At 38.5% G+C, this 288,358-nt stretch overlaps 1 protein-coding gene and 1 long non-coding RNA gene across 21 annotated transcripts; one reads left to right on the top strand and one right to left on the bottom strand.

The window, feature by feature from the left end:
• The first annotated feature begins 54,372 nt into the window (after window positions 1-54,372).
• Tusc3 (tumor suppressor candidate 3) lies at window positions 54,373-229,368 on the top strand. Of its 3 annotated transcripts, none has more exons than XM_006973967.4 (10): window positions 54,374-54,729; window positions 121,378-121,547; window positions 136,759-136,876; window positions 141,098-141,238; window positions 145,489-145,629; window positions 172,733-172,822; window positions 207,406-207,469; window positions 214,554-214,628; window positions 218,002-218,092; window positions 228,901-229,368. In XM_006973967.4, the coding sequence occupies exons 1-10, from the start codon at window positions 54,592-54,594 to the stop codon at window positions 228,914-228,916; spliced, it is 1,044 nt and encodes a 347-aa protein (XP_006974029.1). In that variant the 5' UTR covers window positions 54,374-54,591; the 3' UTR covers window positions 228,917-229,368. The 3 variants fall into 3 exon arrangements, with proteins under 3 accessions (XP_076409627.1, XP_006974029.1, XP_076409628.1); XM_076553513.1 differs by lacking the exon at window positions 54,374-54,729 and adding an exon at window positions 54,865-55,070; XM_076553512.1 differs by lacking the exon at window positions 172,733-172,822 and having other exon boundaries at window positions 54,373-54,729.
• On the bottom strand, window positions 210,114-267,475 carry LOC121823360 (uncharacterized). Of its 18 annotated transcripts, none has more exons than XR_013045329.1 (8): window positions 267,402-267,471; window positions 238,679-238,739; window positions 229,757-229,863; window positions 225,320-225,558; window positions 221,148-221,235; window positions 216,244-216,437; window positions 214,523-215,353; window positions 211,778-211,870 (listed from the first exon to the last, which is right to left on the bottom strand). It is a non-coding gene; the product is annotated as an uncharacterized LOC121823360 (long non-coding RNA). The 18 variants fall into 18 exon arrangements; XR_013045338.1 differs by having other exon boundaries at window positions 225,320-225,549; XR_006064763.2 differs by lacking the exons at window positions 238,679-238,739; window positions 267,402-267,471 and adding exons at window positions 218,943-219,028; window positions 259,410-259,535 and having other exon boundaries at window positions 216,145-216,437.
• Window positions 267,476-288,358: the final 20,883 nt, after the last annotated feature.

Genomic DNA, 288,358 nt, shown 5'->3' with positions numbered 1-288,358 from the left:
TGGTTTGGACTTACATGGGTTTTGTGCCTGCCATCCCCACCAAGCTTATATGTGCAGCTACCCTGCTGTGTCCATAAGACACTGTTTCCTTTAGTCGCCCACCACCTCTGGATCTTATGCTCTTTCTGACCCTTTTCTGCAATGATCCCTGAGCCAGGATAAGAGAGGGTGTGTGTGTGTGTGTGTGTGTGTGTGTGTGTGTGTGTGTGTGTGTGTGTCTGTGACTGTGTGTCTGTGTGTTTGTGTCTGTGCCTGTGTATGTCTGTGTATGCGTATATGTATATGTATGTATGTATGTATGTATGTATGTGTATGTCTGTGTGCATTTGTGTGTGTATGGGTGTGTATGTTTGTGTGTGTGTGTGTGTCTCGGTGTGTCTGTGCCTGTGTATGTCTGTGTGTGTGTGTGTGTGTGTGTGTGTGTCTGTGCCTCTCTCTCTCTCTCTCCGTGTGTGTGTGTGTGTGTGTGTGTGTGTGTGTGTGTTCCATTTAGAGTTAAACATTCTGCCAGTCTCTTATCCCCTATACCTTGACCAAATGTGGGTTCTCTCTACTGAAAACAGAAGTTTCTCAGATGAGGGTTGAGAGTGGTGTTGGTTTATAGATATAAAGATGTTATTAGGAGTTAATTTAACACTGAGTCCATCTAGCAGAAGTTTAGTAGAAATTTATCCTGTGGTGCCTATGACCTATCTGTCCATAGATTCTTGGCCCAATAATGTTCCCAGGTATGGGTTCCACCTTTGGTGTCGGACTTAATCTAATCAGTAAGTAGTGGATTATTACCATGATGTTCATGCCATTATTGTTTCATTGCTCTCATGTATTGCCAGGACAGTCCTCATAGCTTCCAGCACTATGAAACCTAGTCATACTACCCTGAGACTCGGGCGTTTGAATGTCGGGTCCCCAGTTGATGACACTGTTTTGTGAGGAGTAGATGGTACAGCCTACTTAGAGGAAACATATCATTGGGATTGGACTTTGTGATATAGAAGCTTCACCTACTTCTAGTTTACCCACCCCGTACACACACACACACACACACACACACACACACACACACACACACACACACACTCCATGCTTTCAGCAGAGGAGGTGAGCACTCTGCTTCCCAACATTCAGCCTTCCATGCCTGTCTGCTGTCCCACCTTCCTGACCTGATGGACTCACCTGCTGTGGGATGGTCTGTATGTCATACTGCTCTAATTGGTCAATAAATAAAACACTGATTGGACAGTGGCCAGGCAGGAAGTATAGGCGGGACTAACAGAGAGGAGAATTGATAGAACAGGAAGGTTAGAGAGAGTCACTGCCAGCAATGGGAAAGTAACCAATACAGAAGAGAAAGGAACACATAGCCTTAGAAATAAGCAAAAATAGGGATAATTAGACATTAAGCAGAACACACCGGAAAACATGTCATAACTCCTGTGAAGATACTGAAGTCACCAGCAAGAAACCCCAAGTTTATATAATGGTTCCAGTCCATTCTAAACACCATTGATATTATACTGGTAATGATCAAATCATGGACTGTCTGTTCTTGTAATTTGACATTATGGCCAGCTGTGCCCCTACAAACTCTCTAATGGATCTTCTGTTTATTCTGAATTTGTGCATACAAAGTCTAACATGAGTACCCTTGAAAAACATAACTTAGATCATATAGCAATTCCAACTTCCAAAGAGACTAAAAGGTGAGAGAAACTTTTAGGTTTTAGTGAGGAGAAGTCATCCATTTATTAAGAAATAAGGCTCATAGGTTGGAAATTTTCTCAAACATGAGAAGTGTATTTACCAAGGGCCCAACATCCATTACAAATGTGCACTCAATTATTCAACTTGTGTAGACAAAAGTTAAAATCAAAATGTTATCCTCAGTAGCCAGATTTAAGGCTAAAAATATTTGCTTTGACAGATTCAAGTACAGAGAGATAAAACATTTATAGGCACAGCCAAATCAAATTAGAAGCTAAGAAGCAGGATAGGAGTTACAATTTGCCTGTCTCTCCTTTGTCTTTCATATTTTCATGTACTGATTACTAATTACTGAAAGAAAAATTAGTTAAGTACTTTTATCAACATCACTCTTCAGAGAGTTCAGTTATACTTATAGGTTTTGATGCCTTAGGACAAAATAAGAAAAAATAAAGTTAAAAATATAATATTCTTTTTGATATTTTGTTTAATTTTGCATCATTTAAGATATCCAGAGAAAGTAAGCATATATAATACATATATTCATATACACATGACTGTTTTTATTTATCTGTATCTATACATGTCTTCAAACATACATGTCTCCATCTATATGTAAACACATTCAAATCAAATTACATTTGTTCTTTTGTATGACAATGAGATCCTTTTTAAAAAGACAACATCAATGTTAAAATTCTTCTTGGGTTGCAGGACAGGAACAAAAAAGCCTTCTCTTTCCGACTTATCAAAATGTTTTCCATTCCCTGGGTAACATTTGTCAAGTTTTTATTTAAGTCTTTAATTAATTCTCTATATGTTTTCAGAGTTGGGGGGAGATAGACAGGAGAGTGCACTGGTCAGATGTGAAAAATGAGGACAGCAATTGTCTGTCTAAACATAGACAGGGTAAAGGTAACATGATATAGTCCTTGCCTGATTGAACTAAGTTCTGCAGTGACTTTATATCTCATACACCTAAAAATTCCACATTTTATGTTTTTAAGCTATCTACATCATATATGTATTTTTCAAAATTCTTACATGATGTTGTAACATTTGAAACTTAGAATTTTTATTCTTTGATTGCTTAATATTTAAACTATTCTTGAAGAAAACAAATAGTGAGAGTTGGGTGGTATTTTGAGAAAAATGGGGGAGCAAGAATAAAAGCCTCATACCTCCTCTCAGAGAGTCAAAAGAAGGAAAACAACTTCTAGCATCGTCGGGAGGGATAAACTGCATTGTACAGATCAGAGATCCTGATGGAAATGATAATGGAAACCGTGGTCCTCTAGAATGCAGTCAGAAGAAAGCCCTCCTATGAAGGGACAAGGACTAGAGTGACCTTCATAGATGAGTGACTTTTGTGTACAGGGCATCCTATATGGGACCCCTTATAAAATCATCTCAGCAGAGCTACATAAGTAAAGGATAAGTTTTGTCATTTTACGAGTTATTAAATAGTATTTCTGGGAGGTTAGGTGTCCTGTTTGGTGCTATCTGACCAGCAGACAACCACAATCAGATTTACGTCCATGATTACTTACCCCAAGTCCTTAGATTTAAACCCATGGCCAAACCTGGGAGTTTTTGAGTACATATGTCCCATAATGTTGGAAGGGACAACTCTGACAGTGGACTGCTCTTCCTCCTTCTTTTTACTTTACCTCAAATAAAGTTTAGTTCAATAGGATTTCAGAATTTGGAGATTGACTCTTCTCTGAGCTATATCATTCATTTTCAGCATAGTTTAGAGTCACTAATGTTAAATTTAGAAGACTCAGTAATTGTGTGATTTCTTGCTTAGTTATAGATGTTTGATTTAAACATTTGATAATGACCATACATTCTTGATTGTTTATGACATAGTTTAAAAAGCAATTTCATTTTGTATGTCTATGTGTGGTATGTTCCTGTATATGTGTTTGTGTTTATGTATACATATGTCCCGAGGCCCGAGGGCAACAGTAAATGACTCACTTATTCACTCTCCACTTTATTTTTTGAAACAGTCCTTCATTGAACCTGGTGTTCATTGATTAGGGTAGATTGTCTTGTTAGAAGAGCACCCAGGGATCTGCCTGTCTCTGCCTCCCCTTTGCTGCTATTACAGATGCATGGCGCTGCACCCAGCTTTGTATGAGGGTGCTAGGAGTCTGAACCCAGGTCCTCATGCCTGTATTGCATGTCTCCACCAAAGTGATTTCTGCTCAGTTGAACTGAAAGCAGATGTTTGGTCCCATTCTCCATCTTTCCTATGAGTAAATGTCATTTTCATATAAAAATACCAGAGAGGAAAGATGGCTTTGCCTGATCTTGTTTGTCCAGTTAAAGTATTGTTGGACTGGCTCAGCCCTGATTTGGAATTGAAGGTTCATAAGACAAATTTAAAATTCCAATGGTACTCAGCAAAGAGACCTGGTTTTATTGACACATTAACTGCTTCTCACCAGGAGTGGCAAAGAGAGCAGGTGTAGGAAGAGCTGGATGCTTCATTTTAGAGAAAATCCACAGAATATATTGTTTCCTTTTATAGCTTGGAGCTTGGGATGATAGTTTTTAACAGGTAAATCTGTATATCTTTGTCAAAGGAGAAATACTTCACATTGTCTAATAACCTTTATTTTGGCATTAAAATCATTTTGCTAACAAAAAAAATTAACTCTGTCTCTCAGACATGCTTGCTGTGGGATGTTAATATATGTCCTGTGGGAGCTCTTCTTGGGTTCCTTGTGGCATTACCCAGCAGGTTTGCATAGAGGATGATTAGGACCATGGGCCTGAGTGCAGGTGTCTGAGATGGTCTGCACTTGGCTGTACTGGGGGATGGTCTGTATGTCAAGTTGCTCTGATTGGTCAATAAATAAAACCTGATTGGTCGTGGCTAGGCAGGAAGTATAGGCGGGATTAACAGAGGAGAAATAAAAGAACAGGAAGGCAGAAGGAGACACTGCCAGCCACTGCCAGGACAAGCAGCATGTGAAGATGCTGGTAAGCCACGAGCCGCGTGGCAAGGTATAGATTTGTAGAAATGCGTTACTTTAAGATATAGGAACAGTTAACAGGAGGCCTGCCACGGCCATACAGTTTTTAAGCAATATAAGTCTCTGTGTTTGCTTGGTTGGGTCTGAGTGGCTGTGGGACTGGCGGGTGACAGAGATTTGTCCTGACTGTGGGCAAGGCAGGAAAACTCTAGCTACAAATGGCGCCCAACGTGGGGCAAGAGTTTCCACCTAAAACCTGAGAAAAAAGATTCTAAAACAGAGCTAAAAACAGTTCCTAATTGTCTCTCTCAAATGAGCGGCAGCTGCCGGTTTGAGTTACTGGTGGGTTCCTGGCGTGTGTGCTTAACCTGCAGTAAGGTGGAAATGAGGCCTCTGCAAGTGGCACATTAAGCTGCATGGTGGATTTAGCCTTTGCTAGTTACAAAACAAAAAAGGTTTCTGGGCTACACGCTGCTTGGATAAAAGCATAGACTCATGATAGCTCCCAGAGCTGGCGGTAAACGTACCACCGCCATGTTGGGAAGCTGAGGTGGGCGGAGCCAGCAGCCATAGCGCTGTTTCAGTCTTACAAATGCTGCAGTTTAAAGCAGTAGATTCACAATAAGACAGATTCAGATGGAACAAGACTTTAAATGCTTTACAATGTGTGTAAAAATGTACATAGGCTTGGAAGAGAGAGGAAAAGGAACATAGACAGTTATATAAAGAAATAGAAAGTTTTAAAATAGTAAAGTCTTTAAAGAGAAAGTAAAAGTAATATAAAAAATAAGCCATGTAAGGATGGATATCACACAGAGAGTCTGGATTATATTGTCTTTGGGATTTTTAACTGCAGAAAGACATTTGATTGTAAAGACTGCTCAGTTGAATCAATGTGTATATTTTAAAGGTATTTCAATTTTGAAATTTATGTCTAAGGATGTTTTGCTTTGGAAAGGAGACTCTGCTTTTGTTTCTACAGAAAGCCAGAGGCTATGGATTTGTTCCAGATTAAGATACATCAGGTTTGACCAGCCAAGACCACCTGAAAGGTCTCTGATGACACCATGGCCCAGATGATTCAATATCCAGAATTGTTTCAAGGCAACTGGCTCAGACGATACAGCCTCACAGACTACTCCATGATCCTTAAATATTCTTTGTGTCCCCATAAGATACAGCGCCCCCCTCCAGCAGGAAGTAGTAAGAGAAGCTACGCCCAAATTCCCAAATATACCAAGCTGGCTTTGGAGATGTGTAAAAGTTAAAACCTTCCTTTTAAAAAAAAAAGAAAAGGGGAAGTGCTGTGGGATGTTAATGTATGTCCTGTGGGAGCCCTTCTTGGGTTCCTTGTGGCATTACCCAGCAGGTTTGCATAGAGGATGATTAGGACCATGGGCCTGAGTGCAGGTGTCTGAGATGGTCTGCACTTGGCTGTACTGGGGGATGGTCTGTATGTCAAGTTGCTCTGATTGATCAATAAATAAAACCTGATTGGTCGTGGCTAGGCAGGAAGTATAGGCGGGACTAACAGAGGAGAAATAAAAGAACAGGAAGGCAGAAGGAGACACTGCCAGCCACTGCCAGGACAAGCAGCATGTGAAGATGCTGGTAAGCCACGAGCCGCGTGGCAAGGTATAGATTTGTAGAAATGCGTTACTTTAAGATATAGGAACAGTTAACAGGAGGCCTGCCACGGCCATACAGCTTTTAAGCAATATAAATCTCTGTGTTTGCTTGGTTGGGTCTGAGCGGCTGTGGGACTGGCGGGTGACAGAGATTTGTCCTGACTGTGGGCAAGGCAGGAAAACTCTAGCTACACATGCTCCTCTGTGGCACAGGCTCAGCTTTATTGACTGACATTGCTTTTATTTATTAACATGGATTGATAATCATCAATTGCTACAATCTAGCTCCTACTATATGACAATGATAGCTAATTTGATTGAGTAGTGTGACTACTTTTTCTGTTGCTATTATATAATCCTCAAGAGTTGGAAATTTTTGTGGATTTCTGTGGGCCTCTCTAGCACTTTGCTTTTTCCTATTCTCATGGGGTTTTTATTTACCATGGTCTCCTATTCCTTGTTCTCCCTCTCTGTTCTTGATCCAGCTGGGATCTCCTGCTCCCCCAAGCTCTCTTTCCCTTGCCCCTCGCCCTTCATTACCCCCACTCATGTCCAGGCGGTTCATGTAGATCTTATCCATTTCTGTGTCATTGGGTGATCCCCGTGTCTTTCTTGGGGTCCTGTTTTCCAGGTAGCCTCACTGGTGATGTGAGTAGCAGTCCAGTCATCCTTGTTCCACATCTAGTCTCCTCCTATGAGTGAGTACATACCATGCTTGTCTTTCTGAGTCTGGGTTACCTCACTCAGGATGATTTTTTTCTAGATCCATCCATTTGCCTGCAAACCTCATGATGTCATTGTTTTTCTCTGCTGAGTAGTATTCCATTGTGTATATGTGCCACAATATATTTATCCATTCTTCAGTTGAAGGGCATCTAGGTTGTTTCCAGGTTTTGGCTATTACGAACAATGCTATTATGAACATAGCTGAGCAAGTGCTCTTGTGGTATATTTGAGCATTTCTTGGGTATATGCCCAAGAGTGGTATAGCTAGATCTTGGGGGAGAATGATTCCCAATTTTCTAAGAAAGCGCCATATTGATTTCCAAAGTGGTTGTACAAGCTTGCATTCCCACCAGCAGTGGAGGTTTATATTTTTGCAAAGAGTTTTTTTTTCCTGGCTTATATTCCCAGATGCTGTAAGATGCAAGAACAAGGTGCTAGCCAAACTTTGTTTTGCACAGTCTCTAATTTTATGGCACTCTGTGCATATGAAACTCATATAATCCAACAAGAGGGAGATCTCACTACCAAAACTAGAGCATCCTTCCATTCCTGAGGGCATTGTCTGCATGATCTAAATGATTCCCCCGAAGCTCCAAACTACCAGCATAGCCAGTTTGAGGACTGAACCTCAGCATTGGTGTGGGTGGAGAAAACTCATTCAAACTATAGATACAACAATCGCTAATTTTATTGAGTAGTTATTTTATTATGTACTGTGCTAAGCCTGAACATTTAAATTACCTCATGCTGTCCTGATAGGGGTCTTAGCAGGTATAACTGACTATTAAACACTTCATAGATGAGCCTAGAGTTGAACAAGTTGCCTGAAGTTACTGAACTGGCAAATGACTGAACTAACATGAGAATCAGCCTGCCCTAAAGAGAGTTGACATTTTACTATTTGTCTGCACCCTGTGTGTGTGGCTTACACGGTGAAAGCAGCATTTGAGAAAGTTTTTAAAGTAGTGTCATCCCTTGTTTCATTTAATTAGTACCAATATTATTCTTTCCATCTGTCAGGTTTTCTGTTTATCTCTCAGCCTCTGAGCCAAATTCCTAACAGAGATTTTTAAAATTTCCCTAGATAAATGTTAAGATTTGAAGCTGTTTAACCCGGCACAGATGAATTCATTTTTATAGAGTTGAAAGAAAAAATAAATAAACAAACTGGAAAATTAGAGCTTGAGAGTATTTGGGGCCCAATACCATTACTATAGCAATTAGCAAAAACTAATCATTTTCATTTTATATGTAGATTATTGGCTTGTGTTTTTATTTTAGTTTAAATTGTTCACATTAACATAAATACACAGACGAAAGGGAAGTAACTAATTTGCATTTTATAAATGCAATTAGCATTAATAGAATGTATGAACTCTGATAGTCTAGATGACACAGTTGCATTAATCCTCATCCTGGGGTAGAGTTAAGTGATTCAGAATATACTCCTTTCTAATTGGATTGTTCTAACAAGGATAGCTCAGGATGATGTGCATTTAGAGATGAACAGAATATGACTTCCAGAATTTTAATGACATAAAGAGGTTTTTTTTAGCTTTCTGTATATCATGCTTTCAAAGATACCTATAAAATGATTTCTACAATACTTGTTTTCTCCTGCTTAGAAATTTCATTTTGAATAAAGTATTTCTCTTTTTAAAAAAGTACTGGCTGGCTGTACCCAAGAGATGGCTTATATAATTGTGTTATTATTCAAGTAGGCTTTAAGATCTTAAGAAAAAATTCCATTTAAAGATTCTTTAGAAATAGTAATGTCTAATTCAGTGTAAATATGACACTAGTTCCCACAAAATAAGTTTAATCACCCACTGTGCACACCATCTCTCACTGTTTTGTGTTCTAATAAGCCTTAAATTTTTGTATAGTTCAGTGGTTTTGTGTGCTGACTATAGCATGTTATTGTTTTTTAATTCATGAGAATAACCTTTTCTGAGGAACATGGTATCTATATTACTACGGCCAGTAACGTCTAAAATATAGAGGGTACAGCAAGTGCTCTCATACTTTAGAAATGTTAAATATAAAGATTTTATTCCATATTGCTACAAACTTAGAATTTTCAGGTCCATTGATCAGAAAAAAAATCTCCATCCTGTTGCTCATGAGGTTATTGCCACACTTTCCCCCTTTTAAATAATTTTTGATGACAAAGCAATGCCACTTGCAGCTTAATATCAAAGTCTCCCTATAAGGAGATTTTAGTGCTGTAAGTACTCGTTGCAATCAATTCACTTACTTGAAAAATAGACCATACTTTTCACATTGACAGAGTATAAGCCTAAATACAGTGAGAAATCTATTTGTGCACACAGATGTCACAATTTTATACAAACTATCAAGAAATTCTAGATAGATGATGCTAAATTACTTCCTTTTGTTAATGTAGTTTTTCTTTCTTTATTGTCCTCTTTTCCAATTCCAATTCATAATGCTGAAGAAATCAGTAAACTATCCATACATAGCTTCAGTAATAGATACTGTACTTGACTTTTTGTAGTCTTTTAGGGTGGTCATAGCATAATTCCACAGACAAGATGATTCAAATGATACAGCCATTTCCCCCTTGCTTGCTGATGACCACCACCTTCTTAGAGTTACAAGCCTTGTGTCTCTGTGTAGACATTTCTCCTCTCCTCCTAAGAATTTTGGTGAATTTTCAATATATGACCTTGTGTGACCTTATTACTGCTCCGCAGGCCCTTTGTTCAAACACAGTCCAATCCTAATGTATTTAGAGTTGTGACTTCAGCAGCTTTGGAGGTGACACAATTCAGCCCAAAAATGGGTTAATTGTGTGACAATCTAGGTTTGCTCATTCTAGTTCCATTTCTATGGGAAAATATAATTATACATCCATGCTTCTCAGTTTTTAGTATAACAGTGAGATAGAAACAGAAATTTTAAAAGCAGCCTGTGGTTCTCATGATTGCCCTCCTTACATCAATATTATGCATGAAAGCTTCAATAGTCTGCATTCTAGAAAAAAAATACAACATGGAGAAATAAGCCACTTGGATTTGGAATATTGTTTGTTTGTCTGTTTTTAACTTGTGGCATATAACTTATTTTGATCAACATGTGGCTATAATCCTTGCTAATCTACTAAATCAAGTTAAGGGTCTTTAAACCCTAAGAGTAAAAGTTTGATACCTAGTTCTTTATCTTCTTTTTCAACTGGCCCTGAAACCAAAAAATAAATTCTCTTATTGATCAATTAAATGGACATATGAAATTATCTGAATTACACATGTTATTCTGAATATAAAAATAGTATACATTCAAACTGATGCTTCAAAAATAGAAAGAAGACAAGTTATAGCAACATACCACTGTTACACTGATCATATGCTTCAATTATCATTACATATTTGAGACTGTATCATTATACTTTCAAGGGTATGATGCATACCAACAAACTGAATTATGGTAAATATACTGAATCAAGACATTTGCAATTATAAAGAACATTTACAATGATATGGAAATTTATGTCAAGGCTTGTCTAGAATGTATGTGACTGAACATCATCCCAGTACCACATACACACACACACACACACACACACACACACACACACACACAGAAATACAACCCATGAATGGTATGGTAGAACAATGGTATGGTAGAACAAAGCATAATAAAAATGTATGTATGGAATACCATTCAAATTATATGCATAGATCTTCCCAGAAATAGGAAAATTTGTGAACTTTCATCGTTACCTGCTATGATTTTATATCCTTGAATAAATGACTTCTTACATTTTTTTCCTTTTATTGAAAACAGATTTTTTTCTCATATAATATATCCTGATTATGGTTTTACTACTTCTAATCCTCCTATTTCCTCCCCATCACCCCTCCCATCCAGATCCACCCCCTTTCTGTCTTTCATTAGGAAACAAACAGGCTTCTAAGGGATAATAAGAAAGAAGATAAACTATAATAAGATGAAATAAAAAAACAAACGCACTGGACAAAGCAAACAAACATAAGGAAAAGTGTGGTGGTATTGTGTTCCCCAAAATATTGTGTACCTTCATAAATTTATCTGGGGTCAGAGAACAGACAGCCACTAGATACAAAGGCTAGAAAATGGTGGCACTCACACCTTTAATCCTAGCATTCCAGAGATAGAAATCCCTCTGGATCTCTGTGAGTTCAAGGCCACATTGGAAACAGCCAAGCATGGTGACACGCCTTTAATCCCAGAAAGCCAGCCTTTAAACCCAGGGAGTGGTGGTAGAAAGTAGAAAGATATATAAGGCGTGAGGACCAGAAACTAGAGGCATTTGGCTGGTTAGGCATTTGGCTGGTTAGGCTTTTGGCTGGTTAAGCATTTGGCCTGGTTAAGCTTTCAGGCTATGGAGCAACACAGTTCAGCTGAGATTCATTCTGGATGAGGACTCAGAGGCTTCCAGTCTGAGGAAACAGGACCAGCTGAGGAACTGGCGAGGTGAGATAGCTGTGGTTTGTTCTGTCTGTCTGATCTACCAGCATTGACCCCAATAACTCGGCTCGGGTTTGATTTTATTAATAAGAACTTTTAAGATTCCTGCTACAGAAAAGAGCTCAGGGGGAGGCACAAGGAGCAGAGACCTGCTCATTCACACACTCAGAAATCCCATAAACACAATTAACTAGAATCCATAATACATACACAAAGGATCTGTAGGGTAAAAAGAGAGGAGAAAAATATAAATAGAATAAAATAATGATAGAGTTATACTGCCACCATTTTGGAAATCATTGCACTACTTCATAGCTATCTTATAGCTAACGTACTCCATTTTATTACTGATCAGATGAAGCATTGATTCAGTCACTCACACCATTTAGATAATAGAGTCCACATGGCATCTGTATATGGTGAAAGAATTTGGATCTAAACTTCAATATTTATACACACAACCGAGTGGCCACTTGAAATAGCACAGCCTGGGAGCAACTATAAGAACAATCGTAGCAGCAGACCGGAGAGCAGCTGGGAGAACAGCAGGCTGGTATGGCGGGGTTATTCTTGAACAAAGAATTCAAGCAGGTTAGCAGTCTCTGGGAAGGCCCTGCAATTGATATCAAGTTGTGTAAATAGTAGCTGGACTCGTAAAACGAAGGGCAAATTTTGTATTCATTGGCTCCTGAGTTTGTAGCATATTTATTGATCTTCTCAGTAAAAGCTATCAATACTGTGCTGTAGCCATAAGGTGATACTGACATAGCCTTGTGAATTAGCTTACAGACACCCTTGAAAATAAAAGTTCTAATTGATTAACAGACTATAAAGTAAAATACTGTACTCTTATTTGTGAGCCAAAATAAGTTTTATCTGATGTGTTCATTATTCATACTTGATTAGGAAGTTAGCATTTCAGTGTGTGTGTGTGTGTGTGTGTGTGTGTGTGTGTGTGTGTGTGTGTGTGTGTTTTGTTTCCTAGCCGGATGCTTTGATCTTTGAAGACAGGAGCTACATTTTTATTAATAGATAGCTTTAAACTTATTATTGCACCTTCTTACTATTGTTCTAGTAGAAAACATTGAATAAATGATGATTCATTTACTTAAGCTGATGTCCAAAAGTGAGACTTGTATGGTATAGACAAATGATTGACAGTGTGTAGTCAGACCAGGGTAGAAGTTTTACCCCTTTCGTTTACAATGTGATATTGGCTAAGTCACTAAAACACTTTAATTGTTATACTTTCGGTAGTCCCTACCTTGCAGGAGGTTAAAGAGTAGCACTTAGTATTGTGCCTGGAACATGGCAGAGATGTGGCAATGGTAGGTATTACCATCAGTCCTGTAATTTTCACAATGCACTGTATAAGATTTGGCAAAGAGATCAACACATCACCATTAAACAACCAATACCCTATTTTTTTTGTCTTTATATATTTTGGATATACAAGGATAAAATCTCATTTGTATAATGCTGAGTTATATTTTTAAGACTCTTCATACTTTGTGTCTAAAATTATCAGAGGGATTGCTAAGTCAAACCTCCCATTCATTATCTATACTGCATTATCTATAATGCATTATAATCATTCAATGCATTATCTATAATGTTCTTGATATGGGTCATCTCTAAATTTCTATTGGAAGCAGGGATTTCACCATTTCATCTTCATTCAGGGGACTCCTTTAAACTTAAGGTATTTGATCTGTAGATTTAAGACAAATAGTGTGTTTTTAGATTTTTGTACAATGACCTTAATTCTTCCTTATAGAATTGTATACAAAAGCCCTACAAGTGTACAAGCTCTGTAAACAATGTAGAAGAAGAAATATTAATGGCAAGAAACTCAAGTTAAATGAGACATTAATTAATATTACCAATAGGAGGGGTAGTCACTGTAGAAATAAAGAGCAGGTGCTTCTTGAGTTGGTACCAACTCCTTTTGCCCATCATATCAACATTGCCCCCAAAGAAGAGTGGAATAATGCTTCTCTGTGTTTCCCAGCCCCTTCCATGTATGTCTAATCTGATAGGCTCCAAGACAGTGTGCAGAAAGCTGCCAGGTGAAAAAGCACTCAGCAAATTCTTTTACAAATAAATGAATGAATGAGACAGAGCAGGAGACAAGGACTACAGGCATTTCAGGAGAAATAGCATTCTCGATCTGAAGCTGAGACTGTGTGGCTGCTCAGTGAATCAAGGTAACACTTTGCAGTTAGATGGAATGGTATACATCAAAGAACACTAAAAGTAATATTTAAGGTAAATAGATGTAAATCATTGGAAGTAGATGATACATGAATGTACTTAAAATAGAAGCTGCAGCCTTAATTTAGTCAAATGCTTGATTTTGGTTACTGACCTTGTTGAGGAATTCAGGCCCTCTTGGGCCTGTTCTCTTTCACTTATGCCTCTGGGTTTATAGACAGAAGCTCTTGATTGTCAGAGTTCCCCATCTGGTGCTTTAGGCTACTCTCCCTCCACTGTGTGTGAGCATCAGCTGGAGAGAACACAGCATGAAAGGCTGTAGGATCGCCTACTCAGGAAACCTCTTCTGTGCACGGGGAGCTGCTTAGTCTTACCACAACTTGATAAGCCTTGTTTTGTTGATACTCACAGGAGAGCTGCCCTTTACTAAACAGAAACAGAGGAGGAGTGGACTGGGGGATGGGAACAGAAGAGGGATGGGGGAGGGACTGGGAGGAGAAAGGGGATACTGCAGCCAGGATGTGAAATAAATAAATAAATAAATAAATAAATAAATAAATAAATAAATAAATAAATAAATAAATAAATAAATAAATTTAATAAAATAAATAAATGAATTAAAAAATATAACAAAAAAGTATCACCTCCTATGAGAATTAGCTACATTTGCCATAGAATATAAGCAGAGAAATGAAAATCCAGTCCATGGCTAAGAAAGGAGCTTATAACTGTAAGTTCTCACCATACTTTCAATCACGGCTTACTAGAGATGTCTTCTGATAGATCTGGAAGACTCATTCTGGTTTATAATACAAATCTGGTTAATGAAATAACTAGAATGCTGTGCTATTGGGCTGTATATCAGGCTTCGAACTTTACTATGTATCACTATCTAGTTATATGGGTACTGATATTTATTAATTTATAGATTTGATTTGTCTAGGAATAAAATAGATTGTGATAGACTAGAATTAGACAGTAGTCTTTAGAAAATAATAGTTTAAATTGTGATGGCAAGTCTCAGAAGTCATCATATTTACTCATATTTATCATTGAAAGAAATTGTGTTATTTTCAGCAAATGCTCATATACAGCGTGGCTGGAACAAAGTACTATGTCCTGTGGATCAAACAACAAACATTTGTCTGTCACAGCTGTGAAACTGCAAGGAGAGAGGAAGGGCATTGACCTTTTCCTCTTATACGGACATCTATTGACACCACTGTAGGAACTGTTGCTTGTCAATACCATGGTGGTGGGGATTAGAATAGCAACATACTGGTTTTGGGGCAACAAAAACACTCAGTCTGTGTCATAATCATAGGGAAAAAGCACTTTAGAGATAAATGTACGTGTTCAAAGTTGATGGTCAGGAAAGTTTTAGGTGACTTGAGAAAAAGAAGCTTCAGTAAGGAAAAGACACAGAGTCAAAACAAAACAGAAATCTTTGAAATCTTCCCTTTCTTCCCAAATGTGTATATCCTTTCTGATGCTCAGAAAAACTTACCTTTTTAGAGGCTACATTGCACTGCTTAGATGAGAGTTAGGACTCAGAGCTCCTGAGTTCCAGAGTGTATTTTCTTTCTTTTAATTTTTTTAAGACTTTCATACTTGAATACTCTATTTTCATAATTTCTCCCCTTTCTGCCATCCAACTTCTTTTGTGTTTTCCCAACTCCCTTTCATAGTCATGATTTCCTATTTTTCTATTATTGTTACACAATGGCATGTTTTATTAAAACTTTATAGTCTATTTATACATTGAATTCAGTTACTACATTTTGGTTTCTTAAAAAGGCAAATAATACAGTTCAAGCTATGGTTACCGGGATATATTGGTTGTGAATTATTGAATGAAGTGCAAACTTCATGGTTAGGTCTACAGTCTACAAATTATTGTGTAAATAACATGGTCCTCATGATGGATGACCAATCACAGAGTTGTTGTTTTTTTCAAGCCTACAGGTGAGGCTGTACCTGTTATTCAGTTAATGCGCAGACAACAATGCCCTTAGCTATGGTGCATCCCTGTCTTCTAGTGATGGATTCGTGTAACAATTTGCAAAAATGCAGAATCAACAGAGGGGATTTGCTGGCAAGGGTGAAAGAAAGGAGGGAGGGAGGGAGGGAGGGAGGGAGGGAGGGAGGGAGGGAGGGAGGGAGGGGGAAGGGAGGGAGGAGAGAAGAGTGACAGTATGGGGAGTGAGATTCTGATGGAACACACTGTTGTAAAAGAGTTATAAAAGGAACGGTAATGGGACTGCTGCTGCTGCTGCTGCTGTACCTGCTGCTGCTCCTGCTGCTGCTGCTGCTGTACCTGCTGCTGCTGCTGCTGCACCTGCTGCTCCTGCTGCTGCTGCACCTGCTGCTCCTGCTGCTGCTGCTGCTGTACCTGCTGCTGTGGGACGGTCTGTATGTCAAATTGCTCTGATTGGTCAATAAATAAAACACTGATTGGCCAGTGGCCAGGCAGGAAGTAGGTGGGACAAGGAGAGAGGAGAATTCTGGGAAGCGGAAGGCTGAGGCGGAGAGACACCGCCAGCCGCCGCCATGACCAGCAGCATGTGAAGACGCCGGTAAGCCACCAGCCACGTGGCAAGGTATAGATTTGTAGAAATGGATTAATTTAAGCTATAAGAACAATTAGCAAGAAGCCTGCCACGGCCATACAGTTTGTAAGCAATATAAGTCTCTGTGTTTACTTGGTTGGGTCTGAGCGGCTGTGGGACTGGCAGGTGACAAAGATTTGTCCTGACTGTGGGCAAGGCAGGAAAACTCAAGCTACAACCTGCTGCTGCTGCACCTGCTGCACCTGCTGCTGCTCTTGCTGCTGCTGCTGTTCAGGTTAAGTCTAGGTCGGTGATCTTGATGAAGTTGGACTTGCAGAGGTAAACCGGAAATTGTGTTATGAAATGGACAAAGGGTATTTTGCATTAGACATCTAAAGTGATACCATCAAGACTTTCAAGTTTCAAGTTTACTTTCAAGTTTCACTTTAAACTGCTGCTTAAGATGTTTCCAGACACTGGCTGGGCAAACAAAACAAATGAGCCGCTATCATCTTAGAGTGGATGACAGGAAGGTAGCCAAGATGTTAGGGCAGCAGGCAACCACCGTCCAAGGAACTTATGGTCATTTTTGCAATAAAATGGAATACTTTTTAAAATTTTTGTTTTACTTGAGATTATAATTACATCATTTCCCCTTCCCTTTTCCTCCTTCAAACTTTCCCATATATCGCCCCCCCTCACTCTCTTTCATATTCATGGCCTCTTCTTTTCCGTTAATTGTTTCTACATACTTAAGTGTATATATAAATACATATTTATTGCTTACTACATAAATACAGCATGTTCAGTCATATGTATGTTAATATTCCTCATTTTCAATTTCCAAAGTTTTGTTTATAGTGTAGAAAGTACGTATTTTTCATTTCTCTAAATATCTATATCCAAAAGTAAAAGTTTTTAATATTTTGACAAAATGCCCTGACATTTTTGCACTTTTCCCCAACAATTATTTAGATTATGCTGCATAGTTTCAGCCTTTAGTCATGGCTATGGCTACACTGTTGTGCAAAACAAACATTTCTTACTCTAAGCAACTGGCTTGTGTGCACATACAATAACATAGCACATTGCTAAATTACTTTTGTGGAAGGCAAGGAGTTCATGGTTCATTTTACTTTTAATCTTGTCCTACACAGCAATGAGAAAGGGAGAAGTAGATTAGATCTCATTTTTATTGGACACTTGGAAGCATTTTGCAAAAACAATACATCTGGGGCTATGAAGTACTTACCACATGTCCACTACAGTTCTCGAAAACATGGGGGTGGTGGTGGAAAGCATTGGCTTCAGCAGCTTTCTAAGATAATCATAAATCTAAATAACACAGATGAAGTAGTCAGAGTACAATGAAGCACTAAATTATATCAACTCCTGACTACAGATTAGTATAACATAAGTTTCCTGAGTAATCTGGATTAGGGCAGAGTAGGGATTTAAGATTTCAAGTCTTATTCCTGTGGTTCTGTCTCTCTAAGAACTCACATGAATAAATTTGGCAATTTTAGTATCCACATAGATGATATTTTAGTACCCTGTAATTTGTACTCCTTTCCTTTGGTGATATTTTCCTTTTTCAAGATTTAAAATAAATTTTAAGTATGTGTATGTATGTGTCTATGTGTGGGTGTGTGCATGTGAATGCAGTGGCTAGAGAGCCTGGAAGAGCTCTGAAAAATTCTGGTGAACATATGCTTGCCTGGTGTGAATACATAAGCCTACAGAAAAAAATGATGAGGAGACTAAAGCCCATTTAGAGAAATCTCTACTGCCATATCTTGCTTCCTGTCTGCAGCTATCTGATACATTAATTTTTAATATGTCTTCTACAGGAAAGACCCTGTATGAATGACCAGAGACTATATGTAAAAGGATGAAGGGTCTGGCAAAATAATTCAGCCAACAATGTGCTTGCCTTGAAAGCATAAGGACCCGAGTCCCATACCCAGAGATCACGCAAACACAACGTGGGCATGGTGGCATGCATCTAAAATTCCAGCCCTTGGGAAACAGAGAGAGATGGACTCTGGGAGCTTAGGCTAATCAGTGAACCAAGAAAGTCTGTCTCAATAAACAAGGTGTCCATCAACTGGAGAATGATACCTGAGGTATTTCTCTGACCTCCACACACATTTGAGTGTGCATGTGTACATACATATAGACATCGGCATGCACATGAGCACACACACACACACACACACACACACACACACACACACACACACACACACATTAGAGAGAATATGAGAAGATGAGAAAGTCCCTTCTGCTTTACACTGGAACGTATCTCCTATGATTCAAATTATAGAGAAACCTGGGCTTCATAGTCATTAAATCAAGTGGAAGGATATTTTCACTGCATGTTATCATTTTAAAATGTGCCTGAATATTTTAATGTTCTGGTTTTAGAGTCATTATTTATTTAGGACTCAAAGACACTTTGATCCCTCTTTAATTTGTGGCTTACTATAGATTATACAGTTGAATATTTGCTGAAAATGAGGCAAATGATTACCTGTGGATGGGAAAAATCAGAAACCATTTTTTATTAAGTTTTCTAGATCCTGGATACTTTTTATAGCTAAAGAAAAGCAGAAGTTTGTGTCCTTTCTGAGTTTTATCAATATTTTAAAATATTAAATAAAGATCTTATAAAATCTAGCTGTCTATAAAGACAAAGAGGAAAGACTGAAATTATGATGAGGTGATTTCTATAACCTCCCATATTCTAATTCGATCAATGTTCTTTGAGCACTGAGGGCTTTAAATATGCTGGAGAGTTAAGAATAAAACATATGGGCATTCTTTGAGTTAATAACCAGCTGGGGAAGAGTGAGAGAGGGTGGTGGGGGCAGAGGGAATGAAGGAATGAGGAAAAAGGAGAGGGACAGAGAAAGAGTGAGAACAAGATAAGAGAGAAGAAGGAGAAGGTTGGGGGAGAAAGTGAGGGGATGACAAAAAGAAATATGGCTAATCAAGAAACAGACAAAAAGAGGGGAGGTACCTCAACCAAGCAATAAGGATATATGGAAATGAAGAAGCAAAGACCACATCTTAGTAAACGAGGTAATACTTCAGCCAGAACAGAGAAATGTGAGTCATATGTAAAAGTTAGGGAAGGGTCACACTAGAGGATGTGTTTTCTAACTAAGCTGAAGGCCCTTGTAGAGAAAGTGAGAAAAGGATCATTGACAAGATCTCAGTGAGGGAAAGAAGGGGACTTAAGATCTTAGGAAATGAAAGCTTCCTTGTCTAAGGAAAGATATAAAGCTTAGCACTGTCAAGACAAATGCAAACTTCTTTGGTTTTACTCTGCCACTCATTGTTTACTATTGATATGTGGGAAAAGTTAATTTTGTTTCCTGACACTTTGCTGAAACTGTGAATTATTTCTAGAAGTTTCCCCCTTTAACCCTGTTTTATTTTACTCTCCTTGAATGCCCCGGCCCATGATAGCCCTTTAATATATTCCTGATGTCTGTGGGTATTCCAAACAGAATGCATGTCTGAAGGCTGAAAACTAACATTCAGAAATGAAAGAAAATATATGATGTTTATCTTTCTTTATTTGGGTTACCTCACTCAGGATGGATGTTTTCTGATCTATCCACTTGCCTGCAAATTTCATAATTTCATTTTTCACGGCTGAATGATATTCTATTGCTTTAATAAATGTACCACATTTTTATTACCTATTCATCCGTTGATAGATATCTATACTTTTTTTCCAATTTATGGCTATTATGAGTAATAATAGCCAAGGATATAGATATGCAAGCATCTCTACAGTAAGATGTAGAGTCCTTTGGGTATATGCCCAAGAGTAATATAGTTGGATCTTGTAGGTAGATTTTCAGCTTTTTGAGGGGTCTTCACACTAATTTCCATAGTGGTTGTCCCAGTGTGCCATCCTGTCAGCACTGAATGTTCCCCTTTCCTGACATCCAGGTCAGGTAACTATTGTCATTTATTTCTATGAAATGGGTCATTCTGACTTGGTGAAGATGAAACCTCAAAATAGTTCATGCATTTCCCTGATGTCTAAAGATTTTAAATATTTAAAAAATCTTTCTCAGACATTTTATTTTGCCTTTTGAGAAATATCTGTTTAGAGCCATACTCTATTTGTTACCTGGTTTGTTTATTTTCTTTCATTTGTTTGTTTATTTGGGGGAGATTGTTTTGTTTTTAAGACAAGATTTCTCTGTGTAGACCTGGCTGTCCTGAAACTCAGTCTGTAAGCCAGACTGGCTTTGAACTCATAGAGACCCACCTGCCTCTTCCTCCTGCTGGGAGTAAAGGCAGGCACCACCACCACAAGTCAGGTTGGTTGGTTTTTTTTTTTTTTTTTTTTTTTTTTTTTTTTTTTTTTTGATGCTTAGGTTTTGGCGTGTGTGTGTGTGTATTTATGTATGTGTGTTTTAAATTTGTTGTGTAATCTAGATACTATCAAATTTATAGCTGGCACATCACGCCATTCTGTGGTCTGCCTCTTTACTTGAAAGATAGTGTCTTTTGCTGTACAGAAACTTTTTAGTTTCATGAGGTCTCATTTACTGTTAGTTTTAATGCCTACACTACCAGGGTCCTCTTCATAAAGTCTTTTCCTGTAAAAATTCTTGAGTTGTATCATTAAGTAATTTATTTGTGCTATGTCTCCATTGCTTCTTTAACTCACCCATCATTCCATCATTCAATAATGTCGTTTAATCTCCACAAGTTTGTAGAATTACTGAAGATTAATTTGCTATTGACTGTAAACTTTATAGAATTGTGGTAAGATGTGGCACATAGATTTATTTTAACCTTAGTGAATTTGTTAAGTGGCGATGCTAAACGTCTTGAAGGCATCGCTTGACAAAACTCACAGAGCTCGGTTGAGATGGACTGACCCTTCATTGCCCTTGGTGGAATTTGCTGCAAAACTGCTGCCTATGATTTTGACGTGTTCAATGTTTGAATTCCTTGCTGTTAAGGGCCCCCCACTGAAGGCTAGCACTGGGGCAATGCAACAATTCTTATGAAAGCTGATGTTAAGAATAAAACTTGTGCCGGGCAGTGGTGGCGCACGACTTTAATCACAGCACTCGGGAGGCAGAGCCAGGCGGATCTCTGTGAGTTCGAGGCCAGCCTGGTCTCCAAAGCGAGTTCCAGGAAAGGCGCAAAGCTACACAGAGAAACCCTGTCTCAAAAAAACAAAAAAAAAAAAAACAAAAAAAAAAAAAAAAGAATAAAACTTGTGGTGATTCCCTGGGAGAATTAGCTATGCAAGAAATTGAGTCTTCTGTAGAATGTATTACTTAAGTAGTAGTAATAAGCATGAGGCATAAGATCTGGAACAAATCATTTAAGAAGAAAAACTTAGGGAAATTTTAGAAGCTGACAAACTATAACTGAACCATTAGGTTTTTATGTTTTGCCTCAGAAACACAGAATTAATATGGACACGGAAAATATTTTTTATTATAAAATTAATGACAAGCCTTGGTACCCTCCTGAAGGCAAAGTAAGCAGTTTTAGGAATCTTGATGTTCTTTTACTCTTTGTTGGATTGTAATAAAGATACAGACCATATTGAAACAAGAGTTTATGACAGAGACACAAAAGAGAAACGTTTTGGCTCAGTGAACTGACTGACTTCCTGAGCAGACTTGTCAGACCAGGACTTCTCTGATTGTAGAGAGAATAAAGAGCGGAACACAGTATTACAGAAGTCAAGGGAAAGGATGGTGGTCTTACATCAGATATAAAAGAAATCATTTTTAAAAAGGACTGGGAAATAGAAAGATTAAGTATTCAATATAGTCGATCAATAGAATGATGCAGGAGAAGCTTGATATAACAGGGAATACGAAATAACTTCTGATCTACTAACTTAGTCAAACTTAAATAGAGACATCCTGTCTAGTTTTTCTGTAACCACAAGGCTTTACAACACCAATTTTAAGGAAAAACATTTTGAGTTAAAGGAATTGGTTTTATCATAATATTAGATTTTAGTTCTCATGAAGTTTGCTGCTTGCTTGTTTTGTTTCTTTTATTTTGATACATGCTTACGTAATCATAGAAGACTTTAGAAAATGTATGTACCACGGAAAGACTTTGTAACCAATGATTAAAGTCTATGAGGAAATGATTTTGTGTCCAAATAAAGTCTGTGAGAGATAAAGGTTGTCAGACTAGGTTAAGCCACACTGAGATGTGCTTCCTCTCTCTATATCTATAGTAAAACCAAACAAAGAAGTGTCTCCTGTCTGATTTCCCTGTCGGTGCTCTTGTGTCCACCCATCTTCAGAGCCTGCCCTCATCTGGAGATGGACTCTGGCAGTTAGAATTTTTTGTGCCCCAGGGGGTGGTCTGTTTTATAGAAGCTTCCATGGGCTGTTGAGTAGAATGTATATTCTTTGGAGGTTGGGTGAAACATTCTGTAGATATAAGTAACGGTCATTTGCTTTATGATGTCACTTAATTTTGATGTTTTACTGTTCATCTTGTTTTTGTCCAGATGACCCACTATGGCTGAACTGAAGTAAATCCGTGATTTTAAATCCAATAGCACACTTTTCATGAAATTAGATGCACCAAAGTTGGCTGCATATGTTTAGCCGTTCTGACAGGTGTAAGATGGAATCTCAGGGTCATTTGATTTGCATTTCCCTGGTGGCTAAGGATGATGAATATTTCTTTTAAGTGCTTCTCAGCCATTTAAGATTCCTCTTTTTAGAACTCTGTTTAAATCTGTACCTCATTTTTAAATTGGATTACTTAGTTTATTGATGTCCAGTGTCTTGAGTTCTTTATATATTTTTGGATATTAGCCCTTTGTCAGATATGGAGTTGAAGAAAATCTTTTTTCCATTCCACAGGCTGCTATTTTATCCTGTTGATGATGTCCTTTGCCTTACAGAAGCTTCTCAGTTTCATGGGGTCCCATTTATTGATTACTGTTTACTGTGTCTGTGCTATCAGCATTCTATTCCGGAAGCAGTCCAGCAACTGATGAGAGCAGGTGCAGAGACCCACAGCTAAACACTAGGTGGGAATAGGGAAACCGCAAAGAAGAGGCAGAGGAAGGATTGTAGGAGCCAGAGGGAAGAAGGACACCAAGAGAACACAGTTCACAGAATCAACTAAGCAAGGCTCATAGGGGCTCACAGAGAATGAAGCCACAGACATGGACCCTATGTGGGTCTGAGCTAGGGTATCTGCACATACCTTATGCTGTGTTGCCTGTTGTTCTTATGAGACTACTAACAATGTGAGTAGAAGATGTCTCTGGCTCTTTTACCTGCTCTTAGGATCCTTTTCCTTCTACTGGGTTGCCTCATTCAGCTTTGAGGGTTTGTGGACAGACTTAGTGTATCTTGTTAGGCCATATTCTGTGGCTATCCCTGGGAGGCCTGCTCTTTTTTGGTGGGGGGGGAGTTCATCTGGGGAAGAGGAGAGCTGGGGGAGGACTGGGAAGAGTGGAAGGAAGGAAAACTGGAAATTGAGTTGAAGATGTAATGTATGAGAGAAGAATAAAAGCTAAAAATAAAAACATACTTGGATTTCTTTTCTAACTTGCATCATTGAGGAATGAAAACAGCACTTCTGGGCAACAGACTAAAGGTTGATTTCCTGACCATCTAACTGTGCATTTACCCCAATTCTTTTTCATTTTATGGCATTAACAGTTTCTCAGCATGATCTTGACTCTAACAAATCAGTAAATGTTACATTTTCCTTGGTCCATTATTAGATGTAAATTTGAAGACTCTTTTATTAACAATAACCTAGAGCAAAATAATGAGTTTAGTTATTCAAATATATTTGACATAAGAACATTTATATCTTATATGACATAAGTTATTTCCTCATTAAAAATTCTTTTCAATAGCTTTCATGCTTTTTGTGTGAAATGATCCTAAACACATTATTGAAGACTTCGGAGAAGTCTTGTGTGAAGAGGGCAGATTAGTATCAATTTTCACAGTTACTCTTGGTTTAGTCATGACTATCATGGTTTAGTCAACTGAATTTGAGTAACCTTCATGTGTGGTAACAGAGATGCTTCACCAACCTTAGAAGTGACATATATTTCCTATATTTGTTCCTTGATAAATTCACTTTATAATGGGTATGAAAACAACCACAGAAGGAAACAACAGTAATCAACATACAGAATTTATAGTCTATTTCAACTTTTAAAAGGCAAGTTAGTTATTAAAACGTTTCTAAGAGTCTCACCTAACCATAATTACTGACAATTTAATTTTGTTTACAGGCTTCCCTTGCTGCAGGTAGCTTCTCGCTTTGATTACTTCAGGGCATTATTCACTTACAATACATTACACTTGGGCTCTATGTATTTCTCTTGATACATACACAGCTTCTTGATGCTATGGCAGGTGATGTTTCCCCCTTGCAAATGATTGGCTTTCTATTACCATACACATTACTTTTCTTAATTAAAGTGGGTAAGTTTATAAATTGGAACTGAAAGCATTTGGATCCTCCTTGCAAATCTGTGTTGTCATCCATTACTGGGAGTGTTCTCTCTCACATTCATACTACCATTAACCAAAAGGGCAAAAAGCCTTCTGCATTAAACAGGCCATGTTTAGACAAATTAATCTTATGAAATATAAAAGGTCAGTCAACATTCCCTCAATGTTTGTTGAACAGGGAAAATGATGAGTAATATATCATTAGTCAAAACACAAAAATGAAGGCTACTCATTATAATAATTATACTTCTAAATGAGACTATAGCTTTAAACAATACTAGATAATTTTAGAATGCTCAAAGTATCTAATTTTTAAGGGTGAAATTATTAATTTTATGTGTGTTAAAAATTAAGAACTCAGCACCTGTTGAAGTGAATCCTGTGATCTTTTGATACATACATATATATATATATATATATGTATTATAAAATACTTGGATCAGAGTAAGCTTTTTCTCCTTTTCTCTTTCTTCCTCTTTATTATCCTGTCTTGTTCCCTTCCTCACATTGAACTCCTCCTTGTCTCTCATCATCCCCTTTCTACACTTCTGTCCAACACATGTATGCATATAAATAAAATATGTATAACTATAAAATATGTGTAACTATAAAATATGTATAAATTTAAGTCTAGTTTCTACATCTGAGACAGTATAGGTGGTATTTTTTTTCTGCTTGCCTTCTTTTACATACCACAATGATTGCCAGTTCTATCCATTTTTTTCCCTGCAGATGTCACAATGTCATTGCAGCTGAAATTAACTTTTTACATGCATGTATGCATCACATTGTCTTCATCTAGTCATCTGTTGGTGAATGTCTAGGCAGCTTCCATATCTTAGCTATTATGACAGCAGCAATGAAAATGGATATTCAAGTACCTCTGTGGTAAGCTGACTTAGAAGCCTTTGAGTGTATGCCCAGGGATGGTATAGATGGATCATATGGTAGCTCTGTTTTTAGCATTTTGAGGAACTCTTTATTGATTTCTGCTGTAGCTGCATTTGTTCATATTATTACCTACAGTGTAAAAGGCCTCTTCTCTCCCCACCTCCTAACCAATATTGGTTGTCATTTGTTTTTTTTGTTGATAGCTATACTGACCAAAGTGGTGTGGAACCTAAAGCAGTTCTAATTTGAATTTCCTCAATGGTTAAGGATGCTGCACACTTTTTCAAATATTTATTGGCCATCTGCATTCCTTCTTTTGAAAACTGCCTATTCAATTCTATTTGCTGAATGGATGATATAGTTTTAGTGGTGCTTAATTTTTGCAGTTCTTTATATATTCAAGGTATTATCATTTGTTAGGCAGATGGCTTGCAACGGTTTACTGCTATTCTGTAGGCTGTCCTCTTTGTTTGCACAAAAGTTCTTATAATATCATGTAACCCCCTTTGTTAAACCTTGATTCTGTTTCCTGAACCACAGGAGTCCTGTTGAGAAATTTCTTGCTGGTTTCAATATCCTGATTTTTTTCCCCCAAAAGTTTCAAGGTTTCAGGTCTTAATTTGGTTCTTTGATCCACTTTGAATTAATTTTTATATGGGGTGAGAAATATTAGTCTTGTTTCATTCTTCCACATATGGATAGTCATTTTTCCAAGCACCATTTAGAGCCCATGCTTTGTTATAAAGTATGTTTTGGGCACTATTGTCATAGGCAGCTGTAGCTGGATGGGTTTATTTGTGAGTCCTCTATTCTATTCCATTGGTCCTCATGTCCATTTCTGCACCAGTGTTATGCTAGCTTTTGTTGTTGTTTGTTTGTTTTCTTTTGCTAAAGTTCTGCAATGTAACATTGTGATGCCTCCAGCATTACTGATTCATGGCTTTAAAGAACCTGCTTCCAGGTTTAGTACTTAGTATAACCTTTGCTATAGGTTGTCATATACAGTCCTTATGATATAAAGATATGTTCTTTGTATTTCAACACAATGCATGTGTTGGGCAATCCTTCCCTCTTGGAAGGAAATCAATCTGCTTTTTGTGTATAATATTCTTAATACAGTGGTTCTCAACCTTCCTAATGCCATGAGCCCTTAATACAGCTCCCCATGGTGTGGTGAACCCAAACCATAAAATTATTTTCATCACTACTTCACAAACTGTAACTTCGCTACCGTTTTGAATCATAATCTAAACATCTGATATGCATATTGGTCTTGTGACCTCTTGTGAAAGGGTCATTCCATCACCAAAGGGGTCATGACTCAGAGGTTGAGAACATAATATGTTCCAGAATTTAATTTGTAAACATTTGGTTGAGAATTTTTATATGTATATTCCTTAGGGGAAGTGATCTAGAATTTTCTTTCTTCTCTGTTGCGCTCTCTCCCCGCCCCCCTCTCTCCAAGGTACATGCCCATGTATATGCTTTATTCCATCCCTCACGACAGGGTTTCCCGTGGAGCCTAAAACTCACTGTTTCAGTTAGGCTGGCTAGCCAGTGAACTCTCAGAATCCAACTGTCTCTGTCCTTCTCCAGCACTGGGGTTACATGTGTCTACTGCCATGTCTGGCATGTTTGTCCATGGGTCCCAGGGACTCAAACTCACATTCTCATGCTTTAATAGAAAGCACTGTACTGAGTTAGCTCTCCAGTTCTCAGAAATGTATTTTAACTGAATGAATTCACAAGAATGCCAGTTTCTCCTTATGAAATAAGTCTATTACTGAAATGGCTCTGTCCTTTCCTTCCTTTTCTAGAGCTATAATCAGACATTAAATAGGCTATATATTCATAGGCATGGTTAGTTATCTTAGTAATAAATAGAACTTTGGGATAACTATAAGATTTAAAGCTGTGCTGGACCACGAAAGATTTATGTAGGAGTATATTTTGCCTATGCCTAAAAGAATGTTGAAAGTTGGCAATGCTAACAATTCCTCACTTTTTTCCATAAAATTAAACATACATTTTATGCTAAATTTTCATATAAATGTGGACATAATTTCACTAAAATGTAATCAATCTAAATCATATTATTCCCTCATCTCTATATGCCAATGACACAAGTCTATCCTAAAGTTGAATAAACAAATGAAATCTTTGTATGCAACTATGGCACAAAGTAATATTTAATTATACAATAATACATTATTACAACAATATTGTGTGGTCCTGTATTTGGCTCATTGATTTGGGCCCCTGCTTACTCTGACATGCACATCTTCTGACATAAGATTTATCACCCAATTTTTAATTAAATTGTTGAAGCATGATAGAGGAGTTGTGAGAATGATGATTGCATTTTATTCTCTTATTTGGCTAATTTTATGTTAATTTTTAATATAAAATTTTAATGATAACATTAAAACTGAAAAGGCATCATTAATATCCATTTATTACAGAAATATGTGTCATATAAGAAGCATTTTTCATAATTATTTCTTTGTGATAACCATGTAAGTTTTCAACTTTTTTTTATAAAATGTATTTATTTATTATGTATACAGTGCTCTGTCTGCATGTGTGCTTGCAGGCCAGAAGAGGGCGGCAGAGCTCATTACAGATGGTTTTAAGCCACCATGTGGTTGTTGGGAATTGAACTTGGGACCTCTGGAAAAGCAGCTAGTGTTCTTAACCTCTGAGCCATCTCTCCAACCCTTGTTTATGTTTTATATAGAATTTGCAACTATGATAAACAAGTTTGTTGTTTAGTTATAGAAAGATCCATATGTACCATCTGGGCCAAACTGATTCCTGTTTTGTTTTTGCTTTTTTTTTTTTAAATACATATATTTTAGGCATAAAATTATCTAATACTTTGAATGGTCTATTAATATCAAGTGATATTTTAGTTATGTAAAGTATATCTGACATAAATTGCAGATGCTTCTATTTCATCTCTGAACTCTTCTGTGGTTACATGTTCTCTTTCTTACCTTTCAAATAAATTCAAATTCAATAACTGTAAGGAAGTGTGGAAACACTAAAGGGAGAAATAAAGAATAAGGCACCTTTTAGTGGATAGGGATTATTGACTTTGTAAGCAGATTGATGTAAATATTTTTAAAATCATAGAGACAGCCTCTAATTACAGTATAATTGGATTTTCCTCCTAATTATAGCACAAAGGTATTCTGACATTGAGTATACTGTGATTCCCAAAGCCTTCTCTTCATTTATAAATGAGATAATTTATATGAAACATTTAATTTAATGCTTGAACATTTCTAACAAAATGTTGGCCACTGGTGATTAGTTTACTTTCTGTTGCTGTGATACCTTACCATAACCAAAGTGACTTATGGATTTTGGCATAAGATTCCAGAGGGATGAGTCAATCAAGGAAGGAAAGCATGGCAGGAAGGATCAGGCATTAGTGCAGGAGCAGGACGCTGGGAGCTAAGAGCTCAACAACAAGCATGAATCAGGAAGAACAAACTGGAAGTAGGCTGAAGTTATACACACTCAAAGACTGTCCCCAGGGACAAATTTCCTCCAGGAAGGCTCAACTTTTAAACCTCCTCAAATGGCACTACCAACTGAGGACCAAATATTCAATGATCTGTATTGGAGAAATTATTTTGGCCACTCCACGTAGTTAAAAGGATATTTATTAAATGGCGTAACTCACAAATTAAGTAATGGGTAGGTTGCAGGGTCTGGGGAAGGTGTAATGCAGTCCAGCGGTGTTCTCCGGAGCTCTGCACAGTCAATCTGCACCGGTCAGCGTTCCGGCACCGAGAGCGCGCCCAGAGCGAACGCTGGCCCATCCAGCTCTCGGGTCCCCAGGCGCCTCCCCTCGCCCCACCTCGTAGGCGTGACAGTTGCCAGAGTCTCAATGGGGGTTGGAACTTCCAGAACCAAGCTGGAATGGCTACCCACTACATCTCCCCCTTTTTGTCTAAATAAGAAGGTTCTAAACTAATACAAGACTATATACAAAGGAATGGTTATCAAATATTGTCCAGAAATAATGAGAGATAATGACCTAGATAAGATGTAACTACAACCAATGCAAACAATATCAAGCAAGAAACACATACTAAAATCCAGAGAAGTATAGAGCATAGGTAAACAGCATGTTATAAAGATCATTCAAAGGTGTCCTATCCTAAAGAACCTGAACCTAATATTTAATATGTTCTATCTAAGATATTATATATACTAAGTTGTAACTATAACTGCTAGTCTTCAATCCCATCAAAGACCTGAGAAGGAACATAATGGTCCCTGAGAAATGGTAGATGGATGCAAGCAACTTTCGGGAATCTTGCAAGAGTAGACCAAGACAGCTGGCAGCCTGGACAGTCACCTAATGTTTCTCAGCATTGTTGGTGCATTCAAATTGGCTACAGGCCTAGAGTATCTGACAGACCATTTTCAGAAGCAGGATTTCTGAAAGACCATCTTACCCTGTCTTGGCAGAGTACAGTGGTCGCTTTCCTTGTGTCCCGCTTGTCCAGAAAGGAGAGCATTGCATTTGTACTGTCAGCCATCAAGGCAAGGGCAGTTCTTTGCCCAGTAGGCCATTTTGTGCCAAAAGACAAACTTCCAAATGGAAATGTCTTAGAAGCCCAACATTCTCTCGGGATCAATTGGTGCAGCCAGGAGCAATTGTGTCTCACGTCAACAGAATTCTAAGTTATTTAAATGCCATATTCTCCAGGTCTATGAAGTGTTTGAAGATTACCTGCCCATCTGACCTATGTATCTGTAAATCTGGATAACCTAACTAATGTAACTATAGAGATGACAGGCATAGGCGACTATAAATCTATAAATCTTATCTATCGAAATAACCTAAGGACTAAGGCTTCACATAAATAAGGTAAACAGTCTATAAGCAAATGTATGGTGAAGAACGATGACTTCAAAATTGTGACAATACACAAGATATTTATAACAGAGGTAGGAATATATAGTGCGATATGCAATATGACAATAATATTAAATATATATCAATATACCAAATATCCTAAACAGAAGTAGAGCATATATAAAGTATGACAGATATAAATTTACATTTGTATCAATATAAAAATGTTTCAAATAAGAGTAGAAATATATGTACATTATAACAAATATAGTTCTGTATTTGTATCAATATACAAATTATCTTAAACAGGAGTATAAAAATAGTTTACATTTGTATCAACATATAAGAATTTATAACAGTACAAATTACAGTGCAAATTATCTAAGGTTGCTATTTTACTAAGTTTGTTTACTAGTATATACAATGATTTACCATCATATCTTATACCTATCTGTTCCATTTCTTCTCCCCCCACCCCCTTTTTTTTTTTTTTTTTTTTTACAATCCTGAGTTAATATTTTCTTCCACCCCAACCCTATAACCATCATCCATAACCCTGAGAATTATGAAACCTAAGGGAGAAGGGGCGTCGTTTTCTTAGAATTGCTTCCTGCCGTTTAGGGGGTGATGTTATCTCTGTTGGGTACTGTGAGAAAGCTCAGATAGTTAAATCTCAGTTAGACTAACTGTAGGTTCTGCAGCAAGTTTTAGAGTAATAGGTAAGATTGCCTGAAATTCTGGCAAGAAGTGTAGTATGATGATGATTACCATGGCATCATTATGGATTGGGTAGAGTTGTTGTTGTTGGGGCCCCATCTTCCTTCTGGTGACTTCTGAGATTGCTATTGGAAAAACTTATTTGTTATCAAAAATGGGAGGTTTGGATTTAAAGAGGACATAGCATGTAAGAAAGGATTCTGAGAAATCAAGAGTAAGCATGGAGAGAATTAGAATTTAGAAGACAATGGTCCCTTTTTATTGGTTTCCTTCTGTCTCATACCAGAGGGCTCTTCTGATATGGGACTGAAGAATCGCTTAAACTTTTCTTTTAGCAATATGCTTGGGTTTAGAGAAGGAGTGAGCCAATTCCATCTCCAAAGCCAGCTTGGCTATAATTGAATTGGAACCACAACTTTTCTAGATTGATAGAGAGAAAGATGTTAGACAGTGAGATTTTACCATGTGTAGATTGGTACCAATAGATTCTTCCTTTCTGCTGTAAACATCCGGATATCCAAGGCCTTATGAGTTTTGGAAGATGGGTATTTCCATTATCCTGGAAAGACAAAAACAGAACCCTACCCCACCCTTTGTTAAATTTTTCTTACAACTTGTAGAGATGTCACATTGGTGGATGATCTTTTACTTCTCTTCATCAAGGGGTTTTTCCTGTTCGAATCGAATTTTTATTAATTTTGTTGGTATCCATAGCTTTTCTTATCCTGCAGAAACAAAGGCAAAACCCTTTCCCCAACGTAGAACATATCCAGGTATCCATTCTGAGGTCAGCACATCCTTAAAATAAACTGGTTGGTTTAGCTCAGGAGTTTTGTCTGTTGTCCAATGTCTCTCCGCAGCTGTTGTTCCTTTCTCATTAGCATTGAGAAAATTCAAGGTTAATAAAGCACTATGCAGTCTATTTCTAGGAGTCATTGTTACCTGTTGCTGTTTATTTAGCATATCCTTTAAAGTTCGATTGGATCTCTCTATGACTGCTTGGCCTGTGGGATTGTGTGGTATACCTGTAACATGCTTTATATTGTAATAAGCAAAGAACTGTCTCATTTTATTGGAGACATATGCTGGGGCATTGTCTGTCTTAATTTGTACAGGTATTCCCATGATGGCCATAACTTCTAATAGGTGTGTAATCACAGAATCAGCCTTTTCAGAACTCATAGGAGTTGCCCATTGAAATCCTGAATAGGTGTCAATGGTATGATGTACATACTTTAATCTTCCAAATTCTGCAAAATGAAACACATCCATCTGCCAAATTTCATTTCTTTGTATACCTTTTGGATTACTCCCTGCAGGTAATGGAGTTTGGTTATAGATGGAACAAGTAGGACATTTTTTCACAATATCCCTAGCCTGTTGCCAAGTGATGGAGAAATCCTTCTTCAAACCTTTGCTATTTATATGGTGTTTCTTATGATATTCTGAAGCTTCTAGCACATTACCTATTAGTAACTGATCAATCTCATCATTACCTTGTGCTAAAGGTCCTGGCAGACCTGTATGGGATCTGATATGTGTTATATATATAGGATGTTCCCTTTTTCTGATGATTTCCTGCAATTGTATGAATAATGAAGTTAATTCTGTATTATCAGGAATAAATTCAGCAGTTTCAATATGTAAAACAACTCTCTCTGCATATTGAGAGTCAGTGACTATATTGAGGGGTTCTGTGAAGTCCATCAGTACCATAAGAATGGCATACAGTTCTGCCTTTTGTACAGAGCTATATGGACTTTGCACCACTTTACTTAAGTCTCCTGATTTATATCCTGCTTTCCCTGATTTATTTGCATCAGTATAGAATGTGAGGACTCCAGAAATTGGCTTTTGTCGTACAATGTGAGGAAGGACCCATTCAGTCTTCTTTATGAATTCTATTCTCTTGCTTTTGGGATAGTGGTTGTTAATCTCTCCCAAAAAGTTACTGCAGGCTCTCTGCCAGTATTCATTATCTTTCCATAGTGATGAAATTTCCTCATTAGTTAATGGTACTACAATTTCTGCTGGGTCCATTCCTGTCAACTGGCGAAGTCTTAATTTACCCTTTTGAATCAAATCAGAGATCTTTTCTATATAAGTCTTTAATTTCTTATTTGGTTTACGTGGTAGGAATATCCATTCCAATATAATATCTTCCCTCTGCATCAAAATACCTGTTGGGGAATGTCTGGAGGGGAATATGACAAGAATGCATTTAAGTTCTGGATCCACACGATCCACATGTGCTTCTCGAATTGTCTTTTCTACTAGAGCCAATTCCTTCTCAGCTTCGGCTGATAATTCTCTTGGACTATTTAATTCTTTGTCCCCTTCTAGAATATTAGCCAAATTTTGTAGTCCATCTTTGGGTATTCCCATGATACCCAGTAAGTTGGAAATGCTTCCTAATAACTTTTGAAAATCATTAAGAGTCTTCAATCTGTCTCTTCTTAGTTGTACCTTTTGGGGTCTAATTTTTTGTAGCTTTATCTTATATCCTAAGTAATTAATAGAATCTCCTCTTTGTATTTTTTCAGGAGCAATTTGCAGTCCCCAGCGAGGCAAAACTTTTTTTACTTCTTCAAACATGCTTTCCAATGTATCTAACTTTGGATCAGCTAATAGGATATCATCCATATAGTGATAACTTATGGATTGTGGAAACTTTACACGAATTATCTCTAATGGTTTCTGCACAAAGTGTTGACACAAAGTAGGGCTGTTTAACATTCCCTGTGGGAGGACCTTCCATTGATATCTCTTGACTGGCTGATAATTATTATAATTAGGTACTGTGAAGGCAAATTTTTCTCTATCATTTTCCTGTAAGGGTATGGTAAAGAAACAGTCTTTTAAGTCAATAACTATTATAGGCCATTCTTTTGGTAGCATAGAGGGCAAGGGCATCCCAGTCTGTAGGGAGCCTATTGGCTGAATTACTTTATTAATAGCTCTCAGATCTGTCAGCATTCTCCAATTACCAGATTTTTTTTTTTAATAACAAATACAGGAGAATTCCACGGACTGGTAGATTCTTCAATGTGTTGAGCATTTAACTGCTCTTGAACCAGCTGTTCTAAAGCTTGTAGCTTCTCTTTTGTCAAAGGCCATTGTCCAACCCAGACAGGTTTATTAGTTAGCCATTTTAAAGGTAAGGCAGTTGGTACTTCTGAGAGTTCAACAACAGTCGTGCTCTGTTTGTGAACAGCCTGAATGGTTGGTGACTGATTTTTATAGCATGTTATGATATTATTCTTAGAAACATGCATTGGTCTGTATTCCTTTTCTGAAAGTGTAGGAATTTTAATCTGGGTATTCCACTGTTGTAACAGATCTCGGCCCCAAAGATTTACTGCTACATTTGGTACATAAGGCTTCAGCCTTCCTCTCTGTCCTTCTGGACCTATGCATTCAACCCATCTCGAACTCTGTTTTATCTGAGATAGGGTGCCAATCCCTAACAGTTGGACATCTACCTCTTGAAGAGTCCAATTCCGATGCCATGATTGTGGTGTAATTGTAGTCACATCTGCACCTGTGTCTACCAGGCCCTCCAGAACCAGGCCATTAATTCGAATTCTAAGCTTTGGTCTTTGTTCATTTATGGAAGTCTGCCAAAATATTTGTTTTATACTGTTCTTTGTAAACTGTGATCCAGCTATCAAAGCTGTTTTATCATCCATTGCAGTATCGGTTTTTACATTAGGCATTGGTTTATTCAGTTGTCCTGGAGAGGAATTTCTTCCACAGTGGCAGGGAATGTTCGTACTACGTTTGGTTTGGGGGCCTGCAAGAGGCCCCCTGAGGCGTTTCCCGCCAGTAAAGGGTTGCCTTGTATATCTATTTTTGATCTGCAATCACTGGTCCAATGTCGGCCTTTGCCACATCTTCTACATAATCCAGGAGGTGGTTGGGGTCTCCTGTTTAGGCTATTCCTAGAAGGAGTATTGCTTCTAGGAGTACCCCATGTACAGTTTTTACTTATATGACCTGGTGTACCACACTTAAAACATTTGGTAACACGGGGCCTTCTTTCACCTCTGGGATTTGTCTCTCCTATCCAAGCCTCATTACTGTAGTTAAGAGACTGAACACCATTAGTATATTGAATCCATTCTTCCAAAGGAGCTGATCTGATCTTTAATGGTGTAAGTATTCTTCTGCATTCTGCATTAGCATTGTCAAACGCCAAGGACTCAGTTAATACTTTTCTTAATTCTTTGTCTGACACAGCTCTTGTTATAGCTCTGTTCAGTCTTTGTAAAAAATCAGTGAAGGGTTCATGTGGTCCCTGAAATATCTTTGTGTATACCTCAGTTGGTTTTCCAGGTTCTGGAATTTTTTCCCAAGCATTTAGAGCTGCTGTACGGCATAGGGATATTGTATGCTCATCATAAGTGGCTTGTACATTCCTGTCAGCGAAACATCCCTCACCAAGTATTTGATCTTGGGAGATCACAAAACCTCTGATTTTACCTTGTTGTTCTAAATTTTTTGCCTCTTCTCTCAACCAGCTTTTCCACTGTAACTGCTGACTATATTCTAGAACAGCTGAAATTAACTGATGCCAGTCATCTGGAATGATTCTATGTGAGGTAGACCACGAATTTAACATCTGTTTTACATATGTGGATTGTATCCCATACGTAACTACTGCTTCCTTTATATTTTTAAAGTCCCTTGTTGAAATTGGTTGTAATGTATATGTCATATATGGCTCAGGGTGTGTGTCATCTGCTGGCTTCTCATGGAAAATAACAGGATAAGCCATTGTATGAGAGCCATTTGGAGATGTTACAACCTCTATGGTCTTGACCTTCTGCTTATTAGTTCCCTTGTCATGTTTACTGAGAGTTTCTTCTAGGGCTTGCAAACGAGCATCTAGGGTCTGTTCTAGGGAGTGAACCTCCTCTCTTGCAAGGGACTCCATATTTCTCATGGAATCATAGAAGTTTTTATGTTCCTCAGAAACACATGATTCCATGGACCTTATCCTATCAATTAACGATAATCTTTCTTCCTTATATACTGTCTGAGTAGCCACAACTTCACTCTGGAGAGTTAGTGTTCTATCCATTAAGTATTCATATTTATTATCAATAAAATCAATTTTGTGTACAAGCCTGTTTTGTAAATCCTGATTAGCAGATTCTAGAGAAAGAATCTTTTTCTCTAAGCCTTCATTGCTATCTTTGAAAGCAGATTCCAGAGAGAGAATCTTTTTCTCTAAGCCTTCATTGCTATCTTTGAAAGCAGATTCCAGAGAGAGAATCTTTTTCTCTAAGCCTTCATTGCTATCTTTGAAAGCAGATTCCAGAGAGAGAATCTTTTTCTCTAAGCCTTCATTGCTATCTTTTAAAGACTGTATCAGTCCCAATAATGACTCATCTTTGTTCTTAAACCAGTGTTTGAACACTGTGTGAATTATTATGATGAATGCCAAAATGGTATAGCCCAGATATGCCTTAGGAATGTCATATATTTCCAGGAAGATGTCATTCATCATACAGGCAAAAAGTTTTTAAACTCTTGTGAGGTAATGTTGTCGGCCATATTACACGAATTACTCAAAATTTGTTAGTCAATTTTAAGGTGTAAAATTATCAAGTACCTTTACTTGAAACAATATTGCTGTGGATATTACTCTATGTAAATAAAACACTGATGGCCAGTGACCAGACAGGAAGTATAGGCGGGACAAAGAGAGAGGAGAATTGGGGAAACAGGAAGAAGGAGGGAGAGACACTGCAGCCACCGCCAGGACAAGCAGCATGTAGACTCTGGTAAGCCACCAGCCACGTGGCAAGGTATAGATTTATAGAAATGGGTTAATTTAAGATAAAAGAACAGTTAGCAAGAAGCCTGCCACGGCCATACAGTTTATAAGTGATATAAGCGTCTGAGTGATTATTTTATAAGTGGATTGTGGGACTGCGGGGCTTGGGGAACCTGGAGAGAAGCCCTCCAGCTACACAATATGCTTACCTTTCGTGTAGTAGCACTTTTCAGCCAGCAGGTGGCGTTGGTACAGCTCCGAAGCAGGGCCTGCTGGCGATCTTGGCTGGAGTCGGAGGGAGATGGCAGAAATCGGAGCTAGCACTCTCCTGCCTCTTTCGCTGGTCTGGGGCTAGGCTAGGGAATTGAGATCGGACTAGCTGCTCCCTTTTTCGGGAATGAAACCTTGTAGGTGTTCCCTGGTTATATGGAACTTTGCAGGCGGGTTTAGGTACCCGCCAGCTAGGGAGGAGACGGCGGGAGCCGCCCAGGCCTTTGGAGTTTGCCCCATGTGAGCGCCAGATATTGGAGAAATTATTTTGGCCACTCCACGTAGTTAAAAGGATATTTATTAAATGGCGTAACTCACAAATTAAGTAATGGGTAGGTTGCAGGGTCTGGGGAAGGTGTAATGCAGTCCAGCGGTGTTCTCCGGAGCTCTGCATAGTCAATCTGCACCGGTCAGCGTTCCGGCACCGAGAGCGCGCCCAGAGCGAACGCTGGCCCATCCAGCTCTCGGGTCCCCAGGCGCCTCCCCTCGCCCCGCCTCGTAGGCGTGACAGTTGCCAGAGTCTCAATGGGGGTTGGAACTTCCAGAACCAAGCTGGAATGGCTACCCACTACAGATCTGAGCCTAGGGGAAACATCCTCAATCAAACCACTGCAAATGATAGCTAGTGAAATTTAAATCTTATCAACTTGTAGGTCTGTGAAGCTGAAAAGAGTCATCTAGATGTCATGAAACACACTTTTAGTTTTGCATTAAACTTCTGCTTTGTATGATAACAAACAAAATCTTCTTGGCATATGTCTGGGAATATGAGACAAATGATAGAAAAGATTCATGCTTTAACTCTTCCATAATTAATCAATGGATTCATACTTCTGAAGTTTCCAATTCCAGTATGAAGCTTGTATTGTTTCTACTCATATTTCTCACAAATGCTATCAATTATTCAACAAAACCAGAGTAAATTTATTCTCTGTGCTAGTTGCAAGAGATATAGAATTGAATATCCCGAAATTCTTGTCCTTACAGATTTGTTGAGAGAATGAAGAAAAAAAAAAAAAAGAAACCAAGATTTGCATTGAAAGGGTAAAGATAATGGCCAAAGCAGACTTTGAACAAGGCTCTAATGCACATTATTTTACTCAGGAACGATTGCAGGAAAGAACTGAGGAGCAGTTGAAATGAAACATATCACACCTCACTTTTTAGGCATTTTAAGAAATGTTTCTGAGAACTAGCATGTACTATTGACCACTGACTCCTCCATATAAATAGACTCAAGTTCAGGAACCACCTGATGATCTCATTAGATTCAGAAAAGGCCTTTGACAAAGTCCAACATTCCTTCATGATAAAACTAGGGAGGAATCTAGGAATACAGGGGCCATATTTCAACGTAACAAAGGTCAACAGGAAGCCCAAAAGCCAATATGTGGCTAAGTAAAAAAACAAAAACAAAACCAAAAACCTCAAAGCATTTGCACTAATCAGGATAAAAGACTGGCCTTTCCTGTTGAGGATAGTACTTGAAGTGTTAGTTGAGCAATAAGAAAAATGGAGAAGATAAAGGGAGTATAAGTGGGAAAGAAAGAAAGCAAAGTATCTTTATTTTCAAGTGAAATGATTCTGTACATAAAAGATCCTACACAGTCCACCAGGACATTCCTACAGGTGATAAACACATTCCATAGAGTGACAGGCAATAAAAATAACACATGAAAAACCATTAGCCTTTCTATATATAAATGGCAAACATATTGAGAAAGAAATTAGAGTAACAATACCATTTACAAGAGCCTAAAATTCTTGGAGTAAATCTAACCAAATAAGTGAAATATCTGTACAATGATAACTTTCTGACACTGAAAAAAGAAATTAAAGGCACCAGAATATAGAAAGATCTCCCATGCTCATGGACTGGTAAGATTAATATTTTTTAAATGACCATCCTATATAAAGATTCAAGGTAATCCCCATCACATTTTCAACTCAAGTGCTCACAGAAATTGGAAAAATCTTAAATTACAGATAGCACATAAGAGACCTAGGATAGTCAAAACAATTCTGGAAAATAGAAAACCTGCTGGAGGGTGCACCATGCCCAATTTCAATCATACTGCGGAACAATAACAATTAAAACAGCCTGGCAACATAAAATCAGACACATTGATCAATGAGATAAAATTGAGAACCCACATACAAGCCCACACTCATACAGCCACCTCAAAGAGGACAAAAATATGCATTGGATAAAATAAAACGATATTGGTCAAACTGGATAGCTACATGTAGAGAAATGAAGTTAGAGTCTTATTGCTCACCCTGTACAAATCTCATCTCCAAATGTATCAAGAGTCTCAATATAAGACCTGAAACTCAATTTGATAGAAGAGGAAGTATGGAACACTCCTGAAATCACTGGCAAACACCAAGACTTTTGGATGAGGATCCCAACAGGACAAAAATTAAAGACCAACAATTAATAAGTGGGATATCATAAACCTAAAAGCTTCCATAGAGAAAAGAACCACAAGGCTCCTTTGAGTGAAGAATCAGCCCATAGAACTGGAAAAAAAAATCTTTACCAGCTATATATCTACCAAAGGGCTACTGTCTAGAATACACAAAGACCTGAAAAAAGCTAACCATCAAGAAAACAAACAAGCCATTTAAAATCTGGTGCGTGGACCTAAATAGAGAGCTCTCCAAAGAGGAAATGAAAACACCTAGGATGTGCATTAGCTTTGCTCTGTGTTTTTGTGACTCCGTCATTGAAAGGGAAACATTTTTCCCTTAGCAAAGGGATTACCTCTGTAACTTTCAAGAACTCTGATAGCTTAAGATATTCAAGTTTGCCCACAGAAATCCCTGAGTTCAGGAATCAAATACAGGTAGCTTATTTGAGAGGCAATTTGAATTCCGGCTTAGGAAAAGAAAAAAAAAAAAAAGAGTGTTAAAGAGCTGAAAATTCACGCAAATATTTTCCATCAAGTAAGCTGTCGCCGAGGAAAGCCAGTGTGCATCCTTTCTGTTGCCTCCTGTGCAAAGCCTTATAACCAACCAGAAACATCTGTCGTGGTGATAACCCAGAGAAACCCCTACTGGCTCTCATTCCCTGATGTTCCGAAAAGCTACACTTTGCAGTCCTTGAGGTAGGAAGTAAGAAGCACACGAGACACTCTGAACTGAAGTATTATTTAATTCATCAAAAAACAGGAGAAGTAGTGACCCACAACCAGGATGAAGAAGGATCTTGAGGGAGAGGAAAAAGGTTTGAAGAAGGGTGAGAGATGCTTGTGAGTGCTACAGTAGTTATGTACTTGCATCGGCATGCCTACGATGTGTTGTCCTTTTTGCTACAACTTTTTGTATTATTTCTTATTCTATAGACTTTCTTTTCCTTTTTTTAAAAAATTATTTATTTATTTTTGTGTGTATGCATGTGTATGTATGTGTGTGAACACATGTGCCGTGGTATGTGTGTGAAGATCAAAGGACAACTTGCTGGAGTGGTTTCTGTCTTTCTGCCATATGAAATCTGGGAACCAAACTTAGGACCTCTGGATTGGCAACAAGTAGTTCATTCCCTAAATATTAATATGAAGAATACTTTAAAAAACATTAAAGACTCAAAGAGAGTAGTCTGTGCCTGAATAATTATAACCATATATGAATGCTTGTTCTTTTATATTTCGTAAGAAGATAGGCAGAAAAATCGGTTCAATGATGCACTCCTCCTGAGATATTCAAACCTGTCATTCTCTCATAAGTGAACGTAATGGGTTTTCAAAGTGTCTGCCTAAATATAAGCATAGATAGAAATATATAGCTCTTATTAAGTCACACATTAAGATTTGTGAAAAATAAATGAATTGCTGCTAATTTTTTGGTAAACATATTACTTATTTTTGCAAGCATTAAGCTTACTGTTACTTTAAAATAAATAACTTTTTCCTGTTCTATCTTATAACATGAAGGTATTGATGGCTATGGCCCACCTAAATTAAAGTTCCTTGGATCTCCAATAATTTTCAAGAGTACAAAAAGATCTTTATACCAAAAATGTTGAGGATTTCTACACTACATCATTAATTGTGCAATAGCAAGATGTGGCAAACAATTCCAAAAGGGAGTATGTGGTTGCAGATTCTGTTCCTATTTCTTGGAGAAATTGAAACTTACATTGGTACTTAAATGATAAAGTGGGTTTAAGCATTGTAGCATGAAAAGGACATCCCACTAAGGATGGCAGTAATAGCAAACGTAGGTACCAACGAACAAAGAGCGGGAGGAAGGAGACTGGATGAGTTCTGGTGAAATGGAGGTGGGGTGGGGGCTGGGCCGTAGAAAAGCACTAAAAGGCAAGTTGAAAAGACAGACGCTAAAAGACAGCATTATAAATGTAATCATATTGGCTACTGGGAGCCAGTAAATGTTTTCAAGCATGGATAATAGAGTAACATGAATGCAATTATGCTTCAAGGGGATCATCTGCTTGGTGGATTTGATTCTACACAGAGGTAAAATAGTAGAAATATTATCACTAGAGTCCATATATAAAACGATAAAGATCAGTCCTAAAATTCCAGGGCTTGAAGCTTGAATGAGGAGGATAATAACTGTGGTATTAAGGCAAAGAGAGCACTCAGTAGGGATTAGAAGAAAGGGCAAAACATTGCTCTGATGATGAATTACTACTTGATGCCAAAGCTCTCGAATTGTAAATACTAAATGATGCATGTATAAAATGTATTTCTTTGTATTTGTACTTTGATTTATATAGATCTATTATTAAAATATATGAAAATATAAAAATTAATTTGAGTAACTGACTAATGATAATTCTTTCAACAATTTCAGTTAGTTGAAAGTTTATTATACTATATACATTGACATATGCTATAGAATGGTTCCCCTTATGAAGAAAAAAATTTTCTTGTAGATTTAAAATATTTATTTCCTACATCACTAACTCTATGTAAAGCTTGGATGCTTCTAAAACTAATTTTGTTTTCATTTGGGAAGGCATTTCCTGCAAAACAACAACAACAACAACAAATCCGAAAAAAACACTACTGAGAAACAACTAAATCCCTGAACAAAATAAATCCTCAGGTAAAAATATTTGGTTCCAATATGGTGGTCTTTAACCCCAGCACTTGGAAGGCAGAAGCAGTTATATCTCTGACTATGAGGTCCGAAGGCTGCTATGGGCAGGGAAACTTTTTTTTGCAGTGGTATCAATGACTGCAGACTCATAAGTGAGAATGAGAGACACTGAAGGCTTCTATGACCACCGCCTCCACAAAAGAAAGAAGAAAGAGAGGGGGGGGGAGGGAGGGAAGTAGGGAGGAAGGGAGGAAGGAAGGAAGGGAGAAAAAAGGAAGGAAGGAAGGAAGGAAAGAAGGAAGGAAGGAAGGAAGGAAGGAAGGAAGGAAGGAAGGAAGGAAGGAAGGAAGGAAGGAAGGAAAGAAAGAATCCAGACAGAAAGCTATTGAGGAGAGTCTTTAACAGTTGCAATAAAGACACTGAAGTACAGCTCGTTACAATAGATGGCTTCTGGCATGGGTGTGGGGTGGGAAGGACTCAGTTCTCTATAAGGGGCTGACCACTGAGAGATTGACTATGCGCCAATGAGTATATAAGCAACACAAATTAAACTTAATGTATTTGGGGGAGGGTGTAAGGGTGGACCTGGAGGAATGGGAAGAGAGTGTGATCTGGTACACTGTATGACATTCCCAAATAACTAGTAAAAATATTATGTTGGGGAAATTTTTTTTTTGGCTATTCTCTTATTCTTTACATTTTGTTCCGCACAAATTTACCTTTTCCTATTAATACACACACACACACACACACACACACACAATTTTTATATAAATGAAATGATGTTTTTGGAATAATATTAATATATACTTTAAAAGTTAGAACTTCCTGGGAAGTTTTCATTTCAGGAACTAAAAATGTCCTTAGACATATTTCTTAACAATGAGTTAGCCTGTGAAACAGATGAAGAACTTTGCAGGAAATCAAATGGCTGTGTCCCAATATTCTACCAATAAAACTTAATGACTGATTATAATTCCAATTAAACACTTGATTTTGTTAATATAGAAGCAGCATATACCCAACTCAGCATTTCTGATGTTTGAAAGCCCAACTATCCATCACTTCTTTCCTTGAAAATGACAAGGTTAAAATGAACATTTATTCAGTGAAATAAAATTATTGGCATGTAAGTTATTACCTCACTTAGTGAGCACAGGAAATAAATTGAGAAGAAAGTTATTGAATCCAGGATTCCATGCATAGTTTACTCATTAATTTCAAGAGTTCTATTTGAACATTTGCATGTAATTCCAAAGAAAGACTATTTGAAAGGAAGTTGAACTGATGGCCATTTATATACTTACAAATCATGGCATTTCTTAAACCCAGAGATGCACAAAACAGAATACACTGTTCAGTATTCTGCAGCAAGCTCACATCCATCGAAGCCAAGACAATTTGTTTGACATAATAGGAATGGCAGCATTATCTCTGTGGCTCACCTGGCTTCAGAGTTTCCTTTCCAATGTTTCCTTGGCTCTGTGGAATCCTTCTTCAATTATTTCTGGAATCTCCAAGATGGCCTCTATACATTCCTGTGACCTGCTTGGACTTTTTTCTCTTCAAAAAATTGCTACAGATTGTTTGAATTAAATAGCTTCAATCATTTGTTCATGTCCCTGCCTCCCCTTTGTATCATTTCATTAAGATAAAATGAATTTTCCTATTGGGCATAGGAAATTTCTAGTTGCATTCTGCCAGAAAGTAACCATATAATGAACATTGACTCTGGAGTATGTAATAGAGCAGAATTAAAAAAAACAATTTGCTCCCCATTTCTCTGCTTAGTACTCTTCCTTCCCCAAAGCTACTAAACAATGCAGTTCTTTGACATTATATTTATTGGACTTCATGTGTACACCACTGTGCTCTCTGGATATGTGGGCATGCTGAAAAGAAAGTGAAATATTGCTTCTTTGAGATAACAAAATGTCCAACATAACCAATTCATATGATGAGAGTTTCTGAAAACATCCCAAACACAAACACAGAATAAAATCTAATTGCACAGGTGCATCCTCTTTCTATTATAATTTCACTTGGTAAATTCTTTACTAAAATGTTTAATTATATGTTTCAACATAAATATATAATAACCTCCATAGAAATCCTAGAGCACAAATCAAGCAATACTTAGCTCATATACAAAGGTTCTTGGGAAATGCCTTAAATTATATGAAAGAGAATATTTATTATAATATCTAGTATGTCATTAGGTTGTGTTTAATAATATTAAAAATAACTTAATTGCTCTTGATTTTAGGCATAGCGCTTTGAAATTTCATTTATTAATAAGATACAGTTTAGAAATAACTGAATGGAATTTATCATAATATACAAAATGACTTTTATTTTTGAATACTTTCAAGAAACACTTATAGAAAAATTATTTCTTTGAAACAAATTTTGTTTAAAAAATACTAGCATTATTTGGATAACTGAACATATCATTATGTTTAAGAAAATGAAAAAAGGGTGGTTGGATTAAATACTAATGCTTACTACTTCCAACCATTGTTTTTCAAATACGAAGAAACTAAGAGTTTTTTCTCCATATAATTCTTTTGTATGGTATATATTGACACCTATGTACTATTTCTTGCTTGAAGCCTTGCTCTAGATGGGTTTGTGAACCTAGGATGGATGTTTGGAGTTGACACCATGAAAGAAATTGTGATCATCTGTTGTTCAAACAAGAGGCCCAAGATAGCCTGGGCTGTCTTTATTTACACAGTTTCAGTGGTTTGCACGAACAGTTTTACAATCAGTTTTCACTTCCTAAGTTTTTTTAAAAATGGTTTTAATATATAAAGAAAGAAGCTAGTTTGTTCCTTGCTTCTTTCCCCTTCCATTTCCCAACTCTCCCACAGGTAGCCATTATCTTTTGGATTTATATCTCTACCATCAGATGCATAATCAGTTTTGCAAACTACAAAGAAACTTTTCTAACTAGGCACACCTACAGGTAGAACAGTGTGCCCAGCTGTTATAGCATCATGCAGGCTGAGAGACAGTTTTGTCTCTTGTGGTTAATGTTTGCATCTGATATGGTCTGGGTTCTCATGATCCACTCACTAGCCAAAGCTGGATCAATCTATTCTACATTTTGTACTACTCTATCTCATCTGTGTATATACACGAGTAGTTTCAGTCTTGTATTTTCCCTATAGGCAACATAACCTGCAGACTTACTCCTAATAGCTGGCATTGTTTGTCCCTTGTCCTTATGTCTCTCTCTTTTTAGGGTATTGGCACAGCTATTAGAAATGAGTGAACTGTGGGTTTCTGTGATTCTATTTCATTCCCTAGTACATTAACTCTTGATACCATCTATTTAATAACATTTCTTTAAAATGATCATGCTTAAAATCATTCTTTCCAGAATAGTTATACTATGATATGTAATACTAAGCTTCATGGCCTACTGTGACTCATTCAGGCCAGCAGTATGGGTAGCACAGTGAAAGCAGGAGGAGTACTTAGCACACACACTCCCAGGGTCATGCCCAGAATCATGCAGTGAACTGTCCACAGGTCCTTATGAAGTGAGTCAGGGTCTCCAGGTTCTTGCCACAAGAGAGCAATTCATGCTATTCTCAGGTATTGGTCCCCAAAGACGTCACATGGCTTCTGCCAATTCCTGGAGACAAAAAGTAGTTTTGCTCCCATATGACATCACACAGGTCTCTTCTGGATCCCTGGCAGTGTATTGTTGACACAGCAGCTAAAGGACAGCTTGAAATACACTGATGTGCTTGTTCATCTAATATACATGCTTAATATGTGGGTCTTTTCTTACAGAAGACACTTCTTTCTTATCTCTTCATGTCTGCATTGCATGTAATGTCTATTGAATACTCACTAATATAATGGGAAGGCATGTCTAGCATTTTACAGTTTTGGTGCTTGCTGTATGACAGACTTTTCCTGAGGCGATGCAACACAAATCTCTACTCACTCTAGATAGGGAGCCTACAACAGATGGAAGTACAGACACCAACTTGGTGAACCAGTGATTTTATTGGAGTTAATTTCAGGAATATGAGTGTGGGTTACTTACAGTGGAAAAAAAATAATTCAAAGTCAGATGCATCACCAAATCCCACCTTAGCAAAGAGGACTGACTACTCATAAAAGCTGGAAATCTAAAGCACACTGCAAGCTTATGGGAAGCCCTACAGGTTGAGCAGTATCTTTTCCAGGTGGCTGAGTTGGCCTAAGCTCCTTCCAGGCAGCTTGTTGTCTTCTGACCCTTTCAGGCTGGCCTCAGATTTTTCTTTGCAGCTTGGCTTTTCTGGGAATGACTCTCACCAGTCTTTACTATTTTCTCTCGATAGGGAGCAGCCTAGTAAATCTGGTCGATTTCAGGGACTTCCTGAAGCTACTTGAGTTGTTTATTTCCTATCTTAAGAGATTTCCTGCTGAATGGGATGTTTCGATCTTGTAGGGAACTGCTATGCAACAGTGGTGTTCTAAATGTTTTGCATGTACTCATTTATTTCATGTCCACCATATAATATTACTCCCATTTTACAAAAATAAATTTATGGTCGGTAACAACAATGCAGAACTAGGGCCTGTAGAGTCTATGGTCCAGGCTTGAAAGGGTTAGGTAGCTTCTGCGAAGGATTCTGCAATAGTCTCCAGAGCCCCAGTTGTGGCCTGGTGGTGATGACTGCGGCTGAGATTGCAATTCCCACTGTGGCAAAGCTGAATACAAGAAGTAGATTGCTGTCACCAACGTGGGTCACCTACCTGGTCAAGGACATGAAGATCAAGTCTCTGGAGATACACCCCTTCTCCCTGCCCATAAGAAACCTGAGATTGGCATGTTCCTGGCAGTACCACTCTTAAAGATGTGGCACTATAGATCAGTCCAATGAGGAACCAGACTCAGCTGGCAACAGACCTGGTTCAAGCCTTTTGTTGCCATTGGGGATGACAATAATTAGGCAGTTTTGGGGTGTTCAGTGCTCCAAGGCATTAACCACTGCCAGCTGAGGAGTGATCATACTGGCTAAGCTTTATTGCTGCTGGGCAGAGAGCCTATTTGGGGAATGGGATTGGCAAGTGCCACATAGTCTCATGCAAGGTGGCAGCTGTGGGTGTGTGCTGATGAGTCTCCTCCCTGCCCCCATAGCCACTGACGTCATCCCTGCTGCTGCTGTCCCAAAGAGGCTGCTGCTCATAGCTGGTATTGATGGCTGCCACACATCAGCCAGGGGCAGCAAGGCCACTCCCAGTGGCTTTGCTAAGGCCACCGTTGATGCCCTCTTTAAGATTTACAGCGAACTGACCCCCTGACCCCTGGAGAGAAACTGCGTTCATCAAGGCTTCCTATCATGAATTTACTGCCTGTCTTGTAAAAACCCATACCAAAGGACCCAGACTCCAGCTATGGTTACAAAATAGGATTTTCATATAAGAAATACAAGGTGAACTGAATGTGTTAAACACAACACAACACACACACACACACACACACACACACACACACACACGAGAGAGAGAGAGAGAGAGAGAGAGAGAGAGAGAGAGAGAGAGAGAGAGAAGAGAGAGAAAGAGAGCGCAAAAGCACACAGCTATGAGGTGATCTGCCTGATATTGTAAGAGCTAGAAATAGAAGCAGGAATCCAGCTATATGGCTTATGTTCCCATATAGTCCACTGTGACTAGTGGAGGGAGTATATATACATGTAAATAAAACACTGTTTCTGCCCTTAAAGTGTTCACTCTCCAGAAAGAGGGAAATTGGCATACCTTTGATGTAATTGTGAGTGCCAGGAATGCTGTGACCATCCAGTATTTACAAAGTGTGTATCCCTTCTGTACTTTGCAACTATTCCTTTATATGTACGGCATAATTTTTACAAGAATCTCATGTTTTGAAATTAGAAAATAAAGAGTATTTTATCTATTGTGGGAAATAATAAAACCAGCCCTAATTTTGTCACTGATGGTCTCTGAAAAGAGGCCACTGGTAAAGTGAACACATTATATCCTGTTAATTATAAGAAGCCCATGGAGGGCCAACACTGGACAAAGCTACTTTGTGACCATGACTGAGAAAGACAAAAATAAGTACCCTCCTAGATCTTGTCAGATCATATATAAAGCATGAATACGGTCCATACTTCAAAACTGGCCCAGCATCCACCTCTCTCAGCTGATAAAATATATCTCACCCATTTTCTTCATTTTACCCTTAGCTCTGATCTTTCTTCCCACCTTCTAGACCAAAATCATTAAGATACACTCCCATGCAATCTCCCATTTCTAATGTCTTCTCATCTGGAGAAACACACTTTCTTGAACTCTTCTGAACACATCCAGATAAAGCCTAAACCATAGAATGAACTCTTCTGACATCATTTCTCTGAGACTTTACAGCTCTTATTGTGTTACCAGCTCATAGCATGGAACCAATAAGCTCCAATTGGCTACATTTCAGCTGTGCCCCTGGCAAGGTTCAGCTGACAGTAACAGTGTGGCTGTGTGTGTGTGTGTGTGTGTGTGTGTGTGTGTGTGTGTGTGGTGTGTGTGTGTGTGTGTGTCTACTGACACACTTGCTGTTTAAGCAAGAAACTAGGCTTAAGAGGGATGTGTGCATTGGAAAATTCTGGGAATTTCTACATGTTCAAGTGTGCAAACAAGCCAGGTGTCTTAGTTAGGGTTTCTTTTTTTTTAATTTTATTTTAAGAGAAGAAAGACATTTACTTTGAATTACTTTTAATTACAGTCCATCATTGTGGGACAATTAAGGCAAGAACTTCAGCTAGCTGCATCGTATTCATAATCAAGAGCAGAGAGAAATGTATGAACATATTCATGCTTGCTTGGTTGTTTGTGCTCAGCTCAATTTTTCTACCCTTAAACAGTTCAGGACCCTCAGCCTAGGGAATGGTGTTGCCCACAGTGGAATGTGTCTGCTCAATTTAAGAGTTATTTATGAATTTTATGTATATGGGTCTTTTGTCTACATATACCAGCTCATCAGAAGAGGGCATCAGAACCCATCAAACTAGAGTAATAGGCAGTTTTGAGTTGCCATATGGGTGCTGGTAATTGAACCCAGGACTTCTGGAAGAGCAGCCAGTGCTCTTATCCGCTGAGCCAACACTCCTTACTTAGGGTTTCTATTGCTCTGAAGAAACACCATGACCATGGCAACTCAAAAACATTTAATTGTGGTGGTGGCTTACAGTTTCAGAGGTTTAGTCCATTAAAAATCATAGCAGGGAACATGGTAGTGTTCAGGCAAACATGGTACTGGCTACATCTTGATCAGAATGCAACATGCAGTGGTCTGAGGCTTGAGCATATCTGAGACCTCAAAGCCCATTCCCACAGTGACATACTTCCTCTAACAAGGCCATATTTCCACCAACAAAGCTGCATCTCCTAATAGTGCCACTCCCTATAAGCTTATGGGGGCCAGTTACATTTAAACTACCAAACCTTGGGTAGGAACTGGATTTCACTTTCACTCTAGTAAAAGCTTTGATTAACATTTAATTGCGACATTCAAACACTTTTCTTTGGTTATTATTCATTTTCTTAGGTATGTATTCTGCTTGGGTTTACTGTCACCTGATCAGATCTATATTGCTTTTTTTGTGACCTTGCTATCTGGTCTTGAAGTACCTAGTTCGTTGGACTATCTATTGTCAAGTCTGTATCAAGGAACCATCTATAACTATAAGGAGAAAATACACAGACCTTCAAAATCCATCATTGAGTCAGTGTTAAGAAAGACTAGGTTCTGAAAATATCATCAGACATTCAAGTTCTTTCGATCAGAGGAAACTACTGTCAGTATTTCAAATCTGCACAAGGACTTTCCTCTTAGTCTAAGAGAAATGGCTTGTGCAGTTTCTTCTGCCCAGTGCCAGGGCATTTTCTCTGTCCTCTAATTAATATCAGTTACCATTTGCCCAAGTTTGACAGGCACAAAATTTCAAAAAACACACTAAACTCAGGAGACTCTGGATTTCTCATGGTGTCTTCTCAATCTAAACTGGCACCTCTTTCAGGTCAGTATTATATAATTTCAGGTCAGTAATATATAATTACTCTTTGATTCGTGAAATTTTCAAGAGACAATTCATCATTATAGTGGCTACTTAGGAGACCCTTGACAATGGCAAGAACAAAGTAAGGCATACATTAGACTGTGAGAACACAAAGCGGCATTACAGACTAATGAGCACATCAGTAGAAATAATGACATACAGTGATAGTAGTGTTAATGCAATACTGCAAGAAGTTTGGGTATATGAAAAGTTTAAATAGTTTGGTATTTTCATATAATTTAAAAAATGGAGGTAACATTTTAGGAGATCTGAGCCTTATTATAAATAAATGGATAGGTGAAGGAGTCTATTGATGTGATGAAATGTCATGACCATAAACAACATAAGGAAGAAGGATTTATTTCTGCTTCCAACTCTCAGGTCACCCTCCATTGCTGAGGGAAATCAGGGCTTGAATTCAACAGGAATCTGGGGTCATGAGCTGATGCCAAGACCATGGGGGAGTTTTGCTTACTGGATACTCAATTTGTTGCACTGACTCTTCTTGTATCAAACGTCAAAAAAATGCTCTATAGACTTAGCTACAAGCCACTCTTATGGAGGTACTTTCTTGATCAAGATTCCTTCTTCACAGATGACACTGCCTTGTGTTAAGCTGACATAAACTAGCCACCTTAAATGTGAAACTTTATCTAGGTGAAAAAGTTTACACCAATGAGATCATCAGTGCAGAGCCAAAAGATGGAGTGTAAATGATATATTTAAGGGAAACAAAACAACTAAGCAGAACACAGTGAGAAAATAGAAGAGAAAATAGAAAATGAGTTAGGAAAGGTCATCGTGGACAAGGCAATGAGTTTTCGAGGACATGGAATGTTATGCTTTCTCTAGGGAGGACAGAGAAAAATGCTTTACATAGGTTTCTTTCTGAAAGGGACTGCTGCCAAATGTAGGGAAGCAGAGTTAGGAGCCTGGGATTATGGTAATAGAGGCGGATGGTGAGAGTTTTAAAAGTGAAGCAGCAATGTTAATGATGATGTTTATGTTCTTCTTTTGAGTAGTGGAGTTACACGATTGGAAAGAAGAACAGGCTTGCAACACTGTAGATGTAGAGGAAACTGGAAACTGGAGCCTCAGGATGGATCAAGAGAACGAGGGAAATGGAATGGTGCTCTGAGGCATCAAACATTTGTCATTGGGATGGTGATGCTATTGCTGCAAGGAAACTGAGACCTATTTGGTAGATGAAGGGTCTATGGAATAATGGGTTTTGATCATATTGAGTATATCTAGACTGTGCATGAAGATTTGCTCTCAATTATACATTTCCTCTTGTCCCTAAATAGACAAAACTTAAGGCTCTTTTCTAATGCCTCAAGGTGAAAGTGAGGAGCTATTCTTTTAGGAGAGTAAAAGCCAAAAGAGGTGAGCACATTCTTACGACACAAACATTTCTTCTGTCTTAGTCACTGTTCTCTTGCAGTGAAGAGACACCATGGCCAAGGCAAATAAGTGAAAGCATTTATTTGGGGGCTTGCTTACAGTTTCAGAGGGTGAGTCCATTATCATGGCAGGCAACATGGCAGCATGGGGGTAGATGCTGGAGCAGTAGCTGAGAGCTACATCCTGATCCACATAAAGAGACAGGGTAGGGAGGGAGAGAGGAAGGGAGGGAGAGAGTTAGGGAGGGAGGAGAGGAGAGGAGAGGAGAGGAGAGGAGAGGAGAGGAGAGAGAGAGAGAGAGAGAGAGAGAGAGAGAGAGAGAGAGAGAGAGAGAGAGAGAGAGAGAGAGAGAGAGAACTGGTCCTAGAAAGGTCTTTGAAATCTTAAAGCCCACCCCCAGTAACAAATTTCTCCCAACCTCCTAAGCATTCATATATATATGAGCCTATTCAGGCCATTCTTATTCAAACCACCACATCTTGTGTATATATTCAAACCACTGGCATTAGCCACACAGTCAACCTGCAGATGGATTATGCAACAAGGATCTCATATCAGATCGCATACACAGTCAAATGCATAGCTATGGGCAATTAGGTAATAGCCTTACTCAGCTTTAACTTACATAGTTCTTTTTGGAGCTTAGCTTTCTGAAAATTTTCCGGTTCCAAGTACTGCTGGAATTATGAATTATTTATGCTCAACTGTTAAGTTTGTTTAAAAATTTTCTTTAACAGAGAGTGATCAATCCAGGCATGGTAAGTATATGTGTATATCCTGAGCACCTCCTATGTTGAGGCAAAAGGACCATGATTTAAGATTAGCCTTGGTTATAATCATGGCTATAGAGTGAGACCCTGTCCAAAACACAAAATAAAAGAACATGAACTAGTTAATATGAACAGAATGCTCACTCAATTTTGGAAAATCAAAAGGCTAGAAGACATAAAAAAGACATTTATGAACTCCTTTTAAAAAGGTGATGGGTTGAGAGATGGCTCAGTTAAGAGCACTGGCTGCTTTTCCAGTGGATCATCGCTCAATTTCTAGCACTTATATGACTTACGACCATCTGTAACTCCAGTTACAGGTGCTTTGATGCCCCCTGAAAGGTATTTGTACCCCAATATCAGGTTTCTCTGCCAATACAGTAAGCCATATTAAAGTGAATTAAAAAGACCAGGTTTATTGGGCAAGGCACTCACAGGTGACCTTTCCAGCCCCCAGAAGTGAGCAGGGGAAGGGACCAGGAGAAATCAAATGAGGGGGCTTGAATACCCTGCAGGCATGTGGGCAGCTAGCACCTTCTGGGGGAGGAGCCTGGACTTTTGGTGATCTTTCTGAGAAGGCAAGGTTTGGAATAAAATAAACATAAATAAAACAATTAAAAAGTTGATGTTACATATTCATGGTTACAGGGTTGAACTGACAGAATTCAGATTTCTGCTTCACCCTTTTGTAGCTGTACCACATAACTATTGAGTGTTAATTTATCTAAAAAAAAAAAAAAAAGTTTACTAGAATTTTCCTGATAGCCACACTACACAGTACCAGCAGTATTTATGACTTCCCATTGGGAATTGACCTTGCCATATCACAGCACAGTGACTGCAGGTAGCATGGGATGTTGGGATCACTATGTGAAAATCACTAAATTAAAACTGCTGTTAGATAGCACATGAGAACATTGTTTAAATCTCATGTGATTGACTTACTGGCTAAGTAACTGTAGTCCCATGACTTTTTGTTATGTCTGGTAATCGCCTGTTGTTTCTCATATCTACAATGTTGTCTGATATCTCCACAACACAAATATTTGTTGGCCAGAAAAAGTGATTTATTTTAACGTTAATAATGTTGCATTATAATTGGTTTCTTGATAATTCTTCATATATAATTATATTCATTTAAAAGTACTTTTAATGATGTCTCTAGGTTTCATCAGGTTATCAAAGGTGTTTCTTGTACAAGTGAAAAAACCTTGAGGTAGAGGAAAACACTGGATGCACATGCGCATTAATTATGCTCTATGCATTTTTGCTCAGAAAGCCTCTAGAACAATGTTGACACTCCATGAATAGTGAATGAATGGCTTTTAGCCATGTTGGTTGCTAAGGCCCTTGATGGAGGGTGGAAGAAACCAAGGCAAAGTTGTAGAGCACTTTCTATGCGTCCAGGAGACTAAGCTGTATGTTAAGTGTGGTAGGGGGCTGAAGAGGCACAGCGGGGTCCCCAACTTCTCAATGGGAATGGAGCCTTCTGGCAGCTAGAGAACCAAGAAGCCAGTGGGATGGCCTCATGATGCAGGTGGAAGTTTGGAGGAACAGGCTCACTGATCACTCCTGCGCCCCAGTGTGTGTGTGTGGAGGCCTCAGACTGGGCACAGAGGTGAATGCAAGGGGCTCTCCCAACCCGGCTGGCACTCAGGAAGACCCCGAGAGCGAGCGCAGCTCCGACGCGCGCGCACGGGAGCCGCCTTCTCGCCACGCCCACTTCCTGCTCCATCCCCGCGCCGTTCCCGGTCCCCTCTCCCGGTGAACCGGATGCGCTGTCAGTCTCCTCCTCCGCGTCCTTAGCCTCCACCCAGCTCCCTGGAGAAGCCGCTGCCACCCCGAGGCCTTGGCCAAGAGGCTGCTGGCGACTGGCCCGGCCCGGCGGGCGCGGGCACGGTAGGAGCTGGGCGCGCACGGCTACCGCGCGTGGAGGAGACACAGCCCTGCGGCCATGGGTGCCAGGGCCGCTCCTTCACGCAGGAGACAGGCGGGCCGCCGGTTGCGCTACCTGCCTACTGGCAGCTTTCCCTTCCTCCTCTTGCTGCTGCTGCTCTGCATCCAGCTCGGGGGCGGACAGAAGAAAAAGGAGGTAGATTGCATCCCGCGGGCGGTCGCCTGAGGGCCGGGGCGGGCTGGAGCTGGCCGCGTTGCTAGGAAGCCCCGTCGCGTTGCTAGGCAGCGGGGATGTGGGCGCTGGCGCCCGGGGGCGGGAGCCACGTGGGCGGGAGCGGGTTGGGCGTGTCCCTGGGGCGCCCCAGGCTGTGGATGCTGAGGTTGACCCTATTCCTCCATCCAGGAAGTGGGGGCTGAAGTCGGACTGAAAGCCCCTGCCTCCTAGGCCATGCATGGCTGCGCTGAGCCTCAGGTGTAGGCCAGGCTTTTGGCAGTTCCTTGACAAGCTGGGTGTGAAAATACCCAGTGGAAGTACTTGTAAGCACAGAGGAAGAATTTACCTCTTATTCAGCTCTCTTGTTTATGTTAAGACGTCATATTGGGTGTGTTATTCTGCATTCCTAATTATACCTTTGTAGAACTAAATGTTTATTTCTGTGTTCAACTCAGTGTGTAATCGAGAGAACAATCGATTGTTTTTTTTAAATTTTTTACTCTATACTTATTTGTGAAGTTTGGGTCTCCTGATTTCATTTTCAACCCACCATTATTTTGAGGGTGAGGTTTGATGTATCTAAATGAGTTGTAAGAGTTGTTTGTGAACTCAGTTTTGCAGGATTAATATGGAAATCTGGTCTAGTCGCTTCACAAAAACAATTGATTGTGGAATTGTGAGTAGAGTTTCTAATCGTAGGTCAGTTTGATGAGAGTACTTTTTTTATATGGAGGAAGGTGGTTTTTACTGTTGAAATCACACACGTAAACATGGGGCTCATAATATGACTCTGATTCAGTTTATTACCAGAATTCCCTTAGTAACGTAGAGAGTGAGTAAAACTATAATTTCACAGGTAAACAGTAAGTCCTTCTCATCATTAATTAAATTTTTTAAAAAAAATGTTATGTGTGTGTTTTGTCTGCATGCATGTCTGTGTACCACTTGGGTTCCTGGTGTCCCAGGAGGCTTCTGACATCTGATCCCCTAGAACTGGAGTCGCAGCTGGGTATGGTGGGTGTTGGGAATCGAACCCAGGCCTTCAGGAAGAACAACTGGTGCTCTTTAACAGTGGAGTCCTCTCCAGTCCCCGCTCTTTACCTTTGCTTGAAACAACCTCAGTACTAAGAACTGCCCTCTCCTTTGAAATTTTTTTTCTTTGCCTGAAAAGTTGGGCATACAAAGTTCTTGGTGTTTTGGTAAAGAGATTGGAGAAGCACCACAGCCAAATTCGCACTTCCAACACAAATGAGATCTTCTAGCACTTTCTCTCTTGTGGCATATATTCAAGATTTTTAAGTTTAGTCCATGAGTAAGGTCGGAGGTTTGCAGCAGGCATTTTTCTGGGATGGGTGGGTGGGTGGGATTGTATACAAAGCAGAGGGCAATAGAAATTGATGAGAAACTTTGTGGCATTTGTGATGTTTTTGCTCTTAAGAATGTGACCAGGACCACTGTAAGTTGTAGGGGGACATATTAGAAAGTTTACAGGCTCATGGGTCCTTAGCATCTCCAATCCTGAGGCCATTTCAATATGTAAAATGTTGGGAAACTTACTATAATTAAATAATTAAGCTTACAGTGCATATTTGCTTCCCTTAAAAATCCTTAAAATACTCGTTAGAAGAGCTCTTTTGGAAAAGGAAGAGATTAGGAGGCGCTGAGATGGCTCAGCAGGTGGAGGCCTTTGCCATCAAGCCTGATGACTGAATTCCATTCTGCAACCCTCATGGAGGAGAACACTGACGACGCCTGTAGACCGTCCTCTGACCTTCACACATGGTCTTTGGCACATGTACACCCACACATGTACATGCACAGACACACAAATGTAAAGATGGGTAGAAAACGTGTTTTGAGATCGAAAAGGGATGCCTTCCCAAATTACCCTCATCATAAGAAAGAGAACCCATACTCTATGGTGATATTACAGGGAATGTTAGTGTATGTAAAGAAAATGGAGAGGAAATTAAACTCTTGAAGTGTCTGGAATGATATTTAGTTCACAAACTTTGATCTCTTCTAATTCTGGAAGAAAAACATACTTTGTTGGAAATGATGAAAAATGGTAGTCCAACATTGTTTCCAGTAGATGTCTTTGTTTCTTTCCTCTTTCCTGGCCTAAGAACCCAGTTGCCACTATAAGATCTTGCAACATTGAATCAGAAAGCGTAGCTGTTGGAGCATAATTTAAAATAGACATTACTGACATATATGTCAGAGTAGCAGCTTGGTGTGAATGTGCTTTCTCTTTTAGGTGGGAAGTCATGTTATAGTCTGAAGTTAAACTGGGAAAATGGGTGGTGTTTGCTTTTAATATGGATTATGACAGCAACAAATGTCATGGCTTTTTGAGTCGTAGACAGATGGTCCAGTTGGAACTGCATCTCTGATTAGACAGCTGGCAAGCACTTAACCTTGAAGTTTAGAGTGCTTATTTTCAAATCCAGACACCAAGAACTTCCACCTTAGGAAAATGAGGCGAAGACTGTATAAAGTGCCCACTACAGTGCCTCACACATAATAGCAAGGGAAAATATTAGCTACTACCATGTAATGCTTATAATAAGGTTAAGTATTAATATGATGGGGTTCCAAAATGAGAGCTAAATTTTTTCTTTTTTTTTTTAACTTTTAAAATTTTTCTTAAATGCTACAAAAATAAATGGTAATAGGCTCTGTAATAAATTACTATATTACAAAACACTTGAAATCTAAAGTTCTTAGGTTGTCAAAGTGCCCCGCTTTTCCATCACGCACATTAGTATAGTCCAGAGATTGGTGTATGTTTGTGTACACCTGTGTGTATTATGCATGTTTGTACACATTTCCTCATAAAATGACATTTACATTCCTTAAAATGAGTTTTGTTATATTTTCTGTTGAAGATTATACCCAAGAGAAATCACTGAGTAGCTAGAGGGGATAGAAGATTATTATAGTTATTTCCCTTAATTACATTGAATATAGCCATTATCAACAAACTTTTGAACCCTTGTCATGCTAGGCGATAGAACTTTGCAGGAAAATTTGCAGTTTCTTGTTTTCTTACATCATTAACACTTACCAGTTAATCACCTTCATTTAGAATTGTTTTTAATTTTTGATGACTTCTTCTGATTATGTCAAAAGGTGCTTTAAAGTGCTTTCCAGTAGACTTAGTGTCTTGCCAAACATTGGAAGTGTCTGTTAGAATAATTTATCTCAGCTGCTCACAATGTGACTCATTAATAGGCTGCAATATGTAGGCGATTGCGAATATGCAGTGTGAAAGCCTGGATAGCTCACAGGGATTTTCTGAGAGCGGAACAATTTTTCACTTGTCCTAACTAAAACATTTCCATTGTCTTTTATGTATGTCTTTGCTATTAATTGTAAAGAGCATTTACATGGGAATATATAATAATCCCCAGTTGTTCTAATGGTTCATCTGTGAGAGACTTTAATGTTTTACTGAATGTTGGTAATTAGTATATTTGAAGCCTAGAACTGAAGTAGAGGAAACAGTTTGTGACTCTAGTACAGATTTTAAAACTGTGTAGTAAATAACAGGATGTTGCCCACACATGTGTCAAAATGTCTGATTTAATTTAGCTGTTATCTGATAGCATGTTGAAGGCTGATTAAAAAACAACAGGCCTTATCTTGAATAGCCCAAACCGATTATGCATCCTGCTACTGTTTCAGAGGTGATGGGGAAAGGCGTGTAGTTCTTGCATCATAGCACTGAATGACTTCTGTTCTCATCAGCTGCTGTGGTCCGTTTGCTCTATGGATATAGGAATACCGGGTCTGTGAGGGAAAGCTCTTCCAGTGCCTGTCTGGCAGTCTTGTGTTTTGGCATGGGTGGTATCAGATACCAGTGAGCAGCTATGGACCTCAGTAATAGTAACAGATCAAACCCATGGTGTTATACCTCTTGAGTAGGCCTACAAACGTTATAGGTCTTGTGGATGTCTGAGTAGTTGCTTCTTGACAGCTGCGAGTGTTGGCGTTTCTGGGCCTACTGTGTTAGGATTTCTCAGGTCCTTAACTGTAGCCAGTGTTACACATCCTTAGCCTATCATCCCTAAGACCTTTGACTCAAGCTTGTAAGCTGCCAGGAGCTTTTCTAGTTTCCAGTACTGTGGCTTTTCTTCCTTACCGTCTTCTCTCCTCCAGCCTCTGCCTTTTGGCCTCCTCTTGCCTTAATTTCCCTGTTCTTGTCATCGTTGTTTTCTGGAGCTGCTCAGCTGCCTCTTTCGCTGGTGACCTCCCTTGCTTTTTTGGCTGTCTCTGCCGCTGCTTCGCCAGCTACTGTTGCCGCCTTGACTCTACCCTGGGTCTCTAGGAAATATCCCTGTAGCTACAGGGAACTCTTCAACGGTGCTGCGTCTGCCACTCAGCCTAGTGTCTCTTTTCTGCTACCCGTGGACCCTGAGGGTTGAGGGTGGGGGTCACCCTTATCTGCCCTCCCTGTGGCACGTTATCCCAGGACTCTGTGAGTTTATGACTCACAGCAGTAGTATTTTCTAGTCGATTGCATGAACTTGCTTCCCTTTGCAGAAGGTTTGAGTCAGGGTGTCACCATTTGTGTTGGCTGCTTCACCTTCATTTGGCAGAGGATAACATGGAAAGGCTTGTCCAAAGAGGTTGCTCACTCCTGTCGTGAGGTGCATTGCAGGAAAGGAACCTTGAGGTTAAGGAACCCATATCTTTTGAAGAGAGCAGTGGGTCTTTTTGACCTTTGTTTTAGAGTGAAATATTATCTTCATTGAGCTTGAAAATAACTTCTCCTCCCCCTCTCCCCTTCTAGATTGCACGCTCCATCATGGCTATACTGTACAAGCATTCTTGAAAAGATAGTCCAAACCCAAGTCAATCTGCACCTCTACTCACAGGTTATGTAGAAAGCTGTGGGGGTCCTGGCCAGCACAACTTAGCAGGGGAGCTATCTGGGTGAGGTCAGAATGAAACTCAGTTCAGTATGACTTAGCCAGTGCTGGCTCAAACTTCTGGAGTCTGCTACCAAGAGGTTTATGTTTTACATATTTAAACACAGTAAAACTGTGGGAGAAAGTTTCCTGGTGACAGAGCTTAAGGCATCCAGGCATCGGAACTCCCTTGCAAAGTGCATCTCTTTAGCAAAGCACCCGTGACCTTTTCCACCAGAACGGGTTCTGTTGACTGAGAAATTGTGCCCAGCATAAGGGTTTAGGGAGGAAGGGTTTGTAATAAGCATAAGGATGGGTTCTATTGACTGAGAAGCAGTGCTCAGGATTTTGGAGATTCAGATGAGGGCTGGCTCCATAGGCTAGCAGAAGATCACCAGGTTATCAAACAACATCCACTCCAGCCTTCTGGGGAAGAGGTATCAGTTTCTTCTGTTGAAGGAAAAAGCTCCCGTGCTTATCAATTCTGGTTACTCTCAGTGCTTATCTGCGGGCACCCAGAATCCCGTGAAGAAAAGAATTAGAGGGAGGAGCTTTGTCAAGGGGATGGTTGGGAGGGCGTTTTCTTCCACAGCCACGTATCTACTCCATGTGCAGTCTCATAGGTTGCTTTTAACCTTCTTACTTCTTTGCTCTTTGTAGCCATGAATGTTCACTGGTCTTGGATTTGAGCTGTTATTCCTTGTAACTGATACTACATTATTTTTGCATGTTCTTATTTCCATAAAAATCCCTCGAAGCACCATGCCAATCCCACTGAGATAGAGGATTTTCCTTTGATTAAGTGTAGGAGTAATAATACAGTGCTTGTTAGAAAACAGGTTGATGATGAAAACCACATATTTATTGTTGTATGTGTGTATTACCAGTGGGTGAAATTTTTACTGGTATCCAGTTAGTTTTTATTTATATATTTTGGCCAAGATCTGGGGCATCTGGCATTGAGCAAATCTAAAAGTGAGCCTTCATTCTTTTCTCTGGTCTGGTCCTTCTGGTTTCTCCTTGTTGTTAATAGTTCTATTTTAATGGAAATAATTTTATCTACATTCAAGAACTTGATTTTTATCCAGTCACTTGTATAATGTATCATAGTAGTTCTCATCCTGAGCTTTGAGTGTAGTGCCCTGGGAAGCCAGCTGCACAAAATTTCCTGGGGATTTATACATGGATTTATGAATAGTTTCTTTAAAGTAGCATATTTATATAGATATATAAACACACAGATATTTAGATCAAATAATTAAAGTTTCAAAATGTGTTATTCAGAAGCCCAAGTTGTTTTTCCTGGTGATTGGTTTCTATCTGCCTGCCTCCCTCTCTCTCTCTTTTTTTTAGCTTTGGAAGAAAAGGTTAACAGTAAGCTTATAGAGTGATTTGAAAGCATTATGTTTTAATATAAACAGAATAGCATCTAAAGAAAATAATGAACTGAAAAAATAGTAAAAATAAAAGGAAGTTTTAATTGGAATGCTTGTTAGTAAACTTTTAGTTCATTACATAAAACTATATATTGTGTTTGACATTAGAAGATGAGAAGGACACTTGTATTTTCTTTTATGTTACCATGAGAAATCAAGTGTGTGTGCGTGTGTGTGTGTGTGTGTGTGTGTGTGTGTGTGTGTGTGTGTGTGTATGGAAAGAAGCACACTATTATAGGTTAAATAAGCTGTGCCCAGTTTATTGAATGGGAATGTTGCTGTTTCTTTTAGAAGCGTGTTTTTAAAGATGGCTCAACATTGTCAGTAGGATTCTGTTCAACTACTGGAAATAATTTGGTACAGAATCTTCTCTGGAGATGGAGCCAAGCATTGGCGAGTCACTTCTTTTCGTTCTTTTTTTTTTTTTTTTTTTTTGGTTTTTCGAGACAGGGTTTCTCTGTGTAGCTTTGCGCCTTTCCTGGAACATGCTTTGGAGACCAGGCCGGCCTCGAACTCACAGAGATACGCCTGCCTCTGCCTCCTGAGTGCTGGGATTAAAGGTGTGCACCACCACCACTGCCCGGCTACTTCTTTTATTTGTAGCAATTTTGTGACAAAATTTAAAGACTGTACACAATTGGTTATCAACTGAGGAATCTGTTAAAATAATGAACACATACCATAGTATACAGTGCTGAATGTAACAAATTGGGAGTTGAGAACAGCCTTAAATTATGCTAGGAAATGATAAATAGTAGCAGCAGAGCAGAGAAGCTCTGTTGTGCCCTCACTTAGAGTATGCAGTGAGTGAATGCTCCTGCCCTCTAGAACTCACGGCTGCAATCCTGACCCGAATGTGATAGCTACAGAGATGGAGTTGGTGGTAAGTGATTAGGTCCTGACTTTTCAGTCACTCTTCAGTGACTTTCCATGAAAGAGACTGCAAGAGCGCTCCTGCTCTCTTTGCCATGGAGAGTGTTAAGAAGGCAGACCGGTCGGCCAGCTGAAGAGAATCCACACCAGAACTTGACCATATTGGCACTTGGTGTTGGATTTCCAGATTTCTGTGTCTTGGTTGATGGGTTTGTTTTTGTTTTTATTTTGTTTTGTTTTGTTTTTCAACTTGACTAGAGCTATCTGAGAAGAGGAATGTCAATTGAGAAAATGCCTCCATCCGGATTGCCTGTAGGCAAGTGTGAGGACATTTCCGTGATTGATGATGGATGTTGGAGTGGAGTCCAGCCCCCACTGTGGGTGGTGCCACCTCTGGTCTGATTCCGTGGAGTGCATACAAAAAGTTGGCCTAGTAAGCCAGGAGGAGCAAGCCAGTAAGCTGCAGCTCCTGCCTCCAGGGGACAGTGAACTGTAAGATTAAAAATGCAATTTCTCCACAAGTTGCTTTTGGTCCTCATGTTTTACCTCAGCAATAGAAAGCAAACTAAGAACTTCATATATGATAGCTTAGTATAGCAATCCAACCTACCCAAGACACAGATATATGCATATTTTAACAAGATCCTATGTAAAAAAAGAATTGAGCCATCTCACTAGCTCAACAATGATCATATGTTCTTCTGGCTAACATTTGAAATAGACTTATGCAAAATATACGAATAAAACCTCTTAAAGAGGAAGCTAGGTCATAAGCAGCGCTTCTTTGTTTTCTCTGCTTCAGTTCCTGCCTCTAGGCTCCTTCCTTGACTTCCCTTCATAAGGGTACTGTAAACTCTAATTTCAAATGCCACCTTGCCTCCCCAAGTTGGTTTGGTCAGTGTTTTATCACAGCAACAGAACATCAAACTAAGAAATAGGGTAAGCGGAATACCCAAGAGCAGATACCCAAGAGATATAAATAAGCTAGTGAAGAGGGAGAGGGATCCAGGCAAAATGGAAGAAAAAAAGCATTGATAAAGGACTCAAAATGTGACAAAGAATGGCAGATTTGAAGAACTTGAAGTAGTTCATAAGACTAATAAGCACCATATGGAGGAATCATGGCTTGAGATTAGAGTGGAAGCTTGGGGTAAAGTCCCGGGGAACCCATGGGGCTATGTAAAATATACAGCTTCATTCTAAAAATCAGCAGAAGACTGGTAGGGTTTTGTATTTTGGAGATGAATTTTATGTTTAGAAGTGTTTCTCTGAGTATGATGTGGAAAATAACATTGATGGGGATGCGAGATTAGAAAAAGGAACAGTAGCCTCTCGAGGGGTATTGCAAAAGTATGAGGTAGTGTTGACTTGAACTTGGTTGTGGCAGTGAAGTAAGGAAATAAAGATGGATTGCAGAGCTGTTTAGGAACCAGACAAGACACGCTTGGTAATTAATTGTGAAGGAGGAGGGTAAGGGAGGAGTCAAGAATAGTGATTCTAGCTTTTGATCAAAGCACAATTACGTTTCCTGAACTAGTAAATGGAAAGGAAGATAATATGTCCAGTTTATAATTTGTGAGATGCTTCTGTGAAAGTCAAAGCTGCATGTTTGGTGACAGTAGAATATGTGTGGAACTTGAGTTGATAAAATGGATTTAGAAATCATTAGCATAATTGTTAGTGAATTCATGGTTGTTGATAATTGAAGACTTAATACCAAATCCTGAAACATGCTAGTATTTTGGTATTGTACCAGTATTATCCATGTGGAAGAACCAAAGACTGTATTGCTAGAGAGCTAGGAAGAACCCTGCCTGAGCTTAAATGTCACAAAAGAGAGTATTTCAAGGTCAAATTTCCAATGAGTGGTGGCTGCTGTGTAGTTAAAAAACGTCCTTTGGATTTAGCAAGATCAGGTTTATTGGAGGGATCAGTATGCATCCAGTTAGTGAATAAGTAGGCTGAGAGGAAAAGAGAGCAAGGCAGCAAGCAGTCTTGCTCTTAATGGGAGCAGAATTTAGCAGATGGTAGCTGGGAACGAAGCTGGAAAGAAGAGAAAATTGATAGAAGCAGATGACAAAGGGTGGGATGAAGGAATGCCAATTGAAGAGGTGTATTAGTCTTAAAAAGAAAGAGATGTGGTGGCTCGGGGCTGCTTTCAGTTACTCGGCTTTCTTATATATATGTGGTAGTGCCTTAGTCGACTGGGACCACTGGACAGTGGAACTAGCTTCAAAGCAGTACAAGTAGATTGGTCATGGTCTGGGGGCCTTGGGTGTCCACAGTCATGATGCCCTCAGATTTGTTGTTTGATTGGAGGAGGGGACTTTTTCACAGATGGTGATCTTGGACTGATCTTCATGGGGTAACATTGTTACAGGAGGCTAGGTGGAAGGAAGGGTCCCTGACTTTGTTCCTATGATTTTCCTTCTTTTCTCCTACTGCTCTCCAGAGAGAGATAGTGGAGGCAGATGTATGCCTTTCTTTTCTTTCTTTTTTAAAAATCTATCTATCTATCTATCTATCTATCTATCTATCTATCTATCTATCTAACTATCTAACTATCTATCATCTACCTACCTACCTACCTACCTACGTAGATATCTATCTATTTAATGTACACTGGTGTTTTTGCCTGTATATACTCTTTGAGGATGTTGGATCCCCTAGAACTGGAGTTATAGACAATTGTCAGCTTCCATGTGGGTGCTGGTAATTGAACCCGGTTCTTCTGAGAGAGCAGCCAGTGCTCTTAAGCACTGAGCCAATTCTCCAGCCCCCGAGCTTATGTCTTTTTAGTAACCATTGTTGTTTGTGCATGGACAATGACTATGGGAACATGTTATGAACAGTTGTAGAGAAAGACCTCTCATGTCATTTTCCTGTTGTGGCTTATCATTTCATTCAATATACTGCATTATGTATTTTTTTTTATCCTAAATTGTCTTAATCATGTGCCAAAGATAATTGTCATTATCTGTTTTCTCTTTATAGGCACAAGCTAGATGACATTTCCTTGTCTGCCTAGTGCATGAGACCTCCCCTTCACCATTCCCGTCCACTGCTGGTGCAAGGTCTCACCTGTATTGCATTAAAGGCTTCCTCCGAGTTTCAGTGTTAGTATGCCCATGAGACTAGGAATGTAGAAGGGACACACACAAGTCCGGTTGAGTTTTGTATTTGTTTCCTAATTCAAAGTGCCACATTTTTATGGTTCCGAACAATGACAAGTTACTGTTTCATAGTCCTAGAGGTGAGATGTAAAAAAACTCAGCCTCACTTACCAAATAGCTCTCTGTAGAGTTTGTTCTTTGAAGGCACTGAGGAGAATATTCAGTTTCTTACTTAGGTAGGTTATTAAAATAAAACACGATGACAAGTCCACCTCTTCTGTGTATATAAATATGCTCACTTTAGAGTAGTGCATTTTCCCTGCTTGTGCATCTCAGGAGATACTGTACATGGAGAACACTCACCTTTGTCTAGTATTTATTAAAAGCCACTGAGCCTCCAGACTGACTTATTGGCATGCATTCTCAGTGTCTTCTCTGGATGACACTGTCAGAACATGGTATGTTTGAACACTTAGAGGAGGATTTGCCTACAGTGTGCTCTTTAGCATGTCTAGACTAAAGCTTGGGACTCAATAACTATTTAATGGATGTCCCCTTCTTACATGAGATATAGAAATTGTGTTGCTAGAATATTTTTTATCACGGCATGTAAAAGAATGTTTTTGTGGGTTAGGAGCAAATTTCAGTGGCTAGCCCTACTGTGAAAATACTGAAAAATGCGATATGGCAGTCTAGGAAATATTATTTAAGTTTCATTCTACTTTCCAAACAGGACTGAAGATAACATCTTTTTCACTATACATATGGCTCAACTTTGTAATTATTAACTTAACCCTGCTGAGCACAGTCCAGTGAATGTTTCATAGAACTTTTTTTCTTTTAAATTCGGCTAAATTATAGCTTATGGTCCTTTATCTTCCAATCTTTCGTGGAACCTTGCTATTGTGTCCAAAGTTAGGTACTTATTCACTTAATATTAAAGGACTAGTTAACTATTCCTCAAATATACTAGGTTCCCTTTTCTTTAAATAGTACTTTGTAAGAGAACTGCTTAGAAATGTAATTTAAAGGACTAATAATTTTTCGTAGTGAAAAATAAAAAAGGCTTTGGGTTGTCTTTGTAAAAAGATGTCAAAATTACATTTCTAGCTGATCATATTCTTATAACTATTCCCATAGCTATTTAAACGATATTTGATATATGTATTTATGTATGGGTGTGTGTAGGGTGGTATGTGTGGATGCCACATGTTTATGGGTTCCTGCAGAGGCCGGAAGAGGGTGTCAGATCTCCTGGTGACAGAATTACTGTCTGACCTGGGTGCTTTGCTGAGAAGCAAATTTGATTCCTGTGGAAAAATAGCAAATACTCCTAACTGCTAAGCCTTCTCTCCAGCTCATAATTAGTCATGGTTTTGAAATTGTAATTATAAACTTTCATGATTTTTGGAAATCAACAAAGAATAAATAAAGCTGATAGGTTGGTTTTTTTTTTTTTTGGTGATTATTTTTCAGTGAAATTGTATGAGAATAGGGTAGGTAATTTTCAGTTATTGTGTGTATGTTAGATTTTGAACATGATTCTAGGTGCAGGTGGCATGTTTGGTTTTTATATGGGGATTGAATTGTGGTCGCATATTTACACTTGGCAAGTGTTGCACTATTGACTATGTTTGCAGTTGATGTGCATTCTAAAGTCATTTCTGGACAGATACTTGTGTTTTCACCAGGGTTTCATAATACCCATATTCTCTTCTGAAGCACACAGCATCTTCGTTCTTGCTATTTTTCCCTTTTCCTATGTTAATTATTATAACTCTGTCAGATGCTCTCTTATCATTTGCTTTGCATTTAATTTGAGCAATTTTCTGTCATTTTCTTAAATATGTTTTTAGTTAAGTATAGCAGTTACGAAAAAATTGTGTTACATGATTGATTGATTAGATAATAGGGGGAATAAAGATGAATGTTTGTTCATGCACAGAGTACATTTTATAAGAAGTCAGTCCTTTGTGCGTCTTACATGAACAGGTTTTGAGTGTCCATACACATTTTGTGTTTGTAAATATATATTACTTAAGTGTGTGTGTGTGTGTGTGTGTGTGTGTGTGTGTGTGTGAAGGGGAGGAGGAGGTGGAGGAGGAGAGATGGTCAAAATGGAACTAGCCAGCAGATGGCCTTGCTAATTGGCTTATGAAATAGGAAGGATGTACTCTTCCATTGTCTATCACTTCTGGCATAGAAAACTGCTATATAGAATCTGAGCAGAATCCAAAAAGAGTTTGTCATTCATCCAGTGAGTATTTTGGTATTAATCTCTGCCACTCTTTGTTTTAGGCATGGCTAGAACATACACACAATTGTGCTCCTTCAGTGTAGCTAGGGGATTAAGACAGCAGCAGTCAAGTCTAGACATCCCTGAACCCAGTTTTGGCTCTGCTTCCCTGTTTTGTGAACTACCCATACCCCTATCAAACTAGATTGAATTGGGTTTATATGCCTTATAATTCCAGGCCCATTGATAAATATGAACATATATATTTTTAGTTTCTTTTATTTTTTAATAAGAATATGATATTCAAAACACAAAACTTCTTGGATTCTGATGTGGAAGTTTAGATAAGCTTTTCTTAGATTTTGTCAGTGGAGATCCCCTTGTTCTTTATTTCCTCATGTCTTAGTTCAGGTTACTGCTGTTGTGATGAAACACTGTGATCGAAACAACCTAGGGAGGAAAGGGCTTATTTTCCTTACACTTCCTTATCACAGCCCATCACTGAAGAAAGTCAGGGCAGAAACTCAAATAGGCAGGAACTGGAGTTAGATGCTGATGGATACACCACTGAGGAGTGCTGCTTACTGCCTTGCTCTTCATGGCCTGCTCAGCCTGCTTTCTTATAGTACCCAGGACCACCAGCCCAGTGATGGCACTGCCCACAATGGGCTGGGCCCTTCCACATGCACCACTAATTAAGAAAATGCCCTAGAAGTTCCTTCCTCTCAGATGACTCTAGCTCATGTCAGGTTGTTGTATACAACTAGCCAGCACACCACATCTTCATGTTCCATTTCAGGCTTTAGCCTCTTGGCTTTCTGGTTAAACATTTTGGCTATTTTCTGTAGTTATGCAAGAAGATGTAACTATTAAGTAAATGCTGCTGGGCAGACCCATTTTAGATCCGATAATTCTGGCAAGTCTCTTATTGTGTGATTACTTGCATATTGAATGAGCAAAATTAGAGAAATAAAAGTTTCATGATAGTTGTTTGTTTTTGAGGTAGCAGCCCATTGTAGCCCAGGCTGGTGTGGAGCTCACAGTCAGAGCCTAAGCTGGCCTTGACTCTGAGCCAGGCCTCTCACTTCAGTCTCCTGAGTGCTGGATTACACTCATGAGCAACCTTGAGTGACTGGCATAGTTCTAAAACTAGTGCTAGTGGATTAAGACGGTGTGAGACAAAGTGTTTGCAATCTTGCTCCTGCGGAAATGTCTCGGAGATGCTTTTGTATTGTGTTAGCGAGTACTGTAAGACAGATAAGCAGCTTAATTCTTCAGTCACTCATCTGTTCTACTCTGCTGTTTCCATTTGTATCATTTTCCCCAGTCTCTGCTGGAAGATATACAGGCAATTTATCTTCATAGAAAACATATATATCCTGTTAGTGTAGACCAATTAAAGTGAGAATCAGAGGAAAATTCCTCATATGAATTTGAGATAACAAATTGTAGCGTAATGCTAATGAAGCCACATAATACATACACATAAAGTTTATTTAACTCATCTCAGAATATCTATATAATTATCCTGACATCTGGATGAGGGCAAAGTTAATAGCTTATAGCCAGAAGGAGCCAGCTATTTAGAAGGAAGATAACTGTGTGATTTATCATTCAAACCAGGACACTCGAGAGTAAAAGAGAGGATATGTTTAATAATTTTGCTGAGGTAACTGAAGTGTGGTGAGGCTGTCCCTGGGGTAGCTGTGAGATCTGGCGACTGACGTAAGCGGCAGGAATTGGGTTTTGCAGTGAATGTACATATCTGAGTAATTTCGCTGCAGAGTTAGTGTTAGTTTTATCAGCTGCTTCTCCATGCTCAGCACTGTGTCGCTGATGGGCATGGCTTGTTGCTCAGGTCGCACAGAGCAGGGGCGGTGTCTTACACTGATTGCTTTCCTGCTGCTGATTTCTACAGTTCTTGAACTTAGCTTTGACACCTTTATTATACCACTTCTGCCTTTTCATTACTGAAGAAGCAGTTTATTTCCATTCAAAATTAAATTAAACTTTACATCCAGTTATTTGTAAAGATGAGTTTTCGGATTGTGTGTACAACACAGTGGTTAAAAAGAACTCTCCAGAGCATCCCCAGTTTAAGAAAAGTTGCCTGGGTCAGCACTGCTCATCCCATCCCATGGGTTCCTCTTGCAGGATGGGGAAAGTCTGGTTCAGCACACCATGTTTCCTTTTCCCAAGGTAATTTATGTTCCAGAACACATTAGCATACATTTTACTGTTTTTCTAGTATTAAAACAATAGTCTTATAGTTCAGTGTATGTGTGTGCGTGTGTGTGTGTGTGTGTGTGTGTGTGTGTGTGTGTGTGGAAACTTATGCCATTGAATGATGACTGATCTTCCTGATGAGGCTTGATAAGAAGATGAAAAAATGTATTCTTTGGTTTGAATATGCCGTGACTATGTTTATAACATATAAAGCTATATAAATTTAAATGGGTTTATGCCCGCCTGCCTTCCTTAATTTGTAAATTATACTAGTTTCTTGTCTTGTTGCTGTGATAAAGTACAAGACTAAAGTAACTCTTACTTGAGCTTACAGTGTGGGGAATACAGTGCATCATGGCAGGGAATGTATGTAGGAGGAGCAGGAGGCAGCTGCTCCTTTGTGTATCTACCCAGGAGGCAGAGGGCAGTTACTGATTATGCTCACCTTTCTTCTTTTTATTCGATTGGAATCCTAGCCCGTGGAATAGTACCACTCAGAGTCACCAAGTGTCTTCCCACAGTTAACCTAATCTAGGCAATCACAGCATACCAGAAAGTGGTTTCCATGGTGATTGGGAATCTTGTCAAGTTGACAGTCAAGATGAACCATCACAGGGGTAATTTTAAAACATGTAATTATATAGATTTTATTAAAGCATGTAATAATTTACTTATTGTTGGTATGCTCAACATACTTCCCACAATATGCCATAATCTAATTATTTTGTATTATCTCACCACGCACCTCAGTGTGAGTTAGTTTTGTAGATGAGCTAAGTAAATTCAAGTGTTGTGTAGATTAGGGTGATTTCCTCTAAATCAGGACCCTAGCAACTGTGCCACTGAGTTCAGAATTGACACCAAAGCGGTTCCTAGTTAACCGTCCCTCTCTGTGCTTTTGAGACTTGAAGGAGAGAGTGACTGTATGTGTGAGTCTCTGGGGATCGGGAGGTACAGTGTGAAGCCAGCTGACTGCTCACACTAGCTTTGCGATCTTATGTTTTAATTCTATTGAACCTTTGGCAGACTTGGCTTTCTCTTCATTCTCTGTTATTTTAGCATGTGTTTCATTTATTTATTTCTGTTTCTTTATTGGTTATATTGCTTTAGGATTGTACGGTATATTTTTCTTGGCATGCTGTCTGTTTACCCCAGAGGGGTTTAGGATGGTTCTGTCAGCAGCACCGCCGTCTGTTAGAGTAATTGTCGGCTTTAGGATTGTGTGTTTGCGGCACTTGAGCAGCTATATTGAAGGAGTGTGGTAGAAGCCCTGGATCGGCTGCCTGCACTTGTGTGGGTTCTGCTGCCAGGGAGACAGTGAGCCGAAAGGGCTTGAGGGTCATAGTTTACTCAGGACACAACCCAGGTGAGCCTCAACACACCACCTACTCAGTAGTCTCTTGTCACGGCGGGAAACCCTGTGCTTAGGCTGACTGTCCAGTGAGCCCTTTAAACCTCTTCAGCTGGGCGCTGCAGGAGCCACAGCTCCGTCATTCTGGTAAGGAAAGAGTCTGTGCTCTTGACTCAGAGGGAAGCCCTGCTTTGGAAGCTTTTATGCAAATAATTATTTACAGATATTTCAAAATAAAGCTGTGAGAGCCGTGCAGACATGACTTGGAGCACCACTTCCCCACAGCATGCCATCTCCACACTGTTGATAGTCTCTTACAGGAGAGGGAAAGGCGGTTACCTTCACTGTGGAAGGCAGAGTTGAGAAGGGACTCTGTCATGTCTGTTTTTTTAAGCATGTCTGTTTCTTTCTTCTTTCTTTCTTTCTTTCTTTCTTTCTTTCTTTCTTTCTTTCTTTCTTTCTTTCTTTCTTTTTTTCATTTTCTGGTATTTTATTTCTCAAAGTCATTCTAGACTTTTTTTTTTTAAATATAATTTTGATAACTCTTTGGTAACGTGCCTTACAAAGGGTCACACTTAGGATCTTGGCCCATGGTCGTTTCAGTGAGTGGTTCTCATTTTACAGATTGTCCTGTTGGCCTAACATATCTGAATTTATACTGTTTCAGGGAAGTGAATTTGTTTTGATGAGTGTGTGTGCATGTGGTATGTATGTGTATAGTGTATATGTTCTTTTGAGGCAGGGTCTCTCCCTAAAGCTAAAGCTTGAAGTTCTTCTGCTTGTCTCGAATCTAGCACACACCAGCAGTCCTGTCTCTGCCCTCATCAGTGCTCGGGTGCAGCTATCTGTGAGACCCATGCCCTCTTGTTACTGGTGTGCTTCTGGGATCTGAACTCAGGGTCTCAGGGGTCAACACAGTGCTCCTAAGCACTGTGCAGTGTCTCAGCCCCCAAACTTTATTTTAAGGTAGCTGTTACACTCTGTTCACATGAAGTTTTATCTAGGTGTTAGTCATTGGGAAAACAGAAGGTGTAGCCAGTTTAAAACCTCAGAAACCTGTTCTACTCCAATCTCAGTTATGTGGGAAGACTCCTGAGAGATTAACTATTCTCTTGTTATTACATGATCAGGCTATTTTGAAAGAAAAGATAGTTTAATTTGGGTAAGGTTACTTACTGCCTGTGGAGTACTTTGTTTTTTATTGGAATGTTTCTTGAGTTCATTTTTTTAGGAAATTTTAGTTTGGGGATTACTTTTAAATAGCAGGCCCAGGCCTGCCAAGTAGATTAGTAATCCCAGTTACTGTGGAGAGTGAGGCAGGAGGATCAACTGTCTAAGGCCTGCCTGAGCTAGAGTTACTCCTGGGCCAATCTAGGCAACTTAGAGAGACCCTGCCCCCAAGTTTCAGTGTTTTTTAAGTAAAAAGAGGATGGGAGAATATCTTTGGGTCAGTTTGTAGTGTTGCAGAAAACCAAAATGAAACAAAGTACCCATGGCATTGAGGGTTTTTTTTTTTAAATACCACATTGCCATTTAAATTGTATAAATAATGGAACATATGTAAGTGGACAGTGCTGTTAAAGTATTTGTAAACTGAAAGTATTTGATTTTACTTTGTAATGATACTCAAAATTCCAAGTAGAATGGATTTTTTTTCATGGAACTAGTTTAAATATTAAATAATTTAGATATGTCATGTATTCATGTATATATATTTACTATATGTATTTATTATAAGAGAATGGTATATGTTTATTTCAAAAATACTTCCTGAGATATGCAGGGCTTTTCCTTTTCTTTCATTGTTGTCTTATATGGTTTCAGTTGCTCGTGCTCAACCGCAGTTCAAATATATATTAAGTGGAGAATTTAGCTGTAAGTAACTCATAGTTTTAAATTGTGTGTTGTCTGAGTAGCGTCTCTCGTGGTCCTACCTCTTTCTCATGATGTGAGTTTTCCCTTTGTCCTGTGTATCCACACTGTATATGTGTATCCACACTGTATATGTATATGTATATCCACACTGTATATGTATATCCACACTGTATATGTGTATCCACACTGTATATGTGTATCCACACTGTATATGTATATCCACACTGTATATGTATATCAACACTGTATATGTATATCCACACTGTATATGTGTATCCACACTGTATATGTATATCCACACTGTATATGTGTATCCACACTGTATATGTATATCCACACTGTATATGTGTATCCACACTGTATATGTATATCCACATTGTATATGTGTATCCACACTGTATATGTATATCCACACTGTATATGTATATCCACACTGTATATGTATATCCACACTATATATGTGTATCCACACTGTATATGTATATCCACACTGTATATGTATATCCACACTGTATATGTATATCCACACTGTATATGCCTCTCACTAGCCAGTCATTTACTAGCTGTTGAAGTTGTTAGGTTATAGGAAACAGATGTAGACAGATGGTTGGGGCAGGGAAGAGGGAGGGAGAAAGAGGAAGGGCGAGGAGCTAACATCCACAGAGCTTTTATTAATGTTTCGCTGTTCTAATTGTTCTGATTTTACCAGTTACGGCTGAGTTCTTACTGTACCTAATTTATAAACTAAACATTATCAGTATGGATGTACAGGACAGCAGGTAGTAATTTAGAGGTTAGTATTATTTAATGGTGTTAGACATCTAGCAAGCATCTTCAAACCTAGCAAGCATTATCAAACCACCTAATAGATAAGGAGTTATGTGTTAATATCATTACTGATAAAAATTTTATGTTTATATTTTCAAAAAATAACATTACTGGAGAAACCCTGCCTCGAAATCCAAAATAATAATAATAATAGTAATAATAACAACAACATTATTACTGTCCAAGATTGAAATGGATTTTTCAATTGAAGGCAGAATTGTAAAAGTGAATCAGAAGTGTATGTTTTCTTTGTTAGAATATGTGTTAAATGACACAGCCATTAAGATCACTGATTTCAGATTTTGAGAGTTCTCTCATTTTTAAAATTTAAACATTTCAAATTAGACAGTTATTTGAATTTATCATCAAAGCTTCCATCTGAGTTTCCTAAAGAAAGCTTTTGTATTAAAGCAGGATATCAAAGTTTGTGAAAGATGTGTGCAGAGCTCTGCCGTGAGTCCATTAGTTGGTGACAATCTGTTCCTTTTCTGCTAAAATGTGTTTTGTTGGACAAGGTGGCCTGATGAGCTCCTTTCTTTAGCAGCCTGGAAATCATGGCATTAGAAAGCCTCTTAGAGACACATTGTGCATCTGTCAGATGATGGAATTAATACTGGAGTGTCTTAAGTGTCTTAAAGATGACACATGCCAACTGGCAATGAATCTGACCTTGTTTTCTTTCTCTGCCTTTATTTCATTTCATTCCATAAATGTAGTATTTCTTAAGTCATTATTAACATCAAAATGCACTGCTAAGATGTTTTGACATGTCTTGAGGTGGAAATAGCTCAAGTGTGGTTGATGTAGCTGCACATCTGTTTGTTTCTTTGAAGCCAGCATTTATGGGTCCAGGTTGATGTATGCTGCACTTCTGTACCAGCACTGCTGTAAGCTCTGAACACTGCTTCAGTTCAGACACAAGGTCAGTGCTGGGATCCCTGGTGAAGTAGGGCATGGAGCATGTAATACTTACAGTGTTACGGAATTCATTGTCATTTTGGATTGCCGGTGTCCCTTTGGATCCGAAAGCTAGAGAAGGTTGATAGATGCTAACAATGAAAGCCATATTATATGGGGTGTACTGCAAGTTATGTAGTAAACTTCACTTAGAATAGGAAAGGTTGGCGTTCATGGTGGATTTCTGAATATTTAAAAATCTATCACGTGTAGCAAAGACTTTTACTGCATAGCACGCTAGGACACCAACAGGAAACAAGTACTAAAGCAGCCTAGACTTGGTGTATGGTTGTTACCTAGGTTGATGCATACATTTACTTTAAGGAAGCCTTTCTGAATGTTACTGTTTTGGAGTGGAATTGTCTTCCTAGTGTGAGAGCATGCTGTTTTTATTATTGTGTATGTGCATGATGTATATGTGGACATATGTGCCCTGGCATGTGTGTGGTGTTCAGAGGACTACTTCCTGGGGTGGGTTTTCTCATTCCACCCTTTATTTGCTAAAAGGATAAAACTTACTTTGCCGGGTTTCCGCCAGCCATCTTTCCAGCCTTCAGAGCAAATTATTTTTACTAGAAGTGTTCACCTTTGGTGATCCACTGTAAGTTTATTCCACATGCCACACTATCTGGAGATTTTAATTACATTGCTTTAATTACTATACCAATTATATTGTTTTGTGGAGGGGAACTATAATTAATTATTAAACCACTGTGGTCTTTTTTTTCTCTCTCCCTTGGACAGCTCTTGAAAGAACATATTACATATGTTAAATGCCTCTCCATGGAGGTACAGTTTTTGGGAGAAAATTGGGAAAGGGTCTTTCACCTCAGCAGGACATGTGGAATCAAGTCCCTTGACCAGTGGTGTAACTAGTCTGCCCGGTCCATCGCGGGGGACGTTTTTGAAGCAGATGTAAAACAGCAACTTACAATGCAAGTGGTGGCCTAACAGTTTTAATATTCTTATTTTTGTGTGGCAATTTAAATATGCTTAGATGCTTTACTGATATTCGAGGTTTTGATTTTTTTTTTTCTTTTTAGTATTCTCAGTTGTGAACTTTATAAAGTATTATTTTGTTTAAGTAAGCCGATAAAGAGTAAGTGTATAGGTTTGTAGTTATGGAATTGGCCAGTCAGTAGAACTTAAAAAAAGGAAACAAAACAAAAAGGCCACTTAGTAGACCTTAAAAGCCAACAAAGAACAGATCGATGAGGAGTCTGGGGACTCGATCTGGAGTATGTGTGCTTGTAGTGGTGCTGATAAATGAGAAAGGTCTGTGAGGAATCTCAGGTGGGAATGGCTTCCCAAGGAACAACCCTGTTAAATTAAGATGAGTTTAGAGGGTTTCAAAATAGTAAGACCATTTATGAAGGGGCCTGTCTACTGCAGGGTGCTCCTTTCTCGGCCCCAGATAAGGCACAGACCACACAGACCACACAGACACTAGACCCTGAACAGCCTTCCCCGATGACCTGGGACTGTTTAGGACAGCAAGGGTGGGAGTCTTCCCAGTCGGCTGCTGTTGGATGAGTAGATCAGGCATCAGTCGGACTAGAAAGTGTGAGAAAAGGGTTGGGAGAGGGTGTTACTAGCCAGTCCCAGTCATAGCATAAAAATAAAGGGACTAGGATAGAGCAGGGTGCTCCCCTCTGGACCCTGGATTAGGCACAGACCACACCCAAACACCAGTGTCCAGGCACAAACCAAACATAAAGTCATCCTTTATTAAGTAGGACAGAGACAATGTGGCTGACCGTGAATCAGGCAGAAACAGCAGCAAATAGCTTTGCAAGTGTTAATTTTAAGAGGGAAAAAAGATCTGTATTAGAATGAGCTAGGACATGTTGGTAAGTTCTGATTGGGTCTTTTAATTAGGTCAGTCAAAATAATGGGTTTTTTGTTTTGTTTTATTTTTTTTCAAGACAGGGTTTCTCTGTGTAGTTTTGGTGCCTCTCCTGGATCTCACTCTGTAGACCAGGCTGGCCTTGAACTCACAGCGATCCATCCTGCTCTGCCTCCCGAGTGCTGGGATTAAAGGTGTGCGCCACCACTGCCCAGCAAAATAATGAATTTTGATAGCTGGACCTTGATGTTTTGATAGCTGGACCTTGGAGATCAGCCTCAGGAATGTGTCAGGCCTAACAAAGTGGCCAAATAAGGGAGCAGACCTTGATGGTTAGCTGTAGGAATGTAGTCAATAGTTTAGCAAGGGAGAGGAAAGAGGACAGGACAAGACCTGCCAGTGCCATGTTAGCCCTGCTCGGGCCTGCTAGATTCCTTCAGTGTTTGTTCAGGCTTTTGTTGGGATCAGCATGGAGTGAGGCTGGAGAGGTGTAACTTAGAGGTATTTTAATAACTGTGGGACACGTTATAATATTTGGAGTATATATTGTAGGAGATGTAAAGATTTCAAAGGATAATATGCAGACACATGAGGTACTATGTATCTACTTACAAAGTGTAATTGTTGCAGTGATGTAGAAAGATATTCATATGCTCCAAAATAAGTCTCAGAATTAAGGGTATGAGAGTACTATTTTGGAAAAGACCATGAAAGTCTGCTGTTAAAACAGTGGAGAGAGGGGATGGACTAAAACAGAAATTGTAGATTAGACAACCCCTGAAGTCACTGCTGTTAAGATACAGTTACCCAGCTGTGTTAGGTGCCAGAAGTTGAAAGACACAGTTTTGAGATTGAAGTAGGTAGGTGTCATAGTTATGTAAGTCAGGAGCTAAATTCATGAAAGCATGAAAAAGTGCCCGAGGAATTCGTACAGAACAGAGAGCAGAGAAAACAGAATTCGCAAGAAAAGCCATCAAAAAGGCTGGGAAGTGGTGAGGGAATTAGGAAAACTTGGAGACTGGATCTCTAGAAACCAGTTAAATGGGTTGTTTCTCAGGTGGACTGGGGACACACACTTGTAGAGCAGAGGTGAGTACTGTTTTCCACTGCATTTGAGTGAAATGCTCAGGGATTTTAGGCAGTATATTTTACTTCAGTCTATGAGGTAGAAGTCAAGTAACTAGATGCAGCTTGAATCTTTGTCATTCAAAGATTGTGCATCTCATGTGCATCTCGGGCTTACATGAAGCAGCAGCCAGGCAATAGTGTATCATTTACTTAAATGATACTAGCATTAGTTTAATACAGGGGTTTTCATTGTGGTCCTCATTCAGCTGCTGGCTGGGGCGCTTTTGCTCTGCTTGTGTAAATATGGGGTAGGCAAGGAGGAGCTGTTGGGGGCCTCTGCAGCAGCTTGGCTTTCCTTCTGGCACCAGCAAATAGAGGCAGTAGGTAGACCCAAGCATCATCATCATCATCATCATCATCAGCAGCAGCAGCAGCAGCAAACAGAGGCAGTAGGCAGGCCCAAGCAGCAGCATAGAGCAGCCTGTAGTGCTAAGAGTCCTCAGGCTACCTTGGTATCCCCCTGTGTCTCTCGTCAAGGCCAGTGATGGAGTCTGACAACTTGACAGCGCTGTGAACCTCCCCTGGCACCAAGTTTCTCTGGCTCATATACCTTCTCTTCCAGTTAAGTTTGACTCAGTGCTTGCTTTTCCCTTCTTGATTTACATTCGCCTCTCTTCTTTCCTCCCTAGTTCTGGAACTGTTCAGTAGCTGCTCAGGTTGTCAGGGAGCAGGATGCCCCCCTCCTTCCATAGGTTGACCATGCCAGGACTCCCGGGGGTATCTGCCTTCTCAGACTGCTTCCTCCTCTGGGTGTGGAAACCGGAGTGCATGTTGGCATGCTAGGGAGTGAGTGCTGCCATCTCTGCAACCAGGACCACCCTAGGGACTGCTGCTGCTGCTGCTGCTGCTGCTGCTGCTACTGCTTCGGCTGACATGTACTCACCTGCCTTGCTGCCTTGATGGTTTGTCCTGTCATTTCAGTCATTGCCACCACCACGGCCGCAGCTCCGTCGTCGCCACTGTTCTCTTTTAGCCCTGATGCTCCCTTATGTTACTGGTTTTGCTGTGCCAGTCAGAAGGCCACTGGAGAGAGCTCTCTTTATTAGATCGGATGTCCCACCAAGGGAGGCGGCACAGGAATGTGTCTTCAAGTGAATTCACTGAGCGAGCCTGAGTAGCCTGCTTGTGTAGCACACTGTCACTGCCCTTGCAACCTCTGATTTGGACCAATCACAGTCTAGTCTCTAGAAAACACCAGCCACAGCAGAGTCTCTGTTACTATGCGGTCAGGGGAAATGCTCTTCCTTCTGCCAAGGTGGAAATGCTTGCAGGGTCATGGTCATCTAGAGTTCATTGAGGCTTGTTGTGGCCAGCTGTCTGGTGAACATTGTTTCAGACATCCCAGCTGTGACTGCACATTGAATAACCAGAGCAATAGGTTCTTAAGGTGTTCAGGTACTATTCCAAACAGCTGGTGCCGGCAGGATAGTGTGGCAGGCTGTTAGACTGATAGCCCTTTTATTCACAGTGGCCAGGGCCTCAAGGGAGAGCCCAGCAGCTGCTAACTAGGGAGTCAGTTTGCCCAATCCCCGTTCCTTTGCTTATTTACAGGACATGAATATCAGAAACAGTGCTTATACACAAGCTTCAAGCAGTTACCATTGGCCCTTTAAACCTAGCACTCAGGAGGCAGAGGCAGGCAGATTTCTGTGAGTTCAAGGCCAGCCTGGTGTACAGAGCGAGTTTCAGGAAAGACTCGAAAGCTACACAGAGAAACCTTGTCTCAGAAAGAAATTACCACTGGCACTAAGAACAGTACACACACACACACACACACACACACACACACACACACACACGCACACACACGCACAACTTTTGAGATTGTAATATATTTCATCCCTCCAGACCCTTCCATATACCCCATTCTTGCTCTCGTTCAGATTTCAGGGCTGACTATTTGGTATTTGATAACCAATCAGCACACTCTTCCTTGGGTAAGATTAGTTCTCCTGCTCTCAGCACTTATTAGTTGCCTGTAGTTCTTTTTGTGGGGTTGAGGTCTCCTGGGCTTTGCTTTCCTTGTCCGCTTTGGCCTGCCCGGTGGTGGTCTTATTTAGCTCGTGCTTAGGCAGTCATGTTGACATTGCTTCTGACCTTCCTTGGTACTGCTGCCGTGAGGACCAGCCTTTAGCAGCTCAAGGGCTGAAGGAGAACCACAGAGTAGACAGGACTAATCCTTCAACTTGACTTTTCTATCTGAGGGAGTCAAATGCTGTTGAGGGGGGCTGAACTTAACTCTCTGGGGCCAGCAAAAAAGGGAACCCCCCACACCTTTAGGGTCTTTCTATTATCTTCTCTCTCTGTTCTTTATTTCCTTTCTTACTTCCATCCAGATGTATCCTTTCTGTCTCTCTTGATATCTTCCTTCTAAGTAACTTTGTTTTTCCCCTCACAGCTTATATATTCCAGCATAGTCTTTCAAGTAGTATAAAAATAATGTGATTATATTCTATTTTTAAGTGAATGATTACAATGAATAAATGCAAGTAAAACATGTTTTTCATATTCCTTACATGATTAAACATTTTACATATTACAGGTGAAAAACAAATTATCCCAAGAACCCACATACATTCATACCCAAGCAACTTGTTTTATATCAAACAGAGTGTAAGCAAGCAAAGTATTTTTCTCAGCCAGTTCTTTTGCTGGCAGGCTGCATTTTGTGGTTACAAAGAAAGGACCAATCATTTTATTATTTATCTCAAAAGGTAATCTTATAAGAAATCTTAGAAGAATCACAAATCTAAACTCTAATATATGAAAAGCAATCAGTCATCTTTATTTAACTCCCCAGGGCGCAAACCCATTCATCAACAGTTTTTTATATCAGGAAGCTGAGGGCAGAAATGGGCACAAGGAATTAATCATCATCTTTGATCACCAACCCATCCTAACAAGGAAGGCCCATCAGCTGATAATAATGGGCTCCTTTGTTCTTGTTCCTTGACCTCAACAAGTCCCTCACTCAACTGTGTGCCTTTCCAAACCTTAGATTGTCTGCCAAGGTTTTGTACCTCAAAGCTATTAACAAAAGCATATTAATCTAACCTTAAGTCATTTTTGAAGCTTTGTCTTGGCTATGATGCACACAGAAACCTGTAAACACGTCTCTCAACATTAAAATTAAAAGAACTTGTGCTAGCTTCGCTTTGGGGACTGAGGTTTTTTGTTTTTTAAATTATTAACCTAAGCCACAGTCTATGTGGCTCCTCAAGAGAGACTTGCTGTGTGTCACTTACTTGTTCTTATTTTCTATCCTCTGCAGCCCCTGTCCTATCAGGGGTGGGGCAGTGGGGGAGGGCAACACTTTAAACAGTACAGCTTAAGAGGAAATCACCTTTGTTACAATTCACAGGTAACAATACCCAGTAGGACGGATAGTTCCAGGAGATACCCACACTACATTAAAGGTAGTGGGGATGTCCCCATTCCCATTCCCACCATGCCAATACTAGAGCAAAAACTGTCAGTGGCAAATTGGCCACCTGCACCGTGGGGGCACAGCTTCACAGCAAACTCCCAGATCCTCTGGCTCTTAAAATCCTCCTGCCCACTTTCTTCCTCATTTCTAGCCTTATGTAGGAATGTTTTGTAGTTGTATCCTTTGGGAATGGGCTGCACACTTTTCCATTTTGATTGGTTGTGGTTTTCTAGAACGGTGTTTGTTGCAGAGAGAAGTTTTCTTGATGGAGGGTGAGGACTACATGTATTTGTGGGAAGGAGAAATATTTAGTGTACTTAGGGATCATGCTGGTGTAGTTTAGCAGCAGGGAGAGATAGGTCTCTCTGACCCTTCTCAATTAGACCAGCAAAACCAGCTTTAGTGGAGCTTGTTAGAGTGAAAAAGTTTAGGTCCTACTGACCTGGTTTTGCAATGTTCAATTAAATAAAGAACAGCTCCTTGACAAATTCTGGTCCATGCTAAAGTTTGGGAATTGCTGGTTGGGCAGTTATACTTTGAAAACCACTGCTCTTCATGTATTAGTAGCTAGCTCCCTTCACTTCCTTATATAGGCCTGTCTGGATGTCATTTATGATTTGTTTGTGTGTTAGGTGCTTTTATATACATAATGTAAATATTATTTTACATTTTAAATTTTAGTATTTTTTTTTAAATTGTGTGTGGTATTGTGGAATGCTGTCCTTTGGTGTGACCTGATGATTGCTACCTTGAAACCTCAGTTGTTATGATTTTTTTTTTCCAGTAGGATGTCCTCACACTATTGGTGCTGTTAACATCCCTCCTAGAAGAGGGACTAGGGAGGATCATCAAATCCGTCATGTCTACTCAGCATCATGGAATCCTGCCACAGCATCTGTGGGGTTTGGGGAGGTGCTAGAAATAGAGTACACAAGAGGTGGAGGGTGACTACGAAGGGGATCCAGGTGATGTGCCTGTTGTGAGTCATAAACCTGTGCTGGATGAGGCAGCTGTCAGTCATCCATTCTCCTGTAAGTAGTCCCAATATATTGATTGGTTGACTGAATTAGACTTTCATGGAGTTGTTTCTTTGGTTTGTTAGTGTCCTGTCCGATGCCAGTAGGAGGTTCTATATGTTTCTCCAGGAAAACTCACACACCATCTGTCACATGTAAAGAGGTATGAAGGTTTTCCGTCTAGGAGATCCTGTTGACATGCAAAGGATTTTAGATTTTGGAGCACTCAGGATTTCAGAGTTTGGGATTGGAGATGCTGAGCTTGGGACATACGGTTTATTTCTAGCTGTGCAGAACTGAAGCTGATGAAGCTGATTTTTGTGTCTCTGTCTGGATCTTCTATGCTTTTGCTTCTGACCTTTATGCTTTAAAAGTCTCGTTACAGATCCATTGCATTCCAGAAACGCGTCTTGTCTATTTAATGAGTCTTTACTCCTTTGAGTTTTGTTCCTGTTTCTGTCTGGTAGATACTAAAGAAAATGACCTATAGTCTTTTCACACTCTCCCTACACCAATTGTACTTACATGGCTTTGGAACAACCTCCTTCTGTACCCTATAAACTTGCTGAAAGTACCTTTTCGGGGTCTACTGTTTGAAGTATTTGAGTGCAGTGACAATGACATTTGGGGGACTGCTTTGCTCAGTCTGTCAACGTTTTCAACCTGAACTGTGTTAGTAAACATGGCATAAGCTAATGATGCTGTGGTATAATTACATACTAATGTCTTTACATCATTATTTTAACATGTTTTGAATTCTTTAAATATTCTAATTTATTTCAAATATATGACCACTTGACTTTATTATTTTCAAATTCAAACTTCTCGTAATACTTTACCTCAGCCAATCCTTTTTCTTCACAGGTAACTGTTCTGAGATTGTTGGTACTCATACCCTTTGTTCATTGTGGTCCATTGTTGGCATCACCAGCCTCACCAGAGGAGCTTAGAGCTGCAGTGTTGCAGACTGCCCTCCAGGAGCTCTGCTTCAGAGCCTGTGGTCTATCGAGATGCCTAGATATCCATATGTATACTACAGCCTTCACAGATGGAATAAGATTAGGATGCGGATTGATTTTCATAATTGATCAGTTAGAAAACTGAGCACGAGGTTTCGGAGGGAAATGTAGAGTGCAAAGAAAGCCTTAATGTTAGATTAGTAGTGGGTAATTAAAAAATTAAAATGAAACCAATTAAATTTACCTTGAGATGGAAAATTAGTCGGCTTCTCCACATTGATATTCATAACGAGTGGGGCAAATGTGTAAGCTAGTGTTGCTATAGCCTGTACTAATTAATCCTTATTAAAACTCCACATAGAATTCTGTGCTCTATAGCTATGACCTTAGATTGGGGCAATCTGTGTAAACTTAAGTTGAAAGCTTCAAAACTGAAGATGGAATTCAAAAGGAATAGTAAATAGAGTTTTAAAATAATATTTATACAGTATTATTAAAATAAGAACAGTATTATTTCAGTATTTTTTTTCTTTTGGGCTGTTTGATAGGATACTTATCTTTATTATTATCCTAAAAGTGAGTAAACAAAATTTAATATAGTCATTGTGGCACTAAAAGTGACTGTGGTGATATTGTGTTCCCCAAAATATTGTGCACCCTAATAAACTTATCTGAGGTCAGAGAACAGAACAGCCACTAGATATAGAAGCCAGAAAATGGTGGCACACACGCCTTTAATCCAAGCATTCCAGAGGCAGACATCTATCTGGATGTCTGTGAGTTCAAAGCCACACTGGAAACAGCTAGGCATGGTAACAAGAGCCTTTAATCCCAGAAAGTGATGGCAGGAAGCAGAAAGGTATTTAAAGCGTGAGGACCAGGAACTAGGCCTGGTTAAGCTTTTAGGCATTTGAGCAGCACAGTTCAGCTGAGAGGCATTCAGTCTGAGGAAACAGGATCAGCTGAGGAATTGGTGAGGTGAGGTCGCTGTGGCTTGTTCTGCTTCTCTGATCATCCAGCTTTAACCCAATACCTGGCCTCAGGTTTGATTTTATTAATAAACCTTTTTAAGATTCCTGCTACAAGTGACTTAATGATTGAGCCAACACAGTATCCAAATTTTGATACTAGAACACTGATATTTGATGGCTTGTATACAATATGTAGTGGTCAATATGTGTATAATATGTAGTGTATAATATATAGTGGTCAAATCCAGGGCTATAGGGATATTAATCACTTTGAAAAATTATTGTTTCTTTATTGATAGTATAAAAAAATCTTCTCTATTACTTTGAAATATATTGTTAATTTCTGTTAACCATAATTATCCTACTAAAAATAGTAAAATTTATTTTTACTACCTAAATGCAATGGGATGATTTTTAAATTATCTTTTTCTAGCCCGGCGGTGGTGGCGCACGCCTTTAATCCCAGCACTCGGGAGGCAGAGCCAGGCGGATCTCTGTGAGTTCGAGGCCAGCCTGGGCTACCAAGTGAGTTCCAGGAAAGGCGCAAAGCTACACAGAGAAACCCTGTCTCGAAAAACCAAAAAAAAAAAAAATAAAATAAAAAAAAATTATCTTTTTCTCTTAATCTTGAAGTCTTTGTAAATTGAGGCACATACACAAATATTTGTGTCTAGTTATTTCTGTGTCTCTCTTAATATATATATATACATATGCATACATAATACATGTGTGTTATAGGTTGCTTCACTGTGTGTCTGTTAGTATGTGTGTATCCATCATGCCTATCCATCTATCTAGCCATATATTTAAACTAGTGGATCCAGTTTAGTTCCAGTGAAAGGCTAATGGACTCTATTTATACTTCTAGTAAATAAACTCTTTAGTTTGTTCTGTGGGTCATTAATTTCATATTACTAAATAATAAACACGTTGACTAAAAGTATATTAACATAAAATGGAAAACCATGAAGAAATTCGTGTTCAAAGTTCTATTCATTTTTCTTCCCCTGCTTCCCATCCACCTGTCCTTGTGTATTGCAGTAGTAATGATTATTCTGTGTACTGCCTGTCTGAAGTAGATTGGTAAGTTCAGTAGATCTTCAGACTTGGTGAGGATTTAAAAGAAGGCACTAGAGGGAAGGAGAGATGGACAGTAGTAACCAGTAATACACGGGCATAAAGAATAAAGAACTTAAAATGTTGGGTATGGAAAGGAAAGGACAGTGAAAATTAATGAAATGATTCTACTCTAGTGGTTGGAAGTGAGGAAAGATCAATGGCAGGGTGGCACTGGTAACTGGTATAGGGGAAATGTGGGCATTGAACTTGAACTATAAATTCTCATCTACCAAAATTGTGGTTTAGCCATTGTAATGCCAGACGTAGCATGCTATTTATGTATTTGTGATTGTAGTGGTTAAAAACCCTTCCATGTGCTATCAGACAATTATATAGAGGCATAATACTTCACATATCTGATTATCATCTCCAATATTGATGCTGTCATTATATCTGTTGCCAATTTTGGTGTTTACTGTTGATAGCATGGTGAGATTTTTTTTTTTTTTTCGAGACAGGGTTTCTTCCTGTCCTGGCTCTCTCTCTATAGACCAGGCTGGCCTAGAACTCACAGAGATCAGCCTGCCTCTGCCTCCCGAGTGCTGGGATTAAAGGTGTGTGCCACCACTGCCTGGCTGAGATGTGTCTTAGAATAGCCTTTTGTGTTGGCTAATTTTTATATGAATTTGACACAAGCTAGAGTCATCTGGAGGAAGGAATCTTAAGAGAATACCTCCATAGAATTTGCCTGTTGGCAAGTGTGTGGGGCATTTTCTTGATTGGTGATTGATGTGGGAGGACCTGTCTCACTGTGGTGGGACCATCCCTGGGCTGGCGATCCTGGGTGCTGTGAAAAATCAGGCTGAGCAAGCCTTAAGAGCAAGCTAGTAAGCAGCTGTCCTCCCTGGCCTCTGAATCATTCATGCTCCTGGGTTTTTGCCCTGCCTGCGTTCCTACCTTGACTTCCTGTGTAGACGGATTGTGATGTGTAAGTGAAATAAACCCTTTCTTTCCCAAATTGCTTATGGTCATGGTTATCATGTGTTATCAGAGCAATCAAAACCCTAACGAAGATACATTTCTCACCAGCTTGTATGTTACAGTTACTTATAAATGTAAGTATACATTCATTATGCCATCCAAAGTTGTCTCATTCTGCATAAATTCTTCCAGTTACATTTTCGCCTTAGATATTGTAGTCTGCCTCTAGAATTTAAATTGACTATTTTAATTTTTTTTTTTTTTTATATCTGATGTCTTGGGCATGTAGAATGCAGTTCATTGTCATTCCCTGCTAATTTCACCATCTGTGTTGTGGGTTTTATTGATTACTTTTCTCCTTATGTTGGAATGTGTCCTGTTTTACTTTATGCTTCGAAGTGCCTGAATGACTATCAGACACTGTAAGTTTTACAGATGGCTACAGGATATGTTTGTCTTCTTCGAAGTATCACTGAGGTTTATTCTGGTTGTGATGCAAGTATTTTGATGCTGTGAAGTCTTTGTATAAGATTTATTAGGCAGAACCAGAACAGCATTCCATATGAGAGATAATTATTCTTTTCTACTGAGGCAGGGCCTTCTGAGTACTTACTAATGTATTTTAAATTACAAGTTTTGTTCCACGTGGCTGGTGGAAACGGCTGCTATTCTTGGCTGTGAGTGTCAGGTAGCTGCTTTTCTTAAACACATGTGCTGTGTACTGATTATCCATGGTCTGAGTCTCCTGAGATGGAATATACTCATGTGACAAGTTATATGAAGCAGGTTGTTACAGGGAGCCAGGAAGGACAACAGATGCCTAGTTTGCCATTCACAGGGCTCAGCAAAGGTACCCATGTAGATCAACTCTTAATTATATGTACCCACTTGTACCACTAGAGTGAAGCCTAGGAAGCAATCTGTCCTCAGCTCAGGGAAAGATAGCAATCATAGACAGACCTCCATTCCTAGGGAGGAAATTACCAGTCATTGTAGTTTGGGTTAAATCTTTTCCTGGCCACAGGTGCATCTTCAAATGTAGGGTATGATCAGCATTTAGGTAAGTATTCAAGATCTAGAGTTTTTCAGATTTCTCTCTAACTCAAAAGTTCTTTACCTTGGTTCTGGTTTCTTTGAGTACCTGGCCTCTCTGTTGGTATGGCCTCCATGTCTCAGCCTTGTATCAGTCTCTCTGAAGGAAGTAAGGCTCAGTGTGTTTCCTGTCTCTTCAATATTAATGCCTTTTATTTCCTGATTATGCACTGTGCTATAGTTTCATTGTGATTTTTGTTTGTTTGCTTCTGTTGGGAAGATAAATCTGTATACTTTTCTCTGTGCTGGTTAGTATTTTTACTTGACACAAACTGTAGAGTCACCTGGGTAGACTGGATCTCCACGGAGGAGTGGTCTGTAGGCATTGCCACGGGGCAGTGTCTTCATTAATGATTGGTATGGGAGGGCTCTGCACAGTGTGTGTGATACCACCCTTGGGCATGGGGTCCTGGCTTGTACAGGAAAGCAAGCTGAGCATTCCTCTTGGTGTCTGCTTCAGTAGTCCTTTCAAGTTCCCTGCCTTGAGTTGAGTTCCTGCCTTATTTTCCCTCACTGAGGGACTGAAACTTAGATGTAATATAATAAACCCCTTCCATCCTAAGTTGTTTTTAGGCAGTGTTTTTTTTTTTTTTTTTTTTCAGCAACAGGGAAGGAAATGAACAGAAACTTTTATCAGGAATGTGGGGGTATTCTGTGATGAACCCAGATGTGTATTTTTTTTTTTTTTTTGTTAGAGGATTCTGGAAGGATTTTGGAGTTTTAGCTAGAAAATACTTTGAGCTTAATGATCTGTTATGGGAGCTTGGAAGATAGAACGTTGAGAGAGGTACAGAGGATGAATGCCTGACTTGTGAAGTTTCAGAGGGAAGCAAAGATGGTCACAGCTGTTCATGAGATGTTTTGAATTAAGAACCATGGAAGTAAAGCCTTTGCTTTACTGGGACAGTGGATGCTGGTTACCTGGGAATGAAGAATCAGCTGTGATTAGTAAGAGGTTGGCATCATTGAGATAAAAATTTGGGGGTCAGCATGTAGAGGCTATGATTCAGAGGGATCCAAGGCTTCCCATCACACTGACAGTACTCCTGGGCAAATGATGTGTAATACTCACACAATGGTACTGACTTGAAGGCCTGGAAGGCTCATGGAGAGCAGCTGAGGCTTGGTACTGTGTGGCAAGGTCAGTATCTGCCTGAAGAGAGAGAGTAGGACAGGCTGTTGATGAAGGTGCAGTCTCAGTTGTAGTGGAGGCTCCAGAATTAAAGGAGCTATGTAGAGAAAAGCTAAGGTTTCCACCATCAGGCAGGGTCAGAGGCTAAAGAGAATCGAGGGGAGGCACTGATGAAGGTGCAGCCTAAGTGACAGTGGAGACCCCAGCATATTGGAGGTGACCATCAAAGACAGTGTCGTGTGTGGAGTGGAGCTGGCCAGAACCTATGAGACAAGCTGTGTGTGCTAAGGATGGCAGAGGTACTAGAAGTGGAACTGTCCATGCCCTTTGGGTCGAGAAGATCAGATTGAATCCTAGCTGTTTAACACTCAGTAGTTTATACTGTTGGATTTTGCATGACCTGATTGTAGCTGTGCCCTGTTTCTTTCCTTTTGAAATAAGAAAGTATGTAACTCCTTTGGAATTTACAGGAACCCAGAGTTAAGAGGCTTTCTTGTGGTGATATTGTGTTCCCCAAAATATTGTGCTCCCTAATAAACTTATTTGGGGTCAGAGAACAGAACAGCCACTAGCTATAGAGGCCAGAAAATGGTGGCACACACACCTTTGATCCTAGCATTCCAGAGGCAAAGATCCATCCGGATCTCTGTGAGTTTAGAGCCACACTGGAAATCCCAGGCATGGTAATAAGAGCCTTTAATTCCAGGAAGTGATGGCAGGAAACAGAAAGGTATTTAAGGCATGTGGACCAGGAACTAGACTTGGTTAAACTTTTAGGCTTTTAGCAGCATTTTAGCTGAGATTCATTCTGGATGAGGACTGAGAGGCTTCCATTCTGAGGAAACAGGATCAGCTGGGGAATTGTCAAGGTGAGGTGGCTGTGGCTTGCTCTGCTTCTCTGATTTTCCAGCATTCACCCCAATACCTGGCTCCAGGTTTGTTTTTATTAATAAGACCTTTTAAGATTTGTGCTACACTTTCTTTTTAAGATTGTCAATGTAATTCTTTTATATGTATGGTATTTTGCCTGCCTGCATATATATGTACCACATGTGTACCTACCTGGTCCTCACAAAGGCTGGAAGAGGACATTGGATCTGCTAGAAGACCTGGAGTTCCAGATGCTTGTGAGCTGCCTTGTAGGTCATGGGAAGTGAACGCAGGTCCTCTGCAAGAGCAGCAAGGGCTCTTGACAGTTGATCCATCATCAACCTTGAGACTTGTGGCTTTGGAAGTGTGGAAGTATTTAAAGTGTGAAAATTATAAAATTTGTACTGTGCTTTATATTGTTATATTAATATTAACATGAAATCATTTGGGCAGAGAAATGAAAGATTATGAATTAATTTGATGTGCCTATTTCAAGTTGTCAAAGAGTTAGCTATGCTAGTTAGCTTCTGTCAACTTGGCACACCTGGCAAGATGGAACCTCAGCAGAATTGCCTTCATTAGTCTGACTTGTGGGCATGTCTGTGGAATACTTTCTTGTTTATGATTGATGTGGGAGGCCCCAGCCCACTGTGGGTGGAGACTCCCTGTGCAGGTGGTCCTGGGTTGTATGAGAAAACAATCTTCATAAGCCATGGAGAACAAGCCAGTAAGCAGTGTTTCTCCATGGTCTTTGCTTCAGCTGCTGCCTCCAGATTCTTGGTTGAGGGCTGTAGTCAGAAGTTTTCCTGTGTCCCGCCTGGCCCACAGTTGGGACAAATCTCTCCTACTTGTCCTGGGATTGCTTAGTCTCAAGTAAACACACAGAGGCTTATATTATTTACAAACTGGATGGCCTATGGCTCAAGCTTCTCACTAGCTAGCTCTTATAACTTAATCCATTTCTATTTATCTAAAAGTTGCCACTTGGCTTCGTGGCTTACTGGTACTTTCACATCTTGCTTTTCCAGGCTTCGGCTTGCAGTGAGAGTCTCTCTGCCTTCCCCTCCTCTTCCTCTCTCTCCAGTTGGAATGTACCACCTAACCTTATTCTGCCTCACCATTGGCCAAACAGCTTTATTTATCAACCAATCAAAGCAACACATATCACAGCATACAGAATGACATCCCACAGCAGAGCTCCTGCCCTGGCTTCCATTGATGATGAACTCTAACCTAGAAGATGTAATAAATAAATCCCCTTTCTTCCCAAATTGGTTTGGGTCATCTTTTATCACAGTGGAGAAACAAACTAATACACTATGTTATTCCAGATACAGAAGAGTTATATTTAGTGTTTTGTTTTCCAAAGTAATGTGAGAGTAAGAAATATTACCAGTGTCCTCGAACTCACTCTGTAGACCAGGCTAACCTGGAACTTGCAGAGATCCATCTACATCTGCCTCCTGAGTGCTGGGATTAAAAGTGTATGCCACCACCTGCCAGCTAAGAAAAATCCTTAAAAGGGAGAAGTCACTTGCATTGTAAAGCCAGTGCAGCATGACAGCACTCATTTTAGCTTTGCATTTTTATACATTTTTCTCAGTACTTAAGTATAACCTTCTCCTTTTTTAAGTGTATATATGTGTCAAACTAGATTTAAAGTAAGGTGTTGCCTGTGGAGCCTGAATGTGACTGGACTAGGCCCTCTGCATAATCAAGACAGTTAGTTTGTGTAGCTTGATCTGTTTAAGGGGCCCCCTGGCAGTAGAATCAGGATCCATCCCTGGTGCATGAGTGGGCTTTTTGGAGCCCAATACACCTCGCACAGCTTTGAGGCAGGGGAGTGTGGTGGTAATCTAATTGTATTGAAATATTATTTTGATTTGTACTAAAATATTAATTTGATTGTATGTTAATAAATAAAGTTGTCTGGGGGTCAGAGCTATTAGAGCCATAGCAAGAGTGTGGCGGTGGTGGCACACGCCTTTAATCCCATAGATATCTGTGTGTTCAGGGTCAGAGCTATTAGAGCCATAGCAAGAGTGTGGCGGTGGTGGCACACGCCTTTAATCCCATAAGATCTCTGTGTGTTCAGGGATACAGCCAGCATTGGAGACATATGCCTTTAAGACCTAGGGGGCTGTACATTCAGACAGTGACGAGGCAGTCATGTGTTTGGGTTTACAACCAATGAGAAGGCAGAACAACATACTTTAAAAATACGAACCGAGAGGAAGTAGGTTTTTTTTCGCGAAGCTGGGACAGCAGGAGGAAGGGTGAGATTTTAGCTCTGAGCTCTGACCTCTCGGCTTTCTCTTTTACATTGTTTCTGTGTTTCTTATTTAATAAGACGGTTGGTTACATCTACATCTGGCGCCCAACGTGACAAGAATCCATTAAAAACTGCTTGGCTTGGCGGCAGGTCCGCTTTCCCGCGGCGGCGGCGGCGGCGGCGGCGGCGGCGGCGGCGGCAGCGGCGGCACACGGCGGCCGGCGGCGATCGGCTTCTTAGTCCGAGCTGCTGGCGTCCTAGTCCGGGTAGCAACTTCTAGCCCGGGCCTAGGTCTGTGAGCAGCTTGCCTAAAGCCGGTGCTACAAACAACTCAGACCTGCCCTGCCGAACAGGGCCCTGCCTGTAAACGCACGTGGTCGGAGCTTAAGGAAGCCAGACCCAAGCCTTGACTCGGCACAAGAGGGAACACGTGGCTGCATTTAAGCTTTAGCCGGCTACGCTTTCTTGTGCGTTCTCTCTTTCCTCTCTCTCTCTCTCTCTCTCTCTCTCTCTCTCTGGATTTACACCTGGGACACTAGGTGGCTGCTTTGAAAATCCCCTCGGATTTCTACTGTTCTACGCAGATTTGGTAAGTCATAATATATCAGATATTTTAAAGGAAACTATCTAAAAGAGAATTTTTTTCCACATTAAAAAACAAATGGGTTTTATGTGTACATTGGAAGAAAATTGGTTTTTGTTCGAAATTTTAGGCAGTCTGGCAATGGAACAACTATATAATATTAGTATTGGTGGAATTATGCACCTCATCACTATAATAATCCACATTTTAATATTTAAAAAGATAGTCAATTTAAGTGCCAGGATAACAGCGTTAGAAGAACTTGTTAAACCTGTAAAAATTCAGACAGAAGAAATTAACAGTGAAGTTGTTTCAAGTCGGGATCATAAGGTTGCAGAAAGAAAGCCTGTTTTCACACAGTCACCCTTAATTTATCCTGTAACAGTACAGCAGATGCCTGATCAAATGGCTACACAAAATACTTGGGCTCCAATTGAAATGTTGGATTTAAAAAGGTTTAAGGAGGCAATAGTATCTTATGGCATGCATTCCCCATATGTAAAGCAAATGTTAAACACTTGGTCAACATATAATAGGATAGTACCACAGGACTGGCGGGACCTCGCACAAGGTGTTCTGGAACCCAGCCAGAGACTTCAATTTCTGACTTGGTTTAAGGAGGAGGCTAAAAACATAGAAAAACAATGGAGGGATAAAGGAGTACAAGTTTGCCAGGATCAGCTTATGGGCGAAGGCCAATATGCTTCAGCACAAGCACAATGTTTATATGATGTCCAAACCCTAATTTTATGTCGAACGGCAGCCTTGAATGCATGGGACAAAGTTGAGGAACCAAAAAAAAAATCTGAGTCATTTACAAAGGTGAAGCAAAGCCCAAAAGAGTCTTTTACAGATTTTTTACAAAGACTGGCTTCAGCAGTAAAGAGAACGGTCTCGGATTCAGAAGCTGGTAAGGCAATAATTGAATCTTTGGCCTTTGAGAATGCGAATGCAGCATGCAAAAGAATAATCAGGCCATTAAGGGCAAGATCTGCACCTATGGAAGATTGGATTAGAGAAACAATTAATGTTGAAGCTGATGAGCATGATGATACATGGGTAGGAGAAGTAATTTCAAAAGGTTTGAGGAGTGTTAGATGTTTTGGATGTGGAAAGCAAGGACATTTGAAAAGGGACTGTAGACAGGTCATTTCCAGAAACAATGTTTCTTCAAGGAACAATGGCAACAGAATGCCCCTTCCTTCTGGAGTATGCAGAAGGTGTGGTAAGGGAAAACACTGGACCAACGAATGTAGATCAACAAAGGACAGACAGGGTAATCCTTTGCCTCAGTCTTCGGGAAACTCCCAGAGGGGCCTCAGGCAGGCCCCCAGTGCAAATCCAGTTCAAACCTTTCCGGCAGCCATAGAGGAAATGCCTGCTCTGGAGAGCGATTAAATAACCAAATGCCTATTGGAATAAATCATGCTGGTCAGAATGATGAAACAGAGAGAATAGAAAATTCAGGAGAAAACATAAAGAAAATTTTTTGGCAAACTTCTATTAATGAACAAAGACCAAAATTAACGATAAAAATAAATGGTGTTTTGTTGTCTGGTCTGGTAGACACAGGTGCGGACGTTACCATCATTGCACCAGAATTTTGGCATCCAACTTGGCCTCTTCAGGAGGTAAACGTTCAACTGTTAGGAATTGGGACATTATCTCAGGTGAAACAGAGTGCAAGATGGCTTGAATGTATAGGTCCAGAAGGACAGAGAGGAAAATTAAAACCATATGTGGCTAACATAACTATGAACCTGTGGGGTCGAGACTTGTTGCAACAATGGAATACTCAGATTAACATCCCTCCAATCTCAGAAACAAATCATAAACTAGCACATGTTACTGAGAGAAATATTAGAAGATATTGTTCTAATGAGTGGTCACCAGCCATCCATATTATACAAGAACAGGGCACAATAACTGATGATCTTCCAAAGACACCAACAGCTCTACCTTTAAAATGGTTAACAGACAAGCCTGTATGGGTCCAGCAATGGCCTTTAACAACAGAGAAACTCCAGGCTTTAGAAGAGCTGGTAGAAGAACAGTTAAATGCTCAGCATATTGAAGAATCAACCAGCCCTTGGAATTCTCCTGTATTTGTTATTAAAAAGAAATCTGGTAAATGGAGAATGGTAACAGACCTTAGGGCAATTAACAAAGTAATTCAGCCAATGGGTTCTCTACAATCTGGGATGCCTTTGCCTACTCTGTTACCAAAAGGATGGCCTCTCATAGTTATTGATTTAAAAGACTGTTTCTTTTCAATACCCTTACAAGAAAAAGACAGAGAAAGATTTGCTTTTACAGTGCCTACTTATAATAATTCTCAACCGGTTAAAAGATTTCAATGGAGGGTCCTCCCACAGGGAATGTTGAATAGCCCAACTCTGTGCCAATATTTTGTACAACAGCCATTGGAAGTGATACGTAAAAAATTTCCTAAATCTATAATTTATCATTATATGGACGATATTTTACTAGCTGACTCAAATGCAGATACTTTAGAAATAATGTTTGAAGAAGTAAAGAAAATTTTGCCTCGTTGGGGATTACAAATTGCTCCTGAAAAGATACAAAGAGGAGATTCTATTAATTATTTAGGATATAAAATAGAGCTACAAAAAATTAGACCCCAAAAGGTGCAAATTCGGAGAGATAGACTACAGACTCTTAATGACTTTCAAAGATTATTTGGAGATATTTCTCATCTACGAACTATTGTTGGGGTAAAAAATGATGAACTGACTAATTTGTTCAAAACCTTAGAAGGTGACAAGGACTTAAATAGTCCAAGAGAATTATCACCTGAAGCTGAGAAAGAATTAGCCTTGGTAGAAAAGAAAGTGCATGAAGGACACGTGAATCGTATTGATCCAAAGCTGGATTGCATTTTGGTTATCTTACCTTCTAGGCGTTCTCCTACTGGAATATTAATGCAGAGGGAAGATATTATATTGGAATGGATATTTTTACCAAATAAACCAAATAAAAAATTAAAAACTTATGTGGAAAAAATCTCTGACTTGATTTACAAAGGAAAATTGAGACTTCGTCAATTAGCAGGCATAGACCCAGCAGAAATTGTCGTACCATTAACTAAGGAGGACATTGAAAAATTATGGACAGAAAGTGAACCTTGGCAAAGAGCTTGCAGTAATTTTTTGGGAGAAATTAACAGCAAATATCCCAAAAGCAATAGAATTGATCTTATAAAGAGAGCTGAATGGATCTTGCCTCGAATTGTACGGCAAAAACCCATATCTGGAGTTCGTACATTTTATACAGATGCCAACAAAGAAGGAAAGGCAGGTTACAAATCAGAAAATTTAAGTAAAGTGGTTCAAAGTCCGTATAATTCAGTGCAAAAATCAGAATTGTATGCTATTCTGTTGGTATTAATGGATTTTTCAGAACCTCTCAACATAGTAACTGACTCTCAGTATGCTGAAAGAGTGGTGTTACATATTGAGACTGCAGAATTTATCCCTGATGCTTCAGAATTAACTTCACTATTTATTCAATTACAAGATACAATCAGGAAAAGGAATCATCCTTTATATATAACTCACATTCGATCCCATACTGGTCTGCCAGGCCCTCTAGCACAAGGCAATGAAGAGATTGATAAATTATTGATAGGAAATGTGCTGGAGGCCTCAGAATTTCATAAAAAACATCACGTCAATAGTAAAGGTTTAAAAAAGGATTTTTCCATAACCTGGCAACAAGCCAAAGAAATAATAAAGAAATGTCCTACTTGTTCCTTCTACAATCAGACGCCATTACCAGCAGGATGTAACCCAAAGGGTACTCAGAGAAATGAAATCTGGCAGATGGACGTGTTTCACTTTGCAGAATTTGGAAAATTGAAATATGTACACCACACTATCGATACTTATTCAGGATTTCAATGGGCAACTGCTTTGAGTTCTGAAAAAGCTGATTCTGTAATCACTCATTTGCTAGAAGTTATGGCCATCATGGGTATACCTGCACAAATCAAAACTGACAATGCTCCATCATATGTCTCTGTTAAAATGAAACAGTTTTTTGCTTATTACAATATAAAGCATATTACAGGCATACCACATAATCCTACAGGTCAAGCAGTTATAGAAAGATCAAACAGAACTCTAAAGGATATGCTAAATAAACAGAAATGGGTAACAAAAACCCCCAGAAATAGACTGCATAATGCTCTTCTAACTTTGAATTTTCTGAATGCCAATGAGAAAGGAACAACAGCTGCAGAGAGACATTGGATAATAGAAAAAACTACAGAATTAAATCAGCCTATATACTTTAAGGATGTGCTGACCTCAGAATGGAAACCAGGGTATGTATTACATTGGGGACGTGGTTTTGCTTTTGTTTCTACAGGAGAAGATAAGCTGTGGGTACCATCAAAATTGATAAAGGTTCGATTTGAACAAGAGAGACCTCTTAATTAGAGGAGGTGATAGTTCATCAACCAGCATGAACATCCAATTTAAACTAACTTGTATCAATAACACATGCCTTTTCATTTAATCAGATAATAACTTGTCAAAAGGAAACATCCCCAAAATTAGTCTTGGGGAAAGGTTTTTGTTTTTGTCTTTTAGGAGAATGAAGGTTAAGGAATCTGAAGAACACTGGACAAATGAGACAACTGAAGAAAAGGGACAAATCATCTATCCCAAGAAACAGAGTGAAACGGTGTATGGGTATATATTATCTAAAAAAATTTTATGTCTTCCTAAATGTTTGTTTCTGCTTTTCTCTAAAGATTTAACACTCTTGGTTTTCTAATAGTCCCAGTTCAATTAAAATTTAAAGCTGACTTTGGAGTTGGAGAATGGCTCTCTCCTTCTTTAAAATCAAGCATGTTGTTAAAAGGAAAATGCAAACTCCCTGTATCATGCCAGAATAAGAGCCATCTTCTGCTATGGTACAGGACAAAAGCAAAATTAATTAAGGGACTATTCTATTACTAATCTCAACTCTGATTCTATTCTGATTCTTTAAACTTTTCTCAAAGTATAAATTTTATATCAAAATCTACAAGATTAATATATATATATACATTTTAAACTTTGTTAAGATATGAATGGTCACATAGAGTACTAACTAATTCTAGAAAAAAGGCTAGCTGCATATATATGTTTTTGTGTTCGAGTCTCTTATCAGTTTTCTGCAGGAAATCATGGCCAGGCCTAACATCAACTGAAGTCTCCAGAAAGAAGATGGGGCCCCACAACAACAACAATTCCACGTGGACAATAATAATATCATTAAGCTGACAAACATCATCCACAGATCAGCTTTGAACTACAAGGTGCTCAGAGCAAATTTGAGATGACTAGCTGAGATGATCCAGTCTCAAAGACTACTTGAATAAGGACTTGAGATAAACCCTCAACTTTGGCATTATACACAGACTGGATAATGAAGGATATAGTTGCCTCTCCTAGAATTTGACAATTAACCTAAAATTTTTCTTTCAGGATAAAGAAAACTTCGCCCATACCCAGCAGGAAGCAATTTTAAGAATACGACGCCCACATTCCCAAAGAGGTGGTGTGGGGCGGGTGGTTTTTTGGTCTTTTTAATGGGTTTTGGGTCTGGGATAATTTTCAGTATTTAGGGGGGTTGGTTACAAGTTATTGTCAAGGGTTAGGAAAAAGGCTAAGCAAAGGAGATTAGATTTAAAGTTCTTGTTTAAAAAAAAAAAAAAAAAAAAGAGAAAGAAAGAAAAGAAAAAGACAATTACTAGTTTTAAATACTTTACATTGGATTGAATTGTTTTATATTGTACACAAATTTGAAACTGATATTGTTAGAAAATGCTATATGTATATTTCTAATTGTATTTATTCCATCCATTTAACAATGTAATGCAAATTTCTGATCCTTGAATGTTATTATTATCAACTATTAGGATATAAAGAAATGAAAGCTAGTAGTTAGACATTATCATAGAACTTGAAGTCATATTAGATATGTTTTAAAAATTGAGCAGAGATGTTTTAGACAGGTCATCTTCAAACCCTTCAGAGATCTACAGAATATGGCATTTAAAATGTTTTAATAACTTAGGAAATTTTTCTTTTTTGAGACATGTCGGCTCCTGGCAGTACCAATCTACTTTAGAGAAAATATGGGCATTGAAGAAACTGCATATGGAGTCAACTTTCATTCTGGCAAAAGTTAGCCACTGGACAACAATTTATCCTCGAATCAACAGGACAAAATGGACAGACAGAACACAAAACAAGGGACTACTGATTCTTGCCAAAACAAGTGTGGTTATGGCTTTATCAAAAGGCATCTTCTGAGGCCAGGACAATATGGCCCCATCCCTGAAGTGGCCTTCGCATCCGGAAAAGGTACGGTGCCCTTTTCTTCGAAGGCAGCTTAACAGGCAGAGGGCCGATGGATTCTGTTGTACAATGGAACAGCAGCTGAAAGCTCATGCCTCTCAAAAGTAGACTGGCATTTAATAGAGGGATGTGGAGAAGAAGGGGATGCTGAGATGAAGCCATATATACACAGCCAAGAAGAATGGACAGCTGAATTAAAAAACTGTCAACAATTTCCAGAATTTAAAATCCTGAATCATGACAGGACACTAGTGGAATTCAGGTGTTTCTGGTACGTGGACTGCTCTCACCCAATGTGAGGTTGAACTGTTGACCTTGTGTACATCCTACTTCACAAATGAGTCTGTCAGATACACTAAGCCTATAGGCTGAAGATGATGCCCCAACACTGCGGAGAAACCTCAGGTGACTGCCCAGGCAGCTGGCTGTTTCTGTCAACTCACAAAATTTTTTTGGAAGTTGCTTGCATGCACTTCCTGTTTTTATTTTTGTTAGCTAATATTATTCCCTTCTTGGGTCTCTGAGGGAGTTGAAGATTAGTTAGTTATGGTTGAAGATTAGTTAGTTATAGTTGAAAATTAATTAGGATAGAAAGTACATTAGATACATCTTGGAATTATCAAAATAGGATAGATAATGGAATTATTTTCTCTGATTCGTCAAATACCTGTTTAGGTATTTATTACTTGTATATATTGTATATAGTTATTGTACTTTTGTATATAGTTTTTCTTTTGTTAGTCATAACTTTTTGCTTTTTTTCTTTTTATTAAAATAGAAAAGGGGAAATGTGGTGGTAATCTAATTGTATTGAAATATTATTTTGATTTGTACTAAAATATTAATTTGATTGTATGTTAATAAATAAAGTTGTCTGGGGGTCAGAGCTATTAGAGCCATAGCAAGAGTGTGGCGGTGGTGGCACACGCCTTTAATCCCATAGATATCTGTGTGTTCAGGGTCAGAGCTATTAGAGCCATAGCAAGAGTGTGGCGGTGGTGGCACACGCCTTTAATCCCATAAGATCTCTGTGTGTTCAGGGATACAGCCAGCATTGGAGACATATGCCTTTAAGACCTAGGGGGCTGTACATTCAGACAGTGACGAGGCAGTCATGTGTTTGGGTTTACAACCAATGAGAAGGCAGAACAACATACTTTAAAAATACGAACCGAGAGGAAGTAGGTTTTTTTTCGCGAAGCTGGGACAGCAGGAGGAAGGGTGAGATTTTAGCTCTGAGCTCTGACCTCTCGGCTTTCTCTTTTACATTGTTTCTGTGTTTCTTATTTAATAAGACGGTTGGTTACATCTACAGGGGAGGGTCTTGGACCTGCCTCAACTGAATGTACCAGGCTCTGCTTGGGAGGCCTTACCTTCTTGTAGGAGGGAATTGGGGGGTGAATTGGCGGGGAGAGGCTGGAGGGGTGGGGGGGGAAGAGGGAGATCTGTGATTGGTATGTAAAATGAATAAAAATATTTCTAAATAATAAAAATTAAGGTGCCGTGCATGTGTGTGTGCACACGCCTGTGTACATGCATGCATGTATGTTTGTGTTTCCCTGGTTGCATTGCTCTTTGCTTTGTTATATTAAATTAAATTCAGTATCATTTCATTTGCTGTATGCTATAGAGACTTTAGTGGTTAATAATTGCTAATATTAATTGAATAATAAATGTCTAAAGGTTGTATCCTTAATGTATTTAGTTAGACTAATCCTTAGAATTAAGATAGAGAAGCCAGCTTCATGGTGACAGCTAGTGTTTACTCCCTAGCTGTGGTTTCAGAGTTTTCCAGTCTTGTGTCTAAGTTGTCACAGGTTCATTTTGTCAGCGTGATTTTACAAGATGCATACTGAAGTCTGTTAGTCATTCCCTTTACAATTAGATGTTCTAGTTCAGTGTATTGTAAAAATGAGGCCGTTTCTAAAACAGAGAACAGTTTCTTTATAAAGTTGATATTATTTGCTTAGATACACACAGAAAAAGCAATATACTATTTCTTAGGGGGCTTTTACTAAAAATGATCTGATTGTTTCATTAACATGCTTGGTACGTTAGTAGTTCTGAGCTTATTACAGTGTACACTAAGTTGTAGCTTCATTCTTCACACTACTGTCCGACTTGAACCCTTATATATCTATTGTACTTCTGTTTTCCTTCTAAAATGACCAATTTTATTGACATAAAGATGTGAAAAGTGAGGTGTGTATATGGGTATCAGAAAAGTACAGTGCTCAAATAAGTGCACACAAAAATATTAGGTTGGGTTTGAATAAAATTGTATTGATAATTCAGTTTTATGAAACACAGACACTTTCTAATTGTACCCAAGAGCCTTTTCAAGTCACAGAAGAGCTTTTCTGTGCAGCACTGTAAACTGCCCATGTTCTGTAGAGAAGTTGTTCCCTAGGGAGTGACAGATGGTTCTAAGTGCTCCTTGGCCACTTCTAGCTTAGTGCCCGGGTTCCTACTTACAGTTTTCTAAGATAATTTTTTGAGTAAATTCTAACTTCCTTTTCCCCCTCAAATCATTACCTTTGGTATGATGAGCTCTGCCCCTTCCCTCCATTAATTATAAACAGTCAAGTATATAAAATAGTAAAACTGTGATTAGTCTAAGATATTACTTACATAAATCTAGAACATTGGTTGTGTGTAATAAGCTAAATATACAGGAGTTTCGATTGACAATTCTTAGTGGATTGTTCTGCATCCTGCCACCTGCACCTTTTCAAAATAATACAAAAACAATGCCAACAACAACAAAAACTGAATTCTGGGGGTTCTACTCAGGTTCTCCATTTCAACAGAAGCAATTAAGGGCATATACTAAAAGCACATGGCTGAACCTTATTAAGTTTTTGACATTTTATAGTCAGTCACTTGTCAAAAGTACGTATGGGCTAGATTGTAAGTCATTTGGAGTTCTAGCTTTAGAATTTAGTTTATGTTGTGAATTGTTTTCAGTTAATACTTTGAAGTAAATGTTTATTTTCCAGTATGTGTGTGTAAACGTATGCATTGTTTTTAAACACACACACACTCACTCACTTGTGGTTTTATGGGTCTTTTCTTTCTTAACCTATGGCCCAGCATTGGCATTTTTGGATGATGCTTTTCATGTAAAGTGGTTCTTTGTAGATTCAGTCTAAATAATTCCCCTGAGCATGAAATTACATCTTAATTGTGGGTTTTTAGTTAAATAAATGTTCTTGGGAGAAAGGTCTAGAAAACTTAATTTAAATTGTTATTTTGTGTGACATTTATATTTATCTAGAATTCAGTTTCTTCCTCACATCCATACATAAGTCAAATGCTTATTAATTTGTATATTAAATTGTTTAGCATTGTTTTGTTCTATAAACACTTTAATTTCATGGTGCTTTCTTATTAAAAAATACATTTTGGAGGGACTGGGAAGATAGTTCATTTAAATATTTGTTTTCAAAGCATGAGGACCTGATTTAAATCTCCAAATCTTAGGTTTTAAATGTATTTTTCGTTAAAAGCTATATGTGATAGCATGCCTTGTTATCCTGGTCCTTGGTGGTTGGGGGCAGGTGGCTCCCTGGGGTCTGCTAGCCAGCCAATCTAACCTCTCGGGTAAGATCCAGGCCAGTGAGAATCCCTTTCTCCAGAATCAGCAAGAAGAAAGACAGTGCCTGAAGACCACCAAAGGTCATTCTCTGGCCTAGAGATGCACAGGCACACAATGTGTGCCTCTTGCCCAGTGATACTTTTTAGGTGGGGAGATGAAATTCACAGGTAAATAAAGAGGTGGTGCACAGGTGGGCTATCCATCCCTCGTTGCCACACACTTCCCCAGTCTCTGCCAGAGTGGGACATTTGTTACCATTGATGAGTACCATAAAAAAGCGAAGTCCAAAGATTTCACTGGCTTACTCTTAGTGTTTTATGTTTTGTGGTTTAGTTAGACAGATGTGTGACTGTATCCTTTATTACAATATTAAGACAAAATAGTTTGGCAACTGTCAAAATCCTGTGTTCCACATATTCACTTTTCTCTCTTACCAAACTCCTGAAAATTATTGGTCTTTTCATTGTCTCTGTAGGGTTTTTTTTTCCTTTCTAGAAAGTTCTGTAGTCAACAATAAGTAGATTTACCAGATGGGTTTTTTTCCTTAGTGATAGGTGTATATAAGTTTCTTCTAGGCTGTTTGTTCTGTTTTATTTTACAGTCTATTTCCTCTTATCACCTAAAGTTCTTACTATCTGACGTGACTGTTCATCCAGTCACTGAGCTCAGGGCATTTGGTTGTTTTGGTGTTTTTGCAATATAAATAAAGTTTCTGTTAATGACTCTACTGGTTTTTCTGTAGACATAGTTTTAATTCCTTTGTGCGGGTGCAAAGAAATGTGATTTGCTGGATTATATGCTCAAAGGTAATGTTAATTCTTAGAGAAGTGTCCATTTGTCTCTGAAGAGGCTGTGATGTATGTACCTCCATCAGTGAATGAGAATTTTTGTTCTTTCACATCTTTGTCAGCAGTAGGTATTATCATTGATCTGGATTGTGGCTATTCTGATGGGTCTTTGTCTAATTTGCATTAACTGGAGATATATGATATGGAGCATCTTTTCATATACTTATTTATATATTCTCTAGTGATTGTCATTTAAAACAACCAGTTTGTGCTCTTATCCCTGTCCTTAGGGGTTTTTTTTTGGTATGTTTTAATTAATTAATTTATTAGCCACATTTTCAATAAATATTTTCTCACCAACCATTCCTTATCTCCTCATTCCTATGGCAATATTTTTTTGCAGAACAGACATTTTAATGAAATTTAGAGTATGACTTTTTCAGTTATTTTTCTTATAGATCATGCCTTTGGTGTTATATCTAAAAATTCTCACCACAGCCAAGGTCATGTAGATATCTCCCACTTCCCCATCTGTGAATTTTGTAGGACACTTTATATTTAGGTGTGTGTCACATTTTGTTAATTTTTGTGGTGGATGTGATATTTGTGTTTGGCTCACTCTTTTTTTAAATACAGGTTTTCATTTGTTCTAGCATCATTTGTCAAGAAACTTTGCTGTATTTTAATGTCTTTTCTCCTTTAACGTGTATTTAACCTCCTGTTTTGGGTTGCATGTGGCCTTCCTCAGGATTTTTGCAGTGATGCATCTTTATTTACGTTTTAATGCTATCTTCCTTTATTCTGTCTTTGGTCATCTTCCTTTCTTTGAGTAAATTGAGGGCAGAACCTATATTACTTGTCTTCTTTCTAAAGAACATTCTGTAGCATATCTTCGAAGGGGGCTATGCTCACCATTATACCACCAATGTAATATTTCTGTCCTGTGTCCTGCAAGGGTGGTCTGCTGGTAATACTTTCTCAATTTATATTCGTGGAGAAAGTCTTTATTCCCTTCAGTTTTGAAGGATGTCTCATCTTTGGGCATAGAATTCTCAATCCCCACCCCTCCCCCAGTGGTTGAAATATTTCAGTCCAGTTCTTGAATTTCTGAGAAGTCAGTTGTAATCCTTACCTTTAGACTTCTTTAGCTAATGTTTCATCCCCTCCCTATAGTATTTTATCTTCGATTTTTCTTTCTTTTTAAGTGTGTATGTGTGTTAAACTTAATTGGTAGTTTTCTGAGCTTTTTGGATTTGTAGGTTTTTGTTTTTTTTTGTTTGTTTGTTTATTTTGTTTTTTTGAGACAGGGTTTCTCTGTGTAGCTTTGTGCCTGTCCTGGAACTCACTTGGTAGCCCAGGTTGGCCTCGAACTCACAGAGATCCGCCTGGCTCTGCCTCCCGAGTGCTGGGATTAAAGGCGTGTGCCACCACTGCCTGGCTGGATTTGTAGTTTTATGTCTGAAGTGAATTTGGAGAAATTTCTCACCATTACTGTTTCACATGTTCTTCTGTTTGCTTTCTCTTCCTGTTGTATCCCAGTATTTGTTAACGATTCATACTTGTCTTACAGGACTTGGGGATTGTGCCGAATTGTGCTCAGTCTCATTTGCTCCTCAGTGTTTGAGGTTCCTGTTTATACAGCCTCATGATCAGAGACCTTCCTCAGCTGTGTCCAGTCTGCTAATAAGCTCATCACGAGCACATCATATCCCCCTCCTGCCGCCACCTCTCCGAAATACATAGTAATTATCGTCTTTATTTTTTCTTCTGGTCCTTTCTTAGGGTATCCACGTCTTGGCCTCCTTGTTTATCTTTCCATTCCTGCTCTTTGCTTTCTTCGTCAGGGCCTTAGCACATTGATCATAGTTGTTGTGAATTCTTTGTCTTAGTTCTTCTAGCATCCCTGCTGCTCTGGGCTGTTTTGTGGCTTATGCTTTTCTTTTTGTGGTGTTTAATTTTTTCATAGCCAGAAATGTGTCAGGGTAAAGGAACTGTTGGCTAGGCATATAGGAAACACTGTCTAATTGATTCCTTTTTCTGAATGGGTTGTCAGGTAAAATGAATGAGATGTGATTGGGGAAGAGGGGTGACAAGCATGAACATTCGAGGAGGGGCGCAGTGTGGTTCTTGGATGTGAGGCAGTGGATCTTTTGCTGTTCCAGTGTGGAATTCATTGAACCGTTCGTGTGCTGTGATCTGAATTTCTCTGTATTTGTTTAATTAGTGCTGTTGCTCACACTCATACAGAGTTTTGTTCCCAGTTGTTTGCTTAAAATGGACTGACATTTTAACATTGCTTAATGATAGAAACGACTAACCTGATTACTTAGTGCTAATGATTGTCTGAACTACTGTGTCCAGCTGTATGGTAGACCGTTACACATTTAGTGAAGCTATTAGGAAATACACACGTTCAGTGAAATCGAGACAAGCAATTAAAAGTGCAAATCTGTGACACCGTGGAATTCAGTGTATGAGTTCACTTTGTGAGTGGTACATGTATTTGTTCTCATGGATCTTTTATCCACTATTTTAATAGGCAGTATTTGCATTCATGTACATTTTTTTTTTCTTTTTTTGGTGTGGCTATCTTCCTTATATTTTTGTCTTGGCATTGTATAGTATTTTCTTTCTCAAACTATTATATAGTAAATTATTCCCCAAACTGTTTTGTTACCATTGTGCACTCTCCTAGAGAAGGGAAGGCTGAAATGTATAAAGTGCTTTAAGGTTTGAATGGGATTTATGAAGACATCCTGGCCCACTGAACACCACCTTCATGCGGCTCTTCACCTAGTGGCAGAGTCTGGTAGCTCAGAATATCAGCAAAGTGGAGGTCCTGACTTGATTTGCTTGCTGTTTAAAAGCTGGGTGGTTTTGGGACTGGGAAGTGGTGTGATTGGGGTACATGATGTGAAATTCTGAAATAATCAATAATCAATATAAATATTATGTGAGAAAAGCTAAATAATAAATAAAAATTCATAGGCCATAGCTGATCAGGGTAGAACCTGTATTCATTTCATAACGATATAGATTTAAGTTGCATACTTTGTTTTTTATTTTTTTTATCATCATCTATAACATCGGTGGTTCTGAGGCAGAAGGTGCAGCACTGCCACATGGGGTTCAAGCTAAGCCGTAGGTAGCTTCGAAGGGAAATAGAGTTTATACTTTAGCATTTTGAACACAGCAATGATGATTTTAACGTGGTGAATGTTCCTCATTAGTAAGAGACTGCCTGAGTGTCTAAATAGTGATGTGTTTCAGAGCTTGAGGAGGATGCTTTTTTTCCTGGGTACTTAAGAAGTCTTATATTTCTGCTTCTAGTTTGTAGTAATGCTAGTCACTAGAGCAGTGGTTCTCAACCTGTGAGTTGCAACCCCTTTGGGGTTGCATGTCAGATATCTTGCACATCAGATATTTACATTATAATTCATAACAGCAGCAAAATTACAGTCATGAAGTAGCAACGAAATAATCGTTTGGTTGGGGTTACCACAGCATGAGGAACTGTGTTAAGGGTGTCAGCATTAGGATGGTTGAGAACCACTGATCTAGGTGAATTTCAAGCAGAATGAGTTAGTTTCTCTTCTTCAGCTGCAACACGTGCTCAGTGAAGTGTTTGTTCTTGCTACATATGTGAGTAGGCTGGGGTTCTCAGGGGATGCAGTTCTTTATTCATTGAGCAGTATTTTTCCCTTCTAAATAAACATATGCACCAAGAAAACTTAAGAGTTTTAGGAACAATGCTTAGACCTTTACACCACTTACTGTATGTTGAGGCCCACTTTGTGTCAATTTTTACAGATAATACTTGGTCTACATAAAGCATGGAAGGATTTATTCATTCGCCTCCTATGATTCTCTCTTTAAAATTGTAGTCTGCCTTTCACGATCTTTGGACTTAACTGCAGTGCAGAGCCAGCATTTAACTTTGTTTTGATTTATATTATGTGGGACTTAATTTTCTATGAATTACTGGGCTTTATTTCCTGCTGTTCACTCAGAGCTGTTTATATCTTACTGATTCTACTACAATATACATTTTTGGATACAACCTACATTAAATGAATTTTAATACACACATAGTGAAAAAACTTCCTAGGTTTTATTTTTCGGTGAACCAAGTGAGTTGTGCCTTTAACATCTTACATTTTACATGTACTTGAGAAATGTCTTTTGTTGTTGTTTTAGCTTATTTATGGCAGGGTTTTCCCAGTGGTCCAGGAAGCAAAGCAGTGGTCTTACATAAGGAGTATGGAATTTCTAGGTAGATAGCATCTCAGGATCTTCTATCTTTGTGACCACCAGCAAATCATTATGTTGGAGTTGTAGTACTCAGTCTCTTTCTGGATTATTGGGAATATTCAATTTTTATATGTATATTCATGAGTGTGCACACATTGCACACAGATGAGTACATTGAACATGAGTTTATTTAATCTCTATTAGGTTTTATTATCACTTGATATATTTTGCTTTGTATAAAGAAAAAGGTAGGGTAGGCCACAGTGACATGGATCACCGGGTCACAGCATGTGCTGCCAGACCTGACTACCCGAGTTTGATTTCTTGAATTCCACATGGTGGAAAGAGAGGACTAATTCCACAGGTTGGTTTTCCTCTGCTCTCCACAGTCCTGATGTGGCACGCATGCTTGCACACCTATGCACACAAAATAAATGAGATGAGAGGTGATTAAGGAAGATGCTTAATATTGACTTCTGACTTCCACATGCATTGGCTTGTGCACCCTCACACACATGAATGCGTGCACGTGGGCGGGCACACACACACACACACACACACACACACACACACAGATATTAAGGGAGTCCTTGTTATTTATTTATTTTTTTCTGGAAAAGTCCTTTGGCAGCATCTTCTAATTGGTTGTTAACTTTAAAGAAAAAAATGTGATTGAGCATAATGGGCAATCTGGTGATAGGGCCTTTGCATACTAATTCCATTTTGTTTTGGTTTTTTGAGGCAGAATTTCTCTGTGTTGCCCTGAATATCCTAGAACTCTCTCTGTAGACCAGACCGACCTCAAACTCACAGAGATCTGCCCTGCCTTTGCTTCCTGAGTGCTGGGATTAAAGGCAGGTGCCACCACCACCAGGCTTTCATACTCATTTTTAAATGCATATATAAAATGCTATATATTATAGGAGATAACCACATTGAAATGTGTTTCTCAGAATATGTGATTTTTATGAGGTTTCCTAGCAAGAATCCAGTAATAAGTTTGATAAATATTATGATTTCAAAATAGTGCTGAGTGTGAACAATACCTTGAGCTCTCAGGAACATCAGGAACAGAATAGCAAGCAGTTGTAATTTCTGTTGGTTGTAAAGACACAGAAACTGCTATTCACACTCCATTTTGTGCCCCTACTTAAAATTGAGATGTCACATTGTAGAGAGCTGTAAAAATGAAGGGACCCTCCTTCCCCTTCAAAATTCACCACTCCTGTAATAAACACATCCATGGTAACTGTAGACCAAGTTTAAGGGCCTTCCTAGGATGTCTCACTTATGAACAGTACTAATGATTTTAGCACTCTTTATAAAAAGAAAAACAAACCCCAAGTGATCATTATTAAGAGAAATGAGGCCAACATGGTGACATACACTTGCAAGCTCAGTATGTGGGCAAAACAAGTCAGTTGATGCCAGTTTGAGACCAGCCTCGGCTACAGAGCGAGTTCAGGGCCAGCCTGGGCACTTCAGGCCTGCCTGAGCTGTACCATAAGACCACCTCAAAAACTTAAATGGAAAAATAAAAAAGGAGGGATTTAATGTTGTAGCTAGGGTTTTCCTGCCTTGCCCACAGTCAGGACAAATCTTTGTCACCTGCCAGTCCCACAGCCGCTCAGACCCAACCAAGTAAACACAGAGACTTATATTGCTTACAAACTGTATGGCCATGGCAGGCTTCTTGCTAACTGTTCTTATATCTTAAATTAATCCATTTCCATAAATCTATACCTTGCCACGTGGCTGGTGGCTTACTGGCGTCTTCACATGCTGCTGGTCATGGCGGCGGCTGCAGTGTCTCTCTCTGCGTCAGCCTTCCACTTCCCAGAATTCTCCTCTCTCCTTGTCCCACCTACTTCCTGCCACTGGCCAACCAGTGTTTTATTTATTGACCAATCAGAGCAATTTGACATATAGACCGTCCCACAGCACTTCCCCTTTCTTTTTTTTTTAAAAAGGAAGGTTTTAACTTTTACACATCTCCAAAGTCAGCTTGGTATTTTTGGGAATTTGGGCGTAGCTTCTCTTACTACTTCCTGCTGGAGGGGGGCGCTGTATCTTATGGGGACACAAAGAAAATTTTAGGATCATGGAGTAGTCCGTGAGACCGTATCGTCTGAGCCAGTTGCCTTGAAACGATTCTGGATGTTGGATCATCTGGGCCATGGTGTCATCGGAGACCTTTCAGGTGGTCTTGGCTGGTCAAACCTGATGTATCTTAATCTGGAACAAATCCATAGCCTCTGGCTTTCTGTGGAAACAAAAGCAGAGCCTCCTTTCCAAAGCAACATATCCTTACATCCAAATTTTGAAGTTAAGGTACCTTTAAAATACACATTTTGGCATAACTCAACAGCTTTTGCAATCAAATGTTTCTCTTCAGTTACGAATATCAAAGAGAACATAATCCAGATTCTCTGTGTGGTAGCCATCTTTATGTGGCTTATATTTTATATTACCTTGAGCCTATTGCTTTAAACTGCAGCCTTCTAAGCCTGAAAAGGCACTGTGGCTGCTGGCTCCTCCCACTTCAGCTTCCCAACATGGCGGTGGTACGTTTTCCGCCAGCTCTGGGAGCCATCGTGGGTCTGTGCTTTTATCCAAGCAGCGTGTAGCCCAGAAACCTCTTTTTGTTTTGTACTAGCAAAGGCTAAATCCACCATGCAGCTTAATGTGCCACTTGCAGAGGCCTCATTCCCGCCATACTGCAGGTCAAGCACACAAGCCAGGAACCCGCCAGTAGCTCAAACCGGCAGGCTGCCGCTCATTTGAGAGAGACAATTAGGAAGCTGTTTTTAGCTCCATTTTAGAATCTTTTTACTCAGGTTTTAAGTGGAAACTCTTGCCAACACGTTGGGCGTCATTTGTAGCTAGGGTTTTCCTGCCTTGCCCACAGTCAGGACAAATCTTTGTCACCTGCCAGTCCCACAGCCGCTCAGACCCAACCAAGTAAACACAGAGACTTATATTGCTTACAAACTGTATGGCCATGGCAGGCTTCTTGCTAACTGTTCTTATATCTTAAATTAATCCATTTCCATAAATCTATACCTTGCCACGTGGCTGGTGGCTTACTGGCGTCTTCACATGCTGCTGGTCATGGCGGCAGCTGCAGTGTCTCTCTCTGCGTCAGCCTTCCATTTCCCAGAATTCTCCTCTCTCCTTGTCCCACCTACTTCCTGCCACTGGCCAACCAGTGTTTTATTTATTGACCAATCAGAGCAATTTGACATATAGACCGTCCCACAGCATAATGTGGTGAATTAAATTAGTGCTCTATATCAGCGGAGAAAATGGAGTAACACACCCATGGGTGTCATCATGCTTACATTTCTCATCCAGAAAATGTATTTGAAATTTTCAGTATGATATCTTAAGAACATATTATACAAATTAAAGATACGTGAACAATCATTGCATATTTTAAATTATGTGCCTGATTGTCTTTAAAAGTAATACAGATAGCCGGGCGTGGTGGCGCACGCCTTTAATCCCAGCACTTGGGAGGCAGAGGCAGGTGGATCTCTGTGAGTTCGAGGCCAGCCTGGACTACCAAGTGAGCTCCAGGAAAGGCGCAAAGCTACGCAGAGAAACCCTGTCTCGAAAAACCAAAAAAAAAAAAAAAAAAAAAAAAAAAAGTAATACAGATAATGCAATACAGATTTAAAAACAAATGACATTTTATTGTTTTTAAATAAACATCACCCCAGTAAAAGAGGCTCAAAAAGATGGAAGAGATTAAAATGAATTCATGTAATTGCTTAGTTTAGTTGTTCGTGTTAAAGCAAACCAGCAGCTTAGGAACAAACCAGAAGATCCCAAGTCAGTGAGCATAATGAGCACTAATTCTGTTTGTAGAGGGTACATACTTGGTCATGCTTTTTATTTTTTATACTGTCTAAATTAAAACAATTCACGAGTTTTTCAAAATAATGATTATAGTACAAAGGTTATAGTTATTGTAAACTTTCTAATAATTGGGAGTGCTACCAAGTTGGCTTAGCAGGTAGTTAAAAAGGAGTTTAACTTCTGTGCTGTGCCCTGTGTTTCTGTGTGCTGCTCCTGGACTGAAGCACAGGATTTCTGCTTACCACCTGACTTGCTTTCCTGTTTGGAAGGTCAGACAGCCTTTGAGCAGGTGGTTATTTATGGAGGCAGAGGGCAAGCACTAACGTGGTTAGGTGCTCTGCAGTAACTTCACCCTTAATTTGTCCATTTTTAATGTTTTTTTTTTCCTGTTACTTAGTAATGCCAGGAAAGTGGTGTTGTTTGCTCTACTTATATTGGTTTCTTGTATCTTCTTTCTAATGCGTAACTGGATTAGATTTGAAATATCTGGGTTGCTTTCTTCACTTTCTTAGCAAAGACGTACGTATAACTTATGTTATTGAAGAACATCTGGCACATTCTCTAAACCATTTCTTACTGAAACAAGACAGTTTTAGTCAACAGAGATAAACATAGTAGAAATTGTTCAAGTTGTAATATTATGAAACCTCGTTGTTTTCTCAGACAACACTCCTGGCCCCAAAGTAAGAATTCAGTTGTGTTGAGATGAGTATAGCCCTCAAGAGAAGAGTCAGGCAGTGATGTGCAAGGAGCACAGGGCACCGAGATCCCGGGAGCGGATGCCTACACCTGCCTTTGTTCCTTACTAGAGGACGCAGTATTATCTCTTGGCTTTCATCTGTTCTTTGTTAGATATCTTTTACTGTCCCCTCTTAATCGGCCATTAACTGTTTTGCTCTCTGTGTGCGTGTGTGTTGATTTTTTTTATTTGTGTATGTAAACATGGCTGTGTATATGTGTGTTTAGAGACTAGTGGAAGATGCTGGTTGTCCTCTTCAGTCCCAACTCTACTTTGTTTTTGAGACAGGATCTCTCTCACTGACTAACCCACTGAAACTATAAGCAAGCCTCAATTAATATTTTCTCTGTAAGAGTTGTCTTTGTCTTGGTCCTGGTGTCTCTTCATAGCAATACAACACTAAGACACCCTCGGCCCAATTCTGTTATTTGTGAAGTGATAAAGGTAAAAAAATTCAACAATATTGATCTTTATGAAGTAGAAATACACATGCACATCCATATCAGTGTGGTAATACCTGGCAGAATGAATTTAAGGAAAGGACCATTTATTTTGGCCCATGGCTTTATGGGTATTGTTCAAGTCTAGAAGGCGTGGTGACTTCTCCATTCGCAGTGACTCAAGCCTGCAAATGTCTTGCTTTCATGATATGGACCAGAAAGCAGCGCACTCTGTAGTGTTTCCGACTTGAACCATCTAAGTTACAGACTTCTTAATTCTTTCTTGTGATAAACGTATGGCACCTGTGTTAGGTAGAATTAATTTGGGTGTAAAATAATCTGTTGCAAATTGAAAGTAGCCACTGTGAATAGTAGTCATAGAAATAAAATCATCTTTACTATCTTTTTTCTAATTATTGTCATACAGCCATTTTCTTAAGGGCCAAAGCCCCAACACATATCACTATATCACCACATATCACTGCTAAAATGTATTTGCTATAACGATCTATCTTACTCTCTTTAGAAAGTAATGCCAAAAAACATCATGATTTTTTTCTGTTTCATAAACAAAACACTAATTATGTAATAATTTCTCACTTTGTCTATGAATTTAGCATAATGTTTTTCATGTAGTGTAAGTACTCAAAACATTGGAAAAGTCTGAGATTTAAAGTAATAACTAGATTTTCTTAAGTATAAATATTCTCTTACGTGCTTTCTATCAATGTTGTTGAAAGAGTTTTTCCTGAAGAGATGGGAACAAAATTTGGCTCTCTTATCATTTGTAGTATAAATGTTTTCCAAGTGTTAGTTATTTTAATATTGCCAACATCTTTATAAGATTTTGTTTGAATTTTGTATGTGAAAAAAGATTGGAGAAACAATTTGTATAAATCATAGTACATATAACTTCAGTCATATTTTGAACTTGTCATCAACTACTTTGCCAATTTAAAAAATTAATATATGCATTCTCTTTTTAAGATATATTTATTTTATATGTATGAGCGTTTGCCTGCATGCATATATGTGTATCAGATATAAATCTGGTGCCTAGAGGTTAGATAGGACATTGGATCATCTGGAACTGAAGTCAAGGGTGATTGTGTGCCACCATGTGAGTGCGGGGATCCAAACCTGGATCCCCTGAAAGAGCAACAAGTGCTCTTAATCTCCAAACATCTCTCTAGCTCTTTAATTCCATTAGTTACAGGTTGCATTATATTTTATTTCACAGACATTTGTTTGCTTAATTACTACATTAAGTTCCATAGGCATAAAAGCATTTTCACTTATTTGATTCCTTGGTTGAAATAAGGGTGGAAATTCATGATCATCATCATTCTGTTAAAGAGACCATAAGGGACTCAGCAGCAGTTTTAGTCTTTGAAATATGCTTTAGAGATTGACTATTTCTCTATGTTGTCTCATATGTACCTAGCATGTGTGCATCTTGTTAAACTTCTGTTTATTTATTTTTTGCTTGTTTAGCTGTATTTTAAAGGTAGGCACAAGTAAAAACCATGAATAATGCAGAAAATTATGTTCTCTCCTCTGCAAGACTGAGATCCTCAGATTGCATAACATCAGTATAATTGTTCTTAGGGGAGCTAGCATTTTCTGTATATTACTTCCTAACACATTTTCATTACGATTTGTCATTTTTATCACCTCATGGAAGCACTGTGTAAGGACAGGTACAGAACCAGTAGTCTAGATTATGATCTGAGTGCTCAGCATTGCACCCTGCTCTCTCATGCTTGGTAGCCTTCCTGCTCCATGCTAGAGAGCTTTTTTATTTTTTAGATGTGTTTTACATTTCATAAACTTACTCATTCAAATGTGTAATTCAGTGATTTAGTAACTTTCAGGAATGGTATATTCATCCCAGAAATAAGTTTTATAGCATTTATGTATTTTCAGTAAGAGACTCATACACATTTATCATTCACTCTTATTCTGTTCCCCAGCCCCAGCCAATGGTTTCTTTACCATTGTATCTATAGAGATAGTTTTTGGACACATGTCCTGGAATCACGCACTATTGTATTCTCCGGTATCTGCTTTTAGTGAATAGTTTTGGCGACTATACATATTAAATGTTTATATGAATTTTGCCTCTGTTTCTTCCTCAACAGCATTCCATTATGTGGATATGCTACATTTTCTTTATTCATTAAGCAATTAGTAGATGTTTAGGGTTTTGTGACACATAAGCACAAAAATCATGGTTTTAAAAATGTGTAAATTGTTTTGAATGTCATAATTTGAATTACCATTCTCTTCTACTGACAATCTGTGATACCTCAGTTGATACATGAAACCAGGTCCCTTGAGTTAGAACTGATATCGAGTTTATTTTCCATTGTGTTAAAATGATTTTTAATGGAATTTCCTTTTGAACATTTCCATTTCCGCAATTGTGTTCTTGATTGATAGTTAATATTTCTGTAATTAGGAGCTTCTATTTCTGCAATCAGGAGCTTCAAGTTTATTGTTCGTATGTTGATGCTTTTAAAATAGACTCATTAAAAACTTGTTTTTCTGACCTAGTTTGCTTATACATGTTGTAAGTTGATAAATAATTTGTCTAAGATATGTCTTGGAGTAAATTATAGTAATTTCTTAATAGAATTTCTTACTATAAAAGTTTACTTTTGCTTAAATATTCTCCATTATAAAATTTGCTTGATAAGTGCAACACAAATACCCATGTTACATAAAGGCTAAGTAGTACATTTAACTGCTTCTTGATGAGTAATGATGCATTTGTCTCTGTAGAGTAAGCTATTGGTGTGCTATCCAACATGCTGAAAAATAGACTAGTCTAGTGTCTTGCCTTGGTGGGTTGGAATTGCTCAGAAAAAATTTACTTATTTCTCCTGGTTTTCAGCTTTGTGTTATCGGGCAAACAGTCGGACCACACAAAGTTTCTGGGTTGGGGATTTAGCTCAGTGGTAGAATGCTTGCCCAGCAAGCACAAGGCCCTGGGTTCCGTCCTCAGCTCCAAAAGAAAAAAAGAAAAAAGAAAAAGAAAAGTTTCAATTTCTGTTACCTGTGCAATAGAGTGTCATTGACACTCAGTAATGGCAATATAATACTTCCTATTCTAATAAGGTAAGACACATTTTATTTGACTTAGGTAGAGTAAGCAACATTTGCATACTTTCCATTGTTTCCACGTGTAGCAAGGGTTATTTAAGTGGGGGCTGAGAGAAGGACGCTGAGTTTTTTGGAAGATGCCACCAAAGAGAGAAGGTTAGCTACTTGCTATTCAGCTTCTCTGAGGGAGCAGAATTTCACCTCAAGGGTTGAATTGTGAGTTCTTTAGATGTAGATGAAAGAGTCAGTGCCTGGGAGAACAGAATCCCCTCAGGCTGTGGCCCTTGCAGCCAAAGTCCTTGCTTAAGGGATAGTCACTGTAGATAATAAAAAAGATAACAACAGTGCCATGTCATATAGTGCTTATCAACCTGGAGCGCACCGATTGTCTGCACAAGTTGCTCAATGATCTCTAGGAATCTGCTTGTCTTTGCCTTCCAACACTGGAGTTGGGACATGCAGTATACCATGCCTTACACAGTATGTGTGTGTTGCATTTCTGAATTCTCCTGCTTGTATCCTAGCATTGTATTTGCTGAGCTATCTCCCAGAACCTCCTTACATTTTTAGCTTTCCTCCATATTTATTGAGTACTACAAGTTATGGATTCACCCTGGGTTTCTATCAACGAATGAATGGTAAACACACACACATGTACACACACATATAGTATGGTGTTCTTCAGATACTAAGAACAGTATTATATCATCTGTGGGAGAATGGAACTGGGAATTAATACATTAGTCAAAATAAACCAGATTCACAAAGGTAAATCCCACCTCACCCCCCTCCCCACTCTCCTGTGTCTGGTTTCTTGTTTTATAAAACATGAATATAGAAGACGGAACTATTTGGAACAGGAAGCAAACTATCCAGAGATAGGGCAGGAATCAGCATAGCGAGATAGCTATGATCAAAGTACACGATATATTTAAATGAAAATATCACTTGAAAGCCATCACTTTGTATAATGAAAATATGCTAATGCAAAAATTTAAATTGTATTTGTGAGTAAATGAAAGATTTAAGGGCACAATATAATTAGTAAATTAGAACATAACTATGTGAAATACTTTGCCATAAAATACTAATGCAGATTAAAATGTTGAGATAATTTTTCTTTATTACAGAGGTGTACACACATGGACATGTATAAGAGAAAATGAGAATTAATGCCAGAATCTGGCCAGAGAATAGTGAGTCTCACATTTTAACACACCAATACAGTGTAGAGAGCTTTGAGGCAGTATTGTAATTGGAGCCCAAAGCATCAATAATTCATCTGCCAGATGACACAGACTGATGAGTGTTTCTTTAAAAAATACCATATTTTGTAATGAGAACTCTATATGATTGTAGTTCCACTTCTTTTCAAAGCATGGATAGGTAAAAGTTTTATTCATCTTTTTTTTTTTCTTCTTTTGCCCTAACATTTGCACCATAGAGTTTGCCAAGTTGTAGAATGTCAACAATAAGAAAAAGGCATTTCATTTGTAGGATTCTGAAAGATTATTTTAATTTCATAGCAATGAAATTTGTGAAAGTGTACTGTTGAAAGGCATTTGGTTAAGTCATAAACTTTGAACATTCTAGGAAAACATTCGACCACTATTGTGTGTTTTATTTGTTTTTTTAAAAGCCAATATAACTTATTTTGTCTCTTTGTCATTGAGTAGAAATTATTCTGTTGGTTGGTGATTAGGTCAGATAATGAGGGTGCTGTTCTCTATAAGGTGGACAGCACAGGGAAAGCTAGATTCCATCCTTGTTTCCTTCAGTGCAGGTCTGAGCGGAATGCTTATTAAGATGGGGGAATATTTTTGTGGTGAGTAGTTGATGGATCTTGCCTTTGAAATCTTGAAACCTTAAAACAACCTCAAAGCCATCCAGCGATGCCAAGGCTGTTTGAGGCTATGTAATATGAAAAGCCATATACAGTGCTGTCTTGGAACCCCGTTTTGAGAATGGGGGGGTTCAGATGCCCCCCTTCCACTCATGTTTTTAACCTTTCCATACTCCCTTCAAGAATACACAGCAGAACTAGAACTTTAATTTCTAAATTTGAGGTTTTAAAATTTTCAGTCATGTCTGTAAATTGCCTATTTTAAAGATTAAATGTCTCGATATTGTTAGGAGGCCTTTCTCCATGGACGGCTCTTGTTTCATGTTCCTCCCTTCTCCATGGACGGCTCTTGTTTCATGTTCCTCCCTTCTCCATGGACGGCTCTTGTTTCATGTTCCTCCATACCTGAGCACAATTGTGAACAGGTTTGGTGGTGTGCTGTTTCTGCAAGGACATCGTTATATAAAGTGCTGTGATGATTGGGGTAGCAGCTCCCTCCTGGCCAGAGGGTACTTCTCCATAAAAACAGAAACTTTTTTTTTTTTCTTTCCAGGGTAAATGTTGGAAAGATTGCTAGCAATTCCTTTCAAAGCTTGGTGTTTCCACAGCAGGGGGGAGCTGCTTCAGTTAGTAAAGCAGCTGGTGTGGGAGCATAAGGAGTTGAGTTCCACACTCCAGCACCTAGGCAAGTCTGAGTGTGGACCCGCACACCTGTGTCCCAGGTATTGGTGATCGCGAAATGGGACAGTGTATGGAGCGCCAGCCAACCGAGCTGACTTATGAGCTCCAGACTCCGTGAGAGAACCTGTCTCAAAAAATAGAGTACTCCATCCATGCTCTAGTCTCTACATACACCATAAGTACACACAGTCACACCCACCCCTGCACCTGGTGACATAAACATGTGTGCCCCACATATCTTGTATAATAGTAGAGGACCGGCCTTAATAGTAATACTTTCCAGGGGCTCAGGAGAGAAACTACGAATGGCAAGGACTGTTTTTGTGAAATAGATGCTCAGCACACCGAGCTCTATAGTCCACTTGCTTTAATTGCTCTGGGATAACATCCTTTATACACAGCTTCAGTTCTGTTCTCGTGCCTAGCTCCTTCCTTGCCTGATTTCTCTATTTATTTATCTACTGCTCCCTCTAAGTTCTATCTTAATTCTCTTGTCTTAATTCTGTCTCATCTAGGTCCTTTTCATCTTGTTCTTATCCAGCTAGTACTTCCCCATCTGACTCTTCCTCATCTTCCATCTTGTCCACACATTCTCTGTGGTCAAAATCCTCCTTAACCCTCGCGGTTCTCCATCTCTAAGTTCTACACATCCCTCCTAAGTCTCCCAGGAATCCAGCTTTAAACCAAGCAATAGCAATCCCCTAGTCAAGCAAGGTCACCAGGCTTGAATTCTATGGGGTCATAAAGGTAGGTAAGAATCTTCCTCAGGCAGTGACCACCAGGCTTTCTTTTACAATCCAAAATGGGAGTCGTAAAAGAGAAGGTCAACTAAGTGCTAATGACCGGTTAGAGTATGAAAAAGGGGGTCTGTGTGCTCAGTCTACATTCCGAGAAGTGGTTAAGAAAGGAGGGTTTCACCCTAAACTGCACAAGAAATAAAGCTATCCCCTGACCTAGGAGACAGGTATTGTTTCCTATAGCCTTGGATGCTTGATAGGCATTTTAGATAAATACACTGTTAGGAGTTCTTTAGAAGCTAAAATGTCACCAAGACTTCTTAAGCCGTGGCTTGACCTTTGGAGAAGTCCTTGACTTTTCCAAGTAGTAGCTTTTGTGATAGTAGCTGAATTCTATTACGTTTTTTTTCTGTGGCTTGTAGCACACATACACAAACACACACAGAAAAGACTGCAGCTTTCTAAGCTTGGATTCTTGAGCTGCCAAATAGACTGTCTGATTGTACATCATCCACTTGGGTCACGTGGTTCCTATTGGGATGCAAATGGCATCATTAAGGTCTCATCCAGAGAAATATCTCTGGGAATTTCTTCTTGTCTTGCAAATTATGATACTTTGTAAGTAGATTGAGACACTTAACTTGTGTTTTAACAGTTGTTTTAACTGATAGATAATGGTATAATTATGTGACTGAACCTTTCCACACCTGTAATTTGAAGAAATTCCAAGTGTGCTGTGAATATTTGTGTTTAATGAGGAAAGCATGTCTCATTAGAAACTCCCCTAGGAATCAGAAAGGTAGTAATTTCTAAGACCAGTTTGCTCTGTTCTATCAGTGACTTGGCTCTGCTTGATTTCTGGTTTGGAGACTGTTTATGGTTAAAGTTTACAATTCTTAAATATTTAAGCCACATTTTATCTATTAGTTAAACTGCAAAAACTTACAAGAACCTTTGGGTACCATTGATTTCATTGAGCACTAGAGTGAAGAGTTGAAGACTTTCACATGAATCCTATGAGTATCTAACAGTTTGCTGTAAGGCAAGCATTGAGCTGAATGTGGATTCCTATCTGTCTCCTCAGAATTAACCTAAGAATGACCCTGCCTGTGTAGTTCTTAACTGTTTGGGGCTGTTGATGGGCAGAACATTTTCTTCCCACTTAACTTTTGTTTTTTCATTTTAATAAGATTATTAGCCTCCTTATAAAAATGTACTCAGACTTTCAGGAGGAATTAACAGTTCAATTTATCTGCATCTAAATAGATTATTTTCAAGTTAGAGTTAATGTCAGTTCTTGCCTTTTTGTTCTAGCCAAATCACCTCATTGAACAAACAAACAAACAAACAATTAACCCAATAATTAGCCATAATGATTTTTCATACAGTCGTTCTATGCCAACTTTCTCCTTTCCGCTGACTCTCCAGCCAGGCTGTGCTCCGTCCTTCTGTCCCTTTCGTTTCTTTTGATTTATCGTTTCCCTTTGCTCTGGTAGGCACAGAGTACTTCACTGAGGTTTTTGCTTGTTTTTTCCTGAAAGGCAGGTAAGATGCCTGTCTTCCTGCTTCCGTTTATGTCCACCTGTGCAGAGTTCATAGGGAGCCACTGAGCTTTCTACTTGACAAGGAGCGGAGAGAGTGCCTGTCTCCCTAACGTGTACGCTGGCTTAGATACGGTACTTCAAGTCTGCTAGGACCACTGACACCTGTGTGCTTTGCAAGGGCAAGGACAGTCTTTGACTTCTAGAAGCACATCCCTATGGAGGTTTTTCTGTTCATGCTTTTTCAGGAACAGAGAATGGTCTGAGGATGAGGCTTCTGCTTAGAAGCTGGGTGCCCTCTCTGCAGGAGAAAGGCAGTAGACCTCTAGCTAGTCTCTGTTATCTTTCCATCTCTGCCTTTCCCATTCTCCCTCTGCCTGCCCCACATCCATCACCTTCCTTACTTCTGCCACTGCACTTTCATTTCTCCTGTTTCTGACCTTTATAAATAAAATTATACAACGCTCTTTTCGTGCAGTTTTATACTTGAAAGATTTCTCTGCCGCTGTATGTTAAAAGCTTAAAGAGAAATTTAGTCAAGGAGAGGCTCCCACTCCACTGTTTGCTAGAGAGCATGGTAATGAAAACACACACACACACACACACACACACACACACACACAGAGAAAATGTGCATGCATGTCTGTGGTTTGTGCGTGCGTGTGCGTGTGTGTGTGTATGTATGCACGTGTGCTAACTTGACCTGACTGGGTTGTCCTTGCCCTGCCCTTTGAGTAGTAGATCAAGTTTTCTTTTTTTTTTTTTTTTTTTTTTTTTTTTTTTTTTTTTTTTTGGTTTTTCGAGACAGGGTTTCTCTGTGTAGCTTTGCGCCTTTCCTGGGACTCACTTGGTAGCCCAGGCTGGCCTCGAACTCACAGAGATCCGCCTGGCTCTGCCTCCCGAGTGCTGGGATTAAAGGCGTGCGCCACCACCGCCCGGCTAGATCAAGTTTTCTTATGTCTGTTTTGTCTGCACCATTCACAGTCTGTGTTTCTGGGTTCTTGCACAGCAGCCTAGGACATCGCCAACCAAACCTGCAGGGAACTTGTTGCTGTGCCATTCTTCAGATCTTCAAGTCTCTAGCCTGTCTGTGTACCTTCCACTTGTTATAGGCTTCTTTGGCTGCCTGGCTTTTTATAGAATGAAGAGACATTTTGGCTGTATTTAGAGTGAAGATTAGGGAAATATATTCTATTTTTTTTTCTGAGAGCAGAAATTTGATTTTCTTTAATACCATTTTACAGACTTTAATGTCATTTGCAAAAATAAAATATTTTGTGCTAGTTAGGTCAATAAGGAATTTATTTGTTCAAATAAAGGCCATTAACAAAGATCAATTTTGGTTAATAATATAGCCTCAATATAATTCTATTTATATAAAATGTAATCTAAAAAATTTTAACTTCTCATGAATTATTTTTATAGCACAACAAATGTAGACTTATTAAGGGAAATTGAGGAGAACACCCAAGAATGGGAGAGACTCCAGGGGATGAACACCCTTGTAACTCTTGGTTCTATTTAATTACAGAACCTGTTGGCTGAAAAAGTAGAACAGCTGATGGAATGGAGTTCCCGGCGGTCCATCTTCCGAATGAATGGCGACAAGTTCCGGAAGTTCGTCAAGGCTCCACCTCGAAACTACTCTATGATTGTTATGTTCACTGCTCTCCAGCCTCAGCGGCAATGCTCTGTTTGCAGGTAATTTATGTATTGAAACACTTGCAGAAAGCACTACCCCAGCTTATATGCTTATGTTAAGATACACATGTATAAGGAAACTCAGTCAGATTTTAGTGTAAACTATAACTGAATTGAAAAATTAAGCTGTAAATCAGGATATTGACCAGTGTCACAAGTATTTGTTAAAGCTGACTTCTCATTGTGGTATGTTAACTTTTTGTTTATAGGTCAGTAGGTAATATCTGTGGTCTATGAAGAAGTTCCCTGATGTACTTCCTTTAAAATGTTTATAAAGGAGACTCTCATCTTCTAGAGAAGTCCATTTACTTTTGGTCCATCTAATCATTAAAAACTTCTTAGTAGATGACAGAGGTAAATAGTTTGAAAGGAATGAAGTGTTCGTCAGAAAGACATTTTGGGAAGGACAGATCTAGTGCATGTGCATGTAACACATACTGAGATAATGGAGGAGTCACATGTGAGGAATTGCTAGAAGTCATACAGAGACTCTTTGTGCTACTTTCCATCTCGGTGGCAGACTAGCTGAGAAAATTGACATGAATCAGGGAAGGATTCATGTTGGTCACGTTTTCAGAGATTGCACTTTATTTTCACCTGGTTTTGTTTTGGGGTCTGCAGTCATTGATGGAGGCGGCCCAAATGTAGATCAAGGATCCAGGGCGGAGACAACACTCTCAAAGGCATACCCCTGCAACCTTCTTTTTCACATAAGGAACCACCTCCAAATAGCCCTTTCTGCTCTGGATTTATCAGTGGATCAAACCACTAATGTGTGTGTATGTGTGTGCGTGTGTGCGCGTATCTATATATGCACACACACACAAACACATGTGAAGTTATGAACATTCATGATCTAGTAAATCCTCAATAGTGCCAGCAGCTGCATACGAGTCTGGAAGACATCTATAATCAAACCATAGTTTTCTATAGATGGTTTCTTCAGCACCTTTTACTAGTTACATCTTGCAAAGGTACAATACCACATTCTAAGCAAATAATTGGCATTGATCTGTCAAGATACAGAGAGGTTAGATCATCCTTTTTTTTTTTTTTTTGTAGCATTATCTACTCCATATTCCATTCTGTGCCTTGAATTTGGCAGCTAGCTGATTGATTTCCCATTTGTATAATTTTATTATTTCAGGAATGTTATGGAAATTTATTCATTGTAGAATCTTTTGTAGCCCTTCTTTTTTAGTTAGCATAATTCCTTCAAACGCCACCCAAGTTGTTAAATTTATCAACAGCTTGTTCTTTTTATTACTGAGTAATAATTTCATAGTGCAGATGTTCTGCAGTTTATCAGTGTGTTTGTGCTAGGCCACAATCAAAAGGCAGGCACACTGTTTTGCAAAATTACCTGAAGGTTATGTGTGTCAGATATATGCAAAATATTATGAAACAAATGAATCTCGTGTAGATTTGATTCACCTTTCCAAGTTTTTACAATATCTATGTATATATTTTAAAAATTTGAAATAATCCTAAACCCAAAGCACTTAATATAACAAGCATTGTAGATAAAGCATATTCAGCTTGTTCTGAACATTTTCCTGGTGGCTGGTGATGATGATTGCCTTCTTCTATGCATACTAATCTTGAACATCTTTTTGTGTTTGTTATGAGATACCTTTGATGAAATACCTATTCATGTTTTTTGTCCATTGCTGTTTGTTCTTGCCACTATTTATTTGTGCGTGTTGTGTGTGTATGTAGCTCACTGTGTATGCAGATAAGGCTAACCTAAAACTATCTGTGTGGTCTTGACTGACCTTCAATTTGCAGTCTGTAGTGTTAGGATTACAGTGTGTGTCTTCATGCCTGATTGTAAATACCTGTATTATAAAGAATCTCAAAGGGAGACCCTTTGAGAAAGTTACTCTTGAAGCAGTGACTTCTCTCCATACCTGCCTCCATGAATGAAGTTTTCTGTTTCTTTCTATGGCAGTATAATTTTGGATGGTTTCTACACTGCCATTGTAATATTTTACAATTCTATACAGGCCTCGAAAGGTTCTTAGTTATTTTTCCAAAATACATGCTTGTCATTTTTAGCCTTTGCTTCCTTTTTCTTTCATTTAAGGCAGAGAAGTTTCTAGTAGCTGTAAGTCCTGTTTAGATGTATGGTTGCTTGCAGAGAGGCTGGTGACTGAGCTTTTGGCTTCCTTTAAGCCCTTTATCAGTTATCCTGCTCTTCCTTCAGTCAGTTTATTCTCAAACTTCAAAATTCAATTCTCACCTCCCTCCTGGTTAACGTCAAAGACCTTAGCCAAATGAAATTGCTAATTATGACTATTCAGTACAATTCTCACCTCCTTTAAGTGTTAACTCCAAACTTCCTTTGCTAAATTATACTGTAGAGTATATTCCCATAATTGCTTAGATGTGTTCTTGCACAAATTTACTCATCTCCAGAATTGACTCTCTTCTAGGAACAAAGTAGCCTCTTTTAAGGTTGTTATGGATCAGTAGATTTTTTTTTTTTAAATCGAAGGAAAATAAAAACTTTCATTTTGGACTCAAGCAAAGTTTATATATAAACAAAATCTTGATGTTATGCTAGAGGTTAATGTAGCATTGAACTTCAACTAAAACATAGTAAATTACAAATATATTTTGATTAGATGTTAACTGACTTTATATATATGTGTATATTCAAATATGAACACACAAACATGAGCTTATGTGTTATTTTTTATACACACACATATGTACTTGTTCTCATTCTGAAAGTTATATCTGATAAAATCCATTTTATCAATGACATTAAAGCTGAGATGTTATCTAATTTGTCTGAAATCATATAGCTAATACCTGCCAGGGTAAGGATTTTTTACTTGAGAGCTATTGGAATGTAATGCTTTTCTTAAGTGCATATGTTCATCATTGTCCTTGCTCTGAGAATTGTGACTTGTGTCTTGTTGCCTTTGCATGTCCCACTAAGATATTAGTCTCTTTTGGGTCTAGATGCATCAGCCAGCACTTCCTAAACAAATGGTCCTGGAAGCTTTGTTTTAAGGTAGCAGCAGCTCCTAAAGGTCCAGTGTTTAGTGTACTAAGCCAAAGCCATGCAGGGCAGAACTCATCAGACTTCTGTTGACTCAAGTGAAGTCACTTGTAGGATTAGGTTCTCAAGTTGGCAGCTAAGATGAAAAGCATGTCTAAATGACTTTATGCCGGCATGTTATCTAGAAGCCATTGTAAGTACCTTACTTTACAAATGATTTGGAAGCTTCAACCCTTACTCATTTTTTTATTCCTTAAATAACATATCTCTGTGGGCTTTAGTTTTTAAGTTTCACTCATTTGTTTATCTCCTAGAACAAGATCTTTCTCTTTGTCAAAGACTAGAAAACTCCACTTCCATTCACTTATTTTCTGTCTCATATATTGATTGATAGATGAGAAATATTTTAGAATCGGGGCACAGTGTTAACTAATTCAATAGTAGAAATGATACTGGAGTTGTTGCTAGTTCAGCAATTTAATTTCACATTTAAGGCACATGTTGTAATTTCAGTCTATTGGTATTTTCCATGAGTTTCTTTGTCAGCTCCTGTACCGGTTACCATGCCTTTCACTGATAGAGGGGATACTATAGCATTTGCCTGAGCTCTTTTCTGTTTCCTTAATCCTGCATGTAAGGTCTTTCTTTAATCTTTCATCCCTACCCCTATTGTAATTTCAAACGTACAAGAAATTGGGACAGTAGAATATTTGGCACCAGTGTTACTCTTTACGGAGATTTTACAAATGGGTAACATTTACCACCTTTGATTTTTTTTTTTCTCTTTCATGTAAAGGTCAAATAACCTCAGTCAGACATCAGCAGAGGTGTCTGTGAACTGGAGCAGTCAGTCAGTGCCGTGACTAAATTCGGTAGAAAGCTTTGAAGGATGAAGCCGTCCTAACACAGTGCGAGGCCCTCTTTCTGGTCTGTTTTGACCTAGTCGGTGTTGATCTGCTGTATTTGATTGCCACACTTCTTAGTTTCTTTTCCTTTGTGTCATTCTCATGTGCTAAATGTTTGTTTTGTTTTAAAGATACTGATGCTTTTTTCTTTTTTCTTTTTTTTTTCTTTAAAGGAATCCAAGATCTTGTCGCATGTACTCCCAGTTTTCTTACAGCTAGATTTAGGTATTTATGTAGTGTAAGAGTGACACAGAGGTCATTTGTCCATTCTCATCATGTCAAGAGGCATATAATGGTAGGTTGTTTGGAGTCCAGTGTAGAGATTGACCATAGGAGATGCTCTTCTGGCCTGTGTATCATCCAGTAGGTTTCCTTTTCTCTGTTGTCATATATATCCCAGAGTGATAACTGGGTTTGGAAGGAAGATCCTTAATTACTGCCTGTGTTACTTCTCTGTTGCTGTGGTAGAACAGCATGACTAAGGCAGATTGAAGTGGAGCTCATCCAGGTTTGTGGTTCCAGAGTTAGAGAAAGTAAACTCAAGGAAATTGTTGGAACCCGGGGAGAATTAGAACTCAGCATGTTAAGTAAAATACACCAGGCTCACAAGGAGACATGTTACATGTTTTAGCCATGAGTGGGTGGCATTTAAGAAAATAAACAGAAATCAAAGTAAATTAGGGACTGTAGGAATGTGGGAGGTAAATGGGGTTAGTGAAGGGAGATGGATAAGAGGATCAAAGAGTAGGTGAATATGAATTGGAGTATATTATAAACATGTGAATATTATCTTAGTGAGGGATGTTACTTTGCACAATGCATGTATACTGAAATTAAGTGATACTGTGAGAAAAAAAAATATGTATTTTTTAATTACCATTTTCATTTGTTTGTACCATATCTAGTTTTTTAATCAAGTGCACTGTCCCCAGACTTGGTTTTCTCTCTGTTTTTGCTGTATGTGTTCAGGAATGAAGAATGGGTTTTCCAAACTGTCTAGCCATGCTTACTTGGATCATAGTATTGGCTATTTATTTGTCTTTTCACTTTTACTAATATCAATCTGTCATTCATTCTTTGAATTAAGCTTTGTGCTGAAGAGGTGAGCTCTGGGTAGAGCAAAGAGTAGTGGCTCTGGTGGGCTAGCATTGTAGAGCATCAGTGGAGTACCTGCACAGTGCACAGGGTGTTCCAGAGTTAGGTGTTCCAGCCTTGGAGGTTGGGAGAAAGGGGAGCAGGGGAGCAGTACAGGAACAGCAGCAAATTGAAGTGAACCAGAAATAGAGGAAACCTGCTGTGGATATTGCTCTATATATAAATAAAACACTGATGGCCAGTTGCCAGGCAGGAAGTAGGTGGGACAAGGAGAGAGGAGAATTCTGGGAAGCGGAAGGCTGAGGAGAGAGACACTGCAGCCACCGCCATGACCAGCAACATGTGAAGACGCTGGGAAGCCACCAGCCACGTGGCAAGGTATAGATTTATAAAAATGGGTTAATTTAAGATAAAAGAACAGTTAGCAGAAAGCCTGCCACGGCCATACAGTTTATAAGTGATATAAGCGTCTGAGTGATTATTTTATAAGTGGATTGTGGGACTGCGGGGCTTGGGGAACCTGGAGAGAAGCCCTCCAGCAACAGAAACCTAAGTTCCACGTCTCTCCATAGCTCTGAAAACAACCGATACAGTAAGGGCAGGAGTGTTATAAGCCAGAAAGGTTTAACGTGTGTGTGTGTGTGTGTGTGTGTGTGTGTGTAGGGTGCAAAAACACACACACCACAGCACACAATTTACATCACAGGACAGCTTATGGGAAATGGTTTCCCTGCTTCCACTGCGGTTAGCAACTGGATTCAGGTTGTCAGCATTGGTCACGAACACCTCACTGGTGGTGCCATCTGACAGGCTCTAAACCAAAAAGTTTTAAAAGTGGAATTTAAAAATTGGGATGAATTAAAGGAAGAATGGAAGAGGTAAAGCAAAAATTTACATAATATTAAAGAATTATAAAGAAAGGTGTGGAGAGAAAGAGAAGGATGGGAAGAGGAAGAGCAGATGGAGAAAGAAGAGTTTTGAAGCATAAGGAGGAGCCCATGTGATGGATGAGCCAGCACACTGCCGAGAGCAGGATGATCGACAGGACCAGGGCTTGTGTTCTGAACACCCAAGCCCCTTGCCTCTTCCACTCATTTCCTGATGCAATGGCATGTCCCTGCTCAGACTCTGGATCCTCTAAAGCTGGCCATCATCATCTGCGCCTTGGATCTTAGGAGGAAAGCAAGCTCCACCGTGTCTCATGTCCCAGAACCAGATCCCACTATTCCACCAGTGCCACGTGAGGTCACATGATAGATGGTGTCCAGGACAGCATGGCAATTCTTGGTGTGACAAACAAAAGATATGATCAGGGTTTCCCTGTGTAGTTCTGGCTGTCCTGGAAATTGCTTTGTAGAACAAGCTGGCCTCAAACACACAGAAATCCTCCTGTCTCTGCCTCCCTAGTGCTGGGATTAAAGGCATGTACCACCACACCCAGTTTGAAATGTATGATCTTTAATTTTCCAAAGCAACAACTGTGGGTCTGACCTTCTCAAGATTACAGGACTTAACCCTGGGAAGCACAGAGTAATTCTCAAGTGCTGCTAAAATACAGCTTCTAGATCGGCTGTGTTCAGACCACCTTTGTATTTATCGAGATCTCAGGTTGGCCTCTTGTGTCTCTACACTTCTGTCAGTTACACACACACTGCTGAGCAGCTGTGAGTGCAGTGCTGATGTGTTTTTTCACTGCATCCCAAAACTAGAGTTCTGGAGTCTCTCAGGTCACAGACTGTCCTATACTGAACTTTTCTGCATCCCATCAGTCACCCACATCACCAAGAAGTTCTTTTGAATTTGAACTGAAAAATGCTGCTTACATTTATTTCCCTATCTTTGTCCCCCTTTACCTTTGAGAGTGGTCATATACGATGTGTATAGCATTTTCTTTACCACCATAAATCATTTTATTTGCTGATTTTGTAGAATAGTCATTTTTAAGGAATTAATTGTTGACTTTCATTTTACAGTGATTTGTAATTTTCTACTTATAGCTTTTTTTCCTTTGGAAATACACTTAAAATATGAACAGAAATATGAAAGCACTTTGTATAAAGACATGGAAAGATGATGGTGTGATGATTAGGATGAGAACTATGGCTTGTAGTTCAAGGTTTTGTATGTACTTGTGTGCTTAGAATTTTATGAAATGAAATGAATGAGAGCTGATATTGGTGACATTCATAAACCACTGTGGAGTTTGGTATTACTACAAAATTCTTCTGCTGAGTTCATAATTTGTCTTTTAAGGACATTGACAGTTGTTATGTAAAGTATTTAGCTGGATACCAGGATGATAACCATGAACTGTAGCTCTCCATCTCAGAACAGACTTGAAATTCTGGACATTTGACAAGTACATATTTCTTAAACTGATACTTACCTAAGCTCATAAATACCAGGAAAGAAAAGTAGAGAGATCAACGACAAGACCTTTTATTACTTATTAATTGGGATATTGAGAAACCATATTTTGGAAGGGGATCCATGAGTTGATCGGATAGACAAACTGTCTGGAAGTGAACACGCCATGCTCATGTTCTCTTGCCTGTTGGATTGGGTTATTTGACATGTTCCTAGTGTGCTTGTTGTGTCACATGTGCTTCTAAGTTCAGGAGAAGCACAGAAGAACATGCTGAAATACTCCTGCCGTTAATCAGGCTAGTGTATGGAGGGAAATTAAAGGAGACTTCGGGATTTGGTGCAGAGAGTGAGAGGAGAAGTAACTGTTGAAGAGGTTGAATAATCAACTGTTTTGGTCGTTGATGGACACAAAGAGGTTTATATAACCATTTGTCACTTCGCTAGAAATTTGCCATGCTGCTTGCTTTCACCTTTTAGCAAACCTTGAGGGAGGAATTACTCATATTGTCATGCAAAAACATGGAAATAAAATGTCTACAACATTTCTAGGTTTGTACATCGTGAATTGTAAGGCTTGTACTCAAGTTCAGATCTTGAGAGTTCCAATGCTGCCTGCAGTATGTGACTACTCTCGCTACACTTGGTAGGTGTTAGTGTTATAGTTTAGTGTTTTTAGCAACTTGTACTTCTGCACAGTGATTTTGTTTTTAACACAGACCAAACTTTGATCTCTGAGACTACAATCTAGACTGGATCATGTAAAAGCCTCCCTCTCTCCAAGCATTCTTTTGTGCTACTCTCTTGATACTTGTATGTGCATAAATAATATTTGGAAAATTGGTATAAATATTCATATACATATGCACACATGCATTAAAAAACACATTATTAGAAAGGCTAACTTAACATAACACAGGTTTAATGGACTTGCAGTGAACATTTTTGACTTCTGATGAGGGCTAAGAGTGATTCTGAGAATTGAGAACATATTTGTATCCTCATAGCCAAAGATGTAGTTATAAACATCTCGCCGATTGAGTTTGAAATCTGGTTTGTTCCATTTATTCCTAACTGTGAGACACAGATAAGTTGTTTAGTTTCTGTGGTTCACATTTCTCCTGTGAACAGGAATAAACTCAGTATGTGTATCAACAACGCCTCCCCTAAAGCAAAACTAGACAGATTCATATCAATAATCAGACACAAGAAATCTTTTGAAGGTGTTTTTGACAATCCTCACCATAAACTTGGCTAAAAGAACTTAGCAATCAGCATGCCGCAGTTGGCTTTACTCTTCTAGTGCTAGCTAGCCTGTTTGTCTAAGTGACAAATACTGAGAAGAGTAACTTATGTGAGGAAAACTGTACTTTGACCAATGAGAGAAAGAGTGTGTGGCAAAGCAGAGCATCTCTTATCATGGTGGCAGGGAATGCAGAGGGCAGGGATGATCTGCTAGTGAGCTTTGTCCTTTTTCCCTTTCACTCTGTTCTAGTCCCCAATCTGCGGGATAGTAGAACTCATGTTCAGGGTGGGTTTTCCCTCCTTTTTGTTTGTTTCTTGTGGCAGGGTCTCACTATGTAGACTTAGCTGTCCTAGAACTCATTACGTAGACCAGGCTGCCCTGGAATTCCTGGTGCGCCACCGATTTCTGTTTCCAAAGTGCTGGGATTAAAGATGTGTGCTACCAAGCCTGGTTGGATCTTTCCTGTAAGCATGTGTATGGAAATACCATCATAGACTTATCTGGAAGTATGTTTACTGGCTACTTAAGCATCTTGCCATGTACTGAAGTGGATAAGATTAACAATCACAGTGGGTATGTTATCATAAAGAAAATTTGCGCTATTTTTAACTTGTTCACTGATTATTTTCTATCCTTAACTTAAATTTTGTGCTTATTAGAAGGTATTGGAGTATCTTGAGACAAGGAAGTATTTCTTACTTTTTCAGACTTATCTGTTGATTTAGTTATTTTTTATCTTTTATTACTCTTTTCACTTTATATATAATATAAACTTCCTCTGAATTATGCAGATGGCTTTTAAAAAGATTGCTCAGTGAACAAGTGGTATATCGTTTTGTTTCTTTGCTATCTGTTTGTTACTTATCTTGGCATCCATATTTAAGCATTCCTATGTTACTCAACTGTTTGTACTATATATATTTATGTGTACTTTGTATTCTTATACATTTCTGATTTAAGATGCGGTTGTATTGGAATCAAAATCACTGTTTTGCTAAAGGGAGACAATGTGGATATACAAGAACTGAGGAGTTGTCGTTGGCTATGTCAGTGACATGTAAACGTTTATGGTTTGACGTGTCTCAAAAAAGACCCATGTAGTCTCATGAAAGCAGTGCTTAGAGCTTGGCTCTGGGAAAGTGATTGGATTCTGAGCTGTGATTTCCTGAATGGATAAATCCATTGCTGCATTCAAACATTGTGTAAGTAGTTGGTGGGGTAATAATAGCAGGTGAACCTGATTGGAGAAAATATGCCACCTAGAGTTTGGCCTTGGAAGTATTTCTTGTCTGTCTCTTCTTTCTGTACATGGTGCTGGCCATCTTGAGGTGAATAACCTCTTCATCTGCTTCTGCCGTTGTCTTATTCTTCTTGCCCTTAGGCCCAAAGTAATGTGTAATCAACCTGTGATGGACTAAAACCTTGGAAACTGTGAGCCAGAGAGTAAATATTCCCTTAACGTGGTTGTATTAGGTTTAGTGAGAAAAAGCCTGACACACTAACCAGTTTAGCACGGCCAGCAAAACAGTTACAAGCTTTGAAAGATGCCATTTAGTTCTTTTTTTTTTTTTATTCTCCACAACCGTAATACAGAAGCTTTTTTAATAGGCAAGTTGGCTTATGTCAAATAGGTGCAAATCACTGTCTGTTGAAATCATTTGAGGTTCTAAGACATACTTTGAAATAACTATGTAATATATGTTTATGTATATGTAATTCGTCATAAGTGCATAACTATAATGACATATACTCTTAATATGAATCTATTATATGATAGGAAATTTGAATAATGTTATGAGGAGAAACTACTTAAACATTCCTTAAAATGCTTTAAAGATGAAAATTACATTCATCTTGGGAAATATAAAATATATAGAACTATAGATGATTTAATAATCCTTTTTAGTTTTACATAACCTTTTAAAAGAGAGTATAATGTAAAAAGTTATAGCATTTGAATTAAGTGATTTTTTTTTCCTGTTCTCTAATAAAAAAAAAAATGGAGGCGATTTAATACAAGAGATTTCACAGAACAGTGCCCTGCAGTTATGACTTAACCCTGCTAGATCCTTCTCACGCAGCTTGACTGCCCTCTTCAGGCTCCACATGAGTATATTAGAACCATTCATATTGTTCCCTCAGCTCTGAAGGCTGCAACGTTCATTTTCCTGTGAACCCCCTCCCTACCCGATGCTTCTATTACATTTATAGTTACTTATTTGTGTGCTCTTGGTGTTTGTGGTTTTCACTTTGAATTTTGAATAGCAATGAAGTCTGAGTGTGCTAATAAAACACTAATACTTTGTGTGTTCTTTAAACGTAAACTGATAAACGCGCGAGGTTCCACTAGATTTCTTTTTCTTTTTTGTTGTTAATGGATTTAATTCCCTGTTAAATAGTTAGAATATTAGTGGAAATAGAGGATAATTAGTTTTACATTATTGCACACATTTATTTCTGATAAATTATTTGAGTGTTGAATATACAGCATTAATAGTACATATTTATTAAGCATATTTTATTATTTTTCATTTTGTTTTAGAGATAAAATTGTTCATTGGTCCTGTTATTACACAGTACACCCAAACAGGAAAAAAAGCTCATTTACTTTGCCAATAATACCTTTGCTCAAAGTTTTGTATTTGAGTTCAGAGATTGTAATTTGCTTTGGCTTTTGTGGAATCTCTTACTCAAATTAGAAATATTTCTGAGGGATTATCTTAATATTTTCTCCTATTGCTGTGATAAAATGACCTGACAACAAAATAAGCCAGAACGGGTCAGTGTATAGTCTGAGGCTGTAGTCTGTCATTGTAAGGATTTCAAGGCAGCATGGTCTTGAAGCAGCTGGTCAGTTTGTGTCAAAGGCAAAAACAGAAAGTAGTTTAATGAATGAATACCTGCGTGCCATGCAGAACTCACTCCCTGTGGTGGTTTGAATGAGAATGGCCCCCATAGGCTCATGTCCTTGCATGCTTAGAACCTAGTTAGTGAACTCTATGGGAAGGATTAGGAGGTGTGGCCTTGTTAGAGGAGGTGTGTCACTGGGGGTTGGCATGAGTTTTCAAACCCCATGCTACTAAGCCCAGTTTCCCTCCCCTTGCCCTTGCTGTTGCTTGAGGACTGGATGTGAAGTTCTCAGTTACTGCTCCTGTGCCATGACCTGTCTCCTTCCTACCATGGCGATCATGGATTAACCCTTTGAAACTAAGCAGGCCCTCAAATGCTTTCATCTATAAGTTGCTTAGTTATGTAGTTTCCTCATAGCAATATAACAGTGAGTAAGATGTGGGGAACCTGCTCCCACCTTCTATAGGGTTCTATGAGGAGGAGAGAGGAATAAGGAATGATAGATAGAATGGTAGGCCTAGCTGAGAAGAAGAAAAAAAAGACAGAATAGCTTTTTTTCAGGATAGCTTCAGGAGGACCTGGGTCGGTACCCAATGGCCCAGAACTTTATGCAAAAGGGCTTATAGCGATGCCAAGGGATAAGGCAAAAGACCTCCCTCTTGCTAGATACAGCCAAGTGCAGACCCTTCCAAACACCTGGTACCCAGGCCAGTGGTCCAGTCATCCTCTTATGCAGCCCTGCTGATCCAGCAAGCTCAGATCTCACCAGGAAAGCTCTGTGGACTCCCATACTAAGACACTCCCCTTTGCATTCAGCTCAGTGTCCAGTCCAGGAAACAGAGCTGCTCACACTGAGGATGAGTCTTCCCATCTTCATTAGCTCAGTTATGAAAACCCCTCACAGGCATGTATCCAGGCCATACTTCCCCAGGTCATCACTCATTCAGATTCTCTCCCAGGTGATTCTACTGTGTATGAAGTCTTCAATCAGAACCAGCCATCTGAGGATGTACAGAACTTTTAGTTGGATGTTCTGGCCATCTAGATTTCCAAGAAGAGTATGTACAAAATAGGTCCCAAGATTATATAATATTTTAGTAACCTGTGTTTTCCCAACTCTACCATCATTAGCATTTCCAAGGGTCTCCAGACCTATATCATTATGTCACTTGCCCTCAGACATGGTTGTCAGACACAGCCCAGTTGCTGGTTTACAAACTGTGGTTCAAGTCTATTTTCCCCATCTAATGTATGCAGGTATAAGCCACATTGTTTCTTATTTATGTGTTATCATTGCATGTTATTTTAAGGAGTCCTCTTTAGGTAAATAGTGTCAACCATTTCTCTGTTACTGCAGCATCTACTTAAAATGCTGAATATAAATATATTTATGTTTTAAATTCTACATTTGCTTATAAAACTGACATTATTTACATATCTCGCAATGATTTATTCATTATAATGATGAGAGTCATAAAGAGTTAGCATTTGCCAAGTAGTATACATTGCTTTAGCCCTGTTAGTGTTACTTGTTGGTGGTTTGCTCTATTGAAGATGGTACAACCCAGAGTTGATTTGTAACAAGATGGTTTGAGCTGTGATATCTCTGCTGTTACCACGTTGTCCTTTCCTCCAATCCACTGTATAGTTACGTTTTATAATAATGAAATGAACCAAGTTATTCAGTGAAACCAATCTAAATGAGAATAATTATATTATTTATAGTGGGATAGATAGACAGTTCAATGTTCTTCCTCCAGAGCCCCTAAATAGTGAAATAAATCTAAATAAATCCCAGAGCTGAGAATCTCTAATGCAGAAAATTCATTTTAAAGTATTTATGATGTAGTGATCGGGGATGAAAGTGTATTATTATTATTCATCATTACTAACAGCAAAACTTGATAAAAGTACAGGTTCTAGCCATCGGACAGTCAGTACTGCCAAGTAGAACAGCTAATGTATATCCAGTAAATCCTCCTGTGCTTTCATCGAGGGTTTCTGTCGCAGACAGTGGCATTAGCATGCATTACAAGTGTAGACTTGGAAGTGCCTTTCAAAAGAAGTGGCAGGTTTTGTACTGACTTTTGAAGGAAGAGAGGGAATTCTAAACAAAATATTTAATGCATGTTTTAAGAGTGGCCATGATATTTTCGTGAAGTAGACCAAATGTGGTATGCTTCTAGAGACATGGTGTGGGTGTGGTTGTGGTGTGGAGGATCTTGTGTGGAGGATTTTGTAATGGAATTACAGCGTGCTTATTAGAAAACTACTCTAGAAAAGTGGAATGACAGTGGAGTGCAGAACTTAAAGGCAAAGACATTCACCTTTGATTAGTTTTTTTTTTTAACACATACTCATTAAAAACTTTTGAGAGAACTAGAAATTATCTGATAGTTTGTGTTTGTATAAGAGCTTCCTCCCTAGGAAGGAAGCTTCTTGAAGTCAGGGACTTTGCATTTGTCATCTGCACATTGTTTTGCAATTCATGTGGATTTGTGGATTGAATTATGAGTCCATACATGCATATTTAAAAGAATGGTATGCCTAGATCTACTTAAACATTATGAGAAAAAGAAATACCACATCCTTATTTTAGGATGTTTCGTCATAAGCTGTTATATACACAGATGCTGAAAAATCTAAAATATGATTTTATTCTTTATTTTATTTTATAATGGTGCATTTTCTCATTATCTATAATGTATCTCATTATCACAAGAATGCCAGTCAGTTCTTAATGACTTAACATTTCCTAGGTTTGATTTTTTTTTTTTTTTTTTTGGTTTTTTTCGAGACAGGGTTTCTCTGTGTAGCTTTGCACCTTTCCTGGAGCTCACTTGGTAGCCCAGGCTGGCCTCGAACTCACAGAGATCCGCCTGCCTCTGCCTCCCGAGTGCTGGAATTAAAGGTGTGCGCCACCAATGCCCGTCTAGGTTTGATTTTTATAGCAAAATATGTTTTAACAAAAACTTGAATCATGCAATTTGTTTATATACGATCACAGTGTCATCCCTTTAATGTTATGGGTCCCATATCAGTTATTTGCAGACATTCAGCCAGAGCCTATTACTGTTACTCCCTGTGTTTCTTAGGATTTGATGGCCCCATGTGTCTATTATATTATTCATACACTAAATTGATCTTTTAAGTTTCTTGCTGTGAAATGTAAAGATTCAGCTCATCTTATCATTAGAATAGTTATGGTCTTTAAGTTCTATTTGATGAACACTAACAATACAAATAACATCATTCTGTTTCTTGTCCCTTAAATATAGATGATGTTGCCAGAGTATCTGATTTCTGTATAACAGTTGAGTGAATACCCCAATTCCTTCCCTTCGTATCCTCTACTTTGACATGTCCAGCCCTCATTAGTGTTGCCATATGTAGAAGCATTTATAGCCTATACTATAAACAGTTTAGTCTATTATCTGTATATAGATTGGTTTAAAAAAATAAAAGAAATTCAGTTGCATGCACATGAGTAAGTGGGGCTGTATTGTAGTTACACTGTTTATGAACCGTAAACTTGTAGTTTGATGTACTTATTCCCTTTAAAAAGTATTTGTTGATCTTGTTATGTTGTACAACAGTTTAGTTTGCAGTTTGTACAAGGATTAATGAGATGATAGTCCATTCAGTAATTGGTTAACTCTGCCCCAGAATTACTCATTCTGTTGATGGCTCTGTTCACTGCATACTCAAAAATGTTTTTGTTTTGCCCATTATCTGTTCCAGGCAGGCTAATGAAGAGTATCAAATCCTGGCTAATTCCTGGCGTTACTCATCTGCTTTCTGCAACAAACTGTTTTTTGGAATGGTGGACTATGATGAAGGGACTGATGTTTTTCAACAGGTAAAAACTCTATATGTTATTTTGAAATGAATAACTGAGTTGGTTATTTTTGATACACTTTTGATGGCCAGGTAAAATGCAACCCACTGAGTCAGTGAGTATAGTAAGTAGTGACAGTAAATTTTGTGATGTGGTTGAAACAGAGTTCATATTTGGAGACTGCTGATCCGTCTTTATATAGTTTTGACTTTCTATTGTAGTAAAAGCACTTTGATTTCTACTAGAGGACATGTGCTTTTTAGCATACAGTGACCATACTTGTGCATTCATCTTACTATGATATATAGTGGTTAGGTTGTATTTTACACAGGCTTATGACATTTCATATTGTATATGTGCAAACTACTTATTTTTTGTTTATGTGTTTGTTGTGTATATGCGTGTGTGTGCATATGTGGATGAGGGTATACATGTATATGTGTATGTGAAAACAAGAAGTTGACTCTGAGTGCTTTCTTTTTGCTCTCCATCTTATTTATTGTTATTTTGTGTACATGTATGCATGGTATGTGTGTTGGTGTACATGCCATACATTGCATGTCAATTTCAGAGGACAACTTTGTGAAACTGGTTTTCCGTTTTCACTGTTACACTTTTTTGAGGGGAGGGAGATTGAACTCAGGTTGCCTGGTTTATGCAGTGAGACATCTTCCTGATCCTGTTTGTTTTTGAGAAAGGGGTTTTCACTGACCCTGAGTATTGCAAATTCAGCTTGGTTAGCTGGCCAGCTGGCTCATGGCATTGACCTGTCTCTATCCCAGCCTCAGTGCTGGGGCTACAGATATGCAGTCCTGTATCCAGGTGCAAATGATCTGAGCTGACGTCCTCATACTTCTGTAACGTGCGCTTTGCCACTTAGCTCTTTGCCTGGTTACTTATTTTCTACTTCAGCAGATAGAATTTTATGTGTAAAATATTCCATATTTATCAGAAGTGTTTTCTGTCTGTTATGGCCTAGATCTCGACCAGTGTTGAAGTTATAAACCACCTGTGACCATATTTGTAAGAGAGAACATTAAAGAACTCCAGAGGATGAGTCATCAATCCAGTAGGACTGACACCTTCTTAAGAGGAAGGACTACCAGGAGGGCATGTGCTCAGAGTTAGGCCATGAGAAACCCAAGAATGAGTCGGTCTCTTGTAAGCTAGGAAGAGAAGCTTCCTCAGAAACCCAACCTCACCATTCACCTCAGTTGTGCGCTTTAAACCCCAGAAATTTCAGAAAATGAACTTACTTTAAGTGACCTGTTGTGTTACAACAGCACATAGAGACTTGTAAAGTACTCAAATGGAGATCTTCTCAGAGGACAGGCCTTGTGTTTGGGCATGAGGATGCTGGTCACCACTGGAGGTGCCGTCACAGCTGTGTCCTCATGAGCGCCTCTTTTACCATCCCTGCACCCTGAGTGTTCATACATGCTCCCGGTGAGGCCTCTCAGTGAACCAGTCCGAAACAAAATCATTGTCTCCACGATTACCACTTGTCTAGAGTAATCATCTGTTGAGCTGTAGAATAAGATAGAGTCCTGGTACACAAACACAGTTTGCATCATCCTATGTGCGGGACTTTTGGGGGAGAAATGAAAATGAACATCTACTCCCCAGTTAGGGAACTGATAACAGACCAAGATAATGAGTCTACACAAAACTTGGGAACCAGGTGTTTGTTGGGGTTGCTTAGGAGCATGTTTAAGGGTTTCCTTGTAGGCACATGAATGCCTTGCAGGGACATCCCTGATCAATGATGATACATGAAAGCTGTAAACTTAAAGCTCTTTGCATGACTTGCATGCAGTTCAACCGGCTGGACATTCTCCTGCAGACAGCTCCAGAGCCTTTCTGCCAGCAGATGCTTTCTGCTTTTATAACCTTCTGAAGGGCTCTTGGGATTCCTTTGAGTTTCAGTTCCCAGGCTTTTAAGGTTGTTTACTGCTCAGGTCTCACAAGCCTCTCTCTATTCTCTGGGAGGTATTATTTTAATTCAGAGAAGATTCCTGTATGACATATGTATACCCATGAGGCATATGCAGTGTATGTCCATTTATACATATATGAGACTTATACAATGTATTAATGGTATGTGTGTTGTGTGATATATGTTGTGGTATGTTGGAATTGGTCAGGTTTTTACCATATTATAAGAACTGGTTTTATAATTTAGTTTTATAATGAACTTGTTCAAAATTTCTATTAAGATTATTTATTAAACAGTATGGAGTTGTTTTCAAAAGAGAAGAGTTCTGAGAAATCGTGCTAGAGTGGTAATGGTGGGACATGGGCTCAGAACATCTGAGCCCACGTTATAGCTTTACCTCTTCTTAGTTGAGTGACTCGAAGACTTCACCATCTTACTGTGCTCTGTCTCTGTAGGTAGACAGGAAAAAAAAAAAACATTTGGGATGACTAGAATGAGATATTAATGCGTGAGAATGCTTAGTTGTGTTCCTGAAATATGTGTTTATTAAATAATTGCTATTGTATTAGTAATTAATAATTGTATCGGCATACATTTGCCATCCTCCTCACACTACATTATTTTTTATCTAAATTGTGCAGAAAAATAGAAAGTTAGGCTAAACAAATGAATACCAAGAAAAAAAACAGAGCAAAAATGTAATCTCCGAGTATCTTTTAGGAAAATTCAATTACCTAAATGCTGTTTTAGAATGTGCAGTGTAAGAATAACTCAGACTGGGGAGTTTAAAGTGAACCCAATGTACAGAGACGAATATAACAGTGTCAGCATATGGAGAGCTCCCTCTGTAGCTGTGGGAGGAGAGAGAGCAGCAGGAATGAAGAGGGAAACTCAGCCTTTTCTGCAGGTGTCCATCCTCCCCGTGAGGGTAGAGCTCTCCTGGCCTCATTACCTCACAAAGGTCCCACTTCTACAGTGACAGTTGAAATTTAACATGAGTGGTGTGTGTGTGCGTGTGCGTGCGTGTGTGTGTGTGTGTGTGTGTGTGTGTCTGTGTGGTATGTCTGTGTGTGTGTGTGTGTGTGTGTGTGTGTGTCTGTGTGTGTCTGTGTGTGTGTGTGTGTTGAGGGAATAAACAGAAAACAGGGCAAATAGAGACCAAGCATTCCTTGTCTACCTGGAGCATTTCAGTAATGTGGAGGTGAATAATGATCGCTAGATGGCATTCTCAGTAGCACATATGAGAAGTATTTGATACAGATATATTGCTTTGGAGAGTTCAGATTTTCTTTGCTAAGCTCTTAATGTAGTTTTGGGGGGCTATCGTTGAATACAAAGCTACAGGTAGCATTTGTTTATGGGCCAGGAGCTGGTTTGCCTTGACTGTAAACATTGTCTATCATTCTTGGCAGCCAAACTTTCGGTGATATCTTCCCCTGTTGCCCTCTGCCATCCAACAAGTTCCTTGATTTTGATTTTGATTCTCATTGAGTGAATCTCTTCACCTTTTATCTTAAGGTCTTTTTAATATAACCCCCAGATAGCAGAAATTTAATACTTTGATATTAGAGTTAGCTCTTCTGTCAAATTATTCTATTATGTTTGAACACATTTTTAATAAACACAGACTATAGCAGTGTTCTCTTTTGTATATTTTATGAGGAGACATTTTCTTTAGAAAAGTTTTCCGTGCTTTAGTTATTTTAAGACAAATTATTAAGAAGTGAAACAGAACATGACTGTACTAGGTATTTTTCTCATCTCTGATATATTTAAGCTGTTTATAACAAAGTACTTGTTTCTGTTGTTTAATAGCCATCAACTGAAAAAGAATAATCTTTGAATTTTAACAAGAAATTCGATGTACTTGTAATGTCCTTGAAAGCAGTTCCTTAACGTGCCCCCCCCCTCCACACACGCACACTTTTGCACACACACACACTTTTGCTCTGTTGCAGGAACTGCTGGAGAAGTGGAGTGATCCACGTGTGTTTGCTCTTCCAGGCATTTTGCACCATTTTAATCATAAACGTCTAGAGACACAAAGAATGAAACTAGTCAAAATACCAAACTGGGGATATGAATAGTACATTAAATGTGACAGTTAGGCAGCAAATTCAGCCATCCTGCTTCACTTAATAGTGCATCAAGATGAAGAAAAGTAGAAATTAAGCTCCAGAGAGCTTTGCAGATTTTCCTAATAAATTGTTTCTTTTAGTGATTCAGATAAAAACATAAAATGTTGGGTGAATAGTATAGAATATTGGGGTGTTGTTATAATTGGCATTTTATCACTTGCTTTACAGCTCAACATGAACTCGGCTCCCACATTCATGCATTTTCCTTCAAAAGGCAGACCCAAGAGAGCTGATACTTTTGACCTTCAACGAATTGGATTTGCAGCTGAACAGCTAGCAAAATGGATTGCAGACAGAACAGATGTTCATGTATGTTTTTATTCACTATAGTAAATATGTCTGTGTGACAGTGTGTTATGCATACACTTATGTATGTTATGTTGATTAGCTTCGTTTGCTAGACTGTTGTAATGAAGCAGCAGGGTTTTTATAGTTTATCTGTGGCTCTTTTTTTTTTTTTTTTTACTTTTCCTTGCTTAAAGAAAACTGTTTTTTCCATGCTGGGTTGAACCTTGGACTTGTGTAGTCTGAATATCTGAGTATGTATTCTGCCATTCAGCTACATTCCCAGCCCGTGAGACCTGGACTTGGCAGCTGTAACTGGTAGTTGAACTAGTACTCGATTCAGATGCATTGCTGCATAATGATTAATTGATATTGTAAACAAACACTAAAAAGTATATTAGCTAGGTACAGTATGATTTCAGGGAACACAAAATACAATGAAAATAGTTTAATATTAGCAAACAAAGAAATTCTAATTAAGAAGCAAGAAGTAAAATGGAAATAATGAATCTTTTCTATAAATAGAGAAAGATTTAGAGGTGTAGAAAACCCCTGCTACCATGTATTGTTCTTGAGACTGGCAATTGGTTTAACCATTCAACCAGCATGTATCCTATGTCTATCTTGTGCAATTTAACTTAACAGTGCCACTTTTAGGAATTGGAACTTAAGGATGATTCAGACTCTTAGCCCTGGAAAAAATTTTAACACTCCTTTTAAGTGAAAAAATTGGAAACAAATCAAATTCCCAAAAAAAGGACTTTGACATTGAACAAAAAGCATTGTTTAATAAGTAAAAATGTCAGTTAGGAAAGTAATATGGACACCCTGATCTAGGGTTTTGTTCCAACCAATATTATATGCATAGATTGAGACAGATAATTTATGGGTACTAATTTCTTTGTGGAGGGCTTATGGCTGTTTTTTCTAGTTATTTAAGCAGATATTTTAAAAGTTATTCAAACACATTGAGTTTTTACTAATATATAAACACATTTTTATGAGACAAGATATTTCACCTATACAATGTTATCACCTGTGTCATTGGCTTTAATGATACCGTGGTGAATAAATTGTTTCCTAAATTTGTTCATTAAAAAAAATCTTTTGGTTTATAATGTTTATAATGTTCTAACAATGTGTGGTCTAGTTGATGCCAGATATCAAGGATTATACTAAAGTACTCTTATTAGTTCATTACAAGAAATAATAGAGGCTTAGTGTATAAGAGCCCTTCCTGTTCTTAGACAGGACTAGAATTCAGTTCTCAATACCCATGTCAGGCAGCTAACAGTCAACTGTAACTCTAGGTCCAGTGGCCTCCTTGGGCACTTGAAACCACATTCATGAATATGTGCACTCACACACAACACACACACTAAATATTTCAAATTTGTTTAAAGATATACTGCTAATTAGAAGTGATTCTGACTTGACTACCACACTGATGCATTTAGTTCTTTAGTTGGATTAATTATAAAATACAAATTGAAGATAATTACAAATTGAAAGTGTGCTAAAAATGGAAATAGTATGACTTTTAACAATGCATCCTTTACATAGATTGATCTGTTATCGTTGTAGCAGTTATACTTGGTGATTCTTATTCTTATTCCAGTCTTCAAGTCCAGTCCCTGTGCCTTGATTATATATACAAATTCACTTTCCCCTGAAAATTATAGAAGACAAATTATACTTCTTATAAGCACAGTAAGGATAGGAGTCTGATGAGTTCACAAAGATTCATTTTTATAAAAAGTGACACTGTACATATTAGAATCCTCTCAGTTGATGTTAGTGTTTCCCATTTGTGATTCCGTTCAGTCATTCATTTAGCTGTCGTCTGTTTTCAATCTCCTTTAATCTGGAGCAGTTTTATAGCCTGTCGATCCTGTTAGATCTGATAGCTTGGATACATTAAGACAGCGTCCATAAATACCCTCCTGTTCACCAGGATTTTCTCTTAGATAAGTATTTGTTCCCAATCCTTGCCAGATTGACTTGTTGCCGCAATGGCTCCAAAATAATGACTAGATTTCTGGCTCTTTCTCAGAATTCCTTGTTAGGTTTCACCACTCCGGTGGTTGTGGGGGACCTACTATCTTTGTGTTTTAATTATGTTTATTACTGACCTACTCAGAATTTCTTTTGTAGTGATTTTTTTAGAATATTGTCCAGTAGTGTGGTTTGGTATCTCAAATATAACTTTTTTTTTTTTAAACATAAGAAGAGACTGCTACTTCTGAGACTAGTCATTGGAGGTTCTTTGCCAGACAGGGTCCAACCAGTACCATATCTTGGATGCAAGATGGACAGCTGAGATCTCCCTGTATTTAGATTGTGCATATTGAGGGAGGAAATTGTGGCCACCTTCCCTGCCCTCCTGAGGGAAAATACACATCTGAGGTCCTGAACTTTCCCTGGCTCCATCCTTTTGCCACTGAATCTCTCTCTCTTTCTCTACTTGATATCTCTCATTCCCTCTTTTCTCCTTCCCTCCCTCCCTTCCTCCCTGTCTCTTCCTCCCCGTCTCCCTGTTCCTGTCCTTCCCTCCCCTCCCTGTACCTGTCCCTTCCTTGCTCTTCCTCTCTCTCTCTCAATGTTTTCTCTCTTTCTTTTTTTATTGCTATTGTTAATTAGCTGAGTGCTAAAATTGTCTGAGATTTGACTATCTGAGTTCCCTCCCACCCTCCCTCCCCCACACATACTTTTTTCCCCAGGCTCCTGATCCCTGAGACATGGCTCCATAATTGTTTTCAAAGTTTGCTCTAATTTTCTGGTACAATAATTTTCTCTAGGCTCTTGTTTTTGCTCTGTAATCTACCTAGCATTCAGTTAACCATGTCATAGAGTATTCTGGGTCCTTTCCATAGAAAGCATTACTAGAACCAAGATCTGAAATTTATAAATCATGAATTTGTTTTAATTGTATCACTTAGTAAATATAGCTTTTATATGTTAAAGTACAATAGCATAGATGTGAGTTGACAGCCTACAGAATGGAGTAACTATTCGCAAATCATATTTTCTGAAGACCTACCCTCATATCTAGGTATTTGTGTGGCTCTTAAACTCAAAAACAAAATACCAAATCTCAATTAAAAATTAATCTGGGTAAACAGTTTATTGAAGAAAATATCCATATGGCCCATAAGTACACAGAAAAATGTTCTTCATCATTACATCACAGGCAATATAAGCCCAAACCACAATGAGATAGCACTTTATACCCAGGAGGATGTCTAGAGCCAGTATGTTGATAATTGGTGTTGGCAGAGAAGTAGAATAATTGGAGCATTACTGTACTCCTGGAGGATGTATACTGGTACTGGCACTTCAAAAACAGCCTCATCATTCTTCAGTTAAACTTGGCGCTTCTGTGTTATCTGTGAAAGAGTAATGAAAGCATAGATACCTGCAAATACATGTGAGTGGGCCCATTTCCATATGTATGCTGCAGTTGCTTATGCAAGTAAAGGTCAACTCAGGAGAATACTGGATTTACCATACACATGCTTGAGTGGGTAACTTTGTTAAACATAGCATCTGAAGTCTCTAGTTGAGATAATTTACTTGTGCCCATGTTTTACCTTACAATGTACTAGCTAGTTGAATTGATTTGTTGTGTGATCCAGAACAGCTCTGGGCTTCATGTGTAGCATTTGCATAGACTCCAGCATATGAACAAAAGGAAGAGAGTATCTCTGTACACCCAAGATGTTGACAGCGTGTATTTGATTCATTTAGAGCTCAGTAAACGTAGTGTCAAAGTTAGATGTGAAAAATAAGATGTCAGTTCTCTGAATTCTTTTGTTAAAGGTAGGAACACTATAGGTCAATTATGCTTCAGTGGATGGCCCCAACCCAGTAGTATACAGACAGCACAAAAGAGATCGACAGCACCAAGAGAGTTAATAGGTTATTGTAAAAAATCAAACCAACACTGGGGAGGCAGAGGCAGGCGGATCTCTGTGAGTTCGAGGCCAGCCTGGGCTACCAAGTGAGTCCCAGGAAAGGCGCAAAGCTACACAGAGAAACCCTGTCTCGAAAAAAACCAAAAAAAAAAAAAAAAAAAAATCAAACCAACCAACCAACCATATGGGAGGAGTTTAAGGGAAGAGTTGGGCATAAATATGATCAAAATACATTCATTGTATGTAATTCTCAAAGAAAACTATACATTAGTTAATTAAGGGGAGTGCTGACTAGGATATGACCAAAAGAGAAGAATTAGTGTTTACTCTTCACTTTTCTAATTATCTTTATTTTTGCAGATTCGCGTTTTCAGGCCACCCAACTACTCTGGCACCATTGCTTTGGCCCTGTTAGTGTCGCTTGTTGGTGGCCTGCTCTATCTAAGGAGGAACAACTTGGAGTTCATCTATAATAAGACTGGTTGGGCCATGGTGTCTCTGGTATGTTATCACACATCCTGCTGCCTCTGCTCCTTGTGAAATTGTGTCTGATAATAACAGAATGGGCCAGATTATTTTACCATAAAATAACCCAAATGACATGTTATTTTTATAAGTAAAATAGATTAAATTTATCATTCAGCTTAAGCTATGTATATGGTTTCTTCTATTTTTTACTATTAAAATATAATGATTATAGTGTGAGTCACATTCCAAATGTAAAAAGAACTGTATTGTGAACATATCTATAAGTATGGTGATAAATTATTAAGAGTTAGCAGTTTGAACTAATTGGTTAGCTAAAGAGATTTGGGTATATACTCATCCAGTGTCGTGTCCCCGCCCCCCAGCCAGCAGTTGTTCTTCTATCTCCACTGTGTGTTTGTCATACCTGTTATACAGTAGTTATATAAAAATGAAATGCCGACCTATCTGCAAGAAACCGGTGGTGGCGGTACAAACTGGTCACCACACACATACAGTGCACAGTTGTACAGGCTACTATGGAGATCAGCAGGGAGAGCTGTAGGAATACACAGGGAAGGTGCCTAGCTTGAAGAGAAGGATTATTCATTTTTTATTTCTCAGTTAATTTGAAACATATGATTGGAAAGCAGAATTTGTAACACTGGATTAATGGATTGCCTGATTTTTTTGTATATGTGTGTTTCTGCGTTCAGTAAGAATAACATATAAAGGTTAACTTGGTACTGACTCATGCACTGTTACTATGTCTTTAAAGGTTCAGTATCATATTTAAATTGATGGGGATTAGTTTAAGATACATGTAATCTTCAGAGGAATAGGTGGAAAAAAATCAGAGATATAGGTAGAAATCCAAGGTAAGGGTTGAAGTGGAAACTAATGTAATTAGTACAGAAGCAGATATGAAAACGAGGGAGAAAACCACGTGACATGTAAATAATGAGACACATAAGTTCAGTCTCGTCAGTGTATTTATTGCATCACATGTAAATGAGTTTAGAATGTAATGAAGAAGCAGAGATTGCCAGACTGGATCTAATAATTCAGTATCAAACTGGCCTAGATACTGCCACAGGAAGAACAATTTGAAGGCACTTAGTATTAGCTATATAAGCACATAAAAAGCTATTTAATAAATGGAGAAGTATGTGTGTTCAAGAGCATAAGATTTAATATTATGTATCACATTTCTTTCATATCTAAATGACAGTTATATTCCTGTAAGGCCTTTTCAGAGGAAATCAAGAAGCTGGTTCTAAAGTCCATATAGAAAAGCAAAGCCTTTGGAATATTGAGGGTAATTTTTTTAAAAGAAGAAAATCAAAGGCCTTACATTAGCTGATTGTGTCTTACCTAAAGCTATTGCAATTGGAATAGTGTGGCATTGGCCTATGGCATCATTGGAACAGGATGCTGGGGATCGAAACAATCTACACACATACATGTTCAATTCACTTTTGAACACAGGTGCTGAGTAATAAAGAAGAGAAATACAGGCTGGCACAAGTAATGCTGGAAAACACATAAGTGCAAATAATGAGTCAGTTAAACTGACCTCATATCTGTGAAATGTACTACCTGGCTTATGGTTCTGTGTATAAGAGCTTAAATGACGCTTCCAGAGATCACAGAAAATTGTTGTAGCATAAGATGAATGACTAGTTAAGTGAAAAATGATGAGTTACTCCTAAGGTTAAAACTTCCTGCTCTTTAAAAGATGCCCTGAAAAATAATCCATATTGTATAGGCCAAATGACTATATTTGGAAAGCCTATGATAAGGACCCATACTTACATGTAAAGCTCCTTGGTGGTAAGAAAACCGTGCTCTCATGTTTAACCGTAGACCGTCAGCTTCTACTTAGGATGGAATAGATGCCTACTACCATTTGCTTCACCATGACGAAACTGTAAAAGCTGGAGACTTTGTGAGACTCCTGTGTTCGGTTTTTCTACAAAGTAAATGTCAATAGACCGACCATAAAGGAGTACCCACATTCAAAATGGTGTTTAATTAGCAGTGCATTGCTAACTTTTTATTTATGGGATTGAATTTAGTGCAGATCAGAAGGGAGCAGAGGGTAAGGAAATCTGAAAAGCTGAAAGAGGAGAGGGGAGTCTTCAGACAGCTCAGCTTGCTTCTGAAGCTTCCTTCCTGTGTTTCTCTTTCCTTATACCACACCCACCCCCCATTCCTGAATACAGAGTGGGAGGGTGTGTGTGTGAAAGGAGCTAAGTAGCTAGCTGGCTTTGTGTGACTAGACCTTTTAAAAGAAGGAATGTTCTAAACCAGTGAAGAGGAACACACAGCTTCCTGGTTGAGACGGAGACTGAGGACAAGGCCCAGAAGGGACCAGTTCCTCTTATAGCCTGTTTCTGTAGGGAAAGGATCTCGCATTTCTGAGGTAGCAGGTCATTCAGGTGTCTTCCCCACTCCCAGTTCTGGTTAGAACCAAACCAAGTTTGTGGATAGGATCTGGTTGCTTCCCATATGCCTCATTTTCTACAGGTCATATTTGAAGCGGGCATCCTTGAAATCTACCTGATGCACCACTAAATCCTGAAGCCAAACTTAAGTATCTTCCAGATGTTACAGAGGAAGAGCTGCCTCAGCCTTTGCTGCTGCTGACTGAGAACTGCCCACTTAGGATGCTCTGAGGAAGTCGGTAGACTTCTCACCCCATAGAGCATCTCTTGTTGAGTTTGTCAGGATTCGATCATTGATTTTGGAAGGGAGCTGATCACATTGTTAAGTTCTCTTGGGTTTTTTCATCATTAGTTTTACATTTTTCCTTCATTGAAAGTTTAGGTGCATGTCTGTATCACGGAGTGTCTAAGGGCCCGTGGTCCCTGGATATAAGGCTGGGAACTCCTGACAGGTTTGGGGCCTGTTGTCAGAGGATTATGAGAGTGGCTTGTGTTGTTTCCCACCATTTTTAGAGTTCATTTTTTTAGGTGTTTCGTATACCTAGTATGCAAACTTGACTAGGAATGTGGAGCTAAAGGGAAAGACAGACCTAAAATTTTGATACACAATCTAGAACTACCCGAAGCCTGCTGACACTGCTGGTGAGGTGTGTTTTGAGTCCTATGACCAGTGTATAGTGTCCATGAGCCCCTCAGAGTAATTCATAATTTCTGTAGCAACTCCCAAGAGGGTCTAAAAGATGCATTTTACTCTTCAGGAAATGTATCCTGCCCAGTTACTGACATCTTCCCTTGCTAATTTGTTGAGATCCCAGGTGTCACATCTATTAAGACAGGTAACAGAACTATAGCAGCCTTTACTCACTTACTGAACCTGTGTGAAGCAACAGACTGTAACAGCTTTACTCAGTGGACCTGTGTGAGGTAACAGAGCTGTGCCCAGTAGCCTTTACTCAGTGGACCTGTGTGAGGTAACAGAGCTGTGCCCAGCAGCCTTTACTCAGTGGACCTGTGTGAGGTAACAGAGCTGTGCCCAGTAGCCTTTACTCAGTGGACCTGTGTGAGGTAACAGAGCTGTGGCAGCCTTAACTCAATGAACCTGTGTGAGGTAGCAGTGCTGTGCCCAGCAGCCTTTACTCAGTGAACCTGTGTGTGTACCAGATAGTGGAGGCAGATCCAGCTCCAGGATGTTTCCCCTAACAGAACAGCACTGGGCAAAGGACATGTGACACATCTCAGCAAATGAATTGTCTTACTCTGGAGAAGCCTTACAAAAGGAAATGCATTTGGGGGGTGGGGTGGTTAGGCAGGGTTTAGGAGTGAAAATAGTCCTGAGTGAGAGTGGAGGAAGTTAGTTACTCAGCTAAGTTCTTCTCAGACAGGTCTCCTGATAATGTTCCCATGGTACTGATAAATGCCTTATCTGAGGACCCTGAAATGACCAGGAATTCTGATACTCATGTAACCATAGGTGGCTTAGTATTGACGTCCTTGATACAAATCCCTCTAGGACATTGGGATGGAGTAACTGTGTATACCAATGTTAGGAAGGGCACTCTACTATAGTCAGAAGTTTTCCTGTGTCCCACCTGGTCCACAGCCGCTCAGACCCAGGTAAACACACAGAGGCTTATATTACTTAAAACTTCTCAACCATTAGCTCAGGCTTAGTAATGACTAGCTCTTACACTTAAACAGCCCATTTCTGTTAATCTATATGTCACCATGTTTTCCATGGCTTTACCTGTGTGCCATTACATGCTGCTCCTTGGACGGTGGGCTGGTGTCTCCTGATTCAGCCTTCCTCTTCCCAGAATTCTCCTTATCTGCTTATCCCACCTATACTTGCTGCCTGGCTACTGGCTAATCAGCATTTTATTTATCAGCCAATCAGAATAACACATTCACAGCATACAGAGTGACATCACCCATCACTCTACCCTTCTCCACTGCTATGAGCCCTTTGAATACTGATCTCAACCTTAAAAGATGAGCACATAGGGTTGTATTTAAACCAGACTCTTCAAATATTAAACAGAGGAAGGGAAGATGGCTGGAAGGCAAATGGAATTTAAGTGTATAGAAAGTAATTGGACATATTATTATGCAATGATTAAATGCAGAGGAAGAGTCTAAGCCTTTGGCCCTAAGGTTGCATGTAGGTTGAAAGTAAAATACTTAAAAGGTTCTGTATGTAAATGATGATCAAATGAGAGCAAGAGTGGCTATACTAAAGTGTAAAATCCAAAAGAAAGATGGATATTATATAACAGAAAGGAGCCGGTTCATTAATGCTTGTGTAACATGTGGAGGAGCTACGTACACAAAGGAAAAAGTAGTAGAAGTAAAGGAAGAAATAGACAGCCATCCTTAGGGGATTTCAGCTCCCTGCTTCAGCAATGGAGACATCAACCAGACCGAAGACTATTAAGGAAACAGTTGATGTAGAGAACACTAGAGAACAAAAGAACTCAAAAGACATAAGCAGAAAATACTTCATAGCAGCTGCAGAATACAGATTATTCTCAAGTTCTCAGAAAACTTTCTCCTGGATAGATTGTATATTGGGACACAAAATTAACTCTTAATAAATCTAATAATACAGAAATCATATTAAGTATTTTTTCTGACCACATTGGTGTGAAACTAGCAATCAGCAATAGGAAAATCAGAAAATTTACAAATATATGGGAATTAACTTCTGTACAATTAATGATGAAAGAAGAAATCCAAAAGATTTAAAAATGAAAATGCCAACCCAAATGGCTAGAAGGAGGATAGAAGGGGAAGATAATGTAATTATATTTTAATTAAAAACAGTGAGTACAGCATAGCCAAACTTTTGCAGCACAGAAGAACCCTTTCAAGAGAGAACTTGAGCAAGTCCTGAAAAAGCCAGAGGACTCAAATGAACAGCCTGGCGCCTACTGTAAAGACAAGAAAAAGGATGAAGTAAAGGCAAAGCTAACAAAGGATGAAAACAGATTTTTGACAAGACATAAAATAGATGGCAGACTCAGTACAGGGATCAATAAAACAGTTTTTCTGATAAAATAACAATAACGAGCGAAAACTTACAATAAAGAGAGGTTGCATCATGGTTTATACTTTGCTAGTAGGAAGGATTATAAGCAACCACTATGAACTGCACACTGTCAAAGTAGATGGCCTAAAGGAGGTAGGAGTGGTTCTAGACACATAGAAACTACCAAGGCTATATAGGAAGAGATAGAATGTCTGAACACACCAGTAATCAGAAAGGAGACGGGTGTCATCAGCAGTCTAGAATATGAAAAAAAAAAAAAGACAATACTAATAACAAACAACTTTGATGAATTCTACCAAACATGAAGAAAATTAATGCTGCTGTTTTGTTTGTTTGTTTGTTTTAAAAATCAAAAAGAACAAATCTCAAAAAAAATTATAAGACCAACAGTACCCTCAAAGTCAGACCAAGTACTCTAAGAAACTTACAAGCCAATATTCCTGAATAACATAGATTCAGAAATCCTCAATAAATTATTGGTAGACCAAATACCAATACTACATTTAGCAGACTACACAATGTGATTAGGTAAGATTTATCCCCAGATGCAATAGGGTTCATTATATGAAAATCAATGATAAAAATAAGTAACATTAAAAGAATGAAGATTCACACCCTTGTAATTATTTCTGTGTTGAATGTCTTTTAATTATATAATCTCAAAAAATTACTATAGGAAGAGAGTCCCTCAGTATATCAATAAATTTATGTGACTAGAACTTATCTCCTACTCAGTGGCAAGAATGAAAACTTCTCTGAGAGCAGGACAGGCCATGGATGCTGACCCTGCCATCTGTTCTCAACATTGCATTGATAACCAGAGCACTTAGGCGAGCGATAAATAGACAATATTTATTCAAACAAACCAACACAAAGAAGTAAGCTTCCCTACAGAGAACTAAAGACACCAAAACCAAAATACCTTAGTCAGTATTTGCAACTATAGAACACAAAATGAACTTTCAAAAATTGGTGATTTAAAGGATTAATGAAGTATTTCCAAAAATTAATAGTGATTCTGCACACTTAATAAGAAATTATCTAGAAGAGAAAATAATTTCATAGTAGTATCAAAATGAATAAAATACTTAAAAATAAAGATAACTGAAGAAACAAAAAAACTTGTTTAAATCCCAAAGCATTATTTTTTTTTTTCACAGAAATGGAATAGTACATTTTAAGTTTTATGGAACCACAAGACTGGACAAAAGAGCAACCTATAGTTATCACACTTCCTGATTTAAAATTTTTCGAAGCTGTAACATTTAAAAGAGTAACATGATTAACATGATTAAGATTAACATGAAAACAGATGAATGGAATAGTGGAAATGGATAAAAACCTTGGAAGTAATTCTGCATCTGTATAGTAAGCTGATGTTCAGTAAGGTGCCAAAAATACACATTAGAGAAAGGATAGTCTTTTCAACAATGGTGCTGGGAAAACTCTTCATCAACATGTAAAGTAATGAAATGAGACCAGTTGCATACAATACAGTAAAACTCAAAAGGCATTAAATATTTTACAATAACCCCTGTAAATGTAAAACAAATGGAAGAAAGTATGGGCACAAAACTTGATAACATTAGTCTGGACAAGGAAATTTTGGATTTGTGTCCTGAAGCAGAGTAAGCAAAATAAAAAATAAACCATAGTGATTAGAGTACACTGAAAGACTTCTGCCCAACCAGTGAAACAATCCACATAGCCTATGGAAAAGTCGAATAAGAGGTTATTCAGCATCTAAAAATAGATAACCCTATTAATCAACCAGCAAGGGATTTTCCAAAGAAGGTATCTTATGATCGAGGAAATTTATTGAGGATACATTTAATGTTTGTGTGTCAAAGACATTTGCAATTCTATCTTCATTGCAATATTAGTCACATTAACTAAAATGTGGCATCAACTATCTGTGAATAGATGATGAGATAAATAAGGTTTAAAGTATACACAAAATTGAATATCCATACCTATGAAGGAAGAGAATCCATGTATAAAATTGTGAATGATCTGTAAGACATTTTGTTTAGTGTAATTAGCCAGGTACGGAAAAACCAATACTATATGATCTCCTTTGTGTGTAGAACATTTGAATTGTAACTTGTAGAGCCAAAGAGTAAAGGACAGTTGTAAGAGTCTGAAGCTGTGAGGAAATTTAGAGATATGTTGCCAGTGGGTACAGGTTCTGGTTATACACGATAAATAAGTTCTTAATACCTTGTTTGTATCCTGGTCTAGAATAAATAGTAATTTATTGCCTATTGAACTTTGCTGCAGAAGTCTATTATGATTCATCTCCCTGGACACACAAAAGAAAATTGTTTAGTATTCATCAAAAAGATACTATGCATCTATAAAAATTGTTTGAAGCATATTGAAAGATTGGATACGTTACTAACAAAAAATAGAAGTAGTCCATTGTAAAGGATTTTAATGTAATTCTGTTAAAAAGAGGTACCTGACAAAACAAAATTAAATGGAGCAGCAGCGTGTTACATGTTATAGTTAGATATGTTAATATCAGTTAACATATGACCTAAACGCTACACCCAATGAAAGTTGCACATTCTTTTAGGCTTACATGAGACATTTAGAAAATTTTATCTTAAAGTTCATCAAAAGCCAAACAGGGAAAAACACACCAATCTAATACCAAATGGTCAGCCCTGAAAACATTCATACAAGTAATATGTAAACGGAGCAGCTTTTATATATATGAATGTAACATAATGATAAAAGAGACCATGAATTTGAAAGAGAGCAAGGAGGGATACAAGGGAGGGTTTGGAGGGAGGAAAGGAAGGTAGAAGTGATATAATATAGTATTAAAAACAGAAGATAGCATTTCTTATGAGGACTACAAATGTTGAAATGATTGTAATATGGATTCTTTGATACATTTCTATTAGTGTAGACTTATTATGCTTGTTCCTAAAAGGTGCACATTCATTTATATAGTGATGGACTTCATAATGATATTTCTCATGCATGCATAGTACATACTTCGACAGCATTCACTCCTTTTTCCATCTATACCCTTTAATATCCACAACAACCTTATTTTTCATTAATGTCATATATATGGTTTATATTATAAGCAGGATACTCTTCTTCCTGATTCTGTCAATGCATCTAATATGATGCTCTCCAGTTAACACCCACTGACTTGCAAATGATAGAGTTCTGTGCTTTATTAAGGCTGAATAAGACTGCACTTTGTATCTACCCTACATCATTGTTTGCATCTCTTGATGGGCATCTAGGCTAATTCCATAAATTGGCTGTTGTGAACAGAGGTGCAAGGGACATGTCTGTATGTTGACTTCCAGACCTTTGTCTATGTACTCAGGAGTCCTTTTAAATTATTTCTATAGAGACTGTCCAGTTTACCCTTCCATCAGCACTGAAGAAATAGGGTTCCATTTCTTCTCACTCCCAGCCAGCATTTGCTGTGTGTTGTGTTCTTATCATAGCTGTTCTGACTGGGTTTTGGTCATTCAGTGTAGTTTCAATTTGCATTTCCCTTGATGGCCAAGGTCGGTAAACACTTTTTTATCTTATTGGGCATTTGTACTTTTTCTTTTGAGAACTGTTTTTCACTTGTCCATTTTTGATTAGATTGTTTATAATAATATAGAATATTATTTTACATGATATTAAATGTATATCTGGCAAGATGGTTTTCCCATAATCTGTATGCTGTCTATTTAATCATTTCTTTCTTTTAAATTTTATGGAGTCTCATTTGTAAATTGTTGATATTAATTTTTGAGGTACAGGAGTTTATTTCAGAAAGCTCTTGCACATATTCATGTCTTGATGTATGGTCTCCATGTTTTTTTCCCCTGACCTTTTCAGTTTCTTGCCATAACTAATATATCTGATCCAGTTTTAATTGTCTCATTTCTTTTCCATGTTGAACTTGTTTTCCCAGTACCAGTAGAAGAGACTGTCTTTTTTCCATTATATTTTGTTGACATCTTTATTAACAGTTGGGTGGCTGTAACTGTGTGGGTTTATTTCTTTATCCGCTTACCATATTGATCTGTGGATCTGTTTGTGTGTGAGTATGATGCTATTTTTGTTACTATGACTGTGTAGTATTATTTGAGGTCAGATATTGTGTATCTGGCATTGTTCTTTCTGCACAGAATTTATTGAGTGTCTAAAGTACTTTTTGTTGGCATATTGGTCTTAAAATTGTTGTCCTCGCTCTGTGAATTCTGTCATTGGAATTTTTATAGGAATTGTATTAGTGCATAGATTGCTTTCAGTAACATAGCCATTTTAATACTGTTAATTCTGCAAATAAAGGAGCATGCCTCGGATGTATGGAGGTAGAGGACTTTGCATCTTCTGTTACTGTCTTCAGTTTATTTCTGTAGTGTCTTAAAATTTCATTGTTGAGGTCTTTGGTGTCCTCATATCTAGGTGGTTGGTTGTTATCCCTCTCTTTCTTTGCCATCTCTCTCATTTTATATAATGAGATTTTATTGATTTTTATACTCTTCTACTCTATTGAAAATGCTCATTAGTTCTAAGACTCGTCTATGTAGTTTGTAAGCTCTCTTACATATAGAATGGTATTGTGGCAAATAAGGATAACTTGACTTTTTCCATTCCTGATTACCTTTTCTTTTGATTTTATTGCTCAAGCTAAGACTTTGACCATTGAAAAAGACCTTAGAAGGTTTGTATCTTTGTGTTATTTCTGATTTTAAAGGAAATACTTTTGGATTTTCTTCTAATAAGTGTAAAATTGAATGTATTTTGCCACGTATAGCAATTAACTTTTGAGCTGAGTTCTTTCTGTTCCTGGTTTTTCTGAGTTTTTATTTTGAAGGTACTTTGTAGAAGACTTTTTCTTTCTTTTTTTTTTTTTTTTAAAGATTTGTTTATTTATTATGTATACAGTGTTCTGCCTGCATGTATGCCTGCAGGCCAGAAGAGGGCACTAGATTTCATTACAGATGGTGGTTGTGAGCCACCATGTGGTTGCTGGGAATTGAACTCAGGACCTCTGGAAGAGCAGTCAGTGTTCTTAACCTCTGAGCCATCTCTCCAGCCCATAGAAGACTTTTTCTGCATGTGCTATTCAAATCATGTGACTTCTGTCCTATAGCATAGTTACCTTACATAAATTTGTGAATGTTGAAACATCCTTGAACATCTTGACTGGTGAATAATCCCTTTGATGTGAGATTGTTTATATCTTTCCAGTACTTACTGGCAATTTTACATGTGTTTTCATCAGTGGTTGGCCTATAACTTTTTGTTGTTATCTCTTAGTTTTGATATCAAAATAATACTGGAGTGATTCATAAATAATTTTAAATGTTTCTCTCCTTCCTGTTGTAATAGTTTGAGGAGCATTGTTGGTTATTGTATAAGTGTGGTGGAATTCAGCAATGCATCTAGCTGAGCTTTGGCATCTTTTATCTGGAAGCTTTTTTTCCCATGTATATTACTAATTCAGTCTTCTGTTAAATTGTTTATTTTATGTTGGTTTAATTTTGCTTATATAAATTTGCGTATTTTTAATTGTCCAGTTGTTGGGAAATATAGTCATCCTCTTAATTTCATTAGTATCTGTTGTAATGTTTTCCTTTTTACCTTAAATTTTATTAATTGAACTTTTTGTTATTTTTTTTCTCTTTTTGTCATTCTTGTGTATCACATGAAGAACCAGCCCTTTGTTTCATTGTATTGTTATTTTAATTTTTCCTCAATTTCTGCCTGGATCATCATTGTTTTCTATATATTTATTTTCAGTTTGGATTATTCTTATTTTTCTAAGACCTTAAAGTATATCACTGAGATGTGTTATTTCTCTAATCTTTAAATTTAGAGATTTGTAGCAATACATATTCCTTTTATTGTATCTCACAGCTTGTATATTAAAGTATTTTATGTGTTCATTTTCATTCATTTCTTGGATTTTTTAATTTGCCTCCTGATTTTTTTTTAATGAACAATTTGCTACTTGGAGATGTATTGTTCTGTCTCTGTGAGTTTACATACGTTTTCTGTAATTTCTTTCATATTTCTAATTTTATTTCATTGTGATCAAGTGCAATGTAATACTTTTTTTTCAATTTCTTATATCTTCAGGTATGGCTTATTTTAAAGGGCTTCCACTACTGAGAAGGTGTCTTCTGCAGTGTTGTAGTTTAAATATTTTTAAATGTTTGTTACATCATTTTGATATACATTGTCCTTTACTTCTGATAATTTCGTTGATGGATTCATTGTCTTGATGACAATTAGTGTTATATGTGGAGATCAGTCTATGGTTTTATGTGCAGTGGTGCTTATTCTATAAAGTTGTTTGGGCTGATATTTGATGTGTATATATTTAGAACTGTCATATGCAGTCATACATGGTCCTAATGGGGTGTTATTATATTGAGCTGCTCTTTATCCTTTAATTTTCACTTGAGGTACTCAGATACTAGTATGAATGCTTATGCTTTCTTTCTGGCAGCATTTGCTTGAAATAACTCTTTTCATCTTTTAATTTTAGATCTGTGTTCAGGCAACAAGTTGAGGGGTCTTGTTTTTTTAATCCAGTCTGTTAGTCTTTTGATTTGAGGATTGAGTCTATTAACTCATGGTTATTATTCAAAAATATTTCATGATTTTCTAATTATGATAGAGCCACACCCCTCTGAATAGGGCAGATCTCCATTGATCTTGAAAGGCAAGCAGTCTTGAGCCTAACAATGGGAGAAATCAAATGAGTGAAAATTCAGTGAGCCTAGATAGGTTCTGATAGACAAAAGGGGTATGATTTTGTTGAGGTTTTGTTTTTGTTTTTGTTTCCTTTGAGACAGGGTTTCACTGTGTATCTCTGGCTGTCTTGGAACTCAGTATGTAGACCAGACTGGCTTGGAACTCACAGGGATCCATCTGTCTCTGCCTCTAGAGCGCTGGGATTAATGGTGTATGCCACTGCACCTGGCTGTGTTGAGGTTTTGAATTTTAATGAAGCAGCAGATTTCTTAAAATAAAAAATGGACTACCAAGCTTTGAAGTTTGCTCCTGTCTCAGAGTAAACTCTTGCTAATGTCTAGTTAAGGAAAAGAAAACCATAGTCATATACAAACTGTACAGATAATGTGAACAAAAGACAGCAATATATGCACATATGTAGTATTAAATGAGTTTTAAATAAGAAAACTGTTTGCATCGGGAAAATAAAATAGAGAAATGTGCCACATTTTATAGAAATTGTAGCAGTTATTCTGTGGGTAATAAAAAGGCTACAGCTTTCAAAAATATTCATAAGAATATGAGAATTTAGAGAAGGCTAAACATAGGAGTGTGTCCAGACATGTTGCAAACTGCACTTTATGAGTATAAAAGCAGAAATCCTATAGAAAGTATTGCAAATTATCACCAGAATTTTAAAATAAAAAGCATAAAATAGGAGGCAGTATGTCATAGGAAAGGTTAAGTGTTACGAGTTTTGATAATTGTAAAACATCACAATGATTGTTTAGAGGAGAAATAAGATCGTGATTGTGAATATGATTAGATGCCACATAAATAGTAATCAATTATAATTTCAAAAGGTTAATAAACTACGAATTTATATGAACATTGTTAATTAGGTAGTGCTTATCTAGCAAAAGCCATAGTAGATAACTTTGTAGTGAAGATTAAAATCATGCTTCATTTTGTTTCACTATTCTTCATTTTACTCATGAAGTTAGTCATGTGTGCAATAAAAAAATTAGGAGTAAAAATTATAAAGGAAGAGGAAATTTGCCATTAACATGATTTGCTTTTAATCTAGTTGTCATTTGAAGATTTAAGACAGTTTCTGGATAACTGACAATAGTAGGCTTTAGCAGTGTGGTCAATCTCTGTTCATAGGTTTCTTATATATGGCACAATTTAGCTACATAATTAAAAATAGGGCCTCTTTTCTAATAGGAAGAAAGTATTTGGTAATAAAATGTCTCCTAAGTATCCTGGAGGAAGAAGAAAAGGTTAGGGGAGAAGATGCATATGTCATATGTGTGTATGAAAATGTCATGGTGAAACCTCTAAATTTGTCCAGTTTAAAGAGGATGCTGGGAAAAGTTAATCTAACAAGATATCTGAACTACTTATGGTTAGCATATTAAAAGCAGACTTTTAATGTAATGCAGTATGTATAATCCAGTGACATACTTGTCCAGCTCATTCTCATTTTGCCTGTGTCCAATAGCCCTTTATGTCCTTCATACTTCACATTTTATTTTCACCGAGTAGTTAAGGATCTTCAGAAGTGATAGGGGATTCACAGGGCAGACTGTGACTATCCACCACAGGGCAGACTGACAGACAGACCAGGCAGCTGGCACCACAGGGCAGACTAGGAGACAGACTGGGCAGCAGCCATTTGAGAACAGTTCTCTCTTCTCCCAGAACATGCAGAGTTTAGAAATCCATGCAGAATCTCTGTGTCTTTCCAGTATCATGGAATATTACGTTTGAGTTCATGTTTTTAAGAGTGAAGAAGGCAACACCTATCTAAGAAAGTTTTATTTTCTTTGTATTGATTGAGTTAAAGGAATGGAAAGTGACAGAAGGTAAACTGAGTCATATTAAAAAGTAAGGTAGGTTTTTGTCTTGGCTGGATTTGGAGTTGATTGTTTTAGCGAATACCCAAATTTCTTTGTAAAAGTATATACATATATATATATATTGAGACAGGGTTTCTCTGTGTAGCTTTGCACCTTTCCTTGATCTCGCTCTGTAGACCAGGCTGGCCTAGAACTCACAAAGATCCACCTGCCTCTGCCTCCCAAGTGCTGGAATTAAAGGTGTGTACCGCCACCGCCCAGCTGTATTGTTGGAATTTTAAGATTCACTAGTATTTAAAGAATACTATACCAAATCTTGCTACTGTTTCAATCTAAAAGAATAAATACTGGTCAGTTTTCTTCTCTGACTTCTCATATCCAAGAGGAGCCCCCAATTAGCATATCAGAAGGCAGTAATGATAAATATTACTATTTATTGAATTTACTTTATTAACGTGACTTACAATAATTATGCCAAGAAGTTTATATTATTTTACAAGCAAGGAAACAAAGAATCAATTAAAGTCAACTTGCTACAGCTCGCACAGCTGGAATCTCTCTGAACTGGAATTTGAACCTAATTACCTGTGGGAGGACCAGCCCCCACACTTATTTACCCCAGGAACTCTTGAGGCATGAGGGATAAGAGAGTTGGAAATAGAGAGTAAAGAAACAGAGAGAAAACACAGGATAGACTCGGGTGGGCCTGGGTCCTTATCCACCAGCCCAGAACTTTATTCCAAAGGTCCATTTATAACAGTGCCAAGGGGTGGGGCAAAAGACCTCTCCCTTGCTAGTTACAGTCACCTGGTATCCAGGCCTGTGGTCCAATCAACCCTGTATGCTGTCCTGCGGGGTACAGCCACCAGATAATCTAGTGGGCTCCAACAGTTACCTGTATTGTGTTCTCGAAAACCTGGTTGTCTATGAATTCAGGCACATTTTTTTTTTTTAATATCAGCTGTTAGCCCACTGGACACAGAAACCCATTATGACAGCGAGAATGCATAGAAGACCATTTGTCTGATCAGTTTCTTGTGGCCTCTGCATATAGTTTTGTTGTGGTGATTTACTTTGAAACCTTAAAAGCTAATTAACTTGGCCTAGAAGAAAATATTCTAACATTCACAAATACATACTTGACCAGGGAACCTTGGCAGGTGAACCACTCCCTAGTGGAACCTTTTGGAAGTTACTAACAGACTTCCAGAAAAGACATGTTTTCAGACAATATAGTTACAACTCTACCTTGATGATAAATTGCTGTTTTAAAAAAAATAATTGCTTACTTTTTATATCTCCTCCTTTTTTTTTTTAAACAAAGAGATTAAAATCTCGTGCCCTGCAGTGGTAGCACACACCTTTAATCCCAGCACCCAGGAGGCAAAGTCAGGTGGACCTCTGTGAGTTCAAGACTAGCCTGGTCTAGGTAAAGGGAACTCCAGGACAGTTAGAACCACACAGAGAAACTGTGTCTTCAGAAGGGTGGGAGTGGTGATTAAAATCTCAGTGTCTTATTTATCTGTTGATAACAGATAGAATTGAAGTCATTAAAATGGCAGTAAGATTAAACATGTCCTTTGAATATGATTTTCTCTCTTCTCCCACCATTATTATCATCCTTACTATCCCAGACTTAATTATTTATAGTGTGTAACTATAGATTGTTCATTTGTATGTTCTCTTAACCTGTTTTGGAGATTTCCTTAGACAATAAGGAGGCTATGCTAAAATGCTGTCTTGGTTTCCCAAATATTTATTTGTTTTAAATATGTGACATGTCTTTTTTTCTTTGGAAGTAAGACTATACATTTCCATTTTGGCAGAAATATTAGTATCTGATTTGGTGATTTGGATGAATTCTATTAAATGTCTCTGATTGCATGGCAAAGGGAGTTCTTGAAGTACTGATCAGCTATATAGGAAATACATCAGTAATGCAAAAGGAATTATCCAGAAAAATAGTGCTTATAGGATCTTTCCCTATGCCACTTCTTTCCTTGCGTGTGTGTGTGTGTGTGTGTGTGTGTGTGTGTGTGTGTGTGTGTGTGTGTGTGTGTATGTACTCATGTGTTTGTGTAGACATGTTTATAGGGGCTCTCATGGAGACCATAGTCTGCTATTGGGTATCTTTTTCTATTTCTTTCCACCCAATTTTTTTGCTTTGTTTAAAAACATACTTTCCAAGGAATTAATTAGTGTTATAAGCCCTTACAGCTGAATAAACTATCCTGTAAGGATAGTAATTATGTTTACTACTACACTTACTTTTGGTTCATAACTAGAATAAGAATTGTAAGAAGGAGGAAATTACTCATCATGATTCATGTATAGGATAGTCAGGAAGATCTGAACTTCCTGGCAAAGAGGAAATGAGCTCTGGAGATATTACTACATACATATTTCATAGCTTCCTAGGCTCTAAGTTAAATTACAAAAGTGAGAGGTAGATTTGACTGGCTCTTGGCCTTTTTTTTTTTTAAATTTTCTTCGAGACAGGGTTTCTCTGTGTAGTTTTGGTGCATGTCTTGGATCTCTCTCTGTAGACCAGGCTGGCCTCGAACTCATAGAGATCCTCCCGGCTCTGCTTCCCGAGTTCTGGGATTAAAGGTCGCCCCCACTGTCCAGCTCTCTTGGGCTTCTTGAGCAGAAAAAAAAATGATTCTTAAATACTTTCTATTCATAAAAGCAGTGATGGTTCACAGAACAGAGTACAGGTCATTGGTTGGTTCTCATTTTATTCTACTTTCCTTTTACTTGGAGACTTAATCGTGTCCTGATTTATGATGTGGTTAAAGAGTGATTGAATAAAATACTGAATTATAGTAGTATACAATTTTAAGGAACATAGGACAAATGCAAACATTGTAATTTTCAAAAAGCAATGTTGCTTGAAATACTAGAATGAGTTAAAATTGTGTAGTTTGTAGCCCATAGTGCAGAGCTTCATGGCACCTACAGGTTTTCACCGATTACTGTCATTTTAACCTAGGCAAAATTAGTTTGGTGAATAGCAACATTCATTTCAGACACAAAAGAAAACGTCCCAAAGATGTGCAATTAAAAACATGAAAGATAAGACATCATTAAAAGTCTAATAAGCCAGCCTTATTATCACAGTAAATCACAGTGGGATAGAAGCTCTTTCTGCCTGTTCCCACTGATGAGCTGTGCTTGTAGATGGTTCTCACACTCTAATGTTTCTCCTGCCTCAAAGAAATTATATCAGTTTAATTACTTAGATTTTATGAGAAGCTTAAAGGCTGAAGATTAGTATAAATTCCCAGACAATTTTCACATTCAGGAAAGGCCCTTAAACCTTAAGCACATTGTGATTTGTTGGAATAAACATTGAAAGTTATAGGGTGGCTCAGATTTCACAGAGGGTAGAAAGAACTCCCCCCTCTCCCTATGTATTTTATTTATTTATTTACTTAATTTTAGATTTTCAAGACTGGGTTTCTCTTTGTAGCCCTAGCTGTCCTTGAACTCTTTCTCTGTAGACCAGACTGGCCTCAAACTCAGATATCCGCCTGCCTCTGCCTCCAGAATGCTGGGATTAAAAGCATGTGCCACTACCATATGTATTTTAGTAAAACTGTATCTTTTGATCTAATGCTGCCTCTCTGGTTTGCTGTTTGCTCACCTTTAAGTGAGAAACAAACAGTTGTTGATGTTAATTTTTTCAGTGACGTAGGTGTTTGAGCAGAGCCCCAAACACTTTGTTAATCAAAACTGAGTCATTGGAAGATAGTTGTGCCTGTTTTGTAAGTAGGTCGTTTTTATATTCACTCTAATGGATATTTGTGGAAAATTCTGACAGTTCCTTAGAATGAGTTTATATCTTTAGAACGCATGTTTTTTCAAACCTGTTTCTTAATTTTCTCTGCTAAGGAGAACTAATTTAGTATTTTGACCATTATGCGCTGTGGGGAATTTCTTTTCTGGTCCTGTCTATTTGGTACTATGTATGCTTCATGTGCCTTTATAGGCACCTACTTCTTTAGGTTAGGGAAAATTTCTTCTACAATTTTGCTGAAAATATTTTCTGTGACATTTACCTAGGTTGTTGTTGTTTCTTTCTCCTCCTCCTCCTCCTCTTTCTCTTCCTTTCCTTTTTCCTCCCTCCCTTCCTTCCTTTCCTCCTCCTTTCTTTTTCTTCTTCATTATTCCTATTATTTTCACATGGTCTTTTCAAAGTTTCCTAGAGGTCCTGGATGTTTTGTGCCTAGAGGGTTTGTTGTTGTTTGTTTTTTTACATTTTCTTTAACTGGGGTATCCATTTTGTCTGTCTCTTGTTAAATGCCTGATACTCTCTTTTCCATATCTTGAACTTCCTTGGTGTGGTTCACCTCAAGTTCCTGTTCAAGTTGCTAAATTTTTCATTTCATTTAGCAACATATTGTTCTGTCTGGTATTGAATATATTTTTATGCTAGTGTCTAGGCATCTGGATTTGGAGTGACTGTAATTGTAGGTATTGATACCTGTTCTTGTCTTTGTTGGGTGTGTGTTCAGTTCCTTGGTTTCTGTTGCCCTCTCTGGTTCTTAGGAGAGTGTGGTGACTGCCTATTTACTAGTAGGAAATGCTTCTCTGATCCTGCCAGGTGTGGCCATGAGGGTTCATGGGTAGAATGGGAATCTAGGTATGGAGAACTAACACTAAGGAATGGGGATGGCCTAGAAGAAGGAGGGGGGTTGAAGGATAGAGGGAAGAAAGCTGGATGTGGCCCCAGGATCTGTGTAGACCTCTGGGAATGGGGGCAGAGAGGAAAGCCACAGCAGTAGTCTGCTACAAAGCTGGGGTTAAGACTCAGGGAATGGAATTGGTAGAGAAAAGGGAGAATTAATGAACTGATTCCATGGCCAGCATGGCAGGTGGGATTCCAGGAAGTGCCTGAGAGTTAGTAGCTGAGACAAAGGGATGCATGCAGTGTTAGAGGAAGGCTATATGAGAAGATCTCTGCTATCTCTTGGGAATAAATAGGGCCAGAGAGGAAGGGGAGGCCATAGTAGGTGGTCTACAAAGCTGGTGATGGGGCATGGGGCTGGGAATTGGAATTGGAGGGAGTAGGGAGCGTGATGGTTGCCTGAAGGAGTTGGTTCCAGAAACAAAGGGATAGATAGGATGGTGGAGAAGGCTGTGTAATCAGCTGGGAATATTCAGCTGCATTCTTTTATTTTAAAAATTTAATATTAAAATCATATAATGTTACTTGTAATTCTGAATTTCTTAGAATTCTGAATACTTATGTTCTTTCGTAACTGTGGAAGATTGGTTCTAGGACTTATCTAGGTAGCACAGACTGCAGGTATTCATGTCCTTGATTAAATATCTGCATTAAAACCATTTTTGTAGGTTATTAAGTACCATGTAAATGCTTATCACATCTTACTCCTTAGGCACAAATACCATGGAAAACATGTCTACATGTTGCAGAGTAGTCAAAATTTTTTAAAATTGTTTCTGATCTCTGGTGAACTGAATTTACATGTGATACCCATAGATTCAGAGCTGTAACTATATTTGATTTTTTTCAATAACAATTAGTATTTGGTTGACTCTAAGGCTTGAAAATACTTGAAACATTTTCACAAAGCACAATATTGTAGATGTAACCAACCGTCTTATTAAATAAGAAACACAGAAACAATGTAAAAGAGAAAGCCAAGAGGTCAGAGCTCAGAGCTAAAATCTCACCCTTCCTCCTGCGGTGTCCCAGCTTCCCGAAAGAGAGCTATTTCCCTGTGTGTAAGTCGTTTCATAGTCATTCTGCCTTCTCATTGGTTGTAAACCGAAAACACGTGACTGCCTCATCACTGTCTGTATGTACAGCCCCCTAGGTCTTAAAGGCATATGTCTCCAATGCTGGCTGTATCCCTGAACACACAGAGATCTATGGGATTAAAGGCGTGCGCCACCACCGCCACACTCTTTCTGTGGCTCTAATAGCTCTGACCCCCAGGCAACTTTATTTATTAACATACAATCAAAATCACATTTCAGTACAATTAGAATACCACCACACAATATCTTACGAAAGCCCATTGCTTAGAGTTGTTAAATATATATAATGGCATGGACCACACTTGTCCCTGGAGAGCCTCAGGAGCTGAGTAGCCCATTTCAAAAAGCATAAACATACATGTTAGAAGGAGTGCTCTTAGTTTATCACAGGGTTCTAGAAACTTCTCTTTATGAGAGTGATGCCACATTATGTTGAGTTCTATTGAATGCTTACCAGGTGTACAAAGACTAAAAGTCAGTATCCCTTACAATTGTGAGATAGGAATTGTATCCTAGTAGACTTGTGCTTAGCATATGAAAGTGCTCAGTAAGGATTTGTTGAATGAGTGGAAGTTAAATGAATGGACAGTTTAGATATAATGCAATTTTAAGACATGGTTATTTTCACTAGTATTGTGCCATTAAGGTTCCCATTGAGTTAGTACATTTTAGTTTTTCTTCTTTATTGACTTCTCCTTTATTTAGACCAGGTTTAGAAATACAGTTAAGAGTTTCAGTGTGTTTATCTTTCCTTTATTCAGGTATTTATTGACTATCAAGTGAGTTTGAAAATCTGCTGTGTACTCAGAACTTTCAAGAACCTTGGGGTGACACAAAGATAAGCCATGATAAAACTGGGACATGAGCCTTGCCTTCAGAACTTCCTTGTGTAGTTAGGAAGGTCAGGCAGCTATGTGTATTAATGCAATGCCAGTGCTTTGATAACATGCTCAGCTCTTAGTTTTCCAAGATGGAACTTTTTTTTGACTAATTTCACATACAGCTCTTGGAGCCTGAAATAGTGCACACTGGAACCACCTCTGAAGCTGCTCCTGGGATGGGCAGCTTTCTCCAAATGACTTTTGCTGTTGCTGTTTACAGTGTGTTACTTTTAGCCTCACTTTTGGCCTCAATCTATGAAATTTCAAATACCCAAATATCTGATTCCATAGAGAAACAGAAAAATAAGTAAAGAATTTGGCAAAAACTTCGCACATGTAGTGTCTTAACACATTTGCCAAGAACACAATAATTTTAAAACCCCAGAAGCAAGGTAAACTCCTCTTTAATACTGTGCTGTGACAATTCAATTGGGGGATCCAGTTTCTGTCTGGCAGAGGCTTAATAACACATAGATTTGAGCTTTGTCAGGGTCATAATGTAGCCATGACCCAGTAAATACCTTGTTAGATTAAGAGGTCACACTTCAACAATGTAACTGGCAATTATTAATTAATGAGTGAATTTAGTAAACCAAATCAAGGCATCAGAGAGAGAGAATGTCTGCATTGTGTGCTATTGAGTCCATTCTTAAAACCCTCACATTAAAATAATTGGTAGCTAATTCTCCCAGACAATTTAGGAGAAATATTCTGACCATATAAAGATTTTCAGGAATAAGAATGCAAATATTCTCAGCTTTCTGAAACAAGGTAACTGATTTTTAGTTATGACACAGACATTTAAAAATGGGAAAATAATAGGTCAGTCCTCATGAATATAGATGGAAGTATTCCAAACAAAATCTTGATTTTTTTAGTATTAAATAATAACAGTAATATAAGTTATCATATTTATTTCAATAATAGAATGCTACTTTAATATGAAAATTTAATACAATTTTCTACACTAACATAAAAAAGTCATGATCTTATGTATATGAGCATTTGCTAGGCTCAGCACTCATTTGTAACAAAATAAAATGAAAGCTAGGTAAGAAGGGATCAGTTATTCAGACAGGGAAACCTGTAAACATCCTAGTTCACAAATTTTGACGTCTCTGAGATGAAGAATAAAATGTCTTTTTTGGAGGTTTTATTGTGGGCTCTGGATGTCCAGAAGTGGAGGTGGGAAGAGTATGAATGAGAATGAATAGCAATATTAGAGCTATACTTATAGTTCAGCGAGGTTGATATAGTCGACGTACATAAATTAACAGTATAAAGTGTTTCAGTACTTTAACTGAAGAAGATGAAGTTTTAAAGAAATCATCCATTGTCAGACTGTCACTCCTCTGTCAGTCCATTAAATAGTAAGTAAACTATCCGAGAACTACTATACTATACCTAAAGAAATTGTTTAAAATAAGAGAGACTTAAGCAAAGGTATAGTGGGATCACAGATTGGATGACTCCACACTGTAAGAATATACATTTCAACTGTGAGAAAATTCTGGAAAATTTTTGTGACAGTTGACGAAAGATGTGCCAATATTTCTGAAAATGAGAAGGGCAAAGAATAGAATAAGCATGACTATATGAAAGAAAAGCTAGAATGGTCGAAAATGTATACTTACAAAAAACCAACATAAACTGTAGATCCTGGACCAAATTTTTGTAATGTTCATTTCATAGCAAGATATATAGAATACAGTTGTTGTCTATAAACAGGTTTACAGTTATACAGTCATGCATTTTGACTATTTTGAGACAAATATGTTTTACAATGCATGGAACTGCGAAAAACATGAACTTCTCTCACTTCTAGCCATGTATAAGACAATAAACTGAATTCTGAATGTAATTAGTAGCATAATACTTTCAACAGAAGGTGTAGGTATTCATTATTAGACAAGAATATCTTAGAGTAAAAGATGAAGTAACTGTAATAGAAGAAATAAATGAGCTACATTAAAGTTAAGAACTGTTTGCTAAATGGCACTTAAGAAAACGAAGGGAAAGCCATCCTGTTGTTAAGTCTTACTTGTTCTCTCTATATTTAAAGAAGTCTCTGGATCCACAAAAATAAAGAACTTCAAGGTAGTAACAATAGGGTATGTAACCAAATGTTAAAAGAAGACAAAAGACTCACAGTGTCACCTCCTGTCCAAATTTCATTAAACATATGAAAATATACTCATCCGCCTTAATTGCTAAGCATTGTAAAATTAAATTGCTGTATGACACTTCCAGGCCTCACCCAGGATATGCAGCCATCCTCGTCTAATCGCAAGTGTTGAAGAGGATGCTTAGCATTGCAGCTGCTTTGGCATATGTGCGTCTAGTTCTTCCTCTTGGGTAAAGCTTCATTGCATCTATGAAGGCAAGCCTGCACTGATGTTTACTGCAGCATTTTCAAGAAATTGTCTGCCCACTGGAATCTATCTGGGCAGCCATCTGAGTGACATAGAGGACTCTTTTCTTATGATTGTAGTGTTCTATAGTGTTCTTTTGTAATTTACAAGAGTGTTCACTTTGTGATGGTTCATAGAGACTATTCTCATGAATCATGCTATTCTCATGAATCATGCATTTTCTGAATATATCATTTAGTAAAAGTCCCTCTTATGTTAATGGCAAAAATGAAATATCCAGATTAAGAAATATACTGAAATGATGACATTTTAGCAGTAAAGACCAAAGAGATAAACATGTCATACTTAAAGGCTGGTTGGCATAAAAGTGGCATGATTTGCATTTTAGAAGACTGTTAGTTCAGGATTTTCTTGTGTCTTGTGAAAATTGCCACAACTTTGTTGAGTCCTGGATTTCTGTAATTATGTCTGTCACTACCTTAGCTTGCTCAGCAGAGAATCCTTTCTTTAAGGTTCCATTATGTTTATTACTCCAGCTTCTGGACTCCTGAATAAATACTAACTAAAGGAAATTTGTAAAATTTAAGGAACCTACCATAGATGGTGTTGTTGCTTAATTTTGATATCTAAAGTTTAAGAAAATTTGGTCATTTTTCCCTTGAGTACTACAAAAACATGTTTACATTTGTATCTAATGCTATACTAATATGTTCATATGTTCATAATTTAGAAGTAATTCTGAATTTTCTTATATTGGCTAAATTCTATAATGTGGAAATCTTAGGATGATTTCTGTATTTGTCTTATTGAGAGAAGTTCACATGCCACAAAAGTGGTTTTGATCTGGCAGCCAAATGCACAGTTGACAGTGATTATGTACTTTTTATGATTACAAATGAAGATTTGTTTCTTTCTGATGTAGATTCCCAGACTCCCTTGCAGCACCATGTTTCATAGATGAACCTCCTGTGTCTTTGACTGTGTCGACACCGAACAATTTCTACAACTATCTGAGGCTAACACCTCTCGTTCATGTGCTAGCCTGTTTCCCTTCTCATTTACTCAATAGCAGTACTCCAGCCATCCTCTCTTCTTTCACTATCATTGTAAAGTCTCCCCTTTGTAACTGATTCCCTAGCAATGCAATGCAGCTGGCCAGAGTATAATAATAGTTTCCTCTCTAAAATCCCGTGATGGGATGTTGGTTGGCCTGGTGCGTATTGGTCTGTGCATGCCGCTCGGCTCTTGAGTTCATTGGTACAGCATCATGTCATGTCCAGCACACAGCTTTTCACAGCACTCCTGTCTACCCTTCAGCTCTTGTGTTCTTTCTGACTCCTCTCCTGTGATGTTTCCTGGGCCTGGGAAGAGGTGATACAGATGTCCCAGGTGAATACCTTCCATCCTCAAGTTGAGGCCTGTCAGGTTGCTTTATGTTTGATCTGACCCAGACTATGATGATCACAGACCACTATGACTTCATTTTCTAAAATGCTGTTCGCCTGCTATTTACGTAACACTTTTCCACCTACATCAGACCTCTGGGTTCCAATTTCTATGATGACTTGTATTTCTGAGTCATCTTCTGGGGTTCTTCTTAGGCCTTGTTTTAATCTCATCCTACCTAGTGTTCTTGGGTAATTTAATTTCCTCTCATACTATAGTAATCATACCTGGTAGCTTTCTCTTTACTTCCATTGTTATATAATATATGTAGTGTCTTTTGGAAATGAATTTTTTTAAGATTGGATTTTATGTGTATGTATGAGTGCCTGCTTGTATATATATGCACCATGTATGTCCTGGTGCTACCCATGGAGGACTGAAGAGAGTATGAGATCCCCTTTATCTACAGGTGCAGGTGTCTGTGAGCTACCAGTTGGGTGCTAGGAACTGAGCCCAGGTACTCTGCAAGAGCAGCAATTGATCTTAGCTGCAGAGCCATTGCTTCAGCTCCAGAAATGAGTACTTTGAAGGCATATTGTGGTTACCCTTTTAAACTTAATTCCAAGTCTTTCTGCCTCCTTATTTACTCTTGCATGCCTTATCCTCACACTCTGAGTAGCTCTTCAAATTACCCTATTGCTCAAGTCAGAAACCAGTAACCTAGCCATGCATAGTGTCCACGGTAATCCTAGAACCAAGAATGTGGAAACCGTGGGTCACAAGCCAGATTGGACCATGTAGTTATTTCCATGCCAAACAGAGCTTATACACTGACTGTGAGACCCTGCCTCAAGGATAAAGAAGAAACAAGATATCTGGGTTCTTGGTTTTAGTTCTGAGTCTTTTCTGTCAGGACAGTCAAGCATCAGGACCCATTGATTCCACCTCTTACATACCCGTCCTTCTCTCAGTTCTTACAGTACCATGGGCTAGGCCAGTGTAATCTCACCTGCTAATTCCTCCAAGCTGTTCTCCATACTGCACGTGGTGTATCTCCCTGAAGTCTGACCTTGGCCATGTCTTTCCATCAACCATAATAGAAGTGGGTTAACAAAGCAGTTAGTACACGAAGGCAAAGAACAAGGAGATGCATCAGGGGGTTTCAGTTGCAGATTTAGTCCATGTGAAGGCCATGCCCCAAACCGGCGGAATTCTTGTGTCTGGCTAGCTATTAAATGAACAGACGTCACCTGTCTTACTATAAATGTGGTTTTTCACCTCATATATCTTTCTGTGGGATTTCTAAATACATTCTGCCTGAAACAGTATATGTCTTTTAACACAAAATTTTAACTCACCAGTCTCTCTAAATTCATTGAAACTAATATATGAATTAAATGCAGAATTTATTTTTCTCACATAATTGCATCATAAGCTGTATTTTTAGATGGTTAAATATGTTCTCTACCTCTAGTAGACCTAGTATTCTAGTATATTGTCTTAAGTTTATGTACAAATATTTGTAAATGTTTGGCTTCAGAAAATGTCCTATTCAACTTTGCTCACAACAGTTGTGGCTTCTAAGAAAACAAAAGCTATTGTAAAGTTACCTTCAACAAGGAAAGTAGAAAATTCAGATTAACCTCTCTAAACTAGTTTACCATTTTCTGCTGAAACTGTTTTACACGAAGTTATAGGACATAATCCAACTTAGTTCTCTGAGTTTTTATATCCTCCAAAGATGTACCATATTGTGCTCTTCTTTGTGTTCTTTTTTAAAAAAGCCCAATCAAACCTCACAAAACTGGATTGTTGTTTATTGCTATTTTTAATCCTCGTTGAGACAGATAGTTACCAGAGCTAGGCAGCTGAGTAATTGGGCACATTACAGGGCCAAAAGAGTAACATTCTGATTTATTCTAGAGGTGTGTTTGAGTTTATGGATTTTAAAATAATATTTCAGTATAACTCACGTAGCCATAAGTTACCATAACCAATCTGTGACTCGTTGTTCATTACCACCCCTCCATTAATGCTGTGTTATCATCGAGATTACATGCCAAATAAACTTTTCCAGTATAGAGCCAACAGTTATGAAAATAATCCATAGGAGTTACTCTTGAATGCATTTTTTGAATGCATTTTTTCGTAGCTTCCTCCATCTCTCCAGGTCTGGATTTGTAGTGAGGCACTTTGTGGAAACAGCTAAGTAGTAGTAGAGATAGGCCTATGGTAACCCAGGAACATTAGCTTTGCATGGTCCTAGCTAGTGTGCAGATGAAGTTGGGAAGATGTGGAGAGGATCATGGTCTTTATCGCTACCTCATATCTCCATTGTTCCTTTGACTGGCATTTTGGCGAGTGCTGTTAGATCGACACTCTGCCAGGGGCATAACACGTCATATCATTTAACCATCACTGTATCTCTTGGGGAGAACTAGTCTACTTCATAGCTGTGGAGTTCAAGATGCAGATAGAATAAGGAATGTGCTCAGGATCTTATAGTAAACTGACTTTTTTTTTTTTATTGTGGGAGCTGATACATAATTCTTAAATGGAAGTTTAATGATGAGCGTTACTTTTTAAATGCATTATTCTGGCATTCCCTGGCTTATGTATTGAAATATTGTACCCTGGTTTGCAGTGTATAGTCTTTGCTATGACGTCTGGCCAGATGTGGAATCATATCCGTGGACCTCCATATGCTCATAAGAACCCACACAATGGACAAGTGGTAAGTGTATTTTCTATCCATCGATACTATAAACATTCTCCCTCTTAAATTAAGTTATGATTATGCTCTAGTAAGAATAGGTTTTCTTTATAAAACAGCACATCCTTTCATTTGCTGCTTCTGCCTCATATATGCACACATGCATAAACATAATATATATTACTTTAGAGTAAGGACCACTTTGATGTTGACATCCTAAAAATTATTGTGCCCACTACAGAATGCACACATGCAATATTTGTACAAGTTTGTAAGTTACTGTGACAACAATATGAAATACAACATGAGAAAAATTGAACAAGTATCTAGTGTCCCATCAGTAGTAAGTTTAACCTTCAGGAGTTAATTTAAATATCATTAAAAATTCTAACATCATATTAGAGTGTTAAGAAACCTTTGTTACAGAACTAAAAGTAGTGTTGAAAACATTGTAGAATTAAATAATTATTAAATACATAGTGGAACTTATCTCAGTAACAGGTCCCAAATTCACATAACGGGGCCTGTGAGACGTCTTTTCTTTTGGTGGGAAGGAAATACTGTAATAGATCAACATAGCCACTTTCTACCCTGGAGTTTAATGTTAGGTTTCTGAGTATTAAAAATATTTAGAGATGTGCTTTATTTTCTCATTTCCTCCATTGTTCTTTTGGAAAAAAATAGAAGGATTTTCAGTGGATTACATAGTGATGTCTTTCAGGTCAGTGGACATCGGGTCCCTGCACCCTCCTACCCTGTCCCTTTGACCAGGTGGAATATTTCACACAGGTGCTCACTCTTACTTCCTCTCATAAGTCAGTACTTCACTCTGTAACCAGTTACAGTTACTCTTTTGTTGCCATAACCAAACCCTCAGCAGAAACAACTCCAGGAAGAAAGCTTTACTTTGGCGCACAATTTGAGGGTGTTTTAATCCATGAGAACGGGAACATGAGGTGGAGGCTGCATACACAGTGGTAGACCTGGAAACGGAGAAAGTGGGCCCCAGAGCAGGGGCAGTTGGATCTCTTGAAGGTCCTTGTGACCTGATTTCTTGTGACCTGATGTCTTCCAGTGAAACCCACACATGTTCAAATTCTGTAGCCTCTCAGGAGAATGCCAGTAATTGGGGAACAAATGCTCAAAACATGACTCCATGGAAGACATCCAACCATATTACTTAACCTTGGCATCCAAAGCCTTATGTCCATCTCTAAGCATCACATGCATTTATTTATTCAGTCCCAAGAATTCCTAGTGTCCTAAAAATTCCTAGGCTATTTAGAAGTCTATGGACATTCAAGGAAATCTCTTAGATGTGCTCTAGCCAAATTTAAAAACACAAAAAGTAAAAATACAATGACTCAGAGTCAGTTTTCCCATTCTAAAAGGGAGGAATGTGAGAATATGAACAGCTGAAAATCAGCAGGCTAACATTAAATCTGTCCGTCATGCCATGGGGCGTAGCTTGGGCAGCCTCAGATGTGTGGCCCTGTTACTTGCAGTTCATGCGTGGTTTTTCTCTGGGGCTGTCCACTTTGGCTGGTGTCTCCTATTTCTGGCATCTCCGCCCTCTAGAGGTCTCCATTCTGTCTTAGGCTGCCACTCTCACATCTTCATGCACTGACTCATGAAGGATCCCTAGCTGGAATGTGATGCTACTACACATTGGCTGGCCCATCAGCTCTTCTCAGCAGTCTTGGTACAAACCTCCCAGGCCTGTAAATCCTTTGCTGCACATACAGGCGAATCTTAACATTCATGAACAACAGCAGCTTCCGTTTCTACATGCACAAGTATCTAGACTTGCTTGGACTCCAGTTGTTGCATCCTCTCTGTGCTTGTGCATCGTGACCAGGAAAGTACTTGACTGGGTGGCCCTGACAAGTAGGGCGGCCCTGCTGCTTTCTCTATGAATGAAAGTCGTCTAAATGGATTTATACCCTGGCTTTTTCAGTGGGTGGAGTTTGGCACTCAAGATGCTTTTCTTATTGCCCTATTGCAAACAGCACAGTTTCTCTTTATTGATGTTACTCTTACTCTTTAAAGATTAAAGATGCTTTTTAAAAATTAATTGATGTATATATTTTATATCCCACCACAGCTTCCCTTCCCCCCTCTCCTCCCACTCCCTCCTTCCATCTCTCTTCTTCTCTCCCCTCAACCCATCCCTCCTCTGTATTCACTCAAAAAAAGGTCAGGCCTCCCATGGGCATCAGCAAAGCATGACATATCAAGCTGCCGTAAGATCAAGTACCTCCCCCCTGTATTCAGGCTGGGCAAGGCAATCCAGCATGAGGAATAGGTTCCCAAGAGCCAGTCAAAGCACCTGGGATATAGCCCCTGCTCTCATTGTCGTGAGTGTCACATATGTAACAAGGTACATGACTGTCACATATGTGCAGAGGGCCTAGATGGGTTTCATGAAGGCTCCCTGGTTATTGGTTCAGACTCTGTGAGTTCACATGAGGCAGGCTGTTGCTGTGGGTTTTCTTGTGGTGTCCCTGATACCCCTGGCTCCTACAATCTCTCCTCCCTCTCCTCAGCAGGACTCCCCTAGCTTGGCCCAGTGTTTGGCTGTGGGTCTGTGAATCTGCCTCCATGAGTCACCAGATAAAGTCTCTCCGCTGACAATTGAGGTAGTCACCAATCCGATCACAGGGATGGCCAGTTCAGGCTATGTATCCACTGCTGCCGGGAGTCTTAGCTGGGGCCATCCTTATAGACTTGTGGGAGTTTCCCTAGCATCAGGCTTACAGATGCTTTATTTCCTGTACTTTTTTGCCCATGATATTAAATGCACTCCTTTCTATCAAATTTTATGTATTTTACATTTCTCTGCCACAGTTTTTGCTCCCAGGTCTTTGTTCTGTTTTTTAAATAACCATTCCAAAGCTTGAGTGCTGCAAGACCATTAGTCTATTACTTTAGGATTTATACTCACTCAAATTTTATAGGAAGATTTTTGACACAATGTAACATATTAGCCTCCAGTGTAGGTCCTGATGGATTCTGCTCTCCCCTGGAACCTCAGGACCAAGTTACTGTCAGTGTTTTTGTCCATGTTATGGTCTTCTGAAATCTAGTATCTTCCATTTAGTAGAGGTGGTAGTGTTTTATGGGTCCCTTTACCTAAACATCTTCACATTTCCATTCTTACTGATAAACTACAAAGGCCTGAGAGTCACGTGGTCAGTACAGCCACAGAAACGACACAATCTTGGTACTAACTTCATGTAACAGTTATTTGTGTGCTGCTGAGACCAAAATGCCTAATAAGTACCTTATTTCTCATTTTTTAAAAAAGGTTCTTCAATAGGCCATTAACATAGGAAATGAATTCAGTCTTAATGAGCTGTCCAATTCGTACTATTAGAACTATGATTAGGTGCTAACATACACTCACCACAGTAAGTAATATTGATGCTGTTCACAGTTTCACCACGTAGGATGTAAACACTTTCATCTATGTTAAAGGTTAAGATTAGGTAACAGTATTGATCACACTCATACTCTGTGGTCCTATGTTTTTAAACCATAGAGTTACACACACATGTGTATGACTTGCAGATGTGCAATATTAATAGCTCCATTCTTAATACTCTTAATGACCCCTGAAAGGTCCATCAGCAGAATAAGTAAGGAAACTGCAGGATGAGAGAGTGGAGCATATACAATAAAGCTACTTTTATATGTAACAATAATGACTCATCTTTACAGTGTAAAGTAAAACTAGACACATAAATGTGTCCGTTTTCAGATTTCACTTATTGATGTTCAAAAACTAATCTGTGTGTTAGTCCTCAAGAGAGCAGCTTCCATGCTGGGTGGAGGAACTACAGTAAGTCATCCGGTGGCTTCTTCCTGCATATTTTAATCCATGTGGCACATACAAGGTTGCACTATGAGAATGCTTTTAAGCATAAATTGATAAATTAGGAACTTTCTTTTGTGTACATACTAAAAGTTTCCTTTTAAAAAATAAGCTTTAAGTAAATGTTTAAAAATGTGTTCTATACAAACTTCTCAAGATTTAATTGGTATCTTTCAACAGTGTACTTCCATCTGTTGTTCCATGGAGTATTTTGAGTTCCCATGCCATGTCTTGCTGTGTCTTACCATAGTTCGTGTTCTGGGCTGCTGTATATGTGGCACTATGGGCTGATATAGTAGCCTTCTAGAAGATCTCCAGCATAAACAACGCAGTCTTTCAGTATAGCACCACTAAGGCATGCTTTGGAGTCCTACACTGAATGTTCCCATTAGGTCTTTCCACACCTGGTAACTTTGCAATCTGAAACAGTAGGCGAACATTATCAGGATGTTCCTTTTCCTCAATTTGTGAAACTGTGTGAGAACATGTGAAGGGATATATTCTGTACCACATCAGACTTTGCTGTCCTGTCAGATTGCATTTCATGGAAAGATGTCTAGACTGTAGCAGTCAAGTCATGCAGCCTAGCATGGTGTTTAGAAAGATCAGGTATATTTGTGGCTGTAATAACTGCAATGGCAGCTCTGATGCCACATAGCTGAAGGACAGGCTGCTGCTCAATGTCCCCTAATAGAAACTGTAGCCAGATATGGGAAAATTACCCATTCTACACTGTGTGATTGTTGAAGGGGAAAAGCTCCCCTGTAGGTCTGAGGAAGTCCAATGTGTGGCTTCTAAAAACCTGCTGAACAGCAGTGCTGGGGAGCAGTGGAGGAAGGTTGGGTCAGAGGACACCAGACCCTCACCAGGGACTGGCCTGCAAAAGGTTCTTTCTAGAGGCAGTGATGGAATGAGTGGAGCCAGACAAGCCACAGGCCCCCAGGAAAGAAGTCTGCAGGGAGTGGAGAGCAGCTACAAGAGACAGCAGCTGTGCAAGCGTGTTTACCAGTGAGGGAGTGACCTGATGGAAAATAGTTCCTAGTGGAGGTGAAGGAAACCTAGGAGACTTGTTAGAGTCAGCATCTACAAAGGGAAGACAGCTAAAAAGGTTCCTTTCCCAGGTCAGTTAGTCCTGTGAGCCGCTGGCGCTCGGTGCCTCTCCGAGAGTCGTCCCTCGGGGTGTCTTTGCAGCCATGTGGGGCAGATGCTAGTTCTCATGTAGTAATAGGAGGCATTTATACACCTCCTGTCAGACGTTTGTTGAGCGCTTGTCCCCTATCTAAATAAAGCATTGCTCTCTTGACACTGACGAACTTCATCAAAAGAAATCCAAGCAAACAGAGCTCCAGGTTCTGGGGGCAGGTCAAGCTGGAGTTCAGTGAGGTACTTAGGGCAAGGTTGTGCATGGCAGTACCTTCATAAACAGTGCTTCCTTCAGCTCCCTAACATGCTAGCCTTTTAGATTCCAAACAAAAGGGAATGGTATATGGAAAAAAAAAAAAAAAAAAAACAGCTTCAGGTTGGTATTAAGTTACTGTGCTCTGAAAAAACAAACTAGCTAAAATAATAATTAAAATATCTATCATGATGAGTTCTTTTTTTTCAGGAAAATATTGTGTTTTATAAATAATCCTGCTGAGAAAAGTATTAGAGGTGTATACATTGAAGATGTGTCTCTATTATAGATAATTTTATTTTTATGCACATTTTAATATTTTTACATACATGGAAAGTTTCTTCCCTGATGGAAATCATCATTGACAATTTGTTTGTAGGATTTGTATTTGGACTGTGCTCTTCAGAATTGTTACCCATGGTAGTCTGGTCCTCTAGGCTCTCCCTTCCCATTTCCCTTGTACATCATTTGGACCTTCAATAGAGTATATTATATATGTTGTCTTACTGTAGGGGGACCTTGAAGTAATGAAATTGAGGCTGTCAAGGATTTGCAGTCAAATTGCTTTGGAAAGATTAAGTTATAAAAAGTAGAATTTAGCTAAAGGACTGATCCTGCTGCTGCTGTTGCTAAGAGTGAAGCTAAGTAGTGAGTGAACTGAGCCTGTTTGTTAGAAAAGTTTGTACTATAATGAAGTGTAGGCTTGCTGGGAAACCACTTCTGCAAGTGTTCACCGGGACTGATTTCAATTGGGCTCCATTCCCCTAACAAAAGGAGACAGCCCTGACTTACAACCAGCCATTAGACCTACCCCATTTCAAAGAACACCTGAAGCTCAAGCAGGCCACAGCCTGTAACAACCATCCATCCATAAGTCTTTATCAGGAGGAGCATGATGCTTGCTGCAAGGTGGACAAGCTGAGCCTGGTAACAACTATTGGAAGAGAACAACACTGGTGTGCTTGACAGGTCATTTTGACAACATCATCTGCCCATAAGGGTAGACTTGCAGTCTCCAGTCACTGTTTCAATTGTTCAAAGTGTAACCTGGGGGCCTGGACCTGAAAGAGATGTATTGATGATAGCTTATGTGGAACGCATAAGCCCGTATATGTTGGTAAAATTGTCTATTCAGGGCTGGTTTCCTTGTGTACATGAGCTAGAATAGTCAAGTGCTATGGTTAGGTTTTGTTTTTTTGTTTTTTTAATTTTTTTTTTTAATTTTTAAATCTCTATGTGTGGAGTGGTTTCTCATTGGGAACACACACATGTGCGCGCACACACACACACACACATACTATAGCAGTATGTAATATAAGGAAAGTACATGTAATTGATAGATGACGTGTCAGTTCTGAACTTATTTTGTCTTTAATCATGTAAGCTTCTAACTAGACTAATCAAACCGGACAAAACAAGCTTAATAAAAATAAAATAGCATTTTAGGATAGGCTTTGACTTCTTCATTTCATTTTCAATGCTTTACACATAAAAGCTATCTTTATTACAATGTTTTTGTTCACATCATCACATATGAATTGTGAAATAACACATACTTTAAAAAGCTGAAGAATTAACAAAGTTCTATTTCAGTGTAAATGATATGAGGAATGTGAGAGAATTAATAGTGCAGGAGGAGAGTGCTGAGCTGATTTTGAGTTTGTTTGTCACTGTTAAGATGCTATGTAATTGCACTAGTCAAGCACTAATGATCCACTTAACAGCATGAAAGTCATCATAAAAGCAATCATTACTGTGTAGCTAAAGGGAAACTATACAACTCATGGTTATATGGGACACAAAAGCCTTTCTGTTGATAAACAGTCATCTTAAAGAAAAATGCATCAAATACAAGAAAGCTTATTCTTAGGATATTACTCCTACTGTAAACAAATGCTGCAGTTTCTCTTGAGATTTAGATGTAAATTGTGCAATGATACTGTGTGCAGGAGGCTCTGGCGGGTTGAGCCAAGGTGCCCTGGGTGGGTGAGGGAGACACACCATACAGACACAGCAGCAGTCTGCATTGTGGAGCAGTGGAAAGTCAGTCACACCATGCAGACACATGTCTACCTGGAAATTATTTTGGGAAAGGGGGAGAGAGAATAGAGGGATGGGGAGAGAGAGAGATGGATGGAGAGAGAGAAAGGAAAGCAGAGGTGCTCACAGCCTCATGGAGAAGAGAGAGGAGAAGGGGAAGAAGAACGAGGGGGAGAGTTTTTCCTCTTAAAGGGGGCTTTATGTCAGGACACAGGGTAGGTCCTGAGGAGCAGGCCAGAATGCCAACAAGCTGTTGCCTAGGATTACCGTCATTGCTCATACATAACCCAGGGTTTGTTACTGCTTTGCAGTTGAGTTATGAATATTCTAAGTGTCCTACCCATGTGTTTACATATGCAGAAGCATTGGTTGTAAAGTGGTCCTGCTGCTGATGGAGTCAACATTAATGACTGACTATACTCATATATTTCCACGTGCATCACTTTCATGTCTCAGATTTTACCCATGGTAGATGTTTGAGGATCTTTTTAGTCCTGCAATCCCATCCCCAATTATAAATTGGAGATTGTATGTATTTAAACTATTGTTGTGATATTTTAATTAGAAATACTTACAAATGCTGTACCATCTACCACAAGAATGTTGGTCTTATCTTTATTTAAAAAAAAAAATAATAAAACCCAGAAAGTTAAATACAGTTAATATATAAAAGATAGGCAGGACATTTGTATTAGGGATTAGAACCAGGTTTCTTTCTGTCCTCTTGATTCATCCCGTTATCTTTCAGTGCAGTGAACATGTCTTGAGAGTGCACTGATGTCAGGTGTAATGGTTGGTACAGCTCCACTGTGAGACCTCAGGAACTAGAGAGGAATTGTATAGTGAAGTGTGGGTCAGCAGAGAGTCTCAGCTGTAGAACCTTGCTTCTTACTGTGCTGTGTGGTTATTTACGACAGTGACCCCGTATCTGTCTGGTCTTTTCCACATACTTCCCTATATCCCCTGTTGCTTTTGATGGCATTGCCTACTTGGCTGGCTTTGGCAAAGTTGCCTGCCTCTGTTATTATTTTCAGGGTTTCCCTTGTCTCTCCACCTACCTCCTAGTTACTTTCATCACCACCGTTACCTGTGTGCCTTCTCAGCCAAAATTCTAGCTGTGTCTTGTCGAATTTTTGAGCAGTGTAAACCGCTTTCTTTCAAGGATTTCTGTACACCACATTCACAAGTCATTAAAAGGGACTATTAAAGGGACTTCCTAACAGGGCAGTCCACATAATAGACATTTAATAACTTAAAAACAAATAGATGTTTTACTTTGCAAAAAAAAAAAATTAATAGTAATTCTAGGCCTTTAACTCTGAAAGTGTATCAGGAAAATGAGGGTTTACTAGTTAAAACCTTGACAGATGGCAAGGTTGCTCAGTGGCTAGTGCCTCTTACTCTCGAGCCTGCAGGCTGGAGCTTTGTTTCCCCAGAGCCCACGCACCGGAAGACGAAAGTCAGTCCCTGGCCTCTGTCCTGTGACCTCCACAAGCACACACAGCGTACCACTCCCACATACACACATTATAGAACTACAAAGTGAGAATGTATTTTCATATGTCAGACTTTAATACAACTAAATATTCTCTGACAACCCAGAACTGATTTGATATTACATAAAAATTAAATGCTAAAAGAATCCACTTTCCCACAGAGTAAATGTTGAATTACTCATTAACTTCGTAACGTTTCTTAATTTTTTCCAATTATGGAAAATTATTTCAAGCTTTCAAAAATTAATGTGCTAAATAGAACCCAGTTGTCATTAAAAACCAGAGATTATTCTCAATAACGCAATATTATTGAGTCATATTAATATATTAATGACTCAATAATAAGCATGTAACTTGAAATCCAGGAAAAGCATTTTAAATGTATATCTTTAGATTTAAGAATAAGACCTTAAAAACTTCACCAATTGACATTATTCTGTGAATGCTACCAAGTATAATGCCTTTTGACATTTCATAAAAGTAATGAAATCTGAAGTAAATAAACATGCAAAACCCATCTCTTTAATATTCATATTATCTATGTTACTTCTGTATTCATTAAAATGAAAATTTAGAGTAAGTTTTAAATATTTGCCTTAAAATAGTTTTAGTGGTTTTATATGCCTAAGGCTTCTGTAAACTTTAACCCTATGTTATATGTTACACATGTTATCAAAGCAAAAATATTTGTTAACTGCCTTCTACTAAAATAACTGTAAAAGCAGCATAATTTGCTTATGCCGTAGGCCAAATTAGTCTTCAGTTTATAGATTAGAATTTCAAAATAATGCTACTGTGGGGATGAAATAGATGTGCATTGGGACATTTTCACATGTCTTTGTGTAAATAACACTGAACAAAATCCGTGTATCAATAGGTTTCTCTGGGCCTCAACTCCCCACTTGTTTCCTTCTTCCTTCAGATATTATCAGACCATTATTATCATTGTGTTCACATAACCAAGTAATCCAGAATATCATGGAGAGAGAAGAATGAGTCCAATATATTGTATGTAATTTAATTCTTGTTCACAGTAACGAGAACACGTTTTCCTTTCTTACATGCTGTGGGTTTGGAATGGCATTCCTCCTTTCTTCATTCCCCAAGTCCCTCTTTTTCTGACACAGGTCATCTATAACTTTTTCGAGAAAGTCAGTTGTCTCCTTGAGTGACTATAATTATTCTGAATGGCATCATCTTGCTGAGTGTAATTTTTTAATTTAATCACATTTTTTCATAATCATGTCCACTAATGAAGTAAAAATATCTTGATCACAATACCAGAATATTCTTCATCTTTGTAATTCTCCGCATGAGGCTGTGCAGACATCTTCAATGAAAAAAAAATGTGCCAAGAAGATGCATCCAAAATAACTAGGCTGGAGAGATTTCATTCTTTTTTTTTTCTTTTTTAATGTTCACAGTATGGTTGTTTTCCACCTGTGAATTCATAAATTATCTTGAGCTTTACTTTTTTACTGATTTTTTTAATCCTTTTGGAATAGTAATAAGCATTAGATATATTACATTTTACTTATTAGTAGAACATTGACTACACAGAATATATAGATTATTATTTACAAAACTATTTCTATCTTTGTAACATTAACTGTTTATCCTGCATTGTCAATTATCTATTGTAGTTTATAATTGTTACCTATACTAAAACTTCATCCATTTGGAAAGTTTGGTATTTGGCCAAGATGCTCAGTTCAGACTTAAATGAACCCTTGTGTCAAAATATAGTTATATATGCCATACCATGTTTAAATGCCTATGAAATAACTGTTTTTTTTACTTCAATCCCTGAATGTACACTTAAAGATACACACTGTTGAAATGTACAGTATGCAAAGTAAGCTTTGTTTGCAACAGTGAGTTTTATACTAGATAAAACAACAGAGCTGCTGTGTGAATGGTGCTCCAAAAGGAACAATTACTGTGAAAAGAAACATTTTCTTCATGAAATCAAATGGTTGTGTCCTACATCAAATCTTGTAAAATTCTGTCAGGAGAATATTAGGCAAAATTATGTATCATCTCTTCCACTGAAAGAATGGAAAGTCATTTTTACAGTAACAGAAACTTTGTAAAATATGTAATAGCTATATGTTTTGTCTGATATTAGATGTGTAGTTTATATATTTAGTAAATGTTTATGTCATGGTTTCCAAATGTAACTATCAATCTTTAGAAATGCATCTCTCTTTCTATCTGATTGTTTCACGCCATTCTGTTCTTTCTCTGGGACCCATTCTGCCATTTCCAGTTCAGTTCCCTGTGCACTCAAATCCCTACACTTTCATTGCACGTACTCAATAATAACAAGAAACCAAAAATGTTGCCTGGAAATACTAGGAGAAAGATGGCCTGTAGGAACAAGAGTGCCGTAAATAGCACATCATGGAAGGGTTACTATAACTCAGGAGTTTCTAGTTATTGTCATGGAGCATTTTAATAAACTTGGTATTTTAAAATATGCTGAAGGTGACCCATCATTTTAGAACCTCATCTATTAACTGGTAATTAAACTGGAGGACCATATGGTTTCTAGCAAGGAAGGAGATTGTGTGACAAACACAGCACTCCTGAAGAACACTGAGCTAAGAGCTTACATATTATGTTACATACAAAATATACTGCTGCTTGAGTATACCGTTGTTACGAGAAGTTTTAAACTAGACTGTTACTTAAATTCTTGTATATAAAATTGTGTGTTCTATAGGAAATTACATCAGTATTTATTATTCTGTAGCTAAGCATGTAAGAAATATATAACATCTTCTACAGTAAAGATGCTTGGGAGTGAGGGCAGTGGTTGACATTTAGGACAGATGTAGGAGCATGTCAGTGTTGAACTTCCCTGTCAACAGACAACCTGAATATGAACTTACTGAGGACAAGAGCTTTGTTGTGCTTCAGAAAGAAGCAGAAATTGAATCTTCCTGGAGCTTTGGGACTGGCCTGAAATGGTATAAGTGGACATTTCCAAGGCAGACAGGCAGCTGATGTGGATTTGAAAAAGAGTATGATGTACCAGTTTGCATTTCCTGGCTACTGTAAGGCAAGACTCTTAAAGTAAGCTATCTACCCAGGTGTGTGGACTGTTATGATAAATTGATTCGTACAGATTTCCTGAAGCAAACACTATCATTCTTTCTTTGGCTTATCTTATCTTTGTCAGGCAAAGATTTCCTTGAACAAACTACTAAGTCATGTTGACACAGATGTTCTCAGTTCTCAGCGATAATTCAGGAGGTTGTTGATGGATTTCAGGTTGTCAGAGTTAGTTTCAGGATAAAGGCACCATATGAGAAGAGATGAACCATACCTTACGGAGCAGTAATGTTAGTGTTCTCATGGCCATGTAGGACTTACTTTCTGTATTTGCCTACTTTTGAATTTATCCTTCACTTTTTTTTGTAAATACGTTTTATGAATGGCAGGGAATCTAGATGGTGCAAAAATCACACTTTATTTACAACAAGCTTTTACAACTTCCCTTATTAAACTGTAATGGTGATCCACTTCTTACATTGAGATGATCGAGAACTTGCTTTCTCATGAGACAGTCAGCACAGCTATAGAAAGCTTTGTGTGTTGGAGAGCATGTGTGCACTGTCTGAAAGTGAGTTGGGAAATGTGTGTAAGTGACAAAAGAGACTTCTGTACCCTAGGACAGAAAACCATCCCCTGAAGTAATTAATCATCTGTTAAAGACCTAGTGGCTTCAGAACTAAACTTGAAATTGCTGTCAGCAAATACATGAGTATCTTTTAAAAATCTCTACTAAGGGAGTCCTCTGTTCTTGGTAATTAACTTTCGCTGGGGAAAAATAAACCCTCTCCTCCTGAAACTGAAGGCAGTTCTTCAAAGCAGCATCCCTGAGCTCCACCGCCATTATTTAACTAGACCCTCGTCACGAAGATAAACGGGTTCCTGCATGTAGATTCAATTCATGCAGGTCCACCACTTGCCACAAGTGACTGCTGTGTCTCTATGTAGTTGTGGGTCTTGCTTGTAGTAGAGAAAGGAATGTCTTCTAAACTCTTTGAACCCAGGGGTTAAGAAGAAACACCAGGGGTACCACGGCAGGGGATATTAGTATAGGTATAACTGAAGACTTGAGTTGAGCCTAATTCAGTATAGTCTGTAGTGTTACGGAGGGAAAAGAAACTACACCTTCAGTTACCTTGTTCTTAACTGACTTGGCCTTCCTTCACCATTTCATGTTTTCGGGGTTCTGAACTATAGAATTGAATTTTTAGTGTTCCTAATGTATGTGTACTTGATTAGTGATGCTGAGAACACTAATTTTGGGAAACCCTCTATTCAGATATTTGTTCATTTAATTGTCTCATCCACAGCAGTTAATAAAGAGTACACTGTGTGCCATGTTCAGAGCTTTTATTTTTGTCAGATGACCTGCACAGACAAGTAGATGTGGCAAGTGGTGGGCCTTCCTTGAGAGGAGTACCTGGAGTAGGGCTTGAGGACTGTCAGAAAGACGAGCTGCCAATCTTAAGTGAGGCAGAAGCGATTCGGGAAATACAGGCAGTCATGGTAATGGTTCAATACTTTCAGAAGCGTTCCCCTTTTGCTCCCCTTGAAAAAGAGGGCCTCAGAGCCTGTTGTTCTTAGACTGCACTGGCAGCTGGCTAACTGCTGGCTCTGGTTCTGCACAGGACAGGCTGGACAGCTCCAGAGCTTTTCTTTGGCTTCCCCTTCCTTTTTCCATCATTGATGTCTCTGCCTCCAGCCCTTCATGTTAGTGTTCCTGTGTTTTCATTCTCCCATCCAACTCTTTCTCCTTTCCATTCTCTCTCTGTCCCTTTCTACCTACCCCCTTTTCCCTCTCCCTCTCCCCGCCTTGCCAGTTTAATATGCTTAGCTTAGTACAGTGATACTGGGTCATCGTGTGTGTGTGTGTGTGTGTGTGTGTGTGTGTGTGTGTGTGTGTGTGTGTTGGCAGAGTTTTTCTGTCCAACCACCTGTTCACAAATAACCAGCAGCCGCTTCCCAAATAACTTAATATAAGTTATAAATGCTTGGTCGATAGGTCAAGCTTGTTACTAGCTAACTCTTACATTTAAATTAACCCATATTTCTTATCTGTGCTTTGCCACATGACTCATGGCTTGTTACTTCATTTTCTGCACGTCCTGCTTTCTTGGTAGCTGCCTGGCTGGTGTCTCCCCTTGACTCTGCCTGTCTTCTTCCCATCATTCTCCTAGTTTTGTTGCCCCATCTATATTCCGGCCTGGCTGCTGGCCAATCAGCTTTTTATTAAACCAGTCCGAGTGACAAATCTTCACAGTGTACAAATGATTATTCCACAGCGTAGTGTGTGTGTGTGTGTGTGTGTGTGTGTGTGTGTGTGTGTGTGTGTGTACTCTTACATGCTCATGTCTGTCCATATATGTGGTTGTGGTCATACAGATATAAAAGCAAGAGGTCAGCATATATATAGCCCTCTGCTTCTCCTTGTTCGAGACAGGGTCTTTTCCCTTCTCATAAACCAGGCCAACTGTCCCATAAGCTTATTGAGAATGTTCTCTCTCCAGCTCCCATTTTCTTAGAATCTGAGACACTTTGGCTAATGAGTTGGGCTTTTATGTGAATGCTTGAGATTTGAACTTAGGTCTTCAGCCTTGAACTGCCCTTACCTGCAGACTTATATCTACAGCCTCACACCTTTAATTCTTACATTATTAAACTTGACTGTAGGATTTACAATCGTAAATCTTTACTCCAATCATTTGAAATATCAGGTCTACAGGGAATTAGTGGGATTAAGTGATTTCCTTAAATTCATAAAACAAGTTTGTCACACAACAATTAAATTCAAATCAGTTTATTTTTCTGTCTTATTTTAATGCCTGGTGACTCTTGCCTTTTTGTTTTTAAGTCATTATTTCTATCTTTTGTCACATAATTTCCTAGGTTTTCCTGGAGTTGTATACCCTGGGACTTAATTTCATTAGCATGCTGCTATTTACATTACTATTGATACTTACATTTTCATGACCCATCTCTTTCCAGACTTCTGGAAATGATCAATTTGCATGCTTTCTTTCTGTGCCCTCCATGAACAGAGGCCTTGGAGCTGTAGTCACCCAGTGTAGAGGGGAGGGATGTAGAGATGGGGCTTTGGTGATGCAAGGAGGTGAGCATGAATTTGCTCTTTGCCTGTGAAGTTGACTAGAGCTGCGTGGTGCAACTGATACTTTTAAATCATGGACTTTGGAACTATGCTTATACATGCTGTGCCAACATAATTATTGCTAAAGAGGGCCTGCTAGCTGGTTCAGAAGGTAATGATACTCAGAACCAAGCATGACAACCTAATTCAGTCCCCAGGATCCGTTGGTGGAAGGGGGAACTCTACATGTTTTTTCTCATTACCTTCACCTATATGCCATATTGTATGTGTATATGCATGTACACCCCCTCCAAGTGTACACACTAACTGTAATTTTTACAATTTTAAACCATTATTATTGAAACTAATTCATCATCTCAGTATTATGAAGCCATTTATAGGTAAATTAGAAGGAATATAGTATTCCACTAAATTAATTGACTGTCAAGAAATAATATAATGTATGCTACTTTACATAAACCTATTTTAAATCAGCTCTGTATGGAAATTTCTATGTCACTATTTTTTGGTAATGTTAGAATTAACAAATTACATTTAAAATAATTCTTACTAGGCTGTCTCTAACATGTTCTGGTCGAAAGTGTCTCAGAAGACTGAATGTAAGTGTTGTACAGCATAATGGTTTGTAATGTGTTATAAAATAAGCTTGGTGTATCTCTCCTGTAGCCACTGCTTTGGGCCAGTGGTGATGCATGCGGTCACACTGACAGCGAATGTGAGGGCAGCTTATCTTTCTGCTGGGACCCCTTCCTTCATGCTCTTAAATCTTATTTCCTGTTAGGGAAAACTGCTTAAAATCCCTACAACAGCACTCCTAATCAAGTTTATGTGTACCAGTGTTTAGCATGCATGTATGCATGTGCACAGCACGCATGCCTGATGCCCACAGATGTTCGAAGAAGGCCTCACCATCCCCAGAACTGGAGTTACAGACAGTTGTTAGCCACCATGTGGCTGCTAGGACTCAAATGTGGCCCTCTGCAAGGACAACAGTGCTCTTACCACTGAGACTGCTCTCCAGCTCTTCGAATCTTTCTTGATGACTGTGTTCTTCTTCTCCTCCAAGCAGATAATGGAAAATGGTTTCAACTGTCAGTAGAGGCACTCACTTCCAGCTATAAGACATGAAAAAAGTAGAACGTGTTATCTGTTTGAAGAGAGTAGACAGTTTTGAATTGCTCATGTTGAAATGAGGGTTGTAATATAAAATATGAATACAGTAGTAAATTTTATATAGCCTCCATTTGTGTGGCTGAAACCCAACTGCACTGCACTCTTGAAAGCACAAGAATATGACCTAAGGATGATCACTTCAACGTTGTGGGAAACTAAAATACTGAGGAAAGTTATGCTCAAATCAACATTATTTTCTAGTTTATGCATTTGAAATTGAAATGAAAGTATAGGGAAGCCCGTGAATTGATTCAGCCCTACAGAACAACATAAAAACAGTTAAGATATGTCTTTTGAGGGAGTTGGCTCTTTATTTTTCCCAGAATAAGTAGTTTATTGTGGTTTTAAGTATTGTACTTCCAAAAACCCAATGCCATTGTTTAATAGTATACTAAAAGTCTGTTCGGCTAACCTAATTTTAGATGGTATTCTTATCTTTGAGATTCAGCCATTTTCCTAATGCCTTACAAAATAATTAAATAATTGTTGACTATAAAGCATGGCTATTTAGAAGATGATTATCCCAAGACATTATCAGTGAGTTTTGTAAGTACATATTGAAAATGCAGGTGTTGGTTTGAAGTCCTTGGACTTTGGTTTCTTATGTTCAGTCCTGTGAAAGGCCTTTCAGATACTCTCTTTTCATTTACTGAATTCAGAGTAAGAATTTCTTAGATGTGTAGATTGTCATATTTAATCCTTCTGCAAGTAATAGTTAATCATCTATTATTCCAACCCCTCTGAATATTGGGCACTAAAGAATGATTACCTTTTCTCTTGATATGTTCACAGTTTTAGGGTGGAAAGAATATGATAATATACATCCACCTTCCAGCTCATTTATACTTAAACATCAAGTTGAAATTATTTCTGTGCTAGCAGAACTGGAACAACAGCTTTCTGCATGTGAATACAGAAAGCAAAGAAGGAGAAATGTCAGAGCCCAGATTCTTACATTTCTTTGGGATTTTGCAAGTGGGTGATGATGTATTGACTCTCTAAAGCCAACGTACTATTCACTGCGTGGTGTAGCACACGAGGCCTGTGTTCTTAGATTTCAGGAGACCAGACATGAAAATGCAGGTAGACTGACGAAGTTGCCTTCTCCTGGAGGTTCTGGGGAAATCATAGCTTTGCCTGTTTCCTGGTGTTGTCCAAAGTTCTTGGCGTCCCTTGACTTGTTGATGCACCACTGCAGTCTCTGCCTCCATCTTCATACCAGCTCTTTTACTGTAATGTCCTGTGCTCTCTCTTCCGAGGATACCTGACCATTGCCTACATCTTCCAAATAAAACCCCATTGCAAGTTACTGTGTACCGATGGATCTGGGGCAGTTGTTACTTAACCTGCTCTTCTAGGCAAGGTAACAGGATAGGCATTCTTGAAGATGGGACAGGCCAGAAAAATACTGTAAGATAAAACGTCTCTTTTTGTGAACTATATAATTGTCCTGGGTTTATATCAATAAAGATAATGTTGCTTACTGATGTTTACCTATATATTTAAAAGAATTTTTCATAAGCCGGGCGGTGGTGGCGCACGCCTTTAATCCCAGCACTCGGGAGGCAGAGGCAGGCGGATCTTTGTGAGTTCGAGGCCAGCCTGGGCTACCAAGTGAGTCCCAGGAAAGGCGCAAAGCTACACCGAGAAACCCTGTCTCGAAAAAAACCAAAAAAAAAAAAAAAAAAAAAAAAAAAAAGAATTTTTCATTAAAAAATTTCAGTAGGAATTGAAGTGATAAGGATATATGTAAATGAGAATATATGTAAAGATTAATACTTTTTTTCTCAATTTAATATAGTCATAGTTTTAAAATATTTAGGAAATCTCCAGAAAAACATATACGAGAAGCTAATTTTTTGAACTTTAAGAAAAACATGGCAGCAGCAAATACATAATATGTCAATTCCAATAAATGTTGTGTGAAAATTGTTCAGCCCTTTGTAGAGAAAAAAATAAGTTGATTTGCAGTTTTCTTGTATTGCCATATTTATATTGGTTGAGTTGAATAATATGTTGTATCATTTGTACTCACATTAGAAAGTATGATTGATCTGTTCTATATACTATCTGAATGGATCTCCTAATAACTTAATTGAAAAATATGATTCAGGGGTCTTAAAGGCTAGCAAAGAATATGTAATTGTTCTAATACCCTCACTTAAAACAGATCTTTCCCTTTCTTTGGCAGACCCATAGGTTTATACTTTTAGCGTGCTGTGTGTTAATATTTTCCCTAAAATTCTGTACCTGCCTTTCCACTGTATAAAACATATGTTTAGAAACCACCTGACACTCATCAGATCCTGTAACTTTCCAACAACAAGGCCTTAAGCTTGAAAGGGAGAGTTCTGAAGTGAGGTCTTGTTTGCTATTAGCCTCTTCTGATCTTCAACCTTGACCTGATTTTTTTAAATTTTTTTTCTCTTATTCTCCTTTCTCTCTCTCTCTCTCTCTCTCTCTCTCTCTCTCTCTCTCTCTCTCTCTCTCTCTCTCTCTCTCTCTCTCTCACACACACACACACACACACTCAGATGGATACCAACTGACTCTTAAGTCTCTTTCTCCAGTCTCTGCCCCCATTCACCCATCCCTTCCTGCCCTTCCCTCCTTGTCCACCATCCCTTCCTGCCCTTCCCTCATCCTGTTAAGCTCTGTTGTCTTCTTGACTGTCACTTGTGAAATATTCGAGAAAGCAAAGATTTCAATTTAATATATCCCATGTATGTTCTTGAAGTTTGTGACTGCACACCACTGTCCTACCTTCTCATTTTTCACTTAAAGTCAGTTTAGGTGTGTTTATTTTCTCTGTGAGCCCTAAAAGAGTTGTCTGTACCATCAAGCCGACACTGGTTATTTCTAGGTTAAATCATTTTGATTAATACTTTTTGGTCATTAAAAAATGTAATTTGTCTGCAGCGTTTGTAAACAATTCATATTATGCCTTACTATTGTCAATATTGATGGTAATATTATATACCTGTCTGAGAGAATATGTTGGCTTGAGTATATAGTCCAGTAGGATAGTGGTTTTGTGGCATGCACAAAGTGAGCTCTATGACCAACAAGGACAGAAAAAAGAAAAAAAGCGGGAAAATTTATCCTAAAGAATCCTTTTTATGTTTTATGTTTTTTTAAAGTTTAAAACAAAATAACAAAAATCTCGAATAGTAGAACGTGTCACTTCGGTTGCTCATTTTCTTTCTATCAGTTTTATATGAATCTTTCAGATTTCTTTGTGCTCTTCTGTACATGCATCCAGCAATAGTTATGATGATTCCTTTGAACAGTGAAATCAGACATGACTATGATTGTTCTGGAAGGTAACAGTAAGAATTGCAGTCAGTAGTGTCGGGTTCCTCATCCCTTCCCTCCCTCCTCTTGTTGCATGTTAATGCTTTCCTGATGAAATTGCTCCTGATGAAGCTTTACCTGGGAGGGAGTTAGGTACCTACTCAGGGGAGCTGCAGCAGCTTTGTACAGAGTAACTTACAGTAAATTTGCCTAGCTCATTCTGCATCTTGTTGGTGATAAAGGGCACTTGAAAGACAATGCATATACTAATTCCATTGTATATTTTTACATTGTGTCTCTAGTCTACGTAATTATTTCCAATAGGATGCCATGATTGTGTATAGGAAGATTAACATTGTTCTCTAGGCCTTTCTTCAAACACAAAGATTTAGCTAATTAACCTATGAAGTAACTTTATGTAAATAACTATAACAATATGTACAATAATTTTGTTCTGAATTTTCATTTTTGAAATCTACCAATCTATTGATGGTATTACCATCATCTGCTGATTGAGCAGTGAGTAGCAGCTTCTCAGTTTCTTTCCAACCATACCATGTTTAATCTCCTTAGATTTTTACATTATCACAAAGATACTGAATTGTCTGTAGGACAAGACCTTGAGCTGACAGAATCTGACTGTGAAATCATTATACTAGTGAAGAGTCGTGAGCTCCCCTAAGGCATCTGATGCTAATCCCAAACAGATATTTCATGCTGACTAATTTCCAAGGCTGTACTTCCTTCCTAGCATGAATGATAAGTGCACACATGTTCTTTTCTCTGATAAATTCAGTTTAATCAACTTTCTGAAGACTCAGTCCATTTGAAAACACGTTAAAAAAAGATTATATTAACTAACGTTAAACAGTGTCTAAAGTATGAGCTATGTAAGTAATCTTTTAGCCTATAAAGAAAAGACTTTAAACAGTGAACTGTATTCACTAAAATCCATTTATGAGTAAAATATTAATTGAAAATTATTATTCAACTATACTAATATACAAAAGTACTAATTACTAATGATATAATATGCTTTGTAGACATCTGTGAAAGTATACTTTTGATTTAACTTTAGCATGTACTAGCCACAGTCTCCAGCTCAGAGTTTTACTTGTCTTTACCTCCTGAGTACTGGGACTTAAAGTATGCATCACCATCCTTGAACTATTTTCATAAATAAAGAAGATATTTTCATATTTTCTAAGTATGAATATATCTATGTAATCATTTTATTTTATGCTGCATAAGATAATTTTGTATTTATGTTGTCACAAAACACTACCAAACAATCATTTGAAGGTTATTTTATTTAAAGCAACAAAGAATTCAAACTCAGACTATATAAATTGTATCTTTCCCCCAAATTGATAGCAGTATGGACTTAAGATTCATACAGACATCACTATGACATAAAATCAGCTGTGACTAAAGTAGAAATCTAGTACTACAAGCACTAAGTATCATAATATTTTTAAAATAATAAATGCTGTATCATGGAGATGGACAAATGGAGAATCTTTGCTGAAACAGGTAAATGTGTTATGACCTTAAAATCAAGATGAAACATAGTGAAATGATTAGATTATAAGTCATTCCATGATAGACGTCAGTGCAACTATGACACAACCTGAAGAACCTTGGCAGAGGTAAAATGGGGGTTAAAAGTCAATGCAACACAAAGCGACAATTTTTATTAGAGCAGGTTTGGATCTAAGTCTTACAAAATTCAGTTTACCAAATACAGTTCTTAAAGCACAGGTTTTGGGTGGTGGTGGCCCACGCCTTTAATCCCAGCACAGGGAGGCAGAGCCAAGTGGATCTCTGTGAGTTCAAGGCCAGCCTGGTCTACAGAGCAAAATCCAGGTCAGGCACCAAAACCACCCAGAGGAACCCTGTTTCAAAAACACCAAAAAGCACAGATTTTGTGAGTGCCTTACATGATTAGGTAACTTACACCTACATGCTGCTTTTCTGCAAATGTGCTGTTTCATGTTTCCTTTTTTTCTTATTCATTGAAGTATAGCCCTTCTCAGGTATTGAGTAGACCTTTAATTTATTGAGTCATTAATTAAGATATATTTGTCCTGGATTGCCAAGGTCTGTGAGTGGCTTGTGTTGGCTTGTGTGAGGCATTTTATTTTCAGGATCTGTTGAGCAGTAGACTCATGAACATGGTCGCCTGGGAACTTTGAGTAAGAGTCAAGAGATTTCAGAATAAATATTAAAGAGCCCTTACTGCAAGCTTGATATGCTCAGCACTAAGACAGGATCAGTTGTGTGGAAGTGCTTAGTCTTCCTCTAAAGTGAGAAATCTAAACAAGATAACTTTGTGATTGATTAGATGGAGAGAGGTAATAGCTGGGGGTTAAATCATTAGATCATTACTGACAGAAGCACTTAAGACTGGCAAACATACTTTGACTTCTTCCCTTCCTGTTTGTATCCCCTTGTTTTCTTCAGTTGTCTTATTGCTGTCGCTAAGACTTCAACTGCTATATAATATAGGTATTGAGAGAATGGAAAACCTTGTCTTGTTCTGAATTTTAGTGGAATTGCTTTGAGTTTCTCTCCATTCAGGTGGATTTTGGCTGTGGGCTTGCCTCGATTGTGTTGAGGTGTATCCCTTGTATTCTTAGTCACTCTAGGACTTTTATCATGAGGAGGTCTTAGATTTTGTAAAAGGCCATTTCTGTAAGTAATGAGATGATGTGGATTTTGTCTTTTAGTCTGCTTCTATGGTGGATTACATTTATTGATTTACATATGTTGAGACATCCCTGTGTCTCTGCAATGAAGCCTACTTGATCATGGTGGATGATCTTTGTTGTTGTATTTGATTTATAAGTATTTTATTGGGAATTTTTACATGTAGGTTCATGAGGGATATTGGTTAATTGACTTTATTGGGTCTTTATGTGGTTTATATATCAGGGTAACTGTGACATTAAAAGAATTGGATAATGTTCCTTGTGTTTCTATTTTATGTAATAAATTGAGGAGTATTGGTGTTAACTCCTCTTGAATATCTAGTAGAATTATGCACTAATACCATCTGATCTTGGTCTTTTGTTGTTGTTAGAAGACTTTAAATTACTCATCCTATTTCATTAGGGAATATATGTCTGTTTAAATTGATTGTCTGATCTTGACTTAACTTTGGTAGGTAGTATAGATCAAGAAAATTATCCTTAACTATATTTTGGCCATTTGAGATTCTTCTATTGAGAACTCTCTGTTTAGATCTGTATATCATTTTTTTTAAAATGGATTGTTTGGTATCTTGATGTCTAGTTTCTTGAGTTCTTTCTCCTCTCTCCACTCCTCCTCATCTACTTACACACCCAACTTCAGTCCATTCTCTCCACTCCTCCCTCATCCTACTTAACACCCAATTTCTGTTCATTCTCTTTCTCTGTCTCTCTCAAAAAAAAACATAAAACAATAAAAACAAACTAACCAAACAGATAAACTAAAAACAGAAATTGAGTAAGACAACAAAATGCCAAAACAAAAGATGCACCCCCCAAAAAGAGTGTCTTTTTTGTGTGTGTATTGGCCAAGTACTCCTGTTCCTGGAATGTGGTTGATGAAAAATGCAGTAACACTCCTTTAGAGAAAACTTATTTTCCTTTTTTTCTGCAGATACCAATTGTAGTAAGCTTCTTGGTTCAGAATGTCACTTTGTGTCTGTTTTCCCTTCTTAGCATTGGGATCTTATCTGATTTGAACCTGTGCAGGTCTTGTCCATGCTGTCATAGTTTCTGAGGTCATCTATATTAGTGCTGTTGTGTAGAGAGGGTGCCATTTCGTTAGAATCATCTATCACCTCAGGCTCTTAAATTTTTCTGCCCCACAGATGAGTCTTGAAGGAAGGGGTATGATAAAGACACCCTGTTTAGGATTGAGTGCTCCAAAGTATATCACTCTCTGTACTTTCTGGTGTTTTAGATCTCTGTTAATTAACATCTACTGCAAGAAACAGCTTGTCTGATGAGTGTTGAGCAATGTTTTGCTCTATAGGTAGAGTGATATGTGATGAGGAGTCATTTTATTATTATGTTCTTTAGCAGAATAATAGTATTATATTTTCTCCCAAGCCCGTGAGCAATCTTAGTCTCAGGTTATTGACTTTAGCAGTCAGTTATAGGTTCCATTTCATGTACTGGGCCGTAAATCCAGTAAAAAGGGGTAACTCCATAACATCTGTGCTACTGTTGCCCCCATATATCTTGCAGGCAGGTCTTATTTAAGTCACAGGATATGTAACTGGGTAATACTGATGGTTATTTTTTTCCTCTAGTAACATACAAAATTTCTTCTAGCACCATAAATACTAGTTATTGGGGTGAGGTTTCTAGTGGGCAACAACTTACTTTCTCTATGTTCCCTCCCATAGATAAATAACCAATAGTCTTGGCAGTAGCTTCTGATGGCCCTGAAACAATCATATGAATGAGAAAGTCTTTTATCCCCATTTTACAGGTGAGGAAACTAGGTTAGTTATAGAACATGCCTACTCCATACTGTCTGGTATAGAGTCACAACCCCTTTAATAATGAGCCTGTGGAACTTTTCTTGAAGGTAAGTACTGTATTCACTGCTATAGCTTTAGGGTAGAAGCAGAACTTCTATTTCATACTCGTACTCATACATATGGATTCTTACTGATGGTGTACTAGGTAAAAACAAAGATTGGTGTTGTTAATATTTAACATTTAAATAGGCAGCCTTAAAAACAGAAAACCATGTCAGTGCTGTACGGTTTCATTGGGTAGGTTAACAGGCTCAACCAGTAACATTCACTATTAGATACATCTAGTCTGGAGACCTGCAAAGCTGTGGCATTGTCAACTGTCTTATGAGTCTACTATCTGAATCCTTATCGGTGTCATTTTCATTTCTTAGGCAGGTTTCATCTACCGTGCTGTCACACTGTACTTCACATGAAATGTCAAGGTGAATCTGCAGTCAAAATTTAGAGGCGGTATCTCCACATACTAGTTAACCAGAATGTAGTAGTCCTAGCTAGGTAGGAAAAAAAAGGATGACACTGGATCTTGGAAGCAGTTGACTTTGTGTAAAATGTAGGAACGTTAAGACAATGTATAAGAACTCTCAACAGTATAACCCGAAGTTACCCGAAGTACTGTAATAGGAGACGTACAGTAGCAGATAGTCCAGCTTGGTGTAATGGGACAAACACTGGGCATAAGTTGTAATCAGTGAGGCAGCGGCCAACAGTAAATACAAATCAAAGTAATGATTCATGAGCCATCTACCATTTACTATAAATGATTTACTATTAAGAAAAAACTTGCCTGACCACCCAGGCATTATTCATTATACACATGACTTTGCTCATAGAGAGAACACTGTGAGGTGAAGACTGAGAACCTGGCCGAAATCCTTACTCACAGGTCCATAAAAGGAAGATCAAAAGTTAGGGATTTGGTTCAGTGGTAGATTGCTTGCTAGACCCTTGGTTTCCTGGGATGGAAGTTAAACAAACAGAAATTCCCATAGTAGTTTATTTTCCATGATAAAAAGGTTATTAAAACTCAAAATTTAATTAATTACACTTGTCATGAATCCCTGATGTGACAAAGCTATAAAATCATTTACGTTATTGATTACATAGTCACAGTATTTCACTGTTAGCTATTCAGTTAGGTGTTGAAATGCAAAGAAATATAACAAGTCATTTTTGTTTTTTTATTACAATAGTAAAGAAAGAAATTTCTATGAAAGTAAGGATGTAATACATTTCAAAGTTTCTTTTGTTACTGACTAAAATGAAATCTGTAAGTAGAGAACAGTGTCCCCAACAAAGTTCTTTGTTCAAACTCTTTGGAAGGTGACTCAGAGACCACAGCCTTTCAGCTTGTGCTTTGCAGTTGAACCTTTCTTCTTCCGATGAAACTTCCTTCTCTTGTCTCTTCATCTGCAGACCAGAAGGTCTTCACATGGCCGTGGCTCCTGCTTTGTTCAAAAGGGACAAATGGCTCTTCAGAGACAGCTCCTTCCTCCAGCTGTCCTTGACCATTTAGCTCGGGATTTTCTGTTCTCCCTGGACTTTTCTAGCCCTGCCTGTCTTTATTGACTGATTGTCTCAGGAGGGACAAGTTCTGGCTTTTTGAGCTTACTCTGCTTAGAATCTCTCCAGTACTGTTTATTTGTTGTTGGAGTTTGCTTTTCTCTTACTCACAGTACCTGTGTGGCTAGTCTGTTTCTGTCATTCGGGTAAAGTTTTAAAGGAGTGAACGTTATTTACTTCCCTGTTTAGGCCAACACATTTCCATAGAGGGGTCAGAATTAGATCCTGCCTGACTTAGGGCAACAGCTAAGCAGACATTGGATTTCGTTAGTCTTCTGTTAAGAGCGTCTAGTGTACCTTTAGACTCACAGTCCACAGTAGGCTTGCTTTCTGACTCCCTGACATTTCACTCTGTCTCTTATGCTATGCTAGAAAGTCTGACCACTAAACATGATTACTGAAATCAGAATTCTTAGAGATTTGTCGGTTGCTGTTTGCACTGGATAGTTTTGTGTCAGCTTGGTACAGCCTGCTGTCATCTGAGAGCAGGGAATCTCAAATGAGAAAACGCCTCTCTAAGATCCAGCTGTAGAAAGGCCTGTTGGAGTCTTTGCCCTGGAGGAGATGGGAATGGGGGGTAGGCTGGGGGGAGGGCGGGGCGGGGGGCAGTCGCGGGGAGGACAAGGGAATCCATGGCTGATATTGGGCATTTTCTTAATTAGTGATTGATGTGGGAGGGCCCAGCTCATTGTGGGTGGTGTCACCCCTGGGCTGGTGGTCCTGGGTTCTATAAGAAAGCAGGTTGAGCAAGCCATGGGGAGCAAGCCAGGAAGCAGTACCCCTCCATGGCCTCTGCATCAGCTCCTGCCTCCAGGTTCCTGCCATGTTTGAGCTCATGTTCTGACTTGTTTTGATGATATACAGTGAGATCAAAGTGTAAGCTAAATAATCTTTTCTCCCCAACTTTCTTTTTGGTCATGGTGTTTCGTTACAGCAATAGAAATCCTAACTAAGACAATATTACCTCTCTGATTTATGTCAGGTAGTTTCCTACTGTTGATTCTATTCGATTTTCAACCATCACTCTATATGAACTCCAAATTCCTACATTTGCCATGACAGTTGATTGTGTTAAAGAACGTACTAGTAAAATGTTTCTTCTGAGTTTCTAACCTTTCTAAAATACATGATTACAACATTGCCCCTTTCCAGAAAGCCTCTAATATAATGAAATGTTAACTCTGGCCCACCACCAACTATTTCTTACATGCTCTACCCTGTTTATAAAAACCCATAATATTTTTTTAGAATGTATCTCAGGTAAATTTCATGCATACACAACTTGAGACTTCTTTTGAGAAATACTTGCTTAAGTAAATGATCAGCCTTTTTAGTCATCAAAGGGGGGATGTTAAAATTACAGAACCCTTTGGGAGTATGCCTGAGCCAGGTTTTGTGCTGTGGTCATTTAGCTCAGAAGAATAATAAAAAGTGCCTCTAAATGTTCAGGTAACAATAGATTTGAGATTATTACTAAGAGTTGACAGTTATAAAGTACTTCTAGTGGCAAATAATTAAAGTTTACCACAGTTTTCATGAACTGTTTAATTTTCCAGTTTCTATCACTTTTAGTTTGGGCCCATTATTTAATGAAATGCATAGAAAGTTCAAGCACAGAGTATGAACAACCTCTAGGGAAATCAAACACTGAAGGTAGATAATACCTATTTGTCCCTCTTTTTTAAAATGAACCCAGAAAGACTTGACCTAGCCATTTTATTATCTCCGGCTCATCTGCTCTGCATTGTAGCTCCCTAGTAAAAATTAATCCTGCCTAGAGAAGTTGATGTCATTTGAGGAATACAAAGGAGGTTCCAAGGATAGAGCTGGAAATGTGTAGCTGTACAAGATAAAGGAACTTATATTAGAATACCAGTGAGGGATTTGGGCGTATTTTGCATAGTGATCTTGGTGACCCAGGATGTATCCTCAACCCTGCCTGCTTGCATCCCATCCTGTCTTTCTTCTTCCTCTCTTTCTTGCTTTATGTTTACATGCTTTTTACTAAAGGCTCAGTTGGTTCTCCCTTAGGCAGGATTATAGTTAGACACAGTGGGACATTCATTCTAAGACTACCTTTAAAGTTTTTAAAAGTGCTAGCACAAAGTGCAATCAGTTGTCTGCCCGGTCTTTACAGAACAAAAGTATCCATTCTTGACCTCTAGTATTCTGAGAAACTGAAAAGGAAATAGTATTATTTATTTTATGTATTCTGAATAACTTGGCACACAAAAGAATCTGAAGACCAGAGAGTCATCCTGCATCTCTCCTGGATGGTAGTTAGGAATGGTGTCCTGACATGGAACCAGTAAGTACCGTACTCTGAATGCTGCCCTTCGCATGGCTTCCTATGTTGACGTATGAACAACAGTCAGTTGACAATATTTAGAAGTCATATTTTCAGGAAGTAGAGGTGAGAAGGTCATAAAAAGAGGACCTTTATCTTACAGGTTTGGTGTCTCTGTGAGCAGAAAGAAGCTACACACACACACACACACACACACACACACACACACACACACACACACACACACAACTAACAGTTCACCAAGGAGTTCATGTGACCATACAGTGAGAAGGTGGCTCTCTTGAAACCCAGGCAAGACAATTGCCTCTTACACACTAGTCCTCCTGGTACTTTGATCTTGGACTTTTCAGTCTCCAGCCCCTGTGGTTCTGCCCCACCCCCGACCCCCAGTTCATGATGGTTTGTTTGTTTGGGCTTTCTGAGCACACTGAGGCACATAATAAGCCTAATTCCTTCCTACAAAGAAAAACGCCTTTCATTTTCTGTAGGCTGTGGGGTCCGTCAGCAATGCTGGGACACTCCTAGTAGAAATTCCCCAGCAACCAAAGTGAATTCCAAAGATTTTCAATAGCAGAAGACTAAAGTCAATGAATTTAAGTTCAAATTTAAATATTAGAAGCCAATCTATTTTTCCACATCCGTGCAACTAGAGCTGACATCCTTGAAGTCTATTGGATATGTTTCTCTCTCTCTCTCTCTCTCTCTCTCTCTCTCTCTCTCTCTCTCTCTCTCTCTCTCTCTCTCCCTCCCTCTCTCTCTCTCTCCCTCCCTCTCTCTCTCTCTCGTAATAATTTCAATACCGACAAAGAAATTAAATCACATGCTAGGTAGCTGAAAGATTTTCTTAGATTTCAAGTCTAGATTTGAGTCTAAGATTCCCTTGTATTGTAAGGTAATAAATAAGCAGTTGTAACAGGCTACAGGGATTCACTGGAGTACTTGGCATGATACATCCAAAGAGGAAGAAAGAACTTCTATGCCATGGTAGACTGAAAATTACATCAGATTACACAGGAAGAATTCATGTGGAGCAGGAAAGAAAGACAGCAATGCTTCCAGTGTTGGACAAGTTCTGGGGTCCTTTGGCCATCAGCTGCTTTTGAAGAAAAGAAATGAGTAAGCCAGGCACAGAAGTACATACCTATCATCCCAGCACTTGGGATGGAAACAAGAGGCTCAGGAGTTCAAAGTCATCTTCTCCCCTACATTGTGAAGTGAATTTGAGGCTACCTACCTTAGGCTATGTGAGGCCCTATCTCAAAAAGTCAAAAGTGGGGGGAGGGGAGGCACGACAAAGATATTCTGTGATTTTTTTAACTTGGAAATAAGACAAACTGTTACTTGAGTAACCTAATATTGTTGAACTATTTCTATCATGTAGGCTTTGGTTTGGTTTTTGAATTTGTGTAACCCAGATTAGCCTCAAACTGTCTCCTGCATCAGCCTCCTAAGTACTAGCATCATAGCCATGGAGATTTGTGTAACCTTGATATTTTAAATGTATCTTTAAAAATATAGCACATGTATACAAATGAAGAAAATAAAGTCATATATCTCAATACTGGCTTAAACAGATTTTTTTTTCTAGTAAAGAATTTAGGAAAAGAAATAGATGTTGGCCTGTATTTTTTTCCACATAGTTTTTGGCATTCTTCTTAAGAGTAATATTCAACATTTTCCAAAACCTGTTTAACTAAAACAGATTCTGTTGAGGTTCCTAAGACAGTAGTTAAATCCTTATCTTTTATTACATGGGTGATATCAACTTGGTATAGGAGGCTTGAGTAAACTTAAAAGGATATGTTTTTCTGTGTTAAAAAGAGTTGAACCAAGACTAAATCTGCTTTTATATGTCTAATAATATACATAAGCCAGTGGACAATAGTTTCCATTTGAATCCTGTGACTAAAATAGAAAAACTAATTTCAAATTAGGAAAATAGATAATCCCATGTCTTTTTATGTTTTGCTGTGCAAACTTAAGGCTGATGAAATTTTATTCTAAATAAGACTAGGACCACTGTAATATGACTATGGTGGATGATCTGTACGAACTGTTCTTTTAATTTTATGTTACACGTTCTGTGAACTATCAGTACTCTCAGTGAGTGAGCAACATCTCTAATGTTTTGGCAAATGTCTGGTAAAATGGATATGTGTAATGGCAAAGATAGTACAGTTTTTTCTTCAACTGACTTTCACATTCAGTACCGTTATAAACGTAAGTTAGCTATACAGTTTGGAGTAAATTACACTTAGCTTGTGATACTTCTCTCTTCAAAATGAGAAAAACTATGTAAATGGATACCTTGCTTTAGCTTGAAAAGAATCATGATTGACAGTCTTTCTTTCAAAAAGTTTGAAAGTGCATGCACCAGTTAAATACAAATCTTTAGAACCAGTTTAAAGCTGTGTATCCTAGTTTAATCACAATGAAGCATGATGACAGACATCTATAGACAAAGGACATGAGTTGAAGTTTCCAGAGAGAGCGGCAGAATCTGCATTTGACTTTATGTCCCTTTGTTTGCCTTGTGGTTTTCAGTGAGTGCCACCACTCTCATGGTTGGACTTTCCTGGCCATGTTCTTGGAGTTGAATGTGTGAATTTAAGAGCCTAAATCAATGCCTGATGATCATTCACTGCTCAGTAAAAAGTCAAATTAATGCTAGTTAATTAAATCCTAAAGTTTTAATATTATCAATTCAATCCACTAATTTCACATGTGAAAAATACAATGAATTTGTCAATTGTAAGTACTTAAACATGTTTCTTTAATGTTTATAAATTACAAGCTATTTTAGTGGTGCATTCTTGAGTATTTTTATTTGCTCTGGAGAGATAGATACTGTATTAATAACTTAATAGAACATTCTTATATTTATTATTCTTATATTTAATCTATTATTCATTCTCCTTTTCTCTTCCTAAAGTTGAGATAATTGAGTTTAGTTGACGTGTTTATGGTAAGGTACATAGATAGTTGCAGATTCAGAACATTCTCTGAAGGCCTCAGATGCTACATATCCATTATGAATCCATAACTCTAAGGCCCAAGTATACCTGTTTGGTTTCATCCTTCCTTCCTTCCTTCCTTCCTTCCTTCCTTCCTTCCTTCCTTCCTTCCTTCCTTCCTTCCTTCCTTCCTTTCTTCCTTCCTTTCTTCCTTCCTTCTTCCCTCCCTCCCTCCCTCCCTCCCTCCCTCCCTCCTTTCCTTCCTCCCTCCCTCCCTCCCTCCCTCCTTTCTCCCTCCCTTCCCCCCTTCCTTCTTTCCTTCCTTCCAATACAGTTGGAGCTAAGTACACAAGTCTTTGTTTTGTGACTGGAAACAGTGCATTCTGTGGTAAGATTTCCTACACACATTTTGGAAAGCGTTGAAGGATTCTGAGCAAGGTAATGATAGGATCTGGTGTGCTTTAAACGGGATTAATTTGACTGGCAGCTAGACCGATGGGGTGCAGCGAAGAGAATGAAGGTGTCCTTGCAGTAAGCTGACAGTCAATCTTAGGCTCTCTCCCATAGGCACCTTTGCAGCTTCTCCTGTACGTGCTGACAGTGCTGGATTGGGAATGATGTTAAAAAGCAGAGCCCGTGGTGTTTTCTGAATGGTGGGATGTATGGGAAGAGAGGAGAGGAGCTGGGGGAAGGATGCAAAGATGGTTTCAGGGTTTAGCCTAAACACCTGGATAAATCAAGTTGCTATTCCTGAGATGAGAGAAATCGCAAATTCTGTAGTAGAAAGGAAAGTGTAACAAGAATTTGTTTAGTCTTTTGTAAGTTTCAGACCTCCAGGTGGGATCTATTAATGCGATTGGTAGAAGTGGAATTAGATAGATATCTTATTGGTCTGCAAGCAAATGCGAGAGCCATGTGTACAGATTTAATAACTGAAGTACTTAGGTTGGATAAAAATGCCTTGGGAGTACAGAAGAGAGGCCCAAGCCTCTGGATCTCTGAGACACCCAGAGTTTGGAAGAAACTGAGAACTGAAAAGCAGGGGCCCAAGCCTCTGGATCTCTGAGACACCCAGAGTTTGGAAGTAACTGAGAACTGGAAATCGGGGCCCAAGCCTCTGGATCTCTGAAACACCCAGAGTTTGGAGGTAACTGAGTACTGGAAAGCAGGGGCTGCCATAATTTTCAAGGAAGAGATCCAGTGGAGGAGCAGAATCAAGAGTGGCAACCTAGAAATGAGTGGAGACAGTCCCTCGAGAGGACAGGGTGATCTGATGGAGAGGGGTTATGTGACCATGGGGTCATTTCTTCTCAGTGGGAACTCCTCAGTGACCCTGACAGAAACTTTATTGGAGAAGATTCTGTTGCTTAGAACAAGCAGGAGAGTTTTAAAATCTCTCACTTAAAAAATGCCTGAATTTCTCCTTATTTTATTCTAAAATAGACATGGTGCCTTGCAATTGTTACATAAGTTGGGGCATATTGTACTAAACTGATATATTCAGTTATTTTAGGCAGTTATATAAATACTGACTTTAATTTCTTTATGTTTCAACAATTGCTTATCTGATTGCCAAGTAAGGATTAATTTTAAAAAAATTAAACTTTGTTGATATAATGAAGATAATTACTAATTGTACAATGTTGAGCAAAGAATTAAATTTCTAAGTTCCATTTTATCATAGGGAGATGACAGGTAATAACTATTTTATTTGGTTGTTAAAAGATTAAAGTAGGAAATTACACATTTTATCACACATGAAGCAAATGACAGTGTACTGCAGTAGAATAAAAGCCCAACTTTTGAATCACAAAGACCAAAGTTCCATTCCCAAAGCTTGCAAAAACCTGGAGATTTCTATAAAATGTATAAAATGGCTATAATAAATCATGGTACATTATAGGGCTGTTAAAACTCCTCTGCAAGCTTCAAGTAGAATTCTTAAATGCCTTAGACAGAATGAGTAGTCCATAAAAATAGCTGTTACTATACTATTATGGATATAATTCTTATTATCTTTATGATTAAATTAATAAAAGAATAAAAACTTACTCTTTGTTGGTTCTTTGAATCTTAGCTCTAGTCAGACTTGATGTCAACTACAGTTTGTAGTATTTATTTGGATGGTTGTTTTGTGTTTTGCCAGTGTCACATATTTGTGAGGATTCGTCTTATATGATTAGCACGTAGATTATGTTTGTCAGTTATAGTAGTTTCCATGTAAGAATATTAATAGAGTCAGAAAAGAATATTAATGACAGGATTTTAGAGGTCATCTTATGAGTGAATTAGAAGTGACTAATATTTGGACTTTCCTGAGACTGTGCTTAAAGAATAGATCTGTACACAACCGGTCTACAAATGAGGCAGTTCTGTTATGAAGTACTTAGAATGAGAGGTAAAAACAGATGTGTTAGATCAGGAGATACTGCTCTTTTCTGGAGGGAGAGGGGGGTAGGAGGAGATTGGGAGGAGTGGAGAGACAGGAAACTGAAGTTGGGATGTAATGTATGAGAGAAGAATTTCAAAAAATAGACTACTTGAAAATATGGGATAGACAAGATGGCTCAGCAAGTAAGAGCTTTTGCAGAGCATGCCTGGTGATCTGAGTTTGAACCCCGGACTCCAGGCAAAGATGGAAAGAAACAACGCCCTCCACAGAGCTGTCCTCTGACTTGCACAAGTGTGCCCTGACATGTGGTCCCTCCCCAACACATTGCGCACGCACATACACACAATAACAGTAAAAAATAAAATACTGGAGAAATTAGAATAAAGTACCAAAAAACAACACTGATAACACAATGTAAGTTGTACTTCAAAAGACCTAGGAGGTATCTAATAAGAGTTCCTGATTTTACTGATGGGAGAATACTGAATTTATTTTTTAAGTTACCCAAAGATAGCACCAGGAAGGAATAATCTGGTCCCTTGTTAAGTGTGCTTCTCATTAAAACACACAGATTTCTGCTGTTGGTTGTCACAAAACAAAATTGAACAAAAGAATTACAGGACCTCTTGGAACTCAAATAACATAATTGTGTGCTATATATGATATAGAAAATCAGAATGCTTATTTTCATTACAAGATGCTGTATTTTTTTTTCTCCAACATGGAAAAACAAGGCAAGGACTACTATTTAAAGCAACTACCCAGAAAAGGGAACTAACTATTTGGGGGCACTAGCAATAGGGGGTGGAGAGAACCAGGAAGGCATTTGGGGTGGCTTGGTAGAAGAGAGTGCAGCGGCACGTGCATGAGGAGGTCAGAATGAAATCCATTGTGTTAGTGCTGACAAAAGTGTTAAAAATAATAATGCAACTTCAGAAACCAGTGGCCTTCATAAGGGATCATAACAGAGTGCTTCAGGGCTAGTAACGTGTGTTCCTTTCTAAGGATAACTCCTTACTCCAGATGTTGGTGATGTGGCAAAGAATGGCTGGACATTGTGCAGGCCAATTTAAAAACAGTAAGAAGCAGAAAACTTGCTTGCTTGACTGTTGCGTTACTCTGTCCAGTGTCTTTCCAAGGAACTCTGCTAGAGTCACTGCTTCATGTGTTGGTGTGTGTGTAGTGTTATTAAGAAGTAAAGTTTATGCGTGTGAGATGACTTGCTATCCAGTTGTTTTCTACAGTTTATAGTAACATCATCTAACCTCTATAATCTATTCCCCGTTAACTAGAAGTTACTCAAAAGAATTATAAGTAGGAGCTTAATTGGTAGATTACTGTATGGGTTATATGCCTCACAGAATTGTGAACCAGTTACTTTTCCCCATTTGTGATTTTTTATTTTCTTCATTTTCAGAGCTATATCCATGGGAGCAGCCAGGCCCAGTTTGTGGCAGAGTCACACATCATTCTGGTACTGAGTATCCTTTAAAATATGAGGTTCTGGAAAAGGTAAAGAAGAGATGCATGCTAACAGATTGCTATTTTTGTGGCAGTAAATATCAAGGCTTTTAAAATATATTAACCTTAAAACTAATTTTTCTAATTCCATGTAATTACTTCCTGTAACACTGTATTTTCTGTTATGCTGAATCATTTGTAGATTATAAATTTCTCTCTCTTACTGGTTATTAAATTTCAAAGTATTGATTTTACTCTTCATTGATTACCTCTGCCTAGGTGTTGCGCTCGCTCGCTCTCTCTCTCTCTCTCTCTCTCTCTCTCTCTCTCTCTCTCTGTGTGTGTGTGTGTGTGTGTGTGTTGTTGTGTGTGTGTGTGTGTAAATGATTTTCCTCTAATGGGAGCTTACTAAAAGGGCAAAATGTGTGTCGGATATATATGTATGTATGTATGTGTGTGTGTATATATATATACATATATATGTGTGTGTATATATATATATATAATATATATATATATTAGGACAAAAATATATTACTTTCTTCTATGTGGACTAGATGAAATAGCACACATAAAGCATAGGATTCAAAAACCCACTAGTTTAATCTCTATTTCATTTTTCCCCTTAGAATTTCACTAGTCACAAATTGAATACAGAGATGCATTTTATTGGTCTAAATGACAAAAGAATAGATGATTAGGAAAATCCAGCCCTTGGTATCATTATAGTCATAAAATCTGTACTGGAAAATGCTGAAATAATTTCATTCTTCTAGGATGAGATGGAAGGCTTCCAATTGTTCACTTACAGGTTAGTTTTAAAAAAAAGACACTGTTTATAGGCCTAAGCTTTTAGAACAGGTTCGAAAAGAGTTTTTAAATGTCTAGTTTATTATGCCAGGAAAGTGAAACGCTGTGTTTCTGAAATTCACCAAACCATGTTGACCATCTTATCTTCTGCATCTGTTTGTGTCATGTTATCCTTTCTATTGATGACACAGTTGGATCCATACATTGAATTGCATGTAATTTCAGCTTACTGTGTTCATTGACTTAGTAATGTCTAATTTCAAAAGCAAAACATTGATGTTTACTAGAGTGACCTTAGGTAAGAAAGTAAGCTAAGAATGTCATTGAGTAGCATCTTCATCCTATAGAAAAGCTTCCCAACCGTCTTGCTGTGTCAATCTGATGTACCCACTATTTAGTTTTATCTTGCCTTACTATGACTTTCTTTGTTCTGTAAAACTGTGAAATTTCTTCCATATTGGAACAGAGAATTTGGGGTAATCTAAATCTATGTTCCCAGGCCGTAGTCACTCAAAAAAAAAAATGTTTCCATAGTAAACTATCTTTAATTCCCTTTATGATGAGAGCTATGGTTTTGTGTAGGAATTGTTTTCTGTAATGGTCTCCACCTTTACATAGAGAAGCTTCTCTGATAAAGAGTGAGAGTTACCTTATTCTTCATGAACTGTTCTGATAGAGAGGATGGAGCTTGGTGAGATTTATAACCATTGTCCTTTAATTTGTATGTCTTCATTATAACCAGCAAATTTTAAGTCTAGCTCCTCTGTTCTATTAAAAGCCTAGAAAATTAGCCTTCACAGAAACCCAAGAAGGCAGCTGTCCCTCTTTGTGACCTGATGCTGTCACTGTAGTTGACCTTTGGCTTGTGCACAACCTGCTTTCGGTCATCCCTCTGGGTTAACCTTTCTTCCGTAGTGTTGTACGCACAGGGGTTTACTAAAACAGACACTCGAATTTCAAGTGAAAAGAATGGTCCTAAGTTCCGAGTCTATATGATTATTTTGGTGTCACACTAGGACGAGTGTAGGCAAAATCTACCCTACCTGCTAGCCCTTTGAATAAAGCTGTGTTGGCCCACAGTCACACTTTTGTGACCATTTTTTGTATTAAAACAGCTAGATGAGTAGTAGCAACAGACATTATGTGGGATGCATAGCCAATAGTATTTACATCTTTAGGCCTTATACCTTACAGAAAACCTGTAGTCAGTAAAGAAAACAAAGACCTACAACTGTACTACCCCAAGAATAGATGCAATTAGCTTTTTTTTTAAATTATGTTTCTCTTCCTCATCATCTCTCTGAATTTGTATGGAAAGAGATGAAGTTAGGTATTCATAATATTTTATTTTCATTTAGCATGACAAAATTATGCTTTATTAGTAATAACTTCTGTCACTTTATTTTATATGACTAGTTTTCCACATATAAATGTACTGTATATTGTAGGTGACTTTCTGTTTTTAATATCTCAATATTACAAGTTATCCTTAAGTATTTTTATTTTGTCAGCATAAAGGCATGTTGAAAGAAATCCAATGTGAGGAGAAAAGCAAAGAGACTTTATTCAAAGTCAATTGAGGATGTCAGCCAGGAACTATGTATTTGTGATGCCCAGAAGAAGGGCTTTGAATGGTGTCCAAGGACATAGATTTTGTTAAGAAGTAAATTGGAGTCGGTTATGGATTAGGGAGGGGCTCATGAGGTTCTCCCTTCCTGGTGAACTCTTGGCTACTGACGGGTTTTTGGAGATAGACGGTCATTGTCTTCACTCGTGTGCCCACTGTGTTCCAAACCTGTGGTCACAGATGAGCCAGTGGGTTATAAAACAAAACAGAAGGATGTGCACATTGGAAACATGTCAGAGAACACATTTAATCAATAGAATTAGATTGGGGAATAACCACCCAGGTTGTTGAGAGGCTGGTCACACATGGCTCAGTAGGCTGTACAATCCAGGGAAGCCACTGCAGGAGAGGTGGAAGGTGATTGTAATGCTGTCACCATCTTCAGGAGTTGGCCGACGCTCTGGTGCTGTCTCAGATTAACCTTGCTCACTGTGGTCCACGCCTCATGCTTCCCCTCAGCCTCATTCTTTTGACATTTAAAGCCTTTGTCACTTGTGTATTAAGACTTCTGGTATTTTAGATTTTTAGATTATAGTAAATAATTCTAGGGATTCATAGGAATCCCTTTATGGAGGTGATAGTAATTCCTTATGTATACACTTAGCACTAAATTTCTAACATCCTGAAACCTGAGAATTTTAAACCTTAGGTTTCTAGTCCCTTCTTGCTTGCTTAATAGGAATTATCTCTGCATGGAAACTCTTAGATAATTTATCTGGTAGTACTCTGTCACTCTAGTCTGCAGAATATTTTGAGAAGTTGATTTCAATGTGAAATAGGAGCATATAATGCCAGATCATAGTCTATGTGTTTCAGAAGGAATTTAATATTTGTAAATTGATTTCTAAGAATCTAATATGAATGTTTTCGGATAGTAAAATACGTTTTTGTGTTTATGGAAATAGTGTGGCATTCAGCATCTTACACTGGTTTTCAGCACCATCGTATGCTGGGTCTGTTTGCTTTTCTCCACTTGGCCCCATTCTCACCATTTTCCCACTGTCCCAGACCTCCCTGTCACTTTGTTTCTGCTTTTAAGTTTGCCCAGTTTGCATGTTTTGAGTGACTTACTTAGAGTCTCTGTAAGCTTCAGTTGTTTTATTTACAAACTGGTAATAGTACCTGCATCAATGTCTGTAAGATATTCAACAAAAGAAGTTTTCCTGTCCCTTGTGGTCTAGGGTTGCAGTGGTAGGGAAACATGAATTTCTCCACATTAAAAGTAAAAACTTCTGCATGATGAAATAAACGCCAAAGACATACAGTAGGAGAGTCTGTGTATAATACTTTGTTCAACTAGTGTTCAGAACAAAATGGAGACATAGCCATTGGCAAATCCAGATGCTTAACTGGGCAGAAGAGAAATGACAGAAGCAGTAAGCATGGCAGAGATGCCCAGCCTCGAGTGGTGCTGCTGCTTCTTCCTTACAGCTTGCTGGTATCAGCAGTGCAGCAGTACTCCATGCCAGGTAAGGAAAATGGAAACGCTTTTCTTCCTCCAGAGCAGTACCATTACAGCTAACAAGTTGGAAAGTACACAAGCCTAGCCTCGAATGTCCTGTGGCTGGGTGCAGGAGATCTGTGCATCCATGTAAAAAGTCCTGTAAAGAGCAATCCTTTGCAGCAGTGTCTGTAAGTGAAACTGTGGTGATGGAACAGCCTGGTGCCTTGAGACACAGCAATCAAGTATTTTATACTCTTAAGAAAATCTTAAGCCGGGCGGTGGTGGCACATGCCTTTAATCCCAGCACTCGGGGAGGCAGAGCCAGGAGAGTCTCTGTGAGTTCAAGGCCAGCCTGGGCTACCAAGTGAGCTCCAGGAAAGGCGTAAAGCTACGCAGAGAAACCCTGTCTCAAAAAACCAAAAAAAAAAAAAAAAAAAAAAAAAGAAAAAAAAAATCTTAGAATCTTCTATCAGGAAATCTTCAATTTGTAAGAAATCCAAAAGCTTTTCAGATGAGATGTGCAGTATTCAGTGTTCGGCACTGTAAAGGATAGTAAAAATAAAAGAAAACTCATCAAATTAACATCCTGCATTTTTTTCTCTCACACGGAAGACAGAACCCAGGGCCCAGTAGGGTGGACCCAGCAGGCAAGTGCTGTTGCTCTTTTACTTTGAGTCACAGTCTTACTGCTCAGCTTCCCAAGTGCTAGGGTTGCACGTTCTTACACCACTAAGATACACTTTCCATGGAGGTTCCAGTGTGTGGGTGTTTATAAACACAAGTGGACAGTTGTAGTTTGTACAGGTCCTTATCCCACCAAGATACACTCTCTACTGAGGTTATGTCTCTGAAACTCAAGTGAATATCTGTGTTCTCTGTGTATCATTTGACCCTGAGACTGTCTTTACATATAGCTTTATGTTCATTAAAATTGCCTGGGTTTTCATTTTGAAGACATAATTTTCTATCACTTTATGCACAATTTTATGGACAGATTTGAGATAGCTATTTGTCAGATATAATTGTGAAATTAATATTGGCTTTGGTTTGAGTACCTATAGAATTCTAAACATTATAGTTACATTTTTACTATTCACAAAGGTTTTATTTTGGTTAAAATTCTTCACAATTCTGTATGAATTTTTTGATTAAATACATATGTAAATGTAGAGGATATAATTTATATTTGAATATAAATGAGTGTTATAGAAAAAGATTAAAATAAAACTCCCTTAAAGATCAACATCAGTCATATTCATTTGTAACAATAGTATTTTTAAAATAATTATAACAAAAAGCAGAGCCAAACACTAGAAATCCCTGTCTCTGAACAGAAATGACACAGTTTTAATTCATTTTTCCATTATGTATTATTAGCACTCTGGAATTACAGAGTAAGAGGATCTCACACAGTAGATTGTCCAAACATTTTAAAAATAATGAATTGTTACAGTCTGTAGACTTACTCTCACATTAACTCTGCAGGACAGTTCTCATGACCAGACCAGATCTGTGACTGACACTCCGGAATTCAGTGACATTCAAACTTGAGCCGACTCATGCCTCTGTGCTAAGGCTCCCTTGAAAGCTTGAGGGAACATGGTGTATGATGGTGTCGGGTGGGACAGACAGCACTACCCAGTGCTGGGGGGATACATCTCTGATAATGTTCAGCCTCTAACAAAGATTTGTCTGCTAGTTTATTTTTCCAGAAAAGGTTCCAGTGCTGTAATAGCTGGAACAGTTTGACAATCATTTACATAGAGAGGTCATGGTAACATAAAAGAATAACTTGAAGACTTGGGTATTATCATCCAGATGTTGGGTAATGAGTCTTGGCACTAACTCAAATACAAATAATATAACTTTAACTTCAATACTGTTGTTATGGAAACTAACTCAGTGTGGGAATACATACTCCACCTAACTTTCTCTGACTTCCTCCATTTATTTGTATAGACACAGCCAAGTAGTACCCTTTCTGCTTTTGCTATTTAGGGATGAATCAAGAGACTTACTTGATGGTGCCATATTCACGTACATGATAGGAAAAATGAAGACAAGGAAGTTATAATTAAGGAAATGGAAAAAAATTCTGAGCTAGAATTCTTTTATTTTTCTCTAACTTTTTTAAATTGATTTGACATTTGAACAGATGCATACTATATATTTCCAGAGTTGGTAAGGTCTAAAATCTTAGCAGTAGATAATCTCAAAAGTGTTTGGATAGTACGACATGCCCATCAGTCTAACACCTGGCATCTGGTCTGAGTAAATTAACAGTTGTAAGCAGACATTAAGTCAGTGAGTAGTGTTCTTTTTCTTGTTGCTGTGATGAAATAACTGATGAAAGCCACTTACCGAGGACTTTGCTTTAAGTCCCTTTGGGAGGGGACACAGTCCATCACGGCAAGGAAGGCAGGACAGTGGGAACGTGAGGCAGCGGGCCACACTGCATGTGCAGTCAGGAAGCGGAGAGGTGACTGCTGCTGCTCAGCCAGCTTCCTTCCTTTTCCCTTTTTATTCTGCTCGGGATCCCAGCTCATAGGATGGGGCTGCCACATTCAGAGTGGGTCTTCTCTCCCACTAGACCTCAGAAGACACCCACTCCCCCACCCCCCTTGTGCCATGGGCTATGGCTATCTATGTGGTGATTGTAAACCTAGTCAAGTTGGCAGTGAATAGGAATATCCACAGCATGGTTGTTTTTCATTCTTAAAATGTCAGGTGAGTGGCTCAAGGTCCTTCTCAATTGGTCAGATTGTATCCTAATATGCTTGCTTGATTGTATAAGGCATATAAATGACTGTTCTTGGTACCTGAGCTAAAGACTCTACGGAGTAATACTTTTAAAATTCAAGAACTACAGACCTATGCAGACATGCTATAACAATGAGAAAGATGAAAAAGAAATCCTGGTGAGTACATTCTAATCTAGAATTGCCAATAATGTGTGTCACTGTAACTAAACATAGAATATATTTTACGCAAAACATGAAATTTTATAATGTTTAAAAACTATATAATTCATATATGCTAATGAAAGTCTGAAAAATCAAAGCAAACTCCAAGATTGGTAATTGTAATATACAAAGAGTTGATTGTCAATCACCTGTTCACATTTGTCCTTTATCTGTTCTGGAATATTATCTTCAGACCCAGGGAAAAAAGAATAGCAGATTTTATTCGTACCTATCTATGGTTTCCTTGACAACTACTGTAGATGCTGCTATCACCATGGGGATGGTTCTTCTAAATGAAGCAGCAACTTCCAAAGGGGATGTCGGGAAAAGACGGAGTAAGTTTATGTTGCCATATCTGTTGTTTTGTTTTAGTCTTAGGATTTATTTAATTCAAAGGGGACACAGAACAACTTTTTGTAAACACAGACTTCCCTGGGATGAGAGGTCTGTGATGAAGGAAGTTAAGATTTTGGTTTACTTGTCTTTTCTTTATTTGATGTGTGCAAAATGAACTTGAAAATATTTCTTCCAAAATGGCATCTGAGTGCTTTCTGTGAGTTGCGTGCCCAGGCGGGGAGGTGGCGTCGCCCTGTCAGGGCTGCTCTGTCCCATTTCTGCTACAGCCGCTCTGTGCTGGCACCTCCTCACGGCACAGATGGTCAGTCTTCAGAGATTTTATTGGCAGCAATGTATTTTTATGTCATGAGATTCAGGTATCTCACCGAAGCTGGTGCAGATGGGGGAGCTGCTGCTGAAGCTTCTTTTGTGCACAGAACTTGATTCCCTTCCAATTCCCTCCATGTCTTTTACTGACATTTAGGAGACCACAGGGATCTCTGTTCCAGGAGAGGCAGGAACTTCCCTTTCCAGGGACTTTGGTCTTCTGTTACTATCCCATAATTTGCAACCCTGTAGGATGCCAGCATTTTAGGTTAAGCAAGTTAACTTTTGCCCTTTGTTGGGACTGTTCCATATCCAAGGATTGTCGACAAAAATTAACTCTTAAAGTGAAGGATGTTGATGCAAACACGACAGAATATGGGGAGTATCTGCTGCTGCCCTGTGAAAGTTGTCAAGACAGAACAAGGCTTGAGTCTTGGTTTCCTGCCACGGAACTTTTCAGAATTAATATTATGGCTTTCTAAAACAGATCTTTCAGGAAATACAGCTACAATTTGCAGCAACCCATTTTGTTGCATAATTCCTGAACTTGTTTTACAACCTAAATTTTAATATGAAAAGCATGTGCGTCCCAAAAAGAATATTAGTTCATTAAAATATTTAAAATAAAAATCTAGATTTGTTTTTTTTTCTTACTGTACTTTGAAGTATTATGAGTGTATAAAAGAGCCATAGTGGCTGGACAGGGGTGGCTCATGCCTTTAACCCCAGCACTTGGGAGGCAGAGCCAGGTGGATCTACAGAGCAAGATCCAGGATAGGCGCCAAAACTACACAGAGAAACCCTGTCTTGGGGAGAAAAAAAGAGCCATAGTGACTTCTGAATACTTACAAGCATGAAGTATTGAAATGTTTGGAGGTAGTATAGAGTTGAGCCTGGCCTCAATGGTACTCTGATGCTATCTACACTAACACAACAAGACTCAGAACTGAGCACATTGCCTTAAGCATAGTAACATCAATAAAATGCTACATCTTTTACATAAACAAATGTTGTTCTTGGGGTTGGCAGGGCATTTTTATGAGCCCATATGCTTAATATGGTTGTATAGTAATGTTATTTCTCCCCATCTAAATTACAGTAAGAGCTGTGTAATGAGTTGTTTAATCTCACAACTATGATACAGAGTTTAGGACAGCTTTGTCCCTGTGTAACACCTGCTCCCCTTACCTCCACATTAACTTGTATGTGTGGACTGGAAGGGCTGGATGCATGTGAGAAAGAAAGAGAGGGTTTTGACTTGCACAACTGCTGGGATTGTCACTCTGCCTGGGGAAGAAGAGTGCGGGCCTCAGTGAGGCCTTCCTCCTGCTCTTATCTCACGGGCTCCTCCATTCCTGTCCTCATACACTGGAGTAGCACCTTGCTCTCACTGCAGAGAGTCACGTTGGTCCATCAGCTTTGCTTGATCACAGATGTGGAGCCTCATTCTCCATTGTTCCATTCCTCTTCTAAATGGTACCCTAAGAAAGTAGGAAAGAAAAGAGTATGTGGTCGATACTGTATTTGAGAAGGTATGAAACGAAACTATCTAAGCTCAGTGAGATAGCTGTAAGAAATTTACATGCTATGTATCCTGGGTCTGATATGAATCATACTCGGAGATGATACAGTTTTTTTAAAAGGCGCTTTACTTTATTCTCTGGTAGTAGTCATGTGAAGCTAACAGCTCAGTGTTGTCACAACAGAGGCTGTGACTGACTGCTACTAAATGTTCCTGATGTTTTATCATTTGTACTGTAAACAGCCGTTCATATTCCTAACAAAACTGCATGGACAACTTCACATTTCAGGATTGCTACCAGACCTTTTCTGCAGGCTCCTTCCCCACTCTCGAAGCAGAGATCTTCAAGAGACTGTGGTGTTCTTCTGGCTTAACGTCTCAATCTCATTGTGTCACTCTCTTAATATTCCCTCAGACTAACAAATGTATATTAATTATCTTGCAAATGTTTTATTCATAACTGATATTTAGGTAACACTAACGTCTAATTCTATAGGACAGATTTAGGAGACAGTTTCTCTGTGTAACAGCCCTGGCTGTCCTGGAACTCACTTTGTAGACCAGGCTAGCCTCAAACTCAGAGATCTGCCTGCCTCCTAAGTGCTGGAATTAAAGGCATGGGCCACCACCTCCTTTTTTATTCTAAGTATGTCTACATTTAATTGGGTAATACAGCTTAAACTTTAGAAGCAGATTTTAATTGTACTAATAGCAGTGACTGTTATTTAAATATTATATGTGTATGCAAAGGGCAACTAATATGTTTCATTAGTCACTTATCCCAGTTATAATAGAAGGAAATGAGAACTGAGAAAGCAATGTCCCTGCTGTCCGGTTTCAGTACTGCAATAGTGTTGAAAGCCTGCACATGGAACATGGCCTCCGCTCTGTCATAAAGAGCACAGCTACCTCACTCTGACACCGCGACATGCTCTGGATTGTCTCTTCCTCCCTGGCTTTCACTAAGGACAGTTTCCTACCCACAGGATTTTGTTCCTAGCCTTTTGTTTGCTGGGATGTAGTGTTTCTAAGTAACATGGGCTCTACTGAGACAATCATGAAACCAATAGCTAGAATTATATTTCTGTGTGATGACTGCAGGGTGTCTGGGAAGAGGTTTGGTTGGTTTTTTTTTTTTTTTTTTTTTTTGTTTGTTTGTTTGTTTGTTTTTAGCATCTGCTAAGTGCTATGTTCCTGCTGTCTTGGCCAGCAGGACTGGGGACTGACAATCGTGTTTGTGGCTTGTCCTCACATTTGGTTCCGTTTTGATCCCTCTGGGACTTTATAAAAGAAAATCACCACAAGTCTTAGATCAGTCAATTTTGTTGTTTTCATGCCCCAAATAGTACATTTTCATTGAGAAGAACGTGGAAAATAATGAATACGTTGTATTGTGGATTATCTGATTTGTGGTCCTTGTATGTGCCTGAACTATTGCCTGTAAGTATTTTGGAATTGGATGTATTTCAGAAGCACCGACATTTGCATGTTTAAGCCCCTAACAGTTTTATCTCTTTTTCTAGTAATTTGTCTCGTGGGATTAGGCCTGGTGGTCTTCTTCTTCAGTTTTCTACTTTCAATCTTTCGTTCAAAGTATCACGGCTATCCATACAGGTGAGACATTGATAGTAATCTGGATGTTTTACTTTTAAACAAACTGTGTTTCAGTGGTTAATTGGGGTTAATAATGTAAGGGTCCAAATCACTAGCCCTCTGCTTTTAAACACTGTTAAGCAAAGTCTGGGCACTCAGCATTTCTTTAGCATCATGAACTGTGCAGAGACATCAGACAGTTCTTGGTACCAACGTGTATTTTCATTTTAGAATGCACGTGCATGTGTATGTACGTAGGTAGCAAAATGACTTTTAAGGAACAGACTTTGACACAATCACTTCTCTTTGTTATTTTGCATAATTGGGACTTCATTTTCAAGATTGTTTTTTCATATAATCTACTTTTCAATGTCCTTTAAACATTGCAACATCTTTTGAACAGTACAGACATGTAACTTTTCCAAAAATAGAAGATCCAACTTGAAAGGTAAAAATTAAAACCTTACCTCTGGCCACTCTTAAGTCATCATACTGAAAATCATGTAAGATCTTCAATTCACCAAGTGTCAAGGTTAGAAGTGGGTAGACCTGGGGATTCACTCTAAGAATTATTGTTGGATATCGGTCACTAAAGCATCTTTCGGTCATTGAGCTGGGCTATCATTTTGGTTACTTCTAAGTGTTTGTCTCTTGACCATATTCTTCCCTGTTTAGGAGCCATGTTTAAAGCTTAACTGTCCATCTCTCTCTCTCTCTCCTGAGAACATAAAAGCCCTCCGTATCCTTCCTTGGAGAGTTTGATACCCATGTCTGCTGAGGTGCTAGGAAAACTAATATTGTGATAGAAAATAAACCCTCATCACACCTTACATATTTACAATCACAGAGAATGATTCTGCTTAGACCATACCAAAGATTTGTAGCACTCTCAGAGCAACAACACTAGTTGGACCTTTCTCGTTCATTTTCTTCTTGCCTCAATCATTGAAAAGAAATCTATTAAGGGAGGAGAAGAAACGTGAGGATTAAATGTGATTTGTAGGATCATCTGTCTTTAGACATTTTCAGGAACACACATTCTAAAAGAAAAAGTGAAGCAGACAGAATCTCTCATTTCTTCATTGTATTGCTATCAGACATCAGTTTCAGTTCTGTGTGTGAGGTGGTTAAATTAATTATATTATTCTGTCCTGGGTGGTCTATAAGGGATGCAGAATATGAAAAGAAACAATGTTTTGGTCTTGCATCTAGAATGCAGAAGTATTTAAAAATCAATTGAATCCTATCTGTTTAGCATTTAGAATATATCAAAAAAAAAAAAAACAGAATACCTCTCTGGTTTTAATAATTATAAAAGCTAGCAGGAGTTGTCATGAAGTTCTCAACCTTACTTAGTTAACAGTAAGGAAGTGTAAAGGGAAAATTAATATAGCTTCCCTGTGTATCAGAGCATGTAATTGTATTCAGAGGTCATATCCTATGTAGATACAAATGTGATGTCTACGAAAAAGAAAAAAAATGTAGTTACTTATAACAGCGTTAGATTTGACAGCACTATTTTTACTACGAGTAGTTTTCCAGTGTGCACACTTGTAAGGGATTGTTATTTAGTACAGTAACTCTCCACTGCTCTGAGTTTGGTTTAGGCTTTGGTGGTGGTGGTTGGCTGGTTGGTTTTTTTGTTTTTTAACTAGGCAAAAGGTAGAAATCACTGGGGAAGGAAGGTTTTCGAATGCTTAGCATAAGCCTTCCCCTTATACTATCCTGCACACAGTAGGACCATCTGAATCGAGTCCCTGCCTGCTTAGCCTGTTTCCAGTGCGAAGCTGAGCTTTCACTGTTTACGGTGACTCATTCCTTGTGAAGGCCCCACTATTCTAGAATTGGACTCATGTGGCTAGAAATGTAGACGAACTCTCTTAAAATGACTCAGAGGTAGGAATCATACTAAAGAATTGGTGTTGTGAGTATGAAATCCGGTAGATTAGATGAAAACACTTGCGGAGTTGCTGCCAAGCAAAGGAGTCAGTGGAAAGAAAGCTGGCAAGCTTGAGGGCCTGGGAACCAGAGTGTTCTGGCGAGAGGTCAGAGTGAGGAGCAGTGGCAGCCTTTCCAAGCACCCAGCCCTGTGATGTGCTGTTGCGGTGAGAAGGAGGGTCAGCCTACTCGTGGATACTCAGAATGAAATTACTATCTTGAGTGTATGTTATAATATTCTTCTTTCAGTGTCTTCTTTAGGAATTCCTACAAGTTTTGCCTTTCATTCCAATATCTTCTTTCTTCACCTTTGATTTTCTCTATGTGAAGTGATCCTTTTCTGATTATTTATTTTCATTTGTACTTTAAATGAAGTGGGCCCACACAACACATTTTTTTCACACAAATTTTAAAATTTCTATTTTCTTTGTCTTCATATGTACCTGCTTAAAAGTCTACTTTAAATACCTGTCTTGCTTTCTTAAGGCTTCTTCTTTTTAGTATTAAGATTGGTCTGCAGCACCAACCTGTTCCATATACTAACTAAATTCACAGGTCACTTTTGAAACCTTAACAAGTAGACTTGCCTTGAATCCTAGTCTGGTTGTGACCATAGACAAATTGTTAACTTTTTTAACCTTAGGTGATCTTGTTTACAAATAAAGGCAATTTTATAGACCACATTTTTATTTATATGAGATGATATATGTATCACTTAGAACACCAGTGTATAGTAGTAATTAATTACTCTATAAATGTTTAATGCTAATTGTCATTAGTTCTGATATAAATATTGACACTCATATTTTACCTCTCTCTAAAAGGAGTTTTCTTCACAGTGCACACCAAGCAGCTTTGGTTCATATTTACATAATTCATTTGAGTAAAGAATAGATTGTCACTGAACCTTTTGATGAATTTAATTGGGCTCCAGAGTCCCTTGAAACTTGCCAGTGAAATACCAAGATTCTTAGAGATTTTATCTAATTACCATCTGAGACATAATTCTGAAGCCATTTTGCTGATAGCACTGACTTCATTTATATATTGAATAAGAATTGACTTTCCCCCTTGCTCTGTTCTCTAAGAGGAGGATGCTGGCATGGATGGATGGTGGTCTCTACTTAGAGATAATTACCTTCTCAGCCTTTTCTCCTGGCACTCAGACTCACAAGTATTTTCTGTAGATGTCTCTTCGAAACGTCTGTGGATCATCAAAGTCTCTACTGTAGTAGGAGAAAGCATGAAATCTCTGTATTCCGTCACTGTGTTAGTTAGCTGTCTGAGGAGTCTTAATTGAAATCTCTGTATTTTTCCGTCACTGTGTTAGTTAGCTGTCTGAGGAGTCTTAATTGAAATCTCTGTATTTTTCCGTCACTGTGTTAGTTAGCTGTCTGAGGAGTCTTAATTGGCTCGGAGTGACACAGTAGCATAATGAGAAAATAATCATTAGAAGCAGAAGATCTGAATGCAAGTTTGGGGCTCATTTTTGCACTTGAAATAGCTCTACCTCTGTAGTTGCACAAAATCTGGTTAAAATACCTTAGATCTCTTAATGTAGTCTTAGAATTAGCTACTTCCTCGTCATTTTTGCTCAGCTCTGATGTACTTTTAGGGGGTTGGAGACAGGTAGATAGTTAAAGTGTCTGGTTTCTGCACCTGTTCTGATGTCTTTAGCTATTTCTTTATATTAGATTATACATACCTACCTCAGAATTGTATGTGGATAAATGTAAAGTCCCTGAAGTGCTCTTGGTTCTCAGTGACTTCACCTCACCTCTCTTCATCTTCACCAGGCACTTGAGCATTTACTTTATATCGCATCACTACATTGTTTTGTTAAGTTTTTATGTACAATTTATCCACATTTCATTTCTTTCCCTTTTAGAAGATAATTTGGGAAACAGTTCTTGACACATTTTGTGTCTACAGAGGATTATGCACATAGTAGGTGCTATCATATACTTGTTAATATTACCTGTTTTCCTCAAAACATTGTCTACCTTAAGGTAATACAGAGGAACCATGGAACAGAGTGAAGAGCACTGGTCTGGAACTGTGTCCCACCCCAGGAGCTCTCATATATGCGAGTCACATATCTGGAGATGTATTTGCCCCACACTACTAAGAGAATTTATGTAAAGATAGTTAAATAACAAGCAGACTATTTATTACTTTGGTATATACAGTGGGCCCAAAAAATTCCTCTCATCTTAGAAAGGTACCTGGAGTTGATTTTGAGTTATTATCAATGCCATTAAAATGTGTGATGACATTCCATTGAGGAACTTCATAGTAGCAATTAGAAATGAAAGACACTTAAAATTAGAGGAAAGTTGAGCCTGAATGTGCTTAGCAAGGGGAAGAGGCTTGTAATATATAGGGTTGACAAATTTTGTAGTCATTTATACATTTCAGATATCTATCTTTCATCTACAAAGAAAATGCACAATCCGGAGCTGTAAAAATACAGAAAGGTCTTCTGCGTAGATTGCATGACAGTGACCGAATTGTACTGGTGCTGCCTTCTCGCTCTGAAGAGTGGCGTAAGAGCCCAGGCAGATGGTGCAGAAAAAGAGGGGGTGCTCTCATGATCTGTTGTTGCCTCTCTTGTCTAGATTAATAACTCAGTCTAAATCTTAAAAGAATAATGTGCAGATGGAAATCAAATCTTTTTTTTTTTTTTTTTGGTTTTTTTTTTGGTTTTTTTCGAGACAAGGTTTCTCTGCGTAGCTTTGCGCCTTTCCTGGAGATCACTTGGTAGTCCAGGCTAGCCTCGAACTCACAGAGATCCGCCTGCCTCTGCCTCCCAAGTGCTGGGATTAAAGGCGTGCGCCACCACGCCCGGCTCTGGAAATCAAATCTTAAGGATTATTTTTTCCGTATTGTTACATTTCATTGTGGTGTTCGGGAAAGTGATCTGGACATTGAGTGAGAAGATGTGATTTGGACCCTGGCACTTAAACTCCCTCACCTCAGACTAGTCTTTTCATCCCCTCTGAGCCTGCCTCTTCCCACCCTGCAAACACTTAGGTTACATTAGATGCTGTAGTGTGAGTAGGTACTGAGATAAGCTGAGTGCAGCCTGACACTGCCTTACTTAGCAACTACCAGGACAAGTCCTCCGATGACACCAATAGTCTTTGGCACCAAACTAACATGTGCTGTTTAAATAATAATGTACAAACATGTCCCCTCCATTTTGGTTCACTTATTTTGTTGTCACTTTACAGGATATAAAACTAAATTGGTGAACAAAAATATTTAATTCTACCTAGGGAAAAAAATGTAGCCGAATCCCTGTTGTTATTAACAGTACAATTCTTAATATCTAGTACTAATATAAAAATAAGTCCAAGATCATTTTAATAAAAAGTTCAGAATAGTGTCTGAATTCTTCACCATACATTCTAACTACTCAAATCTCAGAACAGAGGAGTACCCTAGAAAATTGTTTCTGTGGTGCACTGGAGCTTCTTATTCTACCAGGGGCTTCACCCATGGACCAATACTAATGCAGAGGGGAGTTGGTCCAAGTAAGGTATTTCACACATGCCGGCTTTATTAATAGTCATGTCATCCAAATTCTTACTAAGTATGCCTCTCTGTACAAACTGTGTACAGAACTGACCTTGCCAGTAGTTAAACTTGGTAGCTATTACCTTCTGTAACTATAAATAGAGAAATTTCCTTCCCTGGGGTCTTTTATTCCTAATAAAGGCCAGAATTTCTTTAGACCTCTTCAAGGGATAAGTTGTTTCAGAGCTGAAGACTTTCCCGGGTTCCCTAGACTCTTCTTAGTAAGGAACGAGCCTCAGGACTTTAGGCTAATGAGATCTGGCTAAGGACAGTAATTACTCTCGCTAGCATCCCCATTTAACACTCGTAAATGTAGAGGATCACATACTATTAGAAACCTGAATGAGTGAAAGAAAGCACCAGCTCCAAGGAGGGGAAGTTGAACTAGTGGTCGGGTGTGGTACACCTGCCACCTGCACTTGTGAGGGGGACACAGGAAGATCAAGAGCCCATTGCAAGTCCTGACGACACAGTGACACCTTGCCTCAAAAATTAAAAAAAAAAAAAAAGTCAGGGAAGAAGAAGAAAAAAGAAAAGAGCCAACCCTCCCTCACTGTACTTAGTGGAGACCTGAGGTCCTTCTTTCCCCTGAACACTTTGGAAGAGAAACCTGATAGCATCCCTTTTAGCACAGATGTGACTCTTGTCAGAGACTCCACCCCGGCCACCAGAGCTCCTGACTCTTCCCTTGTCTTGAGGACATGAAGAGCAGGGAATGAGGAATTACATGCAGTCAAAGATCTCAATACTTCATTAGCTCCCAGTTGGACCAAAATGCATCTGTGTACATCTTGGGTTTTCAAAACATCAGGAAGAGGTGGAGAGGTAAAAACCAAGAGGAACAGTGAACCACTGTTTCCTAGCATTTCAGACAATGAATGCACTCATGGGGGTGTGGGGGTGTGACTATCGGGATAAACCTTTGACCTTTATAGCACATAAGTGACTAGTTTTTCCTTTCAATCTTCATGCCCTATATTTTTAACATGCCAATCATGCCTCTGTTTTTCTTTTATCTCACTGCCAGATGTGTTAGCACTAAATAATGACTTGAGCAGCTGCTTCTACATGCCCCAACTCAGCATCATCTCTGCATCCCAAAGGATGTTTTCTCCAGCTCCTCCCTGACGTAGGAGTTGGAAACTGTAGAGTCCTTGTACTCAGCCCACATCTTTGTCCTACACTGTTAAAGGACTGGTCCCCTCGTATTCTTTTCTCACTGCTGCCGTTTTAGCGACACTCTCTGTGCCTGGGACTTTCTCTCTAGAGAAAAGTGTAAGGAACATGGCTTGTCATTCCACTTCCTGTAGCACCCTTCTGTGCCAAGTCCTCAACAGTGATGATCTGTAGCACTTTGCTAACTGCTGCTTAAAAGTGACTTAAAAGGGGAGGCTGTGACTTGAGAAAATTCGTATCATGTTCTATAAAACGTTATTTTGAATTTTAAGTAATGAACTTACTAGTGTGCTTCTGGAATGTTACCTTCATGAAGCTAAGGGCAGTGTTTGTTGGTTTGTTTTGTTTTTCTGTATCCTGGATATGAATAAAAGAGCCAACATAAAGAAAGATGCATTTGAGATCATCCTCCCATTCAACATTATAATCTATTATTTCTTGGTGTCCCTTACATACTTTGAGCAATAGTAACGCTTCAGAGACAGTGTGAGCATAGCTACATACTTGAGGCTAAAGGAACAGAAGTGTTTAAGGATATCTGTACAAGTCTCTTACCTGGTGTTCAGTGTCCATGTGAACAGTTCACTCCCTTGCTCATTAGCTTCTAGCTTATACTGTTACCTCGGTTGACAGAGTGTATGTTCAATCATTACCAGCCAGCCAGGAGTCAACACTGAAAATGCAGAGTCCTGTTGCCACCGTGAGATCTGTTCCTGATGGAGAGTACTACGGGGACAGCAGGGCATAAGGTGGCACCCAAGGCAGCTTCTTGCTCCTCCAGAAAACTAATGGCCCTGGAGAATACAAATAAGAGAAATATGTTCAATATTTGGTAATTTAGCCTTAAGTACAATATAAAAACATTTATACATCTTTATGATAAATAATGTAAGGGAAAATATCTAAGCACCATTCAAAGTATAAGTGTAAAAGAACTGTTACACTGTTTGATAATATATCAACATTGTTAGGCAGGCACAGATAAAAGAAAAAAGATACATCAGATCAAGCTAGATAGAACTAAGACTAACCATGGAATGTTGATTCCAGTGTGATGTATTCAGTATGCTGCATTCATGTTAAAACATATCTTGGGCATTCCATCTTCGTATAATGGAAATAAAACATGAAATTCTGAGTCATTACCCAGAGAAAAACAGCTGGTACTTTTCTAAGAAGCATTTTTTAAAGATTCATTTTATATGTATGAATGTTCGCTACATGTGTATATGTGCACAGCATGCAGGCTTGGTAACCCTAGAGTTCAGAAGAAGGCATGAGATCCCCTGGATCGGGAGTTCCGCATGTATGACAGTGAGCCACCATATGGTTGCTGGGAACCAAACACGAGTAACAAGTGTTCTTAACGGCTGAGCCCTCTCTCCAGCCCCAGAGCAGGTTTTTCTAATACTTGAACACTATGTTGGTATAATTTTTATAATTCTTTAAGGAAAATGAACATTTCATATGTAGAAAACGAGCAAATATCTTACTAACTTGACTTATTGCTTAGTATAAGACATTTAATAATGATTAGTTTGGTTACACTTGTCATTTCCTAATGATACCTAACTGTGATCATTGGAAAAACAACCCCAGAGTGAACAGATAGCATCTTTCGGTCATGAGTCAATTTTTATAGTAATCACAGGGGGCTATATAGCTAGCTGCTTTTCCAGAGGCCCCAGGTTCAATTCCCAGCACCATGGTAGCTCCCAGCTATCTGCACCTCCAGTCCCAGGGGATCCAACACCTGTTCTTGCCTCCTTGGGTACCAGGCATGTATGAGATTCATAGATGCAAGCAAAATATACGTAAAAAATAAATTTAAGAAAAATAGTGTAATCACAGAATTACTTTTACTCTGAAAATGTGGCAATCTAAGTACCATAGATTTTTTTTTTTGAATCTGGTTCTAAAAAGGCACAGAAATATAAAGGGTGATATTAACTGTTTTTGCCTTTACAGAGGTATATTTTTAGCAATAATAAAATGTTAACTTAGCTGATCTATATGTTGAAATTTTCAGATAATTTCTTTAAAAGCAAAACAAAGGCTTGGTCAGTAAATTGTTTGCCATCAAAACTTAAGGACAGGAGTTTGAGCCCGGAAACTTATGTAAACAAATCAGGACATGGTGGTGGGTACTTGTCCTGGTGAATTGAATATAGAGACTTCCAGACATGTGAGAGTCATGAGAGCCGTTTTTGATGGGTGAAGTGGGTAGCAGGACCAGAGTCAGCTATGGAGAGGCATTGGTGGGGCTAGCAGAGAAAAGCAGATCTGTGAGCTTCTCTACCCAGCCAGCCAGCCTTGCCACTTGGTAAGTTACAGGCCAGTGAGTTCAATTGAAAAAACAAAAAAGGTGTATAGTGCCTGAGGAACGCCGAGACTGTTCTCCAGCTTCTGTACACAGAGAGGTGGGAGGAGAAGGAAGGAAAAGAACAGTTAACTCAGATTTGAGGTCCCCCTTGTTCAATTCTAATTTAAGTCTGTGACAAAGAGAGTGCTTTCTGCACCCACATACAGAGCCAAGCATGGGGGGGCTGCCTGTAACCCCAGCATTGCAGGAGCAGAGACAGAATTCCCCAGAGCCAATAAACTAAGAGAGACAGTGAATCAGGGAGAGACTTGATGTCAGACTCTGGCCCCCATACCCATGTGCTGATATGCATACAAGCACAAGTTTACTACATGCACACAATATCCGATAAAGATTTCTGTTAACTCTCATTCCTCAAGGTGGCTTTACCCTCTGAACAAGTTGTCACTGAGGACAGAGAGTGCCAGTGAGGGCATGTGCATGTGCGTAGCACAGCTCTGCCTGGCCAGCTGCTGCTGACATGTGTGTGGATGCAGTGGTAACTGTGGTTTGTACCCATAGGGATGACTAATTACTTCCTTGCAGAGGAGACGCTTGTCTACTGCAGTCATCAGGTGCTATCCCCCAAAACAAAAGCACATACTTTCTGTCTTTAACAATTCTGTAAAAACTATTACACCTTACAACTACTATATGTACGTTACATTTATTGTAGCTAGAGTTTTCCTGCCTTGCCCACAGTCAGGACAAATCTTTGTCACCCTCCAGTCCCACAGCCGCTCAGACCCGACCAAGTAAACACAGAGATTTATATTGCTTACAAACTGTATGGCCGTGGCAGGCTTCTTGCTAACTGTTCTTGTATCTTAAATTAATCCATTTCTATAAATCTATATCTTGCCACATGGCTTGTGGCTTACCAGCAACTTCACATGCTGCTTGTCCAGGCGGTAGCTGGCAGTGACTCCTTCTGCCTTCCTGTTCTTTCTTTTCTCCTCTCTGTTAGTCCCACCCATAATCCTGCCTAGCCACGGACCAATCAGTGTTTTATTTATTGACCAATCAGAGCAACACATTTGCCATACAGAACATCCCACAGCAATTTATAGAATCAGAAATTATAAAATAATATCAAAGCAATATATAATGTTTTACTTGTATATGTAAAGATATTATATATACATAAATTTAGTATATCTCTCAGTGCATTTTATCTAAGCATTTATAAACATCATTAGCATTAGACAGAACTTTGTTTACCACAACAAGTGTTCTATTCACTAACAAGGAAACAAAGGTTCAGAAAGACAAAGCCAGGATATAATTTAAACATCCAAATATTAAACTTAATAGGTTGAACAGTTTTCTAACATCTCAGCTGCAATAATCATTAATTTCATTTTTGCTTTAATATTTAGTTTAAGAGTGGCTTATATGCAAGGTTGTAATTAATCACTATTTTATATAAGCAAATGAATTATAAATTCAGTAGAACGTAAAATTCCTTCAAGAAGTTCAAACTTAGATATTATTTAGGTCCATCCCTTTATTTCCCCTAAATCTTCATTTTAGATGCCCATGTCGCTGTTGCTCACCTAGCACATATTGGTCACCTCTGACCCAGTCCTCACTGGAAGCCTGACCCTGTCACAGGAACTTGTTTCAAAATCAGACAGATCCTAATAGCAAAGTTTCAATTAGCTGAAGATGATGATGGCATTGTTGTTACATTGTGTGAGCTAATTTAGAATGGGATAAGTAGCTGTTGTGCTTCTCTTTTGCTCCTTGTGTAATAATTTTCTTTCTTTTTCAGCTTTTTAATTAAATGAAGCCGAGTGGGATTTGCATAAAGTGAGTGTTTACTCTGAAGAGAAGCGGATCCCAACGCTATCTTATTTGGAACTCTTGAATTCATTCTTTGTTGATTGTGATACGCTAGCTTATTCTTGTAAAATTTTTTTAAACTGTGGATTTTCCTAAAGAATTTAATTTATAAAAGTGGATATGTAACATTCAGTAATCCACAATGGAACATCAAAGTGTTTTTTCAGTATTCTCAGTGTATGCCACTGGAGTGAAATAAATAACAGTGTAACTATGAATTCACGTTTTAGAACTATGTTTGCTCCTTAGTAAAGAAACCACATGTTAGTAAAGGAATCCATGGAATGTATGTAAAAGAATTATTAGTACTGTACAAGGATAGAGCCTCTGCATGAAATATGTCGTGTGGACATTCTTACTGCTGTTCCACTTATAAAGGACGTGCACTGTTACAAAAGTGTTTTGTTCTTCTTACCATAACTATACCATGATGCATACAGGGCAAAGGGCTGGATAATGTCAATGCCAGTTCAGATCCTTATCCTCGAGAAAGGAGCTTTGGGGGACCCAAGCCTCAAACATGCACTGTGTCACCATGACTCAAATGGAATCAGGCAGTAGAACCAGCACATCATGACTGCCACGTACTGTTTCTCCATCTCTTGAAAGATTGTTCAGAAATTCCAACTTAGGAGATCAAACCTAATCTTCTATGGTCATTTTCCTTTTGTTTAGTGAAAGCATCTGCCTTATGAATGGCCTGGGGATCCATTAACAGTTTTCCTAGAATGGCTCAAATAAATTAAAAAAAAAAAAAACAAATATAGGAATATAACCATTGTTACCTTTGGAACTGACTTAAATTTATGCAGCACATCCACATACATTACAGTGTTCATTCCTCACATCTTCTAAATGGACAGAAATACAAGAAATTTTCTGTGCGTTGCAGCTGAAAACCAAAATATAAGTTGTGCTTATAACCAGGTTTTCAAACTTTAAAGCCTATTTTTTTCACTCTGTACTACAACTGGAGATGAATTCAGGAGATATTTATTTGATTCAGTAAGTTTTATCATTTTTAAAAGCTTATTAACTAATTTTCACTAAGATCTGAATAACAGAATTGTGGAGTGATTTGTCCACTGGCAATCTCAGCTGTATAGTCACAAATAGGAACATGGTGTATAGCCAATGAGTTTATCTATTTTGTACCTATGAGTTTCTAAAACAGTGGGAAATATACAAGTTTATTGAGCTATATCCTAGGAGAGTTGTGTATGTTATCTTTTCAAAACATGGTAATATTCTCTGAAATTACATAGTCAGAACTATATTAACTTTATTATATAGTCTTAAATCTGTTATTAAACCATAATTTCTTTAGTTCAGTTCACAGACAATAAATTCGGTATTGATGTCATTTATGGAAAATGTCAGCATCTATTTGATGCCTATCCCTAGTTATCATTTGAATTGTAATTGTGATTGTGTATCCATCTATTATTTCTATAGTCTTAAAGTTAATTGACTCAGAACTTCAGAGAATGTAAATAGAATTTGTTGCCAAACTTTACAAATAACCAATATTTATTATAATTAAATTTAATTGTTGCCTAAATCCCAAAATTATCTACTTATGCAGTTAGTTAAATGATACTGGCAAAACACATCATTGCTTGCTCTAGACCTTATATCCATGAGCACAGCCAGGTCACCCTCAGCCCATGTGATAGAGGTGGGAGGTAGGTATTTCCTTATCCTATATTTGTAAGAGTTTTTCCAGGCAAAGTTTAGAAATTTCCTCAATATGAAAAGTAGGTCAGTTAATTACAATTATTTTTCAAGAGCCGTAACTCTAGCTTCAGGGGGATCCAATGCCTCTGGCCTTCCTAGCACCTGCACGTGTGTGCACATACTCAAACATAAATACATAACAAAAAAATTAACTTTGTTAAAGTTTTATTTCCTAATTTCCTAACTTAAAGTTAACAAGTGGGACAAAAGTGATGGTTCAGCAGTTGAGAGTGTTGACTGTTCTTCCAGACGATCCAGGTTGGGTCCCGAGCACCCACATCAGGTGACCTACAACCATCTATAAGTCCAGTTCCAGGGGTCTGACACTTTTAGCCTATATTCACTGTATTGAAAATTTTCATTAAAAGTCATCATATATTTGATAATCTCTCACTAGAATTTAAAATTTTTTAAAATGACTTTTCTTCTAGGAGAGAAAAATCATGATACAAAAATCCCCTTTCAAGGAGTTTCAATTTATGATGGCATTTGCTGGTCAACTTGTTGGATTGTCTTCAGCACAGTGCTCCTTGTATTATGTATGCAAACAAATAAACCCAATAGTATGTACTAGCCATAAATTTCTCTTACAAATAAAATAATATTTCTCATCAGTTATAATTCCACAGGCATGGTGATTTGGAGAAAGTAGACCTGGCTGTAAACAGAGAGTTTAACACATATTCTTGTGTTGACCTCTAAAGATAAATGAAGGCGTATCATTGTTTTAAGATCAGTGACAATATACATTGTATTTCAAGACTCTCTGGCCATAGGGGCAAACACATTAGCCAGACCATCTGGACACAAAACATTTCAATGTGCAGTTAAAGTCTTAATGTTTTTTGACATCCAAATAGCCCACTAAGGTTAAAATACTAAAACAAGTACTTGTCATATTTTAGCAAACCGATACTGTATCAGATCAATGGTAAATCTAGTAATACCTACTAACGATTGAAAAAGGGTGGGCATTATAAATACTCACACTTAAAGCAAACATGTGTGTCATGTAGCCCCCAGACTCCCTATAATTCATGAGGATCTGTTATTTCTGAGTTTTCTCACATTCCAATTGAACACATATATGGGAACCAATGCATATATTTTATCATGTAGCCAGAGAATCTAATGTGTTTAAAAAAAAAAAAACACTAAAATACATTAAGAGTAAGACAGGAAAATTGTGCCGTTGGTATACTACCCAATGGGTGGTAGATACAGAAAAAGAAAGGTAGGAAACTCAAGGGATACGTGCCTCCACTAAACACTAGAAAAATTGACAGAACTACCAGGATCAGTTTGGCTGGAAGTTTAGAAAACAGGCTTTTAGCAACCAAGCAAATACCTTAATCAATCCAGCAGCAACTTGAACCCATTAGAATAGATAACAGCATTGCATCTTACTTCTCTTCCTTTATAGTTCCCTGTTGGCAGTAATGTTTGAAGATGCAGCCTGCATTTCTGATGCGGATTTCCAGTTCAGGAAGGAACAGAACAATCCCTCTTCCTAAGAAAGTGCCAAGAGTTTTCCCTTTGTTTCATTAACTCAGAACTGTCTTGAGGAGAGGAAGATGCGGGGACAAGGACAGAAACTACAAGATCATCTTATTTGATGGAGAAAAGACCTTTGGCAAAATCCAACATTTCTTCATGATCAATTTCCTAGAGAGTCTAGGGATACAGAGTATATATCTCAGCAGAATAAGGGCAGTATACAGCAAGCCCATGGCCAACATCACATGAATTGGAGAAAACTGCAAAGCATTTCAGCTAAAAACATTGACAAGTCTAGGCTAGCCACTCTTCCTGACTCCTGTTCAAAAATAGCATATGAAGTCTTCCTTTAGTAAGACCAAAGGAGATAAAGGGGATAAAGATACAGTAAGCAGTCCTTTTCTTGTACATGGAATGGTTCTATACATAAAGGACCACAAAGACTACCAGAAAACACATACCTACCACTGATAAACACTTTGAGCCAAGCATGGGAATACAAACTTCAATGACAGGAAACGAAGTAACCAAGTAACTAATCTGCCACTGACCTGGATTTTTCATCCCAACTAGCTAACTTTCACAGTGCTGGAAGGTGCTTTGCACACCAGTAGAGGAGAAAAGTGATCATCCATCTTACCAGCTGTGAAATGTACAAACTACACTAAAGACCAGACTGGCAAAACATGAACATTGGTGCAATGGTACTATAAATACCATGGGAGTAACCAAGCACTCTAATTGGATTGATGGCCCACTCCACAAGATGAAACTGATTGGATTTAAGGCCCACTGCACAAGATGAAACCCATACTTGGCATAGTTCCTAGGGCCAAAACCATGACTAGTAAAGTCGAAGACCCTAAGGGAGATCCTACAATGATTATTGGTAAATGAACTTGGCATTAAACTGACTCAAATGATGTGTTGTAATACCCATAAATCCATACATCTCGCAACCTTCATCAAAGAAACTCTTTTTTTACAGTAGATAGAGATTAAAATTAAGACCCACAACTAGTCAAGGGGCAGAGAATATAAAGTTTAGGGTTGTTGGGCTCTAAATGGAATATATATCACACCATCCTCCCCAGGTTCAAGGATCACTACAAAAGAGGAGTCCAGAAGGTTTTAAGAGCCAGATGTGATGGGTGACTGCAGCAGCAGTCTTTTTCTGGACATAACTGGGAAATTGCAATGGGAACTCACAGGAGTGGCAAGCTCGAGAGAAAATTCCAATATAGAGGAGGTAGATAGGTCAAAGTTTTATTCTTGTTTAAGGAGCTTTTGGCAATAAATAGCTACTCAAAGAGAGGATCTCTTTTCTCTAAGGGTGTAGCCCTGATAAGTCAGCCACAATACAGTGGATCCTCACACATCCAAAGAGTTTATGTGAAGCAAATTTGACTTGATCGGTGTTTTGATTATTTTTCAATGAAAGAAGAACACAAAGTTGAGTGGAAGGGTAAGGGGAGGATAGAGGATTTATCTGTCCAGAATTATGGCGAGAGGTAAAAATTACTAAAAGATTTTGTATGATATTCTCAAATAATTCTTAACGTATTTTCAACTTTAAAATAATATTATGAACACAAGGAGAAAAAGCATTTTATTTACAGAATACAAGAGAAAAGACTTTTAATGAGAGTAGCAGGAAAAAATCAACCATGTCCAAATGAGCAAAGCTCTAATACTAATAGGAAGAAATGGACTACAAATAGGCCAATCAATCTATAAAGTCATAGGAAATAATTAAGGAGTTTGAATATGTAGGGTAAGTGGAGTAGCATCCCTATGTATTGTCTTGAAGTTCATATAATTTCCAAAGGAATCTAAAAATTGAGAACCAAATGTTGAAATCAACATATCAAGCAAATGGAAGTCACAACCAAGCTGAAGTCATGATTTTCATCTGATAAAGTTATGCCCAACTATTCAGAACAGATAAAAAGGACTGCCACAGGGCTGGGCAGAAAGCTCAGCTGCTAAAACCCTTCCTGCCCAAGCATGAGGAGTACAGCTTTGATACACAGACATCTCATAAATGCTAGGTAGGTAGCGGGATCCATGTGTAATTTCAGCCTTGGGAAGCAGAGCCATGAATCCCCAAAGCAAGCTGGAATTGATTGGGAGACCCTGCCTTAACGAAAAAGGTTAAAGAGTGATGAAGGAAAATCATCAGCATCAACTAGGCCTACACACACATGGTAAACCTTCATACAAACACATAAGCACTTCCCACACGTTCACATAAAAAATAAAAAACAATGATTTTTAAAGGAGGATCAGTGCATATTAATAGAAAGAGCAATTCATGAAGATTAATAATATATATGCACCAAATCTTGTTGCTACCGATTTCAGAAAGCAAATGATAAAGGACCCATAGGTCCTGAACCTATAATGGGAAGTTTCAGTGCTCCGTTCTGATACTTAGATAGAGCTTCCAAATGAAAAGTCAGCAAAGGAATCTCAGAGAGCTGAATTACACATTGCTAGAGGTATCACAATTGTCTGATTTCAAATTATACCCCAGAGTCTTAGTGACAAAGACAGTATGGTGATAGCACAAAACCAGACATAGACCAGTGACACATAATAGAGAACCCAAAAATAAAGCCACACAGCTATGGTTACCCAGTTTTTGACAAAGGTGTCAAAGAGCATTCTGGACAGAGCCTGTTGAAAAAAATGGTATTGGCTAAATTGGATAACCACCTGAAAAAAAATGAAATTAGATCCATATCAATGATCAAAATTCAAATGGAATCAAAATGTTTAACTTAAAACCTGAAATACCAAGAAGAACATAGGTAACACATTTCAAGGTATCAACATAGACAAAAACTAAATGCAAGACTATTAGCTTAGAAAATAACCCTAAGAATTGAAAAATTGGATTACTCAACCATAGTCTTAAAATACTAAGAGGAAATTTTCAATAAAAAGAATCCTGCATTTGAAATTGAAACAAAGATGCAGATGAGAAAGAAAACTTGATAGCATAGTGAAGAGGCCAGAATGGGAGATCTTTGTCAACACGACTTGAGATGGGCTAATATATAGAATATTGGAAGAGCTGAAAAAAGTTCAAATACCAGAAACCCAAACTGCTGATCAAGAAAGGGGCTCCTGAATTAAACAGTCTATGCTCTGAAGAATAAAATCAATTGGACAGTAATAAATAATAGTGTTCTCCATCCTTAGCCATCCGGAAAGTGGCAATTCAAACTTCTTTGAGATTCTATCTTACACCATTCAGAATGACTGTTATCAATAGACGAGGATATAAAGTGGTACATCTTCTATGGAAATGAACGTGGAGTGGGTGTAGAATATTATTTTAAGGTGCATTTTGTTTATGCTCTGGAACATCTGTTTAATGATGCAAAGATGTGTTACATTAGTTTGATTAAATTCACCTGTAGTCAGGAGGCTGAGTCAGCAACTAGCTGACAGGAAGTGGTAGGGAGGAGCCAGGTGGAGAAGGGCTTTTAAGTGGGGGGGGGGGAGCAGGAGAAGGACAAGGGCTTTTTGGGGAGATGAGAGCTAGGAGGGGGAGGTGAGCAACTTGCTATTCAGCCTCTCTGGGGAGAATTCAACCTCAACCTTTGCATCTTGAGTTCTTTAGAGAGACAGATTTAGATAAGCTCCCTGGGTAGCTTTGAAAGTGTAAGTAGCTGAGGGAATCCAATCCTCTCCAGCTGTGACCTTTGCAGCCAGACCTCTGCTGGTAAGGGCAGAGTTGCAGTTGCTGATTTAGACAGCTGTGGCTTAAAAGGCAGCGACAGTTTAAAGAAAGGATAACATGGAGGTTTCTCAAAAGACTAATACTAGACCATGACCTACCTGTCTATATTATTTTTGGGAATATACCCAAAGGATTGTATTCTGCAACAGACATACTAGCACATGTATGTTTATTGTTGCTCTATGCAATAGCAAGGAAATGTAATCATCCTGTACATTCATCAACATCTGAAAGGATAGAAAAATAGTGTATGAAATCGTATTCACCCAGAAAAGTATGAAATTCGTAGGAAAATGGATGGATTTAGGAACTTACTATATCAAGTATATCAGGTGAACTAACCCAGGCTCAGAAATACACATACTGTAGACTAGCTTCTGATTTTTACATGTAGATTTGTGAAAGTGAGTGTGAGTATAGGTCATGAAACTAGAAGGGACCAGGAGAATGGAAAAGGAAGTTTTAAACTGAGACTTAAGAAGGGTATTAGAATGGGTGACTATCGCTGCCATGAGGACCAGCCTCCGGCACTTTGGGTTTTGAGTGGCAGCCTGTGGAGTCTATCACTCAACTTAACTGTCTGGGGCTGCCAAAAATGGGAAAACACACACACATTCTTGGGGTCTTTCTCTGTTCTTTCTTTTTTCTCTCTTCTCATGTCTTTATTTTTCCTTTACAGATTATATATCCCAACAAAAATCTTTCAGGCAATATAAAAATTGCAATATGGTTACATTCTATTTTTCAAGTGAATGATATAATCAATACAGGTAAAAAAAAAAAAAAAAAACATGTTTCTCATTTCCCTTACATGACTAAACATCCTACATATTATAGATGAAAAACAAATTATCCTAAGAATCCACATACATTCATATCCAAGAAACTTGTTATAAATTGACAGTGTAAGAAAGCAAGGTTTTTTTCTCAGACAGTTCTTGCTGGCAGGCTGCATTTTGCAGTTACAAAGAAAAGACCAATCATTTTATTATAAGATTACCTTTTGAGATATATAAGAAATCTTAGAAGAATCATAAATCTAAACATTTATATATGAAAACAATTAGTCATCTCTACTTTAAATCCTCAGGGTACATGCCCATCCATCAATAGCTTTTTATATCAGGAAGCTCAGGGCAGAAATGGGTACAAGGAATTAATCATCATCTCTTAGCACCATCCCATCCTAACAAGAAAGGCACATCAGCTAGCTAATAATAATTGGGCTGCTTTGTTCTTGTCCCTGACTTTAACTATGCTGTGTATGCTATGGTCCCTCATTTAGCTATATACTTTGCTAAACTTTAGATTGTTTTCCAAGATTTTTTTTAACCTCCAAGCTATTAGCAAAAACACCTTAATCTAACTTTAAGTCATATTTAAAGTTTTGTTTTAGCTATGATGCACACTGAAACCCGTGAACATATCTCTCAAGAATTAAGATTAAAAGGACTTGGTGCTAACTTAGCTTCTGGGTTTCAATTGTTTTTCTTTTTTCTTTTTTTTTCCGGAGCTGAGGACCAAACCCAGGGAAAGCCCCCTCATGATGTTCTCAGCTCACGATAAAAAGAAGCATTTGAAGAGACTCAATAGCCGATCTTAATAAAAGTAAAAATTCAACATGCTTGAAATTCAAAATAAGAGCTTCGATTTATGTTTTCAAGGACATTTCTGAACAGCATGCAGCTGACATCACATTTCAACTGTGAGAGATATAAAGCAATATATGAAGGATTCTCGCCTTCACCACTTTCTGTACTGTAGATATTCTAGAGGGGAAAAGATAAGTTTACAAAGACAACCACATTTGGTCATTGGATTCAGTTGTATAAGTCTTTGCCTCACACATGCCCCAAGATGCTATAAAATCCTAATCTCAGTGTTTCTGAATGTCATGTTATTTGAAGACAGGAGATAGAGTTATAGTCAGGAAAGATGAGATGATACCAAAGAGGGTAGGCTTCTAGTCCAATGTAATTTATAAGAAGACATTCATGTGCAGACAGATATGGAGGACACTTTCAGAAAACAGACACTTGGCAAATGTATCCACATTCCAATGAATTCCAGCAAAGCACCCAAAGCCAATCAGTGAAGTGAAGGATTCCTTTAAAGACTTCACATGAAACATGGCACCCCTAAGAGCTTGACTTTCAACATGTAATTTCTAAAATAATAAAACTTAAGTTTTTATTACTTGTAGCCATCCAATTTGTGTTAGTTACTTTGTTGCAAAAGACGTAAGGAATAAAATGAGCAATCAACTTGATTAAACATTATTATACAATATACAAATTGTGATAATTATTTATTAAGAAAGTTTTAATCTAAATTAAAATAAATTCCACTTTGCAATCTATAAAATATGTACAATTCATGAACTGTTTAGGACAATGTGGAGAAATGAGAGCCTTCATATATTGCTAGTGGGAATGTCACAGTGATCTACTTTGGAAATAATTCAGTGATTTCTCAAGAGTATACACATATTATTACCATATGGCCTAGCAATCAAATCTGTTTCTTGGATTTCATTAAAAGAATTAAAAATAATTTATACAAAAAATTATGCACAAAAAGTACAGTATTCACAAATGCCAGTCACATAAAATAACCTAAATATCCATCCAGTATTGGGACAAGTATAAGACTACTCAGCTGTAAATATTAGGGTGAGTCACTGATATACTGATAAGGGAGGCGGTTTTTTTTTTTTTTTTACCTCATAACCTCAGGTTCTAGTCCATCAGTGCGGGAGCTTCACAAAGTTGGGTATGTCACATCTACACACAAGAGCAGAGCAAAATGAATGCACGAGTGCGCGGTGCTGTAACAGCTTTCTCTAGTCACATATATTCCAGGGTCCTGAACCAGAGAATGGTGCCACCCACAATAGGCAGGTTTACCCACTTCAACTAACACAATTGGCAGTCCACCACAGACATGTTGATGGGTCACTCTGATCCAGACAATACTCACTAAGACTATCATCCTAGGTGATTCCAGGCTGTGCTAAATTGACAAAACTAACCACTACTTTCATCATTAGATTAGCACTTAACATGTTTTGGAACTAGGTTGTTGTGATTGTTAATAGGCATTGACAATTTGACTAGCTACAGAATCATGATGAGAACACCCAGGTGTGTCTATAAGGGAGTTTCCAGGAAGCTTTAACTGAGAATGGCCACTTTGAATATGATAAAATCATTCCATGGGCTGGGGAATTCATAAACTGAATAAAAAGGTGAATATGAGCAAAGCCCTGCCATTCATCTTCCTGTTTATGGACATAAAGGAACCAGCCACCTCAAACTCATGGCAAAATGTCTTCCTGCCATGATGGACCCTTTGAACCATAAGCCAAGATAAGTTGTCACTTGACTGGTACTTTGGCCACAGCAAGGAAAAAAGTAACAAAAACATCCAATGGATATTCAGCAACAGAATTGTTGCTAGGATAAATCTGACCATGTGGTTCTTAGTAAGACTTTGGAAGTGGCTTATAGAAGAGATGTGGAATAATTTGAAACTCTAAGCTAGAAGAGTCCTAGAATGATGTAAATGGCAGTTAATGGGTCATTCTGGTGTGCGTTTCTAAGACTAGAATGATAACAGAGGCACCAACAGTAGAGGTCCTGTTGAGGAGGTTTTAGACAGGAACAAGGACGCTATCTGGAATTAGGATAGGGGCCATTTGAGTTATATGCTGGCAAAGAACCTCACTGAGCCCTACCATTCCCTAAGGATTTGAGTGACTGAAAGCACGGGGAATGGGGTCATTTGTTTGGTGGGGGAAATTTTGAGACAGAGTAGCTTCAGGCTGTGGTGTAGGTAACTGCTTACCGCTCTTATTCAGACCTGCAATGAGAGGGAGCAACATGTGGGGAAAAGAAATTGTGGTGATATATTGTGTACCCCAATATATTATGTGCCCTAATGAATTTGTCTTTGGATCAGAGGACGAGCCAGCTAATAGATTAGACATAGAGGCAAGACAGTGGTGGCACACACCCTTAATCCTATCACTCAGGAGGCAGAGATCCATCCGAATCTCTCTGAGTTCAAGGCCACACTGGAAACAGAGCACGGCGTGGTGGTACACATTTTTAATCCCAGCACTTGAGATCTCATGCCTTTGCTACCAAGTATTTGGGAAACACACATGCCTTTAATCCTAGCACTGGGAAGGAAGTAAGATGGCAGGGCACAGAAAGGTATATAAGGCATGAGTAAACAGAAGTTTCGCTCTAGAGGCTGAGGTGTTGGTAAGGTGAGATTGTCTGTGGCTTGTTCTGATTCTCTGATTCACTTTCAGTTTTCACCCCAATATCTGGCTCTGGGTTTTCGATTAAGATCATTTAGCATGTTACAAAAGATAAGAAAAATTGCGCCATTTAGTGGGTTAATGAATGAGTTTAAAATTGCAGTCAACACAAAATAACTAGTTACTAAAGAGCTTAGCACCATTAAATAGAAGCCTTGACCCTCACTACATTACAATGATGATATAAGTATAACATTACATGTCTCAAGACGGTGATAAAGAGGCACATTTGAAAGGTGATGGGTTGTTATGCCAGCCATCCACTTTCAAAACTATTCCTTTTAATTTTTGTTAGTTTTATTTTCAGATATGTATATAAACACAATCAGTTCATGAATTGATCAAACACTATGAATTCATGAAATTTCTTAATAAGAACTATCAAAGTATAGTTTATGTATCTCTCAGAAGAGTTAGCATAATGTCAGTACAGATTAACTGAATTCAAAATAGTCAACAAGGAATATATGCCTATTTCCTCAAAGCATAAAGCCCCAACTGTCTGGTGATATCCTTCAGCGGTAGTATAAGTCCAAAAGGCCCTGCAAAATATTTTCATTTCCCTGCCCTGGCCCATCCCCAAAGGAGCATGCCTTTATATCAAGTTCAGGCATTCCAAATCCACAGTGACAAAGAGAAACTCTGCCACCACCCATACTCCCAAATAATTGGAAATTGCTTCTGCCTCTACTTACGCTGCCTGATTTACAGAGGCCCTGACTGATTCCATCCATTATGAACACTGTTGTACATTGACCTGGGTGCAAAAGTATGACCAACATTGCTAACTATTCCTGAACAGTGCTATTCTTCTAGGATTCTAATAATAAAAATGGAATAAGATACAGAGAATAAAAAACAAGGAGACAAGCGACAAATCTTTGGGTTCTAATAATATTGGGTACTTATTGAATAATCATCACCTGAAATCTAGGGCACTAAATTCAAATCCAAATCAAGGAAGAAAACTATGTGTTTATAAACACAAAAACAGACCCTCATCACCATCACCATGCTGAATCCAGTAAAAGGACTCAGAAATAATGTTAATGTAGTAAGTTGTCTCTTCCCTTTTAATCCTAATATACATATGTAACTATAATTCTAGAGACTTGGGGCCACCATTTGGAGTAATTATATACCAAGATTTTATGCCAAAATAGTTAAGTATATGTCCAAATGTACCTTTTCTTTATTGAAATGCCTATAAAGAGCTGAGCTACTGTCGGAAGTTAACATGTTAGACAGACATGGTTGTTAAAGAACAACTGAAGATAAATTTTCTGTTCTTAGTTTACATTAATTGTATTGGAATATCAAATCTGTTGTGGTCTGAATAGGAATGGCCCCCCATAGACCCATATGTTTGACTGCTTAGTCACAGGGAATGGCACTATTAGGAGGTGTGGCCTTGTTGGAGTAGTTGTGGCCTTGGAGGAAGTGTGTCACTGTGGAGGTGGGCTTTTAGGTCTCATGTGCTCAAGCTATGCCCAACATGGCTCACAGTCCCCTTCTGTTGCCTGTGGATCAAGACATAGAGCACTCAGCTACTTCTCCAGCACCATGTCTGCCTGCTTATCACCGTGCCAGCCACCATGAAGATAATGGACTAAACCTCTGAACTATATGCCAGCCCCAATTAAATGTTTTCCTTTATAAGAGTTGCTGTGGTCATGGTGTCTCTTCATAGCAGTAGAAATCCTAACTAAGACAAAATCCAAAGGAATATTTCATTTACAGTATTCTATCTACATAAAGTTGACTTTAGCAATATCTTAACACTAAGACTAAAGTGGGGACATCCCATTTCAGTTATAGCTGCATTTATCATGAAAGTACCAGGAAAATGATGAAACTATATACTTCATGAGATTGTATGTTTAGAAACACTCAGTATGGTGGAGGAAAGCCCATCTTTGATAGAAGCTAAACAGTTGGAGGTCTGAGGATAGTGTCAAGTTGAGTAGCAACCCTGAAGAAACACTGAATGAGATAATGTACTCTCAATAAGTAACTCTGACTCCTGTTACAATATTTTATAAGAAAAATATCACAGATCCTATGAATAAATTATATTGCCCCAAACAAAGGAAATATAACACCAAATTTACAAAACAAAAATTTTAAAAATAGTGTTATACTGGGTACCAAAAAAGGTGAAGAAATAGAACACTATAAGTTGATTACATAACTTGGTATCAACACTCAGACCTATGTCAAATCAAGATGATTTTTTTTAAAGACATTGGAGGGAGGAGCAGCTGCATATCCTATCTGTAAGCTGTAACAAAAGCTACTACATTAAAATAAGTGCTGTGGTGTTTACACAAAACATTTCTCTAAGCCAATTTCTTCTCTCCTATTCTCAATGACAAAGAATTGTTTTCTTTTTCATTAATAATGGGAGGAGAGCTGGAGGGAGGGCAGGAGGAGGGAGGACAGGGAATCTGTGGCTGATATGTAAAATTAAATTAAATTATAAAAGAAAAAAAAAAGAAAATTTAAAAAATTACCTTCCATTTTTCTTATCTATGTGAGGTGATCTCAGTTTTCCTTAAGAAATTTTACTTTCAAGTTTATAAAATTGTTTATTACAGGGTTCTGCTTTTGTCTCTGGAGCTGCACTTGCTCTGATCTGATTTCAAGTGTCAAGTAAACAACTGTTGTGCTTTGAAATTAAGTGTGTGTGTGTGTGTGTGTGTGTGTGTGTGTGTGTGTGTGTGTGTGTGTGTGTCAATAATTACGGAAGAAAAGGTCATGAATTTTGAGAGGTAGGGTGGGAGACATGGGAGGGGTGAAAAGGAGAGAGGAAGTAATGAATTGAGGTGAATATAATACATAGGTAGGATTTTTTTTAATGTAAACCAAAAAAAGAAGGGCTAGAGAAATAGCTCAGGTTAAGAGCACTTTTTGCTTTTCTAGATGGCATGGGTTTGATCCCCAGCACCCATAGGGCAGCTCACAACTGTTCATAACTCCAGTTCTATGAAATCTAATGCCCTCTTGTCTCTACAGAAATTAGGCTTACAAGTAGGGCACAGGAATACAGGCAGGCAAAGCATCCATACACATAAAATAAAAATAAAAATAATTAATTTAGATAATGAATGACTAAAATTCCCAAAATTAACCATAGAAGTATTGGGAGAGACATTAAGGAATATTGAGAATATTGAGATTGTTATTCATATCTAGGGTACATTAAAATAATATAACCACTTTAAAATACATTTTCACACTTGCTTAAGTCTAACCTAAAGTTACCATATATTCCAGATATTCTATTTCTAGGTATTTTCTCGAGAAGTAAAAATGTGCAGGTATATAAAAATGTATGTTACCACCAGCTTTATCTGTAATAGATAAAAACAGAAAAACCCAAACTCTCCATGAGAAGACAGGTGAATAAACAATTTCTGGTTTATTCATTTATCCATTGGAATGCAACTGAACAGTGTAAAGGGGTAAACCATTACTACACACAGGATATGGGAAATTTTTGTAAGAATTATGTAAACCTAAAGAAAAGAAACTGTGAAATTATGTATGCATAGATATACTGGCTAGTTTTTTATGTCAACATGCACCAGTTAGGGTCATCTGGAGAATGAGAATCTTAATTGACAAAATGCCTGTGTACAAGTGTGTGGGGCATTTTCCTGATCAATGATGGTTGTGGAAGGACCCAGCTCACTGTAGGTGGTGCCACCTCTGGGCTGGTAGTCCTAGGAGCTATTAAAAAAAAAAAAAAAAAAAAAAGCAGGCTGAGTAAGCCATAAACACCACTCCTCCATGGTCTGCACTTCAATGCCTGCTCTGGCTCCCCCAGGTGATGGAATCACAAGCTGTAAGGTGGAATAAACCCTTTCCTTTCCAGGTTGCTTTGGGCCATAGTGTTTTATCACAGCAATGGAAACTCTGCTACAGTAGAGATCTAGAAAACATACTTATCCATAATAACAGAAAGTGTGTGATGTTTGTAAGAAGAGATGAAGAGCGAGGACGAAAGGCATAAAGAAAGGGGCATAAGGAAATGAACACAGGGCAAAAACATCAAATTGTGTGCTTCCAATATGTGTAGCGCATTATCCATCTAGAAAGCTGCAGAAAATATAGTTCTCAAAGTACAAAGAAAATAAAAAAACTAAATTTAAAGTTAAATGACAAGCAGATTTTTTACCAAACATAAAAACAGTAAAATGCAAATAACAGTGTATTTGCTACTTTGTGTATTATGATATTTTATTTGGCACATCAAGGAACAACTGTTACAAATAAAAACGAAATTACTAAAAATAAAATTTTAGCAATAGATTTTAACACCTCTATCAAATTTTGACAAACTAAGCAAAAAATGAAATAGTTACCATATTACATTTCTATAAAAATGTTTTTAAGTTATGACTTATGTAATAAAACTTTAGGAATGATACATATGGAATTTTTGGAACAGTTAAATTCAGTAAGAAGCATCACTTAATTATATCATTTTAGATGATACAGACCATCTAACGCCATCAAAAGAGTGGACAGAAAATAAGAAAAATGGGAATAATATGTTTAAAAAACATAAACGGTAAACATTATGATAGCATCAGGTCATAGGTGGTAAAAATCAGTTTTACTAAAACTGTAAATGAGTATGCTAATAAGACCTTAAACTTCTAAATACACAAAACCAAGAAATGAAGATTTAGTCTTGTAATTCAAAGTTGTTTAATTTAGTGACTATTCAAGACCAATGTGAAAAGGAAATTATTATTTTGAGATAAGATCTCACCATGTGTCCAAGGCTGTCCAGGAACTAGCTATGTCGACCAGGCTGGCCTTGAACTCACAGAGATGCATCGAGCCTTTGAGTCCCTAGTGCTGGGGATTAAAGGCGTACACCTTAGAATCCATTGAAGAGTTTGGAAAACTAAAACTCTTAAAAATTATGCCTTGGCTATTTATTTTCAATACCCAGTTCTTTTTGCTATTTATTGAAGATAATAGAATTCGAATAAAATATTTCATCTACAAAACAATGCAGAGGCTGGAGGACGGACGGCTCAGTGGGTTAAGCGCTTGCTATGAAAGCCTAAGGGCCTGAGTTTGCAGGTCAAAAGCCTATATGAAGGGCAGCGGTGGCCGAATTGAGCCCAAACCCTAGCACTGAAGATGGACAAATATGAGGATCCCTGAGACCTCCCAGGCAGTCAGTCTAGCTGCAATGGTAAGCTTCAGATTCAGCAGCAGACAGAAGAATAACTAAGTGAGGCATTCCTTCTCAGAATCACACTGGTCTTTCTCAATTAGAAGTCAGAGAATAAGTAGAGGATTTTTTTATTCCCAAACAAACAAAAACAAAACAAAACAAAATTCCTACTGTCTAGTAATCCTGATGAACACAGATGCAAAAATGCTAAATAAAATATTTGCAAACAATATAGGCATATATCAAAGAGACAATTCATCATGACCAAGTTGGCTTTATTCCTGATATACAAAAGATGGCTCTATGCAAGCAAAGCAATAAATGTAATAGATCATATAAGTGGCCCTAAATATAAAAATCACAGGATCATCTCAATAAATAATGAAAAGAACCTTTGACAAAATTGAACATGCCTACATAAGAGGCCCATAGAGAGCAGGGATAGAGGGAACATACCAAAACATAATAAAGGCTATAAGTGACAAAGTCATAGTAAATATCATCCTAAGCAGAGAAACATGCAGAGCAATACTATTAAAATCAAGAATGAAACAAGACTTCCTACCATCCCCACTCCTTTTCAATATAGTTCTAAAAGCACTAGCTAAAGCAATAAGGAAAGAGAAGGAAAACAAAGGGATACAAAAAGGAAAAGAAGTCAATCATTATTTGCAGATGATACAATATTCTTATAAGGGATCTCAGAAATTCTACCAGAAAACTTGTGGAAATGATTAACTGCTTCAATCAAATGACAGGATCCAAATAGACTTGCAAATATCAGTTGCCTTTCTATACATCAAATACAAACACATTGAAAAGGAGGTTATGGACACATTTCCAATTCACAATAGCTTCAAAGAAAATAAAATATCTAGGAATAAACCTAAGTGAGGATGTGAAAGAACCATTCAAGAACACTTGGCATCTCTGAGGGAAAAGATTGAGGAAGACACTAGATGGTAGAAAGACATCCCAAGCTCAATAACTGGTAGGCTTAATACTGTAAAAATGACCACTCTGACAAAAGCAATTTATAGATGCATGCAATCCCAGTCAAAATGCCCAACATTCTTCACAGAAAAATTTTAAAAAAATCTTAAAATTCCTATGACTCCACAAAATATCTTGGATATACAAAGCAATACTGAGTAAAAAGAAACAAGCTAGAGTGATTACCATTCCAGAGTTCACGATATATAATAGAGTTATAATAATAAAAAAAATATGTCTCCAGTACACAGACACTAAGACCAATGGAACAAAGTATAAGACCCAAACAAATATCTGATATTTGACAAAGATGCTATAAACATACAATGGAGAAAAAAAGTGTCTTTAGCAAATGGTGCTGAGAAATGGGATGTCTAAATATAGAAGGAAATGAGATCCCTATTTATTATCCTGGACAAAAATTAACTCCAAGTGAATCAAAAACCTCAAAGTAAAGTCTCAAATGCTGAAATTACTAGAAGAAATCATGGGCAGTACTCTACATGATTTAGATGTATAGAATTCTATTTACTCAGAAATTGAGATCAACAATTGACCAGTGGGACCTCATAACACTAAAAAGCTCTGCACAGCTAAGGACAAAATCAAGTGCAGACGAAGCCATATATATGCATATACATACATACATACATATGCATACATATATATGTGTATATTCAAACAAACAAACCCAAAGAAACTTGATGTGAAGAAAACAAATGACAAAATATATAATGGGCTATTTATCTAAACATATAATGAGCTCTCAAATGCATTACAAAATGGCTAAAAAATTTCTCAAAGAATTTTCCTCGTTCTCATCAACTGTGGAAATGCAAATGAAAACTTAGAGATTTTTATCTCACCTTAGTCAGAATGGCAATATCAACAAAATAACTGACAACATCTCTTTCTCTGTTGGTGTAATGGTGTAACTATAAACTGATGCAACCACTAGGGAAGTCAGTGTGGAAAATTCTCAAAAACCTAAAGCTAAATGTCTTTGCATATACCCAAAGGACCAGACATCAACTCCACAGATAATTGTTCAGCCATGTTCATTGCTAATCTACTTACAATAGCTCAATAGCTATGAAATAGAAGCTATAGAAATGCCCTTTAACCAACGCATGGATAATGAAAATGTGGTACCGTGCTACTTCTATTCCCTTTGGATTCCTCAGACCTTCAAAGGACCCAGACTTATTCCTAACCCCATCCCTCTATGTGAGGCACTCTCTACTAGGAAGAGCTGGCTACATAGGCCAGTGAATCAGGAAGGCCATCTTGACTTTCTTTCCTGTCCTGCATTGCAAATTCCCAAGTCTTATCCCCAGCTGTGTAGCAGACCATCTGCAGGGGTCTAATCCTCAGTCTCTAGTTCACTCCCTGGGAAATCCACAAATCCTAGTGACAGACCCAGCTTTCCTCCTTCCTGTGAACCCTCTCACCAACCACCTTTTAGTCTCTCTTCATTCTTTCTAGTCAGCTCCCAATACATTCTAACCAGGACCACCAGTGGCAACACCTGTCAGGGAATCAGAAGTACTTCCTGTCAAGCAACCAACAGCCACAACACCCTCAAAAGATCTAGAGAGCAAAACAGAAACCAAGGGATGGAGCACCCACCCAACAAAGACAAGACCATATACAAACACCTAGAATTACAATCATCTCAAAGCCAGATGCCTAGACACCAGAGTAAAATACAGCCAGTAATACAAACAGGAAAATATGTTTCCACCAGACCATAGCAACCCTACTACTATAGGCCCTGGAAAATTCAACATAGTTCAAGCCCAAGATAAGGACTTCAAATAGCCTATATGAGTATGTTCAAGGGTTGTGAAGAGGACAGGAATAAATTCATTAGTGAAATATATGAAAACACAAACAGAAGAATGAAATGAAGAAAATAGCTCAAGATGTGAAAGTAGAAATAGAATCACTAAAGAAAACCCAAACCAAGGTGAAACTGGAAATGAAAGATTTAGGAAGTCAAAAACTTCAGGGGTAAGCCTGGCCTATAGAGTAATGGAAATGGAAGAGAGAATTTCAGGCATTGAAGTCAGGATGGAATAGCTACTTCTGTCAAAGAAAATGTTAAATTTAAAAAAAGGAAGGAAGGAAGGAAGGAAGGAAGGAAGGAAGAAAGAAAGAAAGAAAGAAAGAAAGAAAGAAAGAAAGAAAGAAAGAAAGAAAGAAAGAAAGAAAGAAAGAAAGAAAGAAAGAAAAGGAAAGGAAAGGAAAGGAAAGGAAAAGAAATCCAGGTATAAAATACCCAGGAACTTTGGTTCACCACGTAAAGACTAAATCTATGAATGATATAAACAGAGCAATGGTTCTCAACCTTCCTAATGCTACAACACTTAAATACAGTTCCTCATGGTTTGGTGACCCCAATCATAAAATTATTTCCATACCACTTCATTACTGTAATTTTGCTACTGTTATGAATCATAATGTAAATATTTGATACTTCACTGTTATAAATAATAATGTAAGTATCTTATATTTCTGATGGTCTTGGGCAACTTCTGTGATTTGACTCCATGGGGTTGCAACCCACAAATTGAGAACCTCTGGAATAGAGGATGGAGAAGAAACCCAGTTCAAAGGCATAGAAAATATTTTCAACAAAATCATAGAACATTTTCCTAATGTAAAGGAGATGGCTATCAAGTTCCAAGATGCATACAGAACACCAAAGACTAGAAAAGAAATTCTCCACAACAGGTAATAAACAAACACTAGATGTAGAGAACAAAGAAAGAATGTTAAAGGCTGCAAGGGGAAAAGACTTAAGTAACTTAACTGCAGACTCACTCATTAGAATAGTCTCTAACTTTTCAATGGAGGCTCTAAAAGCCAGAAGGGCCTGCAGAGATGTTCTAGCACTCTAAGAGACCACAGATGCCAGCCCAGACATCCAATTACAATAGATGAAGAAAGAAAAAGATTCCTTGATGAAACCATATTTTAGCAGTCTCTATATACAAATCTAACTCTACAGAGGCACTAGAAGGAAAACTTCAATCTGAAGAAGTTAAATACACCTAAGAAAACACAAGGCCAGCAAATCAAATGAAGGAGAAAAAACTCACACCATAACAATATAACAAGAATAAATAAACACTGCTCATTGATCATTTTCAACATCAATGGCCTCAGACCTTTAGTAAAAAGACACAGTCTAACAGATTAGATGTGAAAACAGGATCCATCCTTCTGCTGCATCCAAGAAACATGCCTTAACATCAAGAGTAGACATCATCTCAAGGTAAAAGGATAAAAAGTGATATTCTGAGCAAATGTACCCAAGAAACCAGCCAATGTCACCCTTTTAATATCCTCAAATATAAATAGCTTCAAAAATAATCAGAAGAGATGGGGAAGAACACTACATACTCATCAAAAGACAAGTTCAATATTACAATTCTAAACCTTTATGTACCAAAAACAAGGGCATCTATGTTCATTAAAAATGCTACTATAGGTAAATCACATACTGACCATTACACAGTGGTAGTGGGTAACTTTTGCACCTCACTCTCACCAACAGACAGGTCATACAGACAAATCAAAACAGAGAAATGATGGAGCTAAACAATGCCATAAGTCAGATAGGCCTAGCAGATATTTACAGAACATTTTACCCAAACACAAAAGAATATACCTTCTTCTCAGCACTTCATGGAACGTTCTCCAAAATTGAGCAAATTTTTAGACACAAAGTAAGTCTCAACAAATACAAGAAATTGATATAACCCCCTGAATCCTATCTGACCACCACAGACTAAATCTGGGCATCAACAACAACAGAAAAAAAAAACCCAGAAAGTTACAAACTCATGGAAATTGAACAACTCACTACTGAATGAAAAGTGGTCAAGACAGAAATTAATAAAGAAATTTAAAACTTTTTAGATTTGATTAAAGATGAAATTACAACATACCCAATGAAGACACAAAGAAGATGGTTCAAAGAGGGGCGGTTGTAGCACTAAGTGCCTACATACAAAAGTTGGAGAGATCTCATATTAATAATTTAATGGCACACCTGAAAGCTCTAGGTCAAAAAGAAGCTGCACCCAAAAGGAATAGACAGCAAGAAATAATCAAACTCAAAGCTGAAATCAATAGAAACAAACTAACAACAACAAGAAAACTACAAATCAATAAAATGAAGAGTTGGTTCTTTGAGAAAATCAATAACATTGATAAACTCTTAGCTAAATTAACTGGAAGGCAAGAACAGAAGATCCAAATGAATAAAATTAGAGACCAAAAAAGGGCAAATAGCAACAGACAGCAAGGAATTCCAGAGAATCATAAGGACATACTTTAAAGATAGGAAGTACACCAAATTGGAAAACCTAAAGTCCAGGAAAAAATATAGAGTTTGTAACTGAAAAAAGAAAGGAACAGATAAGAGTGTCACTTTTCCCAGCCCACCCCAGATCACAGTTGTCTGTCCCTTAGATGTTGAAGTTCCTTCTACTTCTTCCATCTGTCAGTTCCACTCCTATGCTCTAATTTACTCTCCTCTCCAACTGTGCCCAAAACAACACAATTCATCCTAATAAGATCATGTTTCTCTCTTTTTAAAAACGTCAATGGTGGGCTGGAGAGAGGGCTCAGCAATTAAAAGCACTGACTGCTTTTCTAGAGGACCCGGGTCCAATTTCCAGCACTCACATGGCAGCTCACTACTGTCTGTAACTCCAAGATCTGACATCCTCACACAGACATACATACAGGCAAAACATCAATGCACATAAAATAAAAAATACAAGTTATTTTTAAAAATTCAATGTTTTCTAGTGTATGGAAAATAAGAAAATGCTCTCCACAGCATATAAGCAAAGTCTGATTTCCCTCCTTTATGTCGAAAATGTCCCTTTATTTCCACTGTTTCATGCAGTCAGTAGATGTCACTGCACCTAGCAGATGGTGGACACTAAATTAACATTTATTAAAGAATAAATTAGTCTCCAACTATTCAGTTTTGTCAGCCATCTTTTCGTCATTTTGAATATGAAAATAGAGAATAGCTTAAAATTGCCATTAATCAAATGATATAACTCAAAGAATATCTTCTTTCAAATCCAATGTAGTTTTTGCGCATATGACTTCCAAAATTCTGGTCATTTTACCATAAACTTTAGCTATTCCTCTGCCACAAATTGAATTAATTAGCCCAATTTTAAAACAAATATTACACTTTATGAAATTTCTACTTAATCATACTTTTGTTCCAGTATTGAATATATTCTCAAAAAGCATGAGCAATAGAAAAAGATAATGTTAATTGATAAATACCATGCAAAATAAAAAATATGTGAAAATACTATTTAAATTATCATCCTGATTTATATTGTAACAATTATAGATTTTTCCCTTCTAAAGAGAAAGCAAGAAATTTAGAGGACACTATTCTTAATGTCTAGAAATGAATTAACACATTTTTAAGATCCAGAGAATCATAAGGTCGTACTTTAAAAACCTGTACTCCACAAAATTGGAAACTCTAACATTTCTCGATAGGTACCACTTACCAAAGTTAAATCAAGATTAGATAAACAATTAAATAGACCAATAACCCCTATGGAAATCAAAGCAGTTATTAAAGTCTCCCAACCAAAAAAAGCCCAGGGCCAAATGGGTTTAGTGGTAAATTCTACCATATTTTCAAGATAACACTAAATACTCCTCAATTTATTCCATAAAGTAGAAACAGAAGTAATACTGCTTGATTCACAGCTACCCTGATATCCAAACCATGTAAAGACTCAACAACAACAAAAAAGAGATTTACAGACCAACTTCCCTTATGAACATAGATGCAAGAATATTCAATAAAATAGTTGCAAACAGAATCCCAAAACACATCAAAAAGATCATCCACCATAATCAAGTAGGCTTCATTCCAGAACTGCAGGGATGGTACAACATATTGAGAATCAGGAAATGTAATCCACTACATAGACAAACTGAAAGGAAAAAACAAACAAAAAACACATGGTCAATCTCATTATGGCAAAACTGATAATCAGTAGTATTAATTTAAATAAAAAAGTAACATTTTAAGAGATTAAGAATGGACTTTCTGAAAACAGATGTTAAGAAAAACCCTTATAAGGTGGCATCAAAAACTAAATGATTAAGAGTAAATGTCACTAAGGAGATGAGTGATATGTATACTGATAACAATAAAAGATCAAGAAGGAATGTGAAAAAAAACAAGTAAATGGAAAAATTGCTTGTGTTTATAGACTGAAGGAATTAATATTATTAATATGTCCATAGCATGTTCTGTGCAGGGACAATGCAATCACTAACAAACTTTCAGTGCTATTTTTCATAGTAATAGGAAAAACAATCCTAAAATTTGAACAGAAACAGTAAATCTGGAGAGGTATAGCAACTTCAGACAGAAAGAACAAAGCTAGAGGCATTATAATACCTGATTTTAAACATAAGATAAACTTATAATCAATCTAACACAGTACTAACATGAAAGCAGACACAGAGACAAAACCACATATCTAAGGTGTCAAGAGCGCACGATGGGAAAAGAACAGTATCTTTTATTTAGGGGGCGAGTAGAAGAGATTATCCACATGCAGAGGCGGAGTCAACTGAAAGTAAATTACAAACTTCCATCTAAGAGTAATACTGGAAGTCTAGAAGCAACATGGAGTAACACTCTGTGATGTTGCTCTGGGCAGTGACTTATTGATCATGATCCCAAAGCACAGGTAACAAACACAAGAGCAGCCCCCTACCACCACATCACACCAGAAAGTTCCTGCATGAGAGAAACAACAGCAAAAGACAATCCATGGAACAACATATATGAAAGTCATATGTCAGAACAAGGGTTACATCCTAAACATGTACAATTCAAGCTATAATTCAAAACATAATTATTTAAAAAAGTGAGCAAACATCTGTATGAACACATCTAATGCATGGCCTATAAAAGGCCAAGAGGTATGTGAAAATGTGTTAGTTACTTGTCATTAGTTGAATGTAGGAGAAAACCACAGTATCACCTTATAGCTGTTAAATGGCTATTACCAAAATAGTAGAGGATGTGTTGGTCCAGACTCATTTCAATATGGTTTGAAAAGGCATTCTCATGAGTAGCTTCTATACTTACCATCATGCATTCCATAGAATGATGATGTGAATACACTGGTTAATACTGGATCCCCACTAATCCTTGGCAATGAAACAGGCATGGATATAAAGTCTAATGAAAATCGCAATAGATGATGGTTTCATCTGTGTGAAAACCTGTCAGTAGATTTTATATGTTTATTATTGGTTATATTTCCTGCAATGATAAATTGAATGATTTTTTTTTTTTTTTTTTTTTTTTGGTTTTCCGAGACAGGGTTTCTCTTGTGTAGCTTTGCGCCTTTCCTGGATCTCACTTGGTAGCCCAGGCTGGCCTCGAACTCACAGAGATCCGCCTGCCTCTGCCTCCCGAGTGCTGGGATTAAAGGCGTGCGCCACCACCGCCCGGCTTAAATTGAATGATTTTATGATGCCAGTGAAAACAGTTTTTAGAAAAAAATTTACTATCAATCCCTGTTGTATATATATTCTTCAAAATAACCAATTAAATTTTACTTCTGTGACATATATTTCCAAAAATAAAAATAGAATTCAGTGCTTTTACCTCCTAAGAGCTGTTGCCTATATTGGGTCTTAATATACAACTAAAATCAATCAGAACAAAAAAACCTATTATTAAATTGTTCATTCCCCTTCAACATCCTCTTCCCATCACTAGTATTAAATATAAAATTTGCTTTATGTATACCAATGTGTTGTTCATTCAAAAAACCTTTGAAGAAATGATAAATGTTTAAGAAGATAGTATATCTAACCTGATGTAGATGTAGACATTAGGCAGTTCATATGTGAATGGAACATATATGGTACGTTTTATATATATATATATACATATATATATATATGTTTGTGCTTTTATGCATCAGTTATAAATAATATTAGAAATGATATTAATAAACACTGTTCATATAATTATTGTCCTTTTTTAAAGAACTAATGTGTGCCAGGCTGAAATTCAATTAAAGAATGTCATCCTTTGGATGGAGTAAAGCAGTCAGAACTGGTAAATTATGGCTACTTAAGTGTTTCTATTTTCTACAAATATAGACTAATTCAGAAAGGGAATGTTTCCAAGCATGCTGACTGCCTTGGCTCACCCTGTCTGCCCGCTAACCTTGTTTCCCCCTCCACACAGGGTGATTGGGTCTTTAACAAACTATGATTATGAGGATCTTTGAAAACCAGCCAAAAATATCTAGGAGAAAATGCCTGGGTGAAGGGCATATTTCATCTTGGTCACTATGTAATCTAAATAATGATAAATTTTACATTATATCACCTGCATTCTTTCACTACAGACTTCCTCTTGACCATGGGGGAAAATGTCTGGGTGAAGGGCATATTTGATCTTGGTCAATATGTAATCTATGGAACCTGCTTTCTTTTTACTCTGGACTTCCTCCAGATCTCCAGTCATGAATGCTAGAAACATGGATGAGGAGTCCTGCCAGGTGAATGGTTTATTGTTCTCAAATGCCTGCCATTTAATCAGTCATTTCTTTCAAAGAGAATGTTCCAAGACCCCGCAGGCACACAGGAACCAGAGCTTAACAACTCAGAGATGATGCTCCTAAGAGAGATGAGGACCTTTTAGTTTGAACAGGTAAATTGGAAGCCACTCTCCTGGTGATGAGGGTGGGGGCTTGAGAGAAATTATTTTTACTGTTTCCACAGTTGTCAGCCAACTGGGGTGTAAGATGAGTCTCCCTAGCAGGTGTTAGATTATTAGGGAAATTAAGCAGATGGCTTTGGCAAACCGCACCTCCCGTTCCTGCTGTTGCCAGGAATTTCAACCCTCTAGCTCAGCTTCACATATGCTTGTTTAAAAAGCTCCTGTCATTCATGGAAATGGAATCAGTGTCATCATTTGAGCATGCCTGGAACCACGAAGAAACGGTGTCACCCCCAGTCTCTCAGAACATTTAGCGAAAATCCTTCTCTGTTTTTGTGTCACTCATGATGTGGTAATAGGTTCCACTGAGGCAGCTCATATCACTGGCTCAGAGGGAGAAAGTTTGTGTACCACAAGCTGTCTACAGTGTTCAGCGTACTGTAGAACAGATCTCATAACCTCTGCCATCCCACAAGGAAGAGCGGCCAAGCCTTGTACCGCCACATGAGGAAATAAAACATAGCATTTCTAAGAATGGTTCTTCATGTTTTGAAGCCCAGTCCATTTTGCTAACATCAGGTCTGTCTTTTAACTGTAGATTCACTTGGTTTAACAGCCAGTAAATCTTAAGAGACTGTTTACCAACCTGACAGGATCTCACACAGATGCCTAATTGAAGCCATTAATGTAATGATGCTGTGAGATACGAACTGGAAACATTCAAAACATTCAAACCATCCCAAGAGTAGTAAAAATAATCTGTGCCTATATGTGCCCATTATCTCTCTATGGACAGGAATGGTAACTAAAATAATTTATTTTAAATCTCTTACAATGGGCAAAATGTATACTTTTCAGCATTGGTATCTGGAACATTTACCATGAATTAAGCTTGATGGAACACATTAGGGTTATTACAAGAAACGTATCAGACCATAGTCCCTGTTTTCAAAGAACTTAAGAATAAAAAGTAAAGGGGATCACTGAAAAAAATTCTGGCTGCTTGTGAGTATATGAACATCCAGCATCTGGGAAGGAGAACTGGAAAAATTCCTTGTGATACATGATGGATCCCTGGGAATGGCCAGACCATAGGTCTCTTCATAGAAACCTAAATGAGAGGAAAGCGTGCAGTGATGAGAAAATGAAGTTAGTCTCCCCTGGGTAAGACAAGAAGGGGGCCACAGAGGTGGAGTCAGGGTTGAGGTTCATACTATCAAGAATCCTGAAAATCTTCAAGGCATCACTACTGAGCAACTTACTGAGGCTTTTAAATAGAGACTGGCACCATTAGATTTGAGTTTGAATTTATTATTATAATTATTACTGTAATTGTACATATTAGTGAGCTTCAATTTGATATTTTCATATATGTATATATCATGCTTGGGTCATACCTAACATCTCCACAATGCTCTTTTTGTCTCTCCTCCCTTTCCTTCCCCCTCGGTCCCCTGAACCCTAGTAGCCCCTTTGCTATTTTACTATTTTCACATCACCTTTTGAAAAACTATTCTAGCTTCACTATTAGTCAAAACATGTGATACTTGTCTTTTGCATATGGTATATATTGCTTAACATAATGATCACTACTTCATTAATTTTCCTGTAAATGACTCATACTTCCAGGATAACCATATCACCAAAAGCAAATGTACAGATTCAATGCACTCACCATCAAAATACCAAGAACTAGGAGATAAATGAATGTGGACATGTTGCTATAGGTCTATAATGCCAGGCCTCAGGAGGAGGACGTAAGAGTGTCACAGGTTTCAAGTCAGCCTGGGCCAGAGTGAGAACTTCAACAAAAGGGAAGGGGAACTCGAGAGATGTCTCAGAGGTTAGGGACACATACTGATCCTGCTGAGGGCTCAGATTCAGATTACAACATCCATGTCAGGTGGCTCACAATCACCCATTAACTATATAGCTTCAGGGGATCGGACATTACCTTCCCAGCAATGTCCATGCATAAACCACCCCCAAGATACACACATGTGATTGTACATAAAATAAATATTAAATAAGCAACAAGACAAATTGAAGGGAGGGCAGAGAAGGGGGTAAGAGAACAAACTGGGAAAAAAAATCCTAAAATTCATATGGAATCACAAAAGACCCCCCACAGCCAAAGTAATCCTGAGCAAAAAGAACAATGTTGGAGGCATCATTATTTCTGATTTTTAAATATGCTATAAAAACGGAGTAACAATGAGGGGGGATATGTTATGGAACAAAAATGGCCATATAGACCAATGGAATAGAATTGGAGTCTAGAAGTAAATGGCTACAATCGTCTTGATAAAGATGCCAAAAAAAAAGATGATGATGATGATGATGATGATGATGATGATGATGATGATGATGAAAAAAGAGCTTCTTCTACAAGTGGTGCTGAGGAAACTCAATGTCCATATATAGGAAAATGAAATGAGTTTTCTATCTCTCTCCCTGGATAAAAATAAACTGAAAGTGGGTCAAAGACCTTCATTTAAGAGCTGAAACCTTGAAACCACTAGAGCAGGAGTTCTCAACCTATGGGTCATGACCCATGTGAGGGTTACATATCTGATATCCTGCATACCAGATATTTAAACTACAATTCATAACAGTAGCAACATTACAGTTATGACATATCAACAGAATAATCTTATGGTTGGGGGTCACCACAACATGAGGGACTGTATTAAAGTGTCATGGCATTAGTAATGTTGAGAACCACTGCACTAGAAAAACATACTTAAGGATATCGGCATAGATGATGTCCTGCATAGAACTCTAATAGCACTGGAAAGAAAAGCAAGGATTGACCGAGAGTTATATTAAACTAGAAATTTTCTTAGGGTTTGGAGAGATGACACCATGGGTAAGATACTTACTGCATAAGGATGAGAACAAGTTCAGATTCCAGCACACACATGAAAAGCTTGGTGTGGCACTTGGGAGGCAGAGGCAGGCAGATCTCCAAGTTCGAGGCCAGCATGGTCTACAGAGTGAATTCCAGGATGCCCAGGACTGTTACATAGAGAAACCTGGTTTCAAAAAAAAAAAAAAGAGAAGAAGAAGAAGAAGGTAAAGAAAAAGAAGGCTTGGTGTGGCTGTACATGTGCCTGTAACCCCAGAGCTGTGGTAGTCAGAGACAGGAGGATTATGGGGGCTTACTGGCCCTGACTAGCTCTAATGTCTCAGTTACCATGAAAAGACACTATGACCAAAGGCAGCTTGTAAAAGAAAGCATTTTCCTTGGGGGCTTGTTTAAAGTTTTAGAGGTTAAGTCTATAACTGTCTTGGTTGGGAGTGTTGCAACAGACTGGCAGGCAGGCAGGCAGGCCACTGGAACAGTAGCTAAGCTCTTACATCTAAACTTTGAGATAGAGACAGGGGTGGGGGCAGGAGAGAGGGAGGGAGGGAGGACGGGACAAAGGGAAAGACAGAGAGAGAGAGAGAGAAAGAGAGAGAGAGAGAGAGAGAGAGAGAGAGGAAGAGAGGAAGAGAGAGAGAAGGGATGGATGGATGGATGGATGGATGGATGGATGGATGGATGGATGGATGGATATGGGTGGGTGGGTGGGTGGATGGATGGATGGATGGATGGATGGATGGATGGATGGAGAGACAGAGAGAGTGTGTTCCTGGCATGGATTTTTGAAACCTCTCCCTCCCATCCCAGTAACACATCTCCTCCAGCAAGGCCACATCTCCTAAGCCTCCTAAATACCTCATAAACAGTCCACCAACTGGGAACCAGACATTAAAACATATGAGCCTATATAGAAGACATTCTCATTCATACCACTATACCTGGCTTCAAAGGAATGAGGCATGAAATGATAGAGCAGGATGTCCAATGTCCTCCTGTTCTGACCTGTGTGGCCATGCCTGTATACATATGCTTCCCGAGTGTGTGCATGTGCGCTCAAACACACACACACACACACACACACACACACACACACACACACACACACACACACACGAGTATTGTTCAGCCATAAGGAACATTTCCATTTTTAAAACAGACCTCTGACCACCATGTGAAGAATGGATTAGATGAGAGCAGGCATAGAAAATGTTTCAGCTCTTGGCAGAGATTGACAGAATAAAGATTTCATTTTAGAGCAATGCTCATAACTTGCTTTTAATAAATATTATATAAGAATTACCAGTGAACTCACCATTACCATCTGTTCTATTTTTTCCCATTCCATGGTAGAGATACCAATGTACATTTTTAGAGAAGGAAATTTCAAAGATGACATGTCTTCACATGGATAGCTCCGTGAATATGGTCATGTAGACTTACAAAGACAAATGCAATAATTTGCTTTTAAGTATACATTTATAATGATAAACAGAACTAATCCTATCACTTATGCACTAATGGTAGAAAGTACCCTTTGAATGTTTTAACATTAGTATACATGCCCATGTCTATCCAGCATTGATGTAAGTGCAAACTCAATAAAAGATCATCCAGTCCAATTCCTATTTGCATGGTAGGATTAGGGACTCTGTTATGTCTCATGTCCTACCAATATATTTTTACTAAATCCTTAACACTGGACTATAAATCCCTTTCTCTTATCTTATACATAGGAAAATGACTGAAGACAAAAAAATAATAAAGCTCATTTAAGCTATGCTTTTCACTTTTAAAAATGTTCGCTACTTGCTTATGTTGAGATGTTAATAGGTCTTTTGCTGTGTCTTTTGTTGTTGTTTGTTTTTTTGAGCCTATGTTTCACACTGTAGTCCAGGCTTGCCTTAAAATCATGGCTCCTGCCTTAGACTTCCAAGTGCTGGGATTACAGGCCTGAACCATTGCACCTGGCTTCTACCATGCCAATTTATCAGCACAGCAGGAAAAGGGCCTATTACTCGACCCCTCTAGCTTACAACCTCTGCTTCCAACCACAGATGGATCCATTCTTATCACCTGTTTGGCCAACCTTCATCCCTTCCTCTTTTCCAGTGGGGGGGGGGGAAACTCATCCATTAAGGGAGAAATTCAATAATGAACTGTCCATGTGAATTTTTTCCCTTTCTAGAATATAAAAAGCTAGAAATAAGCAGAAATGTGTGGTGGTCTGTGGAATCAATGACTATTTATTACCATTACATTATGCTTTCCAAATAACAAGAGAAATTCTATTCAGCCAAAAATTGTATTCACATAACACCTATATCGATGTAGTCTTAAAGGGAATGAACATTTAAACACTTACTTTATTCCAGCACTATTTTCAAACTTTGCTGTGTGAGAGAAGCAAACAGCTCTTCTCTCATCCTTCCATGTGAGGAAAAATGTATTACTCAGAAAGCTAAGTCAACAACAAAATACTCGATACAATGCTATGCACAGAATTAAAGTATGCTCGTGTTCTTGAGTGGCCCTCGAGAGTGTTGAGAGACATCTCTAAGGGATGATATCCATGTTGTGTTATAAATTACCTGCTTATTCCATACCTGGCACTGAATTTAGCCTGGAAAAAAATCTACTACCGCAGTAAAGAGACTCAAGAAACTACGGATTGCAAACCTCCAGAGGACACTTCATGCCACTAGCAACAGTGCGAAGCCTTCTAGTCAACTTCTTTCTAGTTCTAAACAAAGCTCTACAACTTTTTTTCACCATCTACGGAGAGTTCTGATCTTGTTTCATGAAAAATGTAGATGTGATTAGGAGGAGTGTTCCTTATTCATTACCAAATCTATCCAAATCTGTTTACGCTACCTTTCCTTCCGTTGGAAGAGAAACTTTATGCAGTCCTACATATGCCATCCTTTTACTTCCGCACTGTGTAGCTGTAGCCATCTGACTCTCTCTAAAAGAGGAGAACACAACTGAAGCTGTGTCCTGCCCATGCTTTCTGTTTTCCTTTGTCAGTTCAATCACCCATCATTCCATCTTGTTAGAATCTATGAACTCTACTCCATTTGATACATAGAAACTCCTATGTTCTCTATAAGGATGCCGAGGTTCAGTGTGATTCAGCTTCAGTACTTTCATGACTTCTGCTCCTTCCCTATCCCTCTCTCTACCTCATGCCTATGCTGGTCCTGAAGTTCATCAGAGCACAGACCTCTGTACTTCTGACTTAATTGACTCTGACCTGGCTTCCTCCAGATATCTACACATCACTTGTTCCCTAACCTGTAATGCTCTTTGCTCTCATGCTACTCATGAGATGTTTTTAATATTTTATTAGAATTTCCCTGTCAACTACCTGATTACCTGTTACTATTGCTCCCTCTGGCTGTTTTAGAGTATTACTCAGGGTTCTTTAGGATAACAAAACTTATAGAATGATTCTCTCTCTCTCTCTCTCTCTCTCTCTCTCTCTCTCTCTCTCTCTCCACACACACACACACACACACACACACACACACACACACAGAGAGAGAGAGAGAGAGAGAGAGAGAGAGAGAGAGAGAGAGAGAGAGAGAGAGAGAGAGAGAGATTTATTAGAATGACTTAAGGGCTGTGGTCCAGGCAATCCAAAAATGGTGGCCTATGTATGGAAGGTCCACGAATATAGTAATTGTTCAGTTCTTGAGACTGGATATCTCCTCTGGTCTTCAATATATGCCAGAATCCCAAAGAAGTAGGCTTTAATGCCAGAGAAGGAATGGACATGCTTTGCTAGTTAGAGAAGCAGGAAGCACACAAAAAGAGGGGTCATCTCTCTTCTGTGGTGATATATTGTGTACCCTAATAAAATATGCTCGAAGATGAGAGAACAAAACAAGCCACTAGATTAAACATAGAGGCCAGGCAGTAGTGGCACACACTGTTAATCCTAGCATTCAGGAGGCAGAGATCTGAGTTCAAAGCCACCCTGGACTACATGAAATTGATTCAGTCTAAGAGAGAAACAGAGTCAGGCAGTGGTGGCACACACCTTTAACCCCAGTACTTGGAAGTCACATGCCTTTAATCCCAGTGCTAGGAAGGATGTGATATGGCTGGGTGGAGAAAAGTATATATGGCATCAGGAAACAGGAACTAAAGCTTTTCTGCTGAGAGCGCTTTTGGCTGAGGACTTAGGCTTTCAGACAGAGGATTTGTGGAGTTGGTGAGGTAAGACATGGCAGTGGCTTGTTCCTGCCTCTCTCTGATCTTTCAGCATTTACCCCAATATCTGGTTCTGGGTTGTTTTTTTTTTATTAAGAGACTACTATAGATTTTGTGTAACACTCTTCCATGATTTTTATATAGGTTTCCAGCAGAAAATGTGCTCCAGATTAGAGGTGGGTCTTCCCACCTCAAAAAAAAAAATCTGGATTAAAAGTGTGGGTTCCTAACTCAAAGATCCAGATTAGAAGTAGATCTTCCTACTTTAAATGACTTGATTAAGAAAAAAAATCCTCTCACAGGTGTGTTCAGGTATTTTGGGGTTTTAGTTAATTCCAGATGTAGTCAAATTGGCAACTAAGAATAACCATCACACTCAGGGTTTCTATTGCTGTGAAAAACCAGCAAAAGCAACTTGGGGGAAGAAATGGTTTCCTCTCAGCTTACAGTTTAAAAGTCCATTACTGAGTGAAGTCAGAGCAGGAATTCAGGAACCCGGAGTTAGCAACCAGTGCAGAGACAATGGAGGAATGCTGTTTACTGGTTTGCTTCTGGCTTTTTCAGCCCATTTGCATACATACCCCAGGACCACCACCTGCTTCAGGTTGGTTCCACCAACAATGCAATGGGACCTCCCACATCAAACACTAATTTAGAAAATTTACAACATACTTGCCTACAGGCAAATCTTATGAAGCCTTTTTTTTCCCTCAAGAGTTCCTCCTCCCAAATGACTCAAGCTTGTGTCAGGCTGACAATAAGCTAGCCAGGACACTAGTTCGTTTTTTCTTGGTAGTATTTGTTACCTTTTGAAACACCGTTTGTGTCATTTATTTGTATACTGGATAGTCTGTGCTCCCAAATTCCACTAGCGTATAAATTACTTGAGAACAGGAATTTTTATTAACACATAGTTGCTTTTCTGTTGGCTTTTACTTTATCTAAACAACAGAGAACAAATGTCACATGTAGGATCTTGCCTAAGGTTTGTTGAATGGACTCAGGAGGTGCAAGACAAAGATCACAGGAAGGAACACATCAAACTGAAAGAATGGCCTGTGAGATCCCCTATAATGGGAGAAAGTTCATACTTTATGAATGAAACAGAACAAGCTGATGTGGCTGGAATGGGTTGGTGAATGTGGTCCGCAATGCTTCATCTGAAAGACAAAACCAGAAAACTGATAGCTGCCCCTCTTTCTCCTTGAGTAAATCCTGGTGAACCCTGATGCCTTTTCTATGTAAGGCTAGATGGGTCCTCACCACATCAACTACTGAACAAATAGCACTTCTCAACTGTAGGAGTGTGGTAACTCTATAGACACTTTGCTGCATAATGGTCCTTATAGAACTGCTCAGGATCTCAACAGGACCTTGGCTGCTGAGAACTATTCTTTCATCAGTCCTTGGTTTTTTGTTGTTGTTTTTTTTTTGTTGTTGCTGTTGTTTGTTTTAATCATCTTACTTTCTGACAACTCATCCATCTTTTTTAAATGTAGTAAACCTTTTGGCAATAATACAGCCAATTTAGAAACTCTTATTCTTGCCTCTCTGCCCTAACATCATTTTAGAGATGTTTCTTACTGAACCTCCCACAGTCCCCTCTAAAATCAACCAGATGATACACTTTCATATAAACAGGACAACTTCTCTCAAATAGAGGCATCAGGCTAATATATAACTTGCATCTACTGGAACTTGTGAAGAACTCTGAATGATGTGAGTGCTGTCCTGCTACAGTGGCATGGAAGGAAATAGAAGTCATTCATTGGACTACTAGTCAGAGATAAACCACATTTGTTAGTCAAAATAATAACTTCATTTTTCTTCTGTTTTCCTGAGTGTTAATGTTAGATGACAGGCAGCAAAGTATGACCAAAGGACACCTTCTCAGGAGTAGCCATGGATACAGAAGAGGAAATGTAAGTTTTGGCAACCCTGTTTTTATAATCAATAGCCAGCATTAGAACAGAAACTCTGTCTTTACCATTCTAAACAGTAACATGTTTGTCCTTTGTACCAGAATGAGCAAAGTTCTCTACTTTCCCTGTTTTCTGGACAGAGTAAATTAGAATATTTCTCACAAGATATGAAGATGTGTGAGGGTCTTGTGAAGGGTCTCTTCTTAGGGTACATGTTCCTCATTACTTTACCATTCTGGCTTCAGATGGAAGTTTCATGAAGAGGCCAATCCAGAGCAACTCTTCTTAACCTGACTGAGAGGAGCTGGGGATACTTCCTTTCCAATCTGTCTTATGTAGCATTAGACTGAGTTCAGTAACCAATATGCTCCAAGAAAAATTAGTGAATTCAAACAAGCTCCTTGGGCTCCTAGTCCCAACTAGCTAAACAGATCTCAAAAGCCATCCACTTCTGTATTGACTTTTTGGCTTGTTCAAAGCATTAATCCAGCATGTCTTAGCATTTGCACAGACTTGGGATAGTCCTCTAAATAGAAAATACTGGCTCAATCCTTCTGTCTAAAGCAACCATGGTCAGTGAGCAGAAACCAATTTGATGATTTTTTTTTAGCACCACATTGAACCTCATGGATCACTTCAGCAGAAGTCAGGGATCAATTTTGTCCCACCATTTCTAATTGGAGGACACCCAAGGTACAGAAAACTGCTAAAGCCTACTCATAAATATTGTGTCTAAAGAGAAAAGTTAAGAGAGTTTCTACTGAAAAGACACCATTGCTTACAGTGTGGGTGCCAAGTATTACCTATATTGCTTTTGTTAAAATATTCTTAGGACTTTTCACATGGCTCCCTAACTGGCTGAAAGTGCTGGTTGAGAGTTTGTATAAAGTCAGTCAGTCATAGCTGTCCTTTCTGTTCATTCTTCAAGCTGAATGGCATTTGCTTGCCAGAAATGATGATGTCAGAGTGGCAATAATGTGACCTGCAATCGTAGGAATAGTGGTAAAGCACTACCAGCAGGTCTAAAAGGGACAAGAGGATCCGTAATTAGTCTTCCAGCAATGGGCAACACTCTAACCAATAGTTAGCAGGAGCCACAAGCCGAGCTCAGAGCAACAGCCTCTGCACCAGAAATGTAGGACACAGTCAATGTCTGATGGGAAAAATTACAGTTTGGGTAGGGCAGACTTGGTTGGGTCCTTAATTATAGTGGTTTCACCAAAAAGCAGGGTCTTTCTGTATAGCCCCATCTCAACACTATAATTTGTAGCTGTGAACCACTGCCCCTCTTCTAGCTCTCAAAGAGAGATATCTTGAATTTGCTGGCCTGTTTTTTTTTCTAAGTGACATGTCAAACATTGAGGCCACTGAAACAGTGTAGGCATCAGTAAAAATGTAACAATGATCTCCAAGGATTTACTGTCCAGAGCACAGAGACTGGCCATGGGTTAGAACCACAGATTAGAGTGAACGGTGCTCATTTCCTATAGGACCAACAAAAATGGATAGCCTTAGTAATTGAAGAGATGCTGTTTGGACTCAAATCAGCCAACCCATTAGTGTACAGGTGTGGCGGGGATCCCAGTTGTGAATTGAAAATGTGACAGTGAGGGAATGACAAGATGACAAAACTTGAAAGAGGAACTTCTGTATGAAAGCCATTTGTCTTCACCAGAGGCTCAATGTGGCAAAGCGTGGGTCATTCAAAGCTGTTATTAGGGTTACAGGACTCCAAAACGGACAGAGACTGCTGACTCTGGCCTTATTCAAAAGGAGCTGATTGACAGATTGGCTTTCTAAAGGGCTAAGCACAGTAGTGCAATCAGCCTCTATTCTCTAAAGAGCCCAATCAGGCCCCAGTTCCTAAAGTGTCCAATAATGTATTAGTCCCTGGAGAGACTGCAGTTTTTCCAACTGCAAGACAACACTGTAAATCTACCCACAGTTCAAAACCACTGCTTTATAAGCAATATTCTGCACTTTGTCAGGGTTTGTCCATCACCCCTGGTGGAAGAAGTGTGTGTTAATGCTTGAGGCAGTAAGCATAACACTTATGAGTGCTCTGACTGGTGACACCATGGATATAGGGGACACTTTGGAAATTGAATATTGAAGCACTTGTGATAAACCCTGGCTCACTGACTAATGGTAAATAGAGGGGAGGTTCAAGTTCACCTTGGGGAGCACTAACAGCATAAGTGGGAGACCTTGCCGTGTAAGTGAGACGAAGCCAGAGTCCTTGGATACAGGAAAATAGGGATGGCCAATGCAGAAGACCACACAGCAAGTGTTATCAATCTGCTCAGTGGGGTCAATCACACACAATGTCTATAACTGCCCAGGTTATGGGAGTAGTAACTGACTGGAACTGGTGATTGAATTCTCTGTGAACTACTGCTAGTTGTTTTTATTCTAACTATCAGAGGTTTTTGTACTGAGCTATTGCATGTCTTAATATTCTTCCTACCTCAAACCCTTCATTAAGGAAATGGTTTTCCTTTCTTTTCTAAGAGGTTATGCGAGATATTTTTTTTGCCTTAGGGAGGAGAGGGATGCAAGAGTCATAACAATTTCTGTACCTCATTAGATGTTCTCTATATTCAGCTCTTCCCAGACAAGACAGACAAGAATATAGTGCCCAACCACCAAGGAAATATAATCATGTAATACATAATGTCTCCCATACATTTAGACTTGGAAACACCTTACAAAAGAACACTGAACACCCTGGCAGCTCACATTTGCTTCTTATTTCCACTTGGAACATCTTTCAAAGCCCATTAGCTGAATCTAGTCACATTTTTTTTCTGCCATAGGTCAACAGAGGAGAATGCCATGGAAGTCTGATGTTTCTTTTTTTTCAAAATTTCTAACCATTCTATATATCTTGATTCCATGATGAGGACAGAGCCACCTTAACTCCACTAAAACTATGCTTTCTCTTTAAACCAGCTGAGGTAAAAGAAGAGATAAAGACTGAACTTTGAACAATGGTCTATGGCTATAGTCCTAGCCCTTCTAGGGGTGGAGGTGGGAGAATCAGGAATGTAAGGTCATTCTTAGCTACAGAGGGAATTTAAGGCAATCTTGAGCTTTATGAGATAAGAAGAAGAAAGCCATACAGACATAAGAGGAGATAGATTGGGGTAGAGGTGGGGGAGTCATTGTACCTTGAACCTTACGCAACATCACAGCAGCTTGGTAACTTAGCTTAGCTCCCAGTGTTTTCATCTCTCTAGCACTCCATATTGTGATGCAAGACCCTCTTGCTTCTATCACGGAACTCTGGGATCAGCAGCTCAGCCACATTGCTCTCCAGCCAAGACCACTATGTTCCCATCCTCTGACAAATTCAGGCTCCTGTGGTGTATAGCAAGGCAACATTGGAAAGGAGTTCATTTTGATGCGACCTCCTGCAATTCTGTGTGCCACTAACATTGGCTAGACTCTGGCCTTTTTTTTTTTTTTTAAATCAAAAAGGCGAGATGAGTTTTTTTTTTTTTTTTTTTTTTTTTTTTTTTTTTTTTTTTTTTTTTTATTACCACTGTGATCAAATACCTGAAGGAATCACCTAAAGTGGGGAATGGTCCCAAAGGGTTCAGTACATGGTACTCCACTATATATGCTTAGGCAGAACACCATGACTGCTAAAGAGAATAGACGATAAGTTTCTTCACGGGGGACTAGAAGCAGAAAAAGGGAAATACCAACAACTGGATGGTTTTCCCCATTTCCCCCTTTGATTCTGTCTTGTGTGATGGTGTCAATCGCATCACGTAGTTGTCTGACCTTTAGTTCTCTCTGGAAATGCTTCATAGATACACTCTGTTGTGCCTCGTTATCTCTTAGATGGTTCTAAATCCAGTCAGGCTGGCAATGAAGATCAGCTATCATATTAAGGAAACTTCCCAGGGAGATAGATTTCATCAGGTCTGTTTCTCTTTCACCCCAGAAGTTCCTTTTTAGCTTTTAAGTCAAATCACAGCAGTGAAAAACCAGAGCATTCATCAAGTGCCTCTTCCAAGTTTTCCCGAGGAGTTTCACTATCACAGAGTAAGTTTCTTGAGAGGGAAAATACTTCTTAAAGAAAGAAACCAGCATCCACTGGAAAACAAAAGACAAGCAAACAGCAAAAACCCTAAACAATAGAAATATCAATCTGAGTCCTTAAACTGCTTTCAAAGTAACCTCAAGCCAGGTGCATTGGCAGCCAGCTAGCTTAACGAACTGGGGAAGACTGGGCAGCACAATGGCTCAGCCACTGTCATTCTTCCTTTATTATACTCCATCTCCCATATTCCAAGAGAACCAGCCAAAGTTCAAACACTTACTCTACTCTGTTTGCTAGCCTAGGGTGAGGCTTAGTAAAGGTTTCTACAATGCAGTGGATCTGAGCTGGCCATCATATTGCCTAGCATGTTTCTCTGCCAAACATGGTTGTGAACTGCAATAACATCCCATTTTAGTGATAGCTTAGAGCCTGCTTCCCAGTACTGTCTGCCTGCATCCAACTTTTGAGTTTCTTCTCATCAACGATCGGTAGTGAAGGAACATTTATTGTTCCATCACCCCTTCAATTTGGTCGAAATGTCTACTACCATCTCCATGGATTGCTCACAAATCTTCACTACCAGTCCATGGTTCTCATCTTTTATATTCTCAAAATACATACTCCACCCAAATATGCACACAGATACACAGGTGCCGTATACATGTGAAAACACATGCACATGGAAAAAAGAAAAATGAAAGTAAAGTCATGTTTTGTTTTTTTGTTTTTTTTCCAGTGTCTTACGCCTGTCATCGAAACTGTTAATGACTGTTGTGGTTCTGAAATCTTATTCCACATACAAGCTACAAACTGGCCTTCCCCAAGTTCAAGGATGTGGGTAAATGGCATTTGACTTTTTAAGGTCATTACTAAAAGCCAGTTGCTTTTAATCAATAGCAATAGCCAGAGTATTTGTACCTCGTTGTCAATGTCCTGTTCTCCCTGTCCCACAGGCAAACACAAAGAATGCCAGTAAGCACTTGCACATGCAGTAGGCTGTAGAGAAGCAGACCCTGCAGCCTTGCTTAAACAAACTGAGGGAGACATGCTATGTTCCAAGACTGAAGTAAACTTGCCTTCTGTTGTACAGTGGAACACTATCTCCATGCCCAAGGTTCCTCCCGGACAAAGGACAAGTCATGGCTTGCTCACAGACTTACAGAGGCCCAAGGGGCTCATGGGAAATTTGCCTTTTTGTAGCTTTCCCTTGATTGTGCTGCTTGTAACCTACCTTCACGATGCTTTCTCCTGCAAGGAGCTTGCATGATAGCCCTGCTGCTTTCCTGACTCCTAGCCCAGCATGTGCTACCTGCTAAGTGGCCCAACTGTAATACTAAATGCTCAAAATGTCAGGTGTTTTTTCATCAGTTCCTGAAAACAGAAGTGCTGTGACCCTATCATACAGAAATCATTTTAAAAAGTGAAAACGTAAAATTTTCCTAATTTTACACGTTATTGATTAGTTTCCATCTGGCTCTTACAGAAACCCTAAGATTCTAGCTTTCCTGATTTAAAATCTCAAACACTATCACTAGAAGTTACTTTAGCTATCTGACATTGCATAAAACAAATGTTTATGTTAGTTCTATACTATTTTGATCACCTAGGACAAAACTGTGAAGACCTGAAATATTTGGAGTATAAATTCTACAGGAGGCAAAACTAAAATAAAACAATAAGAAAATATAGTGCCCTGTATGATGGATGAAAATAAACAATTAAAAGGTAATAGGGGACAATGAATCAGGGTCATGATGCTATTTTATATAGAGAGGTCATGGCAGCTGTCTATGACGGAATGACATCAGAAGAACATTGAAGGGCCCTAGGAATGAGCAATGCCACTCAGTATCCCAGGCAGAGAGCACAGCAGTGAAAGAAAGCGGGAAATCAGACCCGTATCTATCACCCTGCACACTAACTCCAAATGAGTAAATCCCTAAATGTGAAATCATAAAGACTGGAACTTGTAGGGGAAAACATAGACAATACCCTACATGATGTTTGTGTAGGAAAGGATTTTAGGACTAGGACTCCATTTGCCTAAAAATGAAGGCCAATGATGGATCCCATGAAACTCAAATGCTTCTGCAGACAAGCAGGTGATGAGGAAGCCCAGAATGGAAAAGAATCTTTGCCAGGTATACATCTGACAGAGGATTAATGTCCAGAATATATAAAGAACTCAAAAAAGAGTGAAAAAAAAGAAGCAACCCATTCAAAAAATGGGCTTGGGATCTGAATAGAGAGTTCTCAACAGAAGAAATAAAAGTGGGCAATAAATACCTCAAACAGTATTTATTTTCTTTAGCAATTTTGGTAAGTGCAATTTCAAACAATACACAGATTTTACCTCCCACTAGTCAAATGAAAACTATGTGTTGCCATTGGATTTGAGAAACTGAAGATTCTTGGCCACTTCATTCAGAACAAATTCAGCAGATCTTAATTGGAGTTATGACAGCTCAAGAGAGTGCAACAGTACCTTGAAATAATGAACTTAGATAACTTTTCCCCTTAAAGATGCAAGGAAATGGGACATTAACTAGAAAGGTATGCTAAGTTAAGAGATTGTGTGTTTATCTATCTATCCATCTAATATCTATCTAACCTATTTATCATCTATCTATAATCACCTATGTGAAAATGTGTGTGTATGAATAAATGATATATGAATGCAGTTATTGAGAAAGAAAGGCAGGATTTCTAGAATAATCCTCAGAGTGAGTGAGAGGATGGGACTCGGAGTGAGGGAGATGGTGGAACCTAGAGGGATGAAGAAGATGGGACCCAGAGTGAGGGAGAGGATGGGACCCATAGTCCAAGTAGAACATTCAGCTTTGGGAGACAGAGAAGAGCAGTTGCCCCAATGGGGAGATGTAGTGAAAGGTAACCAATGCTGGTAGTAATCAAAATATTTGGACATTCTCTTCCTCTTACTACAATTTTCGACATGAAATAGGGCAGTATGAGAATGGGAGATCAGCTGTTTCAGGTTTGAGGCAGAGAGAGAGATGACCTGACAGAACCACAGCAGGAAATATCAGAATAACAGGCTTAGGAAAACATACCAAGAGGGCCAGAGGGCATGAAGGCTAAATTTGAGTAAGGAGATTAGAAGTTTCCGGGGATGCCATTCCATGTGACTCTGTGTTTCCTTTGTCAACGTGAGTTTTCCGACTGCAGTGCAGAGGAGACAAGGAATTCCTAGTGTGCAATTTGGACTTGGTCCCATTTAAAGGACAGTGGTTTGGGCTAGTGAATTTGTCAATTAGTAAAGACTCTTAATGGCAATCCTGACGATCTGAGTGGTCACAGGTAGAAGGAGAAAAGCAACAGATGCCCACTAATTTCCCTTTGACTCTCTGTCTCTCTGTCTCCAATCTGTCTGTCTCTGTCTCTGTCTCTGTCTCTCTGTCTCTCTCTCTCTCTCTCTCTCACACACACACACTATGATGTATACATAAAAAATGCATTTTTTTAAAAAAAGGACTGTGGATTCTACACTGTTATGAGGGAAAGAGATGCTACGGTCTGAATATGAAATGTTGTCTACAGACTCACATGTTTAAACAGGTGGTTCCAAGCTAGTGGTGCTATTTTGGGACCATATGGAAGCTTGTGGACATGGGACACAGGTGGCGGTGACAGAGACATGCTTCAGGCTTCCACGTTCACAGGCGAAAGGCACAATTTTATAAGAGTGCATTTAAAGTGTGTTTGAGTTCACCCAAATTTCATTATTCTATAAGGATAATTAAAAAAAAACTCGAATAAAGGTAAATATTCACAGTGAAGAACATAACTAAACATGAAGTTGAGTTTATTTGGTAAGATTCTGGAAGCACAGAACCAGGACCATGCATATTCTGTAAATGAGGTCCTGCCGACTGGTGTGGATTCATTAATTGTAATGCTTGGGGTGGTCTGAACTCATTTCATGAATTAAGACAAGTCCATGCTGGGTGTGGCGGCACATGCCTTTAACCCCAGCATTCGGAAGGCAGAGGCAAGTGAATCTGTGAAGTTGGAAGCTCGCCTGGTCTACAAAGTGAGTTTCAGGACAGGCTCCAAAGCTACACAGAAAAACCCTGTCTCAAAAAACCAAAGTAGGGGGGAGAGGGGGAAGAAAAGTCCACAACAGTGTTTCCTGCAAATGAAAATGGCAGAAAATATAACTGTGCTCCCCAAGACTAATAAAATTGCAACTACAATAATTACTGACAGTTCACAAGACAGCCATCAACTCCAGGATTGCCACAGAGAGGCATTTAATGAAGACATTGAATTAGCTGCACAGTCTCTTAAACAGTCCAGTGGCTCTGATGACTGCTGTGCTCCTTAGCTTTTAAGAGATACATTTTTACTACTTTTGCAGAGGCCACTAAACCTTGTGAGCATGGGGAAAGATGGGCAGAGATTTGAGGAGTCAGTGGTGTGGAACTGAGAGGCAATGAACGGACTGACTCTTCTGTCTTACCTTTAAGCCCTTACTTCAGAGTAACTGTCCTTGGGGAAGAATCTTGAGTTAACACATGCATGGAATAAGGAATTAGGGCCTGTGGACAGCAGTAATACTAAGCACAACTCTAGCATGTTTTAATAAAGTGTTAGAAGGTATGTGTGGCACAAGGAGAAATCCCACGGTCAGGGCAGAAAGAGTCTCAGGCAGTCAGCATGTAAGGCAGGAGTTCATGGAATTAATAAGTGATGACTACCCATGGCCCCATCACATTTTTAGTAAGTCTTCCAAAAGATTTATTATGTAGACTGCAAAAGGAATAGAAACACCAATATTTGCAAAATCTTGTTTTGTTTTTGCAGTGCTAAGGTTGGAATTCAGGGCCGTACCACATGCCAGTTAAGATTTTCCAGCACTGAGCTACATCTCGGGTCTTCACAAATATTTTTAAACATTTATTTTATGTGTATGATTATTTCCCTGAACATGTGAATGTGTACCACCTGTGTGTCTGTTACTGCTGGAAGACAGAAGAAGACAGCAGATCCCTTGGAACTGGAGTTATAGATGGTTCTGAATGGCTATGTGGTGCTAAAAACTGAATTTGGGTCCTCTATAGGTCACCGAGTACTCTTAGCCACTGGGCCATTCCTCTTGCCCCTCACAAAAATCTTTATAAAACCTTTAAGCCAGATATGGTAGTACATGTCTATATTCCTAATAGCTGGGTGGCTGGAGCAGGAAAATTATGAATTTTAAACCAGCCTGGGCTACATAAGGACAGTACAAAAAATTTCTTTATCCAGAAGTCACTCTTGTTTATTTAAAATTTTTTATGTGTTAAACTACAGACAAACTGATCCTTTGGACTCTTCTACTTCAAATTATGACAGGCCAAGCAAAGGTAAGAAGTTTGTGTAACTGTGGAACATTTGAAGGAATAGTTTATAAAATACAAATCTCAAGTATGTAGAGGCCCAGATACACACACACACACACACACACACACACACACACACACACGCACGCACGCACACACACACACATGCACACACACACACACACACACACACACACACACACTGCACAGGCACAAACATGGCAAATTGGAGATCTTACTGTTATTAATTTTTAAAGAGATTTCTAGGGGTGTAGGGGTGCTGGGAAAGAGGGACTGAGATGAAGATGACTCCGATACCTCCTCTCATGGGGCTCTACCCCCATCACAACTGCTCCACTCTGTGACCATTTCGCCCATACCTAATTACTACAAATTTCCATCTTTCAGTTTAATCCCATTGGGAATAAGGACTTTAGTTTGTGAGTTTAATGGAATTCGTCTATGCAGATGTCAGACAAGGTCCGTAACCCAACAAAAAGAACTTTCCAGAATTCATTTCCTTATGTGGAAAAATGGACCATATAGAGATGATTCTGGAGCTTGAGATGCAAAGATTACCCTGGATTTTCTCTGTAGACCAGAGTGATTGTAAACATACACATAGGTGGAAGTCAGAGGGCGAGCATCAGAGAGGAAGATACGATAATGGACATCAGTAGAAGGGACAGGAAGGAGCCCTGAACTAAGGAATTTGGATGGGCTCTAAAAGCTAAAAAGCTTATGAAGGGAGGACTTCCTTCTAGGAGTTCCTGGTAGAACACTGTCTCTGTCTCTTTCTTTCCCTCTCTCCCTCTCTGTCTTCAACTTGCAGAAAAGATATAAGTTCTCACCTACTGTTCCAGACCCATGCCTGTCTGATTGTTTCCATGCTCCTTGACATAATGGTTACGGATTTGTCATCTGAAACTGTAGCAAGTCCCAAATTAAATTCATTTTATAAGCTGCCTTGGTCATGTCTCTTCACAGTAATAAAGAGTAAGATAGAAACCTACTACTGTAGAAGCTTTCTAAAATACACATACATGAAAAGAATTTAAATTTAAATGGAGTCGCCATACACTTGGGGAGACAATCACTCAACTAGACATCTTATGTTAGCAGGTAAAACATCCAGTACCATGAAAGGGTTACACTGTGTTGAGTCATTGACTAGAAGAGTGCCATGGACCTTCCCAAAAATCATGGACTATTGCCAAGGTTATTTTTCCTCTCTACAGCCTGATGGTGTGGTCCTATTGCCAAAGACAATACTTACATCTTCAGACACAAAAATGGCTGAGCTGGTACCCAACTAAAAGCTTTACTCTTACTTAATAGCATTAATGATGTTGGAGGTACTCTATACACTACCAGACGACAGAGGTAATTACCAATATCACCCAGCTCCAAATCCTATAAGCCACTATAGGAACCTACTTACAAGATACACTGGTGCAATTGTGGCAATTATTGTGGGGTTAGCCAACCACTTTTTGACTAGATTTAAGGCCTACTCTATGAGATGGAACCCATACCTGACACTGGTAAAGAACTAGAGACTAGATAGGTCATGAGCCTAGGTGAAACCCATTACTATTATTTTGCTAAATGAACATAGTAATAAAATGACTCCTAATGACATATTGCTATGCCTATATATCAGTGCCTTCCAGGCCTTATCAGAGAAGCTTCTTCATGTGGTAGGTGAAAATTAACACAGAGACCCACAACTGGACAATGAGCAGAGATTGAGAGAGCTAGGAGTACTTGATCCTAAGTCAGTTGGACGTCTTCATCAAATTCCTCCCCATCAAGGCTCAGGATATAGGCAGAAGAGCAGGCGTAAGAGCTAGAGGTGGTAGATTACTACAAAGAAAGTGTCTTCCAGGCACAACAGGACTAATGCATATATGAACTCCCAGAGACAATGGTAGTACACACCTTTAATCCTAGCATTTGGGAGGCAGAGATCTATCTGGATCTCTGTGAGTTCAAGGCCACACTGGGAAATAGAACCAGGCATGGTGACACACGCCTTTAATGCCAGCACTAGCCATAGAGGTCTGGAGGCCTGCACAGACAGGCAGGAAGTGATGTAGCTGAGCAGAGAGAGGAAGTGAGTTGGCAGAACAGAAAGGCATATAGGTGTAGATATACAAGGAATAGGTCTCTTTGGAGGAATTGGTGAGGTGAGGTCAGCCTTGGCTTTTCCTATTCCTCTGATCTCTTAGTCTTTACCCCAATATCAGGCTGTGGAATTTTTATTAATAAGACCGTTTAGCAATTCGTCTTACAGGGGGGAGCTGAAATTTGTGTAGCTCCCACAATAGTAAGAGTGATAAGATATCCTTACAAATAATATTTCCTCTCTTTACAAAGTAAATGGGGACTCAAGATTTTCTTCACATGAGGACATGGTTATAACTGTATAAGTGCATCAAGCAAATAAGTGTGTATGTGTGTGTGTGTGTGTGTGTGTGCGCGCGCGCGTGTGCGTGCGTGTGTGCGTGTGTGTGTGTGTGTGTGTGTGTGTGTGTGTGTGTGTGTGTAGGGATATACATATCCTTGTCATATAGTTCTGTTGTTATTCTGAAGAACATTAATCAGACAACAGAATTCTCAGGTAACTCAAATGGAACACATGTTCTTAAAAGAGAAATCTATTTGTATAACCATTTGCCTAAGATTTTGCTAAATGTAGCAGAAAACTGCTAATTGCAGGTATGCTCAGTCAGTGGTCATTCCAGCACTAAAATTAAGGGGAAAAAAAGAATATGGGATTTTCATGTGTGCACTGTATCCTATAAACAATTGCTAGATAAAATAGTATTTGCTTATGGTTCACTTAGGTAAATTTGTGGTTTTTTGCAAGCAATTTAGAGAAACATTTTCTTGGGGAAGATGTAAGAATTACACTAAAGAATGCAGTCAATGCTGATGCTTCCTTCTGTATTCAGAGTGTTTGCTTTTCTTAAGTCACCATGACTGATGTACCGCTTGAACAACAAAGCATGAAACATTCTTAGTTGTTCAAAAAGTACTTCAGTTTTTTAAAACATTTCTGTTTGAGGGGTGGGTTCAGAAACTTACCTTTATAGCCATTTTTAATCAGTCTTTCCCAGGAAAGGAAAATACAATAAGAAATATTACAGTTAGGGGCTAGAGAAATTGTTCAATGGTTAAGAGCACTGGCTATTCTTCCAGAGGACCCATGTTTCATCCCATGCACACGGTGGCTTAAAATTGTCTGTAACTCCAAATACAGGGAATCCAACACCTACTTCTGGTCTGCTGGGGCACCAGCCATGCACATGGTACATGGACCTATAAGTAGCCCAAACACTCATACACATACAATCAAAATAAATAAATCTTTTAAAAAGGAAGTATTTCATTGAAGTACTTTTGTGTTAGTAACATTAGTGTTATTATTCTGGTTAGGCATATGCAAATCAATTTCTTACTATAAATATGTTGTTAGGGCATAAGATAACTTTATACAATTCTATTATTTCTTTCAGTCTTTTATTTCTGAAATAAAAACACTTCTAATTGATAAAAGGTCCTATTAAGCAAAAATCATTGGGGCTGAAGATGGTTCAGTGGTTAAGAACACTCATTATTCTTACAGAGGACACCAGTTTGGTTTCCCCCATCCACATCAGGCATCTCACAACTGTCTGCATCTCCACTCTAGGGAATTCATTATTTTCTCCTTGTGCCTGTAGATACCAGAACATTCACGAGTATACATATACACACACAAATAAAATGAGAATTAAAGAATTAGTTGTGACAATAAAACAAATAAACTATATACTCTTATGCCAGGTTTAAATAAAAAACTTAAGTGGCAAATCCAATAGTATAAAAAATAAGTAAATGTTTAAAAATATTTATACTATTGTAACTTCAAAACCTCTTACATCTACTAACTCTTGATTCTGTTATTAAAGTACTAGTCCATGTTTTTGGAGAGATTAGAAATATTTTGTTTTCCCACCTGTATTAGTATTGTTTACATAGCAATTAACCACCTCTTTAGTATACATTTCTACCTGATAAAACATGTTCCTTAAGCGACTTAAGAATGTTTGCATAGACTTAACATAATTTTTTTAATTGTTATTTTTACACTGCATTTTACTTTAAGCTACTAAGCATAATGAGTACATAATCAATTTTAAAAACCATTTATTCTGAGTGACAGAGGATGAAATGGACATCCTTACTTTGATATTTCAGTGTACTATATCTTTTCATTTTTTTCAACCACCACAAAGTTTTGTATTAGAAAGAAAAACTACAGGGGCAGAAAACATTCTTCTTTGTATCTTTAGCTATTTCTGTCCTTGGCATTTACTTAATGAAACTGTGTAAATTTATTCTTTGTACCATCTTTCATTATTCTTGACCATGTCATGATTACATCTTCCATGGGGCTGATAATGTAGTAAATAATAACAAACCATGCATAAGTCTCCCTGGTTCCGCAAGAATTATGATGCCAGAGAAGCTGCTGGATATTTGCTTGATGGCGTCTCCATTTTGGGCATGCCTTGGCTCAGGTGGTTGACTTATGTTAGCACTGGCCCACTGCCCTTTGCTGGTCTTAAGTTTCTGGGGTCACAGGACTTCCAGAGATTACTTTCTTCAACCTGAAAAAGTTGTCTTCTTAAATGACAAGATTTGTTTGTTTGTTTGTTTGTTTTTTTGGGGGGGCGGTTATCAGATGATTTTCTTGTTTTTTTTGAGACAGGGTTTCTCTGTGTAGTTTTGATGCCTGTCCTGGATCTCTCTCTGTAGACCTGGCTGGCCTCAAACTCACAGAGATTTGCCTGCCTCTGCCTCCCGAGTGCTGGGGTTAAAGGCATGCGCCACCACTGCCTGGCATCAGATGATCTTCATTAAAATATTTTCTCTCATTGCTTCATTATCTGAACATTCTTTTGTATTACTGTTGATGTCATCTAAGATGTCATGAGATTGGTGGCCATCAACACTGTAGCCTACGGACTGTGCTGTGGCCAGGATCCCCTTGACAGTGGCAGAACGTCCTTTGGGTAGTGCTTCATCTATCTGGCAATGTTGACAATCTCCTCAAAAGTGTTATTTCTACTATGTTTAATGTCTTTCTGCTTCTTTCGGTCTCTTGGTGACTCCTTGAGGGCTTGGATGATGAGGGTAGAGACAGAAGGTACCACCTCGTGTGGACCTGTGTTTTCTGAGTGGCCAGTTTTACTCTCATCCTCAGGCCTTGCCAATCACCAATTGCCTTGGGGATGTCATCATCTCCTTATTTTGGAGACAGACCCTGGGGGACCAATCTTGGGAGCCAAGGCAGATATGGTACCAGTCTTACTTTAGGTATGTGGCTTTGAGGTCAAAGTAGGGTGACATGATGGAGGCAGCTGGAATTGAATAAACCTGCAGCCACCTCCAAGCTGAAAGCCAGCAGTTGCCCTGATTGCTGCAGATAAAATATTTTTAATGGAAATGAAATTATTTAACTATTACTTAATACTATTTAATTTTACTATTATTTAATGCTGCTCAAATTTGGTTCTCTTTACTCTTGGCAGCTCAGGACTTCCCCAGTCTTCTAGAGAAAGACTGCATCCATCTCATATTTTAGAATGCTTTTCAATGGGAACACAGATAACGAACATCAACTTTTCAAAGCTAATATTCATGAAAACTACCTGCAGCATTTTAAATCACCCGGTTCAAAATATATATAGTAAATAAAATAGTTTGGGTATAAAGTCTGAGATTCTGAGCTTCTTTCATACTCCCAGGGCTGCTTCTGTTCCTGGAAGGACCAGTCTTTTAGTAGTGATCATTGGACAGCATTTCTCCAATGTGCTCTTGGGACCAGGAACTATATATCACTGGAAAGCTTGGAAATTTAATCTTCCATATTATCCCAAATCAGAGATTAAGGAACCTTGGGGTGGAGGCCAGGAGTTTGTTTCGCTAAACCTCCAGTGACTCTGATATACATTGTAGTCTGGCTTAGGAATTCCATATCTAAACCTGTCTTTCTTGTCCACTTATCATATCATGTGGTACTGGCTGTAATGTTTTTAAGAAAAATTGGAAAGAGATGAACAAGAGACAGTAAGCACCAGTATGTGTTTTTAGCGGTTTTCTCGGTGAAACAGGAGGAATAAAAGCAGATCCGTTGAGAATGTTTTAGTAGAAAGATGTACTTGGCAAGAAAGCTGGAGACTTGGTGGGACAATATGCTTGAGACAGAAAGAAGGAATTGGGGCTCAGGCAATACCAGCAGCAGGGAGGTGGGTAGAAAGGAGGGAACAGATGCTGAGGAAGGAGGGAGGAGCGATGACGTGAACCTTTAGCAGTTTTCTTTGGATCACCCTGGGACTCAATGTTACAAAGTTGGATGTAAGCAATGCAGTGAGGTATAGGCACTTGGGGAACAGGAACTATGTAGTATGCTGAGTGTCAACAGGGTCTGACCAGCCCTGCAGGTCTTAAGAATGAGCCCACAGGAGCCAATCAGAGATAAGAAGTAGAGGAGTGAGCAACCAGAGAGATAACTGCCACTGAGATTCCATTTGAGAAGAATGGAAGAAGGGACTGGCTAGGGGGGCAAAGAAGTGGCAGGATGCATGGACAAATTTTTATACACACGGTTCTTGTCTAGTAGAGTAAGTGTTAGGAGAGTTTTCTCAGGTAAAAGTGTCAATGACGGCTGCTACATTTGTCCAGGGAGCCAATTTCCTGCCACCTGAATTGGCCAAGCTATTTCTCAGTTACTGACTTCTGTCATAAAAGAAAAAACAAATGCAGCAATTTGATGAACACAGAGCTTTATGATCTCTTTGACAATGATTACATTAAAATATTTGCCCAGGTTTTCTCCTGGCCTTAATTTGCATTCTTTTATTTTTCAAAGGAAAAAAATGCACAGGATGCACGACTACTCTCATTGGTTTTGGGGACATCCAACTCAGCTGAAAAGTTTTAATTTTATTGTCAGTGTTAAAGTATACACTAGGTTGAAATATATTTGTTGCTACAAATATTAAAGCAAATAAATAAGTAAGCAAGGAAAACAACCTCTTCTGCTAGAACACTGTACACTAAAAGGCTCAAAAGAATCTGAAAGAGCAAATTTAGAGGGGGGTGTTGCAAAAAGATAAGCTGTTGGATTTTCTATGTATCTTCTATTTTTTTGGTAGTCAGTATTTAAGTCAAGGAGAATTTACACACTGAAACGATGTGTAGCAATTTCCTCTGAGAGCAAAACATTTCATCCTGCAGGGAAGCTACTCAAGACATAAAGTAAAGGACTCAAAAGAGCTTCAGAAAGTTTCTAAAACTGACTAGATTCACTAGACCCTCCCTCCCAAATATAAACAGTAAAGACTTTTGAGACTCACTCTCAGACAAGCCAAGTTGCCTGGAAGAAACAGAGACCAATTTAGGTGCCTGGAAGAGGTACAGACCAACTGAGCTACCTGCAAAGGATGCCCTCTGACCAGTTGAGTTGCCTGCAGGCTGTGTAGCATGCTCCAGATGTTCAGCTTTCGTGAGCTGTCTTCCATGCGGGGATGGGCCTTGATGATACAGTTGGCTTTGAGTCATTCATACTCTTGTCACCCATATTCCTGTAAGTGACAATAATAAAACTCATCGGTTCACCAAGTTCAATTTTGGTGATAGGAGCTTTGCTGTGGGCTCCATATCTGGGGTGAGTGGATGTGCATGTGCTGCAACTTCCTATGAAAAGTCTATAACACAACTAATACCTATAAATTACCAAATTGTGAAAAAAAGAAATGATTGGATTATAAATGTAGTTACTTTCCCCTTAACGAAGTGTTCTCAGGCTGGGAGAGACTCAGTGAGTGAGCTCACTTGCTGGGTAATTGTGAGGTCTTGAGTTTCAATCTTCAGCACCCATACATAAAAGCTGGCCTATAATGCTAGAGCTGGGCACAGGACAGAGAGGAGCAGATCCTAGGAGCTTGCTGGCCAACCAACCTATCTGATCACTGAGCCTCAGGTTCAGTGTGTGGTCCTGTCTCAAGGGAATAAGGCTGCGGCACAGAGGCTGCAGCTATGCTGTATTTCTATTGTAACCATAAGTTGATTTTATTCTTACTGCTACATCTTAAAATATTTATTTTGAAAATAACACTTTGTATATATGGGGTGTATGCATACGTGTGCACATGCATGTGGGTGTGGGTACTTGTGGAGGCCAGAGGATGACATTAGGTATTCTGCTGTCTCATTCTCTGCCTTAATTTCTTACAGAAAAGCTGTCTCCATTTTCAGCTGTTTGCACCTCAGTGAATGGCAATGATCCATCAAATGGCAGCCTGCTGGGGTGGAGGGCAGTAGGAATTCAAATAACACCCAATAGAAAAACAGCAGAAATGTATTGCTAGTAGGCTGTGGTGCTATCTTAAGTACATATTGCTTTACCCCATTGATTCCAACATCTTTTGCAACGTAAGACACACCATAATTTTAAATGATGCTCTTTAACCAGGATGCAGTGTTCTGGTTTCCCTGGGGGATTTACATGTCATACTTGCTTCAAGAGTTCATCAGTGCAGCTAAAATGTCTGAGTGATCTAATTTGGAATTTCCCTTATCTGATGTAGCTTTCCACTTGAGAGAGTTGTTCCTTCTGTGCCACTCACAGTTCTACAGTAATGATAATAATATCCTTTCCCTCTTCAGGTGAACTTCTGGAACCCTTCTGAGAGATTGGACATCAGCTGCTTCTATAATTTACCATACTGGATCAGGTGACAATAATTGCCTCACTGCCCGTTTGCTGGCATGAATGGGAAGATGCTGGGACTTTAAAAGACATTTCATTCTTAGAGTTAAGTCAACATAAAATGTCATAATTTATATGATTTTTAAGAAATCTATTGTCTTTGTATTTTAATCTATGACATACAGGGGCAAATGGAATAATTTTAATCAATATATTTATTTGTACCTATCATATATACACTCCTGGAATAAATCAAGCAGCTTTTAAATCCCAAAGCAAGAGTTTTCTTTTTCTTATTTGATATTAGTCATCAATCATTTAGTTTTATCACTGGCAACATATCATGCTAGGGCAATACAGTGGAGTAGAGCACAGACTTTGAAATCAGTAGCCTTGAATGTAAAAATCTAAATTTGCTATTTGTTATGGCACTGAGGAACTAATTTAGTTTCTGTGTCTTAGTTTCTCATGTTAAGAATATCTAGTACTGGTAGATCTCATCCGTTTCTCTGTCATTGGGCGATCTCTGTGTCTTTCTTGATGGAAACACATGAACTATGAACCAATAGCTGAGGAGCCCCCAACAGGATCAGGCCCTCTGGATAAGTGAGACAGTTGATTAGCTTGATCTGTTTGGGAGGCATCCAGGCAGTGGGACCGGGTCCTGTCTTCGGTGCATGAGTTGGCTGTTTGAAACCTGGGGCTTATACAGGGATACTTGGCTCAGCCTGGGAGGAGGGGACTGGACCTGCCTGGACTGAATCTGCCAGGTTGAACTCAATCCTCAGGGGAGTCTTTGCCCTGGAGGAGATGGGAATGGGGGGGTGGGCTGGGGGAAGGAGGGGGAGGGGGGAGAACAAGGGAATCCGTGCCTGATATGTATAATTAAATTAAATTATAAAATAAAATAAAAGAAAAAAACAAAGCAAAACAAAAAAAGAATATCTAGTACTGGAAAATTGGTAGGACTAACTGAAATCAGCACCCGAAAAGTACTTAGAGCAGTGCCTGTACATAGAAGGAGTTTATGTAATAACATCCCTATATTACACTACTGCACATTTTATCTGCGCCTTGGGACTTCACCTAAAAAATATTGCATAGCATCACTTAGTACACTATAGAAGCAACATATATCTCATCAATATTAAGAAATTAAGAACTTAATTTAATGCTGGACTTTCTTGTAGACTGTGTTAGAGTGGGTGTAATATTACACTAATTTTCACAATAAAAACAACAACAAAGCCTTTTACCTACATGCATGGAGGAAGACACAAATTATTCAAATGAATTGCTACTGTATTTTTTTTTTTACTATTTTATTCTTCACAGGAAAAAAACCAAAATCTATCTAGATTAGCCATTTGTGGAAATAAAGGGGTTAAATTTTTCCATAAAAGACACAAATCTAAATGCTGGATATTTAAATTCTGTCACACAATGCATTGATAATAAATATACAATTAATTATAAATTAGTTCATGTTCTTTCTGAAGATTTGGTGCTTATGCACTTTCAAAGATTTAACTTGCTCAAGTCCACATTATTTATTTGGACCAAGAATCAAACTAAAAATATATGCTAATGTTCAAATGGAATACTCATGTACTAGCAACCATTTTGGTTCATCTGTTTTAATTATCCAAAGAGTTGCCTTATCCAAAAATCTTTCCCCTGAAACATCAAATATTCCAACACCTGTTGAGATGGCTCAGCATGTAAAAGCACTTACCACCAAGACTGAAGACCTAAGATTGAGCTCTGCTGCCCATGAGGTGGAAGAAGTATAAATGAATTCCCTCAGCTTGCCTTCTGGCATCCATTTGCATGCCCTGGTTTATGTTCACCCATACAAAAATAAATAAATGTGACTTGAAAAACTTAAAGAATGGAGAGAGAGAGAGAGAGAGAGAGAGAGAGAGAGAGAGAGAGAGAGAGAGAGAGAGAGTCCAACCTACCCTTGATGTAGTGATTAGTCATTGGAATCTTGTCATATTATATCACATTACTGGAGTTTGCCAGAAATCAATACTGAGTACTTACTGAATACTTAATAGTCAAGTTAGCTCTGTGCTAACTATTGCTGAGTATGAGAGAAATATAAGTTATGCGTTAGTTATAATTATTACAGAACTGATAGTAAAATTCATTAGAAACAAGTTATACAAAGACACATTCAAGTTAAATGCTACTACTATAAGGTAATATTGACATAGGGAATGAGGCAATATAATAAATTAATATAAAAGTATAGTAGCTGAAGGATAAATGGTAAATGCTTGATACATAAAAACCTCTGAAGGAAGTTGATTGTGACTCATTACAGAAGATATTACATGTGAGGTAATGTTGAAGAATGAAGAGATCATTAACATAGATATAAGAGAATTCTTGGGAAATCTGTAGAAGCAATACATAGACATAATCCTGACAGCACTTGGGAACAGGAGGAGGAGAGAAGATATCAATATTGTGAATCAGATGCACTTTTCTAGTGAGATGATTAGAAAGGATGTTTAGTATTCAAGATTGAGTCTTGAATCTGCCAATGATAATGAGTAAAAATATGCATTTGAGGAATATAATAACAGACTATTAGGAGCTACTGAAAATTCTTGAATGCATCAGTACTATTCTAAAGCTCAAACCTAGAAATATATAAAGGTGATTCAGCCGAGGCAAGGAGAGACATAGGAAGAGCAGTTAAAACTCAGAATAGAACTATCTGCCTGTGATCTTCACAGGATAATCTTTACCTATTCCCAGAACAAACATTAGGCAGAATTGTGGATTCATAGCATGGGGCAGATCCTGTTTCTTATGACATTCTGCTCATTTGTTTTCTCTTTCTTTGAACAGTGAGTTCAAATCTCTTGATTCAGATAAATTACAGCTCAGTACCTTATTAAGTAATTCACAGACAATGTCTCTGAATGTTTTCTAAAGGTGAGCACTACAAATTATAGAAGAGCAAACCTGGCATTATTTCTAGGGAAAAATATAGAATGAATTGTATTATAGAATACTGAATGTGGAGGATGTACACTTTAACTGCCATCATGGGATCATAAATAGAAAGGCCTGGGGAAAATTGAATTGCTTTTTAAGGCAAGACTGTCAAAAGAAGAGGAGGCACCAGCATACTGAATCCAGCTTTCAATGAGGCAGTTCTCTTCCTGCATCTGGCAAGCTGTCACCACGAATGGCAATTAGCATGAATGACTGTTTGAACAAGTGTAACCTAGGGAAGCTTAGAAGAACCTATAGGGCTTTCTCTTTGGTTTTGCCAATGATAATGAGTTATATTCCAAGATTATCTCAATAGATTTGGATACTGTGTCAAACCAAGGGTTTAAAGAAGGGTAGGAGAAAGGCTCATTCGTTGATTTGGCCTATCTCTCGTATGAGTGGAGGCTGAGAACACTTAAAATGTTGAGGAAATAATGGAAGGAATAGCAATGTATGTATTTTAATTATTCTAGCAAACTATTCTACTAAAGGGCCAGTTTAGGTTATCTTATAAATTATTTCTAGCAATAAAAATTCAAGCAAACAGCAAGGAAATGAGGTATAACTGAACAAAAGTACCTTCCAAGCACCCAGTAATGGGTGACCAAAGGGGAGAGGAAGAATTGTCTTCTCATGTCCAGAAATCCTTGGAGTTGCTGGCCCCACCTGTTGGGAGACTTTATTCATATGGTAATTTCCCTCAGACTGGTACTGCACTCAGTACAAGATGTTCCAGCAAGGCTTTGATCCACAATTTTTATTTCTAGCACTTGGAAAGAAACAGACACTTTCAATTTAGAGTTTCCCCAACACCTAAAAGCTCTTGGAGTAGCTGTATGCTTTGGCATGAAACATTCAGTTCAGCATCCTTCAAATCTATGGTGCTGGGAGCTGACAGTCACAGTGGATGCTGAGCTTGTGTTTATAGCAGGATGCGGATTTACAGCACCCAGGGGCACTGGCTTTCTTATATTATTACACATGAAAGGGAACAAGAGTGAAACCTTTATTTCTATTTTGGCTGCACCCAACGTCTCTCTCTCTTTTATTTGGTTGGAAAATAAAAACTAAGATGAGAAGGCCAGAGACCGAAATTGCTAATTAGTAAGTTGGAACTTGAGGTAATAAATCAAGCTGTAATCCTTTTATAATCTTGTCACTATCTGAAAGGGACAGCTTTTCACTGCAGACTCCTGCTATTAACAGAGGTATGTGTGGTGTCTCTCACTCGTAAAAACACAAGACACCTTTTTTCTGTTTGTTATTTGGAAGTATCCACTGTGAAATTGTTAATGAGTATCCTGGTTGCTCATGATGTCTCCTGGCTGTCCTGCCTAGTTTCTTCCGTATGCATAGAACTGGAGAATAAAGAAATCAGAACTTGCAAAGTATAACCTCAAAAGGTAACAATACAATATATTTACACAATCATATAAAATGCCCAAGAGATAATATGAGCAGAAAATTTATTTATTTTATTTGTTGTTGTCTTATAAGTGATCATTCAGCATTTACTTAGCCCTGCCCACAAGATAAAATGTTGTATTAAGCACAACTACATAATACAGAAGCATCTAAAATATCAACATGCATCATGAAAGAATAAAGATAAAAAACATGGTATCTATGCTTATGTTATTAAATTAGACAGTTGACTTAGGTTGATATGGCGTTGGTAGATGGTTCCTATTTACTTTATTGATATTGTGTATTTTGAAACCCTGATAGAATGTACTATTCCCTCCATCACTCACTAGATATGTATTGAATATCATCTATAGAAATTATTTGTTAATGACAAGCAGCTTAAAATCTTTTCTGTAGTCCAAACCTAGCTAAACATTTTACACAAGTCCTCGATCTATTCCTTATAAATCTGTTCATGGAGTGTTATCTCAATCTTCTAGATGAAGAGACAGAAGAGGGAAAGTTGAAGCAATTTGTTGAGCATTTCAAAGCTGGTCAACTGAGATGTTGGACTGTAAGTTCAGATAGTTCAGAGACTAAAGCCCTGGCTCCTAGTGGCAGCCCCATCTTTTCTTTATGGGTTGGGAATTTGGTTGTCAGATGAGATGCTTCTGCATGTATCAAAGATAAGATACTGGGGGTTCTGGCCTACCCAACAGATTAATTTTTGGATGGACCCATAATATGGTGGATATATTGGAAGAGGTTGAAATGTAGGAGGAAAGCCCTAATTGAAGAAAATCAGTCACTCATGGCATACTTTCTGTGAGGATGATCTGTTTCACCATGGACCCAGAGCCATGAACCAAGTGAGCATGGACTGAAGCCACTGCAAGTGTTAGTCAGAAGAAGTAATCCCTCATTTTAAGTTCTCAAGTAGGTGTTCCATCAAGATGGAATGAAAAGAAACTAACACAGAAAAGTGGTGCCAAAGAAGTGGGGCTGTCTCCACTGCTCTTGGTGGTGTGGCTCTGAAGACGTCAGAACCAGACTTTCGGGAAGGTTTGAAGAGTTGGGAGAAGCCAGTTAGATAAGCCCTCCCAGTGCTATAAGCAGAACTTAGTGGAACATTCTGGTGAGAGCTTGGGAGATCAGAAAATGGATAATAACTATCTTTAAAGACTTCATGTGGGATTATGGATCATATTGGGAATGAGTTGAGGCCATGTGTATGATATTCTCATAAAGAATTTTTACCATACCCTGTGGGAATCTGAACTTAAACAACATGAACTAACTGGTATAGCAGAGGGAATTTCAAGACTGGCAAGTGTTCAGGTGGTGCGTGGTTATCATTGTCTGCTTTAAGCTAGGTTTCTAGGGATGCTAGAATCAAAAGGAGAAAGGAATAATTTGAAAGTCTTGTAGTTTTCCCAGAAAAGAAGCACTGATAAAGTTAGAGTCAATTAAGGATGGGGTTTTAAAAGATGATTTTAGGGGTAACACAATGAAGCCCCATTATTCTCATAAGAAGTGTGAGAAAGACAAAGG

The sequence above is a fragment of the Peromyscus maniculatus genome, chromosome 17, assembly GCF_049852395.1.
Source record: "Peromyscus maniculatus bairdii isolate BWxNUB_F1_BW_parent chromosome 17, HU_Pman_BW_mat_3.1, whole genome shotgun sequence".
In the NCBI taxonomy this organism is placed as follows: Eukaryota; Metazoa; Chordata; class Mammalia; order Rodentia; family Cricetidae; genus Peromyscus; species Peromyscus maniculatus.
The sequence above is the reverse complement of the archived record's forward strand: the minus strand, read 5'-3'. Positions and strand labels throughout refer to the sequence as shown.

Coding starts and splice junctions, on each gene's coding strand:
- Tusc3 (XM_006973967.4), top strand. CDS start 54,592: ATGGGTGCCAGGGCCGCTCCTTCACGCAGGAGACAGGCGGGCCGCCGG. Junction 54,730..121,377: donor GCGGACAGAAGAAAAAGGAG/GTAGATTGCATC, acceptor ATTTAATTACAG/AACCTGTTGGCTGAAAAAGT. Junction 136,877..141,097: donor GGACTGATGTTTTTCAACAG/GTAAAAACTCTA, acceptor CTTGCTTTACAG/CTCAACATGAACTCGGCTCC.